Source organism: Echeneis naucrates, chromosome 5, assembly GCF_900963305.1.
Source record: "Echeneis naucrates chromosome 5, fEcheNa1.1, whole genome shotgun sequence".
NCBI classification, from domain to species: domain Eukaryota; kingdom Metazoa; phylum Chordata; class Actinopteri; order Carangiformes; family Echeneidae; genus Echeneis; species Echeneis naucrates.
In genome coordinates this window covers 11,507,100-11,769,725 of record NC_042515.1, presented here as the reverse complement: position 1 = coordinate 11,769,725, position 262,626 = coordinate 11,507,100, and the positions used below count along the sequence as shown (strand labels likewise).

The 262,626-nt window shown below is 39.4% G+C and overlaps 5 protein-coding genes across 12 annotated transcripts; 3 read left to right on the top strand and 2 right to left on the bottom strand.

Annotated features, from left to right (window-relative positions):
- The first annotated feature begins 7,132 nt into the window (after positions 1-7,132).
- Positions 7,133-12,094, top strand: LOC115044091 (sodium- and chloride-dependent GABA transporter 2-like). Its single transcript, XM_029502934.1, has 14 exons — positions 7,133-7,328; positions 7,451-7,585; positions 7,889-8,029; positions 8,121-8,202; positions 8,307-8,439; positions 8,529-8,663; positions 8,941-9,044; positions 9,148-9,272; positions 9,362-9,474; positions 9,580-9,717; positions 10,034-10,136; positions 10,494-10,594; positions 10,987-11,157; positions 11,930-12,094. Exons 1-14 carry the CDS (start codon positions 7,133-7,135, stop codon positions 12,092-12,094), a joined length of 1,842 nt encoding a protein of 613 aa, XP_029358794.1.
- Positions 12,095-21,465: 9,371 nt separating this feature from the next.
- LOC115044224 (green-sensitive opsin) lies at positions 21,466-25,432 on the top strand. The gene is made up of 5 exons (XM_029503145.1): positions 21,466-21,829; positions 21,951-22,119; positions 23,248-23,413; positions 24,504-24,743; positions 25,334-25,432. Exons 1-5 carry the CDS (start codon positions 21,466-21,468, stop codon positions 25,430-25,432), a joined length of 1,038 nt encoding a protein of 345 aa, XP_029359005.1.
- Positions 25,433-31,665: 6,233 nt separating this feature from the next.
- On the bottom strand, positions 31,666-34,468 carry LOC115044008 (synaptoporin-like). The gene is made up of 5 exons (XM_029502828.1): positions 34,445-34,468; positions 33,761-33,882; positions 32,368-32,566; positions 32,069-32,260; positions 31,666-31,980 (listed from the first exon to the last, which is right to left on the bottom strand). Exons 1-5 carry the CDS (start codon positions 34,466-34,468, stop codon positions 31,666-31,668), a joined length of 852 nt encoding a protein of 283 aa, XP_029358688.1.
- A 10,577-nt stretch (positions 34,469-45,045) lies between these two features.
- Positions 45,046-108,306, top strand: cadpsb (Ca2+-dependent activator protein for secretion b). Of its 8 annotated transcripts, none has more exons than XM_029501207.1 (29): positions 45,046-45,392; positions 60,510-60,623; positions 62,638-62,970; positions 70,784-70,864; positions 71,112-71,345; positions 72,673-72,794; positions 77,424-77,535; positions 78,523-78,662; positions 79,034-79,100; positions 79,491-79,599; positions 79,700-79,912; positions 85,597-85,733; positions 85,830-86,017; positions 86,787-86,888; positions 86,980-87,043; positions 87,158-87,281; positions 93,780-93,886; positions 95,905-95,913; positions 97,685-97,841; positions 97,946-98,087; positions 98,859-99,020; positions 100,246-100,401; positions 100,529-100,676; positions 100,789-100,863; positions 100,963-101,046; positions 101,438-101,470; positions 101,678-101,785; positions 106,887-106,991; positions 107,080-108,306. In XM_029501207.1, exons 1-29 carry the CDS (start codon positions 45,060-45,062, stop codon positions 107,254-107,256), a joined length of 3,936 nt encoding a protein of 1,311 aa, XP_029357067.1. In that variant the 5' UTR covers positions 45,046-45,059; the 3' UTR covers positions 107,257-108,306. The 8 variants fall into 8 exon arrangements, with proteins under 8 accessions (XP_029357067.1, XP_029357063.1, XP_029357066.1 ...); XM_029501203.1 differs by lacking the exon at positions 95,905-95,913 and adding an exon at positions 88,716-88,784; XM_029501206.1 differs by having other exon boundaries at positions 87,158-87,294; positions 93,775-93,886.
- A 1,827-nt stretch (positions 108,307-110,133) lies between these two features.
- Positions 110,134-207,288, bottom strand: ca16b (carbonic anhydrase XVI b). The gene is made up of 29 exons (XM_029501531.1): positions 206,454-207,288; positions 185,474-185,578; positions 154,281-154,460; positions 147,633-147,781; positions 141,483-141,578; positions 139,275-139,341; positions 136,635-136,792; positions 135,333-135,525; positions 130,527-130,711; positions 128,092-128,200; positions 127,941-127,990; positions 127,092-127,836; positions 125,336-125,474; positions 122,591-122,682; positions 120,608-120,699; positions 119,213-119,309; positions 119,010-119,092; positions 118,783-118,917; positions 118,554-118,688; positions 117,282-117,454; positions 117,020-117,155; positions 115,770-115,916; positions 115,227-115,320; positions 114,576-114,652; positions 114,283-114,411; positions 113,975-114,121; positions 113,735-113,877; positions 112,499-112,634; positions 110,134-112,203 (listed from the first exon to the last, which is right to left on the bottom strand). The coding sequence occupies exons 1-29, from the start codon at positions 206,536-206,538 to the stop codon at positions 112,057-112,059; spliced, it is 4,224 nt and encodes a 1,407-aa protein (XP_029357391.1). The 5' UTR covers positions 206,539-207,288; the 3' UTR covers positions 110,134-112,056.
- Between the last annotated feature and the right edge of the window lie 55,338 nt (positions 207,289-262,626).

Here is a 262,626-nt window from a genome sequence, read left to right as displayed (position 1 = left end):
ACAGTCTCTGATGAGCAGCAGGAGCAGTCTTCATACCTTTCCACTGGTCCTTCTAAAACTTACTCACTGACTACACATCTTCTCCTTTCTTTTTTTTTTTTTTTTTTTTTTACAAATATGTAACACATTTTTACAACAAGTTGGAATTAGTGTAGTATGTGTCTCATGCTCTAGTGCAGATATGATCTGTGAGCTGATGGTTTTGGTCTTGGCTATGTTGGCCAATGTTGTGGATTTAAGAAGTAAGTCACTGAAGATCAGGGGTGGCAAAAGTACTCATATTCTGTACTTAAGTAGAAGTACAGATACATCTGTAAAAAAAATACTCTGGTAAAAGTAGAAGTAGTGATTCAACTCCTTTACTCAAGTAAAAGTAAGAAAGTACAGGCTCTGAAATGTACTTTCAAAGTAAAAGTAAAACGTAATAATGAATTTTTGCTGTTAATGAAACACAATACATCGTTTGTTAACTTCTTGACTTCTTTCTGTGGTTACCTGCCCCCCCCCCCCCCCCCCACACACACACTTTCCCTCTCTAGTTCGTCACGTCTTTTATGTATGCTTTTACGTCATGCCATCTGTGGAGGTTTAAGAAAAAAGTAACAAGCCTGTATTTTCAATGTAAAGAGCAGATAATACATTTGTAGTATATTTTAGTGAGTAAAAGTAAGAAGTCGCCAGAAGAATAAATACTCAAGTACAGATACCTGAAAAATCTACTTAAGTACAGTAACAAAGTATTTGTACTTTGTTACTTGTCACCTCTGCTGAAGATACACTATCATTGTGTTAATACACTGGACTGAACAGGCTGAATAAATGCTTAAATACTTTCTTAATCCTCTGTTGGAACTGTTCCTGAGTAGGTAAATAATCTGTCACTGCCAAAAGTAATTGTTATGTATGTTGCCCAAATATGATTTTTTTTTTGTCTCCATCTGTCAGTTGTCAGGGTTTGAATTACTGTTTGTGTTGTTCACGCCCTGTTTTATTTTGAAAATATTACCTCCCCTTTGTGTTATCAGCTTACTTCCTGTTCTTGTTCGGTTTTCCTCCTGTTGATTTCCTTTTCTGTCCTAATGCGTTTCTTGTTTAGTTCAGTGTGTATATAAGTCTTGGTTTCAAATCCGTGTATCATTCGTTTTTTCTATTTTCAATTGGCAATCAAAAATAAAAAAAAATGAAAAAGTGATTTGTTATTTTGTTTTAGTTTTTTTTAATACAACACAAAAAGGAAAAAATGCTGTTTTTTTATATTTCAATTTTAGGCTCAGATCAAAAACACGAAATGGAAAAACGGGCCACGGGACTGAATTTGAGTTTAATATTTAATTGGTCGGGTTTACGTGACCCGGAAGTTCAGTCAGGAGCGTGAGCAAACAAACGTTAGCTGGCTAACCGCCACGATCGGTCGATCAAGCGGACCAGAGGCCAGTCAGCCCCATCAGCCGTGGAGAGACACGGACTGTTTCGAGGAACAAAGCGTGGTTTCCCAAAAGTGAACAAATAAGTTACCACATAATAGCAATACAAAACTAGGACATCCGCTGGAATGTTTTTTTTCATGGAGATAGTTATTACATCTGTCAGCCAGCCAACCTGAGTTTATGCTTTCTAGACATCGTGACTTCCCAAAACTGAATGAATACCACATATAGCAGCACAAAACTGCTTTGCTAGCTCAGTCATGTTGTAGCTAAGATATCCGCCTGAAAAGAGTTACTGAGTTATCATGTTTGCCGACTTCAGTCATTTTAAGTTAGTAGGTTAGCAGGTGGTCGTGTCAATGTCTCACCAGCACAGCAGCTCTTCGTGTACAATGAACTTCTGAAATGAAATTAGTGTGCAGTTCCAGCGCCGCCATGTTAGCCTACTACATTACCAGAACAACCCCTACAGAGCCATTTCTGGGTCACGTAAACCCGACCAATTAAATATTAAAATCAAACTCAGTCCTGTGGCCCGTTTTTCCATTTTCCATAAACTAGTTTATTAGTCGTTTGTTTGCTTTAAAGGTTGCAATTAGTTGTTTTCATTTAATGTGTACAGTTTGTGATAGTGTATGCAGTCAGCGATGGAGATAAAGGCGTTACTTTTTTCAGTAACGAGTAACTCATTGATTACTCTTCCCATCTTTATAACGCCGTTACTGCCAAGAAATGCGGAGCGTTACTATAACTGACTGTGAGAGGCCAACGCAGTTTCGTGGACAGGACGATCGCATTGGCTGAGGTCGAGTAAAATTTCATGGTGAGCCAATCAGAGGTCGAGGTGGGCGGGTGTTGTTTCCAGCACAGTCACGACGAACGAGTAAAATCCGAGTCAGTCAACGAGAAACAGGAATAATAATCCAAATAATCCGAAAGTAGCCTTCTGTAAACGGAAATATTCATAGTTTTTAGTCACGTGACCCGCGGTGACCCCTCCCCCCCAGGATAAAAAAAAGGGTCCAAAATGGCGGCTAACACTGGAAACACCGGAGAACAACAACGCAAACCTGTTCATTTACGAACGCTCTCTCTGACACCTCTCTAAAGAAAATAAAGAAAATACACGTTATAAGATTAAACTGCAGGTTTTGGGCACCCTCCGCTGTATTTCAGCCGTAATACACAGCGATGTTTCCATGTATCCTGTGGCGAATCCCTCTCCTTACGCTGTCGCCATGACAACATACAAAAAGTACGGACAGTAATGAGTGTTTTCAGTCTGGATGGGCCAATAATGCTGCCGTCTGGGAGGGGAAGGACAAGAAACCCTTCACTGTCAAAGGTGAGTGCTAGCGTTAGCTAACGTTGATGAACACTTTGGTTGGGTTGACGCGGTCGCTGACGTCACGGCACGTGCCATTACTTTTCCCTCCAAGAAACAAACTGACTAAACCTCTTAGAATTGAACATGCACATGTATTTTAAGTTCCCTGAAAGAGGGGTCTGAGGCAGTCTGGGCATTTAAACATTTACTTGAAAGTAACGCACTAGTTAATAGTTTATCATTTGTAACAGAGTAACTAGTTTAGTTACTTTTTGGGAGAAGTAGCTGGTAACTGTGACTGATTACTTTAAAGTAACTTGCAGTGTTGTATTCCTTCGCTCCACTTCTTTGCTCTAATGCTATTTTGAAAAGGGATGGTTGTACTACATGAGCCGTACAAACCAGGCAAGGATTTTTTTTTTTTCCCCACTGCACATCAAGCTTTAGCGTGCTCTAGCACATCTCTTGCCCTGCATGCAACTAACCCTCCCCAGTCTTTACCTTGGCACCTTAGGACTATTTCAGCTGCCCCTAACCATATGAGACATGTGGCCCTAGCAGCCATCTTGTTTGCAGTTTTATCGTATCACTTGTAGTACCAGTTGTTTATTACTTTATAATATATGTTCTTAAACACAACCACTCATCTAATTGATGTTGCACAGAAAGGAATATTGCCAAATTCTTCTACTTTAATGTAGTTGTTTGGCTGTCGTTATTTGGTTAATTAGTCAGAGATCCAAATTAGTAGTATTTATTTGAGACTGAATTGGTGATTTGGCTAATGTTTCCCTCTTTAGGATGGTGCCCAGAAGTTAACTTTGATATTGATTAAAGTTATTAGTTACGATTAATAATTTTAATAGTTTTCAATTTTTCACAGGACCAGCACACAGAGACAGACAGAGAGCAACAACCACTTACACTCAGACCTATAGACAATTTAGAGTCACCAGTTAACCCGGACATGGTGTCTTTGGACGGTGTCAGGAAACCCACACAGGCACAGGGAGAACATGCAAACCCTGCACAGAACAGAACCCACGACCATCTTATTGTGGAGCAACAGCACAAACCACTATACCGCCATGCTGCCCCCATTTACAAATATTAAAGAAAAAAAAAACTGAACAAGGTTTTGTAATAATAATATATTTTGTAACCCAACAACCTGTGCTACAGTAAGTAGTACAAAAAAGAAGGGGAACGGATACTTACAATTTGTCATCATTTGAAGCAGGTTGGTATGCTGTTGTGGGTCCCTCTGGTTGTGCTTCATCTTTTTCCATTGTAAAATGCTTGTTTTCAGGTTTGCACCTGCATATCTGGAGGTGATGTTTGTAAAGCATAAGTACATAAGTTACTGGACAAATCATTACACTGTTGATGTTAATGAATCATCTTTGGTACTCCTTTCAAAGTAGGGCTTCCTGGGGGCACTCAAGTTCAAAGTTAGAGCTGTGTCCTGAGTTTCTACTCTTCTATATTTTAAATATAATATAACAAAACAAAAAACAAAATCATATTTATGCTTTCAAAAATGAAGCAAAATGTTTGGTTCCAGCCATACACACACAATCAATCTGCCTGTACATTACAATTGTGTGGAGAAATGAGAAAGCAATTGATGAGCTCCCTCTAGTGGTTCCTGGCCTGTACACTCTTGTACACCCTATTTGACTTGCTATTGTCTGAACAAAAAGGATTCACTGTGAATCTTTTTATGTGTTTTATATCAACTAAATCTTCAGCATGTGGTATCAGTAATAAGTGACATGTATCAGACCAAAAATGTGTGTGGTGTGGGTTTTTTTTTTTTTTTTTTTGGGGGGGGGGGGTTATGCACCATCATTTCATTTTAATATCTCCCCGGGCCTCTGTCCTCCATCACTGATGTACAAAGTGAGCTGACTGCCCTTAACTGATAAGCACTGAACTTGGTTAAGGGTTGGTACAAATGGCAAGGAAGAACGACAGTTTTGTTTCAGATCCAGATCATTTGTCTAGTGCAGTTTAGTACTCTGCAGCAGCAGGAGACCACACCAGGGCAAGAGAAGCAGTAAAAGTTCAGGAAGACAGCTGATGGTGAGTCCCCTTTTACAGAGTAATCATAATGGAGTACTTGCATTGAGTGTCTTAGATATGACAATGCACTTGAAGTAGACAGGAAATTCTCTTGTTTCAACCAATGGACCTTGCACCTCTGATGTTTTGATGTGATGATATTCTATGTAAGGATCCAAGCGGGATGGCTGATTATGAGGATATACAGATTTATGACCTTAAAATTATCACAATTTTCATCATCATTGTATCAGAAAAGTTAAAGCCTCAAAGCACAAAGAAACCTAGGTTCATATGAGATATGATTTTGCTGCAGAAAAACATGTTCAAACATTTCTGCCGACAAGCATTTATTATTTGTGAATGAGTTGGGAAAATTATACATGTTTTACTATCTACAAACCTTTTTTCTTTAAAATCTTAAGTTGCACACTTCTGACAATTCTTTATGTAACTTAAGTTGTTAATGTCTGAAATTGACTCTTAATTTTACTCCTATTTATTATAAGATCCATTATTATTTTTGAGTTTCTGGCTAAAGTTTCAATCAATCAGTGAAAGGTGAGAAATTGTGATTACACTGTTCCACTACAATGTGATACTGATGTGAAGAGATGGAGAACAAGATGATGGTTTCTAAAAATGAATGAATAACTTAAAGAAGGCTTTGTAGTAATGTATACATATGTGCTTTACCGAGCAAGTGAGACAAGACACTTACTTGGACGCCTGTTGTCCTATGATATTAGAGACCCCCCCTTTAAAATTGTTATCTGGTTTATCAAGGCAAACAGACAAAATAGACATTGGGTCTCGTAAGTGCATTCAGGGTGTGTCCAGAAATACCTTTGCTGCTTATAGCAAAAAACAACAACAACAACAGCAGCAAAAAAACGGGCCGCAAAAGCCATACAGGCCTTTTTATCCGTTTAATAATATGGTTTTGGTTGCAAAATGCAATAAACCAATCAGTGCCACCTCCTTTTAGCTTTAAATGCCAAGCATTGTTGCGATGCAATGTTTGTGTTGATATTGTCACTGGGCAGATTTTTGTGCCCAAAGGGGTCAGAAAGAACTAAACTACTCTACAATATATTAACATATGAATGCAAACTGTGGTGCATTGTGGGAGGAATAAATCCATATTGATTCAGTAATTTTTTAATTTGGTTCAAAGGTGAATAGGTAATATGTTTACAGAAAGAAAAAACACTTCACAGTGGAGTCTCATTCATGCCAGAGAAACGTGATTCATGACAGCACATCACATTTTACAAAGGTATTCTGACCAGCAGAAGTGTGTACTGTGTTGTAATTTTCAATCTTACTAATCAAAAAACATCTGATGTGATTTTTGGGCACATTTTGTTTGTGTGTTATGGGCAGTGTGCGTTCACTGTCAGTATTAACAGTGAAATACTGAGGCATTGAGCTCAGAGCGGTTTCCTGTTAAACCTAACTAATGTAGAACACGGACTCAGAGAAACACTACTGTATTTACCATTAGACCATTAAAGGGGCCAGTGAAAGCTGCCTTGGCTTCACTTTGCACTAGTCTAAAGACAGGTCCAAATGACACCCAACAATGTGTGCGTGCATATAAGTGTCTCTTTAAGTCTCTGCAATTGGTTTCAATGGGTCCGAGGGAAAGGACTGGTTGTGTTAGTTTCAGTGGCCACTCCTCACAGAAACCCATTTAAGTCTTCCTTCGTAGCAGACTTTTATCAATCAGGAACAAAACTTTTGGAGGAAACACTTCAACTGCTTAAGGTAAATTCAGCATCTTTCACATTTGCTCTCCAGTTTAATATTAGAGTGCTTTATGGGAATTGTTGGTAACATAAAGACTTTGAGTTAGATCGATCTTTCTTTACTTTACTTTTCTTTCTTTAACAAAATGCTTTGGTGATAACATGAGGATATATTAAGATGCTACAGTTAAAAGTAAATAATTTTACTTTGAAAATTGAAACTGGTATTCACTGCTGTGCAAGACTGAGATCACCATACTGTAGTCACATATACTGAATTTAAACTCAAACTTGCTTAAAACGTCAGCACTAGAGGTGTAATTGTCGGCCACGTCAGTGGCTCAAAGTTATTTTTACAAGTGACTTTAGTGATTCACTGACTTGTCTTGTAGCGCCACAGAGTTACTTTTGTAATTTATTTGTGTTTAGTTTTATCATCAAAACTAAACACAGCCAAAGGAATTTTCAAAAGGTGTGTGTGTGTGTGTGTGTGTATATATATATATATATATATATATATATATATATATATATATATATACATTTCTTCTTACTAGGTTACAATGGACCAAAAACAAAACCCTCAGAAAAAAATAAATCTGATGAACCTTGGAACTACACCGGGACAAACTCAACCAAAATTACAGGAGAGAGACCAGTGGGCCAGTAAGGTGGAGTTCATCCTGGCAGTGGCTGGACACATTGTTGGCCTCGGAAATGTCTGGAGGTTTCCATACCTTTGTTACAAAAATGGAGGAGGTATTACATATCTTTATGGCTTGGTGTACGACTTGTTCATAACACAGTGCTGCAGGTCTCAAATCATATTCTGCCATCAAAAATGTGCACTTATAACAGTCTATTTTTGTTTTGTTTTAAAGGAGCTTTCTTCATTCCTTACGTTCTGTTCTTGTTCACTTGTGGCATCCCCCTCTTCTTCCTGGAGATATCATTGGGCCAATACACCAGTCAGGGTGGTATCACATGTTGGAGGAAAATCTGCCCTCTTTTCGAAGGTAAATTCTCACACTTGTTGTAACTTCAATGTTTTTATGTAGAAAACACACACACACACAGGTATTTCGGTATTTGCCGTTATTCAATTGGCTAACTGTGGTTTGTCTTTTCAGTTGGCTATTAGGAAAACTTTATACATCAAATAATCCAACTAATTAATTCAGTTTTGCACATGACTTATACATTAAATCAGTGTTGTTGAAAGTACTGTATATAATATTATTGGTCTCTTTTCATTGTCAGATGTCTTTGTTTTATCACATTTCTTTTACTGTGGTCTGACATCATGATTACCTCAACAGGTTTAGGTTATGGAAGTCAAGTGGTTGTTTTGTACACTGGAGTGTATTACATCATCATACTTGCGTGGACATTGCTCTACCTGTTTTCATCCTTCAAGTCTGAGCTTCCATGGGCCAGCTGTGACAACAGCTGGAACACAGGTACAGGATATCAAGACTGTCTTTGTCTGTTACGGTGCATACACCTGTGCAGTGTCTGTGGTTCACTGAGTCCCCTGTTCTTTAATCTAAGATGGCTGTTTTGAGCACGGTCAGAATCAAACATCCTCTCTGCTCCTGTATGGAAATACATCTTCAGTTATTGAATTTTGGGAGTAAGTAGCATAAATCTATTCTTAATTGAGCAGTCAGTCCTAGGGCAGGTGGGCTGGTGCCCCCCTGTGTTTTTAGTATGTCATGTCATTACATGTCATTACAGGCGGAGAATCTTGGGCTTGTCTAGTGGAATTGAGAACATGGGAAAAATTCGTTGGGAATTGGCCCTTTGTCTACTTCTTGCCTGGATATTGTGCTACTTCTGTGTCTGGAACGGAGTGAAGTCCACAGGAAAGGTGCAGCACAATCAGCCAAACTTCATATTTCCCTTTGTATTTCATTTTAAAAGGTCACAAAAAAATTGACAAATATTTTTTTTTCTCAGGTTGTATACTTCACAGCCACATTTCCGTATGTAATGCTGGTGGTGCTGCTCGTTCGTGGTCTCACGTTACCGGGCGCCAAAGATGGGATCATGTTCTATCTCTACCCAGATCCATCCCGCCTCACTGATCCAGAGGTACAGCTATCATAAATTCAGTTGTTGCTGTAAACATCATCATCATTCAAAGTTGGTAAATTGCATTTATGCATTCATATTTTGAATTCTAATGAATGCTTTGACTTGGTGATATTCAGTCACCTAACACCAGCTGGGACATTGGCATATCATGTAAATAAAGTCTGGCCAGTGTTGTGTGTCAAAGGTCTAAGCAACAAAAACTGTGTTGACTGTGACCATTTTCAAATTTGAAATGTTTCAAATATCTTTTGACAGACATCATTTAATCCTACAGGTATGGATGGATGCAGGCAGCCAGATTTTCTACTCCTATGGAGTTTGTACGGGGGTTTTGACTTCATTAGGAAGTTACAACAAGTACAGCAACAACTGTTACAGGTTTGCATTATAACCTATTCTAAATTTTTATCAAACTTTCTGACTCCCTATGCTTTTAAGAAGAAAGCAGAGAGCTAATAATCTGTGAAAATCCTCTCTACAGAGACTGTGTCTACCTGTGCCTGTTGAACAGTTTAACCAGCTTTGTTGCTGGCTTCGCAATCTTCTCTGTGCTTGGTTTCATGGCGAAAGAACAAGGTGTGGATATATCCATGGTGGCAGAAACAGGTGCGGAGCTGTCTTGATACCTGGCTGAAAACCCAGATTAATGCTGAATCATTTAAGTGTATCACCAGTTTCTTCATGTATCTGTTCAGGTCCAGGTTTGGCGTTTATTGCCTATCCTCGAGCTGTGGCTCTGATGCCTCTCCCTCAGCTCTGGGCTGTTTCCTTCTTCATAATGATCATCTTTCTAGGACTAGACAGTGAGGTAAATCCATCCACTTTATTAGTTCTCCATGAATTGCAATTGTTAGACTCAGACATCATAACAAAATATTTTGTAATAACAATAATTTATTTGTGTATATCACAGTTTGTTTATCAAGAGTCACTGGTCACAACCATCTCCGACATGTACCCTTCACTATTTCAAAACAACTGTCGACGCAAAGTCCTCCTTCTAGTCATTTGTGCTGCAAGTTTCTTTATTGGCCTTGTGATGGTGACAGAGGTGAGTCATCTGGGTTATGATTTCAGTCTTTATTTGTGATTTATGTTTGTGTAATCAATACAAACAAAGCTGCTTCACTAATATTAGACACAGAAACAATTGCAAGTGAAAAAAAGAGTAGAGCGAGAGAGTGAAGCATCTACCACGATGAACTGCGCTTCAGCACTTCACGATGTGAAACTTTAAACAAAGGAAATGTTGCACGTTGCATTTTTTTCATACCCGTTTATAGTCCGTGCTCCCGGAGTAAGACATCAGACAAAGTAATATGTGGATGACGAACAGACTAGAAGATTCAGTCTCTTTTCATGTGCAGGGCGGCCTCTATATTTTCCAGTTATTTGACCACTATGCCTGCAGTGGAATGACCCTCCTGCTGTTTGCTACCCTTCAGTCTGTCTGTATTGGATGGGTCTATGGTAAGACAGTTTAACTTAATGTAAAAGCTCCCTTTGGTGGCTTTCTGTCAGCTGATCTTGTACATCCTTGTGGTTTTTAAACAAGTGAGTACCAAACTGACAAATTAATTCCACACTGAATACCGTTTTATTCTCATTCTTCTTTTGTCATTAATTGCTATAAGTTTAAAGGAAATTTGAAATCTGACTCTAACCCTAACCCTAACCTGTGGCAAAAGTAGATGGATTTTTTTCAAGTTTATTTTTATATTTAAAATAGCAAATTCAAAAGTTTGTAAACATTATTTGTGACATTTTGCTAAGCTGTTTTTCTAAATTTGAACAACTGAAGTAGCGAACACTCCCTGTTCTTCTCAGGTGCAGATCGCCAATATGATAATGTAGAGGACATGATTGGATACAGACCATGGCCTTTTATGAAATACTGTTGGCTGTACTTTACACCAGCTGTCTGCACTGTGAGTATATACAGTACACACAGGCCTGTCCACTAACTTTGTTTACGATTTAACGGTAGCAAGTGTATCTGACAGCTGCCAAAGGCTTCTGTCCTGAAGTTGTTTCACTCAGACGGAGACCAGTAACTGTTAAGTCCTGTCCACTGTCATTTTCAATTAAATCAAGGTAATGTAGCACTGGATTGTTCCTATGAAATCATCATACTGTGTTTGATACTGTATCACTCTAGTTGTCAAAACCACCTTTAATTTAAAACAAAGGATTTAGCAAGCACTGAAGCCATGAGCTATAATGCAAACTGCTGCTTGTTATTTAACTTAAAAATTGATGTTTGACTTGACTCACTGGATGTTTTTCTTCAGCCATATAATGAGTTTTTCTCTTATTTTAGTTCACATTGTTCTTCTCAATACTAAAATATACTCCACTAAAATTCAACAACACATATGAATACCCCTGGTGGGGTTACGCCATTGGAGGATTTTTTACTCTCTCGTCAACACTCATGGTGCCTCTGTGGATGGTTTATGCTGTGAGTGTCACTCCGGGAACACTGAGACAGGTATGAGCACAAGCATAGCATAACAATAAAAGAAATGAAGAGCTTAGAATTGTTTCAAACTACAAACCATAGCAGTGTCAGTTACTTTTTGACCTTAAAGAGGATAATTCACAGAGGGAATATGAGTATATAGAACTTTTGACAGAAAACTATATTTTATATCTGTATTGGTCACATCTAGGTGACTCTCAGCCTACTGAAATAGATGTGTATTGGCATTGGTAAGCCGATGTATTGGATCTATTCACCCATATTTTCTTTCAGTTCATGTTGAAGTAAAGGTGCAGGAGCAATCATACTAGTTAAAATGAACCATAGTTTGTAGATTACATTTCAAATATCTTACCGTGTTTTCCTGATCAGAAATTAAAAAAGAAATGAAATGTTTGTTTTTATTCAAACCTCCAAATAAATAAGTTGTAAAGTCATTTAAGATGACACCTGGCTGGGAGATCATGTTTTTGTTGCTGCTCCAGTGAACACTTTCCCATTGCATTTTTGCTAAGTGCTTCAAGTGCATTGCACTTGTTATTACTTTTGAGCCTTGAACAGTGGCCTTCTGAACATTACTAATGATGATTATCAGAATCAGAAATTGTTTTATTGCCAGGTATGCGTAAACATACTAGGAATTTGACTCCGGTGTTTCAAACATGGACAAGGGAAAGACAGAAATATGAGACATGATGGATCAGCCAATTTATTATTTTATAGCTCATTTTTATACTTTAATTATATTAACTGCATCTTTCTTGTCTTTTCCTTCCCACAGAGACTGAAAACTCTGTGCACTCCAGCAAAGGACATGCAGACTGCAACATGCAGAAAACCATCTACCTGTGAAGCTTTTCAGACTTTCACAGATCTGTACACACTTTGCAAGACAGAAAAACTAGATGACAGCAATGGCAGAACTCAGAGAACATCAAATATTTAAACAAGAAGCAAGAAATAAAAATCGCTGCAAAGAAAAGCCAGACTTGTGTTTTTCTCCAACAGGCGTGTGCCTGATAGCATATTTCTGTTATTAATGTTATCGAAGCTTAAAAGTTGCATTGTTAGAATTATTTAATGTTCTTACTATTTAGTGTTCCTGTTAAATAACTGCACAGTGGACTTAATGATTAAAGAGAGTCAATACAAGAAGTTACAAGAAGAACAAGAAGTTTACAACATAATAGATTTCTTTCTATTTTAGATTTGATTTCAAGCTGCGTTATAAACAGAATCTCCTGTGTAACCTCAATGGTGGTACATGAACTGATGTGTTACTGGTAAGATTTATGGTAATGAATGAAAATTTTCAGGATGATTTTTTTAGGCAGCATGCATGAGGTGATGAATTTGTCGGTTAACCTTAAAGCAAAACCTTCAAAGAAAATTTGTTAACGAGTCTTTTGAAATTCATGTGTTAACAAAAACTTAAATACAGATTTTAAAATCAGTACGTCAACAGACATTGCAATCAGAATTGTAATTTGGGAACATACAAGACATTTGAGAAAGTGGGGCAGTCTAATATAGCTATGTGAAATATTTAAAAATGTAGGGAAAGGTAATCAAAGCTCTCTGAAGAGCGTCTGCAATGCAGTGAGTCTCACAAGAACAACAAATCACACCTGTGTCTCTGTATGAAAGCCACACAGGTTGTATTTCAATACAATGCACAGTAATTATTGAGTAATATAAAACTGCAGTGTTCAGAGGTTATGTGGGTTGGACCCGTGCACTTCCTTATCAACTGCCACTCTGTCCTACAAACGTGTTTCCAAGCTTAAGTTTCAACTGCAGAGGGACTGGTCTGAACTTACTATCTTTACTTTCTTTCTACCTCACAACTATGTTATTAGAGGCGCAGTTTACACTTTTTTTTTTTCCTTCCAGGCCTTATTCACTCTTTAATTCACATCGTTCAATATAATTGTTGTATGATCCTGCTCAGCATCTGCTGCTGCAGAATGAATTCTCATTGTCACTTCCTGCTAATAGTTAAGAATAAACATGTATCTGTATTTTTATCCTGAAATAAGAACTGTCAGGACTGCTTTCTGTGTCTTTGAGCTTTTTCCCATATTTGCTGTTTCGATGCTCCACACCAATGTGCTGTGCGAGGTGGTACAAAAGGGAAGGTAAAGGTCATAGCCTATTCCAAGTTTTGGCCTCCGGGAGGCACTGCAGGTCTCTGTTCAATACACCCTGATTCAACCAAAGTCTCCCAGCTGTGCTCCTCTGTGTCAGGAATACAACCATGGTTTGTTCAGTAATACTGGTGCTGTAAGCTGCTGCTCACAGTGAAGTCAGCCTAACCACGGTATCACATCATTTCAGCCGGCCCTTTGTGTGATTTAATGTAAATTGCAGTGCAGTGAAATGAGGTGGTCCGTACATGAACTAACACAAATAGCCCAGAGCCGGTGCTGCGCCACAGGACTGAGTAGTGGAGCTACTCTGCTTTGGTTTACTGAAAATGAGAGTACGGCACCTTGTGGCTGGATTGTCACATGACACAAACACAGGGGGGACCCTGACAGTTTAGCTTTGGTGTTTTGTAATGTCTCCACAGAGGGTGGAGCGCTGAGAGACACTTAAGACTTTGGTGCACATGATTGTCTGGGTCACTTTTGAGTAAAGACTAGACAACGCGGATTTCCTCGAGCTCTTCAGAGAGACTATGGCGGCTGGGCCACAGACAAACTGTTCACTTAACTAACATTTAGCTCACTAACACCATATCCTGCCAGGCATTTAACCAGGATGCCATGTTTTATTTACCTTTAATCACATCTCGGGCTCACATCACATCCGGCAATTCAATCTATTTTGATGTTTTCAGTTAGCCCTGAAAGGAAATAATGACCAACTTACTGCTGTCTGAAACATCTCAAAATGTCTGAGAAAATAAGCAGTCAGTCTTTTCAGGTACGCAACCTACGACGTTTATTATCCATTCAGTTCTTCTATTGAAACTGTTAGGCATAAAATGAATCAGTTCTCCTGTTACTCATGAAAATAACAACAGCAGGAGGCGATTGTAAAACTTGTGTGATTTTTCCAATAAATCAAAAATAGTTTGCACTGGAATAGCCAAATTGATATAAACTTGGATACTAAATTAATGTATTTAAGCCGTTTTGTGAAATATGTACAGGTTGCAAAATTTACTTGAAACCTGTCTTATTTCACCTGTAGGCCTCTCCAGCAGAGGAAGTCCTGCCTTCCTCTCTCTGATATGCCCTGAAGAAATGTCTCCACTGACTGTTAGCATGCAACTGATTATCAAGAACATGGCATGAAATCTAGTTTATGTAAGCCTTATACATAAGCTCATTGCTCCAGGTGTGCTGAGCAATGGCGGCACCTTCACTGACCTCAGTGTGTGTACAATGACAATAATGATTCTTCTCTTACTGGATATTGTTTTATGTTGTTGATTTATGTTTTTAAGATGAAAGAAATGTAATGAGAATCACTTCCTCTCTGTTTCAGGGACGGTGCAGGTTTTTGTATCAACAGCCATGTTTTCACCTCAGGAGAACCATCCTGACTGCCAGTGTGACACGTCTTAGTCATTTCTATTTTTAGCCTGCTAAACTGTCATTCTGATAATACTTTAATACTTATGTGCATATTTGATCTCAGGACAATATCCCTAAAAAATACACCTGAGAGAAAAGAAAAAAAAAATTACCTCAAAAATCCTTTTTCTGGTAGTTTCAAATATGGCTTCTTTTTTCGTCGCAAAAAGACTATCTGAACATGTGCACAATGAGTGTTATCACTCTAACCTATTTCTGAATGGAGAAATTCAAAGTGTTACAAGTGTTTCCCTTATTATCCGTGGTCTCGCCGAGTAATCACAACGAACACCTTTAATGCTTTGCATTTTGCTTGAAAATAAATGGTTTCCATTTAATCAACTTAGTGACTAAATGTCTCTTTATAGGCTCTCACCTTTTTTGGGTAGACATTAAAATAATGCAGATCAGTCACATAATGTGTTGTGCTGACCTAGTAATAGATTAGCTAACAGTTCCTGTTTGTCACAAGTACAGGAACTCCTGTTACACTTTCAACACACTTAACCTACACAGGAGTGTGTTAAGTACCTGTATAACGGTAAAGCAGAGAGCTAATTCCAATTACTGTCCGTTTACGTGTGACTTTAGGCACGAGGAAGACACCCTATTGATCTAAGCTTTTTCAGACTTCTCACCTGCGTCAGGCTTATGTACAACTTCAAGCTCCTGTATCTCATTTAGAGCTCAGCTCTCACACCTTCACCATACCAGATGTCCCCATTCTGACCTAGTACTCTGAAATCACTTTTAATACATAGATGTTTCAAATTTTGGGCAATAACACTTTACACCTGCATGTTGCCACTAAATCTTACCGTTTTGAATTAGTGCCTGGCTGAACTTAAGTTAAGTTGGACAAACCATAGTTTTTTTAGAAAAACAATTAAAAAAACTTCAGCTAGTTTCAGTCTGAATATATTACTCAGCATCTTTATTTTTTTTTTCTTTTAATTTTTAATTACACTCACCTCATTTTATTGTTTTAGGACACTGTGCTAATCTATTTTATTAGGCATATTCGACATTAAAAAATCATTGTAACTGACGCATAATTAACATCATTCTCACCTCACGTTATGCAGTTTTCTAAACAGTGCCTGAACTTTTCTCACTGTGTTTATACAGACCAAAAATGCTTTGATACATTTTTCATCTGATTCTTATCTCTTATCCGACCGAGAACTCATGAAAACAAGCTTTTCTTTGGCCAGTCATAATTACAATCAAATCACCCAACAATAGGGAATACATTTCACTATTAATTAATGAATTAATGGCTTTCAGTTTCAGAGACAACATGAGGTCTTTGACCTCTGGAATTGCTATGTAGTGTCTGTAATCACCATGTGAAGACTACGTGAATTGAGGGAGACAGGTGTCAGCTCTAATGTGTGACCTGACTCCCAGACAACCTACTCAACACTTCTGAGTTGCGTACAAAGTGTGGTGAATCCAATTTGTGAGGATTGAAGATTACAAAGAACAAACCCCACCGGCTTAACAGGTTGCTTGTGACAATTTTTGGATACTAAGCAGATAAACACAAGCTTCTTGGTCTGGAAATCCCACTTGTGGGAATTGGCACACTTGAAAATTGTGACAGATGGTTTCCTGTTCGTACATCCAGGACATAGCCATATGTGGCTGAATTAGCAGTAGCATTTGTATGGATCACTTTCTTTTGTCAACAGGTTGAATGTTTGATTCAAGGAAATCAGTTTACTTGCTGAACCATGGCTATTCTTTATAAGCATGTTAGTTGTTCCTTTGTGTATAAACTGCTATCAAATGTATGGATGCGATATCACGACACGCCTCACATGCACTCGCCCACTGTAGGCCAAGAGGAGATTATATTCCATGCATCTAATCCTCACTTACATTCCATTTTCAGACACCATTTGCATTTTAAAGTACTCTGCATGGCATGCTGATCAAATCGGTGGAAATCCATCATGATGCCAAACATAGTTTATTACTGTTGTTCGCAATCCTTTTGACTCACACACAAGAAATACAGTTCTCCCCACTCTTCATGCACTTCTAAAAACATGCCCTACAAATATCGGCATTTGTCATTGTGTCCACACATATTTGGCAAAAAATACATTTTGTCATCTGAACAGTTTTTATGTTGGTCAGACATCCTTTCTCTTGAACTGAAAACAAATGTAGATATATGCACTGAGAATAATAGACCAGGAATGTGCAAGAACAAGACCTTTTTAGAAGACCTGTATTCTGAAAGAGTGGAAGAGCAAGAGGGATAAGAGCTCACAAAGGAGCGGGAAGAAGGAGACATACCACAAGGTATCCAGAGAGTCTTTTGAAATACAGGAAATCATTTTTGGACCACATTATTAGCAATATAAGAGGAACTGAGGCTGGTGGCCTGCTGCAGCCTCATGTGATTGTGAGGGATCAACAATTTAAGATGTAGCTACTTCAAATATTTTGTTATCTTACTGTAACCTGTACGAACGCCAGTGAATTTGTCGCACTTATTCAGCATTACATACTGAACGAGCAACTTCCAAGAATCTCTGGCAAGCACCCCCCTTAAAACACAGACTTTTCCATTTGAAAATAGACAAATTTTCATATGTTAGCACTGCTGCCCAATAATTACACACCATTTGTGTAAGCAAGCTATTTTTGATTTAATCATGTGCGTGCAAAATTCTGTAATATATCCTAAAAAGATCTCCTTCAATTCAACCAGTTAGTAATCCAAAATTTAGGCTCCTTTCAAGAAAAGCCAAATTTTGAAATCTTTAATCATAATAAACCTTCTATTTCTGTCAATTTTTGTGACTAGAAGCTTTAATTGGACAATGATTGTAACCATATTTAATTCAAATTTATAAATTTATTACACCAAACAATTTACATTTCTAGGTCCATTGCACTTTGGATTAACAAATTGTTCCCCGCAGCTAGCACATACCAAGAGTCTAAATTAAGGCAACAGTTTTCATGTTCTCCCCATGCCTGTGTGGGTTTCCTCCCACCATCCAAAGACATCACGTTTGGGTTAACTGGTGACTCGAAATGGTTCGTAGGTCTGAGTGTGAGTGTGAGTGGTTGTGTGTCTCTGTCTGTCTCTGTGTGTTGGCCCTGCGACGGACTGGTGACCTGTCCAGGGTTTACCCCGCCCTCGCTCAATATTAGCTTGGATTGGCTGAAGCACCCCCAGCACCCACTGATACAGATAAGTGGTAGAAGATGAGCGAGTGACTTTTTATAATGCGATTTTGGGAAGCATAATTTATGACAGGACAAGCAATTTAACTAATAATCTTGTTATCTGAAATTGTGTTAGTGCTCCTGTGAACTGTCTGAAGATGGCTAATTCAGTTTAGTATTTCAAACATTAAGCTAAGATGCAAAATTAGAGGGCAGATAGATGTAATGTCAGTTCAACAAAGCCTTAAAATGAGTGAAACAGTTCTTGTAAGGTTTCGTATGTTTTATGAGGAAAATGCTATCAAGCTGTACAAGCTGATGTTGGCAGGGTCTTGGTTCTTGCTGGAGCTCACAAATCTTCAGAGCAAACAATGATTGGTCCAGTCTCTTTTTTTTTTTGATGTAAATGGATGTGACTCAAACTATGCGTCATCTCCCCGAGGGCTTAGTGTGTTTAACTCCAGCAACTGGTTTACCTTTAGCTGATTATGTTGGGGCAGCACAGTGGAATGGTGGTTAGCACTGTTTCCTCACAGCAGGGGGGTTCTAGGTTCAGTTCCTGGGCTTGTGGAGTGCATGTGGAGTTTGCAGCTTGTAAATTGCAAGCCAATAATAAATCAAGGCAGATGGCTGCCCTCCCTGAGCCTGGTTTCTGCCACTTTAACAAAGTTTTTGCTCTCAGAGGGACATGTTGGCTATTTTTAACAACTCCATAAAGAGTTTGGCCTGGACCTGTTCTATAAAGTGCTTTGATGTAACTCTGTTCTAATTGGCGCTATGTAAATAAGTTAGGTTTCATTTAGAGGTAGGAGTAACACACTGTCAGTTGAATGTAGAAATTATGAGTGGAGCGCATACTGATTTGTTTTGCAGTTTCTTTTTTGAATGTAAATTAATTGTTAATTCTGTAACTGGGTTGTCAAATATTATTATTGCAGCTTCTTTCATTATTCCTTCATTTTCCACTGTTTATCCTTATTCTACTGCTGGAGCCAATCCCAGCTAATATTCTGAACAAGGGCAGGGTACACCTTGTATGGATTGCCAGTTAATCGCAGGGCTGGCCTACAGAGACAAGCAACCTTTCACATTCAGGCCTGCAGGCAATTTCCAATCAGCACACAGACACAGGGAGAACATGCAAACACCACACAGAGAGGTCCCAGGCCCAGGAATCAAACCCAGAATCTTCTCACTGCTGGCCAGCGTTATATTTATACAATTAAATGGTCTTTTTCTTGACAAATTGATCTTGTAGTACAAAAAGAATGTTGCTCCACTTTCATATGAATCATCTGGTGAATCAGAGGACATGTGGTACATTGTGAGCTTTAGCTGCAGCTTTAGCCATCTCTACATCACTGTAGGTGTTATAGTATCTGACTGGACAGGACAGCAGGGAAAAAAAACAGTCAGGAAAAAAGACATTTCTCCTTTTGACCCCAGAATTTATGGAAAAATGTCATTGGAAACTCATTGATCTCAAAGGTGGCGAAGCTACAATGTCTTGCTAAGGTTCTCAGTTCTCTGCCAGGACAGGGCCCATTAATGTTAGTGATTTTTGGCTGTACTTTCCATTGAACAATGTTCTATTGTGAAAAACCAACCTCGTATATTTGTTTGCTTTGATGTGCTAGGTGGATTAACCTGGGATAGAAATAAGTAACTCCCTAACGATGAGGACTAAAGCCTGTTAGCCTGAAGCTGCAGTAGGAAGTCATTTTGCCATACAGAAAAAAGGTCACTCATAAAACACTCCACACTCCTTTGCCTGACTGCAAGACTCTAAGAAAAGTTACATTTTATTCATGTTGTTGATCTATTGTTTTTTTTTTCACAAACAAATGTCTGATTAGAGTTAAGACCCCGGATACTACCCTAAAATCTCCACATAGTCACAGACGTACCTACAACCCTGTTATATTGCGTTTACAGGATATTTTAATACTCACTATTTGTTAAATATTTTTCATTTCATCTATCCACCTACCTACCTACTCACTGATCTACCATTTGTAAATAACATACTGTCCAGCATCGACTGCCACCATGCAGTGTGGCTGTATTCTAGCTTTATCATGCAGACTGGCTTGAAGTCTGAAATCCTGTTAAGTAATTGCTGCTCTGTTCAAAACCGAAAGGATGGCGACCTAATGAAATTACACGAGCCGGTCTGGGTCTTAATTTAATTGAGTTTAGAACATAAGAACATTTTGTTCATTTAAAGCACTTTGCCATACTGAAATTTGTGCACTCATCCACACCTCGTATTTGAATTGCAAGTCTTTCAGTTCCTTCAAAGGAAGTGTCATATTGGAGTCAAAATAAATAAAATATGGGTGAATAGGAATTCCAAGTCTAAGTGTTTCATGCCTACTGGATGTGGATGTTCCATCATGTCAGCAAGGAAGTGGCGGAGTCATGTTTTGGGCTGGAATCAGGGGGAGAGAGCTGGTAGGTCACCTTAGGGTCCTTTAAGGTGTGAAAATGAAAACGTATATAGAGTTTCTATCTGACCACTTTCTTCCATGGTACAAAAAGAATAACCACGCCTTCCATATTAAAATCATATTCATGCATGACAAAGCACCATCTCATGCTGCAGTTCACACCAAAACAGCAGCTCTGGGAGGCTATTCTGACATCCTGCCAAGAAATTCAATGGATGTCAGAATTTTTTATTATTGAAATAGGTTTTGAATTCAGTAAATATGACCTCCTAATGCTGCAAATTCAACAAATGACCATTTTCAGTTCTTTACAACCTATAAACTGTTTTGAAACTGTTTCACATAATAATTGGGAACATTGCATTTTTGAAAAAATACTGTAATCATTTGGAGGTTTGACAAGTACAATTCGAATTGTACTTGAATGGTTGATGACTTGAAAGTTTTACTGACTGTCATTTGCATCGGCTACTTAGGAAAATCAGAGAAAAAGATCATTTGCATAATAATTTGGAATGCAGTGTAAATGGTGATAGCTTCCAAACGTTGATAAGCAGACTGACTCTGATCTGTGTTAGTACTTTTACTAACACTAGTACTGCCAAATAAGACCTATATGACTGCTACCTACAACTCACTAAACACATGAATACATGAATAAAACAATACAGCCACAAAATGTGATAATACATGACATAGATGTATACATGTAAAGAAGACCATGTAACATTCCAACTTCCAATCAATGTTGCTTTTAAACAACCTACTACTACAACAACCTACTTTTCGTCTGCAGATGATGATTACACGAAGGCGGAAAGTGGAAGGAAGTGTGAGATTATCCTGGATAATCAGGTAAAAAAAAAAATGGTTGTCTTTCTGTGTTGCCTGTTTATCTGACTTTCATTACTTGACACCTAACCAACTTGATAATTATGTGGTGTTAAGATGAATTACTGAGGCTTACCCAAAAGACTTCTCAATCCCTCTGTAATCCTTTTGGACAGTATAAAGCCGACACTGAGACCGGCAATCAGCTGCAGAGGGTTTCAACGCTACATTGGGCAAACAAGACACACTGTCATTAGGAGAAGATGGAGAACGGCACAGAGGGAAAGAACTTCTACATCCCCATGAACAACAGGACGGGGCTTGTGAGGAGTCCTTTTGAATATCCACAGTACTACCTGGGGGATCCATGGCAATACAAATTGCTGGCATGCTACATGTTCTTCTTGATCTGCACTGGCTTCCCCATCAACGCTTTGACTCTGGTGGTGACCGCTCAGAACAAGAAGCTCCGGCAACCTCTTAACTTCATCCTGGTCAACCTGGCTGTGGCTGGACTTATTATGGTCTGCTTTGGGTTCACCATTACATTCACCACTGCTATCAATGGCTATTTTGTTTTCGGACCGTTGGGTTGCGCAGTTGAAGGGTTCATGGCTACTTTGGGAGGTACATGCTCAGTGTTCTTGCATTTTAGTACATTGTTATAGAAAAGTGTTTCACTGATAGTACTTTGAATAGTGCTAGAGTGTCATAAACATATGGTTCCTATTCTTTCACCGCCTGATAGGCGAAGTCGCTCTCTGGTCTCTGGTTGTCCTGGCTGTTGAGAGATACATTGTTGTCTGCAAACCCATGGGAAGCTTCAAATTCACTGGAAGTCATGCAGGAGCTGGAGTTCTTTTCACGTGGATCATGGCTCTCGCTTGTGCTGCCCCCCCACTGGCTGGCTGGTCCAGGTAATGTACATATCAAACATCTGCAGCAATGCATTAGCGCTCTGAACTATTCAGAAGAACAACACAACAAAGATTATTCACAACCTTTGAAGCCAATTTGAAACAGTAGTCACCACACATACAGTAAAACAGGGCTTGGTCATTCACACTGATAAGCATTTCCTAACAGCATACAAACACACATCGAGGTGGTGTTTGAAGACAGGCTTGACAAAAGGGCAGTCTATCCTCTGTTGTTAACAAGATTTGACTCAGGTTAAAACTACAAAATAGAAAAGGGAAAAAAGCATAACACATAAAATCACAACTAATTGTAATGATCACAACAAGATGAATTCTTGAATTCTGATACAGAATGAGGAAAATTCAACAATACAGCTGTTTAAATGTAAATATATTAGCTATAGAGTTTTGACAAATCCACACTCTAGATTACGAAGGGGTATTGATCCTATTTAACCTACATGGATATTGTACATGTAAACATGACCACAACTAATTTTGTCCAATTATGGAGAAACTTTGTGACTACTAAAAAAGTTGGAGAATAACGTCTTTGTTCACTTTCTTCAATGGTGGTAAGCAGCAACAAGATAAAATAATCCATATTAGTCCCTTAAACAATCACAAATAGCGAGAATATTAACTTCAGTTAAACTAATATTGTAGTTACAATATATGTATGTATAATGACCCCAAAAAGTTAAACACCTGCATTCAAAATGATACACAAGTAAGGAAATAATATAGTGTACTCAAAGTATCAAAGGTAAAAAGGCTAGTGCTTTAATGAAATGCATTGCAATTAGGCTATTATTTCTTATTGACATCTAAACAGTTCCTTTAGTCCTGTTTGGTAATTTTATCAGCAAAAGTACATTATATTTTATCTAACTCTCATGCATTTTGATGAAAGCCTACACTCCTTCCCTCTGCCCCTTCCGCATGTCTTATTGATTCTGAATGAAAATCTTGAAATAGAAATAAGCTAACAGATACAGACTAATGTTCTTTTATGCAACAGATGTTAACAATGCCAGCATCATTGAAACCACAGCTGAAGGAGCTTTGAAACAGCTGTTTAATACTGAATGATTTTCAATTCTGTACTCCTCTGTTCTTGTAAAGGTACATTCCCGAGGGTCTGCAGTGCTCTTGTGGACCAGACTACTACACTCTGGCCCCAGGCTACAACAATGAATCCTACGTCATATATATGTTCGTCTGCCACTTCTTTATCCCAGTTTTCCTGATCTTCTTCACTTATGGGAGCCTTGTGCTGACAGTCAAAGCCGTAAGTCTTACATTCTTGTCTTTAAGACGCTATTATATGTGAAGCAATAGTTTATGTAGTGTGATTGCCATCCACATATAAACTCCCCCAAACTTCCATATTAATATATATACAATATATCTTACTGTTTTCCTATTGCAATGTGTCCTTGACTACACAGAAAAGCACCATGTGAATCAGATGTACTGTTAGAAAATATTTTCTATTAGGGCCTGAGCACCAGAAGTGCGAGAGCCCTGTTGCATCAGTAGGGTTTATTGTTTTTCTTCCACCAAATCGACAGCCTTTTTGGGGACATCTCCCAAAACCTGAAATTCGGACAGCATGATGATGAATGAGTGAAATTTCGATATTTCATTAGTTGCATAAATTTATGTCAAAATATGGCTTCATGGTTCCACCTTTTGTTGAACCACTTGTTCAGGCTTGACGTACTTGGATGAAAATTGGTACAAATATATATCATGACGAGCTGCACAAAAAAGTCTTTTGGGCTCATACACTCACTCTAACAGAAAGTTGGCCATTTTGAGATTTCTGTGATTTCTAGCATTGTACTTTAATGAACTCCTCCTCCTTATCAAAATATTTGTAATTACTTTTTCCTGCTTGGTGTGGCAGTGCGGTGAGTTTTGGGGCTGTGCCATCAAAAAGAAAATCTTCATAACTCAAGAAAACATTGTCCAATCAGGTCTAGAATGACCAAACACGATCAGAGTCCTGCCCCAAACATGTCTATGTATCAATATTGTGTCAAACTTACCTACTGGACACAGGAGGCCATTCTCAAGGACCACACCTCTTAGATCAACCCTAACCCTAACCCTCCTACAAATTTCCTTTTGCACAGTGCAAAATACAAAAGACTATTCTTACTCAACTATTCAGCCTATTGGGGGATGATATTGTTTTCTAAGCTTTAACTAACAATTGTCGTTATCACTTCATAAATTCATCTGATCATAATATCCTCACTCAACCGCTTAACCCCCGAGATGTTAGAAAATAAAATGCTGTGAGAAACTGGAATAATCATATGTATCATATGGAATATAATCTAATGCGGTTACTTCCCCTCAACACATTTTAGGCTGCAGCCCAGCAGCAGGACTCTGCATCCACCCAAAAAGCTGAGAAGGAAGTGACACGCATGTGCGTGCTGATGGTGCTGGGCTTCCTTGTGGCCTGGACACCATATGCCAGCATTGCTGCATGGATTTTCTTCAACAAGGGAGCTGCCTTCTCAGCTACAACTATGGCTATTCCTGCCTTCTTCTCAAAGAGCTCGGCTTTGTTCAATCCTGTCATCTATGTGCTGATGAACAAACAGGTCAGTTTATCACTGTAGTGTTACTCCGGTGTTACTTCAGAAACCGATCTCTGATTCTGATCTGGGAAACTACCTCTACATGATAAGTCACTGTTTAAGGAGTTAAAAAGTTTAAACACTGGCTTATATTTCACTGATTAGCAATAGATCTTTCTAATTTTTAATAAGAAAATGGCAAAATGTAATAATCAGTAATCAGAAAATGCTATTGGTCATTACCATATGCTTCTATAAGGAATATTATTTTATAATTTACTGTTCCATAAACAGAAATCATTAAACTACACATAAAACTTATTATAAGATGAATTAGCTATTAGATAAGACCACTTATTGTAAAATACAAAGTGTATTTTTTTACATTATTTATAAGAAATTAATTCTTTTTATGTGCTTTTTCTGAAACTGTAATTTCATTCAATTTCATTGATTTGTTGAGCTATCCTGATTTATTCCAATTGGTTAAATAGTTTTTACATTCATTTACATTCCCACTGTCCACACATTTTACTGACACTGTGCATATCTATAATTCGCAATGTATGTATAAATTATATTGTCTGGCATCTTATCTTTTTTCTCATTTTCAGTTCCGTAACTGCATGCTCACTACAGTTGGAATGGGCGGCATGGTTGAAGATGAGACCTCAGTATCAACCAGCAAGACAGAGGTCTCCACTGCCTCTTAAGAATAAGAGTAAAAATACTTTTTCAGATATCCACATTCCTAATGTCATCCTGATTCTGAATTGCAAGAGTGAAAAGAAAATAAGCAAATGTACAGACAAATGAGCTTTCCAGCAACAAATGTACATAATACATGAATACATAATACAAAAACAAAAGTTCATAATACCTGCCAATGTGTGTCTCTCAAACACAGCATGCAGTATTCTCTTGAACAAATGTTGATGGAAATTTTGTGCCGTGTCTGGATGAGTGAGTGTGGAAGAATCACCTTTGTATATTTATGAAAGGTTAGCATATTTGTTAGCCTCTGTCATTATGTCATGTACATATTTTGTAAACAAAAAATGTCTAGAAAACAGATATTAAATGCATGCATAAAAAAAACTACTGGTGTGGTTGTTACGTTTGGCACATTCAACATTCAAGGAGACTTAATCCACAAGCTAGGGGAGACGGTGCAAAATCAAAAGCTGTCAAATAAGGATTAAGTCAAAAAAACAAAAAACAAAAACAGGTATCCTCCAGAAAACTAACAGCTGTACAAAATCCCAAAGGCAAGGCTTGAGGTTGTTAAACAAATGCAGCCGTACACTGGAGTTCACAATGAGAAATCAAAGGCTGGTGTCAATTGATGAAAAGACAGGTCTAGTACAGAAGGGGAAGGGAAGCACGACTTAAAAACACTAGGAGGAGGGGATGGCAACAAGGCACAAGTAACACACATGAGGGAAAGTCAGGCTATCATACAGGAGGGACACGTGACAGGATGTGGGCAGAAGGAACAGCATTTCAAAATAAAACAGGACATACCACATAGGACAGGAACGAAAGTAAGCTAAACCTAATAAAATACACAGCTGATACAGCTGGACCCCTACATATATATATAAGTGTATTTGCACATTAATGCATTAATGTTGTAGTGTGTAGAGTTCAGTAAAAAGGAGGTGAAGATGGTGTCCAGGGCAGGTAGCTGTTGATTTATGATATTCTCTGCGGACTTTCTGATTCTCTGCACTTTTTATCAGCTGCTACACCAGGATGTGTGTTTGAGGAAACTCTCAGTGGTGCAGTTGTAGAACGACATCAAGAGGTGTTTTGACATGTTTTCCTTCCTGAGTGTTGTCAGGAAGTAACTAGTTAGCTGGTGCATGGATGTTTGTCGTCCATGAGAGGTCCTCAAATGTGCGTGCCCAGGAATTTAGAGCAGGACCTCCTCTCCCCATTGATATGCAGTGGTGTATGGACGTCCTGTTTCCTCCTAAAGATCAGGCAGAAAATCAGAGGTGGCCGGAAGTCAGCTAATCTGAGAGGGTCCCCACAGCAGACTCAGGGCGGGGTTGGATGTCCGACTCCGCCCCCAGATGTTCCCACTGGCTTGAACTTCAATTCCCCAAACAAGTCATTGGACATTGGGCCCCGCCCATATCTGTATACATATATATGTTTATTATAAATATTATTAATATGATATATATCAAATATCCTGAGGGAAATTCACTTACATGCATCACTCACACAACAGACAAACAATAAGACACACAGAAATATGCTGCCTCACCTTCACACGGCAATGTGCTTGACTGTTTATCCCTACTATGACGACTTCCGGTTAGTGGAATGCGGAATTCGTGAAAATGGTCCATCGTGTGTTTGATTAATGCGCTGGTGATGGTAATAATAGTAACCGGAAATCGTAAATTTGTCCCTTTTGCTGCTGACGATTTCAACGGAGGTATATACTGGGAACAGCTGTTTTTTATGTTGTGTGAATGTTCCGATGCGTAGACCGGTATGTCCCATTGTGCCCCGCCCCCTCGTGTGATGACGTCACTTGCCAATCAGCGCTACCTGCAGAGAAACAGGATGGCGGCAAAGCAGACGGAAGACGAAGTGCTCGAAGCTAAATGCCTAAAATGAACCAAACCTTGAGCGGAAACCCACTGGCTCCGAACACAGCAGCCGACCGGCCCGCTCAGTGGCCAAACACCGGAGACATGAAGGTGAGGTGGACATGAGCAGTGCGATTATTTCACTGAAGCTTTTTGGCTGCATGTGAGCAAATGAGCTCGCTGCCACGAAGGCGGTCAGCCACCATCTTAAGACGGTTTAGGCTGCTGTTTGAAACGATCAGCGTAGCAGTTGTTTTTGTCTTTATCGAATATTAACGTTAGCAGCTTAAGCTAGCCTCCCTAGCCCCACCTATGACTTTAGCTGCTACATGCTACTAAGCTAGTCACGCTAGTCTGGACATATTTACATAAAACATAACCAAAGGTAATAAATGTGACAGTCTTTAGAAAGGTACAGAACAGTCAACAGCCTGACTTCATCTTCTATCATTTCAGTGTTTTATAGAGATGATTTAGCATGCTACAGCACAACTCCACTAATCTGCTGTATTAACATTTTGAAATTCTCGTTTTAGTGCATTTCATTAGATTCAGCCACCTTTTTCAAACAAAAATATAGACTATGACAGTCATAATGGATTCAAGTACTCAGTAGGTAAATAAACTTTTATTTGCTTCAACATTAAGATATAAACAAATCAGTGCATCATACAGAAATAATAATTCTGTACTACAATATGTTGAATCTGAGAGATTATTCTTAAAACAGGATTCATGCATGCTGGACCAGTCGGTTGCTTGTATTTAAGTCTTAGATGTACTTAGATTATTTCAGAAGTTTTTGTTCGCTTTCCTTAACTTCCTAGAATTAGTTTTTCATATGATAGGTGATATGTAATGCAATCGCACAATAACCCCCTTCCTTGTGTTACGTTTGGCAATAGGAATATAACATCAATTTTGCAACAGTGGATAACTACTATAGCCCTAATAAACAGTAATTCAGACAACAGTCCACTGCCAAATTCTGACACGTTTCAGAGTACACCAAGGAACAGGAGTGTTTTCCTCTACCTGCATTTTAATATTTTTTTTATTCACAGAAAATTAAGCTGACCTCTGAAGCTGTCCACATTAAAGGAAAATCCTTTACCTCGACAATCAACTGTTAACTGATATGTCATGGGAATAAGCACACTTCCACAGCATATTGCATGCCTTTTAGGATCATGTGTGTTATTAACATGTAAAACAAACAAATCCATCCAAATTTCAGTTCAAAAGTTTCTTTATGGTTCGCAATGTACATGATTACTGTTATGAGCAGGCCACCTGAGCAGTGAGAATCCTCTAGCCCATAAGGCACAAGTGTACATGTTGTGATGTAATACCGCCCCCCTGAGGCCTACGTAATTGCTGACGTCTGTGTAGTAAGCAACTTACTGAGATTTTATGTTCAAACTATATAAATTAGATAAAAAAAAATAAAGATAAATGTAAAGTCAAAAACGTAAAAGCTTAAAATGACAAGGAGCAGGATTCTCTGCTCTAGAGCTTTCAGTTACTACTATAAGACAGGTGGATAATGCCTCCTGCAGGAGAGAAGTGAAAAATGAGCTCCATATGTGTGTTAATACAATCTCACAACACTCTACACAACTGTACATTGTACATAATCAGCAATGAATGTAACACACCAATCTATAACACGTTAGAGCTCAGAGGGCATTAATTACATGTAAATACACCCTTCTTTTATATCCAAAAGGCCATCTATCTCATGATGTAAGCCTTTATCTCCTGCTGATAATCTGACCCTAATTGTCATGCTGTGGGCACACACTGTAATTTTCTTCAAAGAGGCTGCTGTGGACACCTGCATGTGCTTAGTCTCTCTGTCAGGGAGCCGGCAGGGATGAGAGTCGCCTCTCTTTGTTCTAATTGCCCGGATCAGATGGGAGGAGCAGTAAACAGAGGCCTTAATGACAAATTTGGCATGTACTGAATATATTTCCAGGCATTCAGATCTCCTGGAAGAGGCCAAGAGTTCTGCTGGATGCAAATGCATAAGTGGTTTAGCTTCACTAAAGGGGAAGTGCATTGATATATTTTTAATACAGCATATGAATATTGCTGTGATTGTTGTGAAACTAAATTTATATCAGCTTGTCAGTGGAGAAAAATTCATAGGAATGTAACAGACTTTTTAAGAAGATTCCTCTTTTAGGATAGACAAACATGTTGCTGGGTCCATATGGTAGTGTTGCCATGTTATTTGTGCTACTGTGGTGGTGGTAGTACTCTTTATGAGTGTCCTTTTGAATGAATTCCTCATAGATGGATTTTTGACAATCATCACTACTAAGTTCATCAACAGTTTTCATTTCATGAAATGTAAACTTTTAACTGTTGGTAAATGTTGTCTGGCAGTTAGTTTAGGTTTGGATCCTAAAGCAGAGATGGAGACTGATGGAAAGTGTGAGGAAGTTTTAACGTTAACAACAAACAGGCTGAGGAGGCAGGGAGCTGGCTGGCGTGGCGTAGTTTTCCCGGGCAGGAAACAGGTTGAGCATGTAGAGAGAGCACAAACACACTGAGGCACTGGAGCAGCAATGGATAGCACAGGGATAGACACATGGAATGGAATCATCTGGCAGAGCGATGGAGTGAAGACCAGGGTTATATAGTCAGTCTGTCTTTTTGCTGCCACAGGAGAAGCCAAAGAAAAAACAAAGGGGAGGGGTGGGGGGGGGGGAGAGACCACAAAACCAAACCACGAACAGAATCATCTGAATCATCAGAATCAAAGAAGCAGCTTATTTTGTAACATTAAGCCACTATATAAATATGATAGTTTTTTTATGGCTCAAGTCCAAATAACCAACTGCTTATTTTTCACATTTTGAATTACTGAATTTAATCTCAGGCTTTGTTTGTATTCAAGAACCCAAAGCCTGGCGAGCCCATGAAGACAAACCTAACTGCCTATTATCAACAGATTTTATTCTCTTCAATTTGTATATTGGTTTGAAGTTACAGTAAATTCTTAAGTTAACCGCCACAGACAGGATGAAACGAACACGCTGGGAGATGATCTCTTTGGCATTTCCAATTGAGATAATCCTGATACACAATATGAAACACACTTTAATGTCGGCACTGCTATCTCCATAACGTTCCTTTTTCAGTATTCTTTCATAGAAGAGAAAAGACTCACAGCTCTGATCATATTTGAGAAACCACAGTGGATGTACATACTTGATCTGAGTTGTTGAAAACCTGAGTATCCCTAAAGAAAGGTTTGCAAAACGAAACTTCAAATTCAATACATGAACCAATCTTAGACACCCAATATCCTACATCCCCCAATCACTGCTCTGGTTTCGAATTATGTTTCATGAATTTTGTGCAATTGACATTTATTTTTAAATTACAGCTTTAATGAACAGTGTAATGCCGAGGGACAAAAGGAGTGACACGCAATATATGCAACAAATGCACTTAAACATATTGCACATCTAAATTATAGCATCTTAGTTTGTTTTTTTTTTTAGTATAATAAAATTTGACAATAGATGTATTTACAGAAAAAAAAGCATAGGATATAAACATCCACTGAATGAGCATACATTGTCCATTTGAAGTCAGTTTTAAAAAGAACGGACAAAGTAACTGAAGAAACCACTTGGATTATAATATCAGGAAATTCATGAACAATGACAAAGGGGAAGAGAGCATACAATCATGAACTGTTTATAGAAAGAACTCTAGTACATTCATTAGATATATATTACTTATACTCTGCATAAATAATATGTACAATACAATAAAATACATAGTACAGGCAACAAATTAGACAATCTACTGTTTTTGAAAATAATTTGATACCATGTTGCAACAACCGTGTTACTACTACTGAAAATTTTAATCCTCAATCATTAATTTTTTTGAACACACTTATGTATTTAAGCAGTATGAAAACTTAAATTTAAGAGGTAAAAACTAAATACATTAAGCAACAATTCATTTTTTCCTTGGTGCATACACCGCTTGTGTTGTTTCATCATATCCCAGTACGGTTATTTGCCAGAGTGTGTTGCATTTATTCTGTGTACTTCTACGGCAAAGTAAAATACTGCAACACTGTATTTACATTTACACTGTTCCAGTGTAAATATTACACTCAGTATTTTTTATATTGATTTGGAATAATTAACATACTCTGTGGTAGAGGCATAGTGGACTAACCGAAATAGAAATTAGACAATGACAAATTTATTTCATAGTCATGCAGGAATGTCAAATACCAAACGAAAATTACATCTCATTGACAAATTTTGTTGGTCCTTGTGAGGCCACTTTATTCTCCCTGTCACAGTTTACTGGTTGATGAGATATGTCTGGGGTAAACTGAAGTCTGCATGTGATTGGTTGAGGCTCGCTTGCCTGTGGACCTGCTGACCAAAATTCCCCAATGACTGTTTCAAACGGTCTTGTCCGGAGGACTGAGGACCAACACTCTCCTCGGGCTGGTCGAAACTGCTTTCACTGTAGAGTCGCTGTCGCATTTCACTAGATCGTTTCCCAGAAACACTCCTGGTCGGGTATCTCTGACCTGTCTTGTACCAGCCTGTCTCTTTGAAGACAAACCAGATATTTCCAATCCAGAGGGTCACATTAACAAAACCAAAAACCTGGAGACAGATTAGGGGCGTGGATGAATGGTTTGTTACATCGAGTTTTGTGTTTGTGCAGCGCTTCATTTATGGCCTGAATACCTACCGCAGATGTATTAAGACGTGACCAGAGAGGCTCCTGGACAGCCGTACATTTATTTTCTTGAGCTTTGCAGGCCGAGATGAGCAGGAGCACCTGTGTTGGATTTGTGGCTGTCTTGATATCAGAAAGACTTTTGGCCCAACAACAACTGCTTGCAAGCCACATGAAGGAGAAGATGATTGTCACAATAAAATCCTTCCAGGAACAAAAGCAGAGGAAAAGTCATACAGACTCAATAATGTCACCCTTTATAGTACTGAGTTAAAACTAAGCACAGAAATTAAGGGGATGAACACACTCACCACAAGTGGACCTCTGTTGTTCTTCAGGTACTTGTTCTGGTAAAAGACGTAGACAATGGTTGCCAGTAGAGAGTAAAGGAAAGCAGAAACGCCCACAGTCACAAAAAACTGAGCAGCTGAAGAAAAGTCGCCATCCAGGAAAATAATCTCCTCTCTTTTAGCCTCGCATAGGGAAGCTTTGAAATGCACTTGTTGTAACCTGCAAGAGGGAAGGAGGAGGTTAACAGTGAGTTCAAAAAAGAGCTGGTTGTAAGGTGACATATGCGACTGGCTCTGGGAATAATGCCATGTTAGCTCTCAGCCGTTCAACAGCCCTTGGAGAGCACCTTTCAAGAAAAATGCAACTTTGCCATGAGGTCATTGTGAATTTGATGTGGGATACAAAAGGACATACATAAAACTCAAAAAGGGTTGCCAAATTGCCAGCTACGCACGACCTGTAATACCTTATTTTTAAATGTGAGAAACAATTTCTGGTTGGTAATGGCACATTGTGAGTAAGACTCTAAAGGTAGATACTGCTTTGTTCCTCATATTGTAATATACATACTCCCCTCAGGAGCCACCCTCTTTGTATTCTTCCAAATGTAATGCTGTTTATACTGGTTTCCTCTAAACTAACAAACAAGCGCCAGTGTCAAGCCAGATGAAGTGTTAATTAGACACTTGGCCATCACTTGAAGACTGAAGCATGGAGCACAGGGGATGGTTAATCCCACTGTTACACGACTGCGCCACAGTGTCATTGAGTTTGCATTTACAACCACATGCAGAGCACAGCGCACAAACGATAATCATGGCCAATTTCATTTGGATGAACCAAAGTCAGTCTTCAGTCTATTATAAGCAATCACATCCAATGAAGTGGAATTAAAGGTGTGAAATCTCATTATGAAAGTTTAGTGGAATGATAAGAGTAGAATATATTTCTCCTCCAGAAACGAGTCTTTGTCAGTGTGAGGAAGTTGTGCAGTACACACAGTAAATGCAAAGGAATAAAGGCTTTCTGTTTGATATTAGCTTTTTAATGGATCTCCAGCCCAATACATCAAGTTGCAGACACATGCTGCCAAGTAATGTGTGGTGGTAAATTAGAGTAATATCACAGGGATCGCCAGAGGATAAGTCCTGACTGAAAGGACTCCTCACCACTCAGCCTGACAACCTGCAGCGGTGCAACATCTTCTGCTGCCTAACCAGTCAAAGATACATTTGAGTGTCTGATAAAATCTTCATCCATTGCCAGGCAGTTTTATCTAACTGTCAAATATTGAATTAGTGCGTAAAAACAGCAGTATTTTATAGGTCATTGGTACTCCTGAATTAAATATTCAAAGGAAACAAATGATCTGGGTGGATCAAAGGCCAGAAAAACATTTATATGGCCGTTTACCTGAAAGGATAACCGAAATCAATGTTGATGCTGAGGTTGCTCTTCCTGTCTGCACAGTCCACTCTAACCCGGAGATGACCACTGTATCCTCCACATGTTGCAAAAGCACAGATGGCAAAAATCTATGAAAATAGACAAACATGAGAGAACAACATCATTAACTGGTAAGTCACCCATTTACTTAATCCAGACTGAGTACTGTAAGTGGCTTTCTGCATAATGTATAACTGTCACTAAATTGCAGGCAAGGCTATTAAGATTTATAATTGGTTTGAAAGCAAAAGCTGAATAATTTAAAGGTTGGAAGAAAACAAACAGAGCTGCTTGCTGTGCCCTGGAGGGTGGCCACAGTGGTGCAGTGAGAGGCATAAATCATAATAAAACTCACTTGTAGAATATTCATCTTAAAAATGAGAGGTGACTCTGTCAGTTACTATTAACAACTTTTCTTTACTCTTGAACAGATATCAAATGTTGCATGGACAAAGTGCAGTGGTGGCTTTACCAGACATTTCTTAAAGACCTCTTTCTTTTTGCAAAACATGGAATGATTGAATCAATTTAAAATTTTCAAAATCCCATTTGGATGTTATTGATACAATGAAACATTCATTACATAGTAAATTAAGCAGGGTTCATTTAAAATCAAAACAAGTCATCCGTGATTAGAGAAATGAAACTTACCGGAGCAAATATAACCATACACATTTAAAAATCACAACGCTCAAGTCCAAGTCCACAGAGTGTTGATAGCTTTTGTCACCAGGCTGAAATGCCTCTGATGTAGACAAGAGAAAGGTTGACTCTTCCAGCAGGGGGAGGACTGATAGGAGGTATCTCCCCTAAGGAGGAGTCTCAGATCTTCTCTAATTTAAAATTTATTGGCAAATAAACAGTGAATAGCTAATTCAAGTAAATATACAGTGTATGTACTTTATATTTGCATTTGCAGTAAATAGCACATTGATGGATGACTTCATAGACATTCATTCTTTCTCTTTCTCTCTCTCTCCCAATTGTGTTTTGAGTCCTACTGAAACTGCTCTCAAAAAAAGGACGCAAATAAAAGGGAGTCATTAATCAGCATATGAGTTACTTCCTTAACTTGACTTTTAAGTGGTGGCCACATGCATTTTATCTTATTATGACAAGCAAAAAAGTGAACAAGAGTTACAAATACCAAAATGTACAGTTTTAAACTAATCTGATTTAGTCTATCAAAATATTTTATGTAGCGCCAATGTGGAAGAGTCAGCAGGAAAACAATTCAGCAAAAGATTTATTTGGTGAGTTTTGATGAGGAAAGCAGGTCATTTCCTTTCCAAAGCTGTTCCCATGGTAACCAAAGTGTAATTTAAAATAACCTACTGTGTTGGAAAAAATGCTTTTGCTCTTCATTATGCTTTCATCAACAGTATAATTATCTTCCTTTTAGTTACATAAATTTAACATTTACATAAACATAAATTTATGTAACACTATTCAACATGTTTATTATAGGAATTTTGATTCATTAATAATACTTTTTTTTTTTCTTTTTTTTTTGCAGATCCCATCCCATAAATATAATCATGTGGTTTTAAATAATGTATCTGAAATCTAGGCAGTAATGTCCACTAACAGACTAACAGCAAATATACTAGCTTTGATTGATTTTAAAAATAGAAGCAGTTCAATACTATAATTTTAACTATATGTGCATATGATAAGAATGTAAATGGATTGGAAGTAATAGTGCTTTAATTTTATCTTGTTGAATTAACAAATGATGATGAGTTGCCTTCCTGTAAAAAGGAGTCTGCTGACCTCTTTTGGTATCAGATCTCCATTACAGATTGTGCACATTATTCATTGGCATAAATAATGTAGTTCCCTGTAACTTGAATTCATTTTGTGGGCAGTTTTATGTCTGTTTGGAAAGGATACAGATCCAAGTCATGTTAGGGACCACCACGATTCTATGCTGTTTGAATGCAAAGGCATTATTATGTGTTAAATTGTTTTACACTCCCCTAACTGTTAATTCATCAGCACCTACAGGAGTTAAAAAAAAAAAAAAAGGTCCATTCAGAATTTTTGTCATCCATCTGGCTGTGGGGAACTGATTGTGAGTGGTTGTTTTTTTCTGTGTGTTGGCCCTGTGATGGATCGGTGACCTGTCCAGGGCCCACCCTCACCCAGTGTGAGCCAGGATTGGCTCCAGCACCCCCCACCACCTGGAAAAAGCTAAGCAGTGGAAGATGAATGAATTAATGAATGTAGATGTAATCCTGGAACATGAGGACTGAAGTCACAGGCAAAACCACTTTGGATAAATATGCGAACATTAGAGAGAAAATAAAATAAAAAGTATTTCAACTATCAGCTTAACAAAAATAGTATTCAGTTCAAATTCTGTATTGAGATCCAATAATATATTAAAGTTGTTGCAATTTGGTTTTCAGGCAGACAGTCACAAATGTTTTTGTGATTAATATATTTTTGTAATTATGAAAAGTAACCAGTAATTTTTGTAGTGTGGCCGCAGTTAAGATAAATAAAATATTTTCTCTGGAATGTAGTGAGATATAATCTAGTATTTAATTAGTGTACATGGTGCGACTATCTTGCCACAAAATACTAATACCTTGCTTGAAAAAAAATTATTTCTGTCTAGAACTGCTCTTTCATACAAACAAACTGATTTAAAACTGGCATCAGTAAATACGTCTGCTCCGAGAAAAAGATTTATGCAACCAGACAATGTAGGCCACAGCTGGAGACCAAAAATCCCAAAGTTCACTGCACGTCAGTGTTTTAATGGGATTGTTTTAAAATGTGTCGGAGAAGCTGCTTTCCAAGAACACAGTTGTAATTAAGGTTGTCCATTAGATAATCTGGTGGCAGACGTATAGATGGGCCCTGGATCGAGGTATGTCCCATGCCACAGAGCATATGAATCAGGAATCATTCCTGCAGGATAGCTAGAGATGCACTGACTCCACATCTATCATCTTGACTAATGCTGATATTCTTAGAGCTGATATATCTGACTTTTAAACTGACATTGATGCTGAAGCTAAATTTGGTCACAGCACAGCTGATACCCTGTATCTTCTCTCTCACTTGGAACTTGTAGGGGACAGTGCACATACAGATATGTAGTGGGTGCGTAGGAAGGTGAGGCCTCACAGGTAACGATGATGTGTTTGTACATGTTTGTTCCTGTTCCTGCCTTAAAAAAATGTTTTGGTCAAATTTATAAAACAAAATGAAACAAAATTCTGTTGGTGCAGTCTATGTATGTGTATGTGTGTGTGTGTGTTGGTTTATTTTCCCCATCGGAATCTAGCCAGGATTTTTATCTTGTTAGGAATGCAGCCAAACACTCACTTTGTTTGCGGCCTTGATAATTTAATTGCTTCAATTGTTCTTTGATTATTCAGCCAAAAGAGGGCAGTACTTTGCTGTGCAGATTGAGATGAAAATCAGAATCAAATGCTGCAGTGATGAGGACTTCTTACTGTCTCTTTGCATTTTGTCTTCCTTCCTTCTGCAAAATGCAGCTGACACACACGTCTTCCGCATGTACAATAAGCGAATCACACAGCAACCTATGGAGTGTTATGCTCGCTGGTTGGATGAATGGAGAACACTGTGCTGGTCGAACAGCTGTGGGGTTTTTTTCATCTTGTTAAAGTGGTGAGGATCCAGCATCTCACTCCATTATTAATGATTCTTTTTCTGGCACCATCTTCCCTCTCTACCCTGAAAACTGTTGGAGCTAGAGAGGAGCATAAATGTGGTAGTTTTAAACTGTTGAGGCCAGTAAAGAAACAACCAATCGGTCATTTAGTTTTCATTATGTTCTCAATGGGAAAAAGCCAGAATAAATCACAATTGAAGCTGTTTGGGTGTAACAATGTGACTGATCATTTTGGTGCAACCTGAAATAATGAAAAGGAACCTTCCATTGTGGAAATAATCTCTAAATGTAAACAGCTTTAAAGTAAAGTGATGTCAAGAAGAATCTAATGACTATATGTTTTCTTCTGGACCTTCTGGGATGCCATCCCACTGACAAACATATCTATCTATCTATCTATCTATCTATCTCTATTCCTCTCTCTCTCTCTCTCATATATATATATACATATATATATATATATATATATATATACATACTGTATAAACATATATAGTTACTGTATATAGATATCATCAACATCATTTGCAGACATGAAGCCTGGAAATACTATAGTGAGTGTCAGCAATGCTGACACTGGCCCTATTCCATCAATCTTACATTAAAAACGCTCCAAGCATTTAAATATTTCAAAGCGCTCCTCAGCTAAAGCCAGAGAAGCTCTGAACCTCTGTGTGTGTGTGTGTGTGTCTGTCTGTCTGTCTGGATGCATCACTTTCCTCTGACAACCAAGTTTTTAAACTGTTTTTAAAATGTGGGTTGACTTATAGCTTCTGACTGAACATCAAGCTAAAGTGAAAAAACTAAAAAAAACAAACAAACAAAAACCACTGAGGTAACATAAATCTTTACTGCAAAAATCCCACTTACACTTTGTCACTCTTCAAACACATAAACTGAATGAAATGTACATGGTCTGTATACACGCAGCCGTGGAAAGGATTTATAGAATGAGGATATGTGAGAGAGGGGCTTCAGGGATATTTTCAAAGGCATGACAGCGTACAAAAAACCTGTGAAGCACAGAACACCGCTCTATTAATTGTAAGATGTAATTGGGATTACACGTTTTCCTTTGACCAAGGGTGTTGTATTCTTTATATTTTTAAATTGCTCTGCGTTGTGCGGTTTAGACATTTCAATATATTAGCCACTTTGTGGAGACTTAACAAAAAGAGATTCAGAGTGACACCAGATGTGATGATAAAGTCAGACTGGTCCCCATAGATCATGACTGCAATTAATAATGAATATCCAGGGCAGGGTCGAAGGAAGTTCAGACGATTCATTTAATCTGCCAATGGTAGTCAAATATCTTGTATAGTAGAATTTCTTAACAAACTGTTAATTTAATTTCTCCAGGTTGGAACATGTCTTATATTCGTTCTCTTCTTGTTCTGTTAATATTTGTTCAGATGTGTTGACGTTGTTTTGCACATTGCATCACAATTTATTCAAAGAAGATCATTTTGAATTCCCTGAGCATTTCACTCAGTGGTTTTTGAAAATCAAATGGATGTAAACGACAGTGGATATCAGGCATCTTTGGGGCTGACACAAGGTTCCACATTGATGATCTCAGACTTTATCAATTTTGTGTATGTGTATGTAAATAGAAATGTTTTGCTAACAAGTTTGTCATATCATCTTTAAAGTGGTAAGAGTTTGACCTTGGAAGCAGCAGTAGAGAAAACGAAGCTCACCCTGAAGTCTATTGCGCAGTTTTCAATCCTCCTCCAACTAACCTCCATTTATTGACACGTTGTTTTTCTGTTTCAAAGTTTAAATGCGCCATAAAACCACATTACTTCATGCAGAGTCCACGACACGATCAAAAGGCGAGTCTGAGTAAACATTCTCAGGCTGTTTGCTGAATGTCATATTTTAATGTAACAATGGGAATTGAACACAAAATTAAGCAATAGCTTTTCCCTTCAGAGAGACCCCAGACATTATTTCAGCTCTTGTCACATGGAGAAAGGTGCTTTTAATTCCACACTGGGCTTTGTGTTGCAGTACCCTGAAGAACATCAACATTTAATGCGTACACTCTCCAAATGAAGCAGAGAAGCGCGCCAGAGAACATCAGTCAATTATTGATGTTTAAAAGGTTTCTTGAGTTGTGCTGCTGAGGTTAGTGCAAGACTTTTCCGATGGTTGTCAGGAGTGTGCAGAAAGAACTGAGGGGTGTCAGTCTGCTTGCTCGCTCACCCATTGTGGACTGGAGGTGGCCTGTTGACAGCAGAACCAGCTGAGGTCTGTGGGGAGCAAGTCAAAACTAATGAATGCCAAGTCACGGCAACAGGGGGGCCTCGAGTTCATAATGGTGGCTGAGGAGTCCTTGAAAGCATTGTAACCTGCAAGGAATTTGCTGGTCAGACACATAAAGAACATCTGGAGCAGCAGCTAGTCAGTCCAGCTGTCAGATTCAATTTAATCTCAGAGGTGAAATATGCAGGCCTGCTTAGCCTCTGTGTATGCTGAGCTCACAGTATAAAGACTGTGATGGGCATGAGGCTACTGTAGGAAGTCTGAGGGTGGGGGAGATGAGCACAACGCAGGGTCAGAGAGGTCACTTTGGTAGAAGACATGAGTTGCGCTGGGAAAATAGCGTCAACATGCATTCTTGAGGAATGGTACAGCTTTTAAAAGACATCATCTATAAAGATTTAATTAAATCATTGCTGGATTTTATAGTTTTAGTCAAATGTTCACAGAGACTTGATCAACAAAACAGAATCCAAAATAACAGAGCTGGACTCAACACGTTTTCTTCTAATTTCTAAACTGAGGCAATTTAATGGAACTGAACAATTCAGTGTTGCAGAGAAACACTGAGTTGTGGGTTATTTTAAAATCTTGAGATTGCCCACTGCCGATGAATGATTGATTGAGCTCACCCTTATTCATATTTACAGGGAGGTAAGGGGAGTAATAGAAGAACGGTTCTAAATTTGAATTCAGCCACCCACTGGAATTGAAAAATACATAATATAACTTTTTAAGGAACACGTTAGCCCCATTGCATCTCAGCAAGGTTTGCCATTTTGATTCCTAGGCCCTTTCGGTGTGTAGTGCACTGTGCCTGCGTGGGTTCCCTCTCTGGACTCTGGATTCCTCCCACAGTCCAAAGATATCCATGTTTTGGATAATGGGTGACTCTAAATTGCATGTAGGCATCGGTGTGAGCATGAACAGTTGTTAGTGTCTATATGTCTCTCTTGGACTGGCGACCTGTACAGGATGTACCCCAGTCAGTCAGTTGGAATTGGCAATAGCACGCCCGTAACTGTGATCGATAAGCTGTTAAAAATAAATGATAGGCTGAAGAATAAAAAGTAAGATATGATGTTAAGCAAAACTGTTTCTGTCACACAAATTGGAGACAGTGACATGGGGGGCAGAGGAATTTATTTAGCTTGTTGGCTTTATTTCTGCACAAAGATATTGACCGCAAATTTAGAAGTAGTACTCCAACAACACATACAAGGACCGGGACATTACTCGTTGTTAATGTGTGTGTGTGTGTGTGTGTGTGTGTGTGTGTGTGTGTGTGTGTGTGGGTAGGCAGACAGACAGACCTGCATATTGTGATGGACCTTGTTGTTGTCGGTGATGTCCACAGAAGACATCGAAACTCTGCGTGTTCAGGTAATAATACGGCCACGATGTATAATGAAGAGTGAGCCGATCGTTATGGAGAAATAATCCAGGTAGGATGAGGATTATACATCATGGCCATATTCTTAACTGGAACACGTACAGACATACATGCCCACTGAAACGAGAGACTCAGGACCGAAGACCCGGAGTCGGATCCCCTAAAGTGGAGCTGTGTGGATATTAACCAGCTGTTTTAGCACAATATCTCATGTGCCACAAGTATCAACATACATTTCTATATAATTCCCCATTGCTGAGCGTATGTTGTGTTTGTAAACCTTTCATCTTCTAATCTCTACAAAAAGGAGCTGTTAGTCATGTTGGGAAGTAAAGCACATTGCATGAGTGTTTTGTATGAGTGATACATGTAAATTTCCTTTAGGACAAATAAAGGAGATATTTATAATTTTTTATAATAATAAATACATTTAAAATACCACATTTCTGTTTCCGAATACGGGTTGTAAATGAAAAATACAGATGGAGGATGCTGATCTACCGTTTTTTTTCTGCCGTTTAAACTTGAGCAGCACGGTTAGGTTGGGTGATGTAAATGTGAAATGGGAAAATAGCGCAAATGTATGCGGCAACTCGAGCAGCTCGGGGGCGCAGTGGTACCGCTGCCGCCCCGCACCGCACCCAGAGCCGGGGTTAAGTGACGTAATGAACTATAAATATCTGTAAATCTGTATCTGTATATCTGTAAATATCTGTACATGATGTAAATGTAACAAGTGATGTATGATGTAATGTAATGTAAAGGTCCATTCCCGGTGTGGGCACCTGAACGTGTCTACGGAGTTAATTGGTTACGAGTGATGGACTGGGCTAATGCAGATACGGCCGAACCAGACCAGACGGGTGACGGCACCCCTCCAGGAACGGACCGAGACCAGACCGGAGACAGGACGCGTCCACATACTAGACCAGTAAAACAGCAAGGAAAAGGGGACATATGAAAAAATACACAACCATTTTAGTGAAAGATTATGTAATATTTCAGTTACATAAGAGTCTTACTTGTAAACACCCCCCCAAACAAGTGGTTTGTCCTTCGCTAAGCCCCGCCCACCTTGGTTACTGTTGCTATGCTAACCTGTTCTCTGTTGTCTGAACTTCGGTAGGAAAATCTCCAGTCCGGTGATAAGAAAGGAAAAGAAAGAAGAATAAGAAAATAAAGGGTTAAGACATTTTCTCAACAATTTTTGTAAAGGTGGTCACGGTGAATTTGGGACGAGAAACGTAGAGCAAGGTAAGAAACAGGGCCGTTAGCTTGTAACGTAAGCTAACTGTCCAGCTCTAATGCTAACGTCCATTAGCCTAGCTTGTATTAAAGCCCGACACAAAACATTATCTTTGACAGAAACAGTTCGGTAGCTCCATCAGAAAGGAAGAGACAGAGAGGAGAGGGCTGCAGCTGCTGTCATGTCACAGAGACAGTGACATGGGGGGCAGAGGAATTTATTTAACTTGTTGGCTTTATTTCTGCACAAAGGTATTGACCGCAAATTTAGAAGAAGTACTCCACCGCTTCAAACACAACAACACATACAGGGACCGGGACATTACTCGTTGTTAATGTGTGAGTGTGTGTGCAGAGAGACAGACCTGTATTCAACTGTGAGTGATGAGGAGTTGGACCTTGTTGTTGTCAGTGATGTCCACAGAAGACATCCAAACTCTGGATACAAGCTAATGCGTGTTCAGGTAATAATACGGCCACGATGTATAATGAAGAAGGAGCCGATCGTTATGGAGAAATAATCCAGGTCGGATGAGGATTATACATCGTGGCCATATTCTTAAATGGAACACGTACAGATGTACATGCCCACGATGTGTAATCCTCATCCTACCTGGATTATTTCTCCATAATGGTCGGCTCATTCTTCATCATACATCTTGGTCGTATTATTACCTGGTTTGTATCACCCAGCTGTGTTTCTATTTGCGTTTCTTCTTTAAGTAGCAGTAGTAACATAGCACCTATGCACGACTCAGCAGTAAATCGGCGTAAAGGGGAGCAGGAATTTGGGGGAAACCGAATCGGTTAACGCACCGGCCCAGTCCAGAGCTAGCTAGCTAGCTATAAAGCTAAGTCTCGTTTCACTTTAGCTTGGCTCGTTGACGCTGGTAACCATGGTAACGAGCAGTTGGGGCTAATTTCACACAGAAGAGGAGAGGCGGAGTAGATGAATACATGGACCGGCTTTATTCAGCTCTTTTCTTCTTTCAACATCACAACACAGTACTTTTATGAGTTTCATCACACTGACTATAACGCTTACGGCGGTTACAGCTGGCTACTCCTCCCACCATTCAGCTGAGAGAGGGACAAACGCAACACAACATAGCTATGTGGTGACTACGTCACACATTACCCACAAGGCCACCTGCTTAAAGGGGAATGCTCTGGTCACACTGCGCAGCGGCCATGGGACAAGTGAACGAGAGACTCAGAACCGAAGACCCGGAGTCGGATCCCCTAAAATGGAGCTGTGTGGATATTAACCAGCTGCACAAATGTAGAAGTACTCCACCGCTTGAGACACAATAACACACACAAGGACCGGGACATTACTCTTTGTTAATGTTTTGTGTGTGTATGTGTGCAGGCAGACAGACCTGTATACTGTGATGAGGAGTTGGACCGTGTTGTAAGTGATGTCCACAGAAGACATCCAAACTCACTACTCTGAACCTATATGACATGATAAATATTCAAAAGAATATGCTGTCCCTACAATATGCTGTCACCTACAAAGTGTGAAAAACAAAACTGTCTTTGTGGTCTGTTTGTACTTGTTAGACCATATTGTGTTATTATAAGAGGCCAGTTATTCGCAGGTTGCACTGGAAGGTATTGAAAGGTCGTGTGACCATATTATTATTATTCATTATATAGATACATATTGGGTATGATATGTAAAACACTCCAACCTGCTTTTCTTATCACATTTAGATGGTTTAAACGAAGTTACTGCCAGACTGCAAGATTGTGTCTACCACAATATATTGGACATTTGTATTTGGCCAGATTCAGCCACCCATTTACCACCTGCTCATTTAATCACCCCCCCCCCCCCAAGAAATCTGCATTTGCTCGGTAAAGAGCTTGTGTGAATGGAGCCTGGCCCAGTTTTCTAACAATGGATACCAGCACATGCTGCAACAATCAATTTCTAAAAGACTACAGGCTGAGAGCGAGCAGCCGGGTCCTCATGGCCACCCCACCCATCAGCAGCAGGCAGCGCGGCCCGGCTCAGCAGCCATTCTCTTTTTACACCTACTGCGTCCTATCTGCGTCCAATGTGCAATGCACAGAAACGAATAATGCTCCCCATTTCAGTGACAATATTCGAGAAATCCTGTGGCAGCCATCTTAGGTGAACTACAGCTGCAGGACGAGATGATGAAGCCGCGAGCTTCCTTCAGTCGCCGCTCCGATCAGCACCACGGACAGCTCCCGGCGCCTGCGCTTGCGCCCTGGCCTTGCAGGCAGGGAGAGGCCATCATCCGCTTCACCTAAAAAACAAAAGAAGGGAGTTAAAAAAAAAAAAAAAAAAAAAAACATACTTCCCTTCCTCTCATCTGTACAATACAACCCCCCGCCCCCGCCCGTTCCCTGGCACTCCGCCTTCTCACCTCCCCCTCTCACATCCGCAGCAGTGACTGGCCAATAAAATAGAGAAAGTACGTAAGCAGCGACGAGTGCTCGGCGCAGGCGGAGAAAGCCCGGTGTGAAGCAGACTCAGCCTCCTCCAGCTCCACTGCTGACATCTCTCAGCCAGCAGCTACAACCGAGGCCTATCCCTGTCCTGACATATTTATTACACCTTACAGGGCACCGATCCGACAACAGCACGGCCAGCACCAGGGGGCGACGCCAGTGAATTCCTCCTTCAGTAGGTCAGCTTATCTGTTAGGGGCGCATCACCTCAAGAGAGAAAGATGTTAGATCCGTCGTCCAGCGAGGAGGAATCTGATGGGATAGTGGAGGAGGAAAGCAGGGAGGCGATGGCACCCCAGGCCGGATCCCGCATCTCTCCGAGCAGGACCAGCGAGAGCTCGGGTGGACTAGCGCCCAGCAGCAGCCGCAGCAGCGCCCGTCCGACCAGCCCGAGCCCTTCGGCCGCCAGCGAGGAGAAAGAGGACCTGGAGAAGCTGCAGAGGGAGGAAGAGGAGCGCAAGAAGAAGCTGCAGTTGTATGTTTTTGTGATGCGATGCATTGCTTATCCATTCAATGCAAAACAGCCTACAGACATGGCAAGGCGACAGCAGAAGGTAAGGGCCCTCGGTGCAAAGACATAATTAATCACATGCTGACGAAATGTCCCCCTTCATATCTCAGATGTTCTCTTTGATGACCTACATAAGCCGGAACACAGAGGGGGGGTTTCGCCACCAGGCCTATCCTGATAGCGCATGGATTCAGCACAGTCCCGGTGAAAGCACTATTTCATATTTGTGACGCAAAATGCTGAAATCCTCGGAGCATGACAGGAGCACAAAAAGCCCGAGCTTCGGATAGTGAGAGGACACATGGTGGCTCACTGCAGAGCTGCATCCTGAGTGCAGTCCGTGCTCGTCCACTATACTCCAGCTCACAAGTGAGATCAAGCCCAGAGCCCAGCAAGCCCATGATCTGGAAGGGCGTTCAGGAGATGGTGGATGGTGATTCGAAACAAACACGGTATCATTGTCCTTATTGGCTTACATCTCCCCAAAAAAGTCCTGCTTCCCATTTAATATGCAGCTATAGGTTTCTCCGCGTCCTGCCTTCTTGGCAGATACCCAATTCCAACCCGTTTGCACCATCACTTATCCTGTCAATTTGGCCTCCCAAGGTGACTTTTGGGCACAGACCTCTTGAGGAGGGATGCTTAATAGCCTTGCTCCGCTGCAGATGAGCCAAGCTCCTCAAGGTGTTTTGCAGTTAATTAATTGCATTTTTCTACATCCATGCGTTTAATCATTTATGCATTTCTTTTTTAGAACAAGGTCCAGCTTTTGAGTTTTCTATAAATGACTGTATGAGATGAGGCCCCCACCCTGGTTTCACTCTGCTGCTGCTGTGTTGCCCAATTGATGGTGAAGCCATTTTTGGGTCATCATGTCCTTACTGTCAAAGTCACCATATGCAGGCCTTACTGTGCTAAAGTGCAAATGCTGAATTGATATTTCGTCAGGGCAGTGGCCCCAGTTTATGGTGCTTGATTTGTGCACTTAACTGTCACAGCAGGTTTAAACCATCAAGTGTCCGTAGTCCATGAGTGCCACACAAGTTGGCCTTCATTCATTAGATGAATGTATGGAGTGACAGGTATGCTTTGTACAGGCTTCATTGATCACCCTGTGAGACAGTAGTACTGGATTCTTGTAGCTCCCCTCACAAAGCACGAGTTGCCCTTAGTGTGGTTCTTTTGACCTGCGGAAGATTCACCCAGCTCTGATCATCTAAGGCTGATCATGAATAAGTTGCACAAGGAAAAACTGAAAATGGCACAAAATTGAGTTTGTGATTTTTTTTTATTTTTTTTTTTTTTTGAGATAGTTTTTGTCTTCTTTCTTTCTTTCTTTCTTTTTTTTAACCTGCAGACAGTTTGTCTTCCCCTGGACACAGTTTTAGCCATATGGTCTGTATTTTCTGCTGACTCATGCACAAGAGCATGCGGGAGGCATAAATAAGGCTTCCATCTATTTGTTTGTGGTCCCGTTCAGCACGGGTTACTGATAGTCTAATGCCTGCTTAGTAATGCACTTTCATATCTGGTTGTGCAGGCAGCCACAATCCTCAGCTGTGGGTAAGTGAGTATCTGGACAACAACAAGACAACAATCCAGACCACAAAATCAAAATGCGTCTGTCTGACTCCAGACTACATCTCTATTTTCATTTGGTACAAATGTTTTGGAATAAATGAGTCATGATAGGAAAAATATTGTGCAGCATTAAAAAACAATCTGACACATGTAAGTCATTTGATCTTAATGATATGAAAAAAAAAGTTAATTATACAGAAACATTGACCAACAGAGCAATTAAAGGTGAGATGATCATTTTCTAGCAGTTTTGTGCACTTATAGTATCATGACACTGCGGAAGAAATTGTAATTTCTTTAGGTAGTCATTTCTTAATTGTATTGTCATTTAATTCCACTCCATCCCTGCGTGGATATGAATCCAGAACAGTGGTCCAGTATCCTCTCTGTTTTAAACCCAGCTATGTACCTCCTGCATGTAGACAAGTCAGAGGTCCAAAAACAATATTCTGCAAAGGAAATTCCTCACAGCATTTGGCTACACCATCTAATATGTATCATTTTACAATTTTGGCTATTATAGATTTGTCACAGAAATATGATGAAGCAATTTCTGTAATGAAAAGACTTAAAGACCTCAGGAAAACATATGTAGCAGCTCCCCAATAATCTGTTATTAGAGGCTCTGGCACATAAACAGTGGTGATGGGCTATCACAGAAAAGCAGACCAGCATAGAATGCAAGCTTCGCTGCTGCTGATTGAAATGTATTGCTATAACCTTGCTGACGGGAAACACAAAAACACAGTGAAGGCAGTCGCTTCCTTTTGAGGCTGAGGGAAATATTTTCTCCTTCAAATGTCTTCACTCACAGCAGCGTGAAGGCCACTGCTTTTGTTGGTGGAGCGTATATGCATATTTAATTGATGACATGTCCTTGTTTGTCTTGGGACACATTCACACAAACAGTCCCTTTCTTAAGAATCTGACAAAGGTAAATAAAGGTTATTCAGAGAAAAAGACTGTTGGTGAGATAGTCCTGTTAGGAGTCCTGCTGTGAATCTTAGCACAGACATTCATTGTCTCCAAAGGATGAAACCTGCTGAGCTTGAAGATTCCTTGACTTATTATTTTGTGCTACAAGAAGGTCAGAGTTTTCCCTCATCAGATGAAATATCTCAGCATCTGTGTGGTCCCAGAAGTTTTATCCTAACAACTTCAGAGCTCTACATACTTTTCCTCAGTTGCCTCACTGAGCTTCACATTTACAGTTTTGTGTGAATTAGCTTGCCATCGGAAAGCGTTGTTATGGAATTTGGTGCATTCATTTATTACCTGCTCAGGATGAATTGTCAATCAGGTAGTTGAACCTGAAAACTCTGACGCTGGTCCTCATTTAGTAAATTCTCGCTGGGTAAAAAGGATAACTAAAGATTTGAATAATAAATTCAAATAGTCATAAATATGCAAAACATTTAACTGAATGAATCCAAACAACACAATGTAGATAGTTTTGAGAGCTGAGCACTCTCTCCATTTGGGGATTCTTTTAAATTGGAAAGTCTGAATCCCCCAAAGATCATCAGACCCAATAAATACGTCTGCAGGCAGGTTTGTTCAATAAAGCCCCTCTTTGCTTGTTGTTGATAATGTGAGTGAAAGGACCTGTGAATTGCACAGTGGGCTTTTTTTTTTTTTTTTTTTTTTTTTTTTTACTGTACATGTGTATGTGAAGTCAACTGATATTCAAATTCAAATTAGTGATACTTGGATAAAGTTAACCTCTTGTCAAATTGTGGCATCAGTTGTACAGTACATGAGTGTTATTTTAATAGTGTATTTTGAGTGTAACTGTCCATACTGAATAAGGGCAAAGATAGTGAGATGGTAAACGTTGTTTCCTGCTGTCTGTGTTTGTTAAAGAGCAGCAGCGATGGCCTGGCACTAAGAATTGAAATGTGAATGAAAGTTAGTAATTGATTGTATAATTGTAAAGGCCTGTAGTGCCTCATGTTGGACACCAATAAAACAGGCAAGAGCCAAAAGAAGAGGACCGGCTGCCACACATACAAGGACACATTTGGACCTCTTTATTTATTCTTTACTGATGACAGCTGATTTGTTGGTGTGGATGAACATGACACTATGCTATGTGACAATGATTCAGGAATCTGCGATATTTGAGCTGGTGGATAATAGACAGATATTGCAGATACATGAGGATAAAAAGCAGAGGAAGAAACTGCGGCGAGAGTGAGGTCAGTCTAACATCACTATAAAAGCCAAGAGTGAAATTAACAACGCAAATAAAATTAGTAGGAACATGCTTATATTGGTTTATGTGCTTGGATTTAAAAGTCATAATGTTTCTAGATTCTTGTCCCGTATGTCACTGGAGGGTTACTTTTCCACTCTTTCATTTTGCAAGACTTTATTTGAGTGATGAGCACATAGATAAGGAGGACTGATGCTAAACTGCTCAAGCTTATTATGTTCATGAAACACGATTCTCATGTGGACAAAAGAGGGAGCCATGAATGGAGCACTGAAATCATTTGCGTTATTACGTAAGATCTTTAAATGCTGTTTTGCCTGAAAAAAGGCACCCTTCGACAATAAATAGAGCTCTGCTGTCAGTGTCGGTGTCAAAGCTCTGAGTTAACAATAAAATATGCCAATCAGTCTTTGAAAGCTGCTCCTGAAAACTGTTTGTCTCCCTCGATACGTAGCAGATGTTTTCGCAAACACTTGGGTTGAAGGCTAAAGGTGTTCATTGATGGTGCGGTTATGAAAGTGCATTTAAAAGGTGTGACAGCTGAGAAGCAGCAGGCGAAATACCCCCCTCACCCCCAATCTGTGTAGCAGCATGTAACATATAAGGACATCACAAATTGAACATCTCTGTCCGCACACAACCAAAACGCAAAGCTAAGATGTTATTTGTCAGAATATTAACAGCGTCCTTTCTCACAGGTTTGGCTTCTTTGAAAGCAGCAATCGCAGCCCAGATCAAATCAACTCATAATTGCCTATTTGAAAAATCCAGCAGTGTGACTTGATAGATGGTTTACAGGGCAGTCATACACCCAGAGATGTGGCTACAGAAATGTAAATGTTACAGCACAGAGTTTCTGTATGTAGATGTGCAGTCTTTTATGTTTGAAGGAAACATGGGGACGGGATTATGCCTTATAAGAGGCAAACTTGCATCACTGACCTGGCTTGAAAGCAACATCTCACATACAGTTGTTTTCTGGATTACAGAATGTACTGGTTAATTATAGTCGCTCCCACACACCCCCACCTAATCTATATAATACTGTCTGCTGGCAAAAGCAAAGTGTTAGTTTGGGTGGACAAATATTAACCACCTACAGTTATTGTTCGCTCAACCTCAATCCTGCTGGTAGAACATAAAACGATCCCTAATTTTGTAGGGATTCAGTATTTGGGTGTGATGTAGAATAGTGTGATTGGAGAAGCAATCTGCAGAACGCCTGTCATGTTTTGGATGTTTTTTTTTTTTATTTTATTGCTTAAAGGCCTAATCCCTGCTTCCAGTGTTCTACATTTGTCATATTCAGAAAAAAAAAGGAAAATGAAGTGTGGTTTGAGACACCAGGAGCCATGGTTGGCAAGGCAAGTAAAAAACACATAGTTTTTAATCGTAATAAGATAAATAAGATAATAAGATTCGAGAGGACCTAAAATTACTGAATAAACTGAATAATTACTAAATAAAATTATTAAAAAAATTCTTCATCACTGTTTTGTCCAACCGACTGTTAAAAAATTCAAATATTCTCTTAAATCATATCAGAGTCAAGAAAAGCAGCTATCATCCTCACAATATCTGGCACAACCACAGTTTTCTAGAATAGAATGATTTATATTTCTCTTTATTCAAATTGTTGCCAATTAATTGCCAGTTCATTGACTAATTTATTACTAGATTCATTGAAAATCACATCTCCGACAGGATGAAGGGACCATTTCATTGAAATTATGCTGAATGAACCTGCGTCCCAGGGTGACTTTACTTCCTGTCAGATTTTGATATCAACACTGCGATGATTAAAATATTTATTCTCAAATAGATTCGTGTATTCTGCATGTTTGTGCTTGAACACCAGCAGCAACTCAAACTCAGCTACTGAATTAAACCAAAGGAAATTCAAGATAAATCAGCCAGTGTCACCATATTCCTGTAATAATCACAAACCCTTTTCTTGTGCTCTAATTATGACTTTTCCTCATAATGAGATAATTGTGTCATAATTAGGAGAAAGGTCTTAATTAGCATGGGAATTGTAATGACTGTACAACAAAACTTAGGGAATTACAATTCCCATATATATATAAAGCAGGCAGCTGGCATGACATGTGCTATTATGTTGAAACATATGAAAGACTGCTTCAAACAGGAAATCACTGAAGAAGGAAAAGATAGATGTATAAATGGATAGAGCGAGATTAGAGGCTATTTTCCACATTAAAAGAGGAAACACAGGTAAGAGCTACGGGCCGATCATTACTGCTCGCCTCTGGTGAACCTGACTTTGGCTCTAACTGAGGTATAAGGAACACAAGCAGCAGCCTAGAGCAGGCATAATGATGTACATCACACAGACACTCCATCAACTTTCTCTCATGGGTGTCACATGTTGCTGTGCCACCCGGTGAGAGGAGTCACAGCAGCACTCGACTCCTGACAAACACCAAATATAAATCCGAAAACTACCTGCTTGGTGCTCAAAAAATACTGCGGTGAATTAGCATCCATATACAGTCAAGTGAAGTAAGCCATTAGAAATATGCAAATGTAAAAACAAAGCTGAAGACTTAGTTCTTTAACTCAGATTTTAAAAAGGGAAAGTTACACCTCTCACATTATCAAAATTGCAAAAGATGCTCTGGTTTTTAAACCTCAACCCTTAAAAATTCCTGTCTTCTTTGAAACCCCAGTCCTTCGCTTCTCTTCCATAATCATAACGCCTGCTACGAAACGCCCAAACAAGAGCCTGGCTGCCTGATTAATGTCATCTGTGTGATCTCTAAGATACAAACTGCAGTTTCCTGACCATGAACCAAGACCGACATACAGGCACAAACAAATATTTGAGCTGAGTGCCTTTAAAAGAGAGGGTGAGTGAGCGATGTGAAAGAGGATTTATGTCTTAGACTCTTGATGAGAGTAATGCACCAGCAACCCACAGTCAGCTTCATATCCTCCACAGTATGAAGTAGCTTTGCAGCAGTGCAGTATTTCTTTTCTCCCAAACCACAGTAATAGCATCACAAAGGGAGTGCTAATTGAAGAAATAAAAAATGATTCAGGAAAATCATCAAACAAATTTCAAGATTGGCATTTTTTTTCTCTTTTGTGTTCTTTAGATTTAGGGAGACAGACTTAACCCTTATACAACACTTTTCAACAGTTAGTGATACTTGCACTTGTATATATATTAATATATATATATATATGAACACGCTGAAAAACATTTTGCCACACCCAACCCCTCTGAGGAAATACAGGACAGAAACATATTTCATCTCAAACTGAAGGGAAATGATTAAGTATCTGATTTAATCTTATAAAATGTCAAGAACATGACAAAGCCCATCAGAAGATCTGAAAACTAAAACTAATGTCTTTGTCCTTTTCTAGCTTGGAGCCCGTATTTATCGATCTAATGTCTCAAGACATTCTATCAAACAGAGAAAATGTATGCAAATGTTCCCATTGATTTTATCCTCTGAATAGCATTTATGTTCCATCAGATTTGGGACTTATTTTCAGCTCAGTTAGAAATGAGCATGATGAGGAACCAGCTGAGCTGTGCGGCAGCTGCCCGTGAGTTGGTGGTGTGATAATGGATGACTGTTTCGAGAAGGGTCTTCGCTGGTCGCGGACACAGTGTTCTGCTGTATATATCAGCAGTACCACAGCTTCTGAATATGACAACAGTGTGCAGACTGGTTATACAGAGCCAGAGCTTCCTGTTTTATCCCTGTTGGCCATTTGTCAGGCTCTGTCTGCAGAGTATACACCTGGCTGTTGACTAACCCAGCCAAGTGCTATTTACTCACACGCATGTGTGTCTTTAGGATAAATCTATGGGAGCATTTCTGATTGGGTATAATAGCTTGTGCATCTGCCTTTGTATAATTGTACTTTTGTGACCACAGTCACTACATAATGCTGGTGTTTTGTGTTTGATGAAGTCTGTATCTGGCAGATTTTGTGCAGCTGTCATGCAGCACTTGCTCCCATAGTTGTGTTTGCTGTTTGCTCAGATGTAGGCGCGCGGTGTCATCTGCAACATGAATTAAGTGTGCTTTGTCTAGTTGGAGGACTCAAACCGTACCGTGCATGCAGCATTGAAAGTAGTTCTTTCCTGAGCAAACAAATGCAAACACAATAAGAACAATGGATTACAATGTAACGTTTATCCTCCAGATAAATCTTTGTAAGGTTAACACTCAGAGTACATTCAGTTTGACATTCAGTCTTCATTTAGTAAGATATTAGATCTTTTAGGAACATTAGATTTTTTTTTTTTCCGTCCTTTGAGTAATGACGGATTTTGGTCTTTTTTTTCATTAATCATTTAACAGTAAACCAACACCGACCACAAAATACTGCACATCGAATTTTCAGCCATTTAATTTTATAAAACACCTTAACTTTCCTTCAGTGTTCTGCTAAGTGTGAGTCAGCACAGCGAAAGCTTTACTGCGCTGAAAAGTACCCTCAGTACATACTGCATTCAATTAACTGATTAGTTCACTCATCACGGCCCTGCAAGGACAGCCGCTACACTTCATACCTCAAAAGTCATATTGATTAAATATTTCCAAAAGATAAAAATCAAATGAATATAAACGGCGATTATATATGATCATATGATCTACCACATTACTTGTTTATGCTTTCTTTCTTTGTAAACTCACAAATGCAGGCATCTTTACTGTTCACACGCAAACACACATACACCCAAAGATATATTTGATATTTGGGCATGGCCTTTATTCATCTTCCTCTCATCACCTTGGAAAACAAGGGACCAACTGATATTGGACAGTAGTTACATGTATTACATGAAGTGCCATAAAGATACAAAGGTGTTTACTGTGTTTTTCTTCCAGACTTTAGAGAGCTGCCGTGAGAAGTTTATTTTCATTCTATATTTAATAAACTCACACTTCCATATTTTGTGGAATGATTCCATTATTTATTGTATGTAATTTATTCAGGTTCATGACAACCAATAAAAAAGAAATAATTAAAGTTATATAAAGTATTGAACCTTTCTACACTACTCTGAGTAGTTTGGAAAGAGATATCTGTGTTTACACCCTGACTTCAGACAGTTGCATTATGGGTCTTTCAGTACCCATAATGTAATCATTGTTTAATTCTATAAAAAATCTATCCTCTTGCAGCTGCGCTGTTGTGTAGGACAGACTAATAACAAAACAACCCCAAATGCATTGACTTTTTCCTGCATTAAAAAAAGACTTGCAGTAAAATAGACAAAAAAATAAATAAATAAATCTTTTTCAGTTAACTGAAGAATCACTAAGGTCTGCTTATTTTTCTTTTTTTTTTTTTTACAAGATATGTGCCTGAGGGGAGCTTTATACTAAGAACCTGCATTAGAGGCTCAATGGGCTCAAAGATGCAGGGCACAGGCCATATTTTGAAATTATGTACAGTTGAAGCTGACAGACTTTTACTGCACTGAACGTGATTATTTTTATGTATATTTTTTATAAAGCTATTTTTAATTACAGATAATTGATCATTAAATATTTTACAGTAGCTTCAGTGCTGTGCCACAAAGTCGAACTATAAACTGTAATCCATAGTCATTTTGGACGGTAATGAATTTACTGTACGTCAAACCCATGCAGCACACACCCTTCACGTATCAATAGATAGATGATTAATGTTGCCGCCTCCTTCTTTGCAAGCCAATGAATAAGATCGTAACACTGCAATCTTGATAAGAGCCACAGAGAGAATCAATACCGGCAAAGCAAGAAAGTACGTCTTGGGAGTCTGGCAATACTGATGAAAATGGAGGCGTTTGGTTTGACTGTCATCCATCAACGAGGTTTCTAATCAGCAGTTTCCCAAACAGTAATGAATACGAGAAGTACGCTGAGCTAACAGCAAAGAAAAACAAGCAAATACATTGTTCTACCAGTGTCTGGGCTGTGAGTGCCCCGCCACAACTATTCACTCTAATGTCATGCTGTCCTTGGTCACATGAATTACAACAATAAAAATAATTGATTAATTGATTAATCTGCCAGTTACTTTCCTGATCGATCAGCAAAGTGTGTGCAAAGTGAAAAAAATTGTGTAATGTTACAAGTTTCCCAAAGGTGGTTTGTTCTATCCAATCTAGAATTACTTATTTTAATGTCATAAAAACAAAGAAAAGCATGAAACTCTCTGACTATTTAGTGTTTTTTCATTCATTCATTCATTTGTTGTTCAAGCTCTGATTAAAGGTCTTTACTAAAGTCCAACTAAACTGGTCAGAGTGCTAATCTGTCAGAAAACTAATCAGTAACTATTCTGATAATTTAACTTTGAGCCTGTTGAATTCTGGGAATCACAGCAATATTTGAATTGATGATGAGACAAAAAACATTTTTATTTGGGCTTTAGGGAATAGTAATAGTTATATTTCTGTGGGCTTGACATTAAATGGACCAAGCACTAAGTCAGAAGAAACAGAAACTCAGTCAGTATGTGCTCGTGTTGGATTATATTCAGGAAACCTGCAGTCAGTCACCCCAGGCCAGTGCTTACTTTGCCCAAAAACTTCCAGTCAGCAAAGTTCAGGTCTATTTTCAAAAGCCCAGCAGCCCTGTAACAGAAACCAGCCCAGCCTTTACATTCTAGTGTGTCATGCTGTTTTTCTTTCCCTCTTTTGGAGTTGACTGGTGCTCATCATATGCCTACACATCAGTCTGAGCATGTTTGAACATTTTTAGTTAAATTGTTTTCTCTATTCAAAACTTCTACTTTGAATTAATGCAACTCAGGCAACTCCCTGTATTATATACGTCATCATCAGCTACAGAATAAGCTACATATTACATTGTAGAAATTTGAGCTATTAACTCATGCAGGGCAGCACGGCAGCATAGTGGTTAGTGCTGCTGCCCCACAATAAGAAGGTTGTGGGTTTGGTTCCCATCCAGGGGCCTTTCTGTGTGGAGTTTGCATGTTCTCCCCATGCCAGTGTGGGCTTCCTCCCACCGTCCACAACATGATGTTTAGATTAACTGGTGACTCTAAATTGTCTGAGTTGTTGTTTAAAGATGAGTGAATGAATAAATCATGCACATTATAAGAAAAGAAATTCCAAAGCAAGTTTATTATGTGAATATAACTAAAACTAATGCTGGCTCATGCAACAGTTATGCAATAAATCCTCATGAAAGTATAATATTCAGCCTGTTTCGAAATTCTTTTTGCGAGCTGTTCATTCAACTTTATAATCATTTTGGAGGCTTTTTTTTTTTAACATTATGCGGCTGAGTATTTGTCCTGTTTTGTCTCGCGTACTTAATATATCAGGGTGTGATAAATATCAGTCACACAGAGATATCCTCTGTTTTTGGATGACTTTGCTTACTTTTAATTAATTTGTGTTTTATTTTTCATTATTTCGTGGACATGCGTATACATAGTTTCTCTGCTGTGCTGAACACTCCTGCCTTTAGTACAGTGCTTATGTTTGGTGAGTCAGAGACTTACACAATGTGGCTGCAGGAGAAAGCTGTTTTCAAGGTAAAATAAACCAGCACTGAACAAACATGCAGAATTGTAACGGGGCTGCTTAGGAACCCAAATTCACCGCATCGCCATCTCCATCTCTCTGACAGCTCGCGCCATCCCGGTTACTTTACAATTTGGTGGGCAGCAGCCAATCAGGTGCGAGTTCCAGTGTTTTCAACCAATCACAAGCGATCGTCCAAAAATACGTCACTCTATAGTCACGATGACGTAACCTCCCTTTGACGGGCAGTGACGTCACCCTCCCTCCTCAGGGAGTATAAATAGGAGCCGTGAGCTCTGTCCTCTTCATTCTCCTCTCCCTTAGCTGAGGAGAAAGCTCTGGTTCCCCGGGGGGACGCTCGGGTCCCGGCGTGTACGGACTACAGCCCTGGACCTGAGAGTCACCGACGGCTGTCTGTCGGTGAGGGACCTCCTCATCGGTAGGCTTCACTCGGTGGGGGCTTCAGTATCATACCAGGCGATCTGAGCCCGTCCTGATGCGCCGCCCAGAAGAACAAGTACAGGAGTATTTGGAAGTATCTGGGAGTGTAGCGCTCCGGCCCAGGTGCTGAGTTTAGAGACGGATGGTCTCTCTGTTTTTGTTTGTTTGTCTGTTTGTTTGTTTGTTTGTTTATTTATTTGTTTGTGTTTTTTAAATAAAAATAAATAAATAAAAATAAATAAATAAAAAATAAAAAATAAAATAAATTAAAAAAAAAAAGGGCAGCACGGCTGCTTAGTTGTTAGCTCTGTCGCTGTTGCCCCACAGTAAGAACGTCGGTCGGTTCCGGGTTTAGTTCCCGGCCTGGGGCCTTTCTGTGCGGAGTTTGCCTGCGTGGGTTTCCTCCCACCGTCCAAAGACATCATGTTTGGGTTAACCGGTGATTCCAAACTGACCGTAGGTCTGAGTGTGAGTGTTTGTTGGTCTGTCTGTCTGTCTGTAACGGCCTGACGTCCTGTCCAAGGTGACCCCGCCCCTCGCTCGATGTGAGCTGGGATTGGCTCCAGCAGGCACGTGACCCGGAAACGATAAAAGCGGTTGAAGATGAACGAGTGATAAATAGAGATAGTGCGGATAATTTAAAGCAGCTGAAGAGCACCGCATTAACACCTCTAAACGATGGGACAGTTGGATCGGTACTACCAAAGACAAGTATGTGGACTTCAGCCTCCAAGCGTCCCCACAGAACACATTCATTTGCATAAAGGTGTTAATTTTAACGTGACTGTAGGGTATTTCTGCAGCACCACACTATTTTCCAGGGATCTTCCACAATTTCTCTTTAATGTCACATTGTGCTGTCGTCAAGATGAATACACCTGAACCCTCGAAGCACGAGTATAGATGTCTTGACGTAGTGAAAGTGTCATAAGTGGGTCTTCTGTATTTTTTACATTTGGACATGAATTCAATAATTGATTCTGGTCGACCACCATATGAAAAAGGTAAATTACTTTGTGAGATTTTCAGTTGGGGTTTACAACACTTGCTTTGATAGCAAGACTCTGTAGGCCCATCTTGTATTTATTTCTCTCTTTGTAAGAGAAGTGTTTCTATTACTGTTTTAATCAGGGTAAGACGATGGAAATGCAGATGGAGACTGCCATTCAGGCACATGATATGTGGTACTTTTCCATCACACTCCTACACCACAGGCTGTCACTTGAAACTTGAGGCTGAGCACTCACACACAGCAGCTCGTTGTGCTTGTTGGATATGTACAACAGCTTGAACTGTAAGATTGAAGGCTGTTGTTGGGGGGGGGGGGTTGTCAGTGTATTGACTGTTAGGTCACCGACTTCGTAACCTGGTTTAAAATCAATCCAAGGACATGTAGACCTGAAGTGATGATTGAAAGTCAAACCAAGGGAGCAAAAAAAAAAAAAAAAAAAATCACACATTTGATATGCAATATATATCAGACTGAGAAGCATACGGTGCCAATGCCAGCATGGCGTTGACATAATGTTCACAATTTTTAACATCTTTCTTTTGCATTTTTTCATGCTAACGTTTAATAATTAGCAGCAAGCCTTACTTCATAGTTTGCAAATCTGAAAGTTGTATGATGAAAGCCAAACTGACAACAGTTTGAAAGTCACCTTCAACCAGGAGAAAGTTTTTTTTCACAGAAAAAATAATAAAACATATAATACTTCCAGTGCCAAACACTTGCTGGCACTTGAAGTGCAGACATGTGCTCATTAAAGTCTTTGTAATTCATTGTCAATTGCAAAATTCAGCCGAAAGCAGCAAAAGCTGTCAAATGTGTGCTTCTTCACATCTTTTATTTGTCAAATTCCACGACAGGATATCAAAGTGCAGCTGATGAGTGGAAAGTGTCCAGTTCACGGATATTACTGTGGCCTCTCTTCTATTAGTAGAACTGGAGCAGTTTGCAGTGTTATGTGGTTGGGGTGGTGGAGTGCTCAGTTCATATTAGAAGGGTATCCAAGTGGAATAATTCAGGTACTTTGGGGTTTTATTCATGAGCAACAGAAACAGGGATTTAATCATGACTGACGGCAGCACCAGTTCCAATAACGAAGGCTTGGTGTTGGACTGTGAGCACTAAAAACAGAGCTGAGGCATAAAGCATTCGGCTTTCAGTTTAAGAGTCGCAATCTCTTGTTAGACTCAAAGAAGACCCAGTCAGCTGAGATAATGTTGCTGGAATCACTCCATCTCAGAGATTTCAGGGGACCTTATTGAGTAGCAACTTGAGTGGATTTGACTGCAGCCGACTGAATATCTGAGAATGAATATTTTAAAACAGGATCAGATGACAGGTGTTCTGGGGGCAAATTATCCCCAATTCCCTGTTCCTGATGATGAGAAGAGACATCAGGTCTGTGATCTTAGTCAGGTCCATGTTCGGACCCAGATTATTTGGTTTTTATGACAGGTTAATAGATCCAGTTTAAAAACATTTTGTATCTCTTGATTATATAAGTTCTTAAGGAATTATAATATGCATGAATTTAAATTATGACGTAATACTTTCACGGTAGCCAATGAGACCAACAAGCCTATGAGGAGATGAAAGATCGGTTGATCGGGAAACAACAAACCACTTTGCTGCACAGTGAAGATACCTAATAGCTGGAAGAGAAAACAACTTCAGTGAACTTGCTGCACTCTTAGCGTTATTTTCTGGTTAGTATGCACCCAGACTGCAGCTGTTGCATACAGCAGCTACATTTCCAGCCTCTGTGTTGGAGCGTATCAGCATCAGTTCTTGCTGAAGAATGGGCCACCCGTGCTGAGTGCATTGCCCCAGCAATTTCCTTATCCTTGACTTTTGTTTTTTCCCCGTTGCTACATGACCAACATTACTGCAAGTGGTCCGCCACACTCTCCATTGTGTTTACATCTGCCTCTTCATGATATCACAGGGTGGTGCATTGCTCCCTGATTGCTCCTTATGGCATGATAATCTCAATATCCTGTGGCGTGTGATGCTTCAGTATTTTCAAAATTTGTAGTGTGATCATGTTTGAGCAAATTCATGAAGTTTCTCTTTATGTGTGTGATGCAACCTGATATTAAAATTAGTTCGGATTGAAAACTCCTGTAGTACGAAAACATACGTCTTAAAAGCTGAATCAAAGGCACACTTGGAAAACACCGGAGGGATTGCATCTGGGAGTGCTGAATATTTCCGCAGGAAGAATTGAAGGAAGTTTCTGAGGAAAGTGACGGTTGTGTTACTCTGCTTACCCCCTTCAAAATGGATGGATATTACTGTTGCTTAAACTAACATGTGCCTCTTTTGACACATCTCTCTGTCCTGGCTTTAACACTGAGGTGTCCCCTGTTTGATCTTTTTTCCACAGATATCCAAGCAACAGCTTCAGCAGACCAAGGATCGCTTCCAGGCCTTCCTTAATGGAGACACACAAATTGTGGCCGATGAGGCATTCATCAACGCTGTGCAGAGCTACTATGAGGTATGAGCTCGCTACAAGCATAGCAACACAATTAGAGTCACTACCATTTCGTTATCCAGGGACATGATGCTTACAAATCAGTGACTGAATATCTGTATATGCATAATTTGCATTTGTGGATTTGTGGCTTTTCTCATCATAAAAATGCAGTTGAATATTGATAAATTATTAATAATGCAGCTATTTTGACACGCTGTTCACAAAATGAATACATATGCGTCATATCCTCCTTATCCCTTTTTTTTTTTAAATCTGGTTTAAAAAAATTTGATTGGCAGGCCTCCAGTTTAAAAGGTAAAAATAAAAATAAAAAAAAAGGAATAAAAATTGTTAGTCCTATCACTATTCCACACAAAATGCTTGTATTCAAGCAGATGAGTGGTGAAATGGTGGCTGAAGCTTTTCACTGCACAGATTATGAGTCAGACCGTGAGGCCGTCTTTTCCAACCTCACTATTCAATCTGCAAATGAAAAAGTCATTATTACCATGCTTGCAGTACAAAAGGCATAACAGATAGAGGGCCACATTAGAGGTCAAATCTATGATGGAAAAACAAGCGCAGGCATTATGAAAAACTGAACTATGAGATTGAAGCCATCAGCAACACACATACACACGCCATGGAAGTTAATTACTTGATGACCCCGATGGGATGTATGGCATTTCATGTTAAAATGGAATATACTAATTTAAAACCTTGCTTTTCAAAGTTAAACAGTGAAAGTGTTTCCACACTGGATGGATCTAATCTTGTGTGATGCTCTTTTGCATTGTGCACAAAATTGGTTTGACTGAAAGGAGAGGAAATCAGTTTGTGAAGATGCCTCTGTGGTGATATGACATAGTTGTGATCCATTTTCTCACTTGACCTTTGTAAACTTCTGCTATAAAAATAGAAAATTACTTCCCCATCTATGAGAAATAAAGCTGGTCCTCGCGCCTGGCGATGAACTTACCTTTCTGATTAACAAGACCTGTGAATGCAGCTGTAGAAACAATTGCTTTGAAGATTGATGCCTTGTAGTGATGATAACTATTATTGCACTTGTGTGGCTAAGAGGCCATGTGTGATAAGAGAATACTAAACCATCCTGGAAGTCATCCTGAATGATAACATAATTGGAAACACTTGAAATCAATATGGCTGGCTTCTTGTTTTAAGAAATCTGTTTGCTTTGGTTAAGTAAGACACAGAGTGACGAAAACTTCAGTGTACTGTGATATGTAAACATGAAGTTTAAGAGCGAAATGAAACACTTTACGTTATTTACCATTTTGTACAGCCAAAATACAGGGTCACCAATATGCCAATATCCTTATATCCTTAACGCTTAGGCTTCTATCATTAATGAAATCAGAAATCTGAAGTACTTTCTGCAGTTTGGTGACTTTTCTTCTAATCGTTACGGAGCTATGGATGATCATAAATTGTTCCGTGTGTTTTCTTTGAGACCAGCAGAATCCAACATTTTCTTTCATTTCAGCTGCGACCATTTTTAACACACTGCTGTGCAATTTCACTGGAATGTTTTGGTCTAGTTGTGGTTGCTTTTTGGCCATAGTGGATGCTAGGAACAAAATGTGTCTATCAGAGTGACAAAACGGTAAGCTGTGATGTGTACTCCAATCAATGCTGTGACACTGTAACCTTGTCTGCCTCTGTCCCTTGTCACTCTGTCATTAGCCGGAGCAGGATGAATGCGTTGAGTAACAGCTGTACATACTGAATAAGAGGCAGATTTTTTCTCTTCAATAACAATAACAATAACTTCAATCACAAATAGAATCTGTTTAAATGTTTCCTACTGCAGTCCAGCACAGATGTTTATTGTTTGAGACAAACTATTAGAAAGGCTCTAAAAACGACCTTAATTCCCTGAATCAAAGGCAACCAGACTTCTCTAAGTAGAAGAGAGAGTATAGCTCATAACATATCATTTGAAACAACAATCTTTATGAATCTTTAACTCTTGCAATCGTGCTTTTAGTGACATTGGTCTCTCACAATGTAGGTGTTCATCAAGAGTGACCGTGTGGCTAAAATGGTCCAGAGTGGCGGCTTCTCGGCCAATGATTTCAGGGAAGTGTTCAAGAGGCACATCGAGAAGCGTGTACGAAGCCTGCCAGAGATCGATGGTCTGAGCAAGGAGACGGTGCTCAGCTCCTGGATGGCCAAGTTTGACACCATCTACCGTGGTGACGAAGATCCACGCAAGGCACAGCAGCGCATGACAGCGAGTGCAGCCTCTGAGCTGATCCTCAGCAAGGACCAGCTCTATGAGATGTTCCAAAACATCCTTGGCATCAAAAAGTTTGAGCACCAGCTGCTTTATCAAGCCTGTCAGGTGAGTTTTTCAAAGCTGTAAGTGACACATTTCATCAGGTTTTACATTCAGCCCAAATCCTTGAGTGCTGGTTCACTAATGCTAATAATAATGCTAATCATTAGTTTGGGTTGGGCTAGTCTGTCTTTTTTTTTCCAGATATGTGTATATATATATATATATATATATATATATATATATATTTCCAGCCAAAAGCAGATTGATTTTCAATAAATGGCACATTTTCCTTATCTGAATGTATCTCCTGAATATGTATCTCATTCATGGCCAGCAATATTTTACTGTGTGGGCTATCAGGTGGATAATCAAAGAAACTGGTGTACTCATGTCAGACGTAGCTCCCCTTCCCACAATGTCTTCACTGATAGACTGTTGTCTATGGGAATGCAGAAAGCTGTACTAACACATTCTCCCTGCAGGAGCTTGATCAAAAGTCTGATCATGGCAGGATTTTGGTAGGAGCCTCTGACACACATTTCACATTTTCTGATCATTTAATACATAAGAAACTTACCTCTTCATTTCAGTTTTAATCAAGTGGACACACCTCTGTATCATCCTGCTGACAAAAGGTGTCATCCTTTTGCCATCAGTTTCTAATGTATAAATCTGTGCAGATGGCATGGGTTGCTGTTAAACAAATTAGATTTCTTCACAATTGTTCAAACGTCTCAGTTGGCACGGCTCGATAAAGGCCCTGTTCTTTGGAGTGTTCATTAGTTAGATGCCTCTAATGTTGAGGTGCAATGCATCGCCATAGCTTCCAAATCCAGTCTGCATTATTCCTCCGAAGCCTTTGAAGATGCTTAACCTAGTTTTTTTTATTTGCTGGCAGCAGAACTGCTAGTATAGGGATCGCTATCTGCATGCAGAGTTAGTAGCATTTCCCTGAACAAACCCACACTGAGCAACACAGAGCTACTGAAGAAAACTGACTTGATTGCAACAAACTATTATAATGCATACACGCAGCAGAAAAGTATGTATACTATGTCATGCTGTGGTTCAATGCTACTTTTGAATTGATAACTATCATTGAAAAAGCTGGGCGGAATTTTTTATAGGAAAACAAATATTTCCGTTCTGCTGCTGGATGTCGTCTCTGTCTTTTCGTGGTGTTGTAAATAATATATCAGACTATAAAATGGTGACCAGTTGCCATATATTGCCTTATAATAAATGATGGGATCTAAAAGGAGACAGTGATATTCCAGTTGACATGGCTCTGAGCTGCTGGGATCTGAAAGGCTTTTATGGACCAGCTAAGATACAGAGACAATCTTTTTTTTAGCAGTTATTTTTGGAAATTTCCATTTTAACAGTAGAAAAGTAGCATCGGTCTATTTCTGCCTCATGCTGAAACAAAGGCAGCGCCTGAAAATGACTAACAGATTGATTAGAATCTGGCTGGTGTGTCCAGCGGCTGCACCAGTCTCAGAGCTCTGCTCTCTGATGACTGCGCCGTTATTTAGGTGTGCTGACAGCATGCATGACTGTAGAGATGGAAGAAAGAGTGGATGGTGGTGAGCCTGCAAAACCATAATGGGTTTAACTATACTAACGGCACCCCTGCAACCCTGATGGATAAGCAGTTTCAAAAATGAATGAATGATATCTAAACCTTTTCACATTGCAAATAGATACAATAGATACAATTCCTAAAATAAGAGATTTGTTTGTGTTTGGGGCTGCGGAGTGACTCACAGTTTGTTGTAGTTTTCAATCAGCCATGTAACATTGATGATCAGGGGAAAAAAATATTCTGTATATCCTTAATATTCTTAATAGCATAATATCTTTGCTACAGCAATAAAATACAGCACATTCTGATCAGTGCATTTCAGACAGAGCAGAGATTTATCAGGTTCTCTTCTTCTTTTTTTTTTTTTGTTTGTTTCTACACTATGTCAACTGTGTTCTGTGAGTGTTGAAAGACAGAGAGACGAATCTCAAACATCCAGTGATTCTTTGATCAGCAAAACCAGCCTTTTTTCGCTTTTTCTTCATCAGAAGTGTTGGACACTTTTGCATTAACACTGCAGTCACACATTATTACATTTGGAAAAAAAGAGAAGAAAATCACCAGTTTCACTCTGTATCGTTGGCGGAAACACAGAAAACAGAAAACTCTATCAGAAAACTCACTAACATTTTAATGTAATATGTGGTGGGACATGTAAAAACTATTTTTTTTTCCCAAAGGTCTGACACCGAATAAGTGACAATAAGAATATATGAGTAATGTATTTCAGCTCATTGTCAAACATACTAAAGCAATTCATTGATTTATATCCTGTCGATCAATCAAATGATTTGTTTAGACTGGGAATGTTAACACCAGTTTTGCTGATTTTATTTATTGATATTTATTTGCACCGATGGATTATCACTATCTGATTCTCTAATCTCAAGTGGCTGATTTAATTATCTAACACTGGAAGTCAAAGGAAGGCACAGCCACGTGAGAGTGAGATTCCTCCCCCTGCAGAGCCATAAATCACGGCCTGTGGACCTGCTGGACAAACAGACCATACTTAAATCAGCTGGCCCTCTTATAGGCTTTAAAGGACCCCTCCACTCCCCCGCCAACCCCCAATTCCATTTTAATTTGTCTTCTTAGTGACTGTTAGTTGGCAAATGAGGCCTCAGCTCTTCCTGGTTCAGTCTGTAGCGGATATAATTGTGTAATGGAGCTTCTTAACGGCATGCGGGATGGCGAGCGGATGAAAGCATTTGATGTACCTCCCCGGCCACCTCCAGACTGAAAAAGCAGTGGAGCTGAAACGCAGGCTGCAATTTGCGGATATTGGACAATGTTAATTACAAGGAAAAATAAAAAGCCAAAGTTTGTCCTTGCAAGGGATGTCATGTTAACTCTTTTATAATAATAATAATAATAATAAAAACTTTTCTGTCCTCTTACGCCATAGATTCAAATTTTCTTAAGAATAACTGGCAGAGGATCGTTTGAGCCCTTCTTTGAAATGTTAGAAATAATCTTTTTGAGGAAATGTTACTTTAATCCTGTACTAAGAGACTTTAGCTTTTGGTGAGCCTGTGAAACAACTGTCTGTATATACAAAGAGCAGGCAGAGCAACAGTAAAAATTCTTAGGAGGTGTGTTTCAGTTCCGACAAATGTGAATCCAGTATTCACTCTGCTTTTTATTTCTGTTTCGGTTCCTACCAGCTCTGGTCTGTGTTCGGCAGCTGGTTGCCAACGTACAGGCCCGTGGTTGATAGTGAGCAGGTTGTGCACACAGTTGGTGTATCAGAGCTTTTCTGCTGGAAACAGCTGCCTGCTGTGTCTGGCAATGATGCTAGTGAGGGTGAAAAACACGACAAAACCACGGGCTGAAAGTCACCAAAATGCTGCATTGAGCTGACGAGTACCATGAAGCTGAATTATGATTCCCTTTCTTCTCCCCGATTCCCTTCATTTGAAGTTAAGTTGAGGTTGAGATTTTTCTACGGTGGAAGATGAGCAGGTTTTTAAATTACACCAACCAATGAGAAGCATGTTCTCACCCGGCACACTTTTCTTTAACACACACAAACACACAAAGTCATAAACAGCAAGTCTAAATATAGACCAGCTGCTTCAACTCCTCCAGGTCCCATCCACTTCAGATGTAGCCCTGCCTGCCTCGTTCTTGTTCTCTACGAGAATCTGCCCCTGGCTTGGTGGGCTGTCTGTTGCTAATGTCCCAGCATCCACCTGGGAATCTGTCATCAGCTGGCTGTTAACTACCAGCCCGCTTCTGCTCCATCACCTTTAACCTCCTGTCAGCTTGGCTCCCACAGAGGCAGCGTCACATTTATTTAGCTGCTGTGTCCCTGTCAGCTTCACTCACACAGAGAGAAGCTTACCTTTTAGCCAGTCCTGTTTCATATGAGCTTGTCTGTCCACCTCTGTCGCTCCTGTTGGCAGTCGACAACAGTGACCTTTCAGTGGCGGCAGGGCTGTTAAAATTGGGGTGCTGTGGGGCTCAGTAGGTGGCTGTTAGTTCACACATACACTGACCTCTAGCTTCAACTCCTCTCACAGCCAGGATGGTTTTTGCTTTTCACATTTACTTTAGAGTAAATGAAGAAACTGGCCCCATCCCCCCCTCCACGTTACAGGCTCACATCAGAGTCCCACTTCTCATTAGCCATTTAGCAGACGAGCAGCCATGCGCACGTAGTCAAAATAACCAGTATTGGCTGTAGGATTAAATTTCAGCTCTGAAATGTTATGGAGGATTTTGCAGTTTTGAGAATTTGCAGAGATGCAAATTTTGTTGGGTATTTTTATTTATTTTTTTTTTGTAGATGAGACCATATAAGTGCAGTGTCAAACACTGATGGGTCAAGCTGCTTCACTTTTAGGAATGGCACTGACAGTTCTTTTGGGAGCTCTGAGTGTTTGACACACAGCGCAGGATTGCCACCACCAGGGAATAGAAGCCATTCACATACAGGTCAGGCAGAAATGCAATCAGTATCAGCTCGGGTTATGTTTGCGGATGAGTCAGGTTTTCCGCTTTCAGATGTGCCGATTGGGGGAAAAAAAAAGAAAAAGAAAAATACTTATGAGGCCATCATAGGATGCTCACCGTTGTTCAAGTGTCACTGCATGACAGCACAACAAAGTGCTACGCTGCTGCGATTCTGCTACAGCTGGTGGCAAAGTCTGATTATGTGCTCTACTAAACAGGAACTCTTGCTTATGTAGCAGGGTGGCTGTTCAGTAGCCAGCACTGGTAACACACTACACTCTCCATGAATGTCCTCCATTGAAAGAGCCATCTGGTTGACATCATTTCATAATGTGCACACCAGTCAACAGAATCAATTACAGACATTGGAACTGCTGGAAGGATCCATTTCAGAAACCGATCTGGATTTTAGACAACAGCAGTTCTAACAATAAAAAAAAGAATCCTCTGTTACATGTTTGACCAAGACGGTCTTTATTCCATAAGACTACTGTTTTCGTGCTCGTCGATGTGCAGATCTTATCCCTTGTCTGTCTTCTCAGTTGCACTTGATATAAAACCAAGCTGAGTAGCGCCTCTAACTCATGCGCCGCCCCCCTCTTCCTTCATCTTAACAGCTGCACTGTGACTTCTGTTCACTCTCCCTATAAAAGAACTGCAGAGAATCAATACAATAAAGCCTGAAAGACGAGGCCCGTTAATGTAATAGAAGTGGGAGGATTACCACGAGGCAGAGAGAGGTCAGCTCTGTCGCCAGCTGTGTCCAGTCACTGCAGATACTAAACATACCAAGCAACACCCCCATTTTAAAATAGTCTTAAAATATATAAACATGCACAGTAAGATAGCCTGCTACTTGTTAGATTTGTTAGATTTTTAGAAGCCTTTTTTGTCACTGTTCTCAGTGCTCATCACAGCAGACAGCAATTGCACATGCATCACTCACTCAATACTTCAAATATCACTAACAAGAATACAAAAAATCCATGTAGACTTTGCACATTAAAGCATCTGAAATCATCGCTAAGAACACATAAAAACATCCTGAAAAAAATTTATTGCACAAATCCTGGGCGATAACGCACAGACCATCAGTGTATTTTTCAGACCGTCAGTTCAAGACCCTCAGAATTTGGTGTGTCTCTGTGTTGGATTAAGTGTGCGGATGGCTTTGGGGAAGAAAATGTGCAGTAGCCTACAGGTCCGAGTTTTCATTGACCTGTTTCGCCTCCCAGAGGGCAAAAGGTCAAACCATGCGTGACCTGGGTGGAAAGAGTCCTTGACAATGTTTCTCGCTCTGGAGAGATAGTGAGCATCAGCAGTGACCTCTAGGGAGGGACGAGAGCAGCAAATATCCGAATTCCCAGATATTTTATGTTTATGAGGAGAAGATGGTGGTCAGCTCTGCCTTTCCTGGATGTCCAAAATCAGTTCTTTTGTTTTGTTTACGAGCCACATTTTTTGCAGAGCACCATGAGGACAGTTGGTGGATGTCACCCCCACGTGATGAGGCCGAGTAATGCCGTGTCATCTGCAAACTTTATTATGGTGTTTGAGATGGAAATGGGTGTACAGTCGTAGGTGTAGAGTGAATATAGTAGTGGGCTCAGCACGCAACCCTGTGGGGAGCCCGTGCTCAAATATGCTCCTTTTACAATCGAACGCATTTCCAAAGATTCACTTTTACACCCACCCACACACAGGAAAAACCAAAATATGTGCTCCGCAACAACAAAAGCATCATCTTTTACTCCAGTTTTAAACATTCCTGAAAATTCAAGAACTTCACAACACAACAACTCCAGTGTGAACCAGGCTGATTTTTATTTTTCACCAATAACTCATACAACATGGAAAGGTTTCTGACTCACCAAGTAAAACTGCTGCAGCAATGTCTCAATGAAACTTAATGTTGTCATAGAGGAAAAGGTGTTGACTGGTGAGTCACAGCATCACATTTGACAGGAACTAGGTACACTGGCTGAGAAAATACGTGTGAAGCATACAGATGTAGAGAGCACGAAAGAGACATCAGCCCTCTCTTCTATTTCCTTGTGTCAGCTAACATAAAACTCATTCATTATTGATGTGAGAGAGCCATGAATTTCTCAGTTTTTCATTAATCCTGGGCAAAAACAGATGTCAGACGTCTTTTGCCCAGAGCTGACATTGTCCTGTTTTCAATAGTTCAATTAAGTCAAAGCTTTTTTCTTTTTTTTTTTTTTTTTTTTAAATCAGTTTTAAATGTATTTCAAGGTCTGAATTTACAGATATTCTTATTGCCTGGCTCTCATCTTGGCCATTTCAGAGACCTAAGTTTTTCTCTTGCTGAGGGGCCCAAGTGCTAGACACTTCAAAAAATACCCTGCCACAAACAGTGGCCCATTCTTAGTGCAGCATAAAGTAGTGATGGATTTAGTCATGCCACTCCATGCTGCTGTGATTGCGGCCCATTAGAACAAACTTAGGCCCCAGGTAGGCTTTTTATATTCTGTAAGAGCAGTCTGCATGAGCAAATCTTGAGTCTCATAGGAACTTTTTTTTGTACCCAGTGTCATGATTTGGTTTAATTTTGGTATGTGTCATTTTAAATCCAATTAGACTTCAGAGTTGACATGAAAAGAGCCTTTTAGAGTTAGAAAGTTATATTTATATTCAGTGTTTCTCACCATAATGTGTTGTTTGTGCCTGTGAGGTACGATGATGCTTGATGGATGGAAGTACACTGGTGCCTTCACCAACGTGTTGATTCACTAATCATCTCACATTACATTTTTACATTGCTCTTTGCAATCTTGCAGTCTTCTTCACTGCCTTAGCAGACACATTTCTATGCTTCCTTGCACGTTGCCACCAGCAATAGTATTGGCTGATAGAGTCAATCCAATGCCAGTGTGTGCTTTGTATCACCCGCATCTGTCATATGTTGTTTAAAATTAAACAAAAGCATACAATCTTTAAAATGTTACTTCACCGTGCTTTAAGTGATCAATAACTTCTCCTCATTTTCTAAAATCTCATTTTCATATTTTTCATACATCTGAAAGTTCAGATTTATTTAAGTTATCATTGTACCCATTAAGGGAAACATTTCCCTGCAGGTCATAAGAAGGTGGACACGATATCAACATGTATCCAGACATATATTTATATTTGATATTCAAATTGCTATTTCGAACTGTATTGTGACCCAAATGTATGTTTGCATCATATTAACAAGAGATGTATTTAAGTTATTCCATCTTACATGGCGAGATAAATGAAGCTGTGACCTTTGACCATTCCGGCTAAAGTTGCAAAATCATCAATGTGTTGCTCTTTGTTTGTCAATAGCTGGACAACCTGGATGAGCAGGCAGCACAGATCAGAAGAGAGCTGGATGGTCGTCTTCAGATGGCAGACCAGATTGCCCGGGTGAGTCAGACTCTGCAGGGATTGTTTTTAATATGTTTTGTTGTATAGTTAGTGTGTCACTATATTGTTGAACACTACAGTGTGAGATTTCACCCTCAAACAAAAGCATGGAGAGATTGCAAAGTATATATTTATCACATTTTTCTCATATCAAATTATCATCTGAAAAAGAAACCTCACCTCTGGCTACTTCTTTGTCGTTGAAGCTCTAGTTCTTTGCTGAGCACTTTTCTGGTTTTGTCAACAGGGTGGTAAGTTCCCCAAATTTGTGTCTAAAGAAATGGAGGCCATGTACATCGAGGAGCTGAAGTCTTCAGTCAATCAGCTGATGGCCAATTTGGAGAGCATGCCTGTGTCCAAGGGTGGAGAGTTTAAACTGCAGAAGCTCAAACGGGGACATAATACCTCCATCATCGACATGGGACAGGAGGACGAGAACACACTGTCCAAGTCTGATGTGGTTCTGTCCTTCACTTTGGAGGTATGCTGTATGCCACCACTGCACAGCATCACATAGTTTTAAACATTGTGATGCATTTCTAAGAAATCTAATGTTACCCAAATGGAGCTGACATCCAATTAGAAGATTTAAACTCATACACCGGAGCTGTCAGCGGCTTCTCATCTGCTCCAGACTAAGTATAGAAACAAATAGCAGACCTGCAATGGGGGTTGAACAGACGCTATGTGAAGAACAGACCAACTAACACACAGACACACACACACACACACGCTCGCACACAAACTCATTTACCTGCTCTTTAACAGGGGATGTGAGTCATCCTGTTTTCAGCTTGTCTGAGATGAGTTATCACCACAGAAAAAGGAGCAGTCACACCTCATTCCTTATAATGTGGTGCTATTTCAGAACCAGGAAGAACATAATGTGCAATGAATAGGGCACCATTATTATGTTCCCTAACACATAAGTGGGCAGAAAAGTTGGCAGTTTTTTTGCATAGTAGACTGTGGGTGACGTTTCTCCAGCTTTTTCGTAAAATCGAAATTTCAAGTCTGTAAAGTTTCACTTTGATTGGTAGCAGTAGCTGTCAGAGTTCCCTCAGGGAGACAAAAAAAAGACCAGTGAACGTTTAGAGAATACAAAATAAGTCATTTTGATATTTTGATCCCTGTTGATAAGAACATAGCAATTTTAATAGCGTAATGATTCCCAGAGACATTTATTGTATAGTTCAACGATAATCACGATGATTTTGAAATAATTTTTTTTATTTTATTTTATTTTTTTTGATGAACCTTAAAAAAAGTTACTAATCATAGGTGCTTTGAAAATGTTTTAACCTTCAGTTTAATCATCCTTCCATTAACTGTATAAACAGTACTCACCGAACTAAATACACCATGCACCTTGAAGACATGGGCGGATGTGGTGGATGCTTTCTTTCCGAATGGACACACTCTCCTGATATGCATATTTTTGCATATTTTGATTTTCTTGCTGAGATATCACAGTTCCAATATAAAAGCTACCCCTGGCAGCATTCTCAGTATTTTGACTGAGGGATTAAATACTACACAGGAGATTTGATATGGTAGATTATACCTAGGAGAAGCTTTCATGACAGCAGAATTTAAAGAGGGCTGTATAGAGTCCTGGCTGCAATTTTTATGAGCAGTTTTATTAGAAAATGTACATTTTGGAACATGTTCTTACCAGCGACAAATGTGTGATTTCTATCTACATCTACAGAGTGGATGTCTGCCTTGGACTTTTTGCTCTGTGCAGTTTTTTAAAAGATGACTCACTCCTCAGCAACAACCTTCACTGAGGTGTCTGTGCTTCTCAGGTGGTGATTATGGAGGTGCAGGGGCTGAAGTCGCTGGCTCCGAACAGGATTGTCTACTGCACCATGGAGGTGGAGGGAGGTGAGAAACTCCAAACCGACCAAGCAGAAGCATCCAAGCCAACGTAAGTTTCCTAAGTACACACGCTTACACACACATACACACAAAGGTTTTTGTGTTGTATTGTTTTTAGAATTGATCTACCATGTTCTAAAGTTTATTCAGCTTTCAAAAACAGATTGAAGGAGACCAATAAAACTATCGATCCTTTCTAGGAATGTACACAACATGCCTGCGTGTGACGCATCTTTATTCTTTTCATGCAGACTTTAAGCGTGAATAGGATATTATTGTTTTACCAATACTAACATTCTTCAGACAAATGAATGCAAACTGCTTCCATTAAGTGTAAGATGATTTGTTTGATGTATCTTTATTCTTTCTATGGCAGAAAAGTAACAAGCTCAGATGTGTTTGTTTTTTGCCCTCCCCTGTGTGCCAGCAGGGCACATTGACTTTTTGTGTATCAGAATATATTTCCAATATCTTCATACAGGGGCAGCACGGCAGCATCGTGGTTGTTGCCCCAAAAAATAAGTTGCAGGTTTGATTCCCAGGCCTGGGGCCTTTCTGTGTAGAGTTTGCATGTTCTCCCCATGCCTGTGTGGGATTCCTCCCACTGTCCAAAGACATCATGTTTGGGTTAATTGGTGACTTTCAATTGTCCGTAGGTCTGAGAGTGAGTGTGAGTAGTTGTTGGTCGCCCAGTGTGAGCTGGGATTGGCTCCAGCACCCCCGCGACCCGAAGCAGATAAGCAGTTGAAGATGAATGAATGAATGAATGATTGATTTATCTCTGTTATTCTTAAGCCTGTACAGCTGAGATTCGCTCCCATTCTTTTATTGTTCTTTTGTGCCCTCTGTGATTTATCCTGAGTAAAATGTGCTCACAGAAAAAATACACACAACTTTTTGAAAGCCTACGCTGCCAAATTTCCCTGAGTCTCAGTGGGTTCCTGGGTTATAGAGAGAATTCGACATTTTCTAGTATTCCCTGATGTCTCATATCCTTTCAAAGGCACTTTGCATGTAAGACACTCTTTAAAAAGAAATGGGACTGTGCAGTTGAGCAAAACTTCAATTTCCTTCTTTGAACTCGACCAATTATTTGGTCCACAGCTGGAGACTCTGCCTTTGCAGTCACACAAACCCTACCTGTCCCTGAACCAGCACTTAAAGAAGTATAATTCTAATGAGAATTTGGGTGTGGTGAGTCCCAACAGTAAATCCCCAGTCCTGTGGGAGAACAACAGCCCTTATAGTATTGTGTCAAAGCAGTTTGAGTCACCTATTAATCAGAGCTGAGAGATTTCTGACTCAGCCAACAGAGGTGTGAAGTTTCATCGGTTTGCAACATTTCTTCCTTCCTTCCAGCCCAACAGTTTGCATGTCATCATAAAATTCTTGGTAACCTTATGTTATGCCATTTCATTAAATCACTTTTCAAACGGTGATAATGTCCATGTGAAAGAAAATATGTATCTTCGACTGAACACATGAACCTTTTTTTGGTGTTTCACAGTAAGAGAGAGGAGAAAAAATGTCCCTGAACCAGCAATTTTGAACTACTTTAAGGCAGATGTCTTCCTCTGAATTCCTCCCTAATTCAACAGCCATTTTATACAGAGTGTGAGAGAGAGGGAAGGACATGAATGAGAGAAGGGATTAGATGAGAAGAAGGCGAGAGCAGTGTGTGTGTGTGTGTGTGTGTGGAGGGTAGTTATGAACAGAGATAAAACCCGCAAACACACATGAGATATGTGAATTAATGCACATAAAATTCGAGGTTATTTGCACACAGTAATTGCTTATATTTGGTAAGTTTGCTGAGACTCACATTTAGCTATTGTATACTTTGGTCATTACTTATTTAAAAGGTTAACATAGTAAATACTCTTTTACATTCTGGTAATTCTGTTTTTGTAATTTCTTTATTTGCATCTTTGGAGCACATAAAAGGCTTTCATATATTTTGGATAAAGAGCTGTCAGCACACAGCATTGTCACGTCCAGTAAGAGACCTCAGATTGATCCACAAGGTCACCTTCATGCCAGCACAGTGCTTCCATCTGAAATCCGCACTCAGCTCACCACTCGCTCCTCAGCCTCAGTCAGAAGCTTCTCTCCTCTCTGCATGTCGGAGCTGCTGCATCTTTATGAACGTTAAGTTGCAATTAATTATGAATGTTCGAAGTGGTTACAAGAAAAACAGCTTTGCAAGGCTGGAAATTGACACCATGTGCTGCTCAGCTCACTGCAGGACGAGAAGTCGGGCCTATATTTTATTCCTGCGGCTGCACATAAAGGCATGGCATGGTGGCAATAGCAGATGTAACATATATGTTTATATAGCATAACATTGTAAAAGGAAACTGCATTCACACTGTTTTTTTTGTTGCTAGTTTTAAATGCTTAAAAAGACATTTGTGTATATACATATATATGTCTAGTCTGGTCTAGCCTCTAGTCTCTGGAGGGGTCCAGTGCTTCATGAATTTATCTTATCTGTCAAAGGACCCCCCCACCCCCAAACAAATGGTTTGGCCACTGATCCTCTGCTAAGCTGAGCGAGTAATATTAGACTAGCGATATTAATGTTAAAGTAATGAGTAACGAAAGCGTCAATAGAAATGTAGTGGAGTAAAAAAGACAATATTTGTCCTTCAAATGTAGTGAAGTAAAAGTATCCCCCAAAAATAATACTCAAGTACAGATGCTCAAAAACTGTACTTAAGTGCAGTACTGGAGTAAATTTACTTTGTTACTGTCCACCCCCGCTGATTGGCTGGTGATGTTAGTTTGGTTGTGTTGCTGTCATTTTATTGTTAGGCAAACTCAGTTGACTGCTCAAATCTGACAATATCCCGCAACAACAGGCTTGTTTTTTAATGTCGATCTTTTTTTAATCGCAGTTGAACGACACTCAACGGAGATCCGGCACGGTGCCGGAGTACTTTAAGCCCTGTATAACATATTCATGTCTGCTGGCCTGCAGAGGTCCATGCTCCTGCCTGCAGTGCATGTAGGCTGTCTGAAGCACGGAGGGATTCTGACAGCAAGCATCAAATCCCGGGTGCTGTGTGAAGCCCTGCACTTGGAGCCTGGGGGTGACATTCTCCACTAAGGCCCAGCAGGCATCTACCTGCCTGCTGCACACGCTCTCCTCGGCTGTGGTCATGGCCTCGCGTTTCCCACACAAGCACCTATCAAACAGAACGTGGATCACCAAAGTGTTTCTCTCCCTCTGCAGTGGTACAGAGCTATACCTCGTAGTGCTGACAGATATTATGAGTATGAGACACCTCATCAAGATCATTCATTTTGATTATTTGTAAGAATCAATACTTCTGCCTGTAATAGGTGACCATTAATAATTTTGCAATTGCCGGACATATGATGGTAATATGTGCAATATTATGACGTGAACACAATATTACATAAGCTAACACCACCTGCCCTGCTCTCCTCTGACCTTGTACTCTCCCTGGTCTCCCCCCTCTCTCTCTGCTCTCTGGGGCACATAACACGCTCGAAATTATCGGACTGCGGTCCATCATATGTGTAATGGTACACATTTAACGTTTCTTCTGTGTCAAAACTGAGATTGGGATTCATTGTTTTCCTGTTGCCCAGGTTGACTGGGCTCCCTCTGTCTACATCACTTCAACTTTGGCTTTTTCAGATGCAGAAGAAAAATTCTCTCACAAAAACGACTATAGAAGCCCAATTAATGTATTTACCAATATATCTTGAAGAAGAACAGTTCTAAACATTGATTCAAAGTGGTCTTTAACCTGCAATATGCCCTTTAAGTTTAAATTCATAACCTGGGTACAGAATTTGAGTGTGGTCATCTGAGGTTTTGTGTTATTACATTAAATTAAAAATGAGTGGATTACCGCCTTGTTTTCTTTTAATGTAGCTTTATGCTATTAGCACAGCACTTTGAATTAACTTTGACATTTTAAGATGCTACATAAATTAACTGACTTGGCCACTGAGACTTTCCTTTTATAAGTGTTAAACAAATACAATACCTTAATTTTAGCAAGTCTGCAGCATCCCTCTGTTGCAAACAACCAAATGATTTTGGCTGTTAAAATAAGTGTTTTGTTCTGAAAAAAATCTGGCAAAGTGCAGCATTATACTGTCTGGTATATAAATAGCAGAAATGCATTTAGAGAAAGTGACAGGAAGGCAGAGGAAAAAAATGTCTGTGCTATCTTTGGTGGCTTTATTCTGACTCTGACACACAGTAGGTCTGTTTGTCTGCACAGTATTTTGTTCTTTACAAAATACCTCATCAGTCCCCCATCATCTCTCTCTTCTGTGATTAAATATCTGCTGCTGCGTGCACATGTGTTTCCATTAACGCTGCATTGTCTCTCCAGTTGTACATACCAATCACCATGGTACTAACTGCCATTTCATAGCTCTATTAAGGTATCTAAGACGGGGATTATATTTGTGTGTTTGCTGTATTTTTGGCCTATTCAATGTAGTTTGTAGAATTTTTATACAAGTTGGAATATGCTGAGAATAAGAATGTGAATTTGACCTTTCAAGCATCAACTTTTACTATCAAACAAAGGAGTAGCAGTGATGGCTGCAGATGAAGTCAGCGTGGGGGAAGACTTACTACTACGCTGTCATGGAAGCAAACCTCTGGAGTGTTTTTTGTTGTGTCTTTCAGCTGGGGGACCCAGGGGGACTTCACCACCACACACCCTCTGCCTGCTGTCAAGGTGAAACTGTTTACAGAGAGCACAGGGGTGCTGGCGCTGGAGGACAAAGAACTGGGCAGGGTAACACCTTTTTCTTTTTGTGTTTGTTTTCTATTATCACTAACACAGAAATTCTCCAATCTCATCACACAGCCATGAAAGTCAGTATAAGAATGAAAATGAACGTACAAACACACACACAGTCATTCCTCGCCAGCACTGTGTTGTGGATTTTTAAGTATTGAATGTAAGTTCAGTGATCACCTAAGTTTATCTTTTACTACTTTAGATTTTAGTAAGTTAAACTGAGCCTCAAGGCCACTACTTCCAAACTGTTAATCCGAAATAACTATTAGATTTTTTTTTTCCGAGTTAAACACAAGGTCGGTTGTCAAAGTAGGAAGTACTTTTGCTTATCGAGACTTTTCTGTAGTCCCACTGAATTTTCATTTTTACTTGAGGATTTTAAAAATACTGCAGGACCAAACATTTCCCAGCAAACCTTTCACTTTTATTTCTTATGTTTAAACTTTCACATGCTGCTTGATTGATTCGACCTATGTGTGAATCCCTTCTCCTGCTGTACTTATCTCATAGGTACAGATGTAAGCTGTTTTAAGAAAGAACATATTTTTCCATTCATCAGAACGGATTAAAGTAAATGTGTAAGGTTACTGTGATCGTTGGTTAAGAGTGGTGATGATGCTGATTTGGGTTTGGGGTGACCTCTCTGTACATGTGACATGGTTCTTTGATCTCCCGCTGCAGCAGTGTTGGCAGGAAGGCAGGCTTCCTCAAAGCTCTTTAACTCAGCAAAGAGAGATTAGGCCTCCTCTTCGGGGAGACCAACCAAAAGCGCTGTTCTGTTTCTCCCCACCGACTCACGTTATTCATACAAATAATGTGAAACACAAACACGGAACGATCAGCAGGCCTTGAAAAAACACACACTGATCGGTGTTGCTTAATGTTGCACAGGACGAGATCAAAGATTTACCTCCTGGCTTATCAGCATTGATAATGAAGGTGTCTGACTTTTATGCTGCCCTTTTTTTCATTTGAGTGTAGGTTGTCCTCCACCCAACCCCAAACAGCCCCAAGCAATCAGAGCTCCATAAAATGACGGTGACCAAGGCTTGTCCCGATCAAGATCTCAGGATCAAACTGGCCATACGAATGGATAAACCACAGAACATGAAGCACTGCGGGTAAATGATTCATTCATTTCCTGTTTCTTTCCTATAGAATTCCAGCCCTCTCAGCTTCTTGGCCTCATTTCTTCCCATGTAACGTGGAAAAATACTGTGAAGGCCACTACTCCCCCTGGTGGACACTAGTTTGTATTTTTTATTTTATTAGAAGCTGCCAATTTTTTTTTTTTTTTTTTTTTTTTTTTTTGAAAGTACCATTAATCAAACTCCATTAATCTATCCTTCAGGCTATTCGTCCAAAGAATTTGGGTGAACTTTTCAAATTTCTGTCAGACATAATGAACCTTTTCTGTAGACCTGATTGATTCACTAATGTATGTTTATTATCACTGGCAGCCTGAAGTTCATCTTCTTCTGACTTTTGACAGGTATCTGTGGGCTTTTGGGAAGAATGTGTGGAAGCGCTGGAAGAAGCGTTTCTTTGTCCTTGTGCAGGTCGGTTTCCTTTGACACAAAACTGTGTTAAGCCAAACTGAAGACGTAGCGGACCTCTTAGCTGGGGTTTTTTCTGTTGCGGTTTTTAGCCCATTAGTTGGCTTTAAAGATTCCTTTAAACCTGATGAATCATAAAACTGAGTGCTCCTGGAGGATAAAAGGAATATTTGTACTTTCTGTCTGTACTGTTACGCAAGACTATTTTAGAACATAAGGTCAGTTTATATTTCACTCATGGGAAATAGAGAAATCAACAAGGCAGCTCTTCTTGAATAAAAAAAGACAAAAAAGGCTACTACTACGTTTTATTACTCAAGAATTACACAGAATTCAGTGTCCTAATGTTTTTCAGTGGCTGTCTGGAGTGAACATTAATTCTTTGCTTTATAGGTGAGTCAGTATACGTTTGCCATGTGTAGCTATAGAGAGAAAAAGTCAGAGCCACAGGAACTTCTCCAGCTGGATGGATATACTGTGGACTACAGTGACCCCCAGCCAGGTGAGACAGCACGCCGTCAGAACTACAGCTACGTCTTTTTTGTGAAAAAAACAAAGCAAAAACAAGTTGATCACTTCTCTTTGTCGTCTCTCTTTGTCAGGCTTGGATGGTGGCCGGGCATTTTTCAATGCAGTGAAAGAAGGCGACACTGTGATCTTTGCCAGTGATGATGAGCAGGACCGTATCCTGTGGGTCCAGGCCATGTACCGTGCCACTGGCCAGTCCCACAAGCCCGTCCCACCCACTCAGGTCCAGAAACTTAACTCCAAAGGGGGTGCCTCGGCCCAAATGGATGCCCCCATTTCTCAGTTCTGTAAGTAGCTCAATACACAACACGGTCACCTAAGCAGAAAGCAGTTTCCATCCACAAAGCAGTGAAAGCTCTAAGCCATAAATGTCTCACGCCATGCGCTCCACACTGCAGTCACAAAACGTGCTGGTAGAACTAACACACAAGCACGCACACACATGCCTTGATCTCTCACAGATCCCTCCAGCATCTGATGGACTTCCACTCATTGTCACCACTCCCGCAGTGTTTAAAGGTGCAATTCCATGCTATTCCATCAGTCTGTCCGCAAGGACCAGCCAAGTCAAAAAAAGACCGTCATACAGCAGCAGGGCATGTTGTGCAAACTTTGTTGAAAAGGCTAAATAGGTCACCATACATAGGGTTTGAACATTCAAGCCTGCTGGGGTTGAATCCAGGCTCACAGTGCCAGGGTCCTCTTTTCCCAGCCGTGGGCCTGTGTTAATCCAGTTGTAGCACTAGAGGGCAGCTGTGAAGGCAGCCGTGGCTCTGAGATTGTTACCTTGTAACTGAATGATGGCCAGGCCTGACATGTCAAAAGTTTTAACCAATCTGTCACTGTACTTGCACCTCTAAGCAGCCCACAGCTCAGGTAGCAAAATGAAGGTAAGGCTGTTACAGTAGTGTGGTAACTGTACCAACTTCGCTTGTAACCGTCTCCTGTGTCCCCCCTCATTAAAGAAGGGAATACGATATTTTTTGTAAGTATCACCACAAATTCTGCCAGCCACGCTTCTCTCCACACAATCGATATTATTTACAAGTTGGTTTTTGGCCTATTATTGTTATTACGTCAATTATTTCTTTCTCATTTGAGGCCAAAAGTTCAAACTACCATGTTTACTTATAACAACACTAGCCTTTCTAACGTGCATACTGCTTAACAAGCCACTATAATAGATCCTGCTATTCAGAACAAATCATATTTTTTGTGTGCATCTTTTGACTCAAGAGATGAAGAATACTTTTTTTTTTCTCAGAAGGAGGGTAGAAAAATAATTGGCATACAGTACAATCTAACAACATCAATAATAATAATAACAGCAATAAATCAATAAAAGCCCCAACTTTATACGAGAATGACTACATGAAATATATAAACTACATGATTTGGACCAGTTACTCAGAATCCTATCACATAAATTCTATGTTGTTTCTCCATTGGTTTCTTTGTCCAGTATGTGATCGTTCTTGTGGTTAGTTGACGCCTCTGATGCCAGCTGTTGCCATTCAAAGCCTCCTCACAGTGGCACAGACCTTCCTCCCATCCCCCCCCGCCCCCCCCGAAACATTGTGGCACACCACACGTACATGTTTCACCCCCTGGTGGTCTGAATGGCACTGGGACCATAACATACACAGGCCTCCTGACTCTGCTGCAGTGGACTGATGAAAACAAAAGGAGTCTCATGAAGGTCCTGATTGATCCTTACGCCCTTTAAATAGTTCTTCTTTTCTTGTGAGTATATCACGTCCATTGTGGGTCTCAATCTCAATAGAAGTAAACCCTGATGACGACTGATCACTACGGTAACTCCAAAAACACAGAAGATGTTGTACTTTGGATTTCACATGATTTGTTTGCATGGACTTGTTTTCAGAGGAATTTTTCATCTATGTATAGGAAAATTTGATGTATGGAGGCTTAATGCCTGAAACTTGTAAAGGTGAGAATGCTTTTGGAATAGAAATGGAAATAGACTTAACGATAGATAGACTAAATCCAAAGGTATTTCAAGCATCATTTTTTAAACATGGCTGAAGCTTCTTTTGCAGAGACTAATAAAAATCAAAATTGTTATATGCTTATCACACTTTTTAACTTTTTATTTATTCACCGTTTGACTTTTAATTATTAATCTTTTTGGGCCTTTGTCTTCCACAGTATCTTAATGGCAGAAAACATCCCAGTTTTTTATCCTAGTGTGCCAAGATAACAGGACTAAACATGACCACTTCAGATGGAGCGGAGTGCTCCTTTAAAGCAGGTCAACAATTGAAATCACTAAATTTATGGCTACCTTTTGCACTCACAGTGCATCCACTGTCTTTACTTTAAGCCTTCCAGGACCTTCATAGACTCTTTCCTTTTAAAAAAGACACAGGCATTTCTTTTGCACATAAAAAGTTACAGCTGGAACTTACTTCATTGTGTATGTGTATGTGTTTGCCAATGTCCCTTTTAAAAGTGAGCCCTCTGTTTGATCTGCAGTTAGCCTGACTGACAGTACTTAACGTGTCGCTCTCAACTCCTTAAGTACTTGTCCAGAATCCAGAACAAATAAACTGCAGCGGAGTGATGAGGATTGTAAAATCTCTCTTCCTCTTGCTGTCTCTTTTTTTCTCTCTTTCTCTCTCTCTCTCATTTTCTTTCTCTGTCTCTCTCTCTCTCTCTCTCTCTCTCTCTGTCTGTCCCCCCTGTCTTTCTCTAATATGCCTCAGCATCCGTTGTGAAGTTCACTTATCCTCACATGTACCCACACACCACCGCCCACAAACTCTCATGTTGGTATAGGTTGTTGTTTTTCAGTTGTGTTTTCTTCTTCATGCTTTGCCTGTACCCTTCTTGAGTAATGCAGCTGCTAGGTCAGGGTCTTTCGTGATTGCTCTCCTCCAGCCTTGTTGCTAGTCTTTATGTTATTCTGGTTTGTCCCTTCTTACCCTGCTGTCTTCTAGCTGGACTCAAGGGTAAGTGCTTCCCTGTAGCCGGCACAGCTCAGATAATCCCCGCTGATTATCTGACAAATGCAACGTTCTTTCTCTCTTCTCTCCCTCTTCTCCTTTTTCACGTCTCGCTTCATGTCTTAGATATTAGTTGATATTTTTTATTTTTGTTGAAATTTTTTTTGACAACCTCTATTTGAGGATCAGAGTATAAGCATCCATTCGTGCCAGTATAGGATGCATGTATTTATAAGAACATATTATTTGACTCAGTAATGGTTTAGGTTGATATTAAAGTTGTAACTGCATAATTGCCTTCTCTTTTTATTCATATTGGTGATGGGACCCCTCACAGTAAAGCAATGCGATAGTAAAATGTAAAATCTTGTTAGAAAAGCAAATAATGTTTTTATGTTCTGAGAAAGATCTTTTTTATTTAAATAAAAAAATTCCGATGCTGAAAAGCAACATTATTTTTGTGTGTGAGTGATGAAGGCAGTCTGGTATGTTTTGTATTAAATTCTGAATATATCTGTATGCAGTGCATGTGTGAGAGAAATAAGTTTTGACTCTTCCTAAACATTGATCATGCTTTACTTCAGAGGGCTCAATTGCTTTAGCTCTTATTCTTTGAACTTTTCTCTATGTGAGTTGGCAAATATGTAAGCGGAGTATTCTGAATGCCCAAGAAAAGGAGTAGTTATTGCCGCCCCTTCTTCAGCTAAAATACTCCGGTCCCCCCTCCCCCTCCCTTCCTTCCTCCTACAGTAGATGGGCTTGTAGATAGAGGATAGACCGGTGTTACACCTCCAGAAGGGAGAGATCTCATTTTGATTTCTTTGGATTGCCTTTTGTTTTGCCTGAATAGGAGAACACCTGTGTCATGTGTCCATACTTTTGTACAAATACAGGAGTTTTCATTCATTTCCCCCATCTCCCAGAGAATGATACAGTTTTGCCTCTGTCGGCTTCATGCTATTTACCCATGTACTTGCACCAAATTGTATTGCTACCCTATTAGAGTTCTCTGGTAGTGGTATGCCTGTTAGTGTGCTCCGTAGAGATCATGAATTACACTGCAACATACTCAAGTATTGTCAACTTGCAAATGCGTAGAGAAAAAAAAAAAGAAAAGGAATGCCAAAACAAGGAAAAAAAAAAAATGCAAATTTGGGTCTGCAGATGTGCATGACATTTAAAAGCTCAATGAACAGTCACAATGTTCTCTAGCATGTGATAATTTCCAAATGTATGCAAAAGTACCCTCTATTCATGCTGGTAATTGGGTCGTTTTTATTCATGGTTGAACTAATTATCAAGGCGTTATTGTGAGTTATGATAATGTTAATGTAGCAGTGAGTGCATTCTGGACTTCAACTCCATTTCCTCCCATAATCCAACAAAAGGAGATAAAGCCCACTCACTGTGTGTCACAGTCAAACCCCAGGCACCTTCTGTTCACTCTTTGGATGTTTTCTCACTCTCTCAACACTCCTCCACAACATCACTTCCTGTGTAACCTCGCCCCCCAAGTGAATCTTCCTGTTGTGGTCATCCGTTTCCTCCAACACCTGTCTGGCCACCGTCTTTGTGGTCTCACCCACCAAACGCTCTTTCATCCTGTCCTGCACCATCTCTGATCCAGCACTGGCCTTACCTGTACAGCCATCAACTATCTTTGGTCATTGTTTCTAGACTTTGTTTGTCAACTGCTCTTTTACATTACGACTTACTGTACCTGTCTTGTCTGTCTACCCTGAACAACCTCTGTTCCCATCGTCCGCATTTTACTTGTTGTCTCACAGGTTATCCTTCTCAGATTGGAGTAAAAAAATAACATTTCCTGAGGTGCTACCCTCTGTAGGTTCCTTCCCCCCCCCCCGCCTTCTTTCTCACTGACCTGGGGGATGACAGATGTGTTCTGTTTGAGATTAGGCCTCCACTTCCCACCCTCAGCCCCAAATCACCGTCACTCATGTCAATGTCTCATAGACATGACACCTGTCTCTCACACAGAGGACATGAGGTCCACCTCCTATCTATTTTCAGTATTGTTTGTCCCCATGATTTCATCTCTTACAGATTTGTTGTTTACAGAGCGAGAAATTAAGGTCTGGTTAGTTAGCTCATAGATGTTATCTGTTTATGTAAATGGATTTTTAAAACAAATGTGAAAAAAAAAGAGAAACAAAACCAAACTGTTTATTCCGGCAGTCTTTTCATCACCCATATTTAGGGAGTTTCATCAAAGCTTTCATTATATTTATACACAATTTGATGTTTCTAGTGTTCTTTCTTAATTGAATTTCACAGAGCAGGATTAGTGTTTTCAAAATCTGAACATCCTCTTGGTTCAGAGAAGGTTAATGGCAAAAGTTATGAAGCAAGACAAACATTACAAACAAGACAGAGCTTCATTTTCCAGAACTGTAACTGGAGAGAATTATGCAAATCTCCAGTCCATAACTTTTTTTTTTTTATAACTTAGCTTTTTTTCTTGAATTAGCCCTTGATATTAAAGCAATAAAGTGTATTCAAAGGAATTACACTTTTGCCATGTTTGTGCCTTTTTCACTAGCACACATCTGAAGATTTGTCAGGACCTGAGTGACGTTCAACAATCGCGAATGGCAGAATCTATTGAGTACATTGATCAGAATGAATTTGATACTATCCAGCAGCACTTTTTCATATATGCTTCAGATATTTAAAAAGTATTTCCCTTTTAAAACATCAGGAAACGGGATATATGTCAAGATTCATGCATGCACATACAGAAGAAACACTTGTGCTTAGATTCAGATGAATAGAATCTCATTCACTAATATATAAAAACTCTTTACGCTGTCTGACACAATGCAAGTTGACAATGTAAGCTGTAAGTGTTTATAATTTGCCCTTAGAAGTAGCCCCAAAAAAACCCTGATTTTTCTGTGTTGTGCTGAAAATGTGCGTTTGCTAGTGCCTTACTGATGTCCTCTCCTCTGAATCGTGTGCTTTTCCCTGTGCTGTTGGCTGGATAGACGCTGACAGAGCTCAGAAACATGGCATGGATGAGTTTATCTCCGCTAACCCCTGTAGCTTTGACCACGCTTCGCTTTTTGAGATGGTGCAGCGGCTCACGTTGGATCACAGGCTCAATGACACCTTCTGCTGCCTGGTGAGTACCCCCCCCCCCCCAAATGCACCAACGACAGGGGGCCGCTGTCAGCAGCTGATGCACTAATGCAATCCCTGTCTGTGTTTGTGTTTACAGGGATGGTTCAGCCCGGGCCAGGTGTTTGTCCTGGATGAGTATTGTGCCAGGAACGGGGTCCGAGGTTGTCACAGACATCTGTGTTACCTGCGCGATCTGTTGGAAAGAGCAGAAAGTGGGGCTATCATTGACCCCACTCTTCTCCACTACAGCTTCGCTTTCTGTGCTTCCCATGTCCATGGGAACAGGTGTGCCCTAATCCCTTCTTTCAAAATGTTTCCACTTTGTAAGAACCTAAAGGAACTAAATCTGAAAGCACACGAAGGTCGCGTGACAGTAAAACTTAAAAACTACAGAAAATGTATACCTCTCATTTATCATCCAGAGCAGACAGGCACACTGAACCTCCATCTGTTTGTCGTCCATTGTTGTGATTTTATGTTGTTGTTTTTCTGTTATTATTTCTCTGTTTATTTCTGCAGCATTTTGTGTTTTTAATCAATTTTATATCTCTATATATTTCCTTGTTTTCTACCATTTTTCTTTGTTTTCTTTTTTCTTTTCTCTCTGTCCTTTGTTGCCACAGTCTCTTACTGTCCATATTATTCATCCTCCCATGCGTCCGTTAAAGTCAGAGAGGGCAGCAGTTACTGGGGGCCTCTAGGCTATGAGGTCCTTGTCTCCCCAAAGACCCCACAAAATCCAGATCCTCGCACTGCCTCAAAACGAGTACGCATATTCAAGTTTAGAAAGAGAAAGGATTCCAATATAAATCTCTCTCAAGAGGAAAAAAGGTGAGACACTGTCAATTATTCGTATGTGTGACACAAATGAAACTCAAGAAAAAGATCTCACACTATTTTCAGACAGTTGTTGGATAGCCGATAGCTTACAGACAGTGTGCTTTTTCTTCTTTCTTTTTGTTGTTGCTCCTGTTGGACTCAGATCAGAGGTTGCATAAGTTGAATATCTGCAGGGTTTCAGTTGGGTTAAAGTGTGTGGGTGTGATCCTCATAGGCCAGACGGGCTCAGCACAGTGAAAGTGGATGAGAAGGAGCGATTTGAGGACATCAAGGAGCGGTTGCGTGTGATATTGGAAAACCAGATTGTAAATTTCAGGTGATTGCCAACTCACCAACTGCATATTATGTCAACCTGCAAAATTTGACGTCTGCCAGTCTACATTTTCTATCTACATCTTATCTTGTAGATATTGTTTCCCATTTGGTCGTCCAGAGGGTGCACTGAAGGCCACTTTATCTTTACTGGAGAGGGTTTGTAAAGAATAAATGATAATAATAATAATAATAATAAAAAACTCTGTTCCCCATGGAAGGACAACTGTAATAAAAGCAGTTTGCATGATTCCTCTTTAATGTGCCTTGCAGGTACTGATGAAGGACATAGTGACACCAGTCCCACAGGAAGAAGTTAAAGGCGTTATCCGCAAGTGTTTGGAGCAGGCCGCCCAACTCAACTACCAGCGGATTAAGGATTACGCAAAAATTGAAGGTAACAAGAAAACTCACAACCCGTCATTTAACTGAATACAATGAAATCTGAAGTGAATGTCTTAGTGATTGTGTGCTTTACAAAAAGATCCACAAAACAACAACTGTCGATGTGTGAAATGCATTCACATTGTGCAGTTTCACATGGAAATGTTGCGTCAGTGATTGTGTGAGAAAGGAAACAAGAAAAAAAAAAGCTTTTTTATATATAAAAAAAATAAATAAATAAAATGCACACATCTACCAGAATATAATTTTTCCTTCTCCAGCATGAGATTGTGTTTGTCATTGGCTTTATTTATGTATTTACATATGGAGAATTCTTTTGCTATATTGTATATTTGTGTCCATACTGTATCTCAAATGATCTGTGGCAGTTTGTTGGACACTTTTTTGTCTCAGTCCAATAACTCTCTCCTTTGTTTCAGGCCTGCTTTAGCTCTGTGCTGTTTCTGTAGGTCAAGTTGGGTTGGTTTTATTTTTGTAGAGTGTGAGTAAAAATGCATTCAAATCCAAAGCCCTGAAAATCTGTCGATGTGCTGATCTCTCATTGTGCCTTAACTGTTGAAGCTGTGCAGTATCTTGGCCTCTCACATTTTGGTAGTTGGGGTGTGAGTTTAGTTGGACTGAACGGTCGGACGATGTTGATGCACACTCCCCTTCTCCTGTAATTTTATGCCAGCTTTTACTCCTCTGGTTCCTTCACCTGATGCTACCTGCCCCCCCTTAACGCTCCCCAACCTTCAAATACTAGCAACCCCACTGTCACCTCTGACTGAAGTACTTACTGAAGGCCACTATCCTCCACTCCCTGTCCCTTCCTCACTTCCTTCCTTCCTTTTCTTCCTCTGCTTTTTTTTCCTTCCTCGCTCTCAGTTCTTGGCTTTGTCACATTATCGCATCATTGGACTATTTTTACTATGCGATATGTGGCTTTAACCAAAGGAAGGCTGGGATTCAACAATCACAAACCAGCATCAGACCCCTGCATGTGCTTTGAGAGAGAACCATGTGGCCTTTCTTTATTGGCATGGATTACGTATCAGAAATAACATCAACAACAAGGCATTTAAATAATGTCTTGTTCTCTGTTGCTCTGTCTTTTCTTCCAGTATGTTCATTAAATGCATTGGACGCTACACATTCACATGGAGAACTCTGATGTTGTTTATGCTTTGAAAAAAAAAATTGCCCAGGGTGCTAAAGATACTAAGGCTTTAAACCTTACTATCTTTGCCTGCAATGTCAATTCACTTTCCACTGTCCTTGTGAGATGCCTGCTTCAAAACAAAACCAAATATTTGACTTTGTTATGGGGCCTCCCGCCCAGCAAAGTATGGTTTTCACCTGGACAGCCCTCTTCCCATCAGCCTGTGAATTTTAGCCTTCCCGCCTCTGACCCCAGCCTCTTGCATGACCCGATCCTTTTTTATAGGGAAAAAGAGGGAAATGTATGAGCACCCTGTCTTCTGCTTGGCGTCTCAAGTGATGGATTTAACCATCCGTGAGTACCTTCATCATCCTCTCCCCAGTACACCCCCCCCTTCTCATTCACCTCACCCCCCCCCTCTGCCTCTCCTCTTTCTCCAGAGATGTTGCTCCTGTCACGCTTGTTTTTATCTGTGCCTTTTGTCTGTGAGAGTGAGTGGGGAGCGCACCAGTCGAGAGATCTGAGCAGTACCACACTGAATCAGTCGGGGTCCTTTTTTTAGTCCCATCTGTTCGTGATGGACATGAATGAGCAGTCTGGTCTGTAAGCTTCTTTCTTTTGGTTGGATGCCTATTCCTTTGAATTGAATGCATTTTTACATTGCTTACATTGTTATCTCCTCCAGTCATTTGGTCTGATCATGTGTCAATGGTGTGCTGTACCAAACAGGTAGGCTTTTCTTTCACTGTCACACAAGAGATAGTGAAGGAGCATCTGTCGACAGAGCTATTGTATGGGGAGGAAAAGTTAGGGTGTCTGGATTGAACAGCTCCTGTTTGTGTTTTTAATTTCTTTTCAAATCAGTCCAAGTCACTCAGCGTGTCTTTGGGTCTATTCCACACAGCAGGTTTAGTGAAAACACAGTGTCGCCCCCCTGAGATTAGGGAAATGCTGGGTTTTCTGTTCCGGATACTAACATCACTTCAATGCTGAGTTAGTTGCCACAGTAACTAACTTGATGAAGCTGATTTCTCACAGCAGCTTTTTTTCTGCCAACCTCAAGCTTCTGTCTATCTCCGCCCCATCCTGCTGGGATTTAGGAAGCTTCAAACTTCTGGGCCATTTTGTCGATCACAGTTTAGGCGAGCTCATGATGTCTTGTGCTGAGGATGTTTATTGAAGCAGAGGAAACATTGATACAAGCTGGTCTGTGTGATTCCACCTTAATTCTAACCAGAAGAGCCCCTATCCTCCCAAACCCACACTTCATCATATCTCATTCATGGCTGTGCAGGGTACAAGGTATTCTGACAGAACTCTCACTCTGATTTGGGATAAATTAACATTTTAGAAAACTTCATCACAATAATACAGCACGCCATTTCATCTTTAAATTATCAAAAGACGGATCAGGAGGGATACATTTAAAGAAGCTTACAGTGCAAGAAAATGAACAGATTTTGATACAGCTTTGTGATCTCTATCTTCAAATATTTCATCTATCTTTCTAAACAAAATGAGAAATTCAGTCCACTTCTGCGCTCAAACTTCTCCTAATATATATTCATCACTGTGAAAGACAAAAAAGTGTAATTTAACAGTCCTGTCATAGCTACCATATCCGTGATTTGATGTGATTTGATGATGTTGTGCATTTGAGTGAACACTTGAAGATTTGAAATCTGGACTAAATGTAAGCCAGTTTATATTTGGGTTCGTGAATATAAGCTGCATTTAGACTGAAATTGTTTAGGCTGTATTTTGGTTACTCTACATAAATTTAAGCCACATTAAATATAGGTGGATTTTACTGATCAAGTTCTTTTCATTTTAAAATAGAGATTCCGAAAATTCAGGCTTTAACCTTGATAGGCATAAAATCACGAAGCTGTTCCTGGGTCGCAATCACAGATATATTGTGAGCTACAGAGGTAATTATGTGTAGTGAGCATCTGGCTGATCAGTTTCCTCCAAATTTTCATGTTCTGCTGCAGTAGAACTTGCCCCCACTAGGTTACAGCTGAATGAATACACTTTACACATTTCAGCATCATTTCATTAAACAAATAGTAAGTATAAAATAGCAAATAGTAAAATTAATGGATCCAAGAGGCTGAGTAAATATTGTGGTCCAGTGGGCTGCACTAGTTAAATGCTTTGAACTTGCTGTTGTGTTTCAAGGCAACGTTTTCTTCAAAGCAAACTCATTAATCTTTTTGGATGAGAAAAAGAGGTTCTGCTGTTTATTTAGTGAACATATTCAGAGTTCGGCTAACTTTGCTCATCTATTCTGGAACTGAAAACTCGCAGCTTCTCACTCAGAACACAGTGTTTGAGTCTGAGTTTGTTAAACCTGCTTTCTGGATGAGAACCCTGTCTATGATCCTGGCAGCTGTTTGTGTGTCCTTCCTGTTTGCGACAGTTGAAGCTTGTGTCTGTTTGTTAATAGACATCTTATCACTGTTTTGATTTCTAATTTTCCACAGGGTAATGTTTCAGTGTCTCTGTTTTTTATTCTGTGTTTGTGACATCTGTCTGTTGCCTAGAAACCTCCGTCCCTGGAGCTGAAAACCTCCCAGCAGATTCTTTGAAAGGGTCACATGGTGATGAATAACAACTCTGAGCTTCCCCCCCTGTATCGTGACAGTAATCCTAGGACCGTGCTAATGCTCAACATCTCCTCTTTATCTTTTCTCTCCTTTTTTTCTCGCTGAAGTTGAGAAAGGTCAAAAGGATCAAAAGGATCCAGGTGAACTCATGTTTAGCTTGTGGTTTAGCCACAGCGCACACAAACACGCACATTCACACAGCCCTTAACCACTCACAGCCCTTTGCACGCATAGATATTCTCCATAGGTTCACAAAATAATGCATGTCTGCACAGAATTTACCTGCAGAACAGTATTTACTGCTAATATACACAATTATTCAAGTTCTAAAGTGTCTTCCCTGTTTCAAGCATCCCTTTATATAGGATTAATGCAGTGGATATTGTATTACTTTATGTGCCAGATATATAAAAAACAACAACTTTGCTTTCATTTTGTTCATATTTGATCCAACATTTAATCCTCTTGTGGTGGCTGTCATGTCAAATTTATCAAATCTATTAATTAAGAATATAGAGTAATACAATCTCTTACTCACAGAATACATTTTTACCTAAATGTTGAATTAAAATCTAAAAAGAATTACATAAGATACATATTAGACATAAGCAACAAATTCCTTTTAACCTCATCAGTAAACACAACACAAACATTTGACCTAAAATCGTATTTTCGTCAAGTGTATACATACATGCATTATCTTAATGTCATGTATTACTTCACATCATTGTGCAATTAAGCACTAATTCTCATTTGCGATCCTTAAAGAGCACGTTTTTACCATATTGAAAAACAAACAAAATAACAAATCTTCCTTTGGTGCTGTGCAGTCATCCAGATAGTCTTTTTTTTTCCACTTCATCTAAAATTTTACTTTAACGTCCCTGAGATGAAACTCGTGTTGAAACCCAGAACACACGTAGACATAAAAAAGTTCATCTTGAAAAGTTTCATTCAACATAAAAATCCAGGGCACACACATCCAACCAACCGTACTGTTTGCAGCTGGTTGCCGACATCTGCTTGTTTGTCTCTACCTGAAACAATGCAGGTGAACTGGAGCTATGTGCATGGCTGAGCCCCACCAGGGAAATGATAAAGATTTGTTCAGCTTGTTTGCATTGTGTTTATTGTCATTATGGTGAAAAGGCTCTTTATTCCACAGTAGTGAAACACAATGAATATTGGTTTCACTTGAACTGCCATGATGGACATAATCCGTCCTGTTTCTGCAGTACCGTAATGTTTCCCAGGGAACCTCAAAGACGTGCCGTGCTGCCTCTCCTAGACCAAAACCCAGAGACACGGTTTCAGAGAGCTCTCTCTTACAGGATGTCATGACCACAGGAAATATAGCTCACGTTATAGAAATCCATGTGATCCATCCATTAGTGTTGATCGAATGTCCCTGAAGACAATGGCTGAAGTATTACCTCAGCTCAGTAAAGATCTCAGATTTCCCCTGATGCTAAGCTTTAGATGAGAATTGAAAGAATAATCTGAAGTGGCAGATGTAGATTTCTTAAATTGTTTACACAGCGCAGAAATTTATGAGGAGACTCAGGAAAAAGGCCGACCTAATTACTTCTCCTACCTTGTAGAAAAAGTGTGAAAACATTAAAACCAAAACAGTCAGAAGTGCAGCCTTTATTAAGATCGCTACTGTCTTATGTAGATTTATGTATTTATGTGCTTTTGATTTCAGATTTGTTTATCCACATATCATTTCATGTAGTTCTGCTGTTTGGATATTTCCATTTCATGACATTTAAGTGTCTTATCAGATCATTGTGTCAGCAAAGGGAAAAGCAGGTGATTTGGAGCTTTTGCAAATGATAAACAGCTGCTGATAAGTGAAGGCAGAAACCGTTTTAGTGCACAAAACCGTAGTTGATGGCAGATAGAAAACGGAATCACACTGTAAAAATATTCATCAAAACATTGATTCTTGCACTCAGTTGATCAGTAACTGATTTATTGCTTGAAGAAGACTTCTTAGCATCTTAGGAACCAAACACCTTTGGCATTATGCTGAAAGGAGGCTAAATCTACAGCCTTCTTCACGCAAGTAGTCAAAAGTCAATAGATTCTGTAAAATGAAATCCATTAAAATTCTTAAATACATAAATTGCTTGTACGTGTATTGCGATTACTTGAAAAAGTGACTCGAAATGAACTTTGAGTAAATATGGATATGTTTGTTTTTAAACACGCACTAATATTGATTGATTTTTTTGTTGATTTTATCAATTGGACTCTGTAATCACACAAGTTTGCTATCTATTATATAAATATTATATTTGGATATGATTTGATTGAATCACGTTTACAGTGTGTGTTCAGTGACAGACTTATGACCATGCCATGCAACAGCTCCTCACACAGATGACTTATTCAGTACCACTTCACAAAATGCATGCTTTCAACACCACACTGCACTTCCATGTCAACGTCACTATTCTTGCGCCTGATACTCTTTCAACATAAACCTGATTATCCTACAAACACATCACTTCTGTTGCTTTATGTCATGCAGCTCAAAATGCATGTAAATGAGAACACGCTTTAGTTGTTCAGGGGTACGATACATAAAAATCACAGTGTAACTACTGTGCTTATACTATTATCAAACAGTCAGAGATATAGACAGGAGAAATCTTCTGAATAGTCATAAAAATCGCCCTGGAATCCTCTGTGCTTGACTAACCACTCATCCCTCACCCTCATCCTTTTGTCTCAGAGAACGTAGGCCGCTTAGTCACACCTGCCAAAAAGCTGGAGGAAACAATTCGCCTGGCGGAGTTAGTCATAGAGGTCCTCCAGCAGAACCAGGAACACCATGCGGAGGTGAGTGAGAACCCTCTCCTCCTCTCCTCCTCAAAACACTCTCCCTCTATGCTCTCCCTCTTATCTCACTCCGCCCCACAGAAGGGAGTTAGTCTTATCATCAGCCCTCTATAAATAAAGCTGCTTTCATCTATGGGTAACTAAAAGAAAAAAAAAAAAAACCTTCACAGATTAATTTCATTTAGGAAAGCTCTAATTGGTGTCTTCAATGGACCATGGCTATATGGAATCAGAGCACTATGTTTGAGCGGAGGCTGCAAATTAGAGAGAAAATGATATAATGTGTGCACTTCATTCCCCGCATCACAGTTCAATGCCCTGCTGTAAAATTATTACGCTAATATTAATTCAGTCCGATATAAACAAGTCAGGAAGGCAAATAGGATGCAAATCGGAAGTAGAGGCCAGTGCATCTTCCTGATGATTTCTGCAGGCTCAGTGTTTCACTTTTGCCACAGTAAGAAGATTAAATAGAAGGAGCTGGGAGGAGAACTCAAATATTTTACTTATGTCAGAGTCCAAAATCCACAATGTAAAAACACACAGTCTGCAACCATTAGAAACGAGTACAGAGCTGTTAGCAGCAAACTTAAAAATATAAAAAGTAATATTCTATATAATGATACTGTAAATGTTAATGCAGTGAGAGAAACAAAACTCCGAGATGATTAATGAGGTGGTAAAGAAAAAACGAATAAAGTTTAGATCTGAAAAAAAAAAAGAAAACATGAAATGCAAGTGATTTTTTTTTCCAGGAAAAAATGCTGATTTTGGCCTCTGGAGGCTGAAGTGTACCACTACGCAAATACAGATTCTTACATGATTCTTTCTGGGTCATTTTTCATTTCTCTATGCGCTATAAACATATGGTACACATTCTGATTTTTTTAAGTGCTGCTCTGCTAGGAACCCTTTAGGTGAGCTATTATAAGAGGTGTATTGTTAAGGATAGAACTTTTTTCACAGATGGGGAAAAAATTGTATTTGCTTGGATCAAGATTTCACTTGTCTTTCATGACTTCCAAACTTAGGTTAAACTTTTCTGGTTCTTCAAGTAGAACCATAAACATTTTATTTTACGGAAGTAATTAGAGTCCTAAGAGTCCAAAAAGATGAGAAAATAATTTTGCTTTCATATTTGAATTACTAACAAATTATCCAAGTGGAATAAAAGGTGAAATAGTACCCTCCAAAATGTTTTTGAATAGAAATGTAAATTTTCTCTTATAACATATAAACATGTAAAGGTAAAAAAAATCTCCAAACTGTACTTAGGTTAAAGCAGTCACTTACTTTCCACCGTGGAAAATGCCTTTGCTTTTCTCCTACTTACTATTATAAACTCTGAGCTTTGGAAAACATGATGCACATGTTTAGTTGTGTAGATCTGAAGGTGATCCAATGTGATCTTAGAAAAATGCGGATAAAGCAGATTTATTGTATCTCTCTGAATATGCTTGACAGGCGGCAGTCACAAGTTCTGGAGATCAATCGGTACAGTATTTTTATTTCTTTTTCCTCTTCAGTTCCCATCATGACCCCCCTCTTTGGCATGTGCGCCTCTATGGCAAGAGGCACCTTTTTAGGCAGCGAATGAACTCATAGGCACTGTAGCAGTGGGTGGGTTTGTAGGCATAGAAGTGAGAGCAAACTTGTTTAAAAATTCAAAGGCACTGTAGCTTGCGCAACATAATTGTGATCATAAAGCATGTTCATTGGGCCATAAAGAGGTTTCCTTTCTCTCCAAGCATGCTGAACCAGTAAATTTCCCAAAGTATGCTCCATGTGAACCTTTGAAGTTTGATCCACCATAAACATTTGTTTCCCCCTCCATCCAACGATTAATTTCACAGTCCGCACTTGTTCAAGCATTACCTCCCCCAGCTTCTTCTCTTCCATCCCTCTCTGCTGTCTATTCTTAGTTGATAAATCCTCTGAAGAAATGCCTTAAAATACATTACTGTTCTGTACATCTTCCTGTGTCCTCACTGTCATATGATTGGTGACTGTCCAAGCAGGGAAAAGAGGTATGTAGTCAAGTTGAATGAGAAACTCCTATAATGCTCCGTGCATGTCCAGTAGATCATACCCCGTCTCCTCACCCCCACCCCCACCCCCAACCCCCCAGCATCAGTGCACTCCCTGAGGTTTGGTCCCTTAACACAGTTGCATTGATGCAGCACCTTAAGCCTGTCTGACTGAACGCAGTGTCTGTCTTGGACCTCTCAAGGTCCCATATGTGACCCTTTACCACCATCAAAGGTCGAAGGACTCTCCGCATAGTGACCTTCCAGCACTCCCCCCCCCCCCCTCACCTGTCAGAGACTTTTACGCCCCCTCTCCCCTCTTTTTAACCCTCCTTGTCCGTAATAAGAGTCTCTCCTTGAATGTGATGGAGAAGATGTTTGTTTGCTTCCTGTTTATAAATGCTAGAGCTGTCAAGCTTTTTAACATTTTGGGAGTGGGCAGGTAAGTTAACAGGTAAGTGAGGTTCTGCTGCCGTTTCGGTGGTTAAGCCAGAAGGGATGAAAACTGACCAAAAAAACCAAAAAACTAAACCAAACAAACAAACAACAACAACAACAACAACAAAAAAAGTGAAAGAAAGCATGCAGCGTAATTTGGAAAGATTAAGCTTTTATTGAACTTGGCGACTTGTTAGCCTGAATGATAAGCAAATAAGCCAAGCCAAGACTGCCAGCAAAGCAACTACTGTACTTCTGCTGTCAAAGGCCGAGGAAGTCCCGACGGTGCTCGAAACAGCCTGCTGAAACTCAGAGACGCACTTTACTAATTGGAACAGACGGACTCCAACACAAGAGATGCTGTGTGCTGCAGTCTGTGGTGGCCTAGTGGAGGATGTGCATGAGTCACATTCACATCTAGTGAGATATGGATTTGTTAGCGATGTGAATGGTGGAGCCCCTCGTCTCTTAGCTTAAGAGAAAAGCATGGAGGGAGAACCACATTTGCATGAGAAAAGCACCTTTCTTAAATCTATAGTTACTGTCATGAAAATAACAATGCAACAAACACGCAACCGCTGCTGTGTGATTTTTCTGCTACGTATAAACTGGATTTATAATCAATCCTGGCTTTAAGCCCAGAAGAAACAAAACAAAACAAAACAAAAAAACACTGTCAGAGTACGTGGTGGGAAACACACAGACACACACACACACTCACAAACACAAATGGTGCAGATAGGTGTGAAGGTGTGTTTTCTTCCAGTGAAACTATTTTTGGAAGGAGATACTCCAAAATTTCAGGATCTGTATAAAACACAACTAGTTATTTCACAATACTAGACAACAAATGACATCTAACGCCCACTTTCAGAAAGAGTCTGACATTGAAGAAATAGGCTTATTCCCTCCGACTCTTGCAAAGAGGTTATGATGATTAGCTTAGCATAAAGTGGCGATTGAGACTGTTGGAAGTTGCTGTGACATCAGAATTTGAGCTTCAGGCGTTTGTCATTTCAGAGCCAGAGCAGGTGCTTCCCTATTTACAGTCTTCATGCTAAGCTAAGCTAACTGGCTACTGTTTCTAGCTTCAAAGTTCACAGACTAACATGAGAATGTTATCTGGCCTCGCATCTTCCTCTTTGCGAGGGATCAAATAAGCCCATTTCCCAACATATACAGAGTGCACAGCAGTGCTGGAGTATTCCTTCCTCAGGACCAATCAGCTCCAGTTGTGTGCGTTAGCTCCTCCTTCCTCCCTCCCCGTGCCCGCGTATTGCTTTGACAGGAGACCTTGTTAACCTGCGTCCGTCCCCTCCTGCTGTGTCTCCAGGCGTTTGCGTGGTGGACAGACCTCATGGTGGAGCACGCTGAAAACTTCCTGGCCCTCTACGCTATCGACATGGATGCTGCTCTGGAGATCCAGTCCCCTGAGAGCTGGGACAGCTTCCCTCTCTTCCAGTTGCTCAACGACTTCCTCCGGACGGACTGTAAGCCTCTGTGCTCGTTCCTCATCTGCTCTATAGGTGCTTTGCGTATTTTTGTGTATAAGCGAAACCACTGATGTCTTTCTGTCACTTCCTTCTTTGCACAGATCATCTGTGCAATGGAAAGTTCCACAAACACCTTCAGGATCTCTATGCTCCTCTGGTGGTTAGATATGTGGATCTGATGGAGTCCTCCATCGCACAGTCAATTCACAAGGGCTTTGATCGAGAGTCCTGGGAGCCTGTAAAGTAAGGAGCCTCTGTGTTTATATCTACGCAATAGGATGGTTGGAGGTGCAAGGCTTTTATTTCAGATGACAGACTGACTACGTGGAGACTGAGAAATCTGTGAGAGCAGCTGTAATGTTTACGCAGGCTTCCTGCAGGGCTCACCTGATCAAAGTGTGGGCTGAATAACCTATTTTTTCTGCTCATCAAATAGGTTACTTATTTGGAGGACAGTCTGACTAATGCGTGTATCTGACACATTGGGAACAGGGGAACAACGAGTATTTCAAATATTATTTCTCTTGTTTTCTTTTGTGAACTAAACTTCATAACATGTGCTTTGAAATGTCGCCGCCGAATCCAAAGGCCTCCAGTCTGTTTTGTTTATCTGTTTGTTATGTGATTTATTTGTCGTGGCTTCCACACTTTTACGTTGGCATCTTTTTCATGTAAAGATTATATATTAGATGTATTAAGGTAATGAAATGTAGTTTTCTCTTGATCTCTATTTGTGTTTATTCTCGTCATTACGTTGCTTCACTGTCACTGCATTTTAAAACTGTATATGTGTTCATGCTGAGTCCAGCCCCCGTTATTCTGTAGGTCTTCTCACATAATGTGTGTCTTTGACGATGACTGTTGGTCTTTGTTTATGCGTGCTGTACTGTACATACCTGTCTTCTCCTGATTTCAGATTTTCTGTTCCTTTTATGATGAGTGTCACATGGCTTTCTGCGGCTCCCACACCACTGTTATGGATTCTTTTTTTCTTTTTGTCTGTCTTTTCTGCAGGAGTTTAACAAGTAATCTGCCCAATGTGAATCTACCAAATGTGAACCTCCAAATTCCCAAAGTACCAAATCTGCCAGTGCCAGTAGCAGGACTGTCAGTTAACCTTCCACAAATGCCTAGCTTTTCTACCCCGTCATGGATGGCTGCTATATATGACTCTGAGTGTGTATTCAACTAGTTCACTTTAGAAACTGATAAGCAAGCAGAGACTGCCTTGGTATGAAGATGACCTCAGATAAAGACTTTGAAAAAAACGAATATGCAGAAAAATGCAGTCTGTGTGGCTCGAACTAAAAGGAAAACATTATAAATGAAGTCCAAGGAAGAAACTGTGAATTTTACCATCAATTGTCTCCAGAGTGAATACTGTTCATGTTCATGCCAAGGGTACTCTGAGAGGTGTTAGAGTAGATTCTGGGTTCTGCTTCCTTAAATGAGAGGCTGAAATACTCTCATTTGTCTCAACATGCATGCTGTTGAGCTGAGGTGTGGAGATACAGGCCAAAACTAAAAAATAAACATATTACTCTGAGGCTATGTGGGGATTTACTGTATAGTTAGAAAAAAACAGTATGTCCCATTTGAAAACATGAAGATATGACGTATCTCCTTTGAGTTGTTGTCGACAGACGTTTGCTTTAGTACACTGTTCATGACTGTAGGGTCGTCTCTGACCTTGGCAACCTGCTAGTAGTCTGACTGGAAGAGTAAAGAGTGGCTTGGATCGGAGCTGATAATATGGACAGGTTTGGCCTCAGGTGTCCAGACCTGTGCCTCTCTGTCTTATCACCCTCCCAACAGAGTCCACATCTTTTCCACATTGCTCTCCCAATCAGCTGTACTCAGGATGCCCAACAAAGGTCTGCATGGTTTGTTTGGTAGTTCTTCCAGGGGCCCCACCAGCCTGGGGAAATGGACGTTGAGAGAGGGCCTGTGATGGCACAAATCAATTTGGATACGTTTCTTTTCACCGAAACAGGCTTGGGGCAATAAAAACACGCCCTCCCTCACTTCTCCATTCCCTCTTTTGTCTTGACACAGTGTTGATTAGCTCTTGTATCTGCAGTGACTTTACCTGCATGTGGCCACCAAACATCCCGATCAATAACCATACTCTGCACCATGGTTATTGATTTGTTACAGTAAACCCTGCCCACTCCCTTTCCCCCCATACACTGACTGTCCCCAAACACCTGAGCCATGAGGAAGGTATGAACAGACCTGTCAGTATATGGTCGGAGTGAAGCTGGACTGTGTTTAGGTGTAGAGGAACAGCATGTTCCTCTGCGCCTGCCACATCACCCCCTCTCCCACCCCTCCCACCTTTTTCACACCATCTCTCCAGCAGTGACCTTTGTCGTCTTACCTGTGTGTGTGTTTTTGGCAGTAATGGCTCTGGGACATCAGAAGATCTCTTCTGGAAGCTGGATGCCCTCCAGACTTTCATCAGGGACCTGCACTGGCCTGAGGAGGAGTTTGCCAAACACCTCGAGAGCCGCATCAAGCTCATGTCAAGCAACATGATCGAGAACTGCGTCAAGCGGTGAGTTTGTTTGTTTCTGTGGATGGAGGGATTGACAGAAATGGAAATACTTTATGGCAGCGCCTGAGTGGATAGTCTACTGCATTTTTAAGTTGTCATCTGGAAATGTATTTTATTTGGTTTACAGCACCAGGATGGCATTTGAGTCCAAGCTGGCAAAGAGCAGCAAGACCACAGATTTCCGCATTTCTCCAACATTATGCACCATGTTCAATGTGATGGTGGATGCCAAGGACCAATCAGCTAAATTGTGCGCTATGGAGATGGGCCAAGAGGTAAAAACTTCGGAGTGGAACAGCGACTGAATATTAAAAATTACAATAAATTAGATTTATATCCGCTAGCATGAAATTAGTATAAAAATGCTGCCATATCTTTTTTTTCCAGAAACAGTTCCACTCCCAAATAGATGATCTTATCGAGGAAAGTGTGAGGGACATGATTCAGCTTCTGGTTGCAAAGGTACATCTGGACATCTCTTTAGAAATCTCTCAGTGGAGCAGAAAAGGTGGACACAACAGAGGTGTGACTGGAAACTGTGGCCTTTCCTTTGTTTCACAGTTTGTGGCCATTCTGGAGGGCGTTTTGGCTAAAATCTCCAGATACGATGAAGGCACCCTCTTCTCCTCATTCCTCTCATTCACGGTAAGATGAAGCTTCTTCTTTTCACTCAGTAAATTAAGGTTGCCTGTATACACTTTTTTTTATGTTGACCAAGATGCCAGTACAGAACTAAAGCACAGACTACTGGCTTTGAATGATTCCTCAGATTTATGCTGGTTTTTTTTTTTTTAGATTGTTTATTATATTTTATTTAGAAAAAACTTGAGTATCAGCATTTGGAGGGAAAAAAAACATCTTTACATCTTTCCTCTTTTGTACTATTTTGGAACCAAAATTCATTGACGTCACGTTGACACCAATATCAAAAGTTTTTCATCCAGTGATGTTGGTTTACATCTAATTCTAATAATACAGCTGACAATTTCTTATATAAACTATTTGCATTTGTTTGATCATTTTGTTCTCATTTCAGGTGAAAGCTGCCTCAAAATATGTGGATGTACCTGTAAGTTTAATAATAGCCTTCCACTCTGTTTGCTTATGAGCTTGTGTGCACTTCACAGTTAAATTAAGCTGAACAAAATGCATTGAATCTTAATGGAGCTCTCTGTTTTATTTTTCTGTCTACTTGGATCAAGGTCATTTCTGATCCAGCCAGCGTTTGGTTATTCACTCCCTAATGGCTAACTATGTTCTGTTTTCCGTTTTCCAGAAGCCTGGCATGGATGTGGCTGATGGCTATGTGACCTTTGTGCGCCACTCTCAGGATATACTTCGTGATAAGGTCAATGAGGAGGTGTATATAGAAAGGTTATTTGATGTAAGTAAGATGCCGTCTCCTCCTCTCAAGAAGGGAGGGACCTTCCACAATGTGGCAAAACAACAGGGCAGGGAGGGATAAGTCCCATTTTGTGACCAGGACTTATATATTTTAGCCTGGCTGAAGAGGCTTCTCTGATCCTCTACCCTTCTTAACCTTTCTCTTTCTTCCTGTCTCTCTTCTCTCTGAATCTTAGCTGCTGCCCTCTGCATTCTGGTGTGCATTGCCACAGAGCTTTTGGGCCTTTGTGTGTTAAAAAAAAAAAGGAAACTTTTATTTACAAAGAGTCCATAAAAGCATCCTCAAAAGGATTATCTGAGGCAGTGCTCTCTGGAAAGAATGGAAATATCCACAGTGGTCATCTTTCAGCACACAAACTTATATTTGTAACTAACTGCTGTGCTCAGATACTTTCCAAACAAACATGTCAGCCTCCTGAAAGAGTGACACTCAGCCCACTTGGTCCAGTCCACAGGGGGGCACCCATGCAGTTTTTCTACGTGAATTGAAAATGCTGGGTGTAAGATGCACTGCTGGATGGGCCATGGAGACGCAATGATGTCAAACTCGGATGCTGGCATGTCGTAGACCCTTGGTCCGTTAGAGCCGTGGTTTCCAGCCTGGGGGTCAAGATTTACCCCAAGAAAAATCTGAGAGGTAATCTGAAATTGTTTACAGAGCAGGGTTCACAAAACTAAACCAAGTTGTGATGTCTTCTTAAAATCCCTCTGAGGCAGCTTGTTGCACCAGTTTCAGGATGGCATCAGCAGCACCCATATAACCATTTAAGTCCATATTTAAACTACTCTTTAACCAAGTCAACCATAAAGGAAAGGAGCGAGATTTTTACCTCTTTTATCTATTAGATGAAATGGGACAGAAAGCCATTTGCGTAGCAGTTACAGAAATTAAGCCGACAGAGCGTTTAATTAAAAAGGGAAAAGTAATTTTGTGTGATTTATATGTAAACTATCTCACAAAGGACAACTGAATTTTGTCTTTACCTTGTTAATCAACCAGGAGTGCTGCCAATAATTATTTCATTATTGATTAAAAAGGCAGTTGTTGTTTTCATTAGTTAATCATTGGGTCAGTCATTAGGAATATAATTAAAATATCTATTGTTTTTTTTTTTTTCCTAACAACAACCCAAATCCCAAACACATTCAGTTTATATTGATGTCAGACAGAGAAAAAAATATCAGCAAAATGACATAAAATGTAAGTTCTTTTATGAACATGGCTATACTCACGATTGTGGTTTTATATATCAACTGGAGCTACATAAATATCTCCTATCAGGCACCAGACGTCAGCATAACATGAGAAGGATGATAGATTTTGGTTGATGTCAAAGACAGCACCGGCTAATTGCCATTGTGACATTTAGCAGAGAGCAGATTTTGCTTATGACTAAAATGCCTTTATGGTATTAGTCAACATGGCTTGTGACATTTAGAGGTCGTTGGCTTTTGGCCACTTAACAACACAAATTAAGACCAGTCAGCCATTGTCATTATTTCTGTTTCAAATTGATGTTGGCGTTAGACATTGTCCTGATATTGAATTAAGGTCACCAGATGTAACAACTCACATCCAATCAAACACAGAAGTCTAATGAGGCTGGCGGCCAACGTGCCTGTCAGCTCAGCATTAACCTTGCTGCTGGTAAGAAAACCTCAACATGGAATGAATATATAATTATATAAATTTATATTATAATTATATATAATATAAAAATAATCCGATGAATGCAGCTTATAGACGACTGTCTGTCTCTGTTCCTGGTACCTGTCACTGCACCGAGTGAAGCTGTCAGCGTCATCAATACTGTAGAAGATATAGTCAAAGTAATGCAAAAAAGACTTTACCTCTTCATCCATTACTCTCTCTGGTGACTCATACCATCTTGCTGTGGATGTATAGTAACTCTATCCTGAATAAGCAAAATTTCTTGGTGCAATTTAAGTTTTCGTTTTATAAAGCACAATGACAATAAAAAGGATCCAAGGAGAAGAGGAAATCTCCAGGAAGTGGTGCAGTTAAAGCTTTAAAAGTGAAGCATCCCTCTGAATTAACTTCTATAGAGAAAAACACCATGGAGTTGGCTGTTTAAGGTCTCAGGCCCAAAAGGTTGGGAACCACTGTGTTAAAGGGTGAAGAGAGCACTGTCTTCAGAGAGCATAATCCTAACAGGATACATTGGCAGTGATGTGTCCTCCATGTGTGATTTGAACGACACATAATGCTGTGATGTGTGCTTCATGTCATTCAAGAGACTATTTGTATGGACCTGTGTCCTCACAGCTGCGTGATGGCTTTGTCTGCTGGACACACTTTGTGAGGAAGTGAGGTGAAGTTTTTATATCTGACAGACACTCAGAAAGCCTCCCTTTGGTTTTCTATTTTTGTGTCGGCTGTAGGAGCAAGAGTCTTGTGCCAGATAAAAACAATTTATTTGTTCTTTTTTTCTTTTTTATTTCTTCTTGTTGTGGGTTGGGAGTGAGGAGTGATGCTGTTGTGAAGTGGGTCTGCTTTTGTCTTTGAGGTCCACACTGGCTCCCCTGTCTCCTTCTGTGTTGTCAGTATTTCTAATGTGGACTCCCCCAACCCGTCACCCCCCCATGTGTCCTCTGTGTGGCCCCAAAGTTGCACTGAAATCCTACTCAGCACTGTCATGTTAAATGAAATATTCCTCCAGCTGTTAATGTTTCAGTTTTAGTTTCAGTTCAATTCGAAGATGTCAATGTTATTTTCTTTCCTTTTAACGCATTTCCATCAATCCATCCATCCATCCAGCAATTTGCATGCATGTGGAAAATATTTCTAGATGTTGCATAGGCTCTACTTTATCTCTCTTTCTTCCGCTAATTTATTTCAATCCTTTTTATCTCCTCCTCTTTTCTGATTAACGCCATCCCTGCTGCCTCCTCTCTTCCAAAAAAAAAAAAAGAAAAAAGAAAAAGTGGCACTTATCTCTAGTGTTGCATTGCGTTGTTTTATCACATTATGTTGGTTGGCATGATTTTGGAGTCAAATAATCTTCCTGTGTACATCTTCTAGCATGACCCTCCTCCTCAGAGTTCTGCCTCATTTGCACATAGAGCAGTTCTTCCTTAGCACGTACTCTTCCACCCACCCACGAGGTCTGCATGCACTGCACGCTCAACTCGCTCAACTCGCTCAACTCGACTGTGAAGTGGACAGGCATCTGCATATCGGACTGAAAGTCTTTCAACCATTCAACTAATCCAGACCTAAATAAAACTAAACACTAAACCTCGACAACCAACCAGATGAATTCTTTACACATCTAATTTGGGCCTTACAAACTTGCGTTCCTGCCTACTCACATGGTTAAAGTTGACTTCTTTTTTCTTGATATCGGAGGTATGACAACTGTTTCTCTATTAGACTTGGTGCTGTTCTCTTGTAACTTTCAGCTGTCTTTAAACACAGTCTGGCAATCTACCGCCCAAATCGATGTAGGGAAAAGTAACAAGAAAATAGCACCGCTGCTCCCTGCCTGCTAACCATTTACTCACTCTCATTCTATTTTTCTTTTTGCTAATGAACTTGTGTCAAAACTATAATTTCAATTCCCCATGGTAGTTTTCTCTTCACCCACAGTAGGGTGTTTTAAATGCAGCTCGGGTTTTCGATTGAATAAATTATAAATAAAGGCAAAGTAATTGCCTTCAGGGATTGATGGGCCATGCAGCTTTTACAAAATATTGACTTGGTTTTTCTTAGTATTTCAAAGGGTAATTACAGTTCAAAACAGATAAATCTGTCAACACTTTATGACTCCCTTCTGTTTCATTATTTTTGTCAAGTAGATGTAGTCAGTGCGCTGAGTAAATTACTCTAAAATGCCTCCTTTCAGCTCTTCAGAGTGCTCTGAATGCCATTTGGATGTGGATGTTAAACCTGTGTGTGTGCGCGCGCGTTTGTTAGGGAAACACTTACTGAAACCAACTTTAAGACCCAAACTGAACGACTTCATGACTCAGTTTAGTAAATGTATCTTGCTTGTCACGTCACGATAGTTTAGACCAAGTTTCATGTTCAATTAACGCAAATCTGAGGGAGGAGCTATTTTGTGATTATCAGAAGGTAAGTCTCTGTTCAGTACATTTAAAGACCCCGAAAACCTGTTTCCTCAATCAGCTTCCAGCGTTTTGGGAAGTCCACTTGTTTCTGACAGAGATTGCTTGTTTACAGTGAAAGGTCTTCACATCTAAGTTAACTATCAATACTCCAAACTCCAAACATAGTACAAGGTCCTGTGACTTACATTTTTAATTAAGCAAAGGCACAGATGCATTATCAGCAAAATGCATATAAAGTAAGTAATTTGTGTTATATTTTATCACTGGCCATATATGTGTACAAGCTCCTCCCTCTGCAGCACCCCACCCCCTCTGAGGAAAGGACTCATCTAGAAGAAGTTGATGTCTGTTGCCTCAGTTAACCAATCAGTATTTAGATCTTACACCCACAGTCCTGCTGAAACTTTTAATAAACAATGCGCAAAAAGTATTTGTACATTTAACTTTGATTTATTACCAGACCTTTACTGTAGAAAGCATCAATAGATCTTTAAGATTTGAAATCAGGTTCTCAGGGGCTTTAAACCAAATGGAAAGAAATGAAAATCTGGGTCGTAAAAGTGAAACATAATTTTTCACCAAAACCTAAGGTGCATGATTAAAAAAAAAAAAAGGAACAGTTGAAACAAAGAGTGTTATTGTTGTGGCCTGTGTCCTTTTTGTAGCTTTTAAGATTAATTTATTTTTAACATGACTTCATTCTGTCTAGCATTGATTTCTAATTTGGAGTCATAAAATGCAAGAGTTTTGAGGTGTCTTGTGAGGCGAGACATGAATCCTCACTAACTGTGCATTCAGATGGATGGAAGACCTCTGATGTTTCATCGGAGGGATGCTGAAATACACACGGCGGGTGGATGTTGTTATCATGTGTTGTGTTTTCAGTGTTAGTGCTTCATGTGTGTCTTCAAGGTTAGCTTTATGCTACGATGTCTTGAGTATGTGCGCGAGTGTGTTTTGCTGGAGAGTGTTGTGTTTATGTGTTTCAGCAATGGTACACTGCCACCATGAACCTGCTGGGGACTTGGCTCACTGAACGCATGGATCAGCAGCTCCACGTCTACCAGCTCAAGATCCTCATCAGGATTACAAAGGTAAGGGGGGCAAATACCTGGCAGCCTGATGAACCGTCCAGAAGTCCACGGTGTCCACGCTGCACTCATGCTCTGCTGTCCTCTGCAGAAAAAGTACCGGGACTTCCGCCTGCAGGGCGTTCTCGACTCCACCCTGAACAGCAAGATGTACGACACGGTGCGCAACAGGCTGACTGTGGAGGAGGCCACTGCTTCGGTGCGGGAAGGAGGCATGCAGGGCATCTCCATGAAGGACAGCGATGAGGAGGACGAAGAGGATGACTAGAGCCTGTGCACTGACACTCCAGCCCTCTCTCCCCAACCCTTCTCACCCCAACTCCCCCCTTTAAACACTTTTGACTTTAGCCTGGTTACCGATGCATGTACCAACTCAGATAGCCACTCTAGGACCTCTTCGTCAGCTCGAAATGCCTATGAAGGAACTATTAACTATAAAAATAGTACTTATACTGAGGAAAATCTAAATAAAAATATGAAAAAATAACCATGATTGGCAGTTTAGCTGTGTCATGATAAAGATAGCACCTATCTTTGTTTCATTCATTTTTAAAATTCATTTCTGTGTTACTGAGCAATATGGAGAATCATTTGTTTGACAATGTTGAGTGAGATTAATAGGTGTGTCCCTGTCCAATGCAAACCTATATGGCGCTTCTTTGTCGTATTCTACATTCATTAATGGTACATTGTCGTGATGATGAGTGTGTGGACCCTTTTCTTTGTCTTGTCTGTTTCTAAGTGAATGCCAACTGCTTCAAACTGAAAATAAACCTCGTATTTGTTTACGGCTGTTACAGATAAACTGTCGTCTACTCACTGTTATCAACATCAACAGTAAGTCTAGACCTGCATTTTTATCATGTGTCAATGCTATGTGATCTCATCTCAATTACTAATTAGATACGATTCAACAGGAATCTTGAACCTCAACAAGTGGGTATTCTAGAGATGCAATATTCTCATAGCTCCATTTTGATAACTTGGGAGATTCTATTTTTATTTCAACATTTAAAGGCCTTGAACAGGTTCTATTTTAATTGAGTTGCACTTTTACAGAGAAAAGAGCAAAAATGATTTTTTTTATTGAAAAAAAAAAAGTTGGTCTGTCTTTGTTCTGTAATTGTGTAGAATGAGATGTCTGGCATTTGTTTGGGTCTCACTGTTGTTTTGTATATATGATATAAATATATATATAAATATAAAATGCTGTACATTGCATTCTGAGCCATCGCTGCATGCCTGTGGGTTCCCACCCTCCCCGACGCTTTCTGTTTTTTGTGTGAATTAGCTGGTGGATTCATTCTTGCTTTTGCCTTATGAAAGCCAACAGTTGTAATATGCAAGAGCTGTGGCCTCTAAATAAAAATTGTTGTACATGTGCATTTTGTCTTGTCTGCATTATATTTACTTGTATCTACTTAAGGTACATCAGATGCTTCCTGTTAAAAATAACAGTTGAACACATCTTTGGAGTCAGTGTGATTTACACACTGAATAGTTCAGCAAAATGATCCACTGATATTTGTTGTTGTTTGTCCATGTACACATCGCAAACAACTATGAAATGATGTCAAATTTCCATAAAATTACAAGAAGGCTAAAATGAGCTATATTTAAAAAACAAATGAAGTCGGTAAATTCAGCTCCACTGCCATGAACAACAATTTAAATGCTACTTTCATGCTAATGCATCAGCACCGCTGAGCCAATATCCACCGACACTTCAGCTGCAGTCTGCAGCAGATATTCCTGGAAATTACTGTAATTGAGAGTTTTTATTTCCATCTTATCTTTCTCTTAATTTATTCTAGTTTACTCTATTTTAGTAAACCAAAATATTTCCTTTACCACTGTTGTTCGATGCCTAGCAGATGAGGCGGGGGTGGGGGCAGGATGAAGTAGTTACTAGATTGGTTTTAAAACAAAACAAAATAAAGAAAAAAACTCACCCGTCAGTGGTTGCATGTAATACAAGGATGCTGTGCACCCAAACCCAGACTTTATTGAACGTATATAGCAATACAGTTTACCTATTAAATAACACTATGACACTATAATGATATATAACAGTATCATAGATATATATTGCTATGATACTATCATATAAACAGGTGATATGAAGGACAAAACCAGTTTCTCATTTATTTAAGTTACAAATCAAACTCTAACACCAACCAGGCTGCGAATAACTTCATCCCTTGACCACTGAGCAGATATCATGAAAATGCGGTCTACACCCCAGCATGCACCCCTGGAAGGGGCAGCTGCGACTGGAGATTTAGCAGTGGAGGTTTGAATAAAGTACAATCCGTCACAGGGCCACTATACAATTGAAATCTTTGTATGAAAATACAAACGTATATGGTCACAAAGGTTAAAGTCAAAGTCATTTGTTTTTGAAGCAACAGCACTTGTGTTTTGAATGACTGTAGAAATATCAAACAGAGAGTATGCTGGCATTCATACGAGATAAAATAACAAAACCACAGTTGCTGCAAAGAAATCTTTTGTTGCAGAGCGTAAGTGTTGAGCAATCTGGACTTTTCTCCAAATGTTGGAGTTTTTACTGGATTTAGCAAACTCCCCTTTAGCAGAGAAGTAAATGTTACCACCAAGAAAAAAGAATTTAAAATAATAAAAATCAATATAGAATACACACAATGAAGATACACACAAATCAATTAGGACAAGGGGGACCTCAGGGTTGAAAAGAGTGTATAATTAATAGCCACAATATAGTGCAGAGACAATATTAGCCCCCAAAAAAACAAAAGAAACAAAAAAACAAAAACAAAAACTATTTTACAGTCTGAATTTGGACTATTTTTGTATAATGTGAGGAAAGCATTGTGTTCTCTGATTATTTACTGTAAGGTGAGTTCCTGAGGCTCGAACAGAAACATGCTTAAATCTGGTTAAATTCACACTTTGACACTGGAAATCTGTACTGCAAGATTTAAAAAGTGGATTTTAAATTCTAGTTGATTAAATAGATCTCAGGACAAACCACTTACATGTTGCAAACTGGAACCACATCTTTGGTTACAAATAAAGCATCAAGCCACAAAAAAAAAGAAAGAGAAACTACACTGCCTATAAAAAGCAGTCCCTACCATTTGGACTTTTTCATGTCTTAGCAACGTTGAAACACAGTGGATGTAATTTGATTTTTATTTTTTTTTATTTATTTTTTTTTTTTACTGTCAAAGTCAAAATTTTAATGGTAATGACCTGAACAGCAATTAGAAAAAAACTAATTAAACCAAACAAACTGATTTGAGGTCCAAAAGCTATTTTGCTCAGTTTCTTTTTAAACCCAAATATGAACAAATCTGTAACAAGTTTACTGAAAAGTAGCAGTAAAGTGAGGACTTGAGATGATTACCAAGGCACTGAATATCCCTAACACGATCAGAGAGAGAAAAAAAAAAAAAAAAAAAAAGTGTGGCGAGAGCTCTAAATCTGCCAAAAGCAGGTCATCCTCAAAAGAAAGAGAAAAGCAGTGAAACTTTTGGAGTCACTGAGAGGTCAAGAACTGGAAGTGTCTGAAGGCTGAGACACGGCAGATGTTACTGCAAACCCATGACAAACTGTCATGGGTGAAAAAGCCCACAACAAAACACAGCATGGTCAGCTGGACTTAAGTCTTTGTCTATACCCATGTCTGATGCAGCAGGTTACACAAGGCGTGTGAAGGTGAAGAACAAAACTATATACTTTGTTTATACACACACACACGTGTGTGTATAATTCCTGTTAGAAATCTCAAAAACTGAGCAGCAGATTTTATTTTCCTTCAAGACAAATAAAAAACCAAAGCTAAGCAGTAGCGTTTTTAAGACAACATTTTTAATGTCCTGTGACAGAATAAGAGTAGAGCCAGTTCCAGTTCAGACGTAACAGCTGGACCTGATCTCTGCTGCTGCAGGAACAGCGATTGAAAGAATATTGAGAGAAAAATGGATTGTTCAACTGTACAAGGCGAATAAAGAGCAAAATACAAAGATAGGAAATGTAGCCATTTTCAGTTTCTAGACTAAATATTGTCATGTAGGTGGTGAACACTTGAATGATCACTTTTGTATTTGCATTTAATTTTGATCCATGTTCTCACTTTGACATTATTTTCTTTTTTCAAATAAGTCCCAGTCATATCCACCATGATTCAATGTTGCAAAACAAAACATGAAAACTTTGTGTGGGATGAATACTTTTTGTAGGCACTGTGTTGGGTCAATATAGATAGTTTTTACATGTGTTACAACAGCTGAACTTCGATAGCTGAGGTTAGAAGCGTAAAATAACATATACGGAGCCGTGTAGGCCATTTGTGATAAGCTACAGAAGCTCCGAAAATATGAATCTAGACCAAGCCCGGATGACCATTAAGAAAACAACCCATACAACCCATAAAAATAAAAAAAAGTTGTTGGCTGGCTATCATTATATAATTCCCTGTAAAAAGCAATAAATGTTCACATTAGATGTTGTAACACACTAACAAAATAAGCCATAAGTACATTATACAAGACAACAGTGAGATATTTGGACAATATATGGATATTAGGCAGGTAGGAGTCTCTTCACGTGTGATAAATCACTTCACACATGTGTAGTGAAGCCTGAAAACAGTTAGTTCGATCAAGGTGAGAAAGTGACGTAATGCATGCTGGGCTTCGTTTTGATGCGATCGTTTTTGAGACAATATTGTAGGTGGATCGCCTTAACTCATCCTGGTCGTCATGCTTCAGGTTCGTCTCATTGCGGTCCAAAGATCCCAGTTTTGTCATGTAGCCAGGATTTAACTCGCTGGAGTTTTAGGCAGTAACACTGATAGTATAGTGCAAACTGGACAGAGCTGCTTTTTCCTCACGTCAACTTAAACAGGTGCAAACGCTCAGCAGGATAACATTTAGGACAAGAAAAAAAGGGCAAAAACATAAATATCAAAAAACATTTATCAGTATAAAAAGTAATAAGGTTATTCATTTAATCAATAGTCTGGCAAAAAAGGCCTCAGAAAAGTTTTCAGATTTTTACAAATTAAGTGCCCGTGAGAATGTCCTCAGACGAGCGACTCCAAGCTCTCTGCAGGGTCCGACTCGTCTGCCATCACCACCACTCCATTAGTGTCCATGTGCATGGGGCTCAGGCCGCTCTCTCTGTTACTGACCACACTGAGCATGGCTTTGTAAAGGTACTGGTACTGCTCCTGTTCACACAAACACAAACACGCAACGGTTAACCCCACAGATCACCAACTATCAAAGAGAGGAAAAGCAGAACAGATGAAAAAATTATCTATTTCATGCTAACATTGAATATTCACCCCCCCCCCCCCCGCCCAATAAATAAATACATAAATAAATCCAACCCTCTTATTTCCATAGATTCAAACACTGAATACAGACAAACACAAACACAAGGAAGAATTCACAATAGCATATAGTTTGATAGATGCTATGATGGATGTCAGTGTTGATCATAAATCCCTCCTGTAAACTTACGATATCAGTGAACACTCCTGGCCTCATGAGATTGATCATCTTAGCCACCTGATAAATGTCGACAACACCCTCATTCTCCAGCTGCTGGGACAGTGTGGTGAGGGCACAGAGCATCCCTGCTGACACTGCTCCACACCTGAGAGGAAATATTCAAAATCAGCTCCACAGGAGACATTTCTGTCAGAAAGAACATTCCTGTTGGCATCATATCCAACAATATCGATATCACACCACCTAAATCTTCATTTTAACTCATTCACTTCTAAATGTGAAAATGTTCTCTTCTGTAATTTCAATGATTTCAGGATCACATAAGCTATTGTAAGCAGTGAAAGGATTTAGCAGAGTACTCCAGTGTAACCAACATGCAACCGCTGAAATAGAATAACCTGCAGTAGAATGAATGGCTAAAATGTGTCATGCAATCAGCTTCTTTCACACAGAAACATCTATACTGTGTTTGTGTTACACAAGCATGATGCATAATTGCATCATGTTAGCGTAACACAAACACAAAAAACAACAAAGGTGGTATAAATTGGTCAGGAGACAACTCCAGCCGCAGCATTCATTATCTCAATGCAACGATGTTCGGAGTGTTATTGCGAGAAGCCCAACAGTGCTAACCATTAAAAAGCACTTTTTTAACGAGAAGAGGAAAAACTTCCTTTAACAGAAAGAAACCTCCAACAGAACTGAAATTATGTTGGGAAGCGGTAGAGGGGAGAAACAGAAGATGCAGTGATGAAGAGTATTCCAGTCACTTATGTTTTCACTAACAGCAGCTGTGGTGCTGAGCACAGTGATCTGTAAGAAAGACATCAGATGGCAACTGCTGGAGAAGCTGTTATGATTGCCTGGTTACTCAGAGAATTTAGTGATGTTGTTTATCATGGAAGCTGTCTGTAGATTCTCACTGAAGGACCCAAAGGACTCCAAACTCAACCCACAGTCGAGTTTATCAAGGAAAACCTACAAGCAATTAACAACTTTCCTAAATAACTTTCTTTTATCACTATGAAACCTTAAAAATCCACATCCAAATGCAACATCTGGGCGGCGCACAAAAATATGCATATATATTCATAAACAGAGTCCTGGATTAGTCTGTGAATAGAGCTGGACCGACAATAACTACAAAGCCCCAAAAACTCCTGGCCATTTAAATTGCCCGATAAAATCATTTTGTGTTTGTTCTGTGTGGACGGGAAATAACAGAGGTAAACGCAATCGTACTCATCGTGCACAATGGTGGGACCGTCTCGAGTCATCGCCTCCTCCTTGATGACACTGATGAGTTCAAAGGTGCTGCTCAGCGGGGCGTCAGGGTTAGGCCATTTAGGGCACTGAAAATGTCTCACTTCAAGAACGTAGTCGTCCTGTAACACACAGACGTGCAAGCACATGACTCGACATAAATAATGGAATGGATGATGCTCTTTAAGGCCACAGTGATAGAAAGTGGGAAGCAGGCACCTGTGTGGCCTCTAAGATGAAGTCATGGATGATGATCTGCTCCTCGTTGGAGAGGCACAGTCTGTCCTTACTGATGAGCGTGACAGTGAAGGCGATGCAATTCATGGCCTCTTCCCGACTTGGCCAATAAACAAATTCATCCTCTGCCTGCAGAGAAAAGGCGGCACAGGTAGATTTTTTTGCTTCAACTCTTTCACCAATGCTTCATTTTACTCTACTGCGTAAATGTGTGAATCCCACTTTATTAGATGCTCCAGAACTATAAGCCAAATATAACAGACATTTGATGAAGATCCACTGGAACGTACCAGTCCCTGGTTGTCAGGCAACATCACAATAATTTGAGCGTTATGGTCCCAAATCATTCTCCAGAAGTCGGTGGTGGTGTGGGGCAAGGGATGCTGGGTAATGATGAACTCGTTACTCCTGTAGTAACCCTGAGGTGACAGAGATGATCTGTTAGCTGGATCTGGAAGCTAACAGACGACTACCAATTTCTCAATGAAATTTGATGAAGTACAGTTACACCTCAGTCAGTGGTAGTCAGTAATTTCTCTGATAAACACACAGTAAGCAGGGACAAAGAAACTGGACAGAGTACCATTATGTAGGACGCATTTATGTAATCTGTTCCCTTCATTCCAGGCAGAGTAGTGAGTCCGACCCTTGCTCGCTCCGCTGTAGAGAGGCAGAGATGGAAAAACACACTTTAGATCACAAACCAGGCCTCCATAATATTGCACTGGCAGATAATGCACACATTCATTACTAGTCCTCACTGTTGCTATAGCAACAAGTATCTCTGTTTCCCCTGTCAGGGATCCAAGAATGCACATAAGGATTAATTTATAGGATTATGGAAATAGATTCTAATTTTGGAAAATGAGTTATCATTAATAATTTACTGACTGGAAAATGTAGAAAACTACCTTAGAAAATTTGTCTTTAATAAACTTGTTGTAGTAAAAAATAAAATAAAATAAAAAAAAGAAGAAGGAACATAATCAACATTTGGCAGATTTTATTTGTAACAAATTCATTTTGTGCATTTTTTTAATTAAACACATCATTGCTTGACAAATCTTTTCAAGACAGCTGCCCGTACTAATTATTATGCAAACCCTCTCTAACCAACCCTCGTGACACCCATGAATGCAGACTGTGGCAGCTGTACATGTTCAATATGACCTTGCTTGTCCAAAGCCACAACTCAGTTGCAAGGCTGGTGTGGCAAAAATGATAAGACACTCACAGGGAACCACTGAGGAATTGCGGTTCTTCTCCTTGTTGCAGTCTTTGTGGGCACTAAAGCACTCCACAAAGCGCGTGTTGCACTGAGTCAGCAGCTGGTGAGAGAAAAGGCAAAGACCAGAAGATTAGAAAATTTGAATTTAAGCCTGAGAGTCAAAATCTGACATGAAAATTAAGATGTAATGGTGTTTAACGCTGAAGATTAATAGCAAGTCTTTCACATTAATAAAGAACCTGTGAAGGACTGGGGGAATTGACATTATGCAGGAGCAATTAGTTTGTCTCTGCTGAAGTTGAAATAGCAGGAGCTTGATGAAACATTCATCAAGCTTTGCATAAGACAGCAGGGGTGACAGACACGACTTTATTATAGCCAACATCAGAGACACTCTCAGTCTATTCCCGTCAGGAAAAGGAATGCCTCCGTGCACTCTGCTAACAAGCTTCTGATCCAAAGACCGCCTCACTTTCAGCCGGTATTGCCACTGTAGAAGGTGACAGCCTGTCTAACCAGACCGGTCAATTGCCCAGAAGGTTTGCTCACCCTGAACTGCTTTTCCAGCCGTGTGCGGCCAGTCGAGTTGGGCATGAAGATGCTATTGACATAACTGTGGAGCTGCCAGGCAGGCACCTCGGTTTCTTTGCTCAGGATGGCCTCCATCAGAGCATCATGGATGAAAACATACTGCTCCTGTGGAGGGTCAGAGAATTAAGAGATCCAAAGTGGTTTATATTATAGAAAAAAAGATATTGAGATAAATAACCATCCAAATAAAAACATATATTATCAGCAGTGAAAGATTTTCAAAATCCAGTTTATTACGATGGAGTATACTTTGTTAAGCTTTCTCATTTTAACTTTTTCCAGCAATAATGGAAAGCAAATCGCTTTCAGTGAGCCTTCATTTACAGACAAAGACTGTTAGGAACAGTGGCATGATGAAATAACGTGCTGTTGGGAAATGAAAACAGATATTGGAAAACAAATTAATGTAAAAACTTAATTAAAAGCAATACACATCATATGAGGTTAAAGTGAAAAATACTTTGTTACATGTAAAATTATTCTGTAATTAGAATTTATCTCATTAGTTGCTACCCAATTTATGATGATAATTCATTGGTTGATGATTAGGTTTTATTGGATTATTTCATAATGATAGGTCTGTTAGGGGAACAAGGACAGGGAACATGCAAGAAGAAAAAAAAAACAACAAACAAACAAACAACCACCACCCAATTAAAATACTTCAGGTCAACTTTATACAATGCATTCATTAAATATATATAGTAAAAAAATAAAACAAGTAGAAGAAGTATGAAGTTTAAAAACTATTGGAATATTAAGTGAAGTTATAATTAATAGAGAAATAAACAAGACCCAGAAAACATGGTTTTACAGTTACACTTCGTCTGTAACCAAACCTGATCACAGTGCTAATTTATTACACATTAATTAAGGAGGACAAAAATATCATAGTTCTGCTATATTTAAGGTCCAAAAGTCTGAGAATAGGAAAGTGAAAGTCAGACTTTTGGAGCTCTCTGCACACGACTGACCCGATGAAAGCCAGTGTGGCAATATTCTAGTGCTATAATTCATCCCTACTGTGATGAGTATGAGTAACAGTTTGTACTGGGCTGCAATTAAACTGCATCAAGTGTGACCTTTACTTGAGCCAAACTGAGCAGCTTTTATGACTTTCTATCCATCTTTAATCCTAGATGACCTTTTTTAATGTAAGAGAAAGAATTCAGTCTCACAGGTGAAGTGATGATTTAGGGTTTTCTCACCTCAGTCTGCACTAGGTAGTTGCGTTGTGTGCGGATATGTTTGAGAAAATCCAGGACACTGACTGTGCTTTTGTCCTTGATCTGTTGCAGCATGCTGTCAATGACAATGTACGTTCCTGTGCGCCCAACCCCTGCACTGTATAGCAGAGAGCAAAAAGCAACATGAGCATAATGGCATGCCCATAGAGGACACTGTGAACCAGGTGAGCAAAGAGAAGAGTCCAGCGCTCATTTAGCCCAGCAACCAGGAACCCTACAGTACCTGCAGTGCACCAGGACAGGGCCCATGTCTTGAGTGCGAGCTGCTGATGAGCGATTGATGAAAGTGAGCACAGGGAGGGTGTACTCTGGCACTCCCATGTCAGGCCACTGAGTGTAGTGATACTGCACCACAGTACGTTCATTTAGCTTCCCTTTAGGGTTCCCCTTCTGGCCCTGAAATATAAGACATTGGTGAGAATACAATACAGACCCTTCAGCTATTGGACATGAAGCCCAGTGGCCATTTGATTTTCACCACCTAAAGTAACTACTCTAACTCGCGACTAAACCAACTACTTTCTTTTGCTGAAGTTAAAGTCAGGTTTATTAGTTGAATGAACCACCAGTCTAAGAGGCACCACTGAATATGTACAACATGCAAAATTAGCCAAAACATCTCAAATTGCAAAACATGAACATTAATTGGGTCAATCGTAATTGTATTTTTCACTCAAATATGTATTACTTTCAAACACACATCTGTGCCATTACACGGTGGTAACAGTGGTATGGAGGCAGAGAAGTAGAGTAAATATGCCCATTAAACTGTTACATGTGGAAGTTTTATTGCAGTTCTCAACTTTTTGTTTGCTTAGCTGATTTCATTATCATTGGTTGGTGCAGCAAACTATTTCAAGTAAAATTCCCACATTTCTCAGCTCTCCAATGAGCTCCTGTTGTATCTTGATCACACTGTGGGAATCATGATGCACATTTTAAAACAAAGAGTAGAACCAGACCTATTGTCGTCTTTCCCCATACAGTCTTCAAAATGTTTGCCTTCTTATCGACAGTGCGACTTGACTGCCAACAGTTCAGCGGAGGACTTGGGTGTGTTATACTGGAAGCAGCTAATATAGCGTCCATAGCATGAAGCAAGATACACAAAACTCTTTAACAACAGTAACACAACAAGATGTTATTTCCATTTTCAAATTGGTTGTCTCCAGACCCAACACTTGAGGTCATTTATCTGACTTCACACAGTTCCCGCTGGAGCCACACAAGGATTTCTAAAACTTTTCACATATTCTCTCAAGCTCCCCAGATTTTGATGTTTAAATTCAGAAGAGTTTCAATTCTGATTTAGTTAATCACCATTTTAACACTGAAGAGCAGATTCTTAGAACTAGGGAAGGACTATACAGACAAACGTAATTACCAATGCAACAATAGCTGATGCAAACAGATTCAAAAAGCAAAAACTTAAGAAACCAAATGGTTCTGAAGATGATTCAGAAATGAGAAGCAAGTTAGTTTGACTTCCAGTTACCTTTTTGACTTTAGTATTCCTTATGTGGAAACGCCGCAGTGTGTAGCAGGCATGCACTTTGGTGCTTTTCAGCGTCACCACAATGTTTCCATACTGCTCACTGTTCTCTGTGGGCCAGTACTGGTCACATTTCCTCTGAGGGACACACAATGAATGTTTTTTAACGCACATCTGGAACCCAGTTACAGTCATCTTTGTTTCCTATTTTCAATGATGGAAGTGAACCTACTCTCCCCTTCTCCACTAGGTTTGTGATCATGACGATGATTCCAGTGTTCTGCTCCCACACCATCCTCCAGAAATCCTCAAATGTAGACTTGAGAGGACCCTGAGCAGCTATATAAGCTCTGGGATGGTTGTAGCCCTGAAATGAGAGAGTGGTGAAATCGATACTAGTAAGGTTTAGAAAACAAAATCTTGAATGATTAAACATGTCAAGTTGTTGGTAAAACTCACGTCCACATAGTTTGCGTTTATGTAATCTGAATGTTTGGCATCTTTCCCTGCCAGAGCTCGTAATTTCACTCTGCTGTGGTCATCTATGGAGAGTTTTGACATATTTCGGTGAATTACCAAAATGACAAGATGACAACATGTTATTAAAACCTTATTGGATTCTGAAGCAGTAGACATCATAATCAGGTTTGAAGCTGACTCACAGGCCACAATGTTGATATATCTGTTTTTGTGCTTATTGTCAGGATGATTGGAATGTTCTGCTGTGATTTTCAGGTCTGCTGTTGAGCGCTGGACCTCCTGGTGAGAGAGAAACAGGCAGTTGTATTTTATTTAATGAGCATAGAGGAGGTAATGGAATAATTCTCTGTTAGTAACTTATAATCACTTAAACGAACAATTTTCATAGGAAATGCAGAATTTATTCATTAAAGTAAAACTTCTCAGATTTCATCCATGTGTGATATTATTGATCGGAAAATTTTACTTTTCTTTCTTTTTCTTAATTCACTTGCGTTGGGAGTTCACAGCTCAGTATGAACTGCAGAGCTTAAAGACTGACAGGGATTCAGTGTCTCAATCAACAGTGATTATACAGAGCAGATGCTAGCTTCCACTTGAGTTTGAACTTAAAGATTCAGTAGGACATACACTTTCCCCTCTCTTACTCACTAACCCACATCCAAAACGGCATGATCATTTATAACACACTTTCATTCTGGTGCATTTGAAAAAAAAAAAAAAAAATGCACACAAGTTTCACATCAAATGACCCTAATTAAAAGGAGCCCTTTCAGGGGTGAAGCTTTTCCCTGCTTCCGCAACCTGGCTGCACAGTAACTGTGTTTCTTCTCAGTCAACCAGCAGACAGACCTTCTCTAATTACCCTCGTCTCACTTGATCTTTTTCTCCATCCTTCTCACAACCATCTGGTCAAAATTAGCAACAATGCACACAAACACAGGGGGAGAATGATCTCTGGCTGCTGCTCAGATGCAGGCACATTTGCAGGCTGCATTTGCATACAAGAGGGGGACATGGACCGTGCTGAATAGTCTTGAACATCTTACTTAAACACAGAGAAGTCTTCAGCCTTGCGGAGAGCTCTGTGAGGCTACACATAGTCTTTTTTTGAACCATTTGTGAACACTGCTGATGCTGACACGATGATGCTGTGCACAGACTGTTGGCTATGTTGAGCATCTTAGTGTTTGCACGTACAGTGCAAGTTAGCAGAATAAGAATCAGAGAGTCTTTGTTGCCAAGTATGTTATAAACATACAGGAATTTTGTCTTAGGTTTTTGATGTTTTGATTTTTTTATTTAAAAATTTTTATTTAAAAATAGACAATCTAATGTCAGCAGATAAACTGATTTTTGGTGATAAACAATAAATAAATAAATGATAATAGTAATAATAATTTTGAATTATTAATGTCTGAGGCAGGTATGAGAGGGAGTCCCACATTTTATGGAAATCCATCTGATGAATAACGAAAAACGAGTGTGCTTTTACTAGTTTTGCAGCCCGAGTTAAAAGCTGTATCAAAGGTTAACAATGTCACATTACTGACCAGAAAGTGTTGATGAAAGCATACCTCAAATTCCTCAGCAAAACCTTGTAGGGTGTTCTTATAGAGCTCAATGATGTGTTTAACAAACTGCTTAACGGGCACGGCCTCCATGTCATCTGCAGGAGTAACAGAACAGTTAGCCAAGTCTCAGTTACAGGGGGAGGTTGTACAGAATACATACATTACATGCAGCGTGTGTGAGCCTGCAGTATTTATAGACTATACTGGTACCACACACAAGGGAACTAATGTTATTCATAATTTTTTAATGGATCTAGGTTACAAATGTGGTGTGAGGCTTGTTGACTTTAATACAGCCATCCAGGCAGGAAGAAAAAGACAAGGAAAAGAAAAGTGTTTTATATTCCTCTGTCACAAATGCATAGCATTAGTATTTTGAGTATTTATAGCAGGCAGCATCTGTGTTATCTGGGCCAAATCAGCCCCAAATCACACACAAGGGATCTCTGATAAGGCTGGTAACCATCTCAAAGGGACAATAGTGCAGGGCCCCAGCTGTCTTCACTGCTGAGCCTGGCCACTGTCTAAACTAATACACCCTTGCAGCTGGGTCCTTCAGGGCTCTTTCTTGCTTCAGTGGTTACAATGTGGAGTCGAACTCTGGATTGTTAATTTGTTCATTTATCAACATCTCTTTCCTCCCCTGTACTCGAGTCAGCAGACTTATCTACAGTCTACATGTCATCAGAATGGTAATGTGTGAAATTTGGCTTTAGGATGTAGAAATTTCAATTAGGCAGGGCTGATTAACCTTCACGGCAAGAGATCAAATCGTACAGAGGTGTGTTCACACACACTTCAATGTCCCATATATGACAGTAAAAAAAAAAATTGAAACCATGCATGCATTTTCACATTCTCCAATTAAAGCATTTAAATATGAACTGAATAAATATGGAGATAAATAGATTGAAACACTTTCAAATATCTGTGAAGATAAATTATGCAAATTATGAGTCCCTCGGGAAATTCGAAGCACAGCGACTCGTATGTTTCAATTCCAAACATTTCAAACAATCAACTACATGGTCAGTCATTTAGTCATGTGTGCTATCAAAAATACACCACAGTATCTTAAAAACTAAAGGGAAAAAAAGAAAAGAAACGAGGAACAAGTAATAAAGGGAGGAAGAGCGAAAAGCCAAGGCAATAAAAGCTGAATGAATGCAGAGCCAATACCAGCGTCAACTGTGCTCTTTAACTACAATATCAGAGTCTTGAAATGTCCCTGAGCTTCAAGCAACTGTGAAAGTGTTGTCCGATATCGACTAGCTGCCACTGCACTGCTGCCTGGAACATTAAAGGCAAAGAAAAGCTAGTCACACAACTCCCACAGAGTTGCTACCAAGTCATTTCACATGTAAATGAACAGAAACTGAATGCGAATGCAGACATCAAGGTAATGGAAAAAACATTTGAAAAGAGGTAACAGTGGGTTGTGAATGTGTGCTGTATCAGTGGACTTAAACAGTTTTGTGATTTTCTCCAGTTCCAGTGATAGATTTAATGGAATGGACAGAATAATTTCATTGTCTTCAACAGGGTACTATTGAGCTGGCATAACTATTTACACTTCTTTAAACAGCACTTTCGGATGAATTCGCGAACCCCTTCAACACCACAATTGACAACAACCACTAATCCGTTACTCTCAGCTATTTCACTATCTGTTCTCCACTTATTTTATTGTTTATCCACCACTTTAAGATAACTATTTTAACTGCTTCAGCAATACGCTGAAATAACTTCTCAATAGTTTGACTTTCATTTAAAGTTAATTATTTAACTATTTATCCCACACTTCAAGCTAATTACTATCTATCACTTTAAGCTCTTCTCAGTTTAACATTTACGCTTTAGAACTAGCTCACAACGTTGTAGCACACCCCAAAGGAACTGCACAGGTAATCTGGGGCACAATTATGCATTTGGATTTGATCTTTATTTATATGGATATCTTAATATGATGAATAAAACATGGCTCACCTGGTATGGGGATGACAGGAATGTTCTCATTGGCCACCACCCGCGGAGAGCTGCTCTCCTCCACATAGAAGTGAGCTGTCTGGAAAAATCTCCTACGGGGACACAGAGAGAAGCACAGTGGGAGACACAACAGGGAAACCACACAGTATCACCATAGATAATGCCACAGTAAAGTGTATTAAGGAGTCATTGTCTCATTGATCTTAGATCTGGTCTGTGAACATCAGCATCCAAATGCTGAATACAGTGACAGAAGAGGGGCAGAAAACTGTTAATGAGTTAATGAATAGTTGGCACACAGTTGATCACACACAGATCACTCCTTGAAACACACGACTAAACGGAACAGGTAAACAACTCTTAGTGACACAGCACAGCATCAGACTTAGGTCTTCTCAAATGAACACAACTTATGTAAACACATTCCCTCCCCTAATATTCTGTCGCTGGGACAACATACACCAACTTGAACTATCCTGCTTCATTATAAGTAAAACTAAATCAACAAATAGGTGTATTTCCATAAAGATTTTTTTCCCAGCACCTGCAAACCTACACGTCACAGTAAAAACTTGATCTTTATTTTGATCAGATGAAAGTTTTGAAATCCAGCATGGCCACAGGCCATTTCCAGTGCACACACTAACGGCTGCAATTTAGAAATTTCAAACTCCAGACTGGCCAGTCACTCCTGGTACTACAAGCCTGAAGGCAACTATGTTTTTTTCTGTTGTTATAATTTTAGATATTACAGATTTTTTTTATATATTTTTTTTGCTAGATTCCAACTTCAGCTTCAAGATGTCCTTTTTTGCAAAAGAATGACAATTTTAACAAGTGAGAAAGAAAAAACTCAAATTCTTTCATTTTGCTGACCCCTGAAAAACAAAGATGCTGATGAGGAAGGTCCTCCCTGCACGTCCTCTCATTTCCTCATCACAAGCTGCACACGCTTTACACACATATACACAATGTCTATAAAGGAATGCATATAAAAAGACCCATATTTCACACCAGTGCCAGCCTATCCCAGATTTGATCCTACCTGTACTTGATGCAGATGAGTGAACAGATGCTAGTCATTCTTTAAGACAGATAGAACAAACATAAAAAAAAAGCTGCACTGCACTTAAAAGATGCAGAAAGAATGATGGAGGGAGAGAGAGAAAGAGGGAAAGGGGAGGGTTAAAAACAAATGGGGGAGGAGTGATCTCCCCTGGCTTGCGTCACACCCTCCCAATTTATTGACTCCCCCGTGGGTGTAGATGTGGTGCAGGTAACGAACCAACATTGTCGACACCTTCTCCTTGAATTCCGCTCAGAGTCTATAAGAGGAATAGTTTTCTTTGGGGAAATGGGATCAAAAAAAGGTTTTTAAATAAATGTCAGGTGTAACGAAACTGGAGTTAGGCAGCCCATTTAACAGAGGCACGACTGAGCTGCCAATGCAAGATGGGATTTTTTCTCAGTTCAACATCTGTGAGTTATCAACAACACCTCGAGCCTCAGAGGGATCCAGATGTGTTCTGTAACTGTGGCAATTTATTCCATTGTAGAAAGACTCATAGCCCAAGTTTATCCAAAGAAGCAAAAAAAAAAAAAAAAAAAAAAAAAAAGCTAAAAAGAAGACAATCGTATTAAACTTCAGGACATGGTTCACTGATTACGCATTTCAAAATAAATATTTAGAAAAGAAATGGGTTGCAATTTTAAGTTGTTAATGACGAAAACATCTGTGAGCGGATACATTCACTTGCTCTAATAGCTGCACTGTCACCAAGAGAGACTACGCAGAGCATGAAGAGTAAAGACGTGTGAATGGGTTGATTTCATCCTCCATCACGGCCTTTTCCCCAGGGACAGCAGAGATTGTCTGAACTGTCTGAGTTGTCACAACAACAGCTGGGATGGCCATTTCTAATCTCAGAGCTGCTTCTGCTCCGCTCCTCAAATACCACAACTTTTCAGTAATTCATCCACCAGCAGAACTGCTACAGTCACCTTGTTTTCAGCTGTCTGCGTTTTTACATCTCTGTGGAGCTGATAATCAGGCTTTTATTTATATCATGATCTTGTGTGGCACCACGTGATGGTACAGGAAGTTGTTGTTGGTTTATATGCATTAAAAAACATATTCTGAAGAATTTTACATCAAACATGTCAAGTTATAACAACCCTGCCCCCGCCCCATCACACTGTAAATACTCCTGAGATCAGATAAGGAAATGGTCCACAGTGCTGTTTGTAGCTCATTAGCCATCCCACATGTGCCAATGGCCTGGCTAGTGCAATTACTGGAGCTCCAATGGTGTGGCTGAAAATTAGCCCAGCAGATGAAGACACAGCTGGGACCCCTGCCGGCACTGCAGGGCCTTCAAATCACCAGCCCCTTACTTGGATGGGTGATGGGTCTGATGTACAACGTTCAGACAGGAAAGCAAGCTTACAACCAGACTGATGTGCATAAAAACAGCCATTTCCAAATTAGACAGGGCTGAATGTCAAGCAGACAGACTGGAAAATCCAGACATGCACGTAATAGTGAACTGATCTAAAAAGTGAGAGTGAAAAGATGTACGAATGAGGTCTGTGTGGGTGAGGGGCAGCTCAGTGATTCATCATCAAAGATAAGCTTATCAAGATGAGATATGTCTGCATTTACTAATGCTTGTCGTAATGACAATCTACCAGTTCAATTCTATAACTTTGAACAGTAAATTGTACCCTCTGGATCAAAGTGCTCACCTCCAGTAGACCATGACAATCAGCAGCATTATGAGGCAAAGCAGAGTGAGAGCCGACACCACCACTAAGGGCACAATCCACACCATCCTTCCCATCCCTGGAGGAGGACTTCGGGTAACATTGGACACAGCGATCCTGTCTGGAGCATAATACATGGATATATTACATAGTAGATAAAAAGTATGACTGTGTAAACACCTACTAATATGCCAAAATGTAAGTAAGAGTAAGTATAGGAAGCACTGCTGGGAATGGAAGAGTGTGTTGGCATGTAGTGACGTATGCTAATGTGTCTGTTTTGACAACACCACTGGGGTCACCAAAGTCTGAACAGGAATTTCAAGCTTTACCACTAAACCAACACATCCAAAAACTTAAGACTAGATACGGATGATCCTGCAGAGCAAGTTCTTAAGTTAAGGCTACGAAACAGTCACACTTTTATAGTTAACTGCTGCATTTTGATGTGTCGTTTGCTCAACAGCAGAGCAGCTGATGTATGCTGTGGATGTGAGTGTGCATGAATGTGAAGTTTAGTTAAGTGTTCGTGGGGTAGATAACACCAGTCCTGTTAATTTTTTTTTAAGATGACAGATTTAAAAACATCAGTTGGAGTGATTTTGTCTTTCCTAGAAAGTAACATAACACAGACCTGGGTACCATCACGACATTTGCACCTACGTAATGACAGCAATGTAATAATTTTTTTTTTTGACTCCTCTGAGTATCTTTCAGTAGAACCAAATGCAGAGAAAGAGATTTTCAGGCAAACACAATTCAACTAGTAACCCTCATGGACTGAAAATGCAACCAGTCTGTGCTCCATCCTGATGATTAGGCAGGTCACAGTAGCTAAGCCTTAATGTATGTCTTGCTGCATCATCTATTTTCATCTAAATAGGGTGGTAAATAAAAAAAATAACATCTTGTATTAAGAAGGACTTGACACTACTGTTAGAGACTTCAAATTGACTTGTATGAAGCTAATAAATCAGGTGAGAAGTAGTGTCACTTTCCTATAGACTTCTACACAGTGCCACTTGGTACCAGTGGAGTTGCCCCCTCATGGTCAAAAGTAGAATACAGGTTTAAGAAACTTAGGTTGGCCTACTGACTCAACTTCTCCAACGTCCATCTTTTATATATATATATAAAATCTGTAGTTGACACCCATCAGGTTCAAGTGAGCATTAAAAAGTGCAGTTGCTCCGCTTGTGAAAAACATATTGATTAATTTAGTAAATGCTGTGATGTAGCAAAAACATTGACTCTCTAGATAGTTCACAAACAATATTCATGATTCTTGTGCTATTTCTAATATGATGATGGGGATAGCAAAAAGAATCTAAAAAGAAAGAAAGGGGGGAAATAAAACAAAAAACACTCCCTTGAAGCAAACTCTTTTGAAATATGCTTAAAGGAATTCCTCGAGGTGGAAGCCCTCCGGCAGGCAGCTCACTTCTACCTTCAGGCCTATGTGTTGTGCTGACACAAAAGCCTGAAGCTTTGTCTTTGCCTGGAGACGATAATCACTGTAGTTACTGTCTTAAATCAATTATTTGTTATATTAAATTGGGCATCATAACTGTTAGTAATGTTTGTTGAATTGTGCTTTGGCGAGAATCTTGGCTTGTGTTATAACTGACAACATGAAAACAAGGTTTATCTAGGGTTAAAAAAATCATTTTTCGGTTTGGAAGGTAGAAATGAAGACGAGAATGAGTCTCAACTGTGTGAAAGAAAAATGATTACTCACCAGTTTGGACAGAGAAAGGCCAGACATTCTTCTCTTCATCACTGATCTTAGGGGATAAAGTAAAGCTCTGGGGAATCTGCATCTCAGATGTGTCTTCATGGGGCTCCTGACTGAAGACTGTATTTACATCGGTGGGATTCTTCTCTGCATTGATCAACCATTCATCGCCGGTGCTTGCAGGCATTGAGGTGCCTTTAACTGTAGAGTTCCCTTCTGCTTTCTCTTTGGCTGTGGATGTGGGGCTGGGGACTAAAGGCTCTTTGGCCACAGAGTCGCTCCCTTGTCTTTCCTCATTTTTAGGTGTTGTCTTGCTTTTTTTCTTCTTGTCATCCTCCTCCTCGTCCGGCTCGCCTTCTTTCTCCCCCTCCTCCTCCTTCTCCTTACCTTCACTGGCAGGTTGGTTCTCCTCAGCCAGGGAGTCTGTCTCAGAGACCTGGGGCCCTGCCTGCTCAGTGCTGGACTTTTCAGGTGCAGCTGATGGACGACTGGGGTTCTGAGTGGTTTGAGGAGCATGTGTAGGCCAGACAGAACTGGGCAAAGATGAGATGACCCCTCCGCCAACACCTAAGCCTGCCAGGAGGGAACTTGTCACTACTGATGCCACTGTGGCCTGGCTGCCACTAGAGGAGGGCCCCATCCCTGTTGCCATGGAGACAATGGAGAAGTGGATGCCAGATGATGTCCAAGTGGAGGAACCAGAGCTTATTGGAGCCATGTCTGCCGAGGACGCTGGCGAAATCGTGGGCTGAGGAGGATGAGCAGAGAAACAGTGGTTAATCAATAGTTCTGCATCATTGTCACTAAAAATAATAAAATTACATTTGTCCTGCCGTCTTCTAGTCAACTCACCATGCCGGTCTTCACAATACGAGACCCTTCAAATATTCTTGTGGTATTTGCTGGAAAACAAAAGAGGAATCATTTCCAAAAAAAAAAAAAAAAACATTCATGTGTTTCCATTGTACAAATTATAAAAAAAATATTTTTGACTATGGCCTACCTCTGAACAGCACTGCTTGGCTGAAATCACTACGCAGGTCATGTTGACATACTGCCTGCACTCTGAATAGGTACAGGACGTCAGGAGATACATTAGTGATGACTGCTCTCTGCAACAGAAAGACACATAAAATTCACAAATATTGTAACAAAATTGAATTAGTAGTAAAAATGCACTTTAAGTGCGGGTGATTTTAATTCATTTTACCAAAAATGAAAAACTGCTACAGCCAGTGTTCTGCCAAAATTAGCTTCCATCCCCAGATTCAATGTAGTTTAAAAACCTAATTTCCTGCTTAATTCAATTGTGTTGTGCAGTTTGCAGATGGCTCTATTTATATAAAATTGTTCCCCGGAATGGATGGGTGATTGCCTCTGGTGTTGCAGAGGTAGTATTTTTCTAAAATAAATTTAGATAAAAGGTGTCCTGAGATACAAACTGAAAATTGAAATGGAAATGAAGTGGGCAAAATAAGAAAGACTAACAGCAGAAAGGGAGATAAGTGGTAAAATGCGGTCAGAAAAAAGACTGTATTTATGGAGGGATTCTACAAAGACAGAGCATCTTATGGGCACAGTTAGTTTTTTTGCAGTCAGGTAATAAATATGCAATAATAATAATCATATAATCAAGCAAAAACCTTGAAGGTCCCCAAAGATACAACCTGCCATCGAAAAATTTAAGGAGTTACATTTATCAGCTTTTTAGAAAACAGCCAATTTTTAAATTGTAAAAAACATTCTCTTAAATCACATCAAACAAGGCCTTGCCCAGCATTTCATGTTAAAAGTTAAACTATGGATTTGAGTGATGACCCTTCTCCATATTTGACAACTAAGCTTCTGAAACAAGTTATCCAACAGTATTGGGTCCTGATAGAGGATATCCTTCCCTTTTCCGTCTCACACCACAGACTACAGAATAAGGAAAATGAGAACTAGGCTGCAGTGATATGACGGCTCTGCCAGAGGACCTCAGGGTGCAGTATGGCCGATGGGGAGTAAAAACTAGCAAATGTAGTGGAAGGACACCAAAGACATTAACCAGCACACAGGAACAGAAGGAGTTTCTATGTTTATCATGCATAATTTTTGAAGCAGCTTTCTGAACAAGCAGCTGGAGAGGCATAGATTTCTATGGAGTTATATGAGCTATAATAGTTTCAAGCAGAGGACATAAATGTTAATCCATCTTAAACTGAAGACAGCATTAGTTTAATTCATGAGGTAGTTCTTAACTGTAGGAGGCCTGATTACATTTGCATTTCTACCAGCAAGTCCATAGATCAGCTACAAAGGACACACAGTACTAGGCTAATTTTGATTGATCAGTTATTAGCTCAGGCACTTGCTGATTGCAATTTGTAGTAACTAGTTTGTTATCACATAAATGCAACTTCCCTAACCAGCCTACCACCTATGAGAGGAGAAGCGAGCCCAGGTCTCTTAACTGGTGTGCCAGCATTTCGCCTCTGCACTGTGTATGTCTAAAGAAGCGTCTTAGATTGTCAAGACAGCAGGGAGTCAGTGGGCTTCACAAGAGATACACAGCTGGGTATTAGCTTCTCACAAATGGAAGGATACGTGACCAGGGAGAGAGAGGAAAAAAAAAAAAAAACTAAAAAATACATAGTGTGAAGAAGAACAACCTTGTCGGTGTAAATTCCTGCAGCGTTAAGATACATTTCTGCAGAGACGGTGTATGTTATGTAGGAGAGATAAAGTACAGACTGCAATGATAACATAACATGTAACACAGATGAACAGAATTATATATTAATGGTCTCTGAAGCTGCACAGAGATCTAGAGGAATAGACTTTCACAGTTGCCTGCATTTATTACAAAAAGAAGACAGTTTGTTTTCAAAGAGCTGTCTTCACTGCCTGAAATCAGACCAGAATTTATCAAACGAACAAAAAGAGCATATCTTATTTTGTTTATACTGCTTTTGTTTGAACTAGCGTTTGGTAAAAGCTATTTTTGATCCTATAATATGCAGACCTACTTTGGAAAATGATCATTTTTCTCAACTTTCATTTAGATGCTAAATAAACAGAAGATAGAAAGCTCTAAGACTGACAAAAGGCCAGAGGTGTATCTGTCAGCTCGTTGCACATACACCAGGAGAGTTGTTAGTGTGTGTGACAGGTGTGTGCATCTTCTCTCAGACAGGAGATTGACAGGTGTTGTCTGGGTCCTCATATCAACCAACAACCACATGCAAAGTTCATCACAATCTGTCACCTTCAATGCACACTTCCACTGATCCAGCCACCCTCTGATCCTGACAGAGTTAGTCGAGGTTGTGAAAACCAATCAGACCTTTTTAAACTTCATACATCAGAGAGACGAAAGCGAAAAGAGAAAGACAAATAGACAAATAGACAGTCCTGAAAAGCTGCCTTGGTTCCATATGAGCAGCTGATAATACTCACCATGCTCTGGTCCCCTGTCTTGGTGAAGGTATTTTCATCTGCAACATCACGTTTCACCCAACCGTAGGAGACCATGTAACTTTTGATTGGTGGATGGTAGACCATCAGAGGGCTTTCCCAGCTCACCATCAATGCCGTCTGGTTCAGTGGGTGGATCTTCATGCTCATTGGAGCACTGCTGCACACTGAAGGAGAATTAAAGAAGTAAAACACACACGCACCAAAAAGACGAGGAAGAAGAAGGAGAAGAAAATAAAGTCTGCCCTTTTCATCGCCTGAATAGAACTGGATCTAAATGAATAGTTTTTTTTGGAAAGACTTCACCACATGTACAGTATTTTACCGTGTTGTTGTGTGTGGGTTGCCTTTCAACAAACCTATTATTGCTATCTGCTCCTGACATGAGTAAAAGCCATTTCCTGTCAAGACACAGCTAAAAGGTTGAGATCTTACAGTAACTCAATAATGAAAACACTCCTGGGGTCCTGATCAGGGTTAGACATGATCTCCGTCTGTCTAGACAACTGTCTTTCTCATGCTACAACACTGCAAGGGATTCTAGTTAGAATACAAAGCAGCCAGGTATAGTGAACATGTGGTGCAGATGTTAGCACAACTTCCTGTCCATATCCAATTTGCAAGATGTTGTCTATGCAGCATTTAACAGGCTGCAGGAGGAGGGTGAACGAAGTGCTATAAGTCCGCCTCAAGGTGGCAGTGTAGGCTGCACCATGGATATTTACAGAGGGATATTTCATTATGTGTATGGGACAATCTGGACATGCTTCTCAGCACATTGGGGCAACAGCAATCAGGATCTAGCATCACCTGACTATGTGCTCATAAGGTTTCTACCAAATTGAAATTGTCACCACAGTTCTCCATTTGCACAGTGAAGCTATGGTGCAAATTACGCATCATATGTGACAGGGAAAATCAGTCAGAGGGACCCTGGGGATGGGGGTTGCAATAGCAGGAAAATCTTGGGGTGTTGATGAGGTGTGACAAGTGTGAAATACATTATAACCCATCGCTGCTCATTGTCAACTTCAGTGACTTAACAGACATTTAACGACTGCTGAACACGTTGCTGTGATTTTACAGGGTATGTCATTACTACCATGTCAGTCAAAAACCTTTTCACCGTCAACACTCGAGCCCAGGTAACATCAAAATCAACGGCAGGTGAAAACTTACAAGTTGAAAAACTTTCAGAAGCCATTTATTTTTTATTTTATTTTATATACATTTGGTCTATCGAGCTGCAAACATGTCGTCTGTGCTAATTAAAAACCTCAGTGACTTATGACGCTGTTCTTAAAAAAATCTAAAACAAACCTTTAACATATAATGGCAGATTGGCAGCAAAATTAATCACCTCTATTTTGTAAATGAAAATGGGATTTTGTCACATCATCTCAGGTTTAACTGAAAATATAAACAACATAGCTTCAACTGTGATACACTATGAATCAAATCATGAACAGTACACAATGTTTCACCAGCAGCAAAATTACACAGCGTGCTAGAGACGCTCTAGAAAAAAAAAATCTCATTATTTTTCTGTGAATACAAAGATACATACAGATTGTAACCTCCCATAATAAGCCTCACAGTGTTTTTACCCTTAGCCTGCAGTAGCACTCAGAGCAAAACATGAATCTCTCTTCTGCCAGTTTCTGCATGAAGGGGATGAATTGACTCCAGTCAACAAACAGCAGTTCCACTGCTTTTCACCTTTCAAGGCTGAAAAATTTTAAAGAAGCTGCGTACAGACATTGGAATAATGATTTGGAAAACAAGAATTTGACAGCACAAAGGAAGAATTAAAGCTGATTTTAACATACACTACCAGCCAAAAGTCTGGACACACTTTCCAATTCATTTGAAAGAATAATTAGCATATTTTAAGGTTTCCAAGAATGTAAAGCTACAGTGCAGTAAAGTATGTACTATTTTTCACATTTCGTGATATGGCACCTTTCTGCCACCATTAAAATGTTTTTGCCTCATTAATCTATGCCAGACAGAATAGCCCATCATCAGCAGTAATAGTATTTCAGTTTCTGAAAATAGTCAACTAAAAACTGACAATGACAATCAGGTGCCTGAGATGTCTATTGAGAAATTGAACTCCACCTGTGATAAATTCAACTGATTAGACTTGATTAGGAACAACACACATGTGGCACACTGACATTTCCTAACAGCGCAAAACTCAAAACCACAAGATGGAAAGAGGATCATGCAGAGTTCAGACACAGTACAGTGTTGAAGCGCAGATCTAGGGAAGGTTACAAAACCATTTCTTTTGCATGCAAGTCTATCAAGAGTACAGTGACCTCCATAATTCTTAAATGGAAGAAGTTGGGAACAACCATGACAAAGATGTTGCACAGAGGTTGCCTTTAGGGCAGCCTGGCTAGACACTAGACACTGTGACATCAAGATACCTGGATTTTGCAAAAAAAAAAAAAGAATAAGCATCTTAAGAATCCTCAGACTATAATGCTCTCGTCCAATGAAACCCACGATGGAACGTTTTGGTGTCAGTTCTAAGCATTGTGTCTGCCCTGCACGTGCAGTACGATGGAGCCGGTGGTACAGGAATATAGAATTGGAGAAAGCACAAACGTTATCGTAATTAATGCCTTTTATATCGTAGCATTATCATTTGGGCGAACAGTAAATCTGCAACATGGAAAACAAATCAGCGACCTGCACTCTACATCAGAAAGGTTAGCATGTATCTTTAATGGCAAAACAACCCTCTTGGCTTTAATAGCCACAGTGATGGAACATCCAGTCAAGGTGTGGCCCTGACTCCCACAACATTTACAAGAAAGGCCATCATTTACTGTACGCAGATTAATATTACACACACACACACACACACACACACACACACACACACATGCACTATTGACAGATGCCACTCTAGAAGACTGACGCCGTTTGCTTCCAGCACCTCCTATAAACTCTGAATTCTTCTTTTGTAACACAGAGAAATACAAATGCAAGAGACAGAGAGTAAATGAGCAAGAGGGAGGGGAAGCGGAACAAAAAAACATTGAGAGATACTGGTCCACATTTATTCTGCTTACTGACATAATGCAACAAAAGCAATTTCACAACTTAATTTGTATGAGTCTGTTTTAGCTGCTCCACATATTAATGATGATTGCTGATCGGCTCTGTTAGAGTGCTCCAACTTCATCACAGGCATTCCCAATCAATTCTCCCCACTAGTCACCAACAGTACCACTTTAAGGAGCAGCAGCCTTTCTCATTAGTCTCCACATTTCCTGTACTATTCTGTTAAAGCAAATCTTGCTAGATGTATAAATAAGGGAGAAAGACAAACAAATTCTGTAGTTATTATTGATACTGTGCATCCTTTGGCATAAAAATGAGCTATGACAAAAAAAATGATGTGCACTTTTCAGAGACAACCAACTTTACCCCAAAGAAATTGGAATTATTACAGATTATTACAGTAATTTTAATCACATAATGATGTGATCTCTCTCAAACAAAGAAAATTATGGATTTCCTCCCAGGGTCCTATTATTTGAAATCACCTGTTGATTTGAGCTCAAACCGTTTGAGTTCTCATCTCAAGTTAAGCAGCAAGATGAGTTTCCTTAAAGTTGGTTCCGAACTAGAATGAAAAGAGCTCAGCGAGAATATTCAGTTTGGCCACCGAAACAAATTTGTAAAAAAAGAAAGAAAGAAAGAAAAAAAAAAAGCATGGAAGCAAATCAAATCTCATCTCATGAACATAAACAATATCTGCAACCACTTAGAACAGAACTACAGATAGCACTGACTTAAATTTCAGTCCACTCAAGAGTTCTTATGAAATTGGTGCCATTTACATACAAACAGATAATTTAAAAAGACCAATTGTTATTATGGAGGCAAATTTGTATACCCTTTATTTGGTCACATCAGCAAAGAGGATAAAGTGGAACATTTTTCAGTACAGTGACTGTCCAGTCATCGCTTTCTATTTATGTCTATTTACAAGATTTATTTCCTTTCCTTGCTATCTATCTATCTATCTATCTATCTATCCATTTATTTATCCATCCTTAGTCACAATCTTACATTCAAGCTTAGCTAAGAGTTAGCTGGTCCCAAACTACAGTCCAACGAAAGTACTGCCTCATGCATAAACCATCAGCTTGGAACGACACGTATTTTTAACTGACCAACATTAGGTGACATTAGCTAATTAGATGGAACTAGTAAAACCTGCTAGTGACAGTTATCATTACCATCTGGAAAAAATCATTGGGCGTCAGCTAGAAGTAAGAAGATTGCCTTGTCCTCCACTGTTAGACATGAAACATCAATCCTTTGAAAACCTCACTAAGCATGTGCAGTTGTAAATGTGACACAGTTCAATTACAAATGTACTGTGCAAGAATGGAAAAGATGATATGCATGAAAATAGTAACAGAGCAGGGCTCAGTGAATTGTCTGTTAATGTTGAAGATTGGAAACTGGTAAAACTAGACAAAGATACATGGCTTGGGTATGATTTTTGGGGAGCTTTTGGATAAAATGTGACGTATGGTATAATCTTGTCCTGAACTGTGTGTGTTGTGTAATGTTGACAACCAGGGCCTTAGTTTTACAACTAATTTGTACTTCTTCACTCATTTTCAAACAAGACATAAAGAATAGTCTGCAATGATTGTCATTATAGGAGCTCCTTTGGTGGTAGCAGTCATGCTCCAATACAAACCAAACAAAGGGAAAATCTCACCCAAAGCATAATAAGTACCAAATGTAACTCACCTCTTGAAGCCTCAGTGCTATGAGGGCTTCGACTGATCTCAGTCAAATCTTTCTGCCAAGCGTCTTTCACAGCTGATTTAAAGACTTTCCTATTGTCCAGGTCCTGCAGGGGTCGGAAGTTGTTCCTTAGATACTCCACAGCCTTGACATGGTCCTGTTGCTCCGTTGTAAAAATGGAGTAAAAAGCCTCCAGCTAGATGAAGAGAAGCAGAGAATAGCAAATTTAAGCAAATTTAAGCACTTTTGTTACCATGTCTATTCTTGTTTGAATATATGTGTGCTGAATATAATTTATAACACGGGACTGCATTTGTAACCACTTGCCAGTAGCTGACTGTTCACAACTGGAGCTCCGTATTTGCAAGAGACATTCACACCACAGGCTCCAGCAGGCACAGACCTCAATCATCATCCTGGCTACCTACCAAGTTGTAACTTCTCAATGGGACAAAATTTGTGGTCATTGATTGCCATGAATGATCTCCTGCCGCGTGCTGTAATGACTACACATTACAGATACTGTGGAATCAATGCGTCCTATGTGTGTTTGGAGAAATGAATTACAGGTTCATAAAGACTATCTGTGAGCGTCACAAACATTGTAGCAGTGGTCAATATTCTTGCAGCATGAGTCATTTCGGAACAAAAGATTTGTTCTCCTGCAAGCTGATAGAAATTCCACTAAGCCTTGCAAATTTCCACAGAATGCTCAAGAGGATATGCAGCTGGTAACCCTAGAATTGTATGTATAAAAAATGCTGTGCATGGGATCAGCAAAAAGCGTGGGGTGTGATTTGGCATACATTATCTTTTAAAATCACAATTGCTAAAGCAGTAGGAGGTAAGTTGTTGTACAGTACATGGGTGGAATCTGCAGAATGCTTCATTTTCATTTAATACATATGTTAAACTGTTAGAGCAATAATTTAGATTGATGAACATGTAAATCCATGTGCGGTGGTATTCCATTTAAGAACCTATAGTCACTGTCTCACACTAACAGTATGACATATGCGCAAGACGTATCTCCCACTTACTATCATTCAAATAACTGTAATTGGCTCCCCCTTCCCACTTAATCATACTCTACATAGGCAGTTAAGGCTTTGTATGCAGAGTAGTTGAGGAAGGAGGGTGAAGAGAAGAAAGGGGAGAGGTAGATGAGGGGAAACATTTCTTGTGCAGCAAGTGATCCACTGACTGTGTGCAAATGGGATATGACTGCATACAGATTCTAGCCACCGTGCTTGTGTTTGTGTTCATGTGTGTGTCTGCGAGCATGTGTGCGTGCACTGGACAAACCTGTGAGGGGGACAAATACACTGGCCTGGAGAAGATGATCCACTCCACTACCTTACTGCAGGGTGGTGTGGTCAGAGAACCAGTGTATCGGTAATAACTGTCCACTGACGATGGCAGCAGATCCCTCAGGATGAAAGACCTGAGGTTGGTCTCCTTTTCTGTGAGGAGATGGAAAAACACAGTCTTCCGTAAGGGTAGAACTCTGCATATTTGGAGCTACATTTACACCAACATTTGCACGGTCTTTTCATTCTTTCTCTTCCATCTCAGAGTGGCATTTTTATTGCTTTCCTGAAGCCTCCACTAGTGGAATGGTGGAAGTAGTTAAAAGCATTACAACTTGTTATCACTGGGCCAGATCGCTGAACTCAGATGGGCTGAGAGAGGAGCGAAAGAGGGCGTGGCTGATACAGACAGCTGATCATTGCCTGGTCAGTATTGTGTTCTGCTCCGTGCAACAACCATAGCAAAGGCTAAAGGGATTGAGACAGATCCAAAATGAAGAGTGATCAAGACAGATTCATGCAAAACCAAATAACAACAAGCAGCAGTTTGTGTTGAAGATAAAGGTCCCTTTATCTCCTATAAATACATGTGGATTATGTGAGAGGGCTTGCATTTTTTCCTTGAAATATGACATGAAAAAGGCAAATAACGCTGAATTTATGTCAAATACAATCTCTCACGGCTCATGACCTTATCTAAAAAGAAACAGAGGTTCGGGGTCTGGTTTACATTCAATTGCGCTGCTGAGGCACTGGAGGGCTTGCTCCCATGCCTCATTTGTACTCAGAGTCAAATTCAGTATTCACAGCCTGTCTTCTACCCGTCTTCAGGCAGTGTACGTGCCCTATCGCTCATGGGCCGCCAAGATGCTGATGGATGGATGACTGTGGGATAACGAGCTAGTGGAAAACGAACCACCCAAACGGGGGAGGAGGCGAGGAACATTTAGCAGCCAGCAGGAAGACAGTCCAAAAACCACCACACCCACACTGAGATAAGAGATACTGTGGTGTTAGCACAAACATCTGTGTAGCAGCACAGCAGAGTTCAGTTCTCTTTTAGAGACTGATGGGGTCATGAAATAAACTGGCATAACCAGCATGTTTGGCAATTTGCCGTTATCAAGGTTACATAACAAAAGTGGATCTTAAATACCTGAGGGAAATGAAAATCACAGGTGATATGGCCCCACAGCAGATAAGAGACAAATCACAACATTGACTATTTACATCATTTCAATTACTACAATGAAATTCTGTCTGAACAAAGTGAACCCTTTTGGGTACAGGGCAGATGCTTTATATTATGGTTTTGAGTTTTAGTCTGTTCATAACTTTTCAATCATTCACTGTAGTTGTTGATGGATATAGGTTCTTATTGCGCCGTCATTTCAGACGCTGCTGGGTCCAGAATTGAATCTCACAAGCTGTTCTTCGTCTTTCCCATTCCCAGCCTCACCTGTTGATCATTCCCTGAAAGGTTTCCTGTTACATATACTAGTCCACTTCCATTTGCCCTCTACCTGATTGTCTTTGTGCTATAGCTTTTTCTCGGTCTGTTTTGATCCTATTTGTTTCTTCCTTCTTCTTTTTTTTTTTTTTTTTTAAATTATATGCGTTTTTTGGATTTTACCTTTGAGCTTTGTTTGGATTTTCCTAGACTTTTTTGTATCCCATCTGCCTCCTGAGCCATGCTCTTGTGTCCCTTTCCAAGGACTGTGACACAAAGCTTCTATATATCCTCATCCATTTACATGTTCTTGTCAGTGTTTGATTATGCCCACATAAAGAGCATCGGCAGCAGGTTGTAAAACAAGCCATACGTGTCCGTGTTAACAGAGCTGCTGTGTCCCAAGCTGCAGTAAAGGATTACACAGTCATGCTAAAACATCTGCTTATGGTCTGCATAAGTCATGCAAGCAGTGAAGCCAGCAATGCAGCAGTAATTTAAGACATTATGCCATCAGGAATAGTTACATGATTTACAGCACAAGATGTTAATCGTTTACATGTGAATATGAGTCTTTGCAGGAGCTATGGGGCGTGAAAGTGTATATATGTACATCAGACTCACGCTAAAAGATTGTTAACTAATTGAGACTCAGAAGTAATTAATAGTTCTGTCTGTGTGAATGAAGCTCCTTGCTTGTCTCCTACTGTGGAGCTACAACAGTGAATCAGTATCTTGCAAATTTTGCTTAAATCTTGTGTTTAGAGTAATTGGACATTAAAAAAAACAAACAAAAAAAAGACAACGCAAAAGCAGTTGAATAGAATAGTGTCATTCAGTTCTATGGCTGCAAGGAGGGGGATCTCGTCTGAACTGTCTCATGGAATTTAGAGTCAACCAAAATATCAACAGGAACGTCAGAGTGAATTTGAATGGGATTATTTCTTCTTGTGCATTTCAAATAATTCTTAATCCCCACAGCAATGTTTAATGTAGAGGTCTTTGTGTGACAGATAAAAACAACAACAACAAAAAAAAACAAAAAACAATCAGATTAAAAAAGATTCTATCCATTTTTTTTTAGTGTATCTATGCACGTTATATATAAATGCATTCACTGCATGAATAATACAGAATTATTTTATATGATTCAGATTGTAAATAGCTTTCCCCCCCACAACTTACCATGATGCACTACTCCTTTCAGTCCTTGGATGATGGGGTCAACAGCTGGATTGTCTTTTTGCCCCAACTGCAGAAAATGCCCAGAGACAAGATTACAAAAGAGATTACAAGACTAAAATAATAACATAATATGATGACAACAGATTATCAATATGACAAAAATTCAGGGGATGACTGAGAAAGGGCAACATCTCTACAACACAAAGCAATCTTAAGCCATCTGTCACTGTTTTGAAGTTAATGATATAAAATTTTCGCTAAGAAATGTTTAGTCTTGGCTGTGCAGTCCTCTGGTCATTTTGGAGGCTGATGATTGTGGTGTTGTGCCTTACAATATTTTATTGTTTAAGTACAGTATTCATGTGCCAACAAAATAAAACACTGTTAATAAAACCATTTATTTGATCACTGCTCTCTGCTTTCAAGTCGTTAACTTTTACTAGGCATTACTGTGCTTCGATTTTTATGAGACATTGAACCCATCGGATGACTTTAAAGGCTTCGTGTCCTTTGATAGCTGCTGTTATCCAGAGCGACCTCTTTGACTCCATGAGGCCTTCTGACTTTTAGCTACAGTGTCCATTGACAACTAACAGTGTTCACTCATTTATTCTTTTATTTATTCATTCATTCATCCATCTTCTACCACTTATCCATTTCCTCATGGGGGGTGGGGGGGTGGGGGGGTGCTGGAGCCAATCACAGCTAAGATTGGGCGGGGTCACCCTGGACAGGTCACCAGTCCATCACAAGGCCAACACACAGAGACAGACAGAGACCAACAACCACTCACACTCAGAACTACGGACAATTTAGAGTCACAAATGAACCCAAACACGATGGCAGGAAACTGGAGGAAGCCCACACAGGCACAGGGAGAACATGCAAACTCCACATAGAAAGGCCTCAGGCTGGGAACCAAACCTGGTACCTTCTTGTTGTAGGGCAACAGTGCTAACCACTATGCTGCCATGTTCATTCACTCCTTATTTGTGGGGCCAACTGTTAATTCTATGCACTGACTGAACTAGTAAATATTCAGCCCAACATTCTACAATATTCCCAATGTCCTACTTACAGACCAGACTGGACAAAACAGTGTTGGGACACAGGGACTAATCTTACCTTACTCATCATTTATTCAGGTCAGTCAGAGGAGAATAATTTTGTGGAACTGAATGCTGAATGTGGATAATATGTGCACCTGAGAGGCCATTAATAGGCCTTTAGGGAGATGAAGAAGTACTCTTCCCATTGATTAGAAATGGTAAATCTGAGCCAATGTGTTTGTGTATGTGTGTGTCCACTTCGAACCCCTCCCGCCGTAAACTGCTATTCAGCGGTTTGTGCACAGTGATACTAATTGCAGTAAGCAATAGAGCTGTCAGGACCCAGCGGAGCCATTTAAGTGCTCTTGCACACACGGTTCATCACTGTCTGAGAAGAGACCTACATTGCAAACACCTGTGTCCCCATTCCGGTCTGCCTTTTCCTGAGAGCTGACCCTTGCCTATATTATATTAAGCTGAATGTTAGTGAGCATTGATCACCTGCCATCAACTGCACACAGTGCTAATAGAAAAACAAAAAAAGAATGTAACTGGAAGAGGGGGCCCTGAAGGTGTCACTGCTGGTGGTGGATGCTTTTTCATGGTTCATAACTCTCTGATGTGTTTTTACAGTTAACAGAAATTAGGACTATTCTTGTCCATTAAAAGCTTATGTGTGCAGACCTTAAGGGGGCAATTTGCAGTATCTCAGTAAGCAATCTGCAGTTTGCCACAGACCAAGACAAATAATCAGCAGCCAGGTGAAGAGAAAATTTCCTACTACAACACAGGCGCCAAAGATTATTTTTATGAATTATTTGTTATTTATCGACCTCAAAAATGTATTAACAATTTTATCTGTTTCATAATTGGACAAATACAATTCCAACTACCCCCTTTAAGTCATAATTGCCCCACAGCATTACAACATCCTGTTTCAACACTGAACGATTTTCTCAAAAGCATCTTTTTTTTTTCCTGACTTGATGATGCCGTTGCATGAAAAGTCAAAGGCTCACCAGAACGATTTCAACTCAATCAGGTGGACAAAAATGTTAATATCAGATTTCAAGGCCATCTGTCCGTTGGTTGGTGATGAATTTCTTATGCATTTCCTTTTTCATACTTGTTTTGACCTTCAGTGTTGGCGATACTGTACCTCAAAGAAGACCGCCATGGCAGCAATGATGCGTCTTTCCCTTATGGCAGCACTGAGGCTGTCAAAGTCATCTGAATTGTAAAGGTAGATCTGCATCTGTGATGGGAAACAGAGCATAAACAGCTTGAGGAGTGGACAAGGGGAGCAAACAGTCCAGTCATCAATCACTTGGACACACTGCTGAGGAGCTGATGAAAAGCTGTTTTGAGGGGCATAAAAGAGGGTGTATTTATCACTCTCATAAATCTCCCATAATCTGTGTCATTCCTTTTTGTGTGCTGCCACTCCTGGAGGATGGTAGAGAAATACAGCAGCCCATTCCTCAGAGCGACTACCCTCGCAGAGACAGTTCCGAGCATAAAGGAAGAACTGGAGAAATGAGATCTTTTCCTGTGGTGAGATCTAAGAGAATGGCAGGCTTTTAATCATTGCCTCCAATTACCTTGAATCTCCCACAACATTACTTCCGATTCCACAACAAAGCTTAGGATGTGGGAGTAATCCAGAAGCCGTCATACACACAACATATCATACCTGCAATGGCACTGGTTTTACAGGAAAAAAAGTCCTTTCATTTCAAAGCAAACATATTATGGTCATGCCAATCAAAATCAGTAAACGATTCTAAAAGTAGCAATTGCTGTCCATCATCTCACTGTCTTGAGCCTGATTAAATTAGAAAATGCTTTCATGTCATTGAACCAAGTTAATTGGCAATAAGAAAAAGGTCCTAGATGGCTATTTAATTAAAGGCTATGCTTGCCTTCATTTTTCTCAAAGGAAAACTAAGAGAAACCCCGAGCTACAATCGGATGTGCTGACAGCATATGCAAAAGGTTTAAGTAAATAAGCGTATAAATAAGAATAAATCCATTAATGTGTACTGCAGGGCTAAACCAGGTACAAAATGACTCAATCTAGATAATTTAAGTTACTCCGTTTCCTTCAGAGTTCCTTTAACTGCAGCCTTTAATGGAGCTAATTTGTTGTCTGAGAGCTCAGCAAGAAAGAGCTCTGGCCGTTCATCACCCTTCAGATGTTATTAACTACATTACCCAATTAAACTGGTCTTAGGCTTCATTTAGTGACTGAGATTGGCTCATGTGACCCACTTTTGTTAACGCCACAGTTTGAAAAACGTGATTGTCAAAGAAATGATAAACTATGAAACAAGCTCATAGCAGCAAATAAATGTTGCTAGCAGTGATCAATCGACTTCCTGACCCAGTTCACTGTATGTTTTGGAGATATGATGTCAGACACCTTGTTAGCGTAAACTTCACCCAGAGATACTCCTCTTTGAGATGTTGCTTTTAAGTCAGTCGAAGTTCTGATATTTTCAGTAATGCTCTACTTTTATTTTCATCAGTACCATGTACAGTCATGTTGTATAGCACAGTATGTTGAGGCCGATCTGAAAATTTCGAGTTCCAGTAACAGTTTCCCAGAGAACCCCTTAGATGTCTTTACTCACTGATATTATTCAAAGGAAACAGGTGGAAACTAAAATACAACAAAATACTATTTGAGCTTCACACTTTACCTCCACTTTCCTCTTCCCACATCTCCTGAGACATTCTTTTGTTTGAATTCAGTTTATAACCCAAGCCCCCCCCAGTTTTCCAACACAAAATGAGGAAAAAAAAAACCAAACAAACAAAAGTGCCGAAAACTATTCTGCATTCCCAAGTTCAACGAAGTCATGTTTGGCATGATTTCCCAAGACAGAAAAATGCTGGCGACACAATAAAATGACAAGATAAAAGTTTGTGTGCAAAAGAAGTTTTAGATTTAACACAGTGGCACAAGTGTTTTCTTCCTTCTTTTCTTTTATTCTTTACAACAAATGTGCTACTAGAGCATTTGTTTTTTTTTTAAACAGGTGAATGTGTCTAACTTTTACCACAGTATGATTATCTCACTCAAATCACATGTAACCACCCACTTTATTCTTTCACTTGAGCACCGACAAAGTGTTAGAGTATTCATTTTGAAAAAGAATTATTAAGAGTGGTGAAATTTTTATAGTGGGTGTTGCAAAACAGGTATATTAAAAATAACACAGTAGGGATGCAAAATTAACTAAAAAAATGGAAATTTGCTTGTCAATTTTTGTATTGACCCACGGTGGGTATTACCGCATAACAGCACTAGAGTTAAGTGCAACTTGTCATCAACACTGATTCTAGTGCTACTGCTAACCTTTCAGTATAAAAAAAAAACATCAATATCAAAAGCTTTCTTCGTCTCCTGTCAGTTAGCTTGTTGTAAAACCAATTCACAGGGTTGTACATGTGTTGCTATGAGGCCTGATATCTAGATGCAGTAATCAAACATAGTTCTGTTATTACTTAATAGAAAGGCCTCGAGCTATAGTGGCCCTGAGAGCTGTACCCATTGCAACTTAAAAGCACGCTGGAAGACAGACAAAACACAAAAGAGTGGGAAAAAAAAGAAAATCAAAAAATCACCAGGTCTGATTGCACGATTCAGATATTATTGCACATAGCCATACAAGCCACCCAATTCATCATCCATTCATTTTCCAGCAGCACTGACGCAGTGTTGACTTCAGTAATTCCACGCTCCGGCAACCACAGGAACACTCACTCACTCTCGGGCGTGTTCGACAGTTTCTAGTTTCATCATGTTTCAGGTATTTTGTTGTGTGTATGTAGATGTTCTGTCTTTATTCTCATTGTATTTGCTACTTATTGCTGTGTGGTTTGTATGTACAGGACACACACCTCATATGAATGCATTTCTACATTTTTTTCGTCCAAATGTGTTGTCAAAGTGGTGAATGCGCTTACATCCTTCGCTTGTGGTCAGTATGTCTCCATGGGTTTCATTAAGTTCCCAGAAATGTTGCATTCATCCCGGTTCGTCTTAGCTCTCCATTTATTCGTAACTTTCTGTTCCAGTGATATTGGAGGTTTTCCTTCTTAAATGTGCTGTACTGTACACCCACTCTAGCACTTCATTCAGCAACAGTGGTGTGTGGAAAAGCGTACCCTTCCGAGGTATGATTTGTAATCCATGTATAATTAATTTAACCTTGGTGACACCCTAATAAATTATTAGAAAAGATTTCCCTATGGTACCCTGAGGCAGGAAAAATTCCACTGTTTCATTTTTCATTTTTCATTGTGCTATTTGAGTGAACAGGTGGTCCATCTATCGATTTCTCCACTTCATTCCCATGAAAAGGACCCTGGTTAGATTAATGTCAAGCTCAGGAGCCACAGGCTGAGCAGGCCATCCGTTGTTGTTGTTTTTCTTTTTTCTTTTTTTTTTTTTTTACATGATCATGTTACAGAGACAGAGCAGCTCCATAATACAGCTCACTGAATTTGTCTTTCCAATCCCTGTACCCATGTGTGAACTGTATTTGTGAGTTTTCAAGCTCTTGGGCAGGTGGGTTAAACAGTTTGGAGGATTAGTTTTTCCCCAATGTAAGAGTAAATGCTTTGTGCTATATGCAACTCAGGGTTGAGTGTGACTCATTTGTAGTGGAGAGATAATTAGACAACAGATTGAAAAAGTCTCTGTTTAGAGGAGACGAATAAACCCTGAATCACAACCTCCAAGGTCATGCTGCTCAATTCTCATGCACCGAAACATGAACAAAACAAAACAGAAGCCAGCTCCTGTTATTAAAGATCACTTGGTATGTATGTGAAACACAAACATTTAGAAATGAGTTGAGCTTTGCTGCCCACTGTGTCAGTTGTAATATAATCTCAAACATATCAAATGCAGTCAAGGCATAAGTATGAAAAATGAACACGCCACATCTTACGTGAGGGAACACTTGAATGACCAAAGCATAGATCTTAACCATATTTCCCCTTCAACTAAAAAAAAGCCAATCACCGTTTGCGTTTCACCTTTTGATCTACGCTGTGAAATAACACATCATCTTTGATACATTGGGTCTTACTTATTGGTAAGGGTATAATTTGCCTAGAAAATGTCTCCCTTGTGTCACTTAAAAAACTATGTTGAGTCAGTCCCGCCTGGTCTGCATGCTAACACTTCATTTATGATTGCTGTCATTTGCTCTCAGCCTTGCATGTGCATAAATACTCTAAATGATGAGTAATGATAATGATATAGCCCACAAAATTATACACATGAAAAGGTTGCATAATTTTTTCATTATGTTAAGTATACAGTAAAAAGGCCACAGCTTCAGCCTTGTTTTTTTTTTCCCAGCACGTTTGGCTCAGGTTTACCTAAGATCATCAGCATCAACTATTTGTTATCCTACTCATGGATTCATTTTAGCACAATGGACTGATACATATATTTTGTGAAATTATTGTTTGTGACTTGTTTTTTCTTTTAATTAGCTGAGTTTTTCCATACACCCACAGGCAGGTAAGGGTCCTATATTATATACTCATAAATTCTTTTAAGCAAATTACTTTTGAGATCCATGATCTTTGACTCAGAGGTCAATGGAGAACCCTTCATCTATTCACAAAGGAATACTCTACAAAATTCACAGCAATTTGCATTTTAAGAGCACACTTTTCTTCTTCTTGCTCAGCTTATTTTTTAACAGATGCACCAAATGGTCATTAAAGTGAATTCCACCATCTTATTTATAAGCACAGCATCAAAGCAAACATATGCACAGCAGCTTTGTAATGGCTGTACATAATCCGGTGCCCTTTAACACTGTGCGGAACACAAAATGATGTGGCAAAAATAAATCTAATTACTCAGTCATTCAGCATCAAAAGCCATGCCGACAAAAAGGGCTCCAAAGAATATGGCCGAGAAACAAACAAGGAGGACTCTAGCTGTGTGTTTGGAGATAGGACTAAGAGAAGCACTGACAGCTATTTCTCATTTTCATGGAATGTTATATTTTCACAAATTATTTGGCAATACAAGGGGTAAAAACATTTTAAACAGAAAAAATTAATAAATAAATAAATAAAATACTGGCACATGTGGAAATTAATTTTAGATAGTCAATGGTAATGGCATTATAAATGATAAAATTTGAAAGGCACTAATAACCAATTCCCCGCACCACATAAAAAGAGCGGGATTTCTGCTTTAATCCATGAGCTAGAATAAATAATACCAAAAGGTTTCACAGTTAATACCCTTTATATCACTGCAATGTATTGGTTATTTTTTTCTGCTTCCCTTTATTACTTGCAGTCTGTTCTCCGTTTCCTTTCTGTGTCTAACCTTTGTCTTTTGACATAAATAGCACTGACACTTCAGGTCTGTTCAGTGACCTTATGGACAAGCACGAGAAAAATACCAAATTTAAACTTTGTCGGCCACAAAACTTGCGTTTACACGCACTTGGATTGCTATGAAAATCAAAAAACTAATTGAAAAATTTGATTTTATTGTCTTTTGATTAATAACTTTTTATAAAAAGAGAAAGGTTTTTTGTTTTAAGTTTCACTATTGGTTCATTCATGACTTACAGAGTGAAAAACCTACATTCCTAATTTCGTTTTGCACAAATTACACAAAGGAACTATATAAAGTATTTAAATGCTAGTTCCAACACTTGAATTAATACAACTGGAATACATTTTCTTGGCATATGCTTTACCAATTCCACTTTTCTGAAACTGCACACCTCCACTGGTTTTATCTTTGGCAAATTTTGAGTCTCATCCAGTCATCATTCAGTCATCATTCAGTAATCTTTTGAAAACTGCAGTTTACCTGAAAATAACTGGACCAAGATAGATTTTATTTTTTCTGAAAGCCTCAAAAATCTTCAGCCTGCAACTCACCAGAACTTCCTGGAGGAGTTGAAACTAGATTTTCAAGGCATCCGTGTGCTGCCTCAATTCTACCACCAACTCTATTGACACGATTGAATTTGTGGAGACTAAAAATACCTCTTGAATATTTAAAGCCCTTCTGAATTCAGCCAAATCTACAAATGTGTCTCAACCTTCATTATGGAGTTCAGAATCATTTTATATCATATTTAATTTCCCAAGAATCAAATACCTATTGGATTAAAATGCTCTGAACAATTTGTTGGTCTCTATAAAAACTCACCTTTATAAATACTTCAGTGACTTTCTGCTTTCAGGGGTGCCCCTCAAGGCCCAATATTGCACATTTGTCAAAATGTAGTGTAGCGACAAGATGTTTTACCTCCACAGGGAACCTTCTCCCACTTATGCTGTGTTCTGAGCCTGCTGATCCATTACTCTGGCCCCAGTGAAACTCCATCTTCTCAGCCTTGAAGCGGCCTGGCAATCCAGCGCCTCTCACAAAGTAGTCGTCCTTCAGAAGAACAGCAACTGAAGACAAAAAGAGATACAAGCAAAAAAAGAAGGAAAATTAAGAGTAATCATGCAACTGCAGCAGAATGTAGATTCAACTCTGAAGTGCTTTGGATGCTCACCTTCGTTTGCACCCACAATCGCAAGATCAGAGCTGGATTCTCATTATCTAAACACTCATCTATTTTTACTGTAATGACAGCTCAATCACTGCAAAATGACACTTTTGAATTCCGTGGCATTCGTGTTTATACTATCCAGAGATTATGCATTTTTGAGCAAAATATCAATCATAGCATCTGAATATTGCCCACAAAAGACTGACTCAATACTGTTCCTACCTGCTTCAAATATGAATCTATTCATGAGTCCATGTAATCTCTGTGATACCTGTCTGAACTAAAGATTTGGACACTTTTGAGGATGATCAACATAGTAATAAAAACTTTTGCAATGATAAAGGAGGTCCCTTTTTTTATATTTAATGCATGCATTAGTTTTCAAACTCCATATTTCCTGTTGTTGATAAAATAGGATTTTGATTAAGTTCTCTTGATCACACACTCTTTGTTCTATTCTAAAATTCTTAAATTCTTAAAAAACAGCAAAATGCTTTTTCCAAGAAGCTATACAACCTCAAATGATCTGGAATATGAGGGGAGTGAGCATTGCTGGAGGGTATCCTGCTACCAGGCAACCCACAGTCTGAAATGCTTTGCATCGGGAAGATATTCTATGTAGGAAATAATTTCATCGCAGGATCCCAAGTCAGCGGTAGACCCTGATGTGCCCTTCAGACAGAGCACCTGCCTGGCTCCTCCTGTGGCCTTCACGTTCCATCAGTTGACAGTGGGAAGCTGCATCGAGAATGACTTCAGACAACTTGTTGTTTAATTCAGTAAGAAGGCATGGTGGCATGTGCCTGCCTTGTGATCTTCTTCCACCTGATAACCTTTTAAAGACTATAATGCCATCACTTCTGCATGTGAAAAGAGGCGTGATAACATTCCCTCTCAGGGCAGATTTTTGTCTCTCTTCGCATTGTTTAGCGTTTCCAATATTTTGATGCATTTTTAAGCTATGTCACTATCTTTCATAATCATTCATTCCAGCACTTCGTAGACTGTGATTTAAATATAACATTTTGCACAATTTCATGGACTTTAAAGTCACATAATGCCTCCGCTATAAAGCCTTGGGTTCCCGTCATTAAAAATTTACTGTGGAAACTTATTTTATTTCTGTGAGCATCTCCTCTGAGTTCTGATAACCAAAATATACTCAAAACTAAACTGAACCTCAAGACTGAGAATTATTCAAGAATTTTGCTTATTCTGTCAGTTTTTCAATGAGCTTGATACATCTGTTGGGTTATTTACTTACTGTAGGATGCACAGTGGTTTCAGAAAATGCTAACTAAAGTTCAGATCCACTATAATCAAATGTTTTTGCAAAATGAAACTGACAAATTCTGACAATCAACTTGCCTAAAAACTACAAGATGTGAGTGTACTTCAAGAGCAGCGACTATATCAAACACTAGTTTTGGATACTCTCTGGCAAAAAAAAAAAAAAAAAAGTTAAAAGAAAGGAAGATTGAACTTTTTGAACATAGCTAAATTTCTTACCATGCACTTCAGAAAACTCTGCAATAGCCTCAAGGATGGTTTTTAATGGTCATACGCTTCTCAAAATTCATAGCATCCCATGTAATTCTTTCCCGGAGACATTTCTGCTGTCATGAGGTTTTCATTTGCCAACAGCAATTTGGATTCACCTTAAGAGTTGAGTCTGTCTGCTTCTGTGCAGCCCAACGTTTGTAAATGTACTGAACAGTGTCATGTAAGGGGGAATCCGAGCTCTGCAACACCACCATGACGAGGCAGATTATCTCCCTTCTGTTGTCCTGGCCAAGGTTACATGTTAATGTGTCTGTAACCGTTTAACCATGTCTACGTTTGACATCATTAACCAGATTAGACCTGGTGCTCTATCGACTGATCCTCCCTCGTTACAGAGATTTAGTCAGCCTCTCTGGAGAAGGACAGCCCATTTTTAATCATATCTCAAAGCAAACCAAGAGGATGATCATGTACAAGCAAACACAGACTGTCAGTAAACATAGTCGACATGACGAACAAGCTGTGCGGAGAGAGTGAGTGATATCAAGGCAACAGAAACAGATCATTTGATATATGGCCGCAAGAACAGTGACGTAAAGGCAAGGTCCAGAGAGAAGGGAAGGAAGACACAAGGAGATGTAAGGGGGGGGGGGGGGGGGGGGTGCTTCATGTTATGAGGGATGAGCTGAGCCCCTGTCGAGAGGGATGGAAGAATCTGCCAGGCGTATTAACGTGCCGGTGCCGCTTAAACTGATGGCCCACAGCAAGAAGGAAAAGGTCTTAGATGCAGGAAATTTGCAAGATTGAAAGCGTCAGGTCAAAGTGAAAATCATCCTGCATAGGAAGGAACTAACCATCACATGATTCTAATAGAGCAGCTCATTTACAGACACTTAAAACATGTACAGCAATGGTAATAAATCCCTGCTATTACTGTTGTTGAAGTGGTATAATCCTGTGTGCAGCCCAAGGAAAGTCAAGGATAGGGGGTGCTGGCTGACCCTGGGAGTTTCATTAGAAATGCGGCCCTGGGTGTGTTTGAACCCTCTAACAGCAGAGAAGGAATTAGAAGCTTAGCCAAAAAGACCTTGAATCACAGCCTGTGAAAGAAGAGGAGTATGTGTGAAAGGAAATCCTTGATCAATGCAAATGTCTCATGGGCCCTCCAATTCCTCATGAATTTGGTTGAGAGTTGTTTGAAATTTTACTGAGAAATGTTTTGTTGAGGATTGCGCCTTGAATGGCGGCCAATCAGCTCCATCTCAAAGCGGGTCAAGGCACAGGGGAGCATTGTGAAATCAATCGCACTGAACTTTTAAGATCTATTCACTCAGTTCTTAATTAAAACATTGATTTTTACATAGCATCAAGTTAAAGCTGTGCACGACTCAAACATTTCCATTTCAGCACCCCCTACTGGCACCGTCAAAAATAAAGACATTGGGACACTGAACCATGCCAATGCCACAGTACCATGAGTTCCAGTTTTTTCCCCAATACAATATGGAGCTTTAAGTATAAGCGGCCATTTTAATGTCTTTGTTCTGTATTTGTGATGTGAGACAGACTATCTTACCTTCATGGCTGCTGACTAGTTAGCTGAGTTTAGCCGTCTTTGCTAACGGACAGAACCAGAGCTGAGAGTACCGAAGCAGTAAACAAAAATGAGTTCTGCAGCTATTTGGGTTTTTTTGGTTTGTTTTTTATATCTTCAAGACAAGAATAGATATCACTAAATTAGAGTCCTAGAGATAAGAAATAGGATTATTTCAAGAACATGAAGGATGAATTCCTTTTGGGATTAATAACTAAATCTGTCTCTAGAAAATTTGATTCCCAGACAAATTTGCCCACATTTCAAGGGCAGAGTCAATGAAATCCAACAGTAGAAATTAAGTAAATTGTGGAAAGTTTATATATCATTGTTCAGCTAAGTTTTTATGTGTATAGCGCATCAGCAAAGCAATTAATGCCAGCAAGCTGCAAAAATATCCATCCAAACTAAATTTACCATCTTTCAATGTTATTCAAAGTTCTTAAATATTTAAAAACATAAATATTCTAAAGCACACTTGAGCACTTGATAATGTAGTCTTGCTTAATCATTCAATCATTCAATTTAACTTGAAAGCTGCATCATATGCATTGCTTCATGTGTTTTCCAGGATAAGGGTGTGTGCATGAAGCGCAAAATAAATTACTGATCTGAAGAATTTAGTGTGGGTGCGTTTAATTTCATTCGAACAGTGTCATTGGTCTGATGTGACACTAAATGTATTTGCGGCATGAAGCTCGTTACCCGTAAAAATAAATTAGCCGCATAGTTGTTTAAGATGCAGGGTTCAAAGCGTGTGACAAAAGTAGCGGAAATTCCGGTATTTCTGTCAAGTTTAAAGGTTCCTTTTTACTCCTATGTGAAATGTGAAGATACCACATTAATATTGGTTTAAATGTTATTTATTTTCTTACACAAGTTAAACATATGAAATGTACTACAGACCTTGTAGAACTGTATTTCAAATAAATAAGATTATTATATAATAAACTAAAATCTTAATTCTGACCAGTCAGAAGCTTCAAGTGTTACAGGAGAACACAAACAAATCGACAACTAAATTCTTTGGTCAATTACAAAAAAAATTAAATAGGTAATACAAAATAGGAAAGTCTCAATTCTGACCAGTCAAAAGTATGACACAATTGCACACTACTCTGCTTCTTGTCGGACTTTAAATAGCCAAAATATCCCCACACTACCGAATTCCTCGGACCTTTCTTCTCAACAATGTCCTTGCCTTTTCAGCCTTGTGCTGTGTCCTTTGGGGTGTCTTCTTCGCTGTCGCTTGTGTTAACATTTTCTGCCATTTTCACGTATTTTGCTCCCACTCCTAATGTACTAGTGGCCAAAACGTAAGCACGTGTGCTTATGTTTAAGCCGGCTGCATCACCTACTCTCTCTCTGTGTCTCAACCTAGCCTGACGTGGCTGTAACTCTATTCCAGCTGTGTGATTGGCTCGGCACGGCGCTGCTCTCATTATCATTGGCTATTTGTGTTGTCTGTCAAAACATGGAGTTCTATCAACCATGTCTTATATTTCTATCGAGAAAAAGTTATTTCACGATAATTATCGTTATCGCTTTATCGCCCAGCCCAAATTACATGTTATGCTTCAATAGGAAATGTCTACTTGTCTCGTCATAGTAATTCCAAAAGCAAAGTGGTATAACCCCAAATCCTAATTTAATAAACCTCAATTTTAAAGATTCCTTAAAAAGGAAAAATTAATATTGAATGAATTTACCAATGTTGTAAGTTGAATTTGCTAAATATTACTTGACCTCTTCTAAATAACCTTTGCATGATAATATTTTGTGGTATTGCTGTTACATTTTCCTACTTTTCACACCAATTTCAGATTCCCTCTCTACTTAATGTACCCTGCATTACAGCAGGACCTAATATTTCCATCTTTGTAAAAAGGCAGCCCAGACCATTACTCAGCTGTCCCAGCGGCCTTGGTTGTCATGGAGGCTAACAACTCTCATTACGATCATACGCAAAAGATGACCCTACTCTCTGAGAAAAACGGCACAAAATGCGGAGGAGATCAAATAAGGTCAGGGTTTTCACACCAACTGTCCACAGATTTCCTGATTGCACATGCAAAAAAGGCGATATGTTTGAAGCAGCAATTATTCAAGTAGGCCTCAAAAATTTTCTGTAAACAAGGCAGGCATGTTGTATACAAAGAAGATGGTGAGTGACAGGGACACAACACAATGAAGGCAGATAATAGTAGAATTACTAAAACAGAAATGTATAAAATCCAGGCAGGCTGATACTATTATGTGTGGTAGTTATCAGCTTTCCGGAAAGGTTAGAGCTTGGTACTGCAACTTGCCATCACAAGTACCAAAAAGCCATGAAGAGGGAACGTTTACAATTTCTGTGTGATGTTCTGTAGAAGTGCTTGATTTTCAGATTACAATGTCATTAGACAGCATGATCATAGTGTGTGTGTGTGTGTGTGTGTGTGTGTGTGTGTGTGTGTGTGTGTGTGTGTGTGTGTGTGTGTGGTTGACTTTTTTGTGTTGTGGTCTTAATAAAAGAAAATCCCATTATCCTATCATTGATTTTTATTTCAGCATGAGACTGCACAATACAAAATGCCACAAAAGAGCATACTGCCAATGTATTGTATATTGAGGAATACTAAACCTTCTGGAAAGTCAGTTCTAACCCTGATCTCTATCCATCCATCTTCTACTGCTTTTTCGTTTCCGGGTTGCTGCCAATCGCAGCCAACGTTCTGGGCGAGGGTGGGGTACACCCTGGACAGGTCGCCAGCCCATCACAGGGCCAACACACAGAGACAGAGACCAACAACCACTCATGCTCGCATTCAGACCTACAGACAATTTAGAGTCACCACTCAATCTAGACATGCATGTCTTTGGATGGTGGGAGGAAACCCACACAGACTCGGCCCAGGCCTGAAACCGAACCCACGACCTTCTTATTGTGGGGCGACAGCGCTAACCACTATGATGCTCCCCTGATATCTATATCTCTCGAAATAAACTAAACTGTAATTAGTGCTCTCAATGCAATAGATATGAAAGGAAAGCAATCTCTCGTGAAACTTTAAAAGTAACTGTTGCATTTTCGTTGCCCCCTACATAACATGATGTCTTTTTAAACTAACATTTTTTTTAATTGTCATTGTGCTCCTATTGTGAATTTAGTGAAGTCTATAGAACTGAAATTAGATTTGAAATTAGAGTTAGATTTCCTTTATGTCTAATTGTATTATCATCTTATCAGTCATCATCATCTCTAAAGCATTTTGAACGGCACTAACCAGTGTGCTACACATAATATTTTAATACAGACCTGTTTTTCCAGTGTTTTTCATGGTGGTCTGGTTGGAGGACTCAGTGTTGAACTTGTCAAGCACCAACTCTTGGTATTCATCTAAAACCAGAGCTTGTTCATCTGCAATGTCCACAGGCGATTGGTTCTTTGCAGCACAATCTGGATATGAGGCTGCCCAGCCTCGAGGTCCATGGTTTCCTAGAGGAGCAGAAGACAAAATAACCTTTGAAAAATGTCGACTAGTCCCCAGACATCACATTAGTTCAAGGATATACACACAACATAAAAAAAAATAAAAAAATAAATTAAAACTGTGACAATATTACTGCTAAAGCTCTAGCAGTGACAATGATTCTTTCATATTCATTTAGCGCCATTATCACCTCTTCCCCACAGCTGGAAAAACATGTAAACAATGAGAATTCATCATCTGGACACGGGTAATTCCAGTGTTAATTATCCATATATGGTAGAAATATCCCAATGAGCCATATTTCTGCAGTGCAACACCTACTCAACATTTGCTGAGAATGGATACAAAATTATTGCCTGTGATGTGGTTAAAAAAGCAAACCAAATAGACTATTGAATAGAAATGACTCCACTTTAAACAATTCATGTGCAGTGTGTGCTGCAAACCAACTTCCTGTAGAATCCCCATCCACTGTCTGCTCTTTTAATCCTTTATTCCCTACAGTGGCAGTTCTACAAAGGAATAATCCACAACCGACAGGGGTCCCCTTGATCTCTTGGAGGGTACAATGGGCCAGTGCAACAACAAAAGCTGAGGGATCAGGGGAACAAGGAAGCATGCATGGATTTTTACTTTTCTGGGTTAACACAATATTCATGATCCCATTCCCTACAGATATAGGGCAACTTTGCTACTAGCATGAAATGATACAAAAACCCCTCTTTATGAAAACACCCTGGATCAAGGATGACTTTATGTTGCTACCTTGCAGCCAAAGGCACTGCGTGTGACTTGCACAAAAGGAATAAATATAGAAATAAACAAAACACCATGTTTTGGGATTACTTCGAAATATCCAGTGTTTTACCGCGTCAACCAGTGAACAGCCATAAACATGCACCGAGGGGCTTGCGTTTCTACTGAATATACCACTAGCTTAAGAAAAGAGTGCACTATGAAATGCCTCAATTTGGTCCAGTGACTTAAATTAACATCAATTGTCTTCTAAATACCACCTGCAAGATTATGGATTTATACAGTCTGGAAGCAGGCAAACATTGGAATGGATTTGAGCTGCATTTCCAGTGAAGGACAGCATTAAAAAGTGGGATTAAAATTGTCAGTCACGGCTTTACACGTACCAATATGTCTCTACCAGTAAAACCCTAATATTCCGTACCCTGGAATGGCGTCAATTATGAAGCCAGTGCTAATACTATAAGGCAACAGAAAGCTGCTTGCACAAAGGATTAAATTTTTTAAACGCTCACTCCATTTTTTAAAAATGGAGTGAACGTTTACCATGTTCAAAATAAATTACTCAAAAAAAAAAAATTTAAAAATTAAATATCAGCTTAGTCTTTCCGTTGAAAAAATGTTTTATGTTAATGTTACCATCAACATGGAAAATGTCTTAAGTTGTCTTAAATGGAATAGCTCCTTTGAAGAATACCATTTTTGATACTAACCCAGTTGATATATACAGACCTGATATCACAGAATCGTAATACATGAATAACTCCATTTTGACAAAAATGGAAAATAGAAACTTATATTTCCATATGGGATGATATGGGCAGACATCATAGAGAATCAACAACCTAATGACAGAGCCAACAAAATAAAAAGCTGTATTAGACTTGACTAAATTGTACACTTTCAGTCCAAAATGATGTAACAATGGGATTCCCATGACCATAGAGCCAAACCAACACTTTATTCAATATAAGATAGCTATCAGTGTATATAAGCGGCCATTTGCTCATTACAGAAATCCATATGGGGATTAATGCCAGCCTTGACCTTTGAACACCAATATTTAATCAGTTTATCCTTGAATCCTGATGAATATCACAGAGAAAAAATTGGAATACATTCTATGAGGCTTTATCGAGGTATAGTGTCCACCCAATAACAATGCATACTCTGGAAAGCCAACAAACTTATATTAACTTTCAGCGAAACTCTCTTACTGTTTCTAGGACAAACATTAAGGCATATACTAAAACTCTGTAGGGCTAGCCGTGCGTTTATACAGTTCTGGGAAATACTGTTGATAAAGTAGTACACACTTGAGGCAGTTGTACAATTGGTTTTGACTTACTTCCATCCCATTTGGGTTTACAAAAAATATATATTCTCTTTGACAGAGCTGTCTGAAGTGTATTGCCTCCAGTCGCTTCAAATATTTGCCATTTCCCTAACCAACCAAGAGCGCTATGTGGACTACCAACTATATAAAACACTAAGAACTATCCTGGATCTCCAGTGGGCAATTTCAACCCCTATTTTCTTTCTTTTTCCTCTTGAATGAATTGTGGCAAACTACAAAAACTTTCTCAAATGTTGCTTCAATAAATAAGGTTTCATAAAACAAATCTCAGAACAAAGACAACAACAAATTCCAGCGGTCAGCTGTGTAAAGACAGATTAAATGTTCACTAAGGACATGAAAAGACTACAAGGTTACAAAAGAAACAGCTGAATGTTTATTATCGGCTCGCCCAGCAAACACATTATGACACATATATCATCAAAAAAACAGATGTAATTTTATCGCTTCAGAGACAGACATTAGTTGAACACACTGAAACCACTGCGGTCTTTCACAGGTCACTTTTATTTTAAGTGCTACAGAAATGTGTAATCTTTTGCTAATTTTCCATTCACAAAGACATTACATCTCATTTACTGCTGGAGAAATAATTCTGCCTTTCAAGAACAGAGAGGGAGGAGCAGTGGTAAAATCAGGTAAGTGAGGGTTGCACAGCAGTCAATTAATCTGTCTCATTGCCATTCATCACAATCCTAGTGGTTACGCCTTTCCCAGCGCAGCCCTGCTGGACTTTGAATGCTTTGTTTTCTAAAACATTACCTGCCAGCAAACACACTGGCCTGCACGACACGCCATTACTATTCTAGTGAAACGCTTTATTGGACTGATCGAGGTATTAATTTAGAGGGCTTCTTTTTTTTTGGGGGGGGGGGGGGTGGGGGGGGGACAAAGTTGGATAAGGTATCCTGATGTCACAGCTGGCCTACCAGGATTTATGATAACATTATAATAAATTATTTGTTACCACTTCTGCATAGGAAATTCCTCCTTAAAAAAATAAATGAATAAAATTCTTCTGCTCCATCAGGTATTTAACCTAGTTCAAGATCACTGAAATACCACTTACATCTGTGACGTGCAGTGATACAAAGAGAGTGAATGAACATCATTAAAATCAACTTGGTCTGATAGTCAGGCTTGTTGTAGCTTTCTATACACACAAATTGCAAAATATGCCTGTAGACCAATTGTAGGTAGAGAGAGTAAAGTTACTCCAGTTCCTCAGTAACTCCAGCTATTGCCACGGTACTTGATACCAAGATGTTTCACATGAAAAGCTTGGCGGTAGTACACTATAACTGTACACAGCAACTTGCACAAGTCATTGTATGGTACAGTATGATTAAGGGAGAGAATTTCAGAGTAAATAACAAAGCAAAACTGCAAAACTGGGTTTTATATATATTTTTGTGTTATACTTTCAACAAAGACACAGGATTTTACAGATCATGAACAACTGAAAGGTGTAAGGAAACAATGGAAAATCATTACAACAAATCCTACCTTTGTAGGATTGTCTTCACCGTTCTATATTTGCTTAGCTTTTGAAAGCAAGGTGTGATTCCATTATTTTTGAGGAATTAGCTCGCTGTGCTTTTGGTGGATTATATACAGTTGCGTATGTTATATTTGTAGCTACTGTACAAAACTCTGCTCACTCTCTAAAATATATTCAAGTTCTATCGTGATGGGGACCAGATGGAAAAATTATACACCCAAAAGTGCTAAATAAACACTGCAGACTGATCCATCTTGTCAGCCGTTTACAGAAGAAGCAACAGCTTCTAATTGCAAGAGAAAACAGAGGTGGCTCATTTTTGTGGTCCTGTGCCCTTAAAGGTATCGCAGTGTTGTATTTTCATGGGTGTACATGGGTGTCGTAGTAATACTTGGTACAGAAGATCAATTCAGGGCATTTCACAACTAGGCCAGCAGCAACGCAGGCAACCGGCCATAAGCTATCGGAACAAAACATTCAGACTCAGATGGGTTTAAGCAGGTTTGATGCTGAAATATCTATAAGCCTGCATTCATCCCTAGTTCTCATAAACAGCTTTTATTGGTTTCAGCATTTTCGCTACTTCCTGAGTCTGATGACTCAACGTCACAAGAGGATTTTCAGATATTCAATCAATCCTTGCTGCATTTATCATCAGCGCTACAAGTAGAATGAGTGATGTTTGTAATGTCCTTTTGGATTGTTAATCCAACCTTCTCCAGTCTCTCCTCTGTGTGATATGACACTGCTCTCTGTTATCTACTTGTTTTAAGTAAAACAGGCACATGTTTCTCTCAATATGGTACTTTCATTTCCAGGTGTCATCCCATTAACCTTGGGATAAACAGCTGTGTCTGTGCTACCATGGCAACGCTGACAGAATGGCGATTGCCTTGTCATTTCCGTTTTGTCCCTTTGAGAGAAAGCATCCACTCCGTATGTTGCCTGGCAGACCTCCCAGGATTGGCACACTAGCTAGCAAAAAGCTGCGCTGATCAGTCCATATGTACAACAAAACATGGCAAAATTTCAGCAATTATGTGTTAAGACAATGTTATCACTTTTTTGAAAATGAACACCCGTTTCTGTCAGCTGTATTAGTTTAATAGCTAGTGAATATTTTTTTTTACAAACATTTCTTTTCTGTTGCTTCAATTTCAACCTTTGCAAAATGATGATCCATCGTAGTAAAAGTGTGTTGATCCTGTTTGACAGTGGATACTAATATTTATCATAAAAATTGTTCTGCAAGACCAAAGTCAGCCAAGGTGAAGACTAGCAAGCCTGGAAGCAGTTGCACTGGGACACATTGGTGTGTCAAATTTTTATGACATCAGCATGATGGCAGGTTCATTCTGACTTTTGGCAGGTATAAGTTTTGCCATTTTCACAATTTTGGCATAGCATGCAGTTGTAGCAGTGGAGGTTTATCAATTGCACATCAATACTTCACATAAACTGGTTTTGGGAAAAGAAAAAAAAAAGTGCTTCAAATTACTTTCAAAACATTATCATTCCCAAAATAATATTGACAGAGATTAGATAAGCCTCTATATTTTACAATAAGACATGACATAATGTTACTATAGTACCATCCTCAGTAAACTACAGTACCATAGCACCTTTGTAAGACTCACTTCTTCACACTGTCTCTGGGTTGCAGTCTTATAAACATACAGTGCTGCTTGATAGTATGCGAACCCCTTCAGCAGTTCAGACGTTTCGGTTGTTTCCCCATGATTTTCTCATTTGATCATCACCAGTTTTTCTGTATGAAATGTCAGATGTTTATCAATTGCATGCATTTGTTAAGTGGGACTTGGTTAAGTAACCCAGAAACTACATGAAGCATGGAATTAGTGTATGTGCAAAGGTAAGTGAATCGCCAGCTGCATTGGTTAAGTCAAGCAGGTAACAGACTCACGTGAAACACATTTAGGTGCTTAATCATTTAAGCAGACCAATGAAATGAGACATTGTTGGGAAAGGGTTTGGCCTGCACTAAATGAAAGACAGAGGAAACCAACCAAATCACTGCGGTCCCATACAAATCAACAATGCCAAGAGCAAAGAAGATGACATGAAGAAGAGGGTAGTAACAGCCCACCAGTCTGGGAAGGGCTATAAGAACATCTCCAAAAGATTCCAGCTCCATCCATCCAGTGTAAGACAAATAATTTATAAATGGAGGGCCTTCAACATGACAGCAACTCTAGAAGTGGGCGCCCATCAAAACAGTCACCCAGAAGCACCAGAAAAATAACAAATCAGGTAAAGGCCAGTAGCATTTGGGACAAATGTGCATGCGTCTACAATCAGACGAAGATTGAAAAGCCATGACATTCATGGCAGGGTTGCTAGTAGGCTGCCTGTTTAGGGTCAGTACAAAGAAATGGCTTCAGAGAAAGAGGATTTGTACTCTGGATTGGCCAAATCAAAGTCCAGACCTTATTCCAATTGAAATGTTGAAGACCTGAAGAAGTTGGTACATACCAGATGTCCCTCCAACCTCTCTCAACTGGCTGAGTTCTGCAAGTGGGCAAAAATACCCATAGGCAGATGTGAGACAGGTTAGTGGTTACAGAAGACGTTTGGTTGAAGTAATGGCTGCAAAAGGAGGAGCCACAAGCCACACACTTTTACACATGTAAAACTTTCGGTTTTTGTGAAATAAACCAGCTTTGTTGAATTAAATAATGAAAATATATCTCTTTGTGTGTGTGTGTGTGTCCATTATTTGGAAGGTGTGCTTTACAAATAGGGATTTGGATGTGTAATAAGATTATTTTAACGTTTTTTACAAAAACAGTGAGCATGTCTGAGCATGTCCGGAGGGTTCACAAACCTTCAAGCATATATATATATATATTTATTTATTTTTATTTTTTTTACATTTATTATTATTTTTTCATGGCAGCTCTGTGATCTAATGGCAGGGCTGTGATGAAGGAATAAGGACAAGCAGATTAAGTTGACAGTGACAGCAACAGTAAGAGTTTAATAATAATTCTACTCTCATTGTATCTGGTATACCAGACACCACACAGGGATGCTTATGGTGTACATATTCAGTCAGTTTACCATAGCACCAAAATGGTCTTTCCCATATACCTTCTCTGGGGCTATACCTTGCTTATCTGTAAGCATTTGTAAAATGAAACCCAGATTTTTTTTTGTGTGTGTGTAATCAGTCAATTGAAGTATTTTTCCTCAACTACATTAGAAAGTGAGGGAAATTGTCCTGGCAAAATTAGGGCAGCCAATTTTGGTGACTGACAGTTCTGCAGTTTAATTGAGGTCATGTTGCCAAAACTACAAAATATTACCTCATAGCAATACATTGAGTACCTGTTTTTTTTTTTTTTTGTTTTGTTTGGTTTTTTTTTTTTTAGATCTCCAACAGCGCAATTTTTTCCCCGTTTTTACTGTGCTGGGTTAATTATTGTTATTAAAACTTTCAACAAGCCCACAAAAGATCATGCCCACACAAACAGTCAAAACTTGCACGTAAATGGAAGAATATTTCTGAAAGTGAATCATCAATAGCAACAATTATCCTTCTATCTCCGGTATAAGTGATCCTGCATTCACAAGGAACTGTACTGTACTATGAGTTACTTGTCAGATCGCTTCCCTGCTCTGTCTGCATAAAACGACTCAATTATTAGTGAACCATGAAGGTAAAAACCATAATGCCCTCAGTGGGCGTCAGTAGGCTTCAAAGACAAGTGAAGGAATATACAATGAAGAACAGTGAATCATTTTAACCTCGAAATTATAAAACTACAAAAACAATTGTGTATACTGGTTCCATGCGTTTTAAAGTTTCTTTTCCAACACTGTCAATCATCCATCTGTCCTCAGAGAACGGGGGTAGTGGAGCAGGTACTCAATGTTTTATAGCTTACAAGAATGGAAAGACGCACCTGGGGTCAACATGAGGAACATCAGCGGTGATGCATGAGCGAGTCTTCAGTTACCAAAACTCACCAAATTAAAGCTGCATTTATTTGACCTTGTCAGTTCTATGGTGGACAAAGAGCCAAAGGCAAGAAAACAGAGCACAAGTGCATTTGTACCCCTTCCATTGGCACATCATTGACAATTAAGTTGATGAAACTTAAGTATGGTTTTCTTTGAGGATTTTTTTCATTTGGTGGATTACAGTATGTGCTGTAGGATTAATGTTGAGAGCAGTTTTTGAAACATAAACAGCTGAAAAAAAGGCTCATGTTACACTCTGAATTTCAAAGGCTGTAGTCTCATTTGCCACTTGTTAGAAACCAGCCATATTTACAGACTACAGAAATTATAATTGGCGTATTAATTGCTGCATTTTATGTTGCAGAATAAAGTATTAAAAGGTCTTTAGCTTGTGTTAGCCACGTATCATATTTAAGGCCAAAATAACAAAACCAGAGTATTCAGTAGTTGGGAAGCAGAGGTCCCTCATTGTCGACAGAGACTAAAGGCTACTGTGCACTCAGCAGAGTACAGGCTCGAGCCACTCCGGTCAGCGAGTGGATCTGATTTCTGAAGCTGTAATAAATATTGCATTTGCAAAAACACCAGTTGATGTGGTCACCCAAGACAGAGCAAATACAGTCACTACTCTACTTATGAACATTCAGAGATATGAACAGACACACCCGCAAGTTAAAATTGTGTTCGGAACGCTCCACTTGCTGGCGGTGAGATCAAATTTTGTTCTGCACGCCTCCTCTGCCGAGTATGAATTTCGCCGCTACCCACTACAGCTGGTCGGTTCCTCTATCACCCAGGTTAATTATCTGAATCTTCATACTGAATCACAATCACAAGTCTGAGGTCTCCATTAACCCGGATCTGATGAGTCCTTTGGTTTGGCTGCTTCTACAGTAGGTACACATGGCGAGTCAGCGGGCATGATGGAAACAGTGGCACAGTGGTTAGCTCTGTCGCCCCACAATAAGAAGGTTCGCTTCCCAGCCTGGGACCTTTCTGTGTGTAGTCTGCATGGGTTTCCTCCCACCGTCCAAAGACACCATGTTTGGGTTAACTCGGTCTGAATTGTCCGTAGCTCTGAGTGCGAGTGTGAGTGGTTGTTGGTCTCTGTCTGTCTGAACTGGGATTGGCCCGGAAACGGAAAAGTGGTAAAAGAAGGATGGATTTAAAAGATCAGTAATAATTGTATTCATCCTGAAATCCTTGAGTCAGTCATGGGAACGGAAAATGTTGCAGGTCCTTCCTCCAGATGGAGATGATTAAGTAGCAAAATGTATATGTATGTTGTTAATTATTAAAATTTCTGCCAGATATCCAAGTGTGCCAATCTGTTTTTATGTATTTTTTAATATCCATTCTTTCATATAAAGTGCCTAAACCCTAACCCTATGGCATGAAATATCATATATAATACGTTAAATACAAACTTGGCCAATAGTTGTATCTTTCCATCATTTCATTCAATCCAGAACTTAACTATCAACTTCCTTGGAGTTTCTGCAGACAGGAGCTGTGAAAGGTGATCAAAGATTCTGCTGCTCTGGAAGATAGCTAGCAGGGGGTTCGGATAAGATGACTACTTTCAGCCCAAGTGCTGTGCCAAAGCCCAAGTGACACAAAAAGCAGACAAGATCCAATGAATCAGCAGAGCCAATGGATCATCAATAATCCTCTCCTATCTCAACCATCAAAATGAAACTCCACTGGAGTCATTTTGAGCTTATACGCCTTACTGCCCCTTTGAGTCTGAGGGACAATTACTGACCCATGTTACATAAGTTCAAATTGGTTTTTGTACAAGGTGGAGCAGGCTACAATTCTGGTGATAACTGATATAAGACACAAGTTTTGTTATTCTGTCATTTCAGCTTAAATTATGAGTCTGATTTCCAGCACTCCATCTGCTTGTTGGGGTCGTCCTTACTGGTACTTCACTTCACCCAATATTAATCTGCTTTATTAGTCTGGAAGATGTGGATTCATCTATCATTTCCCAAAGCTGCAGCCCAAGTTATCACTATGCTTCTAGCACAGAAATGAAAGCTGCACTATGCTGCTCTCTGCTTGCTATGGAGGTTGTAGGCCAAATTAATTTCTTGTAGAGTAGCAATCTTCCAACACAAAGAAAGTTTCCAACATTACATTAGACATGGAGTGTTTTGGATGTAACTTGGCTTTTCTTAGCAGCTTTAGTCTCTTTAAGACAGTTCTTCCTGAAATGGTACAAGTTCACACAGTTTAAAAGAAAAATAAGATGGGGGGAGGGGGTTAGGGTTGGGGGGGGGCAATGAAGCAAACGCAAAATCAAAGAACATTCTCTTCTCTCTTCTTTTGGTATTTAACCATAAGCAATCCAATGCCCAGTTACCAAGACCGTAGCTAAATGATAAGCTAAAGATAGGACTTATTTGGAACCAGTTAAAAACTACGCACCTTTTCAACTGATTTTGTGTATTTCTTGTTGCGAGCTTGGGTTGCTGTCCTACTGAGAGACCCTAGACCTTCACCTCTCAAATTGGGCAAAACATTCTGCTCTAAAACTGATTTCATCATTACTTATAGACTTTCACTAGCTCCATTAGCAGAGGGAGCAAAGCAGTCCCACAGAATAATAGAACTTTTACTGTAGAGCGAGCACTTTTCTTTGTGTTATTCATGTCATCACCTGTGAGCAAACTGATGCGGAGCATTCCCAAAGAGCTCTGCTTTGGCTTCACATATCCATTGAAAATTACCCCAGAATCTCAGATTTCAGGGTTATCGATGAAAGTTTTTGCAAACATTACTCTTGCCCTTTCGCTCAATAGTGGAGTCCTCCTTGGCTTTCACCCATGTGCTCAACTTGGTTCTTTATGCAGTATATGGTGGGGGCTGAAATCACCACACCATATTGCTCCATGTCAGCCTGAAGCGCTTTAGATGTCTGCGAAGGTTGTTTTTGTGGGAAGAAAAAAAAAAAAAACACTACTCATGACTTCAAGTTTCTTCTTAGCACTGTATCCTGGAAACGTTTTGATAACACTAGGAGCTGTTGAAAGACAGATTACTTCTTTTCAAATTTTTAAGGTCTGCAATTACAATATTCGTGATGACCTCAGATTGGTTTAATTGGTTAATTTAGGACATATGAACAAAATTAATCACAGGTCTGTCTTATTTGTTTCAATTTAGTTTGAGGAGCCAATTTAAATTCATGCCATTAATAAATTTCGTATCTGCACATTTTGTCCAAGCAAGTAACTGGAAGATAAATGTTTTATCTCTAGAGAATGTGATAATCACAACCTGAAATCTAGGGCTGAGCAATTAGAAAATGGTTGATGATCACAGTACAACCAAGTGTGCAATAGCAAAATTATGCTCCAGCCAACAAATCATCTGCTTGTTCTGCGGCGGTATAATCCCAAGAAAACCAAAGCATTTATACCTTTTCTTCAATGAGAATTAAACTAAAGAAAAGACCATTCTATCTGACTCATGTAGAAATCAGGTTTATTTGCCTAAGTAACATTTTATGGCATTCTGGTGGGAAGAAGCTCAGTGAAATCCCGTTCAAATGCTGCACATAACAATGTGATAACGAAGACATACATAACATACATAACGAATGAGAAAATTCCACTGGCTCATGTGTTGATTTGCATATTTGTCACACATTTATATAAACATGTTTTTTTCCACTTCTTCACTTTTTTTCTAACTGATTTAACGTTGACATTTCGTAATCAGTTATATCTGTTTCATCAAGAATCCATTTACAGTGATAAATTCAACCAGAAAAAAAATGTAGGAGCTGCCCAGGCAAACATTGGATACCTGCAATTAGCCATCAAGTAAGCATATTCATATTCGCTGCCTTTGGTCAAACGATTGGTATGCTGTTCTCCTGAAACACAGCCAAGACAGAAAGCGCCACAAGAGAACGTATCCATGTAATCTGTAGAGTCACTGTGGAAGTCTTTGCAATAGTCATATTAAGCCTCGAAGTCACTAAGTTGACAAAAAGCTGGACCTTGTTACCTGGAAACACTGAACACTGTCATGTTTACTTCTGCCTTTTACAAAAACTTGAAGCCTAGATGTTTTTTTTTAACTACAAGAGAATACAATACAACTAACCACTTTCTGTTATGTTAGATAAACTAGCATAAACTGGGGAGCACACAATGACCATCTCACACGGGAATGGCTTTTTTTTTGCCATGGAACAACATTGCCAGTGTGCAGTGGGCACAGTGTGGTGTATGGCATAAGTTAAACAATCTAATCTGGAGAGTCTGTCTGCAAAGCCAGCAGGGATGTTAATGTTGATTTTATTTGATCCCTTTATGGGTTGAGATAATTACAGTTTCTCTTTACCTATTTCCCCGAAGAAACAACAAAACTGAAGTACACCCTTCCAAGACGGTACATATGTGAAAAAGCATGAGCAAAGAAAACAGGGACAATTTACTAGTTTTGTATAATTGAATTTTTAGGATTAGAAAAGTTACAGTGCTAAAAGGGAAGTCTTAATCCAAAGATGGTAGTAACAAGTTACATTGACTTGGCAAACATTAAATGTGTAATGTGCCTCAGCAGAATCGGCTGAACAAAACAGCAACGTTGAGGTTTGAAGGTGTTATAATCCCTTTAAGGGAAATGCATGACTGTTGTAGAGCACAACCCTCTGGATTTAAAAGCAAACAAAACTAAGTGCTCATGTTACATTAAAAATAAGGAGCATTTTTTAATAATTGTAAATCCTTCTGCAATCAATGACTGCCTAAAATCTGTAACCCCAAGCCAATCAGCATACACTTGACAGCCGCCCTGGCAATGCTTTGTGGGAGTTGTACCACAGCCATCTTTACTTCTTACTGGTCTCAGTGGCGTTTTGCCTTCAGTCTGGTCATTAGCAAGTGAATTGCATACTCATTTAAGTGATTTGGCCAGTCAAGAGCACTTCACTGTTTGCCCGTGAACACCTCCTTGGGGTATGAAACCCTTGTTATACCCCACTGTCCTTAAATTGATGGATTATTCATATTAAGAGCTGCTGCATCTTACACTGTACACCCAACATGAACATGCCCAGAGAGAACACTCTAAGGTGATGGTAACTGTACAATCGCAACTCATAATCCTTCAACACACAGTCAAAACAAACAAATAAATAAATAAATGAATACCAATTAAAGTCAGTCCTGCACATCTTTATCAAATTTGAGGCGAGTCCAATTTTAGGTTATGTAACTGTTCCTTTGAGGCGTTATCTTAACCCAGACGCATTTCATTATGGAATTAACTGAGTGACCTCACTTCACTTCACCCAGCCATTCAAAAGCTGGGCTTTACTTCCGCTCATGTCTGCAGGAGAGGGTGGAGTTAACACAAACAATCCATCTTTCTCTCGCATATACAATACAATGTGTCACAGTAAGTAAAGACAAAGGACACTTAATACTTAGGTAGTGACTTCTTGACACACACACTGCACTTTCTGAGTTAATTATTGATCCAACGTAATTCATAATTTACTGTGATGACACTTTTACAGATGAATAGCAGCAACCAGTATATCTATCATATTTATGCCTGGAGCATAGCAAGCAGATCAAATATTGTGGAGTGAATTAGGTGACTGTATGATAAATTACATTAAAAACCAGATGTAGCACCACGTATCACAATGGATTTAATCATATGAAACTGACAATATTTAAAATAAAGTCCAAGCTCACTGCCTGTGAGGGTGTTCATTTTAGCAAACTGGACAACCATTGATTTCAGGTGGCGTTTTCTGAGAGGGAGGCATCTGATAAGAATGGCGCCACAACTGTCTCATAGCCTGAACTCAATCTTTAATCAGGGGTCATTGTGTTCCACACAGCAGCCCCAAACATATAAAAGCAGGTAGGGGAAGTGGTAAATCATACAGGCATTGGGGTCTAATTGGCCACCAGAATGAGCTCCAGCCAAAATATTGTTTTCCCTTGATGCTATCTGCTTCCATCTCGTGGTCTTTCATAGAAACTGTGGCTTCCTGTTCTTGGGTGTTGGCCACTGCATAAGTACAACATCCCCTAGTCTGTAAAAATAATCTCCAGGACCTTGTGTAAAGAAAAAGAGGGACAGAAATACATTCTGTCCCATGAGGAAGAGCTTCCTCTGCAATTCAAAAACTTTGGCGGCTTCTCCTTCAATATGGCAGGAGGCCAACAAACGTTTCAGAAGTTTCGCTACAGATTTACCATCTACGATGGTCAGACAATAAATGTGACAGAAGTCTAAAAATGTTGATTAGCATTAAGTTATACTACCCAATTAGTTTATGCTACGTATAGTTTCTGCTAGATCATTTTAACTTAATTGCAAATGTAACATTTGCATTTGATGGCAAAACTCCACTTGACCTGCCATTATGTTTATGAAGATATTTACCAACATAACCCGACCAATGCTGCCCCATTACACTCATTCAGAGTTTGACAACACTATTACTGAATACAATGGGGTTTACAAAAGCATGTAGCATGCTCGAGAAAGGGAACATTGTTTTGGACGGCCTCGCTCTCTGTGTGTCCCCCGTCCATCTGATCTGCCTAAAAGCACAGCTGCTGTTCTGTGACGGGCGATACAGGTGATTGGAGCAGCCACAGCAGGTGAACAACTTACTATATCTCAACAAACAGCTGTAGACTGTAGTGTCTGTACTCATGTCCAAAGTATAACTAGCCAAACTCTGATCTGAGTCCATTGTGCAAGACAGTTTTACGTAAACCCATTTATTTTATCAGCCAAATTTTAAACATCATATGATCTGTGAAGCTTTAACAGCTACTAAATTATATCTCTGCTGAAGTCATTTAAAAGATTGTTAGGCAGGCTGAAATTTAAACAAGCAAAAATTTAAATGCAATGAAAGAATATGACACCTTTTCCCCGAGCACCCAGACTTTTAACGCCTGCTTTTAGATGATAATGAGGAGGGCAAAAACAAAAGCAATACTTAGGGGGTCATTTTATCTGACTGAGAAACTCGGCTTCATGCCCTTTATTTTAAAAAGCCCAAACTCATTCTAAGAAATAACGACCCATGTATGTAGTGTTCACAGTTGGCCAGAGTTTGAATGTGTTTCTAACCAGCGAATCTCAACAGCGAGTCACTACATTTACATGATACCCAAAAAAAATTATAGTAATGATTGCATTTGTCTGGCTAAAACTTTTAAAGTACATGTAAAGATGTTAGCTCGACTAATTGTTGGACTACCACACCCAGAAAATGCAATTGAAAGTTGAGCTACTGCTGCGTGTATATGGACAGTTGGACTGGAGCTCGAGGAGGTGATCTGTACATGTGCTTAAGCTACGTGCCAGTCGAACAGTATTTAAAGCGTAAACGTAATCTTATCTGCACAAAAACTAGAGCGTACAGAAAGTACGATATGTACAAATTTGCAAGGTGGTTGTCCATCATCGTGCCAGTTTACCGATTTCACTCCTGTGTATGTACACTGGGACAAAGACAGAAGTCCAATTAGATGGCTTTATCAAGCTATAACCATAGCTTGACTTAACTGTGCATGCAAGTGTACTGAATGATACCTATATACACCTAATTCCCAAAAGAAAATGTAATTTTTTTTCACATTTTCCTGCAGTAAAAAAAAAAACAAACAAAACAATATTAGCAGATTGAAGCTCGACAAAAACCAAAAATTTGCAGCATATGTTACCTTCAGCAGTAGGTGCATGCATGCATGCTTTATGAAGTGCCTAGCATGTTTAGGAACTTGAAGGCTTTGCTGGGCAGCACAGCCTGTGAGTAATAAAGATTATATTTTATTATTTGCTGTTTTGTTTGGCCATTTGTTAAACCACAAGTTGCAATTTTGAGTTCTGACGATATTCAATTGATGATTCAAATAGTTATTAGTTTGTATTGATGTCACTTGGAATTTAAAGTCAACAAGCTAAATAAATGTTCAATAAAGATCAAATGGGTTCTGAATTTGTGTGTGTGTATAAAATCTTACTAAAAATAAAATGAGAAGTGACAAAAACTGATCAGCGGGCCTTTATTGGCGATAGTTGATTGAAGCCCTTTGTTTAGGATTAAATTTGATCAGTTTTTGAGCAGAGAACACATACAATTTGAATGTTTGTTAGAAAAGTTGCAGTGTTTTAAGTAGACACATTTACTCATTATTTCTGTGCACTCACTGTGTCAAGAGATAAGCTTCATACAAACAAGCACAACATTCTCTGATAGCATAAAATATGCACTCATTCTCATAATCAAATTATCAAACTGTAGTTGTAAATAACTGACCGGTAATTGCATTTGGGATGAATATAAAACGCATAAATATTGCATGGCTTGCGGACGGCTACACTGAAATGGGCAATTATATTTATTGTTCCAGGGATAGGTTTAAACATTTAGTTATGCAACTTAAGTGTGACTGCATCTCTATAATGCTGTAATGTGATAATATATAACCACAGCTATGTATGACATATGTAACAGAAACCACGCTAATGTAATGTAAATCTTAAAATGTCAACGTTTAGTCTGTATGAACCTTCATTCATTCAACCACTTTATCCGTTTGTGGGTAGTGGGGGAGCCAATCACAGCTAACATTGGGTGAGGATGGGGTTCACCCTGGACAGGTCACCAGTACATCACAGGGCCAACACACGGAGACAGACAGACCAACAACCACTCACACTCACAGTCAGACCTGTGGATAATTTTGGAGTCACCAGTTAACCCAAACAAGTCGTCTTTGGACGGTGGGAGGAAACCGGAGGACCCAGAGGAAACCCACACAGGCACATGCAAACTCTGCACGGGACTGAACCCACAACCTTCTTATTGTGGGGCAACAGCGCTAACCACTATGCCACTGTGCTGACCTTTATGAACCTATTATTTTGTTAGGTATACATCTCCAACTCAACAATCTGAACAATAAAGAAAACTGAGTAAAATATATTTCTAATGAACATCTCATTCAGAATAACTGCCCCATTGTCAAAAAGCAGCCAACGTAAGGAATAATTCATGACATCAACATAAAGTAACCGTAAGGTTTCAAATACCTGTGTTCTCTGTTGATGGGCTAACTTCATCTCCTCAGCAGGAATATGTTTTTGGCTTGTTTTGTTGGGTGAATTCAAATGATTTTGGTCCCAGAAACTCCAAAAAGGACTAAATTTGATATAGAAGATGCCTTGTAACACACTTAGTGCTAATTTGCATAATTTATCCAAGGATGTTTGCCTGGCTAATGACCAAGTTCAAGGAGACAGTGTACAGCAAGTAAATAAAAATATAAGTTTCTGATTGCTTTTTCATGCATTTAAAGAGCTATTTTTGTCCCAGCAGGAAGGGCCAAACGTTTTCTCTGTAGGTTTTATCCTCATTGTGTATAAGTGAATACTGACACCAATCCAACACATCAGTGAAAGGAACCCTCTTGCTAATTGTAAACAGGAGATAGAGGTGAGCACTCTGTCGAGCAGAACACAGATCTCCTCTGTAGAGCCGCAAAGTGAAACACTGATTAGTGCCGCTACATTACTTCGCTTTGTCCAAGGGCAACTGTTTCATATCAGCTAACTGTCGGAAACACACAGCTAACCTCAGCACTCATGAATGTCCTGCAGCTGCCTGTGATGGACATTTTAATATCAGAAAATAGTGCCTGTGTTCAAGTCACACTCAAATTTATATTAAGCTATAATTACTGAGTATTTCAGTAGTCATTTAAGTCAGAGGGCCCTTTAAAATGTTAATAACACATTGAGGCTTAAGTAAATAAACATGTTGGCACATTATCACAATATGTCTCAATGTTAATATTGGTCTCATAGTAAAAAGCAATGTTATAAATTCCCCATTTCTTGAAATTAAACTAATCAAAGTTTAGTGTGGTTAAACTGTGCCACATGCATACAACAACACAACAGAAAAGAAAATCTCTATCCATTCAAATCTCTTCTGCTTCTTCTCAGACAATATCCTAACTAACTCTAAACCATCAGTTCTTTATGAATCGTCGTACTGTCAAATTACATCTATGCACCTTCGTCCATTAATTTAATTATCTCTTCCTTGGTTGCAGGAACTTCCAATAAGCTTTGACTTCAGCTGACTATGAGGGCAGGCAAACTGTGACCACCATGTCGACCCTGTATTGAGAGTGCAAGACTTTAATGATAATGCTGGCTAATCCATGCATATCTCTTTAGTTTCTTGAGCTTGTTTTTGTCCCTTTTTTTTTTTAACATACAAATTATGATTACATTTCGACAGAAAAACAAGATCAACATTTAAACATGTCATATATGTCAACGTTAAGTTTTATACCGAACAAGATTTTAAATTTCAACCTAATGATGGCACTTTGTGATACATCCAAAAGCCATTATTTGGACCACAGAGGTGGAATAAGAGACAGACTGAATGCACAGTAGCCATTAGGACTTAAAATGCCCAACACATCCAAGATTACAGAACCAGTTGTTTCATTTTTCCTACTTTAAACAGCTGGCCATCAGTGAGGGCAGAAGGAGCTGCGGTAGATGCATGCCAGAGGGCCTTCAACCCCAGGACTGAGGTACAAAATGGCAGGACGAGTTGACTGTGGGTCGCTGTGAAATGACAAGCCAGGGCAGGCATACGGAGACAGGCAAGCTGCACTCTCCCAGGAGGCAGGGGTTGTGAGACACACAGAAAGCTCTCACTTACTTGCCTGTCATGGCGTCAGGATAACCCCACAGCATGAGGTCACCACTAAGCAGACCATTATCCACAGTCAGCCGGTGGAGGAGAAAGATCTCCACCCACACTGTGAACCCTCAGATGACATGTTATCTTGAATTTATATCGCCAGCTTGTACATGTTCTTCTACAAGAGCAGCTATTTTAAGTGCTTGGTCCAACAGTGCCAATTTATACTGTGAAAACCTGAAAATGCCTCAATAATCCTACCTAAATTGCCCAAAATATAGAGGCTTATCTCCACTAAAATGTTTTAAGAGGGACATGGCAGTTGCAGACGCTGTGCAGCCCATGTCTCCTTCACAGACTCTTCCTTGAATATTAGTTGTGGATTTCAGATACAGGCTGGGAATGAAATTGTGGACATTGTGCATATCAGATTTTATCTTTCCTCGCTAAGTGGATATCAGCTCTGCATGGACATGTACACAAACATTCTGGGATGGATGCAGAGATCGATGCTTTCCTGACCTTGTTATTATCTCCCAAAGGCTTAGGAAATACACAACTGTTTAAAAACACACACTCACAAACTAGAACATAGATTTAATCACATGAGGAAAGATAAAATAACAAATTAAATGGCATGAAGTCCACAGTGACGTAGCAGTAGTTGCACCAGTTAAAACGCCTTTTTACCTTCCAAATCAGTTTTTTTTAATATGTGTATCTAATTTAAGTGAATTGTTGTACCAAATTTATATCCCCTGAGGAACTACTAAGATGTTGCTTTAAAAATTATGTTTTGTGAAGCAACAGTAACCTTGACATTTGACCTTATCAGTTCAACCTTGAATCCAAGGCCATGTTTGCACCAAAGGTGATGAAACTCCCTCTGGTTGTTCCATATCCATCGTGTTTACAAGAACATGAGGTTACAGTGACCTTTACCTTTGACCACCGAATAATATTCAGTTCATCCTTGAGTTTGTTTGTACCCAATTTGAAGAAATTCCCTCAAGTTCTTACTGAGATATTGTGTTGGGGAATGAGACAGATGGACAGTCAGTTGGGGAAAAATAAACAACAAACCAACCCCTCTGGCTATTGAGGCATAAAAAGTTAAGGCATTTTTTGCAAGTTTATTGTTGAAATGGTGGTTTGGTTAAGCAGTTATAATCACCTTTATCTACTTATAATTTGGCCAGGGATAGTCAAACGTTCACAAGTAACTGTAAATAAAAGTCTCCTGGGGGATTAATACAGTAGAATATACTGTAGGCTCAAAGTTTGAATGATAGTGATTTTACAGGAAGTGTCAAAACATCACCACATTTAATAAGTGCCTTCTTCTTTGCTGTGTTTAGCTGTCATCTCTCCAGAGAGTTCACAGAACGAAGTCCAAGCCAATCTAGCTATTAGTGTTAGATATGTTTTTAACGGGCTGGTGAAGATAGCCGGGGGTCATCTTAATTCAACCTTCTTGGTGGAAGTAAACATTGATAATTACCCTCAAATTTGTACCTGTGCACTTTGACATAAAAAACTAAAGATATGTACTTATTTACTCCCCCAGATGATGAAAAATAGGCAGTAAAGAGAAGATTTTATCTGCACAGCTAAAACCCCACGTCTGCTTCTTGCTCACATGGTTTCACAGTCATCCTTTGGTTGTATTTTTACATCTTAAGAGTAGGAGAGAGTGTGCATATGTGGGTACATGTGTCAGTCAACAGATGCAGAGGGGGAAGAGAGCGGAAGGAGTAAAATCTGAAGGCAATTGAAAAACAAAAAACTCTTTTTCTTTTTAGTCCTGGCTACCCCAAAACTGCTAATTAGGTCACAAATCACAACGTAGCACATGACCACATCCTCTGATGAATGTTGTTCTAAGAACAGAAAGCAGCCATTTTAAATCCAGCCTTAATCTCAACCTCCTCGCTAGCCCCACAGCACATCCACACGCAAACCCCCACTCAGAACTGAGTTGCGGGCAGCATTACGAAAGATAGATGAGGAGGGAAACTAAAGAATAGAGGGGAGGGAGGGCCTCACAGAGGAAAAGAACATTTATTCCAGAGGAGAGGTGAACGCTGGTGAAGAGTGGTTAAATCCATTTAATAATTAAAGCTGCTCTAGGTAAGTCACTGCTAGGTATCGACAAAAATAAATAAATAAATACATATATAAATGCCAAATCAACTGTCTCAACTGTCTTTGTGACAAACAAACATACACACGCACACAAAAAAAAACTTTATAAACTTAGTGGCAATACCAAAGCAGCTATGGGCTAAAACTCAGAAAGCAGGGGAGTACACACCGATGACTGACAAAGTGGTCTTTAACCCCCGGCTTCAAAGTTCCTCTGCTTCCTGCTGCTGCTGAATGATAAGTATAATTTCTCAGGCTTTAGCATAAAAATAGATAATATCTGAAAATCCATGCTTGCCTGCTGCACAGAAGGTTTAGACTATCACACATTTTAAAATGCAAGAGACGGCTTCTACTCCAATAATTTCATGATACATCTACATTATTTATTACCCCTTGCAGGTATACGAGTTCCCACTTAAATGAGTCATGAGACTTTACAAGATAAAGGATGACAGGCCCGAGTGATATTCCTTCTCAAATTTAAAACTAGAGAACAATGCTTGTGACCAATAAACCACATTATCAACCCAATGTTATGTAACGTCCATATAAAATTCCAATAGTTCTGTTTTTTATTCTATTTTTCGCTATTGTTTTTTACATTTTTTATTCTATTTATCTATTTTCTGTGTGCTTCTTCATTGTGGACAGCAAAAAAAATTAATTGGACAGGGAAACATGTTTCTTTACTATACATATGACAAACTTTGAATTCTAACTTTAATTGACTTGAATTAAAAAGCAAACTATTCCATAAATGGATTAAATCTTTTAACTAAACCACATCACCCACTCCACAGACACATTAGTCCACAAAATAACACTGTCTATATAAAAAAAAAAAAAAAGAGGCCTGAAACACTCTGATCTATTGCTCTCTCTAACCTTAGCTCACCCTCTCAGCAGTGATTATTCTTCTATGTTGCAGTTGTTCTGCAAGTGAAGCAGGGACAATGGCCACATGTTTACACATTAAGTGTCCTTATAATTTAGAATCCAGACAGAAATCAATAGTTAGCCTGCAATTGAATAAGCTACAGATAGTAGTGTAAGATAAACACTCTAACAAGCCTCAACTGCCAGCACTCTACAAGGATGCCATACTGAATGCCATCAATTGCTTCTATACAGTTAACTTGCTTTATTGATCCCCTGGGGAAATTGTTCCTCGGCATTTGACCCATCCTGTTCATAGTTAACCATAACTACACATGATAGAAGCCTTTGGCTGTTGCAGCGCAGCACTCAAGGCTCAGTTGGGGAGGTTAAGGGTCTTTCTTAAGGTCCCACAGTGGTGGTGAAGAGGGTGGGCCAAGCAGTGGCTTTCCTTTTCCCCACCCAAAGGTACTATCCAATAATATAAGTACCACTTTATGCTGACATACGTTGCAGAATTTGAAAATAAACATTGATGATCTCTGATTATTGATATACATCATCAATCAAACATTGTTTTAAAATTCACATGAAGTATATGCATATCTGCATATCTTCCAGCATTGTGTCACTATGCCACTAACACAGCCTTGGCCCCTGCAGTTACCTCCTCACCTCTGGGAGTGTATGTACCCATTACAAAGTAAGTCATCATAATTATGAGTTTAAAAATGTGCTGAGCTGCTAGCTAGCTCATTCCAGCTCATCAGCATAACCACATTAGAGAGAAATCCTCTGCTCTGGCCATCACACGCTTCCTCAATATTGCAGTCCCAGCAGGCTGAGCATGACTGCATCTATTACACTGGACAAAAGCCACCAACTAGACTTAATATGCTGCCACGAGGAACACTGACACCAAGTGACACCGGAAATATAATTAATTAGGTTTACACAACAAACATGTTAGCCCTGTACATCAATCCTCCCTAAATGGAGAGATCAGAAAATTTTGTTGCGCCTATCAAAGTTGCTGTGCATGAGGGCCCAGCTTTGTGTATCCTGGTGCCACCTGCGCATAGTACTGTTCTGTAGGCATGTCAGTATGACATTACAAACAATGAACTCCAACAAAAAAATATGTGATGCTGAATTAGCTCAGGGTGTGGGAATCCTTAATTTATTTCCATCCTTAACGTATTTACCTCATCTAGAGAAAGGAAACAGATTGTGGGAGGCAGTGGGAAGTAAGATGATTTGGAGCTCAATTCTGCTAAATTGGTTGCTGCCAGCGTGATACATCATGGAGAATTAAGATGCCTCTCTCCCAGCACAGAACTTCGGCAGCCATATTGGCACATCTGTCAAGGGCCCACCCCTGACAGAGACAAATGGACCAATTCTGGCACAAGAAGGCTGATCCAAAGTGCTAGCAATAACCAAGATGAATAATGAGTCAGCTTGGGCCCCAGGAAAATTCATTTTTAATAATTAGTGTTCCTGCACCCCTCATTTTCTGAGAAAATGAGTCCAGGTACAACTATAGGTTGCTACAACACATCAGCAAGGCAGGAGGAATATAGATGATGTTGTGTTAAACTTCCATCATCACAGAGAATGGCTGGCACTATAAATGCAGGGTGTGAGACAGATGAATCCCCCTCTCTCTCCCAGGAACAGAAGATTAATCAAGTCCAGAAAGCACTTAGGCTACAGAAGCCAATAGAGGAATGTTACATGAGGAGCACGACAAAGTTCAAAAGGCCTAAGGCTTTTACCCCAGTCATGTGACTGTTTCTGAAGGCTGTTTACACTGTCAGAATAAATGGAAAAGGAGCAAAAAGATGGAAGACTTACACCAGTTCTGTCATGTAATAAGCCCATGGCAGGTACAGGTGCCAGCAGCGTGTTCCGGTGTTCAACGTGTCAATTCGAGGGCAGGAAGTGATAAAACTTCTTTTCTGAACAGCTGCTACATGTCAGCTGCCAGTGAGCTTGTCGTGATGGTTCCTTTGTGCAGGTTTACATAGAAAACAATGGATGAAGGTGTCATAACCTGCCCTGAGAAGTGTTGCTATAACTTGTTAATTGAGTATATTATAACATTTAGGAAAATAATTGACAACACTATGAAAGCCACTCATATGTTGAAAAGAAAATCCTAAAATATAATACTTTGTTGGCTTTCAAAAGTGCATTTGTTTGAAAAGGATTTACTACTGGTGTCAATGGGAATGACACATCAGAATCAACACAATCTGCAGCCCCTAAAGGGACAAAGTAATAGAACTGAACAGGAAAACATAATACTTAAAAGGCTTAACTAGATAGTGTTTAGCTGGTGGAGGTCTGGGAGGCAGCAGCAGAGCTCTTCTAAACAAAAAAAAAAAAAAAGGGGGGGGGGGGGGGGGTTGGGGGGTGCACGGCAGTTAGTGAAGCACAAATGAGTAAAAGGTTTCATTTGAATAGACTAGTGGAAGATTTACATAGTGATTAGATGCCAAATATGAAGGCTACAACAGTGTCCTCCATGAACTAATATGAAAAATGTGTTGAAGCATTGGCATTAACATATGCTTTCAAAGGACCTACATCTTTGGCAGGGCGATGCAGAAAGACTGTGATAATTAGTACACTCCTGTGCGATTGATTTTATCTAGGGTCACTTTGTTTGGAATATCACATAACACATGACTTTCAGGTGTCATCTCAAGTTGTAAATTCATGCAGTAATCTCATTTAACAACTTTTAGTTGAAAAAACAAGAATATGCATCATAAGTCACGATAAAACAAATCCCACATTGGTTATGTCGTCGAATATTTGATTGTCTCATAACAATCTGGAGCAAAACACCATTATTAACAACAAATCAAAATCCATTCCAATGAGGACAGCCAGATCTCCGGAGTGCTCGTAAAAATTACCTATATTTATTCTTCTCAGTGTTTTTTTCTTTTTTTTATCTTTATCCCTGAGGACTGCCTCCCTATAATGACCCTTCACCCTCCTTCCATGCCCCCTGTACGGCTGTACAGTCAGGGAGCTTTGCTTTAAAGTCAAGTGCTTCTCATACGTGGAGGTCTATTGGGAGCAATCCTCCTCTCACTTCATTACCTCCAGGAGGCACAGCTGCTTCTATTGGGCACCATGACAACGTGGCATTGCTCTTTTCCCTCCAGTCTTTGTGAGGAGATGTCAAGCCACAAGAGACAAAGTGCAGTACCTTCACAAGCACCTAGCTAATTTAAGGTAATATAAATCATAGGGTTCAATATGTCATTCCAAACCAACCATTTTGAGAGGGATAGCCACATTTTGAAGTCAACCCAGAAAATTCTGCTCCGAGGGTCTCTACATGTGCTCCAACAATTGTGTCTTTTCAAAGATTTATATTTACAAAATCATTTATAGCCCTACAGAGAAATTAATGATTGACAAGTATATCTTAAAAGCTAGGAATAGCTAATCAATGCCTTTTTTTAGCTACCCATATTTTATGAAAAATTAAGAGAAAAATGTGACAGATCTGAAGCTGCAAAGGAATACACATTGAAGATGAATTAAATATGTGGTGTGATACAATTCAGGGTTAATTGAAAACCAAAACAAACAGCCCTGGCAATCAAGAACAGTGAGTTGCCTAATCTTGTTTTGTATCCTCTGAAGTACTAATTAAGTTGGATCAAGGTAGCAATTGATTGATTATGACTTCATTCACTTCATTATGTGTGACATGAGTAGAAAGAGTGAAGTGGAATAAAATAGTCAGGCTGAGGGGAAATATAATCCACACGTATCAGACAATCTCAACCTCATTCAGCAGCTACAACTGCTTCTCAGAGCAGCTTCCCACAGCGCGTCTACGACTGGTGGATCAAAACCTGACAGCAGAAGCTCCTACCATATGATGCGCTGAGCTAGTACAAAGCTATTAATTCACAGCAATATTAATTTGTGGAAGTGGACCACCATATCAACTGGAGGATTTTGGCTATTCTGCTCCGAACAGCATGTTTAAATTTCTTAAAAACACAAACTTATCTTGTCTAATCAAAAAAGACAAGTTCTTAAAATGAAATTCATCTTTTTATTAAGCATTTTCATCTTAGTGTGGAATTATAGGTGACGTAATTTGAGGATTTGCCAAAATCTCATAATGCAGTAAAAATGAAAATCAACGCAACGTTAATCTATATTTTTCCACATCTAATTTCCTTTGTTTTTCTTTTTTCATGCTACACACTGTTACGGCAGCTCAAGCATAATGCTTCTGCAAATGCACATTAAGTTACTCCAACTGTTCTGCTGTAATTAAACTAGAACAATAAATCAACAGGAGCACAATCAAAAGAAAGCTACTGACTATATTGGCCCAAAGCATAAAAGTACTGATAAAGGAAGCCAGAGAAACTAACGGAGACAGTGTGCAAACCTGCAGAGATATAAAAAGGGGAAAAAATGATGCATAGCCCTTCTCCTGTGGGAGTTTAATGGTGAGATGATATCATCCCTCTTATGAAAAATGCCATGCACACAGGCACACATCCATGCATGAACCCACACATGCATGCACGCACTCACACACGCCCACACACACGGCCTGCCTTAAATAACTTTTAATCAAATTTCAGGGAGTAGGTTTCGAGGCTACTTACATCAAGGTTCATAACCAACACTCACATGAAGGTGACATGTCATGGAATGATAAGAGCTCTCATTGCTCTGTGTGCTTCATCGCCAGTGCAGTGGACTAAAATAAAAGAGCATGTTTCTTATGGAAAATATGGGATATATTCCAATAATACTAATATTTATAATTCAGAGTATGTCACAGTATAAAGAGTATAATTCAGAAAATCACTGTATATATTGAAATGGCCAAAGCATGCTATAAACTCAACAGTAATACGGAAAATTTTAGTTGTCAATGTGTACGTTTAACCAAGAGAAAAAAAGAAAAAAAAGAGAAATTTTGAATTTCTAAACTGTTGCTCAGTGTGCTGCAGTTTGTAATTGGTGCGCATTCATCTTAACCCTGGAGCTGTCTTCACTTTCTGTATACACCCCGTGTCAAAAATGACCTGCCTTCACTAAACCCCTAAAATACAGCAGCTTAATTGAATTTTAAGTCTCAAATCTATTTTGCATGATGAAACCACCTATCATTCACCACAAACTTCACAAAATATCTGGGTTTTGCCTCTTCACACTGCAGACAGGCTGCATTTAATCATTATTATTATTATTATTATTATTATTATTATTATTATTATTATTATTATTATATTAATTATTAATAGTATTCTTGCTGAAGGTGCTGCATAGGTGTAAACATTAATTTTGCAGCAAGAGATGGCATCTATATAGCCTGGTTATTCTATTTATTCTTGTGTTGGCAAAAAAAATCTCTTACCTTAGTAAGCAATTAGAAATGTTTGTTTTGTCTGTGAACCTGAGTCATGTTTGGAGTCATTGCAGGGGAGATGCTGCACATGCGCAAGAAATTTATTGTTTCGCCAAATATGAACAAAGGCAATGTTTCACTTCTAATGTTTGGATCACTGGAGGAAAAGTCATCAAATTTCAAGATGAAAAAATTGATGTGGGAGTTTTCTGAGCTGGTAAACATGGACTTGGGTCATTTTTGACCCCTAACACAGCGCCAGGATTAAACATCGCTCTCACAGAGACATCAGTAGACTGTGGGATTCATAGTGACGGAGAGTCTGTGTGAAACAACAGGTGGTAAGGGCCTCAATACAGCATGTCCTGTAATCTATGAGTGCAAGGCAAAAAGAGATTAAGTCTGTTTTGCACCAGTACCCTTCAGCTTCAGGCAAACCTTATGTGTGCATTTCTTTTACACTCACTTGCACAGAGCAAATGCTCTTAATAACCATTTAGCTGCTGAGGCACGTTTGTCTGTCCCCCATTCGCAGCCTTAGCCACTAATTACCTTTCCAAAGCAATGGACATTTCTGTGTTCCCTGAATGCTTCCCTTTTTCTCCATACAATCAGACAGCTGCCTCCACTGGTAAGAATTAGTGCTCAGCATGGTCTGGCCTGAAGTGAATGTCCGAAAATCAACCCATGTCAGCCATTTTCCAAACAGAATAGTTTGGGGTGGGTGGGAGTTGTCCACTCTGTCTAAATAAAAATATTGAAACATTGAGAAATCCTACTGCTTACTAAACATAAATACAAGCTAGTACAAACACACACAGCATTAACACAAAGCCAAATATTTTCTCAGGAGAGTTACACAATATAAGTATTAATTCAGCCTGCAGCTCAGACTGCAGAACAGCATGTCAAGTAAAGAAACATATGGCCCTAAAACATATTTGACCAAACCAACATGCTGAGTCCTACTCATCCTGATGTCTTCATTAAAGACTGAAGAGCTGAATATTCAGACAAGATCAGAAGGGCAGTCTGAAGGGAGGTTTAGTCCTTCTACTAAGAATAACGATGGATGTGATCATTAGAGTTAGCAGCGCCGACTAAAATCAAAGACATGATGGTGTGTTTGTGTGTGTGTGTGTGTGTGTGTGTGTGTGTGTGTGTGACTATATGTATTTTTATATTTCATATGTAATGAATTAATTTGATTAATGTGAAGCTATCAATGAAACCATCAGCTGCAATCTAAGCTGAGCACAAGTAAGTCTGCATCATTTTTCAGTAGACACACACACACACACACACACTCTGCAGGTTTTCTGTGCCTTCTTTAACCAACAAAGAAAACATTTCAGCCAAGAGCTGAAACAGTTCAATCTGATGAAAGGAGGATCAACTATATATTAAGTTTTAATGTTCTTTGAGGCTTTCAGAAAAAGACCAAGTCCATGTTTGAAATGATTAAGATTCCCATAATGGGCTTCATACACCTTCTAGATAGTGGAAAAGCAATCATACTTTGATAGTCCAAGCAGGCACTCTTTCACTGCCTCTGCATGACAACTGGGGGAGACGAAAAGCACTATGAAGAGTGACAAGAATACCAAACAAACTTCAGTCCAAAGTAAGCACAGTTCATTTTTTTCTGTTATTTGCACCATTTTCCTGCCTGAAACCACAGCTTTCCGGGCCCACAAAAGCAGTGCCGAAGACAAAATATTCCAGCAGTAAAAATAATTTTCAGGTCTGTGGTGCACCCAAGCAGCAGAGGGACCGAGTTAGTTATTTGCTGGGTGGTGTTTTTGGACCTTGGAACCTGTAAATATAATTTTACTTCTGCTCCCTCCCTTCTTGAGCTCTTCCAGCAAGGTGCCCTCGATCAAAGCACATAACCCCTATTTCCCACTGGAGCTGCTCAATGGCCAACAGAGGGTTCTGTTTGCACTGGGGTGTGAGAGTGTATGGCTGAACGTGAAGCAGCGCACTGAAAGAACATATGTGCTTATTGGAGCCCTGGTCCTAACACACCTGAATACGTTCAGAAATATCACACTGCTGCACAAGAACACTCATAAGAAATCATGACAACATGTGATATAGGTTTTTTTTTTTTCTTATTAAACACTGTCTATCAAATGCTAGAAGGTACTTAAATACTTTCACTGTGTTCCTTGAAGTACACTGATGATAGTGGAGCCACTGTATTAGAGATAGTAATCCCTCTAAATGGATGTATTTTCAATGAGGAAATCTTGGACTTTCTCCATGTGTACTGAGTAATCATAATCATAAAAAAAACAACCATGTTGGTAGCTTGTGCAAGTAGTAAGTGGCTTCATCATTAAATGTTAATTGCTGTGTAAATTGTACACAGAAAATGCACGCCTCTGACAGTTTACAGCATCTACTCTGACATGCCTTGTTAAAAGAATTTATTTTTATCTGTTTTTTGCTACATTTGTACTCTGAAAACAACCTTCTAAAGCTTATAACTCAGCCCCTGCTTTACACATCAATTGCCACTTTCCCTTGAAAAAACACATGCCAACTTTTCTAGTCATATGCAAAATACATGGCGCTCTGAGAATACTTTTAAGCATAAAAGCGCACATAATTAATCATCCATTAGAGCATACATCTGACTGTGGGATGCCATATTCGTCCATCTTTCCAATTTGTTAAGGTAGAAGGTAAATTAGAGGAGGAGGTAAGCCTAAATTCACAGAAGCACTTACGTTGGCATTAACAGCATGCATACTATCAAAACCGGAGGCAGGAATTGAGTCCGCATACAGTTAAGCCTACTGTGCTTCTGATTAGGGCTGCAAAGTGAATCGATATATAATCGAAATTGCCTCGAAATGGCCAAGTACCGTATCCATATTGCAAAAGGAAAAATATAAATAAATTTTCAAGAAATACACAATTTTCAGTTTTAGCTTCTATGTCTGAAATTAAAACTTCATGACAAGGTATTAGATTATTGTAATTGTCAATTATTTAAACTGAAATCGTATCATAATACCTGCCAAAATGATCATACTTATATATTGTGGAACTTAATAAATGAAAGCAGACAGGTAGACAGGATTCTACCAGAGGTGCTATACCTTTTCTCCCCTTCCTGATACCAATAGTGATAACTGATTTCTTTATCAGCTGTGATCAGTACTCCTGAACCTATATGGATGTAATGCAATTGCTGTCATTGTTGAATCTCACACTGAAGCCTTTGTAAAGCATGGACTGATGTATGATTTTGACAGTAACGTGAAAAAATGCATCGTGAAATTGCAAGCGTACATTTTTTTTATTTATTTATTTTTTGGGCCTTTTTAAAGACACGCCATCTGCAAGAAATATCAATCCTTCATTGTAACTGTAAAAATAATAGCTGCCAGTAGCTGAGTGGTGCAGCCTCCCTTGTAAGTTATAATCCCAAAAAAAATTTTCTGGAAAAATCAACCATTTCATCCAGGTGTGAATCTATAAAGTTTATGAATTAATTACATGGTGTGGGTCAAGCGCATAGATTTGTGTATTCGCCAACTGAGTGCTCTAGGCTGCATCCAAGACATTTCCAATACCAGTAATCATAACAACCCTGCTGTCCACTGCACCTACTGCTCTAACAAATGTGACACAATCTTCTGTGCATTCATACCAGTGAACCCTGATGCCTACCGACATTTATTGTGAGCTGGGAGACCTTATGAAGAGAATTGCATGTCAATTAATTACTATTTACATGAGTGGAGTCAGAAATGTGATGCACCTGAGCAAAATATAAAAGGTTTGACTACTTGCAGTCTCTTTTTCAATAGATGTGCGAAAAGGGGAAAGAGCCTGAAGATTTTCTGAAAGCACTATATACACACACACACAGCTTGAGCCTTATGTACTTCAAAATTTGTAATTCTTATCCATAACTGCGACCAAATACATTTATATATGTTTGATTCCAATCAACTCATTATGTGTGGTTAATCACAGTTGGTTACGGCATAATGTGAACATCTACCCTCATTGTTCTATATTAGTGCTTTTTCTCTCAGTGCATTAGTATAATTACTGTCATTAAGAGCAACAAAAACATCCACACATAGGTATACCATTATATGAATACTAAATGCCTAACTCAATGATTCACATTATTGCCGTAGGGAAGGAACAGGGGTTACTTGCAAGAGCAGAGGTGAGAAAGTTAAATAAATGCATTTCCTCCTCGCAAGGGCTTTGGTAAGCACACAAATGAGAGCTCACCTGAATAGGACCAGTAAGGGTCATCAGCTGCTCTCCTCTCCCTCATTACGCCTGTGCTCCCATGATGGCCATCTCCAGCACAGTTAAGCTGGTCACCCAATGTGACTGTGGGATGCAGAGAAAAGGAGACAGGTTAGAAAATTCACAGGGGAAGAAAAGTTTCACATGAAAAATATATATACCATGGCCACTTATTCAACCATCTATTAAAAATGGATGAGGCTGATGTCAAAGGTTAAAGATGTGTCTATTATAGATATATATATATATATATATATCCCTCTCAACTCCTCAAATTGTATCTAATGAATACAAAATCCAATACAGAAAGAAGTAAACATCTAAGAAATGGGTGGAATGGCAGATGGCTGTATAATGTGTGAAACTTTGACGCTGCAGAGTAGGATTCACGCTGCATCTCCTTTCCGTAAAATCATATTTATTTTATAAGGGTGTGAGCATAATGTTACCAAATTCATGATTGAATGATTTGATTAACTGTTAAACTATAAAATTTGACAAAAAAGATCACTGCATTGAACATTAGTTAACCCATTTTGCATTATTCTTGAAAATTAACTGTTGCGGTACATAGGCGTTGATCAGCTCAAACCATTCTCAGAAATAGCGGGAAAGGTCTTCGCTCCAAGCTGTTCAACATGCTGTAGTTGTTGTGGAATGAAACTGGAAAGAAAATTTTTACTTGTCGGGGCACTGCGCAGTTATGGAACAAGGAGCATATGGGCATACTTAGCCCTGAGAAGGAGGCCGCCAGCCTGATTCCCAACCAGACAGGCCATTTACTGCATGTCAATCCCCCACTGTTTTCGTCAAATAAGGACATTAAATTGCTCCAAAAAAATAAATGGGGAAAAAAAGAAAACTTTAGCTTGTCAGCAACATTTTTTTTATCATCTGCTCCAGTGCAGATGGCACTATAAGGCAATGGCTTATAAATACAATGATCAAATTAATGCAATAAAAAAAATGCTTAACTTACAGTTTAAGTATCTCTACACTTAAATTTAGTGGTCACATTTAGACTAGAAGTGCTTAAATCTTCTCCCAAATTGCAGCTGTTGTAGCTGCTCTCAGTGGGGACTATAACCCTCTGAGGTGACAGGGACAACTTTAACAAGGTTGACTTTTGTCTCCAGCTCCCTCTACCCACCTAGAAACTGTTAAAAATTATGGTTTGCTGTACTTCACAGCCTCACAATCTGAAACAGTGGAAAAAGAAGCTGCAGCAACAGTGGTGACTCTGTACCTAAAAGGCCAGGTGCAGTCATTTGGCACAAAGCCTTAATGGGTATTAATAATGGGATCTGCAGAAAACAAGAGGAGCTTCTGCTATAGTCCGTACAATGTTTCCTGTTCTCATTTAGCTCAAATCAATCAAATCCTTTCCAGCAGATGCTTTTCTTGGAAAGAAGCTGTAAATGGACTGGATGATCAATATGTTTGTGATATATGTATGGATGGACTTTAGCCATAACAACCTTCCTGCTGAGCTCAGATGTAGAAACTTGAATAAAATGCAAACAGTCTGTTAGAACTGCAGACAATCCAATCCATGTGTTCTTAGAGCAAATATTCCCAAAATAATTGAAACATTGTCACCAAAACTATAGCAAATGTGGGGGTACAAATTGTTCTTAAGCATACCCAACTCCCGAGAGCTCGTAGGCCCAGGCTTATACCAATCAAAGTCACACAACACACAGAGGATGTTCTGCACAATGGATGCACCCTACGCCAGTGGAGGAGACACTGTCAATCAGGTGAACAAGTAAGACTGAAGTGTTTTTTGTTGCATTAGGCAGCCAAAACCCACAGTGGCATTGAAAAGCCAGAGATGTATTGGCTAACAATGGCTCCCTGTTGCCAGAGAGATTCAAACAATTGAATGAGTAGATTGTTCCTGTGTAAAATGGGCACAGAAGGAAAAAGTAAAACACAACCACAGATGACAATTTCCTGCAACTGAAATAAAAGCAGAAATCACTCTTACATGATGTAACACATTTTTGAACTCCATTCAGATCATCCATGGTGTATCCCAGTTTCTGATTGCATCTCATCCTCAGCAGCATTTTAAAAGTACAACATTTTGTTTACCTTACAATAATCATGCGGCTCGGTACAGCAGTTGATCTCTCATCAAAAATCCACTGAAGTGTCATAAAAGACTATTCAAATGTGTCTCAAAATCAGGTCATAACGCCACGCAGATACAGCGCTCTACAAACCAGTTGTGGTTCTAGTTACTAGCATGTATAGTGCCCTGTGTGAACACACAGGCTTATTTAACACTGATGACAGCAAGGCCAGATAGTCGATCAGAGAAATGATATGTCTGTGCATTTAAAGTCTTATCAGCACTGTTGGGCACATTAACTAGTTAGTTATAGTTACTAGCTACAAGAGGAAATTGACTATTGCGTTAAAAAAATTTTTAATCGTCTCGACTCACCAGTGTTGTGTGTGTCACACCTGTTTGTGTTTGTGTGTGTGTGTGGGTTTGTGGCTCGACCATTCACCCACCTCTGCCTCTGATTGGCTTGCTACTGTATGAAATTTTATCCCACCTCAGCCAGTCATCATCACTTATGCGACTGTCCTACCCCAAAGCAAAAAAATAAAAATAAAAATAAAAAAGAAACTATATTTTCTGCTCCTCTCAAGCTGAGAGAGCTTGTGGTTTAATCAGCTCAATTATAGTAACACACCCCATGTAATTGTGGGTAACGGCCTTGTAACAATGGAAACAGTAATTAGGTAGATTACCTGATACTGAAAAAAGTAACACAATTAGTGATGTGAACTGTGGTTTATTAGGTAGTTTTTTCCTCGTTGGACTGAATATCTAATCTACCTCTGCAGTCAAAAAAATGTTCAATCTCTTAATAATGATGTAAAACTCTTAACCATTACAGTATATTAATCAGCATGTACACACTATGTTGGAACCTCCACAAAGTAATTAAAATTCCCTCCATTTGTTTTATGACTTTTTAACCACACAAGATCAGCTTTATAATCTGAATTTGTTGTCTATGTGACAGAATAGCCATTGTTGCATAAGCAGATGTACGATTACAGTACTGTAACCATGACAACCACTCTTTCACATGTTAGTTATCTCATGAGGTTAAAGGGAACATTAGAGCATTAACACTACTCCCTGGACTCCGACAGCTCAGCCACCATTAGACAGTGAGATGTATTTGGCTTGATCAGCATCACCACACATCAAATGCAAATGCAAATACACACACACACACACACACACACACACACACACACACACACACACACACACAAAAACACATCTCAAGCCACTTAAAACAACCTCAGCTCTTACTAATAGTTGCATCATTACTGGGGATTAATTAAAGTAAGCACTAAATCAAGCCAGGTCTTTCCCTGCACTCAAAGTCAGCGTCTTACTGTCTCTAAAAACGGCCCCCGTGCTGTTTCCCCAAATCTAATTCATTGCTTAGAGGGAGGTCACAAGGACTGCATGAGTGCAATCATACATGGCTGCTCTGTTACTATCATATGAATCAATTCACCTTGTGGATAACACAGGTTAACATGACATGTGAAACAGGGGGGTCACAGTGGCAGAGACTAGGAACACATTTGAAGGCAGGTTGGGAAATGGGGGGCTGCATCGTCTTTGATCAGGGAGCACAGGAGACGGCACCATGTCAACAGTTTACACTCATCCATGTCAGCTGTCCCCTGTGGGCAAAAGGATTAAAGCCACAGCATCTCTGATAGAGCAGAGCAGACAACGCAGTCGGTGCTGGGCCTGAAGGAGACTGAGAAGAGCCACGCTACACTCAGACATCATACAAAAATTTTAGATCCAGAAAGCCCAAGTGATAAGCAATTTTCTGGTATGTTTCACCAGTAGTTTAAATGAAAAGCTACATACAAAGAGTTTGGCCTAAAAGATATTTTTAGAATGAAGTGCTGTAGAACTTATTATTTTTTTCTGAAAACACAGAGGGGAAAAAAAAGGCTTCAAAAACACCTACAGAACAACACATTGTACAAAATAATTTTCCTTTTTTCATTGCCCGAGGGCAGTTAAATCATCTGTGCTACCATTAAGCCCTGCTATTTGTTCCATAATATCACACTCAACAACAAGGCAAGAACCCATGAGAGCCCTTGAAAAACAGCAGCCTAACAACAACCACAGGAGCGTTTAACTTGCATTAGTCATTGGGGGATGGAGTTAAAATATCAATCTCATCGCCAATGTTGTCACCAGGTATGTGAAGGACAGTTGAGGTGGCACGTCGATGTCTCCAGGAGTATCAGGGGGTGGACTTAGATATCAAATACAACCTGATCTACAATGTCTATATAATTCAGGTAAACAAAGAATGGTGGTGTTTTTAAGGGCATGACTTCTAGCATCTAAAAGTAAAATCACACTCTGTGTACTGATTTTAAAAGAAGACATTTTTTTCATGGAGCACCAAGCTCATACTTGCTTTCATTTCATTTGTTTTTTTTCCTACTGCTTCCTACTTTAATCACATAATATGATCAAATCCAGAACAATTACATACACATTGACAATTCCACAAATTATGTCAAATAAAAAACACACTTGTATGTGTGCAAGAATTCCAGGCGGCACCCATTTTCTTTGCCCCATAAACATTAGAGCTCAGACAAATGTGACGTGAGCTTTTTATTATTATCTTTGGGGGCATTTGCCTTCATTTAAAGGACATTGGAGAGTGACAGAAAATGGGACAACCAGCAGGGAATAACATGCAATAAACAGTCTGCCCAGCCAGGACTGGAACCAGAGTCTGCTGCTCAGAACATGGCATTCACTCTGAGCAGTCCCCTAACAGGCAACTGCAGACTGCCAGAAGGTTGCTATGGTACATTTAGTATAATTTATATTAAAACTAAAGATTACTTCAGCTCATAGGTGAGTAGTCATTGACTTATTATTTGTCTTCAGTGACAGTGGTTTTGAAAGATGAACTTATCATTTTCAACTTCATATTAAAGTCAACAAATCATTAGTTAGTTAGATTAGTTAATCTCTCTGTTCATTCAAACTTTCCCCACTGAATGCTGAATAAAGATTTATTACTGAAGCAATGCCACAAAGGGAAAGTATGCATTTCAGTCATACTTTTGTTTGTTTGTGTTTTAGACAAATATTTTTACTTTGACAACTTAAGGCAATACTTAATGACAAAAATCTATTCATTGTTTGTGGAATTATTATTTTTTTTTTAAACCACAAGAAAACACTGATATAGCACCAGTCATATACTTCAAAGACAGAAGGATAATCACAGTAATTTGTTAAGTTTCTCCCCAACAATTATAACCCTTTTAAGATAAAACTTGGAATGACGTGGTAATGGAGGAGCAGAGCCGTTGTTTCCATTATCAACAAAATAATTTCCCTTTATTTAATTTTAATCATTAAATTAAAGACCACTTAGTTCTCTTGCACTCTTTATGCAATATACAACACTGGATACTCAAAAACACTGATGTTTAAAATAACTCTTTGACACTAAGCTCCAAAAGGATGATGCATTTTGTTCAATTTCTTCAGTATCGCCACGTCAGCTGCATAAGGCTAATGAGGGATGCGTGCCAAATTGCATGGTTGAATAAAACGGATACTTTTCCAAGATGCCAGTCAGTATTGGTGTATACTTCACAGCCGTTGTGTCCTTGTTCCACTATACACCCTTGCCATGACATACACACAGACATGTTAGATGTTGACGTTGAGAGAGAAGCACCGCTCGTGTACATCATCCATTCCCATTTTTTCAGTCCTCAAAATTATGGGGGGAATGAATACATATCATTACATGTACTAATTAGACAAACAGTAAAAATTCATGAGGTAGAAGTGAGCCATTTTCACAGGACTCATGAATGCATTAAGGGCAGACTTTTGATGCCAAATTACTATGTATATGAAAAACAAATGCGCACTGGGGGGACAACGGCTGTCTACGCAATCTCATCTGCAATGCATTGAGCAAAAATCAACTGCAAGCTCATCTGCTTATCTTCCTGTTTTGAGGAATCACAAACCAATATTTATGAAAAACACGTGCTCACATGTTTAATTTTACTTCACAAAATGTCAAATAGCTCAGTCTCTCCAAAGGCTGTCAAGCTCTTCGTGGTTGCCAGTACAAGTAATAGCGGCAAGAGAAGGCTGGGGGGCTCTCTCTGTGAAACAGAGGAGCACAGTGAAAGAGAAGTGGAGCTGGATCTTGAGAGTGCATGTGTTTCTCATTTCTCGGGAAGTGGGCGATGTGGCTCAATTTCCCCGGAAGTGTTCGAGTCACACCAAGGACCTCAGGAACATGAGAACTGCCAAGATCAGCCACAGATACGGCACAGAGGGAGCCAAGCCTTAGGGCTAAAACATCAAGCTCAGAAATAATAAAACAACAACTCAAATCCCAATGCTGATATTTAGGCCGACACAGCTAAAAGCAAACAAGCAGTTTCAGCAAAGAGGACATCAGCACCCTTGGGCCAGTGAAAAGTAGCAATATTACAGTAAAATTAAGCCCATTAGTCTAGGGTTGTTCTTTGACTGATGCAATGAAAAATCTAATAAAAAAAAAGTCATTTATCAAAATAACCCTTCACATCTGGCCTTTATCATTTTTTTCTGTTCTATATATAGGAGCATGTCTGTGTGTACGTTAGGACCTGTCTGGCTTTTTGTTCATCATGCTAATTGACAGGAAGTGCTACTGCACATTTAAAGCTGAGGCGAGATGTTTTTGTCAATGTCGTGCAGGGCGCTGATAGTCTAAAATACAACTTCATAGTGGGATATAGAGACAAGTAGAAATAGTGAAGTGACAGAAACTCAAGAGTAAGTCTTTAATTAATTCCAAAAACAGAGTCAAACACGCACACATGCATGCGCACACACACACACACACACACACCGGCATTGTATGCATTTCAGCCTTGGACCTCCTCCCAAACAGAAAACATTTTTGTTTGTGTTTCATTAGGAAACATGAACAACAAAGCAAGCAGAATAGCAGGAAGGGCAAAGGAGGCATAGCAGACTTTCTCATTATGCCAAACTTACACTGCAGTAAATTCTCTAAACTTATGTGGTGAAAAGTGGATAAGACCATCTCGTTATATTTAAATTCAAACGTGTCACCATTCTCAATCCACACTCAGTCACCTGCCTTCCTTGCAGTTTTTCCTACGCTTTAAAAAAAAAAAAAAAAAAGTATGTGAAGATTTGTATTATCTGTACTATAGTATTACTGAAGTCAGCGGCTGAGGACAGAGGAACATAAAATGTCAAATGTTCTTCAGCCTCATTACTACCAGGAATAAGTGAGAAACACAGTACATCAAACAACAGAATTTGATAGAGCAGGAGGGCGAAAAGGTTGAGATGAAAGTCTCCAGTATATTAAGTCTTCCATGAATAGAAAAAAGGAAAAGAGGGGGAAAATGCACATCCTGGCATCTATTCTCTATTCAGAAGAAGTCAGTAAAGAACTATGAACTATTGTTCTATTGTTTGACCAAAATGGACTCCTTTACGAATTAAAACTACATGATTTCCTCTAGAGAAGTTGATGCTTAATACAGTCCCTCACATACAGTACAGGCACAATCTACACCTGATGGCTATTCCTCAAAAATGGTGAAATTATTCACAAAATCTTGTTTGTGTCAATCTGCTGTTAAATGTGCTACAAGAGCAACGCTGGTACAGTGAATTAAGTGCATTAAATAGCTGGAGCACTCACTGATTGAGTGCATCAGGGGCTCTGATGAAAACCATTAACAAGATTAAACAAATTCCAGGCTGGTGACCTCTTTAATAGAGCAGCTATAGCTTGTTCCTTTCACAGGCAACAATAAACAATCCTCAAACATGTCTCCACAAATTGCGATATGACCAAACAGCTCTGATAGTGTTAGGAAAATTTACTGTGTAAAGTGACAAGGTCTTCAATTTTCAGTGTGGCATCTGAGTCACTTAAGTGCCAAGAACTTATGAGGACATACCTAAGGACACAGTCTCGCATGAATCGTCTAGTTATTGATTCTGAAATGTATTCAGCTGCCTCTGGTGGATACATTATACTCCTCATACATTACTGGTGTTCATGAGCAGTGATGGCTGATTACTGGCAATGTAAACGGGTTCATCTAACTCAGCGGGTAGAGCGTGACACTGATACTGCCGGGCTTATGATGAAATCACAGCTTGGAACAACCAGGCTGAAAATGTATGTTGCTGTAACCACAGAAAGGTGATCTGGGTGTCAAGTTGTAATATGCTACAATGCAGTGGAAAATTCAAAAATTACAAAGAGGAATCAAGTGTGTCTTAATAGAAAATTAGGTACAAAGGAAAAATACCCAACCTGTAGCTTGATGGCCAAATGACTCATTGTTAGCCATAAATAATACCGCTGCACCAGGACTTTGCATGCATCACATCCAAACCGGCTCTTCAAGCCTGCCGGGGGCCATACAAGCAGTGAGACCTCCTCCCTTCCTCTTTAACTGCTCTTTGATGTTGGACTCTAATCAATACTTGAAAGCTGAATTTAGAAACGATAAATAAAACCATGCACTCAATATCTCTGGAATAGTCTTTCGTAGCCCCGGTTGTAATATTTACTATATATATATATATATATATATATATATATATATATATATATATATATATATATATACACACACACACACACACACACACACACACACAATATTCTATATGTGCAAAAAAAGCTAATTATTATTATCACCTAAGGTTTTAAAATGAAAAAAAAAAATAAAAAAAAGAAAGTCAAATTGATGGCATTTCTTTACATTACAAATTGGATAGCCATTGTGTATTTATGGTATTTTAGGTCCATATTAACATTAACATCACCAGTCACCTGTGTTTACTTTATAATATATAACAACATATTTTTCCTACAGAAGTCATACACACGCTGTGTGCATTCTCAGTAATCTCAATGGATTTATTACACAGCCCCAAATTAACACATAATTACACATTTCAGACAATTTCTTTTCTTTTGATACAATAAGATATGCATAGTTATGTCGTTACCCTGAGCTTGACTTTTAGCTCCCCCCCCCCCAACTTATGACATGATTGTTTTATTGTTCAAGTCTGTATTTATTAGTCGATTGTGAATAAGAGTGATTAAGAAATTTCTCAATCAAAAATCACATACAATTTAAATAGCAGCCTTGTAAATAGGAAAAAGCTCCTGCTGGTTGAGGCTGGAGGTATTGTGATGGAAGAAATTGAGTGGTATGTCATGAAAAGATGACTGCTAATTAGCCAAAGGGGATTACACTGTTAAAGTTACCTTTATCAGTGCCAACATATAACTCACAGCAAACCAGGACATCTGCTCTGATGGCTCCTCCACATTCATAATTGTGTTTGGTTTAGCATCATACATGGCAGCCTGGCTGTTGTCTGGTAAGATATGAGAGTGTATCCTTTCCCGCTCAACAGTGTACTATTCAAAGTGAGCAATTTCACTCAAACTTGCATCAGAACAAATCCAAGGTTATTATACATTAGATCTAATGCAAATGTGAGCAATAACAAACCAAGGCTGAAAACACTACTCAGTTGAGCAATACTTGGCTGTGAATCCAATCAAGCAGCAGCATCACAGCTGAGTGGTGGGGCTAATGTGCAAATACATTTAACTGCAGCACTTAAAATCTGGTGGTCCAAGTAAATACAAAACTGGCTTTTGTCCACATAAAAAAAGAAAGAAAGAAACAATCAGAAAATGTTGCTTCACTGCTAGTGTGTGTTCTGATCATGACCTTTACAATTGCTGATATTTCTAAAATTTCTCTTTGAACTTTACAAACTGCAAACTACCACAAGTACAATAAACTACAGCTGAATCAGGAGTTTAACAGAAAATGGGTCAGTTGTAAACAGTAATACTAAGTTTGAAATTACAAAGTCATCCCATTTTAAAAGCGCAACCAGTGGCTGTTTGGGAATTGGAGCTGGAAAAAATGCAATCAAGGAACTGATTGTCAAAAAAGCTGTCAGTGAAATGGCAGCCTGGCTGTCCAGTCTTTAAAGCTCTAGTCTAAATTTCCTAAAAATGAATTTCCATTTTCCACCTTAAAAGCTACGATATACAAGTTTTGGGAATCAAGCCAGCACTAGCTTGAGAATCCAAAGTGAGTCTCTCTACCACTCCTGTCCACCTCTGCCACCCAAACGGTCCAATCTTTATATGTATTTTATTCACATCATATTCAGCTCCTTTTAAGATTCCTGAGCTGTCTTCTTTATTTTATAAAAACACCACTTCTCACCTTGGTATGAAAAAAAAAAAAGATAACCAACAGAGGTTCAACATTTAAAGATCAGAGGGACATTTTTACCACTACCTGCTCATAAGAGTACATTTTCACCATTTTACATCTGCTGTAATCTGCCACTTAGCCTTCTAAATTGGTTTTACTTTGCTGCATGAAAAGAGAAACAGTTACATCATGAAGATACTAAACCTTCAAACAATGGCGCTAACCATACAGTATCTCTGAGTTACCTTTAACTATCACTTGATCTGCTGACTTTCCTCTGTTGAAAATCAATGCTTCTTTATATAGAACATATGGGGGGAAAAGTGAAATGGGTAATGAGCAATTTTCCAGCTCCACTCCAAAACCTAAAGATACACATTATGGTTGTGAGAAAAAGCAACACAACAATTTTTTAATATTAGGTTTTTTACATTAATAACTGATATTTAATGATCGAAATAGCTAACTTAGTCGGTCATCCTTTGAAACACTGGCTATATGGCAAGTTCTGTGAGGGTCTGTAATTGTCTTCATTGCTCCTCTCAAAATCCCTATTTACTGAATAAAACATTTTCATCTGTCCATTGACAATTATAATATTCACAGGCTTGAATGTAAAATTAGGCTCTCAACAGGTTCAATTTTACCAAGATGGCGCTCAGTAATGTCACTGGTGCCATAAAGCCTACTCAAAGCATTTAATTCTAAACATTACAGCAACATAGATGATTGTCTTGAGAACTGTGAGGCTATTCAGGCAGAGCAGTCGCGAGCTCCCACACACCTCACGCTGGCTGGAAAGTGTGGGAACAGATGATCTCTGAAATCCCTCAGTGATTAGTGGTTACCTGGGGATAGGTCTCCTCTCTGCGCCGGTAAACACTTGTGTTGTGAGGTTTAGATTAGCAGTGACAACAACATACAGCAGCTGTCACACCTTCAGCTCACACCAGAGTTTGACAGATAAGCAGACACACAGGAATTTTTTATGACAGCACATCTAAAATTACCAAGGGATCAACTGAAAAGAGTATTTTTTTTTCGTGTGTTTGTTTTTTGTTGGGGGGCGGGGGTTGTTTTTTTTTTTTTTTTAAACGTTCAACATATTCAGCTGTTGACCGTGTTGTCATATAAATACCTTTCACCACCTAATAAATACTGGAGTTGTCTTTGTTGAATAAGTGTGGAACAATTTCTTCTGGAAATATGAAAATGTCAAAGGAAAAGGCCATGGTATTCAAATCCCTAGTTAATTAGGGTTCCATTACCAGGAGGCTTTGAATGTTTGTGTTGAAGAACAGAAGCATTTGCATTCCCCAAAGGGGAGCGTGTCAACAGGATCGATAGGGTAGTCTCTAAATTCATGTTCTGTCTTGAAAAACTAACTCAGCACAACTTCTCCCTTTGAAATCTCTTAAATTAACCAACACAAATTTTCACACTCGCTGCCTTTGTCATGTTTGTGAAATCTCAAAAAATTACTTTGCCAAACAGCACAACATTCAAGGATCCATATGAATAAAGCAGCTAGAAAAAAACTTACCAGCTTTAACATTTTTCAGTAACACAGTTTAATACAAATGAACCCCAACTATTTGAAAATATGTTGGAAATAAGGAAAGCACAGAGAGAGAAAGTCCAAGTGTTTGACAAAACAAACAAAACATCAATCTCATTCTAAGACTGTAGGAAAGAACCTGGGGACTGATTCCTTAGTGTAAACCTTGGGAGCAAAAGGGGGGGGGGGGGGGGCGCGACACACCCAACAAGGAATTAATGAAAAGGTGAACCCTTTTCATTAATTCCTTGTTGGATATATTTTTTCCCCTTTGCTCTCTAAGCACTGGAGTGGAAAAGTGGATATTGACTCAGTGTGAAACTCATACCCAGCCAAACTATATTTGATTACAACTATAATTCTGTATCTACCACCCACATAATAAATTACCCTTAATAGGTTATTCAGTACTATTGTTTTATTAATTTATTCAGTACATTTTGCAGAATTCATATGTAATAGGTATATGATGTAAAGCTATAGTAACCTGCTTAAAAATACTAAAATAAAAAAGTATGCCTTTACTAAACAGGTAAGCCCTTTTTTATCTGCGAGTTGTATTGATTTTGTTGGACTTCCCCTAACTTATTTACTACTACATCTCTTTCTAATTGTGCTCAGTGCAATCATCACTTTCATTTGGGAAAATGGCAAGATTGTCCAATTTCCACCCTCAACAAGAGAACTTTCTCATACAGAAAATCCACAAAGGTGTAGAGATTGTTTCTCCCTTATGGCTGTCCCACATAACTCCCTTCTGACATGTGAGTTATGTGGGACGGCCGTGATATATATATTCATTATTATGGCACATACGGCAGCTAATGCGTGAGTGAGGTACAGGAAAATCAAATATACATTTACGTGTTATTCAGTTCATTAAAGAAACAGGTCTAAACATTATTTATTTTTTTTTAAACTCTATTTATGAGGGCAGCATGGCCGCACAGCAGTTAGCACTGTTGCCCCACAACAAGAAGATTGCGGGTTTGGTTCCTGGGCCCTTTCTGTGTGGAGTTTGCATGTTCTCCCCGTGGCTGTGTGGGTTTCCTCTGGCTACACTGGTTTCCTCCCACCTAAACATCCAAAGGCAAGTCATGTTTAGGTTTACTGGTGACTCCAAAATTGTCTATAGTTCTGAGTGTGAGAGCGAGTGGTTGTTGGTCTCTGTCTGTCTCTGTGTGTTGGCCCTGTGATGGACTGGTGACCTGTCCAGGATGTACCCCACCCTCCCAATGTGAGCTGGGATTGGCTCCAGCACCCCCCGCAATCCAGAAACAGATAACCGGTAGAGGATGAATGAATGAATGTCTATTTATGCCACAGCCTGACTGGTGTATTGCCAACAAGCTAACTTAAATGTTGTTGCTGACCTTAATACTTAAATATCCATACGACATTGGCACAAAGCAAAAACTGAATACAAAACCATGACAAATTATGTCAAAATAAATCTTTTACACAAATTTTCAAATCAGTACATTTAAAAGCAGCCCACTGAAAACATTTGATACTGTTAAGCTTCCAGTCGCATAAAAACCAATTCCCTTCAGGTTTTTGGGATTTTTTTACTTTTATCCAAAATGTGCTAAAAACAACAGCTAATGCCAAAGATCTAAGAGCTGTCAAGTTTACATGGCATTGTTTCACATTGATTTTAAAGCGTTCTGTTGCTGTTCCATTTCAACAAAACCTGTCCTTACAGTGACAAATGCTTTAGTTACTATCACTGCTGAATTTCAAGAGCTCATCAATGACTGACTACATTTTGACTTATACATAGTGTCATGACGGCATTTTGCAGGGAAACTATCCCAAAAGAATGCTAATGTACACAAACTTTACATTTACATACTGGAACAGAGGTATACGTCCTACTTGCTACAGCTGCTCAATACAACATTATAATTTATGCATAGGCTAAAAATCAATTCATCAAATATAATTTGACTCCTATTCAACAAACTTATTTTGCATTCTGTAGGGCACCTTGAGCTTGATTGAACGTGCGCAACATAATCCCACATCTTCAGCGATTGTCACCATAATTCAAGACAAGGAAAATGAGCCTTGTAGAAAGGACAGCCTAGTTTTGATTCAGTTTTTCCTCGAGTCGGAAAAAGACAATCTTGATTGTAAACCACACAAATAAAAGACAAAGGAAAAAAAAAAAAACTAAGCAAAACAATGAGCACAAAGCAAACACATGCTCTGCTGACCCACAATAACACAATGCAGGAAAAAGAAGCCTGAAGGTTCCATTGTCTCCGCTCTCCACAGGGCAGCAGTGACTGACAGTTCAGCTGTAAGTAAAGCTGACACAGTATCACGCCGCAGCAAGATTGTTTAAGGGTAAAAAGGATGTGGAGACTGAAGGACACAGGACATTTATTGATATGGCCAAGTCCTTGAGTGAAGCAGTATATGTCCTTCAGTGACAGTGCCTTATTGCCTGGACATTAATCACTATTGTCATGAACCACAGGAAATAAGTACACTAGTTTCCCCAGCAGCGTGTTTCCTCCCTTGTTTCAAACCAGGCTGGTCAAATCCAGTTTGCGTGTGTGTGTTCTGAGATGGATGTCGCTAGGACAAATGAAATGATTTGGAGTGAAGTGGCTGTGAGTCATTCTAAATGATTAAAATGGTGCCGTGACCAGCTTGGAGTGTCTTGGCTGAACACTGGGTGAACTCAACCATACAAACCAAGTAATGAAGTGATGACCAATTGCCTTGATTAAGATAAGTTAAACAAATAAACTCTTTAATCACCAATGCAATCTCAAGTAAATTACTGTAATTACCATAAAACAGTATTGTTACATTGTACCTTAATATAATTTACTGTCAGAGCAGCTCACTCCTCTGTGAACACAACGTTTTTACTTACAATTAATATAGTTTATGGTATATTTACATTTTATGTCATATGTATGTCTATAATTAGAATGCAGGACAAGACTTGCTATAGTTCCTTCTGAAACCAACAGATAAAAATACACAAAACAGCCGAAGCATCTGTTACCACTGGAACCAAAACTGAGCGGCAAGAATACATTAATGTAGTGAGCTTGTAAATATGTGAGCAAGGCAACAATACTGGTGGTTAGTCAGGTAGAGACTGCTTGAAAACCCTCCACTTCTGTAATCTTACTCAAATCATGACAGAGCTGTGGCACAACTGGAGATCAATGCAGCCGTATCCAGTGGACACAAGATTATTTTTAGTCCACACGGTAGGATTGATGATAACATTATGCACAAAATAATAAGGATTTAATCTTTTGTCCCTGGATTTCAGCAGTGAGACGATACAAGGGTAGAGGTAGTAAAAAATAATTATACTTCGTTTTAAGTGTCGATCACGCCTACAGTATTATAAACATACTTTGGTTTGTTTTCACAATCTAGCTGGTATTACAGGTACCCTGTGGTAGTACTGCGATCCCTTTTATCCGTATCATGTATATTCTGAAGGAAACACATGCAGGTGAGCTACCCAGTCAATGTCCTGCCATGGTTTTTGCGCTATCTGGTGTTTGCATGTTGTTCCTGAGCTATCATGGGAATCCCCCATGCTATGGCTTCCTCCTCCGTCCAAAGGCATGTACATTAAGTTTAGTCTGTATGTCAGCCCAGTCATAAACTGGGGACTTGTCCAGGATGTATCCCGACCTTACCTAACGTCTGATGACTATCAGAAAAACTGCATAGATAATAGAAAGCCCAGGTCAAATGCTCTGAAAACCAAAAGATCCTTGAAAGTATTAAAAAATTTCCCTTAGTACTTTCAGCTTCTTTTCTAATTAATGATTATAACTGCAATAAAACCAACAATGACTATTATGTTGGCCACCAGGCAGGACTTGTTTGCTGTCTCAGTCTGACTGTATGCTAAAAGATTATATATCCATCAAATATATGAAAAATATTTCAGTATCCAAATGGATAACTGGCAGCAAGTGATTAAAAGGAACGAGATTGAGGCAATAGATGGTGAACCGATAAATGAACAAAAATGAAAAGTGGGGTCAAGTGGGTGAGTAACCGTGGTTGCACTAGTACTCGTCATGTTCTAAGTAGGTAGGATTTTTTTGATGCTTGAAAAATTCTTCAGATTGAAAGATTTCACATAAAAATTATGATTTCTGAATGCATTTTTGATGTTTAGATCTTTTTTTTCTTTTTTTTTTTATTGACAGGAACATTTCACATTCGTCATCAAGTACTAACCCTCTTACAGTGCTGTTTATGCATTTTTTAGGGCTTTTCATGATGCATTAGTGTCACAGCACTTCAACATTAGATCCTAACGTAAAAATCACATAATAAGTATTCCTCATTAAAAAGCTTATATGACAACATTTTAAAATGAATCGCCTCGTGGCAAAGCAGCAGACATTAAATTTTGATGGGATTGAGTGAATCATAAATTCTGAAAGTAACACAAGGTTGCAAATGTTTACTTACAGTTGCCCTAGCTACGCTAGGGAAATTAAGAGCAATTTTTCAAACTGCATTTTCCATCAGTGAGAAAAAAAAGTCAGACTCTTCTACAAGAAACCATTCCTCACACAGAAAATATTTCTGAACAGAAATTAAACATTAAATCAAGTTTCATTTTTTCACCAATTAAAAAAAAAAAGTTTTGTATTGCTTTGAATGTTCTGCTTAAATTTTGTTGTTGTAGCATATGCAAAACTAAATTTAGATTATTGAAGAATATAATCAGTGAAGGAAAAAGCAGTATAAGAAACTCATTTCTCAAACTATTTTCAGACAAATGAAGCAGTTTATCCACACAGCAGTTCAGCTTTACAAAGACTTTTCTAATACCCACAACAGCATTCACCGCTTATTCACTATTACACAGTATAAACAAAACTCTTCTCCAAATCTGTAGGTCTCAAGTTGTCACTGTGAGGGTGTCGCAAGAACTTTTTCATTAGCAGACCGACACTGAAAGTCTTATTTTTCTCCGTGCTGCAGGTACCAAAAGTTCTGGAGGTTGTACACAAGATGTGATTTTTCATGGGCTGATGAGGAAGATATAAAAAACAACTAACAGCGCCACAGAGCATTTCAACCAAAAGGAGAAAACCTCTAACTATCTAGTCTAAGCAGGTAAAGACAGACATCCAGATGTCGATTTTAGCTGTTAACTTTATATTGGCATGTCGTCAAAATGCACGCCATGAGGTGTTGATTAATTGCTACAGCTGACATCTGTTGTACCAATGCTTAACACACTATGTTATCCTACTTAGACAAACATAGCCACCGTTGCTTTGTCAACATATTAGTCAATTTAAGTTTCCATACTGACGATAATTAGGTTTGCGCTTGTGTTTGTATGCGTTTGCACCAAAACAGGACATTGGGTTTGCAATTTTTGTACACCAGTCTCTGCTGTTTTCTGATATTTTTTGCTGTAGTATCAAATTTCTTATCAAGAATTGCAGCATCTTGTTGGTATTGGTTTTGAATATTTGATTTCTGTCTCACGACATCCTGAGTTGGCACCATTTTAATTGAGTTTAAACAACTCTAGTCCAAACAGTGTTATCAAAATTTCAAATTTGAAAACAATAAACAAAGTACGAGTATCACTTGCAAAAGGATAAACGATGTATTATATGCACATGAGCGAAAAGTGATTGCAGCTGCAGTGTTTCCCCATCGGACCATTTAGTGGGTGGCGCAGGCAGCTGGTAAAGAGACAACAGATAACAGTGCACTGAGCTCTATGATCGAGACTGAGCATATGTCACTGCTGCTATTTTAAAAACACGGTAAAGTTAGTGTTAACATCGAGTGTCAGTGGTGTACATACTGAACCAATTATCAAAGGAGATGGGGAGGACCTTGATGATAATGATGCTGTTGCCAGCGTCAGTGATGTCCAGACAGCTGGCATCCTGCTGGCACAACACTACATCAAGAACTCATTAATAGCATTAATGACATGCTTGCTCATTTGCATTCTTTTTGCAGAGAATAGCGATGTTGTTTGTTTAGGTTTTTTGTAAGCAAACATCCTTACATTCCAATGATGCAGAAAGTTTTGATGTTATAATTTCAACTTTCAAAATCCTGTATTCATCCTATTGTCTGTGCTGTTATTTCCCAGTTGTGTTGCGAAACATCACGCCCTCTGCTTTCTTTATCTACCAATATTCGAAGAAACTTGCAATAATTCCCTCATCATTATGCAATTAAATCTGGAACATTTCTATAATTAGTGGCAAGCTTTGTCTCTGGTGATAACTGAGGAACGGCATAGTTTCAATCACACAGCTAAGAATGCAAGTATACAAATGTCACAACTCCAGCTTTTTCCACTTTTGAGGTAAAAAAAATAAAAAATATGTGCAAGAAATACAAGACTGTGATTAAATAGGGGCATTTGTCATGTAATATTGTCAGTTGCCTCTTGCAACAATATTATCTGAGATATGTCAGGACGTTATCAATAACCACGCTTTCACGTTCTTTAATCCACTGATTTGTGATACGATATAACCCCCTCCAATACTGTCCTCCAAAATCATGAGATAAAGATTGAGGCCACACAGCCTAAATCAGTGGACCAACCATGTTGGTAACACAAGTTACATGATACATCAGTCTGCCTGTATTGTCTTTTTGACTTGTGTCAGAGGTTTGGCGTGTGACACGTCAAATAAGAAAAACCCGGCTTAGTCAGGGGCTTGTAAGGCCACTAGTCAATAAAGCTGCAAACTGAGGACGTGGAAGCTCAGAAGTGGGGGATTTTTGGGGGGGCTGAATAGGGGTGACTCAGAGAGAAAACCATTCTCCTGTGTTACATCACTGGTACTTCTATGGGGGATGATCTGTGCCACAGAGCAGTAAATATGTCAAACATGTTTAAAATGCTCACCACAGGTACCCTCGTGACTTGGCAAAATATGAACTGCAGTGAATAGTAAGATTTCTGGTCCACTATTAAATAGTCAAGGGACAGAAAAATCGCCAGCAATTAATCCTGACTTCCTGACATACTACTCATTAAATAAATAATTGATAAAATTATTTTATATAATAAATATTACATATTTCTTATTTTTATTATATAAAATTAAGAGATCATAACCAAAAATGTTTTGTAGTGGTTTTTAAAAATGTTAAGTGTTCACATTCATGTGTTATGATCTCATATATTGCTATTTGAGACAGTCAATATCAACCTTAAATATCTAGCATATCTCCACTGATGACAATAATACTAAAAACCTATTGAAAAGAAACCCATGTCCAAGTAGTATGATTATAAAAGGACAGGAAACAACAGCCACATATTAAAGAATCTGTCTTAAAACAGGCCCAAGGTCATAGAATATTCTGGACACTAAATGAAGATGTATTAAGGCCATACAATTACAGAAGTGGCTGCTTATATTTGAATGAACTTATATCATCCGATTCCACATTCACAGTGGGAATAAAAGGAATGAACAAATAGCATCAATGTGGAACATCTCGATTTTGTCAGGTAGGAGCAGTCACAGGCAGCACCGCCTTCAAATAACATGTTATTTCTGTAGTTTCTTCCGTATTTTGACTTCTGTTATCAAAAGCATTGGTAAATTTGGATGGTTTTGGTGGCCAGTGCTGAATTGACTTGATGATTTATCACTTATTTGAGCAGCACAAAGTTTATTGGCATCAATGTTGATGACCAAGTTTTATTTTAAGCAAACTGCCTAGATATTTGTTGTTTTTGTTTTGTTTTTTTATTTTGTTTAATCTGGGAGGTTGTGCTGATTTTCTTTGCCTTGGAAAAAAAAAAGGTGAACTAATTATCTTTGGGATTTAGACATTTGCTTGGACAGATTAAGCCAATTGAAGATGCAACTTGGGCTCTGAATGGCCATTTACACCATCTCTTCCAATTGAACGGTCAATTAGAAAAACAATCAACAAGTTAATCGAAAGTGGCAATTCAACCTGTCATGCTTTATTGATTTCAGTTATTTTAAATCATCACAGAGCCAAAATGTCAGAAACAGACCCGGGATTTCAATGTGATGTGTGTTTTTTGGCATTTGCTTTGAACTGGACAATTAGCCAATCGATTCAGATGGTGTGCACATTCATTAATAATGAAGATGGTCAGTGATTTGCAGCCCTGTCCAGCAGGGCCTCTGTTTTCTCCCCTCTACAATCCGACCTGACACCAACTCTGACTGGCAGTAGATGTCAACGCGGTAAAAATCAATCACTCAATCAAAAACATAAAGAAATCTCCCTTAATTTCCAGGAGTGTGTTTTCACCCCGGTGGCATTAATCGCCCCTCATAGCTACACATCCATCTGTGGGCCAACAGCGCTAACTATCGCCTTCATCCCCGGTTCTTCCTACGCACATGACAGCGATCAGAGACGCAGATCGACACAGCACGGTCCGTCTGTCATCAAACTTGGGACCCCCTTATAGACACCATTAAAACCGAACTGCAGTCTGAACAGATGGCCGCCAAATGAAGTGCAACACCGCACTGAAAGTGGACCGTGTAGTCCCACAGCACCGCAGACACCGTGTAAGCCTGCGGGATGGGGTTTGCTTTTTTCCCACAGATTGATGGTGGAGTCTACTCATCGGGCACCATGTTGAATGTGAAGCAGAGCCGGCGCTGCGGCTACCGGGGGTTAATAAATAAATAAATAAAAGAAATCAAAACGTTATAACCCCAGGAGGAGGAGGAGGGGGAGGAGGGAGGAGGGAGGACAGTTTGCGCCATAGACCGGCAGCCTGATCGATAACATGCACTCAAATCACGACGGCTCTCCGGTGACCGTTGGACGGTTCACTCAGCTCGCCCCTGGAGCCGTTAAAGCGGAAACCGGAGCCAGACGTTCCCCCGTCAAAAAACGGCACACACAGTAAATAAATAAATAAGAACAACCCCCCCCCCCCCTTAACCCGCTTCCTTGTTTGGTTGTTTTTGAACCATCTTTCGCAAACCACCGATTGAAAGCACCGTGTGAACAGACAGCCCCGCCGTGTTTGGAAGTACTTACCGGGATGACAGTGTTTGTGTTCGGGCAAGGTTAAAAACATCAGCGGTAAAATCCACCAGTAACTCGGTTCCCGGATCCTCCGCATGTTAGACTACTCATTGAGAGCAACAAGAAGAAGGCAACGGGTGACAAAGTTTTTTCTTTCTTTCTTTCTTTTCAGTCTTTTCTCTTCTTTCCAAAAAAACAAAAAAACAAAAACAAAAACAAAAAACACAAACACAACCCAAAAGAGAAGAACTCAAGAAAAAGAAGGGCAGAAGAAACAAAACGTCACATGCAGGCGGTGGAAGCCGAGGCGAAGTTGGCACGGCAGCCACGAAGGCAGAGCATCAAAGTAACCAGGGCTCTTTTTTCCCCGTTTTCCTCCGTTAAAAAAAAGCTAAATAAATTACAAAACATAAAAGAAAATAAAAGGCTAGTTCGATCGCCTCCGGTCCGAGCTTGAGCCGGTTTTAGCTTCGCTGCGCACACACAGTGTAAAACGTGCTGCCGGACTCCTCCGTGCCTGTAGCGGCTTCCCAGATAGCGACATTCCCGAAGTGTGGAGGGAGAAGAGCGGGGAGGAGGAGGAGGAGGAGGAGGTGGAGGAGGGGGGGGGGGGCGATCAATCTCTGCCCTTAACTAGTAGCAGAGGAGGAAAAAAGTGGTCGAATAATATTGATTACACGTGATCATTATTAAGTGATTATCCGCGGCAGTCGGTCAGTGAGTCAGCGAGACGAAGGGGCAAAAAGCGCGACGCGGATGGGGGGAGAAAGTGGTGCTGTGGAAGCGTCCCATTCTTCTGCTCCAGGAAGTAGACTAGCGGTCAGGCATGCACGGATCTCCGGCTGCTGGTCCCATCCTACCGGACAGGCTGCGTGGAAGAGGGAGGGAGGGAGTTAGTGGGAGAGGGGTGTGTGTGTGTGTGTGTGTGTGTGTGCGGGGCGGGGCGGGCCCGGAGGAGGTTCTTGGATTGTGCTGAATGCAAAACGACTCGGATCGGACCCGAAGACCGAAATCATAGTTGGCTGTTTTGTCTTTTTTTTTTTTTTAAAGCTATGACGAACACTCTAGAAATCGATGGCATCATGTCACATTGTCAGGGCCAGACTGGATTGTATTGCTCTTCTTTGCTCCTTTTTTTAAAATGTTGCATCAAACCTGATGAAACACTGTCAGAGATCTCATGTGGCCAAGGCCAGGCTCTACCGGGAATTGAAAGGGGATGTGAAGTATAATAATGGCTCCTTAATCCACAGATTGCTGCCTCCATCCTGTCATCTAACTGTTTAGTTGCTTCCTCCCCGGTGCCATTATTGAAATGACCCTCCTGTGGCCAAGGTGATATCCCTTTGCCTCCTGCTGGCAGAACTGTGAATGGAATACTTGAGCAGCAATCATCACCTGGAATATCATCATGTCTGATTGTGTGTTGATTGGAGAATTATGCATCCACCGGTGACACTCCCTTTGGTAAATGTGTAGTCATGGTGTTCTTGCAGAACTATCCAGCTGGACATTTAATTTGAGGAGTCTGATTAAATTTCTCATTTAATTACCCAGTTCTCTGCAGGGCCATTGAGGACAGTCACAAGGGCCCTTTGCTTTTAATGTGAGCCATCTGCTACCCCTCCAAAATGCCTACCTTTTCAAAGCTCACACAGCCTCGTGGGCATCCTTGCACGAACCTCCAGGCTGCGCTACCTCTGTACATGTTGCACAACACCACTGTGGTTGATAATTATTCCAGGCCTGACTGTATTCTGACTGATCAAATGCATAGAACCTGAACAAACATTTCAGTTTTGCCCTCTATCTCATTCCGCCAGGTGATAGCGCAGAGTGACACTAATCATGAAGGCTCTAAAATGTTGCCCTGTTGTACTTAACCATATCAGTAGAGGAAAAGCTCCAAGCTCCACTCAACATGTTAATCGGGGCATATTTGCTCTTGTGGCTGGGCCTACGTGAATAGAGGTCACCAGAACCTGACAAGACCACCTGGGCAATTTCACCCTAGGAAATATCTTGTGTGAACCTGTGCTAAAACCTCGCCTACTTGAAAGGCTGCAGAGATTGAACAACTGAAAAAAAAAAAAGAAAGCCATTTTATCGATTGTAAATTCAATGGTTAAAACCTAGAAGCATCTGTGGAGAGGTTGGGTATTAAAACGGGGGGAAACAATGAATCAAATAATGAAGACGTAGCAGAAATTTGCAAAATTTAACAATAACGATTATAATAACAATAAGACCGTCTAAATATTTCAATTACTTAAAAAAATGACCAATAGGGAAAAGAAGGGAGAAGTGGCCAGAAGCCAGCAGCACAGCAAGGCAGTCTACTAAAGGGTGTGTTCCAGGAGTGCAACAGCTTACCCAACGCACGTGTTCACAGCAGTCACTGCAAACCGTGCATCACCGCAAACTGTGTCCCTGTGTGCTTTAACACTACAGTTAGTGAGGGGAACTGCTCTAGCATGCCTAGCCTCCACTGTAAGCTGGCTACTAATTCCACCAAAGGGGAAGAGGGGCAAGAGAAAACCTTCTAGACAATTTAAAAAGCAGCACACCAGTTGGTCCAGGTTAAAATACAGAGCCAAAACTAAGGTAAAACAGCAGCTGACACTCACCTACAATTAAAGAAAGATTGGCAGTTAAGATTTTGTTATAAAATATTAAATAACAATGGCCCAATGCTTACCTTACTGCCAAAGTCTAAAGATCTGCTGCATCTGCTTCAGGTACCTGGGAGACAGTAGCCCTGGTTGCCCTGCTGCCCTGTTGCTGTAGGAGGAATGTGGGGTCTGCCTGCCTAGGGACATACATTCAAAGGCACATGCATCTGGGTGATTTCAGGCCTTACCACACGCAAGTCACCATCAAATGAGTCTTCCTCTCCAACAGGGGGTTCTACAGCTTCCTGAGGACAGGCAACAGCGGTTTCAACAGTCTGTTTAGCCAGAGTGTTGAGCATGCCTTCCCTTATTGCGGTCATCCACTGCAGCGATAGTACACAGATCCTCCATTTCCGGGGACCCTCAAAACTCTATACACCACTGAACGCCAAACATTTTGGATATTTTTGGTGGCCCCTCAGTCCCACATCCCTGAGGTAAACCAGTTTTCCCTCCTGTATGGGAACATCCCTTACCTTCTGATCATGATGTGCCTGTCAATCTGAAGCAGCCTGAAGGTGCCTAGTGGCTCCTTAAAATCCACCTGAAAAATCTCATCACCATTGGGGAAGAATCCCTTGTGATAAAGCACACCTTCTTGCTCTACCATGCGATCCCACTATTTGGCCAGTGCAAGAGCTTCCTCGGACATCTGGCACCATTCTTCTGCATCTGGTCCGCTCTTTCTGGTCCAGAACACCAGGAAGTTGTGTATTGTGGAAGCTGACATAGGGAGACAGTGCCACGAGCCAGATGCTCAGTGATAGAGGTGTTGGGTGAGTACTGCCGAAAGAGGGCACAAAGTTAGCAAGTTCTGAAACCCAGCCCTGCTCCACAGCGCCCAGCTTTGCTGTTGAAAGGTGCCTGAGAGGATTATTATCTGCTTACACTACACACTTTTCCCCCAACAGGTATTCAGTCCAGCACAGCATCCAGGTGTTCCATATGTTGGGCGACAGAGGAAGAAAAAAAAAAAACAACAACCACATCCTCCAAATACAACAACAAAGACTGGCATTGTTGGGCCCCAGATATCCTCTCCATAAGTCTCTGGAATGTGCTTGTTGCGTTGCCAAGACCAAAGGGTATCCTGTTCCATTCTAAAGGCTAAATGCAGTACAGAAAGGAGTTTTCATCATCTCTTTTTCTGTGGCCAGCACCTTCTAACAGCTAGCCAAATCCAGAGTTGAGAACCAGTGGGGCCTTGAAGCTACTCTTCAATTTGTGGCAGGGGGAAGGCATCTTCTCTTGTGCTGTTTAGTAGCCTATACTCTGCACACAACTGGATCATACTCTGGGGAAGGAATACATCTATACTTCTGTCATGCTGGTGTCTCATCAAGCAGTGGTATATCATGTGAAATCAGGTTGGTGTACCCCAAATCTCCCTCATGATCCAAAAATACATCACTGTGCTTCTGTAGTAAAAATCTAACCTGGCACTGATCTCTCTCTGTCAGGGATCACAGATCAACAACATCAATCGTCTCTTGAATAGAGTTAGTAACCATCTGGGAGGACATTGTGGCTAAAACTGGCTCTTTGCCTTCTGTAATCCCTGTGGGAAGACTGACTACATGGGTTCACAGTACCTATAACATTATGCAGGTAGAGGACAACATTGTGTAAACTGTACATCTTGTCAGTTGGACCAAAGTTGGGGACGCCAGTAAGCCAGCAGGCAAACCAATACTTATGGGTTCAAACAAGACATCACTACAAGAGCAGGTTGCTGCCACTATTGGCATAGTACCACCTGGTTTGGGCCCGGTGACACTGTTGGAGGGCTTGTTGAAGTTGGCTGGGGGGCTGTGACACAGAAATCAAATCAAACAGAGCAGGACCATAATGTGCAAACAACTCTCTGTAACATGATTTGATAATATTCATGTCTGGAACACCTGGGGTGGAAGAGAACTGAGCAGGGGGATCCTTAACGACCAGCACACCGCGCTTTGTAATGACCTCCTCACAAAGTTCAACTTCAAGCTCAAGGTAAGCAACATAAGGCATCTCCAACCCATTATCAGCCCTAAGCTGTGGCCAATAACATGACCGTAGCTGCTCTTCACCCCAGGGATCAAAACTCTGGATGAAAAAGCTTTCAGTTATGGTGGATACGATGGACCCTGTATCAACCAAACATGGAACTGCAATCCCTGCAAAAATCTAACATAAATACTGGTGTTCAGATGTCTGGAGTGAGTTACATGACACGGTTGGTCAAATGAATCAGCCATCATACAATTCAATCTGTGATTGTTCAGGTTCTCAATGAATTGATTTGACAGAAATTTTTGAAGTCAAAAAGCCAAATCTTTACTGGTGCAGCTTTTAAACTCTGGGCATTTTTTACGGTCTGGTTTGATATAGAAACGGAATATTTTTATTTGGACTTCAGACAAAATATAAATTTGACAACATCACCTTGGGTTTTTGAAGGACATTTTCACTCCTCTCTGGCATTTTAAAGACCAAACAATTAATCGATTCATTAGGAAAATAGTCTGGCAGCGTCCTTTCTCACTGCTGTTTCAGCAAATCCCTTTTCATGTCGAAGAATATGCAGCCTCCAAGTTAGAAAAATAATAGGGCATGCACAGCAATCAGTGTAAACTTAATTAACAGAAAGTCTAGAATGAAATGGCCAAGGGAAAATTTGTTGTCATGATTTAAGCAATACGCCACAAGCCCCCACAAAGCCAAAGCTGTGATGTGTTTGTTTTCTTTTTCAAAACACTGCCTTGAAGCTGTTTTGAATCAACCATGACATGATACAGGCTTATAGCTTTAATAAAAAAGGATAAGTTGCACAGTGTTTTTTTTTTTTTTTTTTTTGAATGTTCAATGAATAGTATGCAAATAGCAATAAAACAAAACAGATGGGTGACATGTTCTTCATGATAAATCTTGACTTAACAATATTAAAAAGGAGATGCAGGCGAGGATTTTTTCATCAGATGAGTGTTAGCAATTGTAAACTCATTTTGTGGTTGCGTTCCAGACCCTGTTGAAACTCAATTTTCTCCTGAACTGTAACATTTATTAGCCTTCTTGCATGTGTTTTTTTTTTTTTTTTGTTGTTGTTGTTGTTGTTGTTGTTGTTTTTTTAGCAATTTGAAGAAAAAGAATGTTCATCTATTCACAATGCTGTTCCTTCATCCAGGTGACAGTGGGTGACTACAGGTAAAACCCCGCTGACTCGCTAGTGAATGGCATTTGGAGGCAAAAATTCAATGTGCAATTGAGAGTTGCCATTCAGCATGAGCTGCATGTTTTGGACTGTTGGGGGGAAGAAACAGGAGTAAATGAGTTACGCACAGGACATGGTTCAAACATTTTTCCTAGCAGATGACAGCGTTTACCACTGTGGCGCCCAATCAGGGAGGTTCAAAGCTGCGGACACATGAAAGCAACCACAACCAACAATAGGTAAAATGAGCCCGTCATTTCCTCCTTTTTGATAGCATGCCATGGATGGATACCATATAGAGCTTCATGGCAAGAGCTGGAGAAATCAAGGAGGCCCAGAACTACCCTCTCCTCTCCGAAGTATTTTGTGCAGTTTCTAGTAGTTTCACAAGGCATTTGTAATGTGTGCTTTGACATTTGACATTGTAATCTTTTTTTCCATTTGGGAGCTGAGATTCTAAAGGCACCCAAACACTTTTACTGACAGTTAAATTGTGTTTAAGATCTTAAAAAAAGAGAAAAGGAGAGATATATATGATTAATGCGAGTCCAGCCATGAAATAAGCGTTGTCCCACAGGCATCTACTTCCTCTTTGCCCTTAAGTGGTTTGAGGATCACACTTGTATTATTTTTTCAAACACATTTCACATGTTGACAGTTGGTACATAATGTACGACTGTGTGCATCAATTATGTAATGCAATTCAGGCTATGACCATATATAATTTATTTGATTCCCAATCTCCTACATTATTTAATCAAAAGCTATTTTTACCATTATTACTCTTCCCAAATAGTTTTATCTTTTGTTGGTCTGTCCTCTAGTTCTTCACATCAATGTGTCATGTTTCCACACTGAATCTACTCCGCATTAATGCTTTAGGAGGCCGTCAGAAGTGTCTGTCTGCCACAGCAGGACAACCTTAAAAAGGGTTGCACTCCCAAACAGCAAAGGGAGGTTGAAAAGTAAGCCTCTAGCAAGCAAATAACAGTTTTTGGTTTCCTTTTTTGTTCTAAAACTAAAATGTCAAAAAAGTGGGATGAGCTCCAGGTTTACAAATTAATGCTCCAACTTGGATCTTCCAGTCCAGTGTCTTTCCTTCTGGATTAATGGTGAACAAGCGCCAAATTAACTCATATAAAAAATGTAGGTTATGTTATATTTGCATTGGAGTTACATTATAAAAAAATAATGTTCCTCATTTTGAGAACAAATAGTTTTTGAAGTCAGTTTTCAGAGCTAATAATGGGCTGAGAATCAGAGAAAGCAGCGCAGCTGAGTAAAGCTCAAAATTGTGGCAACTGCTGTCAGTTGATTCAAAGATTAGAAGTCCATACCTGTGTTTTGCATGTTTTTAGCATTTCCTGGAAATGCATTTATTTGATATAGCTGCCAACCATTTTAAGACATGTTTTTGCTGCTTTCTTGGCAGTCACTGGTTTCACTTAATCTCTGTATGGCATGACAGACAACTTAATCCACTACAAAGAACATCACGTCTGATTTTATTTTTGTCAAAGTCATATTATGCTGAGTCGAAATGCATGGAAAGGTTTGAGAAGTCTGTCTGTATGATGCATTCAAGTGCTGTGAGCAGACAGCTACCAAAGCGGGATCGTATTCATGATTTATGCAGATAGAAAGCTGTGAAAGCAATCAGTAAGCAAATAGGATATGTGCAAAAAAAATAAAATAAAAATAAAATAAATAAATAAATAAAAAGAAAGAAAGTCGCATTTTGTAGGTTTTCAGCAAATCTTACACATTAAACGTGCTCCGGATTCCTGTTGAGGTTTTAAGGTGTGGATTTCACTTTAATAAAATTGTGCATCAAAACAAAGTTGCCCCAGAATATAAAATCTTCTTGAAAGGAATAAACCTGAAAACATAATTCTGGAAGCAGATGGGAATCTCGGTATTTCTTGTGGAAATAGCTAGATAAAACTGTGCATGTGCCACTACCATCCTCTGTATTGATTATGGATATCATTCTATTTATCAGTTGTATCTAACTGGAACACGCAGTTTCCCCTTTTCACAGATAGTTTTGAAATCATAATCAGATCGTACAGCTGTTTCATATGTGCAAATGACTTCATTCAGCAACGTAATAAAGCGCTCTCAAATGCAGAGAGGCTTTGCTGTGATGTAACGTGTTGGTGCTGCTGACCCAATTTCAGAGGATGGAGAATAATTTTCCATAACAAGCAGATAATGAGAGAAACGTGGAAAGTTTTACATTTGGGTGGTCAGTATTAGATAAAGGAAATGTGAGTACAAGTAAGAGAGACTAGGGCAAAGAGAGAGAGGAAGAATTGTGACTTGAATAATTTGGGGCTGTAGTAGTTACTATTTGAAGCCAGTAGAGGGTGTCTGCAAAATTCATGTTGCCATTAATCACTGCAGTTGCTCAAACCACCTAGGACCATCGGTGAAGCTCCAGAAGAATATAATAGATTCATTTGTCATGGAAGGGCAATGAATTCCAGAAAAGAACTCAGATGGATGCTTTAATAGCCAAGAAATCCAGTTATACTGGCAGAGTGTCAACGTATTTAATATGGTATACTGAAGTCACAATAATTTACTTGATGTCAGTGTATCAAAGCTTTGCACTCAGCGTTTTGTATCGCTGTCTTCACTGGTCGTCACTTTCCAAAGAAAATGCCCACTGTGGCTGCAGTGTGAAAACTGGTAACATAAGAAAAACATGACATTACTTTTTCCATTGTGACTTATTTAAAATATCGAACCATGAAACAGCAATTTAGATCCTTTGTTAGCTTCTGCTCTCAACACATAGCAACCACTTTTTTGCACATGGCAACTGCTGTCTTCTTGCAGTATGGACTCAGTAAGTGCCCCAGAATATTCAATGGCAGCTCTCCATTTGTGAAGTAAAATATCAGTGGGGTTTGGTTTTTTTTCTTTGTTTGTTTGTTTGGTTTTTTTTTTCGCCTTATACAGATAATTCCTACCAGGATCAGCAGAGATCTGGGATCTATTTTCATTCCACTTCCAACAAAGTGTGCAGATTACTGTCACATTCCCAGACAATCCCAAACACAACGCAGAGGCAGCGACGGCAGGTAAGAAATCTTTCATGGCATCCTCAAAGCAAGGCAAACCTTTCAGATAGATGGTTCAGCAGCAAACATCTTATAATCTAAGGTCAGACGTACTTGGAAATGAGCATGAAGACGTTCTGACAACTGGTGAGTGGGAACAAGTTGCTATATATACAGAGAGCATGATTATAATTAAATGGGAAGAAGCATGTGCGGGGCCAGAGGAGCCAGGAGTTAATCTGGCCAGAGGGAAGGGGCTGGGTCTAAAACAACATGAGAGTCAGTGATAAAGTGAAAACACCGAATTGGCAGACACCACTAGGTGAAATGTGAGAACCATGACAGTTATCACCATTTATCAAATGATGCCAAACTGCCAGAGTAAGAGTGAGAAACGCAATGACGTCGTCTGCGTTTTAATTCACTCGTGTGAGCTACAAGACGGTCACATCCTTAGGAGCAGAGGAGGAAAACAACGTAGGCTACTTTGGCATGTTGTCATTGTACACATTTTGTAATTGATCACCTCGATTATTATTGCGGCCATAATTTCAGAGTAATTGCTGTAATAATAATCATTAACATAGGTTTGTGCTTCATGATTAATCCTGTTGTTTTTGCTCCGGGACAGTCGCTGTTTCTAAACTACATTAGAAGTGAGTTGTTAAATTAGGAGATGCTTTTACGTCCTTCCCCTGATTGAAAGGAGCCCTGACAACCCTCAAATTTCCCCCCACATCCAAAGTCATTAAAATTAAGATACCTCTGACTTTTGTCAATAATTTAGAAGTTGCTGCATTTATCTCTTTCCTGGCACTAGCTGGCGTCTTTTTAAGCAGAGAGACTGCTAGAGCTGGCAGATGTTTGGACACATGGCCACACAGCGCTGAACAAAATAAGCTGTCAGAATAATGTGTCCTGATGAAGGAAATCAGCCTGTCAGCACTATAGCACAGAGACATATCATCTGTCTCACACGCTCTGTGTTGGTGAGTATTGAACTACATGTAATCACACAAAACTACATTTTGCAGTAGCTTGCCCGTCGCAGCTCTTTTCTATTTCAACCACATTCATATTTGCACAACAATTCAAGTAGGTAAATTAGTTTCTCACACTTTTTTAAGGGGTTAATTGAAATCAAAAACAGTTCTGTGCCATTCCAGCGGAGGAAAGATTATTTTAATTTCTCTTTGAACAGCTCTGACCCCTGTTTCTTTCATCCTGGCCAAGGCAAAGCTGTGTTTGTCAGGCAGTCCAAACCACACTCTTGACCTTTGTGTAGGGCATGTGAAAAAAGAAAAGGTGGACGTTGCTCAAGCTACAAGCTACAGCTCGTCATGCCAGATGAACCTCTTGAATCGCACACTGAGGAGGAATCACCATGGCCAAAATAACAATCGGCAGTTATCGTTTACAGAAGCAAAACCGACATTGCGAAGACTTTCCCGTGAACACCAGGATGTTTTAGTGTTTTTGGTTCATGTTAAGATCTGCGAACAAGAAGGCACATCTGCACTTATGCCAACTAAGTAGCATTCTTTGGAAGAGACTTTTTGTTTTATTCATATCACAAGTGTGCCGTCAATTACATCATTGTACTGCTTTTTCTGGGTAGTTTCATTTAACTGAACAGGATTTTTCCCCGGGGTAAAATCATCAGTAGGCTGGAAAGCAACGCTTCTGGTAACTCTGGTAACAATATTGTGTTAATAACATCTAAAGCAGGATTTGACTTCCCGTGTCAGTGTTTAGCCTAAATAGTGCTTTAGTTTGTCAATTGTGTCAGTTAACAATTGTGTGCATTAAGTATGAAAAGCCTCAGAGATTTCTTGTTTAACTTAACATTGTGCTCATTAGTTCATCCACAGCCTCCCACACCAGGTATCCCAGGTTCGTCTTTCACAACTTTAAATTAGTCTCCTCACACCTGCATAATTACCAACATAATATACCAAATCCAAACATGACGTTAGATCCCATCAGTGAACCTACAGACAATTTATTCCGAGACTAATTAAACCTGCTGAGATGATAGTCTTGTCCTCATGCAGAATTTCATTATAATAAATAAACAAGGACAAATTCTTAACCTTTCAAGTTGGGATAGCAGTGATAAATATTCCTTTTCTTTACACTTTTCGATGTACTTTTTCTGCCTGCTTAATTAAATCCAACGTTTTTAATCAGGTGCTTTTACTTTCAGTGGTCGTCTGGTAAGTCCGGGGCACCGAGGAGGTCTGGAATTACGACCTGACACACTTTTGCTCCTCATGAATCTGTTCCTTGGTCTGATAATGTAGGTTGTTAGTCATTCCTGTTGACTTTATGATATTCACTTCTCGTACCCATTAATAATGTTCAGGCAAGTTATGACTGATCTTTCAACTCAACACATAAAAGATTCATTGAAAGCCTTTACATAATTTTCTTTGTATTAGTAGTAAACACATCACGTCCTCACACTATCACTGACTTTTTACATTTTCTTCACCATACATAACAAGTTCAGTGTAGATGACCTGGTTGAGGGAGTCTCCCGAGGACATAGTGTTACCAGTGCATTGCCTAACTCCTTTAGACATTCAAATCACAGAAGCGTGGGAAATCCAGAACATTTAACCAGGAGCTCAGTTTTATACGTTGAAGTCTGCTTGCAGATTCCTTTTTTTGGCGCATACAACTTCATATGAGATAAGAAATGCAAAAAGTCTTTAGTGCTTCTGAAATCTGACAAACTGCCTGAAGTGATGTCGCTTGCATCAGCATCAGCTGGGGCTGAAGACAACAAAAAATAGAAGATGTAGTCTTTTTAAGGAAGTGACAAACCTGAATCGCTAACCAAACTGAACAAATTATTGTTGATAACTCAAGTGCCAAGTTGTGATGTGAAAGGAGAATGCGTGGAATGAAAACAGACCACATCTCTGGTTCTGCTCCTTTTGTTAAACTGCCCATAAATAGTCCAACAGTGTTACAGGAGAGCAATGTTGTTTTTCTAGTTCTCCTTCCAGACTGTACAATAGGAATCTATTCACTAAAAATTTTAACTGCTAATGTGTTCAGGTCAAATCTCCCTGGCAAGACCGCATGAGGGACATACATTGATAGGAGGTGGTATATGAAACATATTGTGTTTTCTGAAAAAAGAGAATGAGAACTGTTTCATTGTGAATAACTTATTTCAGTTATATATATATATATATGACTTCTACTGCTGTTACCACAAAGATGCAGCAGCAGCAGCAAACCCACCCACCCAGGATGTGAAGTCAATTACATCACATAGTCACAGATGAAAGTACAATAACATTAATAATATCTGTAAAAGTATAAGTGTATGTAAAACTGATAATTAGATGTAATTTATGTAAAACCGAGGCATGAATATTTTACTAGCTTGCTTGATTCTTTTTTCTTTTTATTTTATATATATATATATCACAGAGTCAAGTGTGAAAAATCACTATCCAGATTCTGAATGCAGCATAAGGGAGAGCACAAAGCAATAGCAGCCAGATAGTGCTGCTGGGCAGGTGCCTGGAGTTCCATTTGAGCAAAGCAATTATGAAAATTGAAGTTATGCAGATGAACAAAAGGATTGCTATTGGGAAATGTGTCGTTGTCGTCTATTCTTGTCATGCACAGTTGCAAAAAAAGAAGGAAGTATAGGAAAATGTTTTACAGAAGCAACTATGTATTAGTGTGCAGCATGAACGTCTCCTATGTGTCTGTGTGTTTATCAACCCACTCGACTTAAAAGAAAAGTTAAAAGAAGGATTGTTTTCCAGGCAGTAGCTATGCTCGGTGGTGTTTAGCTCTACAAATCAACCCAGCAGCAAGGTCAAGCAGCTTACAGCATTATATCAGCATGAATTAGGTTTCTTTATTCTCATATTGGACCAATCTATCATTTCTCTCCCAGTTGCTTTACATGAGAACAAACAGTTAAATTCTGTTTATGCTTTAGACGCAAAATTGCTTTTCAATTGCCTGCATCTATTTTTGAACTTGAAAACCATGCAGTCGAGGTACAAATAGGAAATCATGCAGACAAAACTTTATGATAGTGATAAGTGCGAAGCACACGTGTACGTGCACACAAGCCCCTTAATGTCTCTTTGATCTGTAAACACAGTTTAGATTAAACTGCGTCTTGTGTCTCTACCTGGATTGGTCTGTATTCTTGATATTCTTTTGGTACCTAAGTTATTCTTCACAACACACAAAGCAATCCATATGTGCTCTCAATACAATATGTCACTCCAATCCAAGGCATACGGCTGGCCTTTTATTGTACGTAGGTGAAAGCTAACACAATAAAACCATGCAGTCAAGTGTGAGATTACTGTATATTGCAATGTTGCTGTATATAGGAGATGTGATATCATGTGGAGATGGAAGGACAGAAATCAATTTTACCATCCGCGCAGCCTTAGACGTCTTCTTTATGTGCCAAACAATGTCATACGCCGGTCTACTTCTTGGTATGGTGGTAAAAATAAGAGCTAATTAAAAGCTATTTATGACCCTAATGCAATGCATTTAAGCTGCGGTTTGAATGCATGCATGCATTTAAGCAAATGCAGTAATGATGGCCTTTTGTGTGTCATGTCTGAAATATGCATATGTATGCGCTAATCTTTTTCAACCCTGAGCTGTTATCATCCCCATGTTATTGCGACATGTCTTTCCAGACACCTTAATTTGATAGGTTTGCAACGAGAGCTCTGCAGGAAATAGCTCCATTCAGTCTACCCATCTGAGTCATCGCTGAATTGATGCAGGAAGAAGATCATTTTCTGAGCTACTCTTCTGTGTAGTGGCTTACATCCAGCACATGCTTTGTTTTAGGTCCCAGAGAGAAAAAGATGGATCCAAATCCAAGAGTAGACAAATAGAAGCCTCACCTACTCGAATGCCAGGATTCTACCTTGAATCAGGTTAAACTACATTATTGAATGTGTAGAGCAGACTGAAAATAAATCAGGCTTTATTGTGTTGAGGAAGTAGATGCATGTCCCGTGGGAGAGCTGCCATATCAAAACATGCACAAGAATTTTAAATGAAAAGCTGAACACCAAAGTGCTGTAGTTTCCAAGAGCTGAAAACGAAGCATGTATCTCTAAACAACGTTGTCCAGGTGTCCTGCACTTTTAAACTTAACTCTCAAGAGAGTATAAAAATATATTTCTACGTGTGTGTGAAAAGAAACACAACACATACAAACAACATACAAACACATTTTATCATTTCCTTGCTTTCTTCATAGCAGAAATCATGCATTCACCTCTCCTCTGCATACTGCTGCAGTAATGATAGTGCCTTACTCTGCAGATATATGATACAGGCCTTCATAGAGATCATAGATTTAATATAAATGTGTGATGGCAGACCTGACAGTTAAAAAAACAATAGACTCCCGATGCTCTCCAAGCCTTTGTTTTATCGACCTGTCTCCCTCCGCAAACACTGTGGAGTCAATAATAAAAATGCATCAGATGCGTCTCCCTGTCCTCAGCAGAACGTCACTCAGGGGACAGCATGTAGACCTTTATGAGAGCTAATGACCCACGGCTTTTAGAGTTCCACAGCCATCAGCATAATTAGGTTCAATGTCTATGCCCAACCTTTCGTTTATGTGCCCTTGAAAGCAAAAATGGCAAGTGATTCTGATAAATGAACAAGACAATCTGACGCAGATGGCAGGGACAGTGTATTTTAGGTGATGCTGCTGCTGTTACGGCTGGACGGGACAGCCGACAACATTCCCTCCACAGTATAAACACAGAATGAGTAACACTTGGCTGTGACACCTATTTACTAGTTTTAATGTATTGTATATTATTAATTCTCTGATAATACATATTAAAATAGAGCGCTACATCTGAGCTGTCTGTCCGTCCATCTGTCTGTCTAAAGTAAATACAAGAAGATTTACCATGACGCTTTGAGGGTGTCACCCAAAGTCCAGCACCCTGAGACGCTACCAGGAACGAAAAGATAGTGGGGCAAGGATTAGTGAGTGTCAGAGCAACCATGAATATATCAGGAAGATGGCCCCCCGGGATGAACTGCTAAGACAGTGCCTGAGGCAGCCGAAGACAGAGGGGTGACGGCGAGGAAAAGAAAATATCATGGAAGACTAAGCCCTTTCATGTGATCTACCATCGGCAGAAAGATGGAGTAGAGCTGGCATTAAGAAATCCGTCCAGTTGCTAAGGAATGCATCACAGAGGGGCCGGCCACAGCAACGCAGGAACAGCCCAGCCCACAACCACCACATCTGCAGATCCACAGGGGCCACTGCAGCAGACAGGGCCCACAGTGCAGGCTGTGCAAACATGCCCCTGAGACAGTCCGGGCATCGTAGCAAGGTGCATGACGTTCACCAGGACAACGTACATTGAGAGACATCACCAAGTGGCTGAGATAGTACACAGAAACATCTGTGTCGACTATGAATTAAAAGTCTCGGGGTCCCAATGGGACGCAACACAGAAAGTGGTTGCGAACAACAGAGCTAAGATCCTGCGGGACTTCAAGTTCCAGACTGACAAGCAGCTGCTGACTAACCAACCAGACATCGCAGAGGCTGACAAGGAGCAGGAGAGGGCAGTTGTGATAGATGTGGCAATCCCAGCTGACAGTAACATCCGGAAGAAGGAGCACAAGAAAATCGAAAACTACCAGGAGCGGAGGGAACAATTGAAACACACAAGTACGTTCTCACACACACACACGCACGCACAAAAGTAAAATGTCTTGATTTTTTTTTTTTTTTTTTTCCATTTTCCTTAAACTGTGGAAATAACACGATCATTTTTTGTGTTTTTATTGAATTCATTTGTGCTGAATGTGCACTGTACATATTTATGCACAAGCTGTTTAACCATGTCCGCTAAAGTATTTCTTCTGTCCTTGAGTGTGATCCTTTGTGAACAGGTATATCCTACACCCCATAGGTAACAACAATTATCCCTGCATAATCTGGTGCATAACAGTTTAACAATTATTGTCCCAGCCAATGTTTTCCTTCTCTTCCCCAATGCCATTTAATATTTTGCTTAAAAAGTATTGTGGGTGGAAAAAAAGCTGTAAAAATCAGCAAAAATTCACACTGTAGCAGAAGAGTGAAATACAAGTACTATGATATTGTTGTCAGTTTGGCTCGGGTCAGTAAAACGCTGAGTACAGAGTCAATGAAAGCTTTTGAATCAGATTCTGTTTCACTGGTTAATTGTATCCATTGTAAAGTCGCTGTCTTTTCTTGTTTCAAGACAATAACATTGCTTTAAATGCATTGAAAATAATGAAATCGCTTGCTTTAACAAGCTTTTTCACTTTCACTTTGCAAATGATCCCAAATCCACTATTCCAACATGTTTGCAATAAAGCAGAATTTGGATTAAACTTGTTTCTCCCCATGTGAAGACAGATGTTAGTCTATACTGGGTCACAGAAATGAAAACTAATTTGAATGTAGATAAAATATCCATAATTTATAAAGAAAATATACACTGCCATACTGTAATTTGAGCTAACACGAATTTTTTTGAAAAACTATCCATAAAGTCCATAAAAAATGCCTTTTCACAGCAGCTATGCAATGAAGGAATCATTCTAACCGCAACAGATGGAGACAGCTGATTGTATTTAAAGTAATTTCAGTTTTCTCTCCAAATATCTTCTCATTAAATCAGAATCGTGAGCATAAATATCTTCAGCACAGTTGCTCATGTTTTTAACATTCACCAAAGTCAAATTAATTTGAAGCTGTGGGTGGTGACAGTGGTAATCAACTGTCTGCAGTGAGTTCAAAGCCGGACGCACATGTCAACGGAGGAAAAAAAAAATAATAATAAAAAAAAAAAAGTCTGACATTCTTTCTTTTTTTCCAGTAATTAGGTAATTTTGCACAGCCAATGATCCCTCCAATAAAATTTTGGTAAAAGATCAACCTTTTGGTTTACACTACTCTCAGTCTATATTGAAAGACAGACCAAGGGTAGTGTCTATGTAACTGTTAAAGGCTTGAGCTGTTTAGGAAAACAGATCCTGCACCATGCCCCACTAATAACATTAGTGGGGCATGGTGCAGCGGTTCGTTTAGGGCAGCGAGAGAAAGCCCAGCTGAAAGAACATTCACTGCGGATGTTCTTGTTCAAATTTTGTTGCGTTTCATTGCAGTCCGTCCAAAAAAGAAAAAGAGAAGGGAAATAAATGTGGCGGTGGTCTACTGCTCTTTCTCTCCTGCAGCTCAACCAACTTGATCTTGCGTTAACTGCAACTGGGGAATGGAGTAAACTGTGAAGCCCAAAACAAAGAAAGAAAGAAACACAAGCCAACTACTAGTAGAGTGACAATTAAGAGGGGACCTATATGTACAGATCAAAATCCAGATGCTGCCTGTCTGGGTGTGCAGACCTGGAGTTTCCTAAAGTGTCTTCACCCTTTCTGCTACTGTTTCTGTTGTTGAAGTACCAGGGGAATATTTTTCCCCTCATCAGCCAACACTTTTCCCCAGATATCTCATTCCCCGGATGTCTCTCTTTCGCTGAAAGCAAGAATGATGCAAAGGTTATTGGACTTTCATCTTACGTGACGTGACATGACTACAGCGAGCCATCTATTGAAGTGGTAAGAAGGTCAAATGGTAGCTTCATATATTACTAAAAGTCATAATGTGTAAGCAGCTCCAACCCATTCTCTTCCATCTGCTACAGTGTGAGTTGTGGGTAGGTGAGAGTTTGGAAAAAGATCGATTGTATAGTGAGGCTTTGCAGAAGTGACAACTGACGTTGCCAGTGTCTCAGTAATCACATTTCTTTCTCCAATTTTGTCACCCAACCCTCCACTTTCCTTCTTTTCCAGCATAAACTGGTGCACACAGGAAGTCTAATTGAGCTCCATTTCTGCAGCAAAAAAAAAATAAAAAAATAAGGAAAAGAAACTTGCACAAAAATCCAAATGAAGTAAATGCGCATGAAAGACTCAATGAATGACTATTTTCCATTAGGAATACAAAATAATTACTGTGCAGTATGGAACCAACAATATGTAGCTCATAATGTGCCATTCATTTCATACAGGCGTGTGTCGATCACAGTCAGACTCAAACCTCCTTAATGAGCAGGGTTAGTGCTCGCTGCAGTCATTGTACTTGTGATCACTAAGTGAGGCTATTACAGCGTCTAATCAAGCTGAATTGGTTTTTACTGGACTCCAGCACGCTAGTCAAAGCTGGAAAATTAAAAGTGACATTCAATGTACAGTTATACATGCAGCGATGCTTGTTATGCGGGATCCAGCGCTGCAATCCTCCTGCATGTGCGCTGAAGTGTCTGAAAGCTATTCCACTGTTGACTATCCCCCAGTGAGAAATGGCAGCACAGAAATGCGGAAGATTTGCAGGAGGATCCCATTAGATTGATGGTGCCTTCTTTTCAGCACACGTTTCATTTCTCTGTTATTTGCCACTAACAGCAAGGCTGCATCTCGATGTAATTTCTCTCTGTGGGTGAAGTTTTACAAGTCTAATTTCAGCCCTTGAACTGAATTACAAAAAGCAGCCACAGCCATACAGTGTATTAGCATTTGGATCATTTAATATTTCATTGTCAAGGGTCATTCATCTTCTTGTTTCATACACAAATTGTGTGTTGGTGACGTGGAGGGACAGGGACCGGGAGATATAAATCTCAGAGGTAATATTTCCCATTAATCACGCATCCAATTTTTAGACCAACAAGAGAAACCGAAAACTTAACAAAGGAAGCAGCTTGGTTTCTGCTCATGCTCCCATTTAAGATAAACTATGCACTAATATTCTGTAGCAGGTTGGTTCAAACAACAGACACAAGCACTTTAATTTGTAATTCTTTGCTTCAGATAATCACACACTGCAAAGATGACAGTAACATAACAGCAGCCTTACATTTAGACCCTTTAGCCAACTCATTTAGCACCGCACAACACCCACAGCTTAATTAGCTCTGTCAGTATCATCTGCAATTCTGAATGTTTTCACGGCATCCTTTTGATTCTTGGCTGAATGACACATTTTCTCTGTAATTTTGCTGGCTACTAATCTAATTATGGCTATATCCTGGGAGTGTTTTCTCACTTTACCGGGCAGTTAGCTGTGATCTGACAGCCTACATTAAAGCCTGTGCTGTGACAGCACAACACCAATGTGTGTGACACACGCGAAGCACTAATTGCAGCAAATGATTAATATGCAAGGTCATATGAGTCCATTCATTTAGCCTCATCCAATAAATTATAGAACTAAAGTGTTTCTTTTTATAACACTTTGGGTTCATTACAAAAAGCAGAGCACAAAAACATTGTTATCAGGCAGAGCAACATCCAGACACCAGACATTATACTTTGTGAAAAAACAACTTCATCCAGTCTTGGATAATTTATCCATGATGTAGTTCTTTGTATTAAGTGTCAAAAATTGGACAGAGCATACATCAGAAGAGTGTAATCAATGTGAGGATGAGGAGAGGAAAGCCACAAACTACGCTCCATATTCCATTATTAAAATCAGTCTTTCTTCGTCATGGATCTCAGATGTATTTCAGATCAATGCCAATTCCCAATTGTTGGATAATTCCTATAGTTTTGCTCCATTTCCCAAAAGTTTCTGTATCATTCTTAAAAACGCGACTATGACTTATAATTTTTTTTTTTTTTTTTTTTTTGGGGGGGGGGGCAAACCAATGCTGTGCACATGTCTGAATAAGTGTCTGAATATTTGGGCACTGTCACACAAATGCATGACATAATTAAAAAGTTAGTGAACTCTTACAGTAGGAGTATAAGGATATTGCATTTTTCCCAGAGGGGCTTGTGCTGAGAAGCTTGTGTGGTGGAGTCACAGAAGGTATCCAAAGGTCATGCATGGGACTATACATACCCCGATGTTTCCAGTTACTGTTGTTAATTATCATTCCAGCCGATATAAATGATGTCCACTGAGTTAAGACCCAAGTTGTAATGAGCCCAATTATTCCTTTCTGCCTCATACATATAGAATATTTCAACCGAATGTTTTTTTTTCCAAATGTTCGCTGTGGGAATACATTTATAAACAAATACCCACTAAAGAGAATGCCAAGTTCCTCTTCCTGTATACGTTGTTCTATTTAGATCTTTTTTTTTCATATAGAAGATGATGATAAATATTGATGAGAAACTTGGATATCTTTAGTGCATATGTGCCCAGATAAATCCGCTGTAATCTTCTCAGTTCTGTCACAGTCTACCTATTCCTTTGTACCTACAGCAGCAGATTTGCCTTAGTATTTATTTGTTGTATGCTAATAATGTATTGTATTTCCCTTCTGCATTTGATTATACACACTGGAATCATTCCCAGGCTCATTAGCTGGTTGAGATAAATCTTCTCAGCCATGTTTTGGTATTAATGTGATTCTCAATTGCTTTATCTCACATCAAAGCTGAAGAATTGGCCTGCTGATAAAAGGTTTCTCCAAAGAAACTTATTTTATTGACTTTTAAAAAGATAAATGTCTCTCAGGAAAATTAAACGTAATTATCAAACATTAATGAGTCTATTGTCGAAAGCAACAACAGGGAATAGGTTAAAATTTATTATTTTTATTTAGTTCATAAATATAGGAAATATCTGATTCCCGCAAAATGTATTTTAAAGAAAGAAAAATTCATCAAAGTCAAAACAATCCAAAAATGATCATTTATTGTGATTATCATTATTAACAATAAAATTTTCTTCAATCGATCATGTTGGAAAAGAGACAAACAAACTAGAATCCGTGCTTCATTGCCAACAAGCCAAGTTGGAGGAAATATTGTCTCAAACTCTTAAAGGTACAACAATGACTGCCACAGAGAATATATTTTTGCTTATATGTATGCTATGATATCACAGTGGTGGACACAGTTTTTTGGAATTTATTTCAAGTAGAGCTAATGTTTGTGTTTAATGTGTATACATTTCTGAGTTAGGGCCAAGAAATTCCCACGACCTTTGACTGTACACCACAAAACGATGATAGTAAAAATGATCATCCCTGTGTCCAAATTAATGCCAAATTTGAAGACAATCCCAGTCAAGGCCTTCCTGAGAGGTCACGTTCAAGAGGCCAAAACGTTTTGTGAGGTCACTGACTTTGCCCACCAGAATCAATATTTTCAGCTTTCAGTCGTAATCGATGATTGTTCTAAATCTTCAATTGTGAAATAATAAAAGTAGCACCGACACACTTACAGATGGGCGGAACACCCTCCAACACACACTTACAGGCGCTGTAGCTTAAATGCCACAGCCAAGTAACAAAAACGAAGGACTTGAGATTTTATTACTGAAATGCTATCTTCAGCAGTAATTTGCCGATGTGTTCTGCTTTTAAACTGACAGTCTTTAGGCTTTATTGGGCTTAGACTATGTTTGTTTTAATGCATGACTGAAAGTTTTCACTGAAAATTGTCATTCCTTCATACAGATGTTATATGATGGTTGTCTTTGCTGGTTTTTATGTCCGTTATTTTTTGTTTGCTTGTTTGATTTTTAACGCTGCACAATCTCTAATGCCATTTTGATACAACTTACTCCAATGTGTGTATTATTTAAGACGTTTTATTGCTTAATGTTTTTAAAAGCAATTCTAATGTTTCCATGCCTCTGTGAAGCTTGGTGAATTGCCTTATGTCTGAATAGCGCAGTATAAATAAACCTGCCTTGCCTCTTACTGGTCGCCATGCCTGAGCCATAATGTGGCAGTTTATTCTCTTTCAGTGCTGTTCAGTAATGTGCAATGATCTCTGGAAAAGCAACTGCATCTCGGGTGTATAAGTTTGTAATTTCTGCAGAATTATTTCCCATATTCTCACAGATAAAACATGTGCAAAGTCATTATTATAAAAATGCTCAGATTACAATTTGCTTTAAAATGAAATCTTCCATTGCAGACTGTCAAATCCAATTTCATTTTTCCTCTTGTGCTATTTGGAGTTTGACTTCATTTGACTAGAGAAGGAATCCACTAATTGGCACCAAGTTAGGGGGGAAAAAAAAGGCGGAATGCAAAACACCTGAGAGAGATTCCTGTGACAAGTAAAAGAGTCCTGAGATCCTGAAACAGATACCGAGAGTGAGGCAGTCCACCCTTAATGCTGAGGTTTAAATGGCAGCCATAAAGCACTTTGATTTGCCGGTTTGGTTTCTGTGCTTCATATATAACCACTCAGGCAACACCTCAGCACAGCAGCAGCTTTTTATATTTGAACCCTTCAGCCAGTGCATTTGCCATCACGAAACACCCCCGTCTTAATTAGCTCTGTCAGCGTCATCTACATCTCTGAATGTTTTCTCTGTAGCCGTGAGCTAAGAACACCATTTCTCTGTAATTTAATCAGTTATTTATTGAGGTGTTGCTACAGGCCTGGCTGTCTTTATCTGCAGTCTACCACACCATCACACTGTCTGCTGAGGACCCTGCTGTCCTGCTCCACACGCCTTTGGTGCCATAATGTCCACTGCACTGCAGGGCAGGGATGACGAGGGCGATCCAAGTTAAACAGGGCTTTTTCACAGCTGGCAGCTTAGTGATGTCAAACACAGATGTAACTTTATTGCAGCGGTGCATGGCAATAATTACAATGAGGAAACATTGTTGATATTAGTAGTTTCACCTGGTCTAACAGGCCAAAGTGTCTCTTTTAACAAAGATCTATGAATCAGATTCATCTGGAAAGAGCTAGTCCTCCGATGAAAGCAGAGCTTCTAAGATTCAAGTTTGAGAATTTATTCAGGGAGAAAATGACATGTAAATTACAACACTTGCAAATTTGTGACAGATAAGAAAGATAAATGATGGCCATGGAGCATAGATGAAATGTGAAGCCCATCCATAAGAATGAAGACATTTTCTTTTACAGCTTTTGAGAGCCAATGCAGAGAAGGTGGATGTTTGAAATGAGTTGGTAAGATTGTATTTTTAATTGAACTGACTTGAATTTGGAATATTTTAACTTTCAGAGTGTATAGTCTGCATGCAGACAAACCAAGAAGGTTCAGCTGAAGACATACTCTTCATTTTAGCCCAGATATTATCCTGTAGCATCTGCTTGTTCTGCAGAATGTTGATATTGAAAGAATGATCTAAATTACAGATACGGCCAAAACCATTGCATCACACAGAAGACGAGACACCTTCTGCCTTCAAATTCAGCCTATTTGGTATTTTTGGGAACCCCAGGCTCTTTACTGGCCGAACAACAAAAGAACTTGTATCGATCAATTGTCTAAAGGGTCACTTGGCTTGAAATGTTGATGTGAACAATAGAAAAACATCACTGGCTGGTCACCTCTGGGCATATCTATTGATAGAGTCCCAAAGCCTGTTTGGCCTCTTTGAAAGAGAGAGAGAGAGGGAAAAAAAAATAAATCAAAGACAGGGTGGGAAATGGGTTGTTTAAAAAAAAAAAAAAATCAGTTACTGTGATATTATTAGAATTCCACAATACACAAGTATTGTCTTACAAATGTAACCAGGAAAACAAAACGGGAGGAGCCTGAAGTCAAAATGTGGAAGTCACTCACAACCTGAGACGCGTATATCGCACGCATACATCTGGTAGCAGCACATGATCTGCAGCCGGATGCATTAACTAGATAACAGCATCTAATCTACAGGTCTTTGCATTTACAGTGGTGTTAATGAGCCTATATACAATACACCCCTTCTGCCAAGTCAGCTGCTGGATAGCTGACAGCTCATCTTGTGCCTTCTGTCAAAACCTGTCCCCACATTCATTTCTGATTCCCCTCACTGTAACCTAAATCCAAACATATCCCTCTTCTGTGACTACGAACCTCAACCCAGGCTTTCTCTCACCAAAAACCTTCAGCTTCAGCAGACAACCTCCAACGTCTGCCCATAAGCCCACTTAGACCTAACCCCAACCGGAGAGACATGGTGCAGGAAAAAAAAAAAAAAAAAACTTGCTCATATTTTCCATTGGTTTGGATGAAATGTGCAGGTGTGAGAGCATCCTCAGTGACTGATGTGGTTTATTTGAAATGACACTAATGTACTGCACGGACCTTTAAAATCAGCGCCATGCAACAGCTAAACATAAAGCTCTTGGGCAGACAGCTACACCTGATGATATAATGTCTGCAGTGTCATTAGAGCTAAAAGGGATTTTTAGGCTTTAAAAAAAACAAAACCTTCATATGTGACAATGAGACATCATCAAAATGTCCTCATGTGGCTCCATAAATGCTCCACAGCGTGTAGACTGTGCTACATTATAACTCTATACTTTATATTGTGTCTTTGAGAGCACAACAGAAGGAAGGTGGAGAAAGGTTGCTACAAACAGAATCTAAATGCTATTCTCTGTAAAGGTCACAATCGCTTAGAATCATGAAGTAGCATGAAGAAGTGGAAAAATTTTCCTCTGTAAACTTGATATAGCCCATTATATTTAGTGGAAGAATGCAGGAAGCTAATTTCTAATATTGTGAAAGCTGCCAAGAGGAGCCGAAGTCTGTCTACCAGTAACAGGTGTTAGAGTTAGATGTGTTGAGCTGAAAACAGCTTGTATTCGTTTGCTACCACAGCAGATGGAGATTGTTTTTCTCCGAGTGTGCCGTGTCATATGCAAGCACGATTATACTGACGACAAGTGAGAAAGCAGAGAGCTGGAGGAACCTGTTTTAAACCCCATTTCATATAAACATGTCGGTATTTATCAGCTGGGTTGAGCATTAAAATCTGGTCACGGATACAATGAGTCATAGTGGAGGAGATGTAAGTGCAGCTGGCCAGATTTAGATCATTACTTAAAGTTATGATATGATGCCGCGGTAGTAATTGCAGTATAATGGGCCATCAATGTAAATGTGGATGCTGATAATCATTGCTGTCTGACAGAAAATACACAGCAAATAAGAACATTTATTTTACTATTAGGGCTAATATAATTTTTCTTACTTGTTGATATTTTGTAACTTCACGTTTTCATTAAGATATTTAGCTGAATCGGCTTCACTGCAACAGTACGATGAGGCATTGAGGTTAGAATGGATTCAATAAGCTTGCAAAATGATGGTGACAGCCATGTACACACTTCAAGGTGCTGCATTCGACTGTGCGTATGAGGTCACTGTTTTTAGAGCATAATTAGGATAAAAATGGCAAGCGATGCATTGCTCAATTAAAGAGCCAAGCACTCCATTTACAAAAGCTTCAACACAACCAGAACAAGAAATGATTTACACTGCAAGCAATGTTCTGGTTGAGTGAAAGGGCACCACAGGCCTCACGTCACTATCTGATTGATATGCATACAATAAGATAAGAGCCTGCCAGAATCCTCCTCTTCACCTTAGCATTAATTGTGAACTACAGTAATGACTTTGACCTTCACTGGTGAGTTGTTTAGATGTGCTCTCCCCTACACTGCTGCAGCCGACTCTGCTTGTCATTGGCAATAATGAAAGAATCCAAACACGATTCTTGCAGTCTTGAGTTGCACAGGAGGGTGCAGAACAGCAAACTCTATCATCTGAGATGACTGTCAATAAAACCCAATAAAACCCAAAAACCTCTACATTACTGGAGGTGCCATCAGCGCAGACACATTGTCACATCCAATGTCAAATTTCTCCCTTTCTCTGTTTTCTGTGAAAGCCCTGGCTCAGGTTAAGGAAAGGTCACTGATGTGGCAAATAAAATATGGTTATGGCATGGCTGAGGTGAGGCAGCTAAAACATTTGGCTGAAGTTCAAGTTTTTAACCGTGAATAAAAATGGGGGCATTAATTGTAGGTGTTTTTGACTGGAAGCAAAATCAGGCAGTCAATCTCCCGATCTGTCCATCCTCGCTTAGGGGTGCACAACTTCCTGCCTTGGCAGACAGGTTGGCATTTAAAATAAATTGCGAAGTGTGAAATAATTCAATATGAATAGAGCGGCTGGGCTGCAATACCACTGAAAAGGCATCTAGCACTAAGAGTTGGTGGTGAAGGTTTGGTAAGATTTGCTGATGTTTGATCATTATTTTGTCTAATTTGAAAGTGTACTTTATATATGAAAAGAGTACATCTTATTTTCAGGTGTCATTTAAAGTGTGTGACATTTTGTCTACTTTTATTCAATGTGAAGAAGAGCGTTTTGTTGAAATGCATATTTGTTCTCCATCCCTGTATTATTGTGAATGGCTGCTTCATATTAGCTTTAAAATTACGAACTATTTCCTCCATTCTGAGCTCCAACCCACTTTTGGAGGAGAGAAGCTGTAAGACATCAACCTGTAGCGTTTTGTTGATGTAGGATCAGATGCAGGAAAGGCATCTCAAAACCTCCCACTCAAAATATTGAGCAGCTGCTGTTTAGCCATAATGGAAAAAAAGTGTGGGGCTTTGTGCAGTTGGAAGAGTATGAAAATAATCATATCTGAATATAACAATGGACAAAAAAAAAAAAAAAAAAAAAAAAAAACTGCAGAAAATTAAGTGTGTACTGTTACATAGACAATTTTTTTTTTTTTTTTTTTTTTTTTACAGATGTTTGGTTTCCTCCTTCTCTGATGCAAAATCTCTTCAAATTGTTTCATATGGAAGATGAAAAATAAAGCCCCCCCCCCCCGATTCAATAGCAGGGATTATTTGCGGTACAGAAGAAGTGATGTTGTTGTTTTGGCATCAGAACACACCTAGGTGTATCTCGCTGTGAGCGGCGATAGATAAAGAGAGAAACAAAATCAAATGATTAGATATGAGTTGTTGCTGTACGCTCCATTCAATGTTAATTGACCCCTTTGCAACTTTATTATATAGATGAAAGCCACTCTGCCCTTAGGTATCTAATACCAAGACTGCATACTGTGCACTTCCATGCCAATGTGTACACTGTGCGGTGGATAAAGAATAAGCCAAATGACAATCCATTATGAATCACATAGGATAAGCATCTCATATATTCTCTTCTGTTTTGAAATTCTAATTAGTAAACATTTACTCAATATGCATGTTTATGTGTGAGGGAGAAATGAAGAAACTATGCATAACATCAGGGGGTTATTTGGTTTGTAGCACAGGTGGCTCGTGTTGAATAAAAATGTAACACTCATTTTCAAATATAACGTCATGAGAGATACCAGAAGGGTTTATAGACGTTATATAACTAGTGAATAAACCAGCCTGGATGAGTAGGATTTTCGATGACAAGTCGCTTATTCACCAAATCATCGCATAAACAGCTTTGCCTGATACTCTGTATGACCATTCAATGAGAAAATACCAACTTGCCACCTCGGTCGCATTATCAATCCTCTTAGCAGGATGTGAGATTGGGCTCTTTGTCACACGGCATTCACAGGTGCAGCGCCGCAGTGCCGGGAATGGTGCGTCTCTATTGTGAGCAGATAACAATCACTAGCCACCGCAGCTCATTTGGGCCCTGCACCAATTTCAGAAGCAGCCTTTTAAAGATGTTGGCGATTAGCATAGGTTGGCCTTGTCACTAATGACATTTCAGAACATACTCCAATGACAATGCTCTTATATTTCTACCATCAGCATTCAAGCCACGCCAGGCCGGGTTAGAGGTGGCAGGCGGGCAGGCAGACAAGCAAGCAGGATGTCTGACAGCATGCCAGAAACAGCACAGCTGTCCACTTTCCTGAAGACCACAAATGCCCTCTCAGTCATCCACAGCGCCCTGCTGCTGTCTCAGAGCCTGATACGCAGGTCGTTGCTGACCCGGTGCGTACAGTGACCACAAACAGACTGTGATGAACGATGAGCAAGTCAGCCGAAGGATCCCCTCTTCCATCCAACTTATTTCCTCGGCAGATATGTGAGAGGAGGAAGGAAGGGGATGGAGTGGACTGTACGGTGGAGAGGGTGGGCTTCGGGAGAAAAGCAGTATGCAGGAGCTCTTAAAAGTACTTTTTCCTCCTGCAGCTGCTTTCTTAGAAACAAGACATGATTGCAACATGAGAGAGAAGCTGGCAACAGAGTCCACTGAAGTCCAAGAAAAATGGAGCATTGCATTTGCTTTGATGTAAAGACACACACACACGGACATGCGCGCAAAATAAAACACACACAAAAATAGTCCGGAATGACACATTCAAAGAACGCCAGCCAGCCTGTTTCTCTTGATCTCCCTGTCATATCATGTCATAAAATGCCTCCTTGGAAATGTTTTTTCCCCCTCTTTAGCTCGACTGAAATAATGCCATAATAATAATAATTGCTGAACAGGCACAGTAACAGATGCTGACAGGTAAGTTGACAGATGGCTTTTTAAAGTCCACTGCTCTCAGTAAAGAAAATAAATAAAGAAATTATTGTAAATACAGCTTCATCTCAGTGATTAGATGGTACTGTTTTCAGCACCATCACATTTAGTGGAACTCATCAATTATTTTCAGCAACACCAAGATGGAAATCCACGCTGGCTATGTGCCCATTAAGACGGCATTTGACCCCAAACAGGTGCCAGAGAAGCTTCTGTTTGATGCTGTACACAGAGTCAGGAAAGATGATCTTACTCTCAGGCATTTTTCACTTTAGTTTTAAAAATTAAAATTGCAAACCTGTCCTTTAAAATTGACCTTCAATGGGCATGTGTGCGTGTGCGAGCCCGTACATTTGGGTGTTTGGGAATGTGGGTGGAGGGTTAAGGGAAGGCTGATATTCAAAATGATAATCACATGTCTCATTGCATGTATAATGAATCACTGAGAGTGAAATTGGCAATCTAAACAGTATTAATATCCTAATTTGTACAGCTCATGTGGGGGAGAAACATGAAAGACATCATATATGACATTAAAAAACATCAATTTTTCACCTTTGAGTAGCTGGAACAGCAAATTTGATATATTTCTTGGGAAATGACTGGGAAGATTAGTTGACAAAAAAAAATAAATAATAATAATAAAATAAAATAAAAACACTGATTAATTTTCTGCTTCTTGAAATTCTCTCATTTTAACTTAAAATCTGGATTTGTGTAAAAAAAATGTTTCTTTCAAACCACAGCAAACAATTAAATGCTCTGCATGCGACCCTAACATTCCACAGAAGCATCTTAGAAAGAAAAACAAGTCCAAAGTTCAGACGCAGCCTAGGAGATATGTACCAGTACTCATTGCAAGTTTAAGATTTTGCAGTAGATTGATACGGCTTTTTGTAAATATTCTCTTTTGCCAAAGGCATCACCGAGGGCAGGAATTCAAACGGCGTGTGCACGAGGTGAGGGTTGTCCTTCCACATAGTCTCTGCTTTGTTTTTCAGCTTCTGTTGAGGACAAATCCCCAGCTGATGCTGTGGTTTCTCAGGCATTTTGCTGACTGTAACTACTCCTTGTTAAGATGGTTTTTGTGTTTACAGCTCACACATCCACACCAAGATCTGACATTCTATACACGTGATCAAACACTTGTAAAGATGTTCCGCTTAAATGAAGTTTGAACACATTGCAATGTTCAAGCAGGGAAACAATTAGCGTTTCTCTTTTGCCATCACTCTGAATGATGAGTTCATGCAGGTCTGCAATTCATTTCAATTTTGTTGCAATTCAGCGTCGACAATATTACAAACGTTTGTCTGTTCCAAGATCAGCACATTTTTTTTTCCTTTGGTATGCAACAAAGAGCTAATTTTGTCTTTGATTTTATCAAAATGAAAATGTTAGCTAAATGTATTATTCAGTGAAGGTTGAGGCCCACATCTAAAGTCCCCCCGTCTGCCCAGACTTAATACCTCCATGGCCTACTGGGGGGATCAACACGCCGCATGGCAGCTGCAACTTGCATCTCACGCATACACAGAAATAAATATCTTGCCACATTTACCAATATAATATTAAATACTGCCTCACCAGCCACTGTTGATAACACTGTGGATAATTAGATAGTGTGTGTCCTTTTGGTCTCTGTCGCTGCCGTGCTCGTGAACACATGCTCCACAACAAATTAAGCAATAGAATAAAATATATATATATATATATATATATATATATATATACATATATAAAAAAAAGAATCTACTAAGTGTTCTTCTACAATGAATCATAGTCCAGTGAAAAATGCAGAGAAGAATAAATTATTAGGCTTTACAAAGTTTTATCGAGGCATGAAAGAGAGAGCTGTTATTGTCTTATTCAAAGACCCGTGCACTTGTCCACGTGACTACAAGAGTGGGGCCAGACGTATGGAAGCAAATCTTTATGACTGACTGAGCCATCGGGTTACGTGAAGTTACGATACTAAACCTTGGCTGAGGCTGTTTCAGAGGGAAGCTTTCTCTCTCTCTTTCTCCGTATATATATATAGTGGATCAGTCCAAGGCTGCCAACACTGCTGCTAAAGAGCTTCACTTTTGTTTTTCTTCTTAGTGTGTAAGTATCATTAAATGTTTTTTTTTTTTTTTTCCCCCATCACTGCCCAACACAGTAGACATTATGACGTTCACAGATTTGCTGTTGAGGATTTTAAGAATACGTTCAGCTGGCTCAGTGTTCAGTGCCATAGAATAGATGCTGCAGCTTGATCATTTTCTGTTGGCTTCTCAAGGTGACTTCATTCATTTATGTCTGTCGTTTTGTTTGTTTGTGTCTGCTCTCATTGGGTTTGTAACTTCACGGACTGAGAACGAGGGGGGGGGGGGGTGATGGTGGAGGCCTGGCGTGTCCTTGTTTCATACTTGTTCTGTTGTCTGATAATGAAAACTTAGAAATGCGACAAAATGTGAACACATATAGCAGGAAATCAGCTTCCTGTACGTGATACAGAGAATAGGAGAGATGCAAACAGTTACACAGAATTTGCTTCAAACATACGCAAGGATTTGATCGGGTCATTTTGTCCACCATAATGCTCATAGGACCGACTTGTATTGTGTAACATGTCCACAATAGTTTAGTTTAGTTTAGTATGTACATTTAAATGTTTTTGCCAACATTTGATGTTCAATATGTTGAATTATCCTATCGCATGGAAAAACATTTTTTTTTTTTTTTGACTTTGGTTTGAAAAGAAATAAGTCCCTTTGGAAAACAGTCCTGTAGTAATGAGCTTTCTGTACGTAAAAGTAGACAAACAATTAATTTCTGTTTTATGCTGAATACCATATGATATATATACATTATTAATTAGAGTTTGGAATATGTTCTTTAAAAAGAACGTGTGTTTTTCCATACCGCTGATTTTGAGTTTCAACTGTCAAAAGCAATTAATTCACTCCTAGAGGGGCATTATCTATCCAGTTGATATGCAGTGCTTTCTTCTTTTTTTTTTTTGGAATAAATGCTCATTAAAACCTCGCCTCGGGTTATATACACAGGTACATGGTTTACAGATGTGGCTCATCACATGCTGTGTGCATCAAGATACTTTGCACCTCTGAACACATACTGCATGACAAAACGTAAAATAAATAAATAAATAAATTCTATTCACTGAACCTGGACCGAGCTATTTGATGCAAAGGATCTGTAAATGTGGTGACTTCTAGAGGATAATTAGAGTTGTTGTGTCACGTGTTACTCATATTGCTTTATATAATGCGAAAAGAAAAAATAATTATGAATCATAAAATAAATGTCATGAGAATGCTTTTATATGAGTTAATTCATTAGATACAGTAATATTGTTAAAATAGAGTGTGTTGAATTTCTCTTTTCAAATTTTTCATGGATTTGTGCAGCAATTTTAAAAATCTATTCATGGAAGAAAACAACATAATCACATTGAGTCAAGTCTTTATTTTGAAATGGCTAAGAGGCAGGTATCTGTGTGATAAATGAAAACATCCAAATAACCAAATAGCTTAACCATTCATAGCCAATGATGAACTAAAGAGTCTATGATGATGGGTCTATGTAGATGCCGCTCAAGTACATTACATTCAAATTTTCAATCATGTAGATTCTCAGCTGTATTCTGATGTCCTCATCTGAAGGACATATTTCTAATTCGGTCTTAAAGGAGATCACAGTCTTTTATCCTGATCCCCTTTCAAACACTTTCTGGTGCATGTGGCAAGAAAGTGTTTTTTGAGCAGGCTCACCAGGGCCACAAACCAACCTGTTTAACAAGGTACTTGTGCTTAAAATGGCAGTTAAGTTAACACACAAATGACTCTTTCAGAGTACTGAGTTAAAGAATCCCACTTTTGAAGATATTTGGGATTAATAATAGGCTCTAAACCAAGGACGTAGAAACATTGCATTGCTACTGCTGTTTGAAAACTGAGTTTTCCAATGAGCATTGCAGTCATTGACCTCACTTCAGGCCAAACAGAAAATGCAATATTTAGTGAAGGCCCCCATTGTGCTGCCTGGGAACCCGATGTTTTGTGGCCCTTCACCCAAAGATGCTCCTCATATATAGCCGCATGCTAATGCAGAACATGTTACAAAAACAATTAGTGGTGTGATCACCATGCATCTTGTTTTTGCATCTTTTTCAATTTTATATTTACACATCTGCTGCATTTCAAGATGACTGAGGGTCATGCCGGCAGCTCAGTGGGAGGTGGACGTAGGCGCAGGCTGCAAGGGCTGATGTTTGGCAGGTATAACGTTTTCCTCGTTCGCCATCTTGGTGAGCAACGTTTGTGAAAACAGCTGAAGCTAAAGGTATTAGCTTTGCATGTTTGTATGTTTGGGGGTTTTTTTTTTATATACCTGGTGGTGCAGCGTTAATAAAGTGAGAGTCAGTGAACCCCAATGGGTATAAATGGTGTGGGGAAAGTCTGAATGTCTGTACAAAAGAAGAGCGTCACGCACTGTCAGGCAAAGAAGCCCGGGCAGATCATTCGAAGCTTGTTGAGGTTTCGTCTTTACTTCAGTTAGAACCAGTGACAATCTTACTTCTCAGTGGGAAATAAATAGACTCGCTGCCAGTTTATTAGGCACACTAAGGTACAATAATGCAGTCTAATGAAAAAGGCCTGCAATAAATACAGCTTTAAAGTGGTGCTGACTTAAACTTGATGACTATTTTGGCAGCTGTGTTTTGTGTTACTGTTTGAATTGTATTCTATTACACTAAGAGGTGTTCGTAATATTTAATGTATCATCATTAATATGAATGAGGAGACTAAATTATCATCAGGCTACCATCCACAAATTACAATTTTATTGGAACTTTAAAAATTGCACATTACTATTCTTCCAAATTACTTCAGTAAAAAAAAGAAAAGAAAGAAAAGTGATTTATCTGCACACAAACTTAATTCTTAAACTTTTTTTTTCATTATTATTCAGAACATTGTTCTTGCAGAAACTCTGTTTTATGGAGACAACAGATTTATTAGATCAGTGAACTCCGCAGCAGTTAAATTGAAAGAAGAAACTGAAATTTTTAGCCTTTTTTCTTCACAGTGTTCTGTGGGAATGGCAGCACAAGGGGATACGGCTCATTTGTTCGATGCTAATGTGATGGAAAAAAGATGAGGTCAGCAAGGCACCAGAGTCACCAGAGTAAGATTGATTCCAGGTCAGATCACACTTACATGAGAAACATGGGTGTAAACGTATTGATTGTGGGTGCTCAGAAATTCTCAGTGCCTAAGGCTAGATTAAGGCTGCCGGAGCCAGAAACAGCAGTGTCCTTCTCCTCGGACTCTGTCCTTCTCTGACAACACCGCGATTATTAGGAATTTGACTCAATCAACCCTTCCCATCGTTGGCTTATTGCCGTTAACAATTGGTCATCTTACCTTTACAGGAAATCACACTTTCTGAAGGTGTTTAATTAAAAGCCACACCTTCCATTTACAGGCGTGTCCCCCCAGTATTATATTCACAAAGACGTTTCTGCTGTTATTTACATGAAAATGAATTAAATCCCTATTTTTTGACACTCAGCACAAAGGTCGGTACCTCTGCTGACAGAATTTATCTTCGGATGTCTTTTTTCTAATCCTGGCTCTTGTATTTTGCTTAATTTTGTTAAACTTTCAAGCTCCTGGAGTGACACAGCTTTAGAGCAAATATGCAATCATTCACCATGTGACACTCTGAGACCTCAGAGGCAGTCCTCCTTCACAAGTCTCAATGATAATCTGCACTTACTTACATCATTGATTGTGTCTGTGGAAGAGAAAGTCCACCGGGTATTCAATGCTGCTATTGCACAGAGACAGAAAAACACGAAACAAACAAGATTAATAATAGCCTGAGGTGCTCATCCCTGGGGCCAAGGAGCTAACAACTCTTGACAAAACAGGGTTTACAACAGCAGATGGATTGTCTGTAGAAATGAAGGCAATGTGCACTGGGACTTTAATGAAGGGGATGGGCAGGGAGACTGGGCACAGACATCTCCCAGTCCCTTTGAACAAGTCTATGGAAATTAAATCAGCCTGTGACAGTTGACATCAACTAATCCCACCTGGGGACGGTGACCATAGATATGAAAATACACTAATCAGCCTTTGTTTCAGTTGAAGAAAAGAAAGCATTTAATAATCGTAACAATACTCTTGGGTTCCAATAAAAAGACAACCAGTCTTTTACTGGTTGTCTTTTTATTGGTCTTTTATTAGTAACTCAGCCCTTACTACGAGGGCTGGTTTAGGAATTGAGCACAATCATAAATATCTATGCTGGCTGTGACAGGAATCGTGAGATGCATGTATGATGTATTTATGATGAGAAGGGCAAAACCAGTGGAGCGTGTTTAGCTTCAGAAATTGCACATTTTTTGATCATCTTCAACATCAAAGCTTTCAAGCACCTTCATGTTAATTAAAACCCATTTTGCAGGGCTGCTGATTGTGTGCTCAGCTCCGAATGAAACTAGCTGAGAGGACAACTGAGGAAAATGTTATCATTGTACAAAAACTTTATACAGCAGAGTGTCACGCTGAAGGACTGATATCCTGAAGAAGAAACCACTAAAAAGTCTGTATTGTACTGTATGCTTTGAAAGAATCAAATTTAATTATATATAATTATTAAAATTTCTACCCAACCTACTGTAAACATCTGTGTAGTGTACATACTGACATCCAAGTTCAACTTTGACCTCCAGCAATGGCAGTGTGGACCATTTTTGATATTTCATGTGTGCTTATACTTCCTGTTTACCTCTAAAGAATTTTGTGCCCAATTCAATATTCGCTACCTGCTGTGCACATAATAGTATTGTGCTTTTTGGGCATTTGATGTTGGCACAAGTGGCTTTTTTCTAACAAAGCTTATACTGCATTTAAATTTTGGCATTGGTTCCAAAGGTTCAGTTCAGCATAATATTTGTCTCCAACTGCACCATTGATGCTACATGAAAGACTCTGAGGTGTCTTTTGTAAATTGAGTCCAACAGCAGTCTCTCATAGCTGGCTATGTGACTACCAGATCTCCATCCTCCAGCCCCAACAACACTGAGCCGTGGTCAGTCCCCTCATGTTGGCTGTCATGTCAGATTGGTAACACATCCATCCTCACTGACACCTCCCTCCACTGGAACCACGTTCATGTGTCACATGAATTTGACCAATGGCAGGTAGGTTTATTTATATAGCACCATTCAGACATGAGGCAATTTCGAGTGTCTCTCAGAGGAATACATCAAAAATGAGACAAAAGAAAGATATTAAAACTGCATTTGAATGATAATAAATGCAAAGCAAGTCAAGGTGCCTTGCGGAGGGATAAATGAGTTTAAAGCATTTAAAATAAGACACAAGGAGACATAAAAATTCTATTTAAAAAGGCAAAGCAACTGAGACAAAGAAAATAAATTGTGAAAAACAAAAAAGAGAAAATATGTAATTTATTTGGCTGGAGCAAACTAACATGTTTTCAGTCCTGTTTTAAATGAACTGACAGTATTACCAGACCTCAGGCGTTCGGAAAAGCTTGTTCTGCAGATGTGGAGCATAGCAACTAAAATGTGCTTCACCCTGTTTGGGTCTGATTCTGGGGACTCTGGGTAAATCTGTCTCCGATGACCTGAGGGGTCTGGATCTCTCCTAATGTAAAAGTAAATCAGAGAAATTTTCAGGCCCACAACCATTTAGTCCTTTATATGCAGTTAATAGGATTTTAAAATCTAGCCTTAGTCTGCTTCTTGACTGGGGTGGGTTTTTTTTTTTTTAAATCACTGGAACACCACCTGGCCCTAAATTAAATTTGTGGTAGATTGCGAATATGCAACACAAAAACACAAAATTCTAATTAAAACCTATAATTTGATGCAGAATCCTTAAGGTCAGGGCTTCAAGATCAAGTAATACAGCAGGATGTACTTTAAAGCAGCTGTAATCAAATATTTAATGTCACTGTTGCAATGCACCGTGACTTGCAGACAAAACCAGAGACCTGAGGTTATAAACTCCAGGATAATTATTACCCAACTCTCAACATTTTACCATCTTTCAGCTCATTCGTTTGATTTATGGGTCTGCAACATTGCTGCATTGTCAACCACTCTCAGAGTGATAATAGCAGACAGCTGCTGGAAACGCCCACTCAGGATCTTTAGGTGGATCACACACCTGAACCTGAACCTGCTGAGAAAACACAGGCTTTAATCATATGTATAACAACTAATGCTGCACTTGTGTCTCTAAGAAAATTGTCTTTAGAGATCAAATGCAGAAACTGTCAGGAAACTATACCCACTGGAAGCCCCCAGGCAGCTGGCATCAGTGCAGTGATGTGAAGGCCAACTACTACCTGACACATTTAATCAAGTGAGAAGGTCTACATTTAGACAGGCATGGTCCAGGGGGAATGTGCAAAGGGTCCTTCCAGCAAAATGAAGAGGAATGGAGAAAAAGAACATCTTCTCTGATTGATTCTTTCAATCCTTAATTTATCTGGTGCCATTTAAAAATACGTGACGATGAAGAAGGATTTAGGTTGAGCCCTTTTAACTAAACAATGCAGTCCTTAAATGTTTAAAAGAGTCCTCATTTTATGACCTTAAGAGTCTTGAAAAAATAAATCTGGAAAAAAAAAGAAAAAAAGATGTCTTTTGAACTGAAAAGTTTTTTTTTCTTCTTTCTGGGTAATTTGGAAGTCAAGCTGTTCGCTGTTTCATATCTTAATATCTGTGAATATTAAACATCATTCTGTTCAGTCGGATTCAGATTAATGCTAATATCATCTAGTTGAGGGAAATAGCACATGCAATAACATCCCTGCAATAAATGATGCATTCTTTCCTGATTTTGGGCAAATCGGTTTCCAGGCTTCTGGCAAAGGTACGGCTTGGATTAGTGCGGACAGCTGTCAAATCACCATTTTCATGAAAGAACCTTAACATATAACATATCTGAGGATGTGTAAAGAAAAACACAAAAACAGAGGCAGGTGCTCTGCTGTTACAAGTTGGTTTTTAATGAATTAACAGTAGCATATTTCAAGGACTTGCATCAGTACAGACCTAAAATATGATCTTCTGTCTTTCTTTAATTTGATTTGAACATCAAGGACTTTCCTTTGGGAATGATTTTAGTTCTAGCAAGTTGTCTATTTTGGAAGCAATATCAGGGAAATTTGCATCATAATTATACTGCCAAATTCACGCCTTTAAAAAAAAAAAAAAAAAAAAAAAAAAAAAACCAACAACAAAAAAACAAACCACAACACAAACTCTGGCTGCTTCATGGAAGCTACCTTTTCATCCAGAAATGGCATCTTGTTGTCAAAAATAATGCATGTTGAAGTTCTGGGATTTCCTCCCAAAAGCTGCTTCTAATTAGTTCAAATTAATTAAAACAGTCAAAAACTATTGGCCTCTGTAAAAGTGCCATTGTGCCATCTGCTGCTGAAATTCAATACATTCTGGACCTGGGAACAGGTATTCACACACAACCACCAGCATGCACTTCTTCTGTGCATAGACAGAGGTAGACAAGTATGCAGGTACAGCTATTCAGGTATGAGTGAGTTTGTAAGTAGGAAGAGCAGTAGGTAGGTATGTAGATGGGTAGTTACGCAGTGAGTTACATAAGTAGGTAGGTAGATATGTTGGGTTTTGACCCAGCTCACTCTCGGTGAGGGCGGGGTCACCCTGGACAGGTCGCCAGTCCACAGCACACACAGACCAACAACCACACACACTCAGACCGAACGGACAATTTAGAGTCACCAGTTACCTCAAATATGGTGTCTTTGGATGGTGGGAGGAAAGCGGCATATCCGGAGCACGGGGAAGAACATGCAAACACCACAAAGAACGGCCCCAGGTCTGGGAACCGAGCCAGCGACTTTCTTATTGTGGGGCAAAAACGCTAACCACTATGCCGCCATGCCGTCTAGGTAGTTACATCGATATGAAAGCAGATGCATATGTAGGCAGCTACCATTGATATGCAAGTCAGTACCAGCTTGGGTCAGTAAGTGTGTGGGCAGGTATGTCAGTGTGAAGGTGGGTGGATTTGGGCTGGAAATACAACATTAGACATGGAGGTAACTAAAAAGCTGATGAGACATCAGTATGAATATAAACAAAATTTGACCTTGCACGATTGAAGCTGAAGTACGCACAAAAACTAATGCAGTTGTTTGTACTTGTTGCCAAAGAGCTTGTACATGTGTACAGGGTGGGAAGCTGCTGCTGTGTCTGCTCAATACAATCATATTGAGGAATAAAAAAAAAAAAAAAAAAGTACAACGGATTTGGTTAGACGAACCATCTAGGACCATGAGGTGGGTCATACCTTCCATTACTAAATCCAGCTCAGGTTTACCAGTCCATCAGATAACTCTGGAGACTGCGGGAGGAGCAGCTGCCGGTGTCTGGTGTTATATTACTTTTATTTGAGGGAAGCTCGGTTGAAGGTTGTATATGTTGTTGAATTTTTTTCCTTTCTCCTCGTTGAAGCGGTGGGGGAGTTGGCCACCGGTTGGATGACTCCCCTGCATGTTGTTTATTGTGACTATGTGGCAGTAGGGGGCTGTTTAAAGCATCATGTGTGACTGGGGAGTGATTCGTGACTCGGGTGAGCTGATTGCACAGCTTTAAGTACATGAATTAACAGCTGAGTAAACAGAGCATCCACGATGTGACGCTGGATCCACACAACATAACACAACACAGGCCACGGAGGGAAGCGTTGGTGTTTAAGCTCCTGGTGTTTGTTTTATAGTGGAGCTGTTTACGATTGAGAGCTCACATGTTGTTGTTCAAGAACTTTAATAAATAAATAAATAAATAAAAAAGGTTATATCACCACATATTTTCTGAACAGCTTTCAAACAACACTGATATGAAGATCATATTTTATATGCATAAATTAGCACATTTTATTACACCCCTCCGGTGCCAGCTATAGGGTATACAGTTACATATAAATTTAGCCTGTGTGTTGCCACACAGTATTTTTCAATAAATCAGAACAGAAACATTATACGCTTCATAAATTAAGGTTTGCATGGCATGTTTTTCACCCTTATCAGGTCATGTTCATTATTCAACAAAAGAGACATTGGCACACTTTTCTCACGAGTAACTGTTATAAAAGTTGCACCCAGGAAAAAAAAAAAAAAAAAAAAAAAAAAGGAAAAGAACAATATGCATTGTACTCCACACATGCTGTATGTGCATTACAGCCGGATGGCAGCATGAAATTTCCAAATGATTGATTTCCCTCCATCTTTTCTCATCTATTAACTTTATCCAGTTGAAAAATGGGGATGTAACACAACAGGCGCATAATGTATGTAAAAATATTTTCCTTGCTTCTCAACCTCCATTTCGCATCATCTCCTGGAAAAGTTCATCTCTCTCACACTTAACGCAGGACTGAGAGAGCTGCCTGTGTTTTTGTTGTAATGAGGCATTAACAACATTCATCAAAAATGGTCCTTCATCGCTCAAGTGACTGCATGATGCTTGAACTCATTTAGCTGAACATATGGAGAGTGCTATCAAGTTCTTTTCAGCGGTTTTCTGCCGAGACACATCTCATCTACTAATCCCGTACAAATGGCATTGGCAGGCAAAAAGAATCAAGCCTGAACAATCTGTATTAAAATGTGCTTTCCTATAAACATGACACACAGATAGGTCCTTGCCAACGGTTGCGTAAACTGCTCTTTGAAGATGTGAAACGTGGGTCAGTAAGTCTGAGATGAGGACTCTTGAAAATCCTGATTTCTTCTCCTGTCATTGTAATACCTCGTTGAGAAGAGGGTCCTTATTTTCCATGAACAAGTCTGTTATTAACTATTATTTTCCACAAGCAAAACCTTAATTCTCTTGGCCATATGCATGCTGTGGCCTGCTCACCTCTGCATAAAATGAAAATGGCTTTAATGATTTCACACTTTATTCTGACTTCAGCTGTTTTTTTTTTTTTGTTTGTTTGTTTCTAATACATCTCAAAACCATATTCAGATCATTTTGAAATACAGTTTGCTTGTTGTTAGTGAATTAATCTTATTCCAGATATAGATTAAGACTGAAACTATATCCTTGAAGGGAGATCTGCTCACACTGGCCTCTTCAGGAAAAAAAAAAAAAAAAACAACTTTTGGATAATAGCAGCATTAAAACCTGATGTTGGCTTTTGTGTTGCTGCTGTTCATTGCTCCATGCTGTGGGATCTCAGCATGCTTACTAATGTGCTTGTTGGTTGTAACAGGCTAACCCTGAAGATATTACTATCTATAGGAGTGGAGTATTATCTGCCACACAAATTGCAGCTGAGGATCATGGAGATTTTAGCAATTTGCAGAGATGTTGACCTGGTTTAAATGTCACCAAATCACTGGTTAACATTATTCATGTGATAAAAAGGGACTCATTTCAAGCAAGAATATCTAAAGTGGTTATAGCTTAGCATAAACTACTAGCCAAGACTTACTCACCAATCTTATATTGGTGAAACAAACAAGATAAATTGTTTATTTCGGCTTTCACTTTAGCCAGTGACACAATGCGTATATATGGGCTGTTTTCTGTAATAGTCCTGCTGTTATTCAGTCCTTGGAAAAGGAGATGATAGCCCAGCCATTAAACTCCATTGTCCCAATAGTTAGGGAAAGAAACCCTTTTAAAGTGCCACAACTTATTTGTTATTCTTCTATTGGATGCATACAAACCAAAATGTACTGAACTCAGTGTGAGCAAAGAGGAAATTGGATATGATCAAACCTTCCGTAAACACTCTACTCAAAATATAAGTATTATAGAGTTGAGCTGTCAGATCGAACAACAATAGAGGAAACATGCACATACAAATAAAAGGAAGTCAAGAACAGGTAGCCTTCCCCAGCCCTGCCCTCCTGCCTTCTGCTAAATCACAGGCAGTGAGATGTTTTATGTTGTGCTACAGAATGCTTTTGTGGTCTCTGAGGGACAAAACGGCCCATGGGATCACTTAAGATGGTGTATGAGCACAAGGCGTATTGTGTGCCCACGGCAGGCAAAGCAATGACCTCACCTACCCTTAAAGAAAACATCCTTGGAGAAAAATAACAGTGATACTCTGGGGCTCAGAAGAAATCTCCATCCCCTGAAGAGAGTTTGGAACAGACAGACCTGCTTCAGGAAGAGGAGCGGTGGAGGGCCTGCAGGCTGATGAGTCACTTTGAGGCAGATCTGAGAATATCGGTATGGCTGCAGGGGCTGGAGAATTGTCAGCCATGTGGTCTTAAACCTGAAGAACTGCAGGAAGGAGTCTCCCCCTCACTTCCTCGCTGATTTTAAATCACAATGAATGAATCACTTGCCTTTTTTTATTTTTTTTTATTTTATTGTTATAGTTAACATTTATTTGGGGCAAGCGTTATTTAATTATTGCAGCCATACGTTAACGCCTAACATGATGAAGAGTAAGAACCTCTGAAATGAACATTAGAAACACAAAGAACAGGGTCATTGACACTATGCAAGGAATAATAGTCTCTAATCTCAAGTTCAAAATGCCATACAGAAGAAAATGAAAGTTTCCGTATGATCCTATCTCCATGTATTAGAAATTACTTCTTTTTTTCTTTTTTTATCTTAATACTATATAAAGCCAGGAACTAAATGCAGTGCATAAGGTCTCCTCAAAGCACAGCCAAAGATTACCTTACTCTATTATACAGTAATTTTAAAGTCAGGTAAAAGTTAATGATGAAAGGAGGGCTGCTGTCTGTGGTCAAAGGTGCCACACTGACAGACCAGAGATTACTCGCTAATGTTTTGCAGACATGACTCAACACTTAAGAAGCTCTTCAATTGATGAATTCATTACAGTCAATGATGATTTTCATTTCTCTGTCATATAAATGAGCTCTAAAATCCAAATTCATGATTCTCTATCTTACCAGGTTAATTAGCATTTTTTTGGGGGGGGTCACTCATTTGTGTGACGAAAAATTAAAACAGGAGATGAAATGTGTCTCTGGTCACACTAACAATATTTCAGATTGTTGAAAATGATGCAAATTACTTTCAGATAAGGGAAAACACAGAGCACTGATCCAATGTATTTACTTATTTGTCTGAGGGGATTCCTCTCTTGTGATTGGCTGGACAGAGTAAATTAAAATCATTCAAACGTGCATGCAACTGACTGGTTGTCGGAGGAATACAACCATGAGGCTGCAACATATATTTACAACCTTGTCTTTAACCTGCAATGCACATTTACTCCAGTGGGAATTAAAATTAATCATATTTTATCAGCAGCCTCTTCTGTGCTGTGTTTTAAAAGAGCCCCAATTTAATTTCAAGGCTTCTAAAATGTTAAGTTGCTGTCATTAGACCAGGTTCAAGAAATAACCTCAGTTGTCTGTTCTTCTTTCACATCTTAATAGAATCTCTTTTTTCCTTTATCTATACACAGAGTACATACTCCAATCTGAGCTTGTGTTATCAATACTATGTCTTATACAATGTGCTTCTCAAACAACAATATTAAACTGAAAAGCATACTAATAATGCAATGGACCTGACCTCTGGGAACTGCTCAAATCAACAAATCAAAAGAGGCGGAGGTTGTTATGGCAACATGCTAATGCAACAAAAAAGCAGAGACATCCACCAGCTACATGTTAGAGGGAGATACAAAGCAAACTGAAACACTACAAAGCAGCCCACCGACATTCAACCCAAGATGGCACTAAATAAAAAAGTTTTGTTGTGCTGAGAACTGCCAGAGAAACAGACTTGAGGAGTAAAACCTGCTGAACAGTTCGCTCTTTGACTCAACACAACAACCCAGTAAATGCGAAAAGAGGCTGTATTTTAGTGTGTGTGTGTGTGTGTGTGTGTGGAGCAGGGAGCAGGCCATGTTAATATCGTGATGCCAACATGCCCTTTAATGCTACACAAACGCCAAGTGCTGAGCTCTACAAAATACCCACAATGGAGCCAGTGTGTCTTGTACTAAATGTTGTTCACTATGCCCATTTTGTTTTGTATTGAGACCTGGCTAAAACGCACACTGCATATAAATCCAGCCTTTCGATTAGAATTTGTTGCTTGTATGTTTTAACACGGAAACTTCCCAGCCAATTGGCTGTGTTTCTCCTAATGCACTTTCTTTCATTGTTCACTTCTCCACAGAGGTCTGTAGCATGCACTCTTCTCTGCTCTAACTAGTCCATTAATGATCTGGCAGCTGCACATCAAACAGATTGCCCAGTTCTGGATTCAGCCTTTGGAAACTTTGATGCACACAGAAGAAACAATCAACAATCAACTACCGCACAAACCTGCAGTTCAAGCAGGAGATAAAGGTGACCGAATTACAGATGCATTAATAAAACTGTTTTGATGACAAGCAGTTGCAGCTTGAATGGTATTTTAAAAACATACTCAGATGATGTGGTAAAAACTGAAACATCCGAATAACAATGAACAAACTCAATTTAGCGCAAAGTGTGAATAAAAAGCTCGCGATAATAGTTTTTCAAATTGCTATATCCAAGGTCGGTTTACCAAAACAGAAAACACTTGATAGATTATCAACATTTTTTGTTATGAGTCTCTCTCTCCTCTTGTGAAAATTTGTAAGAAGCATCATTAATTGTTGGTTTTATTTATTTACTTTGGGAGAAGGGGTGGGCCACCTACTAGCCAATGTAACCATACAGAAATATTACTAGTTTGTTTTATAACCTTGAAGCTTCAGCAACACTGTACATTGTACAATGCATATGCTTTTTTTTCAGAGGTTTCTGACAAATTGTTTCTCTATTGTGTTTAAACCCTCAAACATGCACCTCGCTGTGTTGTTCATCATAGATTATTCCTTACTTACACAACTTTACACCACTTAGGAATAACTATATTGCATTAGACAATCTTAGCTTATGGCAATGCAAGCATAAAAAGGTAAATTCCCCCAGTGGAGAGGACATTATTATGTGCAGGCATGTGCTGATGATATAGCTTGCTTCAGCAAATGCCTCATACTCAGTAGCAAATTAAATTAAAATGACCAATAGGGATTACAGAGTAACGTGAGCCAAGTCAAACTATTTTTGTGGCTGGCACTAATGGGAACAAGGCATGTGTCAGGTTTTGATTAACATGCCATTTGCATTCAGTGATCATGAAGATTCTGTTTGTAGAGGATTTAAAACAAGCCTGTGATTTGGCAGCTCCTCATTAAACACAGGTAAAATCTACTCAGATCAGATGGTGGCTCCGTGATTAATATTTTCTTTTTTTTAATGTCACTCTTGACAAAGGGAGCTGAAAGGGACTGACATTAAATAAAGGTCCTCCAATCACATTTCAGAGAAGAGAGCCCTTGTTTTATTGCATTATGTTTTATTTTAAGTGGTTTTATTTGTCCTACACAGATAATGTGAGACATTGTTGAAATGTTGATGCAGACCAACTCTCGGTTGCTCTCCCTTGATTTTTTTTTTTTTTAAACCAATCTCTTATCTTTCAAGTGGATTGGGGCTGATTGTCATTGATTTTTTTAAGGGGTTATACTAAATTATCTAAAACAAACTAAAAGTAAAGCACTGTTTTAAACCTCTGCTCATAAGTCATTGCTCAGGACATATATGCAATCACACCTAATGGTGTCATATCCTCAGTCCTCATTTGTTCCCATACTGAGAATGAGCTGATATTAAGCCATTATAGGAACCACTAATGTTTAGAGCACATTCTGCAGCCTTTTGCCACCGTGAAAATTTCTTAGTTTAAATGAATGGATGAATTCAAGCTGACCAAAACCGCTGAACCATTAGTACGAAGACACAGCTGGCATGAAACACACACCTCCCTGCTCCCATGCAGTGAAATTCGCTATTAACCAGGATGAGTGTATTCTGAATCCAGACGTCTCCAGTGACTTGGCTATTCAGATAGACTCAGTGTTAATATGTGCAACTACAGTTTGATTTTATACGCATGCTCCTGCTGATAAGAGCACTATTGCTTCACCGCAGAAGTGATTAAAGGTTAATGCTGACTTTATATTAGATAGCAAAATAATAAAAATCCCTGGCTGATAATATACGCATTTTTCCCCCAAATGATTTGGCACCTGGTCACACACAGGAATATAACAACAGTCATATACCAAATTGCTTGGATTGCAAATGCATGATTGTTGTTTTGCTGCTCATATGAGCTACAGAATATGCACCTGCAGGAAGCTTTTAACGGCCACAACTTGCCAATCCCACCTCCACAGCTATAAACTGAAACACACCCACAAACTGGCATCTGTGAGGGATCAAGCCCATGATGCCAGCTCCAGTGGGAAACATGTCTAAATTAAAATTAGAACATCTATGGGTGAAACCAGAAAGTATATATAGACCAAGAACAGCAATGACAGAGCAGAGGTAGGAGCTGTGATCAGATGAAAATTACAAAAATGTCAGAGCAGTCTTTTCTGGCAGGTAGTGGAGGTGTGCAGGCCAGTAATGTGCAGCTGTCGGCCCCGCTGAGCCATATCAGGGTTAAACAAAACCACCACTGAGCTCTCAATGAAGCTAAGCCAAGTACAACAGAAAATAGCCAATTCTGTCCGTCTCCGTCGTTCTTTTTTCTCAGCGTGCACACGCGCACACGCGCACACACACAGTGACAAAACTATAACTTTTACAAAGGGGAGGACGTGTAGGTGTGCATGTGTGTGCGTGCGTGCATCTGCTGAGAGTGTGGGTGGTTGGTGTGTGTGTGTGGGGGGGAGGGGGGGGTCAAATGAACCAATCTTGAATCTATTCACAGCTTTCCAACAACATGAAAAGACCAGAGCTGGTTAGAAAAATTGGTCTTCCCTCTGCTGCGTCCCAGTTGTTTTGACTGTTCAACAGAACCACCCTTCTCATTGGATGAGCACAAAGCCATTGCATTGTTGCCGTTTCAGATGTATTTGATTCGTGCAATTAATGAAATATCAGTAGAATCAATAAAATGACTGACTTTTCATTTCCGTTTTCAAAGCCCCACGTATGCCTTGATGACAGTGTCATTTCGACATGAAGTTGCATTGTTGTGATAATTCATGAGGCTTTCACTGAGTTCGCATCAGCTTGATGTGCGTTGGGCTTTGGAAGCTGGCTTTACAGAAGTTGGAAAAAAAAAAAAATAAATAGAGGACACAGGAGCAAAACAAATGCACACTGAGAAAGACCCAGGCAATTTTTTTTAATGACCAGCGTAGGACTTATTCAACCCAGTTGGATCGTCTTGTGCAATGTAAATACAATAATGAGCTATATTTTCATTTCAATTACTGAAGGAAAACCTCACAGAATGTACGATTATTCAAAATGCATTGCTTGTCTGACTTTTGACACAATATAGTGCTGTACAATATAAACATTATAAATTGCCTGGAATGCAATGCATTGAAATGACTGGATCATCAATAATAAAGGGCTGGTTGGGATTTTAATCATGTGCGACTTACTGAGTAGCTCAACTGGCCTGTTTGCCTGCTGGACACTTCATGATTGGTTCATTATTACTATATGGTGTTCATCACAACCTCACAGACAGGTAAACAACAATAAGTAAACAATTCATCAGTGGATGGATAGATTAACCAGTTCAATATTTGATTACATTTATAAGGACGTACAATGAATTTCAATAGCATTGTAAGCAAAAAGCATTCCAAGACTTAAGTATTTCTGCAAAAACAACCATCAGTGGCCATTAAAGTGGAAATTAATGAGGCTGTAAATTTCCCATTTATCTGCCTTGCTGTTCATCTGCCTTGCCAAAACATTAACAGAACCTGGTGAGCGTGAGCTGGTAGCTTTGCCAAAGTACAAGTATTGGTGTTGCCAGCTCCTGTCATGTGGACTGAGGTTTTGCAGTAATTGCTACTGCCATCAAAATTCTCCAGCAGAATCCTCTTTTATTGGAAATCTGAATGATATGAGACAGGATACATGGTTTTCAGTCCAAAGAAGATTTCGCTGTATGAGGGAGATGTGTTTTCTCGGCTGCAGTGCCAACAGGAAGTACACTAAGTGCATTGTTACAAATGCAAGCATTTGTTGCCGTAAAAATTTGGACAACACAGCTTAGTTTGAAATCACCAACTTAAAAATAAAAGCTGTGGCTACCTGTATGCATATGAAAGTAATTTCAGTTTTTTTCCATGGGATATGTGGTTGTCTTCTTAATTAAAACATGTTCATGCTCAGTAACATTTACTGAATGATCAGCTTTTTACTCATGCTGCAGACATGCCAAGATTTGTTTTAGGAGAAAAAGAAAGGGTAAGAGAAAATGTAATCCCAGTACTTTGCTGCCTTGATTTTTTTTAATGCACCTTTTCAATGTCAGCTACATAAAAAAAATGATCAGAAATAAACTGTCTAGCTTTTTGATTAAATGTCAAGAGGAAACTGAAAGACTGATACTTTTGTGCTGCTCTGCTCAGTCCCAATTTATGATGGGAAGATTTGTCTTTTGTAAAAAGAAGCTGATTATGACATTTAACTGAAGGTTTTAAAAATTTTCAGTTTTTGGTTATGCTTGAATTTAAAAAAATATAAAAAAAATAAAAAGATCAGAGTATCTTGTGCATGCATCCGTAAATGTGCAAGTTCTGTTGTATGTTCTCATCTTGGTATGTAGAAAATATCATCGAAAATTGAAAGTTTGGGTGGTGAAGCATTCAACCATAATCCATTTTCCATCAGCTCTTGTTAATAGTTAAGCTGTTGCAACTTGCTGTGTTCTCTAGTTGTCTTCGCAAAGATCACCAGGGCAATATATTTTCATGCTTGCCAATTCAAAGTTTGCCAAACTTAGTGAGCACATTTCACAAAACACACTCACCAATCCCTGCTGCCCCAAAGCCTTGACTCAGGACACAGTCGTGTTTAAAAGATGAAATGTGCAGAGCAACAGTTTCTTAAGGCAACAAGTGTGCATTTTCTGTCCATTTAGCTGTTTCCCTGCAATCTAGAGCAACAAATGCTGAACTTGACACCCTTGAACGCTGAAGGCAGCCTGTCTGTCTACAGCCGTGCATGAGAATTATCACCCGTCATGGAGGTGACCCACACTTTCGCTGCAGCAGAAATGTAATTTTTGAAACACCGCACTTTGACAAGTTAATCAACACTCTCCCTCATGACAGAGACTCTACCTACTCTGGTTTATATGCCTCGGGGCTAATTCTACTGAATGACAGTCCCTGCTCATTATCCATTTCCAGCTCACTTTCTAGTACAAGTTTTCTCTTCTAGGATGATAATTGATTGGATGGTCGCTGGTTGTAATCTGAAATAGCCATAAAATGATAGAGGATAATATAAAAACCACTGGAATTAATTTGGGGGAAATGCTGAATCAGAAGTTGAAGCCTGTATAAGGATGTGTCATTTAATAGCTTCTGTTACGTAGGGAATTAAGACATGCATTTCTTTTTTTCTTTAAATCAAACAATTTAAGGGTTTTTACAACAATGGTTCCACAGTTGGCATCAGCAGAAGGGAAATCAACTTCATTTAATTTTCTGCAGGTTAGAAACTCTACATGAACACACCTTTATATGAAGAAAAACTGCATTAATATTGTAATGTAATTTGATTCTAATAGTTGAAATCAGAGCAGAGTTGAGAAACTCTAGAACTACTGAGTTGACATAAGTAATGGTTGATATTAATGTGCTTTGTGTCGTGTTGATGTTGTAATACCCAAATAAACCTTACTTTTATAATAGAAAATATACATTGATTATGCATCAATGTAGGTTCTGCAACCCATTATTTTATTTTCAATTTTATTAAAACTGTTACTGGACAGCATGGCTGCATATTGTAGTGGTTAGAGCTGTCATCCCACAATAAGAAGGTTGCGGGTTTGCACGTTCCCCCTGTGCCTGTGTGGGATTCCTCCAAGTGCTCCGGTTTCCTCCCACCATGTTTGGGTTAATTGGTGACTCTAAACTGTCCGTAGGTCTGAGTGTGAGTGTGAGTGGTTGTTGGTCTCTCTCTCTCTGTGTGTTGGCCCTGTGATGGACTGGCAACCTATTCAGGGTGACCCCAGGCCTCACCCAGTGTGTGCTGGGATTTGCTCCAGCACCCCCCACGACCCAGAAAAGGATAAGGGGTAGAAGAGGAATGAAGGAATGAATAAAACTGTTCAGTACGAATACTTTACACGCATACACATACATTATTCTCCATCCTGAAAATGATGTAACCAAAACAAAAAAGGTTAGCAGTCTGTGATTACAGATATGTTTAGATGGCAACTCAGAAAGACAGAAACTAAAATACAAACATACAAATGAAGTCAATTTTTTTTCTCTTGGCACAAAACAGACCTATAGTAATGACTGTTTGTGGAAAACAGTTTGGAGCCACAGCCACAAGTCTGAATAAATACTGTGTCAAGGGCTGTTGTTACGATATGTGGATGCTGAAAACACTTTGAATGGAAATAGAGCTTGAAAACAATGCATAATTTCAAAAGGAGTGGATAAAAAAAGTCCAGCAGTCTTAGGTACTTTTGGCTAATGGTCAAAGTGTGGTTTTGACTGTGTTTCATAAGGTTAAACTATTTTATTCAAAAAAAAAGAAGAAAAACAAAAAAAGAAAGTAGGCAAACCTGTACCTTCTGTTTTAATATGCAATAGAAGGAAAAAAAATGTAACTAATAATATTGCACACCCAATAATTTAGGGTTATCTCTTTGTGTGACTTTGGGCCACCATGCACAATATCAGCATCCTGAAACTGAAGCAGCTAAATGAGATTTAGTCCTGATCCTGAGGAAGGTTCCCTCTATATTCCTTTATGAAATAATGTACAAGTAAAAAGCTTTATAAAATCTTGACAAGGACCTAGTAATTTAATTTCTACTTGCATCCATAATGAAAGCAACATAAGGGGCCACACAGGCAGCCGCATATTACAATGTGTTATCTACCTTTAATCCCTAACCCATTTGTTACAGGATTGACTGTCAGATTTTGATGACTGATGACAGGACTAAAGCCAGCAAGAGGTTTTGCGTGTGAAGGAATGAACAGCATCAAATAAGCCATTTGTAAGTGTTTTTTTTTTTTTTGTGCTGAAGAAATGGTTCAATCTAACCCCCGTCCCAATAAATACATAAATAAAAAGAGAAAGCTATAAAATGTAGTGTTACAGGTGAAACAGACCTTGGTCACCAAATGTTGCTTCTAACGATTGATCCGATGGGGGTTGAGGGACGTAATACATGCTTACAATTTTACATTATCAAATTGATAAAAATGACTATTAAAACTGATGCATAACAGCAAGAAGGTCCTTGGTTCCACGTCTGTCTGTGCCTGTGTAAAGATTGCATGTGTTCTGCCTGTGTGGGTTCCCTCAAGGTAATTTGGTTTCCTACTACAATGACATGCACATTTAGGTAATTTGGGTACTCTAAACTGCCCGTAGACACGATGGTGTCTGTATACGTGGGCCCTGAACCAGTTTGGCGACCTGCCCTGTGTGTATCGTGCCCCAGTGTCAGCTCGGATTGGCTCCCATATGGGTGAAGGGACAGGAACCAGTGAATGACCTGGCTCTTATCGTTCATCTTCTCCAGTAACTTGAAAACCATATGGTCCATTTCCAGGTTGAACTCTATTCCAAGCAGGTAACCTCTGAGAGTGTTGATGGCCCACTTGATGGGCAAACACTCCAGAGCCACTGCACACTGCCTGGTCTCCCTAGGAAATTGTTTCCTACTGATTATTGCTGCTTATTTCCTTGTTCTCTGTCTCTTCGTAGGAGGACCAATGTGAGAAATATCTGCCAGGACCATGAAGGAAAAGTTTGAGCTCCACTGTACTGGTCCCTAGAGTAGGGTTAGGTCTAGGGCCTTTCCTTGCTTATCACCCCACTCCACTTTGGCAATTGTGGTAGTGATGAGATCAGATAAGTGTGTTGCCCTTAGAGAGAAGTCACAGATGAAGTGCAATGTTTGTTGGCCTCTTTCTGGCCCAGATTGCTTCTTTCAGGTCCTGCACCAGATTAATGACACCACCAATGAGGCTGTAGTCCACGTATTGGGCTTCTTGCTTTGCCAGTGCATACTTCCTTGGATTGATGGTGAAGTCTGTTTCCTTGTCCCCCCCCAAACACAATTCCCAGGTAGTTTGGATGTTACAGCCAAGAGTTGTTGGACATCACAATGTTTTCCAGGTAAGCAAGTAGAAATATTTGTCTATATGTGCCCACACTTAGACCTTTGAAAGGTAGCAGCAGTCCTTAAGAGGTCAAAAATCTTAAGAAGTAACTGACTTCAGCTGGTAAAAAAGGCAACGGATGTGCATGTATGTGTTGTTTTTGTCCTGTTCCCTAACAGAAACCATTTGGCCTTGCTGATGCAACATTATATTTTACACACTATGCCTTTCCTGCAGTTGCTTACAAATGCATCTGCACATGTATTGTCGCTGTAATTCCCAAAACAAAGTTTTGTAAAATATCAGAAAACGCAACAACTTCTGTGCTAATGGTCATGGTGATATCACTGTCCTGATAATTCCAGTTGACCACTTCAATACAATCTCACAAAAGATATAACAAAGAACAAGGTGACCTAAATATGTCTTTAGATATAAAAAGAAGAAACTGGTGTTCAAGGTGATACAGCCTATTAGGACAGAGTCAGTGCCCCTTTACTTGAACCCCCAGTTCGCTGTTAAACGGCTGATCATGAACTCTGACACACTTAACTTTCACCAACTGTTGTGCAATGTGTGCTACAAAACTTTTTTTCCTGGTGAGATTTGGTAAAGAATGAGGTTCTTAATAATAGTAAGAGTGAGAAACTTTTCGGACCTAAAATAAAGGACGCAGAGAAAGCTGAATTTAGGGCAACTGGACTGCATATTTGTAGATTCTTGTAGACATTTCACCTAATTTCAATCCTCATCCAAGACATTTGATCAGTTGTTGGGGAACATGAGCAGACACAGATTTATCAATTTCCCAATTAGTGTCCATCTTTCTTTTTAGATCAACATTGTGACCAGCGGTAACAAAAAGTCAAAAGGTGGAAACTGGCAGATGACCCCGATTATGGAAATCTACTCAAGGTTGCACATCTAGAATGTCAAGATACTGCTGAGGTGATGGGACTATCCAGTCTATAATTTTTGTTTAAAAATGGGTCACTCGTGAGCGTATGTACATGAGCATACATCTAATTGGGAGTTTCTATTATATTAGGAAAAAATGGTTTAAGAACCTTCTGACTCAAACTAAAAACAGCTAACAGTAACAAGTACTTCTTTTTGCCACTACCAAAGCCCAAAAGATCGAGAAAAAAAAAAAGAAAAAGAAAAAAAAGAGTAGCCTCAAAAAAAAATCTTTAAATCACCTTAAATGGAGACATTTTATATCAGCATAAGCTGATAGTAACTAACAGGGATTCAAAAAGCATACAATATGTGGGGAGCTGATGAACGCTACAAAAACCTAATATGGTCCCATCCAGAACAGTGTCTGCAGTGGTAATTTTGAATTGAACAAAAAATGTCCTTTGCATTTCAATAATTTTCTTTCTTCATCTACTAATTTAGCAGAGACAAAAGAAATTCATTTGCTCTAAGGTTTTTTTTTAACCTTTGTTCCAAGTAACTGCTGATTTACATTTGGCCTTTTGGGAAAGACTTTTCTACACTGTCTCAAAGTGGATTATTACACTTTTTACTCGAAAGAGGCTTATACTTTGTCATAATGATGATGAACACTGGGAAGAAAAAAAACTGAGTCAATACAAATAGGTTTACTATAAAAGTCAGCTGCTCTGTGGATGATCTACTCTGAGATGCATTTTTGTCAGACCGCTCATCTGTAAAATACTGCACACACTTAAGTGTCCTCCAGACCAGAAAAACAAGCTGAAATGAAACACTCAGAAATGCTGATCATTATATGTCCACGGCGAGGATGAATATATAGTTTAAATGTAAAAAAGTATTTTGGTAATGTCAACAGTGTGATTGTTGGTATTATGAAAATGAAAAAAACAAACAAATCAAATATCCTTTGTCACTGTCTCTCTGTATCAAAACTAACATTGTGCTCGCTAATTTATGTTTAGGGCTAATGCAAATTAATAGATGCTTTTCAAATTATTGAGTGGATAATTAGTCATAATTAAGTGCTTTAACAAGGGCCGCTGTATTAACTGATTTCTCTGTACTATTGTTGTGAGTGTTCGCTGCATGCCAGGATTTTAATGATGCTGTCTGTTCCAATAAGCGTCAAGCTACTTCTGGAGAGGCAAAAAAAGTCAATTATGAACCTTTCAGTGTGCCATTTTCTCTCAATGCTATTTCTATCTTATGCAATTTAACATTTGGTGTCATAATAAAGCAGTTAAACACACAGGACATTCTTTACAGTGATTATGTATCTAGGGGAGATGCGGCTTTAGAAACGTGTTACCAGTAATAGTTTCCCACTAAAGTGCTTTTCATTACAGATAAGAATGAATCACTCATAAAAATTTTATTTTTTTCTATCAGTAAGAAACACAAAATGTAATTTTTAGCAAGTTATTAAAACTATAGCTCTGTGAACCAAGTGAACATTTTTCTCTTGTACTCATTTAAGAGAAACAGCACCCAATAAAACTCATAATGCACATTATACAATATACAAGATAAATTCCACTCAATAAATTTGACACCATCTCAGAACGTAGATGCCACATAAATTCATTTCCAGTAAGTTCTGAGCTCCATCCTATATGGATGTCATTTTTTTTTTTCATGACCCAAGAGTAAAAGTTTGCTTCTGGGCTAGTAGTGCCTAACACACTCTGAATGTAACCTGTTGCCTCCAATTTGGCAGAAACTGGAGCATTCTGCTCACAGCAGACAATAATGGAAACCTCATTAAATGCAAGTAGTGAGCTTTTTCTTCTGTATCTGTAAAGCAAATGTTACATGATGTTTTCACATTGTATAGACTTTGAAGCATAATTCAAAATTAATAAAATAAGCTTTTAAAATAAATAAACAAACAACAAAAAAAAAAAAAAAAAAGAACAACTCTGTGGACTGATGTAGACACCAGGAGCAGTACCCATTTTTCCTACTGATCAATAATCCTGTATGTGTTCCCATGTCTACAGTACGTGTCTTAAAGCTCCGTCATATGACGCAATCAGCAGCGTTTTAAACAGGATGCCTTGATCATGCAAGTATCTCACTGGTGGAAGATTTGGCATCTTAACTACTGTAAGAGCCATTTCCTTTTGAAAAAACATTTTTACTATCCATTGTGGGAATATTTTAGGGAGAAACGTTTAGTGTTTGCTACTGCATCAGAAGAGTCTTCTTGGTATGTTTAAAACAAAGCTGAGTGCTAAAATGTATGACAATGAGTTACGACGATAAGTTACGACACTCACAGGTGTAATGGGACAGATTTTTTGCCTTTTTTGCTCTATAGCCATAAATAACAGACAAGGATTTTATTTTAAGTCAGATATACGCAAAGATTTTAATAAGCAGGAAGCCATACAGTTGCACTTTTAGATGTAATCTCCCTCAGTAATTAATTAAAAAGACATCTTTTTGATTTCATAATAGCTCTGCTGCCAGGATAAACAAAGCAAGTGACAATGACAGTCAGGGATTTTTGCATTTCAAGGGAAGATACAAATTTTTAAAAACTCTATTTTAACTTTTTTGTTTAGCAACATATTTAGGCACAAGATGTATTTAAATAGTTTTTGATGCTGCTAAAAATCAATCTATCCCATACTCCACAATGGTACCCCTACTAAGGAAGTTGTGTGTTCACTTTTATTTGTCAGCACAATCTTTCATAAAGTACGAAACTGATTTTCACTCAACTTTGGGGGGAAAAGGAAATATGCCAAATCTTGGAGCAGATTGTAAATTTTTTATGAATTTGATTTTTTTTTCCCCTCAAATGTATGTTTGGCATAGATTTTTGTAGAGATCTGTCTTCTCTTAATGGTCCTCTTGTTGGGTATGTGTAAGTGTGCATTTATGTGTTGTTGTGAGTCTCTCATAATGAGATTAAACATGCAGGAGGAGACATTTACTACCATAATTTAAGACTGTTAAGGGCCCGAAAGAAGTCCTGTCTGCTCCTTGAGACCAAAGTAACAAATAAATCCCTATAGTGACTGTCTGCCCTCTTTGTCCTGACTGGAAAATAAGGACATTGTGATGTAAACAGGCAATATGAAATAAAATGACGCTTGAGTAAAAATGATCTGTCAAACACAGACTTGGGAAAACATTGAAATCAAAACTGCTGAGTAGAAAATGAACATTAAAACAATCTCTTGTTGTGAAAAGGGATGGAAAAAAAATCTCTTGAAAGACCAAACAGGTAATATTATATATTCACCCTGTATTTTTTCCTGACATGAATTATCAATTTCATGGTGTCATTTGCAATTAATAACTCACTAAACTGCGCCTCAGTTTCTTTAGGTTATGGTTCAGAGAAATGAAATTTGCTTTGTGGGCAAATAAAGGAATTTCCCACAGGACTGCCACTCAAACTATTAGCACAGCTCATAATGTGTGGCACAAAAATATGGTCCACTGTGCTCCGACCTTTCAGTCCAATGCCTCAAAAACAATATATTGCATTGTTATGATTATAAAACAAGACATTTGGTGGAGCAGAATTGCTAAGTACACATATTTACTTGCAAAATGACTTCATGTGCATATGTTATTGTGTGTCTCTCTCTTGGCCTTCCATATGCTGAATTGTGGTTTTTTTTTTTTCCCTTTGGTCCTCTTTGTGTAAGAGGTTTGCAGATAAAAAGTAATTGAATAGTGCGATGCTTCTTTGTCAT

Excerpts from the sequence above, each read along its gene's own strand:
- LOC115044091 (XM_029502934.1), top strand. The coding sequence starts at position 7,133 with ATGGACCAAAAACAAAACCCTCAGAAAAAAATAAATCTGATGAACCTT. Across the intron at positions 9,273-9,361 it reads ATCCATGGTGGCAGAAACAG|GTCCAGGTTTGGCGTTTATT; the intron begins GTGCGGAGCTGT and ends GTATCTGTTCAG. Across the intron at positions 10,595-10,986 it reads TTACACCAGCTGTCTGCACT|TTCACATTGTTCTTCTCAAT; the intron begins GTGAGTATATAC and ends CTCTTATTTTAG.
- LOC115044224 (XM_029503145.1), top strand. The coding sequence starts at position 21,466 with ATGGAGAACGGCACAGAGGGAAAGAACTTCTACATCCCCATGAACAAC. Across the intron at positions 21,830-21,950 it reads GTTCATGGCTACTTTGGGAG|GCGAAGTCGCTCTCTGGTCT; the intron begins GTACATGCTCAG and ends ACCGCCTGATAG. Across the intron at positions 23,414-24,503 it reads TTGTGCTGACAGTCAAAGCC|GCTGCAGCCCAGCAGCAGGA; the intron begins GTAAGTCTTACA and ends AACACATTTTAG.
- LOC115044008 (XM_029502828.1), bottom strand. The coding sequence starts at position 34,468 with ATGTGTATGGTTATATTTGCTCCG. Across the intron at positions 33,883-34,444 it reads GTATGGTTATATTTGCTCCG|ATTTTTGCCATCTGTGCTTT; the intron begins GTAAGTTTCATT and ends CTATTTTCATAG. Across the intron at positions 31,981-32,068 it reads CACGTCTTAATACATCTGCG|GTTTTTGGTTTTGTTAATGT; the intron begins GTAGGTATTCAG and ends ATCTGTCTCCAG.
- cadpsb (XM_029501203.1), top strand. The coding sequence starts at position 45,060 with ATGTTAGATCCGTCGTCCAGCGAGGAGGAATCTGATGGGATAGTGGAG. Across the intron at positions 87,044-87,157 it reads CTTTATCTTTACTGGAGAGG|GTACTGATGAAGGACATAGT; the intron begins GTTTGTAAAGAA and ends TGTGCCTTGCAG. Across the intron at positions 93,887-97,684 it reads ACCAGGAACACCATGCGGAG|GCGTTTGCGTGGTGGACAGA; the intron begins GTGAGTGAGAAC and ends CTGTGTCTCCAG.
- ca16b (XM_029501531.1), bottom strand. The coding sequence starts at position 206,538 with ATGCGGAGGATCCGGGAACCGAGTTACTGGTGGATTTTACCGCTGATG. Across the intron at positions 141,579-147,632 it reads GGAGAAGGTTCCCTGTGGAG|ATGCAGATCTACCTTTACAA; the intron begins GTAAAACATCTT and ends TTCCCATCACAG. Across the intron at positions 127,837-127,940 it reads GTATTGTGAAGACCGGCATG|CCCACGATTTCGCCAGCGTC; the intron begins GTGAGTTGACTA and ends CATCCTCCTCAG.